Source organism: Pezoporus occidentalis, unplaced genomic scaffold, assembly GCF_034315485.1.
Source record: "Pezoporus occidentalis ecotype Australia unplaced genomic scaffold, CSIRO_AGI_Poc_V1 ctg62, whole genome shotgun sequence".
NCBI lineage: Eukaryota > Metazoa > Chordata > Aves > Psittaciformes > Psittacidae > Pezoporus > Pezoporus occidentalis.
This window is the reverse complement of record NW_026915966.1, coordinates 795,181-1,037,850: the sequence shown is the minus strand read 5'-3', so window position 1 is coordinate 1,037,850 and position 242,670 is coordinate 795,181. Positions and strand designations below refer to the sequence as shown.

The window sequence follows — 242,670 nt, the reverse complement described above, 5'->3', positions numbered from 1 at the left end:
TTTCCATTCCCAGCCCTGTGAATGGGAATCACTCTTTAGGCTATCACAGAGCTTTTAAAGGCTCTTGCTTTCTCCTAGTGAAGAAGAGCTGGAGTGTAAGAATGGACAGCACAAGGAAAGAAGAATTATACCTCCAGAATATCAAGGGCTGAGCTAAAAGTGATTTTTACCTAGCTGTGGAGCCCTAAATCCATGCTTAGGCTCCCTCAGCAGTCAGCAGAGAACAGGGGATGCTTCCAAATTGTGGCTGAGGTTAGCTGTCTGTGGCAGCACAGCCCCAAATGGTAGCTATGGTACTTGTAGGCCAAAGCTAATTACCTCCAAAAGAGTAATTCTGTTGGGTGCGAGCGAAATACTGTTTGGCTTGCATTTACATGTTGTCTGAAATCATTTGTCAACAATCTTCTGTAATTAGATCTTGATTTAGGCTAATCATTATATGCCTTGTTAACTCAAAGTGTGTATTTAAATCCCCATTGAACGTAATAGGACACAAGCACATGCTGAAGAAGTATGAAATATTTTTAGTGGCTCGACAAAAAATGCTGAGCTGAAATAACTCAGCCTTTTTGCTGCCTCAACCGTTCTTTCCAGTGGCAAAATGAGAAATCCATTAATCAAATATCATGAGCTGTCTCCAATTACTTTGCCAAGCTGGGAAATCAGCGCAAATTCCACTCTGAATAGGTGAAAGCAAAATGTGCCGGCACATTAAAATGTTCAAAAGCTGCTGCTGAAGAAGTGGTGACACGGTGGCTCCGTTCCAATTTGCTATCTGTGTGTTGGGGTTTGGTTTTTACCTTTTGTCCCTATAGAAATCCCAAGACTGAGTCAAGTCGCTTAGATTCCACCAGGACTGAACATGCAGCCTTTGCTAATGTAATTAATGTCTATTAAGCGAGCATGAGCCCTGAGCAGCTTAATAGGAAAATCTAATAATGTTTCCTATTAGAATGTTCCCTGTTAAATTGTCCAAGTGCTTTAGTGGATGTTTTCTGTAGGCAGCATTGTTTAATGGAAATGTTACACAAATTAGTATTAGGCCCTTGGTGAAATGGGATCTTTTCTTTAATTTGATTTTACAGCCAGCACGCAGAATGATTGCTGCTTTGGCCTTGCCAGCATGTGGCCAGGCAGGATTAGGTTTTGTTGGGATCACCTTTGGAATGACTCCTCCACAGCTCTCGCCTACAGAGCGGCCGAGGCTGGGTTATTAGCTGAGCTGTAAATGGCATTAATAATGTCCTTGTGGAGCAATAGCATGGCAGGATGGTCTCCATAAAAGCAGGAATCCTGTGGCTGACCAGTGTTTTGGTTTAGGTTTGGAGGTGGGTAATAAAAGGAGAAAATGGAAAGCTTGTGCCTTTGTTTTTGTTTGGCCTAAGGGGCGATGGGAACTGAGGGGCAGATGTTTGCATAAAGCCCTGGTTGTTCTATGGGCGCTGCTGCCTGCCCTGTTTGCTGTTTGCTGAAGCCCCTGTTGAGCTTACTCTGGGTTTCAGCAGGGGTGGTGATGGAGCAGGGCCAGTGCTGGAGCTCCCCAGGGACCCTCATGCAGAGTTCTCTCCCTGACCTTGTCCGTGTCCTGAGGTTGGAGAGAAAACAGCTGGATACCCATGGAGAAGGGATGGGCAGGATGGAAAAATACAGCCTCTGTCTGCACTGCTTGTGTGGTTCCCATCACCAGTCATGAGTGCCCATACCTGGGTAATGTCTCTAACAACAGAAATTGAGCCAAAAGAAGCGCGATGCTCCCGTCACCTTGAACCTGGTAAAGGGTGAAATCCCAAAGAAAAGGAGCTGCTTCTCTTTTGAGTAACTACACAGTCTCCTTGGTCAGGGCTGGCTTACAGGGAAGGATGCCAAAGCTATTAAATGCCCAAATTTAGCCTCTTCCCTACAGAATCAGAGTAGCAAATGCTTGCGCTGCGTGAGGGAGATGCTGGGATCGGCATTGCTTGGGCTGGTGCAGCTTTGAGAGCTCACTCTCAGCAAAATATTAACTAAAACAAGAAGGTTTCTTCCTCTTTTAGCTGTTTCATTTCTGGAGGGAGGAAGGGATGAATATCCCCCTGGATTTCAGGAGAGCAAGGAGGGCAATTTGTTCAGTAAACTCACTGAGATGGTGCAGTGGATGTGCAGTTCATATGCGAAGGGGAAGATCTGCCTCTCTCTTCAGGCTGCTGCTTTAACCATCCCCAGGAGGAAACTCCCAGGCCAGGGGTTCTTAAATCTTTCATCAAGCTGTTTCCTTCACTTGCAAGGAGAATTCCTTCTTCAGAGCAGGCTGATTAATTCTACCCTATGCACCATCCTGTGCATTGGGTCTCACAACACAGCTCCTGCAGCCCCTTCCGCAGCATCAGGCGCTTCACAGATGTGTCTGAAGTCGAGGTCTCCTCCAGGAGCAGCTCCTGGTGTAAGTCGGGATTGTGCTTCAGGAATAGCAAATTACTGAGCACTCTGAGCAGCCCTGCTCAGCTCTGCTCCCCTTAGAGCACCAATGGACATAGAAGCAGCTAACCCTGCGTTGTCCCACCAATATCCAAGCCAGCCCTGAACTCGCTGTCTTTCAATAGTGTTTAAACAAAGCTAGATCTAAATTGATCACATTGGTATGTAAGGGCAGGGGAATAGGAAAGGGGTAGAGAAAGCAAATTATTTGAGCAGTTCTCAATGGAAAATGCTTATAACAACAATAAACCTATTCTGCCTGCTTGTAAAACAATGGACTTTAAATCCTGATATCCTCTGAGACAAAAGCCCCAAACCAATGGCTAAATCATTTGACCAAAATCCTTAAACAGGGAAAATTATACTTTTTGTGTTGTTCCCATTACTTGTTAGGAGTACCTTTACCCATATAATGTCTTTATCATAGATTTCTGCTGTTGCAAAGGAAAAATACAGTTGTTGTTTGCTCATACGGATGATTCATGTAAAACCTTTGTTTGGTTTTGATGGTGGTATTTTCGTTGGTTGGTTTTTTCCCCATGAATATTAAAACAGCTTTCAGAAGTTGGTTGGGTTCACTTCAACTTTAAATTAGGGAAACTGAGGCAAAAATGGCCTTGGCCAAGATCATAAAATAAATAAATTGCAGAGTTTGGTGTAGAACCCAATATTTCCTGCTTCAAGTGCTAACATTGCTTGCCTGGAAGTGCAGGTCAGGACCACTTCCCTTGCCTGTCAGCCAAGATCTCTCCTAACAGCAGGGCCATACACCCCACTCCGTATTGCTTAAGTAATGATGCATATCTTTGCTGGAAGGTCTTGGACATGGGCAGATCTCCAGTAATGGTGTCTGATAAAATCCTTCCATTTCCGTGATTTGGTAATGGATGTTAGCTGTTTAATGCCTGCATGGAGCATGTTTTCATACTGTCAGCATGAGCCATGTGGAAATGATAGATGGGATGTTGGATCCTTGGCAGGAATAGAGGCAAGAGAAGAAGCTGCCTTTCTCTTGAAGTATTTGGCCTGTATTTGCTACCTGCAAATGCAGCCATGATGGGACTTTCCTGGTCACAAAACCACTTGGTCTAAGAGCAGCACAGAGAGAGACCTTGTCTCATACCTGTGGTGTTGCTGTCTTGGTTCCCCACCTGCGTTGTGCCTTTCTTGCTTGAATATTACCACTCAACTGCATTTCAATTCATTTGTGTCCTATGGGACATAAAGAGAGAAAGCTTTTGTGGGTGCTGGGTGAGGCAGGGGTTGTGGGTCAGAGGACAGTGCTGTGGCAGTGTGCGTGCATCCTCACTGGTGTCTCCTGGATGTACTTGTCCTGGCTACACATCTGAAGGCACGAGATGGCTACAGAAATACAATCTCTGCAGGACCTCTGAGTCATTTCCATATACATGACATAAGAAAGTTGCTGTTCAGGGGGAAAATCAATAGAAGCTGTTGTCTGGGGTGGTGGGAGACAATGCATCAGCCACATCCCAGCCACAGCACACGTGGTGGCTGTGGTACAGGGTCTCCAAGGGGATGTTATTAGTGTTTGCGCTCGTAGAGGCTGCAGCTGAACTTCCTGATGCAGGGTTTGGAAGCTGCCATGGTTCAAATCTTCCTGTGATCTGGGGCAGTGAAACTAGAAGTAAAGGAGTGAGAAAAGAGGATGAAAGGTGGAAGAGACTACATGAAATATTCCGCTAGCTTTCATCTGCAGCAAACCCCTGGTCTGTGTGTGTGCTGTTTGATTCTGTCAGAGATGGTCTTGTCACAAAGACCTTTTCTGCAGGGACAGTATCTGGGTGATGCCGATAGGAGCAGGAGTTTTGGATCTGTGATGGGCTATCTGGTTTGCATCAAATAAAGAACCGCTCTGAATCCCTGCCCAAAACACAAATGAAGCCTGCAGCGTGTTAACAAGATGAGAGAGTCTGGCCAACTCATTTAATCTGTTCGAGGCTCCTCTTGGCTTCCAGGTGTTCATCTCGGATCACAAGCCAAAACATCCTGGGAGAGGCTCTTGCTGTCGTATTTCCAGCCCATCTGATAAGGCTCTCGCCTCCAAGCCGGCATGCTGCTGCAGGATTCCTGCTCTGCCTTAGCCAGGGATGTCAGGTTAGGGCTCCAAGGCCAGATCCAGACTGTAAATGTAAGAATAGAGGTGGTGTCCACCTAATGCCTCACCAATTGGAATGCATTTGACCTCATTCTTTGGGACACGTGCTTTTCTTCCACTGATGGACAACTAATTTTCTTATCTGAGGTCATAGCAAATCCCCATGGCAGTTTCTCTATTTAAAAACAGATTTCTGTGCAAGCAAGTGGGCAACCCTATCTATGCATCAATGCTATGAGAGGTCCAAACTCACCTCTGTCCCTGGATAAGTCTATATGGCAGCCTTCTGGCAGAGCCATGCTAGGACTGCTTGGGCATGCCCAGCCTTTCAAATGGACTTAGTGAAGCAGGGTGAGCCCTGTCCTGGTGCGGAAAGTAGTATGGGGTTGGTGATGGTCGTGCTTTATAGCTCAAAGCACTTCTGCTACAGTCACATGCCTTACAGCAGAGCAAGTAGCACTGAACTTGAACTTCCCTCTTCTTCCTTGGCTCTCTGAGCTCTGACTTGCTTTGGGGAGAGCAGAGGACTTTGTGGTGGGGCTCAGCAGCCCATGTTGGAAGGAGGAAGCCACCTGAGCTGGGTTTAGCTTCCCCAGGAGCAACCTCCTCTGAAGAGCCTGATGGGATGGTGAAGAGGGAGTAGAGGGGGGACTCACCCTTGATAATCTTCCTGAGCACTTAATGGGTGTTGGGCTGCCCCAAACAAGGCTAAAACTCAACCCAAGGGACTTGTCTTTGCCACAAAAGCCTGGCTTTTCTCCTAGTTACATTGAAGATGCTTCAGACTGACTTTTCAGTGTGTTTCTAAATTATCTCTGTTTTCTTAACAACATTATAAGTACTTGCAATTATTTCCCCCCGTCTAGTCACTTTTTTCCTCTAGGCTTCAGAGGGACTAGAAAGGTACTTAACGTATGGTTTATTCATTGCAGTCACTATCTCTTGTTAATTTCCTTACATTATTTACAGAATTTTAAAGTATTTTGTGTGTCAGGCAGCATTCCAGGCCCTATAAAATGCTAATTTTCCGACCGTATCAGAGGCAAACATCTTTCCTAGGCCTCTAGGTAGACAAAGGGTCATCCCCGTTCTTATTTCATCTTTCATGATTCTATATATAAACGCAATAAAGCCCGCTCGAATGGCAGATCGCAGGTAACCCACTTCTCCGTGTGGTTGAACTTTATGAGGATCCATTGTGGTTGTGTTCCTGGTACAATAAATGTAATTTTTGATCTAGTGCCTTTAATTACTAAGGATGACTGAGCCTCGTTCAAGTACAGGAATAACTGTCTTGGATCCTTGCCCTAAGCGGGAGCGAAACACAAGGTTCAGGAAGTTCAAGGAACCTTGTGAAAAGAAAGTGATTTCTATTTTCACAGTTGCTGCTTTGTACTTCCCTAATTCCAGTGAGAGAGGAAGTGGGGGAAACCCAAACCCCAGAAGGGTCTTAATGGTTTAAGGTTTAATCTCGTGCCTATGAGCTCTTGGCAGATTGGTCCTGTCCCCAACCTCGGGATGTTTGGAGCTTTTGAAGTGCCGGGACAGTTGTCACCATAAAATTGGGCAATACATGAAGATTTAGGGACATTTTAAGGTAGGATAAATCACTGCAACATGACTGAACCATGTATTTCCTGCTGTCCAGTTGTCTCACAAGGTTTAAGTCCAGTCAGTAGGAAACACTTGACATTAGATTTCAGTGGCTTTTGGCCTGGCCAGGTATATGTAGTGACCGTAGTACATCCTACAAGCCTCTTTTGTCTCTCAGTCACAATGGTTACTGCCACTGCTCTTTGTGCTTGTCCCAGGTGTCCCTTAGGTGCTCCGTGTGCTCTGGTTGGCTGAGAGGATATGGGTGTTTCCACCTCTGCTCATTGCTCTGGAGTAGTCTTAGGTGAAGAGGAAGTGTTTTCATGGAAGCATTGCATTCCTGCTTGCTGGATGTGGGAGCAAACAACCCTGCAGGTCTGCAGAAGGGATGCCAGGGCGGTGGATGCAAAGCAAGGGTGCAATGTAGATGGTGCAAGGGCCAGGCATGAATGTGGGAGCAACCAGGGCTGGATTTGGCACTGCAGTACCAGCCAGCTCCCCTTTGCAGACAGAGCCCTGGGCTCCTGCTGTTGTTTACAAGGCAGAACATTTCTCCTCCGCACCTCCTGAGGTTTGCCTGAAGAAGGATGCCTCTTCTCCATCTGTTCAGCCTCCAGCAATGCTGGTGTGTCAAGGCAGTGGCTCCATCATTCTCTAAGGGTATCAGGTCAAGGAGAGGTAGCCTTATGGTAAATAGAGTGATTCAATCCCAAAATCAATATAAAGGTGGCATTGGTCTGGCTTTTCCTACCAGATGGGGATGCTCTGAGGTAATGCCTCTGATCAAAAAGCATTGGCAGACTTGAAGACTTCATTTGAATTCTGTAGCCACTTTGGGCAGCACAGCGGGGATGTCAGGCTGCAAACACATGGGCTTGGCAATTATTTTTCAGTGCTTGGAGTTTCATGAAAGTTTCAAGGTTTTCCCATTTAAAGCATCATGGTATGGAATGTGTGGTAGCTCTGTGAGCTGCCTCCTCAATAGAATGAGAAGTACAGAGCTTTATTGGCCAGATGATGTTGCATGAGGTAGAGCAATGCAATCTAAACACAGGCAACTCTCGCTCTTTGGAGGCTGAAGCCAAGCTCCCAGCATCTCACCATACAGATATCTATTGCTTCATCTAAAAAGCAACATGAGTGGGCTCATGAGCCGGTGTGTATAATGATGTCAGCAGAGGGAGATGTGGCCCTGAATGTGTCACTTGTGATGTTGTGGTATGAAAGGGCATGACTCAGCCCCAAAATAACACTGGGGCACATGGGGTGTGAACAGCTGCTCCTGGAGGTCTGGATGGCACAGCTCTGCCAGCAGCCAGGAAGTGATGGCTGTCACTGAGATAAGGTAGACCAGGACAGCATCTTCCAGTCCTACCTTCTTCCCTGCATACTGCTTGTGCCATTGCTGAACTCGCTTTAGGTGTAACTGGTGAAGTTGTGGTTGAAGTTCCAACCCGTGTTTTTTAAGAAAGCAGCTGTGACGTTTCCAAATCTGGTTATCAATTTCTTGGAAAAATGACAGATAATTTTTGGGAATGACTGGGAAACCTCAGAGGTTTTCTACTGCTGAAAGCCAGGGAGCTCTTGAGGTGGGGCTGCTCTGTCCTTCCAGCCTTCACCTTGGAAACAGATGCCTGAAGGACAGCCCAGCCCAGCAGACATTGTGGTCCTGACCACAGTCTCCAAAGGACCACAGCTAGCATCCTCCTGGCACTTTGAAGGTAGCCATGGTGTTCCCTCAGAGGTGCACACCTCTGACAGGCACTAAGAGGACAAGAGGTTCCACTCTGTCCAGCTTTAAGGGCTGAGTGAATTGCAAGGCTTCGCAGGACTGAGGAGGCTGTTGGCAATAACCAGATCAGGTTTAGGGCTCTGTCTTTGATGTTAGACTTTGTTTTGGGGAGGTTTCTCTTCCAAATTAGCAATCTACACGCATGTGGCATTACGCTGCTCAGAAACTCCTTTCACATGCACTGTAGCTAGAGGGAATACACTTCACATACAAAAGCTGTCATTTTACTATGGAAAAAAACCCTATTTACAAGCTTATGTGAAAGATTTTCCCCACCCTTTCATCTTAAACAACAAATTGAGATGTTAATAAATACGAGCCCCAAGAATCTGAATGCTGCTCAGACACCTGTGGATGGGTTTCTGCAGCCAGAGTGAGCCAGCCTTGATGTCTGGTTGGCTCAGTCTGGCTGCAGAACCAGAACCCAGGCACACACCCCCTGCTCCAGGGCTGGTCCTGCTTCTCCATTCAAGTCAGTGGCACAGTCCTGGCTGAGGATGTGTTAGATTTATCTGCAAAGCAGAACTGGCAGGCTATGAACTTTGATAGGAATGGATGTGATGCTTTTACAAGTCATTCTGCATGGAGCCGTTGTGAAATGGGGAAGCGCAGCAAAAGCTGCCCATTGGAAATCACTGACCCACTGCAGGTAAGTTTATGTATGTTCCTCTTCCATCCGCAGTCTTGTTGCCACCTTGGTGCCATGTTCCAGTGAACCCATGGATTTACAACACCACCCAACCATCAGGGCTTCTTTTCACCATATGTAAGACTACCATTTCCCCAAGCATTCACTTCAAGTTGACCTGAACATGCATTGCCGGGTGTTCCCCCTCTTCCTCAACCTCTGTTTGTCTTTTATTCCACTATGAGGTGAGGGAAACCTTCCTGAGGGTTTGGCAAATGCACGCTGTGTGGAATTTACCAACATTGGTTATATCTGAATAAATAAATCCATCTGTTCCCAAAAGGAACCTCCTTATTCTATGATGTCAAAGCCTGGTCTTTGTGACATCAGTTAATCATCACAGGAATTACTATGATGCCCCAGGCAGTTACTGGTTGAAAGAGACGGGAGAGAGATGCTTGAATGGAGGAAGAAAAAGATTCTGTTCAGATAAGTGCATGGGAGAAGGAAGAAAGGAAATTGCATGATAGGTTAAAGGAGCTTTTTATGTGCAGAAAGTAATATTTCCCTGTCTGCGGCAGAGATTAGTGCTTTTCTGCAAGGTAAAGAACTTCTGAGGAAATACACTCTAAATAGGCGGTTGTATCCAAATACAATAGCAAGAGATTGCTTTTTTAGATGGGCTGTAATTATAATCCCATATACCTGGAGATACATGAAGCAGGGGGGCACTCTTTCTCTCCTGGAATGTTTCTAGATCCCAGAAACCGACTTTATACACGGAGAAGTTAAGGTATTCCAACTGGATCTCCATTTCCCTTGCACTTGAAGTGTATTATACTTCCAGGATGTAATTTGTTTTAGTGAATTAGCTTTTATTCCTAAATAGCTAGTGACCACAGGGCTAAAGACAGCTCTCCAGAAAGTGACCTTGAAGATCACACACCATTACCGATGCCTTGTTGAAACTGCAGAGAAGTGTTAGGACTGCATAATAAGATGTTGATTGTCAGGCTGAGCAAGCTGAGATGAAGATGACGTTGGGAGCTACTGCTTCGCCATCTTCGCCTGCCACTGTTCTAAATGCTTTTCTTCATTCTCTGTTCATCCTCTGTCTTTCCTCTGCAAACTTGCTGAAGATAAGTTCCAGTTCTTCATGGACAAATATTTGTCAGAATAAATAGGGAGGCAGAGGAAAAGTGTTTGTTTTATACCTCAGTGGGGTGATAAAAGAAATCTCTGGGCAGGCTGCAGGCTCTGACCATTGTTCCTTTGTGCTTGTGGCAGAAACAGTTTGGGCTGTATTGATTTCTTGTGAAATGAAATGTTAACAAATGTGTTAGCAGCAAGGGAAGATGTTTCCTCCTCTCGCTTGTGAATTTTCTGAGCCTGGAGGATTTTCTAACCTTTATTCCTCAACTCCCTGGCTGGAAATGCAGTGAGTTCACGAGGAAACTCAGTGCAACAATTAGTTGTGTGTTGAGCTGGCTTCTCCACACGATGGAGGCTGCAGTGTATGTGATGTGAGACTATCTGAGGTGTCAGAAAATAACAACAATGAAATATCCACAAAATTTTAGACACAAGGCAGTGAACATTAGAAATAACATTGCTAACTTTCTTTTTCCTTAAAAATCCTTATTATTTTAACGTTTATTAACAAATATTCTCTTGGGAAGGGGGAGATCAATGCAAAGTTAGTCTTGTAATAGCCTGCAAGCTGAGGCAGCCATGAACAGCACAGCCCGGGAGCAAATCTGGGTACCACACCATGCTTTGGAGGTGCCAGCATCTGTGGGGAAGAACATCTGAAGCTTCTTTGTTATTTTCCATCTCCTAGCAGGAAAAAGGCTAGTGAGGGAAATCAATGGGGATCAGCCCCTCCTGGTCTCCACTGAATGCTTGGTTTTAAGCAGCAGATTTGATCCAAATCTCGGTAAAATGCACCTAATCCATGTATTTTGTGTTGTAGCACTCAGCTCATAAGCTGCCCTCCAGCGATTCTGCTGCGTACCATTATCTGATGCATCAATCCCATAATATTCTGCTTCTCCATATGTGACCTGCCTGCATTGTATGGCTGTTTGCAGGGTTATCCAGGTGCACTGTGCTGCAAGTACAAGCTCCTAACATGCTTTCCCTCCCGTAGTTTACGGCTTTCACTGTTCTGGCAGGGAACAAAAGGATCTGACCTTCCTAAGGGCGAGCAGGGAAGTTACTAAATAACCAAGTTCTCCCTTCCCCAAAAGGCTGTAAATTGTGTTGAAGTAGTGGTTTCATGATATGCCAGATGAGAAGCTGCTGTAGGCCCCCAAATGACTTTTAATTGGACATGAACCAGAGAAAACGCTTTATCCTGGGAAACTCACACCTCCCTCTCTTGCAGAGCACGCACGTTTGTTGCCTGCTCTCTGCAGCCATGCTCCTGCTGGAAGCACCACAGTGTCCATGGGTCAGAGAGGGTCACAGTCCACCTCAGGAAAGGGCACTCCAATCACTGTCATCCTCTCCTTTGAGAGCTCAGGGACAGCTCAAGGTCTTCGGGCATGCTGAAGATTTGGCTACATGGGAAAGACTCAGGGCTGCGTTCAAGGTGGGCAGTGATGGAGAGCCCACAGCATCTTGTGGATTTGGGTTGGTTGGCTTTGGGGACAGGTCCTGTGAGCTACAGAGATATGAGGACAAGAGGTGAAAATGATTCTGCTCGATTGAGAACTTGATGAATGGTAGGAAAGCAAGATCCCAAAGACAGCAGGTAACCAAAGTGGTTTTGTGACATTGCTGCAGCTTACATCCATGTAAGCTTACATTCATTTCAGCCTGGAGAAGAGAAGGCTGCGTGGAGACCTCATAGCAGCCTCCCAGTATCTGAAGGGGGGCTATAGGGATGCTGGGGAGGGACTCTTCATTAGGGGCTGTAGTGATAGGACAAGGGGTAATGGGTTAAAACTTAAACAGGGGAAGTTTAGACTGGATGTAAGGAGGAAATTCTTTCCTGTTAGGGTGGTGAGGCACTGGAATGGGTTGCCCAGGGAGGTTGTGAATGCTCCATCCCTGGCAGTGTTCAAGACCAGGTTGGACAAGGCCTTGGGTGAGATGGTTTAGTGTGAGGTGTCCCTGCCCATGGCAGGGGGGTTGAAACTGGGTGATCTTAAGGTCCTTTCCAACCCTAACTGTTCTGTGATTCTATGATTCTATGTTGTTGTCTTTTTGAAGAAGGCAAGACAAGCAGCATCACAACAGACTTCTCTTTTTGCCTCTGTAGCTTGTATTAAACACCATGAAAAGTTCCCTTTCTTCAGGACATAGCACTTCCAAAAGGGCTCTTGCACACAACTGCTCCTCCTCTTAGCTATTTTTTTCCATGCTTTGACATCATTATATGGGGGACATTACTGAGCTCCTAACTGTGGAAGAAATGGTTCTGGGCCAAACTGTTCTGCTGCAAGAGGAGCTTTTTCCATGGCTCCATCTGAACACAGCCAACACGATTTTCTCTAGCTCCAGTTTTTATAGGAGAGGTTTCTGAAGCCCTACCCTGAGGTCACCAACTTGTGGGGAAGTAACACATGGTCAATCAGACTTGTGATTTCTGCCTCCCCAGCCAATAAGTATCAGTGCTACTTTTCACACTCTTGGGGAATGACCCTAATTAGGCTTATTAAAGTTAGCTCTATCTTAATTGTGCAGCCATGATCCTACAAACACCTCTGCATATGTACAAACGTTATTGATGTTAAGAGTTCCTGCTAAAGCCAATGAGGCTGAATCCGTGCTGAAAGTTGAATGTGTTTATTAGTGCTGGTGAGTACAAGGTCTGCACCCTGACATTCACTGCATTTAGGACTCCTAGAGGACTTTTTGATCACTAATGCAGTCTTTTTAGGTAGATTGTCTAAAGATGGAAGCAAGAGTTTCGTATGAAATAAAATAGGAACTGAACCAATCACATCCTCAAAGCACAATTCCAGGATATTTTCTTTCCCTTTCAAGGAAAATATGAGTTTAATGGATCTTTATGCCACATTATTGTGGCTGAGCACTGTACTGGTGTCTTCAGAGCTGCTTACCAAGTGTTGCTGCACCAGTTGCAGTTTCCTAATGCATTTCATCTCTAAAGCAATGTAGTCATTTCCACTCCTGAGGTTGTTTTGCTCAGAGCATTGCTCACTGGGCGTTGCTGAGAGCATTCAAGCCCTGTGAAGGCTGGCTCATGTCTCACGCAGCTTTACCACCCAGAAACATTGTTCCTGCCCGTTTTGGTACCATGGAAGCTAGTGGTAACAGCAAGGGATGGGGCTTGAAGCTGCGCCAAGCCTGCGTGCATCCACTTTACCTGTAAATAACACTGTCCTTGCAACCCTTGGGGCTGGCACCGCTTCCTGGCTTGAGATCAGATGTCCCCTGGGGACTCACAGTGGCCTGTCTCAATCTGCTCTCAGTTGTTCCATGCTTCAGTAAGACACAGCCCTTTTCTTCATGTATCTTTTGAGTCTTCTGCTTGTCAGGTCTCTGATGCTGGGCTGTGATCTCCAGGAGAGGCCTCCTGGTGTATTTCTTTGTTCATTGACTAATTGGATCCTCGGGAAGGAGATGTGCACCGCAGACATGAGTGTGCTACAGGTTCGATTCACTGTAGTATGTCCTATTGAGAACTCCCCAAGCTTCACTGCTGCCATGACTCACTGTATATTTATCTCCTCTGGGCTATGGTTCATCAGTTCATGAATTAAACTCATTGCTTCTTTAGAGAGAGGTTACATGAGAGCATCCCATTGAGTTCTTGGTTTGGGTGATTCCGAGCTATTCAGAAGCCTGGTTTTGTATGCGTTGGGATAGATGGAACGAGTTCCATTGGTTTTGGGGGGGAGTTTGCTTTAGGTCATTCATGAAGAAGGCGGCGCACCACCTGAAGATGTGTTGAAAGTACTTCTTCCTTCCCACTGACTTCACAAGAGCCAAAGAGGCGGGCAGTCTGGTTATGCAGAAGAGCCACCACGGGTCAAGGCAAGCCCTCTGCCCTTGTCTGGACCCAGTAGGCAGCTGAACGTGAACAGTGGCTGTTATCACAAACCCCACCGTTTGCTGTGGAGATCTCTAATGAGGCAGGAACGTTGGAATTTTTCCAGCACGTCGCCCCTGTTGGCTGCCCTCCCATTTGGTCGTGCTAAACGAGTAGGTAAATAGGCCTTTCATGAAACCTAACACCCGCCCTACCTAATCCCCCCTGCCTACAGACTGTGGGGCTAATCAGTTGTTTTGACATAACCGGGATCCAAATTCTATGAGGAACATGGCCAAGGAAAGTTCAAATCCAAGACCAAGATTAATGAGAACTTCAAAGAAATTTACCACCAAATGTTACTAATTTAGTACACCCTGTGTTTGAAACCAATGACCTAATTGGAAACTATATTCTTTAAAAGCCATTATATCCCAGCTCTTTAGTATTCAGGAGGTGGCTTCTGAGATCAGAGTCAGTTTATGTCATGTGGTAGGATGGGACAGTGGAATTCCACCCCCACCTCCCTAAAACTGGGATAAAATATCCTGCTGTTGACTGCATTAGGTGATGGTGCTCTTAATACACAATAAATAACAGATTCATAATCAGACAAACAATTTCCTTCTGCTCTCCGATGGCTTGAGTATAATGTTACAAATCCTTTAAAGCTGGTTAGAGAAATGAAAGGTCTGATTAACTCTGCTGTCATGTTGCCAAAAAATCAGCACATCAAACCAAAGTGTACTTAGCATAAAAATGTACATTATTGCACGGGGCTGCAGTCTGCCTTCCCAGAGTTCCACCAAGGTCTATGTGCAGGAGTCAGTCTTGCACTGGGGTATGGGATTTGGGAAGAAAACCTGAGGAGAAAATCAAATCACTGATCCCCCTATAGCAAAGACCCATCAATCTGCTGTGGAGGTCAGGCATGCTGTGGTGAAGCTTAGGCATATCTCTGTGTGATACCTTCTTCCTAGCACTGCCACGGGGTCCATACCCTGTCCTGCTGCCACCTGCAATGGGGCTGTTTGTGCTGCACCAGACCCTGCTGATTCTCCCACCGAGAGCCAGGATGGAGGCACTCATGTTGGAGAGCCTGCAGGGTTTGCCCAGCAGATGAGTTTGGATAGTGTGGCCATATAGATAGTTCAGATAGAGCTGCTGCAAGTGAAAGCCTGCTGTAGATGTAAACTCACCATTTTCTGTATGTAAAGGAGGATGAACGTGTTTTAACCTTGGTCATTTACTTCACTGTGAACTGAACCATCTTCTGGCAGTGCCTGTTTCTCTGCTGTGACTGCAAGGAGACTGTAATGACTGTTCAGACTTGCATCTTCATCTCTTGAGGATCAGTGTGGATACTGAAGAGCAACTCCATCCTCAGCAAGGTGCCCAGATCACACAGCCAGGCTAGGAAGGAGCACCACAGCCATCCCCACTTTGCTGAAGACCAGGTGCCCTCTGTGTTAGAGCCATGTTAGTACCTTAACTGGTACCAAGCCCTTGCCCTTCTCATTACCTGGCCTCTCTGCAGCTAGATCAAAGCTGTGGTGAATATAAGACAACAGAGAGGGAAGCTTCCACAAGCCTTGGTGATGTTTTAGCTGCAGGGATGCCTCCAAAATCAGGCACCAGATTCAGCCACAGCTGCTGCAGAGCACTGGGTGTCCATCCTGCACTACCTGATGTCTGCAGTTTTGCATGGAGAACTCCTGGTGCTTGCACGGTGAGGCTACTCCAGACAGCAGAGATGGAGGTCTTTATGGTTAGAAGTTCTTCAGCCCAAAAGCTGTGGGTCTTTTCGAAATGAGCTGGGTTTATGTAAAGTAATAAGAATACATTTCTAGCCATTGAGGATGCTGGTGTCTAAGGTGGAGCTGTGAAGCAAAGGCTTCTTATAAAAGTCTTGACTGATATTTCTGGGCAAAAGAACAGCTCTGGAAGGATCTGTAGAGAGAGTTTTGGCCTTACACTGGCCCTACACATTATTTGGGATGTACTGCAGTCCATTTCAGACAGTGCAGAGGATCTGGGACAACTCATTTGCAAACACTGCCATCCCCCATGCAGCTCACACCCCACTGCTAAGGTGGCAAACAGACCAGGAAAGACAGAACCTAAAGCCAAGCTGCGAGGTGCTGACCTGCCACTGCAGAGGGGAGCAAAGAGCTTCTCTAGGGTTAAGGAGCCTGCCTTCAATTTCTATTGGTGTTTACATGGTATCTCAGGCTGTTGCTGGTGTTTTCCTTTCTTAAACCAGAAGCAGGACTTCCCCTTTCTGCCTGACTTTGGTGTTGAGAGCAGTTGTCAATTAAAAAATGAATAAAGGAATAACAAAAAAGAAAGGCCTTGACCAGGCTGGAGCAATTTGGATACATTCAGCCTCTAAGAAAGATTCCTTGTTTTCACGTCAGGGGGATATTTTGCCGATAGCTGCTTAGTGAACATCAAGGAAGGTTTTTCTTGGGTCACTTTCAGAACACAGTTTAGAAAAGGAAAGAAAGAAAACCCCAAAACTAAGTGGGGTCCTTTGTTGGCTGAGGTTGACTCCTGCTTGGGTGAGGGTTACCAAACACAGGTCAGGTACTCAGCCTGGTGGCAGTCAGTGAGGTGTGATCATGTTCAGCTGAGCTGTACAACTGGCCCCCTACCAAAGACATTTCTCTTTGTGCCCAGTGTTAACAGAATCCCAGACTGGTTTGGGTTGGAAAGGAGCTTAAGATCATCCAGTTCCAACCCCCTGCCATGGGCAGGGACACCTCACACTAAACCAGGGCACCCAAGGCTCTGTCCAACCTGGCCTTGAACATCACCAGGGATGGAGCATTCACGACCTCCCTGGGCAACCCATTCCAGTGCCTCACCACCCTCACAGTAAAGAACTTCTTCCTTATATCCAATCTAAACTTCCCCTGTCTAATCATCTCTTGGAGATTTACTGATTTATGCTTGACAATGATCCTTTCCTGCTCCAATGCAGGACATATCCCTGTTAAAGGCAGTGCTGAAGCACACACTAGAGCTGAAGCACTCACCATTCCTGCATCTGCTGAGGCGGGCTGGAGATTTAAGTGATTTCCTCTTCAGGGCCTTACAAGCCTGGTGGGGTTCGTGCCACCTTAGGAGTCTGGGCACAGCTTGAAAGGTTTAAGTGCAGGAGAGACCGTGTTTCCCAGAAAAGGGAAATTTGTATTTTATAAACCCCTCAGTACCCGTTTTGCTCACATCCATTTTATGATTATAATTACTTGGATTACTTTTATTTTAGATGAAGGAAAACAATAATGAAAGGATAACTGAATAAAAAAAAGCACAGAAAAAGAAGGAAAACACTGTGGTTTCTGTTCGGAATATTTAACCCTTCAGCAAGAGGAAGAGCTGGATCTTTAGATGTGGAGGAAAAGGCTGCTTGTAGTTACACACAGGCTACTAAGATTTCTACTCTTTTCAATGGAGCATTCATTCCTGCCCTTGAAGAAAGGTGAATCTCCCGTGCCTTTTCTGTGTTTAAAGAAGTTGTGGTTCTCCAGATGTCTGCAACAAAATTGGACATCATAAATGCATATATATAATAAATATTATATATACACACAAAAAATGTATATAATAGATATAATTTCCCACAGGAACACCTACAGCATTTCTCCATCCTTGCTGGGCTGTATGCAGAGGGGAATGCTGTAGAGCTCAGCCCAGGGCAGCTGGGGGTGAGAAGGCACTGTATGCTGCAGCAAAGTGAGTTTTGTTTGTTTTCAGCAACTATGCTGTAGCCACGCAGGTACAGTGGATGAATTGAGTAAGGCATATCCAGTGCCTGCAATCTGCTACAAGGCAAATAGAAATGATAATCCTGTACATGCCTTTGAGTGTGATAACTGTTAAAATAAGAGAAAACCCAAAGTGATTGCTGTAAACCCCGTGTCTTCATAAACACCGCTCATCCCTTTTCCACTTCTCATTACAGTGATGGCAGCTGCCTTTCCTTCTTGCTATAATACATAAAGCCCCACAAAGGACATAAAACTTGTTCTTTCCAGAGGTTCCCACCGCACTGGGCTATGCCTGCATGTTTGAGATGCCCAAAGCTCAGAGCACCAGAAGCTCTGCCTGGATTTGTTGAATATTATCGACCTTTTCTGGGTGTTTCATCCAACAAAAAGGCACAGCATTTTTTCCTGGGTCCCTTATGAGCCCCAGGAAGCAAGTGCCATGTACCTTACACCCGCTGCACAGTGCGCGGCAGGCTCCTAGCAAAGCAAGCAGATGTATTGCTCTGTGCAGTGGCAATCAGGAAGGGAATTAAAATTATGATACGTTGCCATGGTAATGAAGTCCCGGGATTTGGCTAGGAGGAAAAGTGAGGTTGTAGCTGGTTGCTTATGAATTCCTCAGTAGGCTTTTCAATACCCTCTTTCCTTTAAATGAAATTGGAGAAAGACTTGCAGTTCATAGCGGGGATAAAAAATTTATGAAGCTAAATCTAGGCAGTGTTTTAGTGTCAGTCAGCATTAACCCACAGCATGAACACGTAAATAATTGACATGTCAAACACCCCAGTGCTCTGGGGTAGAGCACCAGCAGCACTTGAGGGCTGGTACTCCATGGGCAGCCCTGAAGCTCATGAGCCACATTCCAAGCATCCAAGCATTGGATGAAAACGCTCTTCCTTCGCTGCATCCTCCCATTGCCATACCTCCTTATAGGCTTTCTTCTGGCCAGAATAAACCAAGATAAACCTGACAGGTTTCCTCTGGCTTGGAGCAGGTGAGTTTAGCTGCTTAGGGAAGTACTTGCAGCTCTCTCCTGAAGACCAGAGTTCTGCTTATCCATAGGCTGTGGTCAGCAGGATGGCTGTGAGCTGAGGTTTGCAGGTGTGAGATTGACTCTGCCCCTGCCAAATAAAGAGAATCCTGAAATAAATGAACAACAAAATAAATGCACTTAAAAAAAAAAATCATAGGAAAATAGAGTGAAAAGATTGCAAAGCACTGCTTGTCTGTGAGGGTGGGGATTTGGTTTGAAAATGGATAATCAATGGAGATTCAAGATAACAAAAGGTTTTTTGACCAACCCTGGCCTTAGTTCCCCCTTATGTTTATAAGAAGCTTAAGTGGACCTGGCTGAAAATCAATTTGCAAAGGGAAAATATAATGATAAAATGTAAGTTTTAATGTTTTCGGCAAGAATAACACCAGGAAAAGGAAACTGCTCCCAGGTTTTCCTCAAACGTGATTTTATCATTCATTTTTCTGCTTTTCTCTTCCTACCTCACTTTTTCAGCAGTAAATTGGAGAGGCAGAGGATGCGAACAGATCACTGTCTGCAGGGCAGGACAGAGAGCCAGTGGGAAGAGTAATGGAACAAAACCAAATCACAGAAAAGAGGCAGTTTGAGGGCTTTCAAGGACCATTTTCAGGGAGAAAAATAGAGACATTTTCTTGTGAGAGGGAGATGCTCTGCGCTGTGCTAGAGGTTCAGGTGAAAAACCCTCACTAGAAAGTAATGCTATGTGGAGAATTCTTCCCCCTGCTCAAATCCATGGAAAAGCCACTCAGGAAGATGGGATGAGGCTCCTCAGTTCCCTGCAGCCTCACTCATGCATGGCATCCATTCCCCTTTGCTCCTCCTGGACCCTTGTACCCACTGCCTTCCTTTGCAGCACCAGTGAGTGAGTTGGATATTGCAGCAGACCCTACCAAAGCCCAATCCTCCTACTGCAAGCATTTAGTTTTCCGTGTTTATTCCCTTGTTCCCACGCAGCCACCAGCACTAATTCCAGGTGGGATTGCCAGCTGCTGGGAAGGGGAAATCTCAGCTTGTTGTGACAGCAGCATGGACGTTTGTTGGGCAAATATAGGTATACAAGTAAAACTTCCCCCTTGCTGTTGCAGGATGAGCTGCTGTCAGCCTTGGCTGAGCATCTCCACACTGTGGTGCAGCAGGGTTCCATGTGGCTCTGGAGGCTTTTAATGTCAGTCTCAACATGTATTCCACCATGGCTGTAAAACAAGCACTTCACTGTTATAGAACACAGGTGGAGGTGGATCAGCTTGATATTGCTGGATGAGACACCCTTCACCTGCTTCAGTGTGCAGCCACAGCCAATCCACATTGCAACCAGGGTGATTGCTAGGAGCAAGTATCTCAGAGCTCTTTTCAGCTCTATATAACTGTAAAGAAAGTGAAAACAAAAGGTGGAATAAAGCAATTGGTGCTATCACCTTCTGCAGGGCTCCTGCCTGGTGCCTCTGCTGTGCAAGAGAGAAAGAAATGCAGGTCCCTAAGCTGCAGAATAGCCTAGAGGCACACCAGTATGGCTGTGGCACTGGTGAAGGCTGGAGTGCTGTAATCAGTGACTTTCACAGAGCTTGGGAATTTGTGGACCCTCCCAAGAGCAACACCATCTCTCCTCAGCAGGTGCTCGCATTTCCAGCAGCGATTGCATTCCCTAAAACCCACCTGCTAGAGGGGATGGGTTTGAGTTTTGCAGCCCTTACACAGATCAGTGGCTGGTCCTCTGCTGGGATGCTCAGCTAGCACAGGGGCTTTTCTCCTCTACCACCGCATCCTCTGCTCTGGAGTGGGTTTGCAGTGGATCTTCTATGAGAAGCAAATGTCTTGGAGCTGGCTTTGGAAGCTTTTGAACCGCTTGCAGCCCATCTTGCATATTACTCCTAAACAAGTGTCTTTTGGACCATTGTAAGAGGCAGAACCAACATCTTGTGGCAACTCTGGAGGAGAGAATGAAGTAAGTAAGGAGCTCAGAGCAACCAGCCCTTGCAGAAGTGCCTGGGGGGAAGTGGAGCCCTAGCCCTGTGAAAGAAGGGTCTCATGGCCTGAGAGAGGGATGGTGCTGGAGGTTAGGCTGGGGGTGTTTCACCTCTTTAGAAGGTTGAGGGATTGAGCACTTGAGCAAATGCTGATGCAGTAAGCTGAACTTTAATGGCCATTGCATGGTATTTGCCCTCCCTCTCTACAGAGCAGTCAGTGAGTGATAGCCTGGGGGAGGACCAAGTAGGCTTGTGTTGATGTATGCTGCTCTCCTGGGTGTGTGGTCCGACCTGTCTGTGTTCAGTAGTGCAGAAGAACCATTTTGCTCTACTGGGAGGTGGGTGGTAGTCAACAGACCTTCTTCATTGCTCAGGCCCCTTAGGTGTCTTCTGTGGAGCTGTCAAGGTGGAAGAGGGCACCGTGCTGAGCCTCACTAAAGCCTTTGCAGACCTCCAAAGTTTTGATGTTATTCAGATAATAGCAGTCTTTGTAGTCCCTACGGGACTTGAGGATATGCCAGGGCTTCTAATGATGCTCTGGTTTTGGGTTGAAGCAGGCCATTGTGAAAGGAATCACCATTGCATTTTGATATCGGGTCTCCCTCTAGAGCTATGGAAGCCGGGAGCACTGATTTTGCTAGGGACAGTGATGGGGTTTCTTTCAGCTGGGAATGTAAACTGGGATTTTCCATGCTAGGGAAAACTTGAAGGCTCCAAGGTTTGGTGTTCAGGGTGTCTCTTCTCTGCTAGGAGCCTGGTAGAGGCCTCGCACACCAAGAGAAAGTAAACATGAGGAATTATTCCTGGCTCTTTCTCTGTGGTGCTACGCTTGGGCTGGCTCCACTGTGGCATGTGAATAGAGTGTCAGGTTTGCTGCTGTCAGATCAGTAGGTTCATTCTGCATCTTTTTTTCCCTTTTTAGGCTATGAGAACACAAAAGTACCAAAGGAAAGACTTGTCTCCCTCCCTGCTGTGCTAAGTCAGGCCAGACTCATGTGATTGCTCACCCAGCCTGGGAAGCCGCGGTCTTCAGATGCTCTGGGATGCAGAGGTGGGCAAGTGTGCTTAAATAAGCTTTTCTTTTTACTGCTAGATTTGAATGACTTCTAGAGCTGGTCAGAAATGGAAAATCACTGTGAGGTGTCTCTGCGGTGGGGATCTTTTGTGTCAATTGTTTTACCTTCTGTAGACTTCCAAATTGGGCCTATTTTGATTTATTTATTGCTTAGAATCAGAAAGACTGCCAACAATCTGGTTTTCCTTCCTTTTAAATAATGCTTCTCAGTAACTGCTTAGTCGCACGTTCCACTTTGAGATCAAACTTGAACAGTGTCAGAATCAGTTGTTACGTGTGAATTCAGAAGGTGCCGATGCTGACGAGAGACTTCTGAAACTCTTCCATTTAAAAGGTGTATCACTAAAATGTTTGTGAAATCAAAGCCGACAATCACAAATCTCTGGTAGCACACTCAAGAAAGGGCTGTTAATATGTCTGAGGTTGGGATTGAGTCAAATTTCCTGCTAGGGATCATGGTGCAGAACGTAAATAAAATAGAGAAAAACTAAATCTGAGCAGGACTCATGGTGTAGTTTAAGAGCAATTTTTAATTGCAAAAGTTTCTCCAAAGCTTTTAATGGTTTTTTTTTCTGGTAAAGGCTCCCATTTAGGCAAACTTCCTTAATATTTTTTTTTCCAAAGAGTAAAATTAAACTGTGAAAGCCCCGGAGGTAACAACACATCGCTTCAGCCAAAACAACTAAAACCTCCAGCTGAAAAACAAACTGTATTTTACAAACCCAAACTAGATTTTACTGAAAGAATGAAAACTTCCAAAGGAAATATGAACTGCTTCTTCAGGAAATGTGGGCAATGAGAAGCCCCCCCCACTTACTGGCTGCATTCCTTCAGCAAAAACCCTCTCATTTCCCACTGGCAATGTGCAAATCTCCTATCAGCTGAAAAACACTGTGTTTTTTGTATTAAAAGTAATTGCTGGAAGTTCTTAACCAGAAACAGTCTGGGTAAAGGGAATGGGTACAGAGGTATGGGATGAGTGTTGCCTCCCACTTGCAACTGTTTTGAGTGTTGGGAAGCATCTGAGTAGGGATGGCAGATCCGTGGTGCCTGGCTTAATGAGGCAAATCATTACAGAAAGACAGGTCTCTAATGGCAAGCACTGGAAGTGTTGAATCTTTATTACCGTGTTCTCAGGGGTGTTCATTTTAATCAACACCTGAATGGTCAGATTAAGTCTGTTTGCTCTCTTTTGTGAATTACTGTGCAATTCAGCATTAACAAAGGTCCAATTTTAGTGTGTTATTGTTCAAGAAGGTAATACAAGCCTGGGAATACTGGCAAGGAAATAGACTTTTGAGGTCCATGCCAGCAGTCAGCTCCCTGAACTAGCTCTGGTAAATGAGTAGATCAAACAGAACTTTGACGTTCAGCTCAAAGAGAGCCACCACCCATTCTGCAGACTTTCCATTAAGTTCTCCCCAATGCTTTTTAATTATGTTTCTGTTCTTCCCTTTTCTCTGGGGACAGAAACTGGCTGCAGGGAAGGACTATGGTTCCTCCTGCTACCATCTGTGCCAGTTAGACCTGGAAAGTACCAGACACTTCAAAATGCTGGAGCTCTTGCTAGAGGCCTGGCATGACCTTGACTTCAGAGCCTTGCTTTTGACTATGCTCGCTGGAGCTTTGTTTGCCCCTTGGCAGCTGTTTTTCAGAGGAGTGGTGGCTCTTTTGGTGTCTGTTTTGCCAGGGGACTGTTTTAGTGAAGGTGTAGAGACAGTGTGAACCTTCATCAGTGACAGAAGTAAATTCAGGCCAGTGTAATCCTGATGGAGATCACTGGATAGTCCATGACTGCAAACCAGACCTCTGCGTGCTGGTGCTTGCAGTCACGCCAGTTTCATTGGCTCAAGGGTTCCAGCCACCATGTGTTGTGAGATCTAGTCTTGGCCTCCAGAGTCTATAGCTTAAAGGTTATTCTGTGCTGTACCTATCTAATCTCTATAATTAAGGGTAAAGCAGCTTCTCTGCTTCTGAGAGATGGCCTTTTGGCTGAGCCTGGAGCTGTTTGTTTCTCACTGTCCCAGTGTCATCCTACTGCTGCTCTGAGCTTGGCTATCTGGGACAACTGTCAGCTGGCTCCAGAAAGGGACAGCGTGAGGGTGCTTACAACTGCTTTTCTGGTTTGCCTCCTACATGCTCTTTGGCCAGAAGTGAGAGGGTCTGAGCCAATAACTAAAAATACAGTCTCATAGCCTTGGATAAAGGTAGGTTTGCCAGCGGGAGCTTCTCTGCAGGAATCTCTACATCCGTTCTAGCACACAATCATGTGTGATGTGAGGGGAAGCTGATGTCCCACTGTTCCCATCTCCTGCCAAGGTGCCTTTGTCTCGGCTCACGCTGAGTCATGGCTGGTTGCAGCTGGAGATGAGCGGGCTCTTCTCCCAGGCAGATCTCCATCTCACCAGGGACACTACCATAGAATAAATGAGGAAAACCTTTTTGCAGTGGGCCCTGCAAAGGCATTCTGGTGGATGGCTGTATTGCTCAAGGCAGTAGAAGACAACACTCATCGTAGGTTGGGACCCACTTCGAGTGGACATATAACATAGATGATGGTAGATTCATGTGTCTAATGGTGTTGTGTGTGATGGTTGCCAGTAGTAAGCCTGAACTTGCTTGCTGTTGTGGGGAACCAGCACTGATTTAGAACACGTTTGGTCAATGATCTCTGCAGATTTTCTTTGTCCCATGCTCACATCCCTTCATTTTCCCTCCAAGTCTGTCCTTAGTGTAAAAGGAGATGCCAAGGTGAATCCAGGCATTACATCACGGACATCCTGTTGCTTCAGACCCCGGCGTGTGTTTGACTTGGCTAATGTTTCTTTCTCAAGATCGATGAGTGCCTATCCTGTTTGCCTTTCTCTGAAGATAAAATAACCTCCCTGGGATTAGATTCCAGGTCTAGGCAGCCCAGCTGTGATAAAGGACAGGTGTGGGTCTGCAGGCAGGATGGGATGCTGTGGCATCCCCGCTGCCCTGTGCACGCTGCTCTTGCGAGACGAGCTATCTCCATGACCATTCCAATTAGATGGGGCCTCTGCTCCCCGCCCTGCTCAGCAGGCTCTGTGTGTGTTTAGGGAGAAAAATGAGAGGGGGGAATTGGAAGACTTTACAGTCTGTAGGAAGTGTGGAGGAGAGAGTAATAGATGTGAGGAAAAAGACAACAAAGTATTCCAGGAGTTGGGTTAAGAATGGGCAAATTGATGGTAAGCAACATGTCATCAATCCTGTTTAGGCAGGCTGTGCTTTTGATCATGGTTTTGTGCTAGCTTCCCTTCTCATTTCTCAGCCTTGGTTGGGTCTGGTCCCATGCATGTTGGGAAGGATCTTTCTCTTCAAAAGCAGTGGGTCCCATAGCTCTGCAGTGTCCCTTGAAAAGCTTGCATAAACTGGCAGTTACAGCCATGGAGCCACCAGCAGCAAAGACAACCGTGAGCCAGTGCCTCCCATCCATCAGTAATTCAAGCTTTCCTTAAACACTGGTAAAAGCTCTGGATGGGCACAGTGCCTACAGCAACAGTCTGTGCTCAGTCCTCAAGAAGGTCTGTGTTTAAGGAAGAGGGGTGATGGTTTCCAAAGTGAAACTTGAATGGCAAAGCCAAGGTGGGTCACAGCTTGTAGGACTGGAAAGAGACAGTGGTTTGGGTAAAATACAGGCTGTCCTGATTTCCTGGGGTACATTAGCAACTGAAGACCCAGTTATAGGTCAGGGTATCGCTGTGCTAACACCTGTCCCCCATATTGCTGGTGGGAACTGTTTTCTGCTGGAGATCTTAGGCCTGCTTTACAGGATGGGCATAACAGTTTTTATTCTTCCCTCTGGGCTATGAAGACACAGTGGCAGCAGGGGGCTAATCCTGCCCCAGGCTGGTGTTGTAAAGCTCTCCTCTAATGCACAGCCTGATGCAAACATGACCTTGCTCTTACACTCACCCAGGCTGTGTCAAATCCCAGCACCACTTGTTATGGGCTAAGGAGCAATCCAGAGGCAAGCTGGGCTCTTCTGGCTGCATGGGGCAGGATATTCACTTGCACTCCAGCTCCAAAATGAAGCCTCTTGACCTGGGTCAGAGCAGATAACGCTGAGCACAAATCCCATGTTGAAAGATGCTGGTGATATAGATGCAACTTGCTGCACTGCTGTTGGTTCTTTATCTTACAGCAGATGTACAGCTGCTGTGGTCTAACACCAGCTACTGCGAAGACAAAGGCTTCAAATAAAAGCCCCAAAAATGTAAATTCCTGTGACCAGTTATGCTTGGGGGAAGGCAAAGAAAGCAGAGTAACTGCAGAACTTAACCTGGGTTAACTAAACAGACTCTTAAACTCTGTTTCAACATTAGACTTCTAACATTACCTGCTTGGCATGTCATAGCCAGGGATAAGAGCCACCACACAGTGCACAGTTAATCACTGAGCCAGCTGCCCCCAGATATGTTGGGACATAAAGCTTGTCAGGGAGAGCTCTTTCTCTGACATCCTTTGCAACACAAGGAGAGAAATGAATAAAGGATGGAGAATCTCAGATGACAGGGCAAGCACCAGCCACTAAATGGGGCTGAAGTGCAAATTCTTCTGCCGAATGGCATGTGCTATAAGGTCTCTTTTCCCCTCCCTGACTTCCGTGACTTTCTATAAAGGTGAAGAGAGTAGTGGTGAACTTAGTCCTTCGGTTCCTTTAATTCTGCCCAAGACAGGCCCCACTCTCTTTTCAATATATCAGTCTTTATGGGACAAGTGGAATTCAACTAGGCACATTCTCCCTATCCTTGTGCTGCCATTGACACACTGAAGGCAGATCAATTTAGGCTGTTACATTCTCCCTTCCTTCTCTCCACTGCTGTCTGATTTTTCTTGCTCTTATTGCTTGGAGAGTGATTTCTTTGCTGACATGGATGCTCAGGAGCAGCTCTGGGGCTGGGCCAGCCCTGACTGCTGTCCTCTATTTGTGTGTTCTTAGTTGAGTTCAGACTTGGCATTTCTGGTCTCTGCTTTTGGATTTCAGATTCGCTCAAACTTCTGCCCTGTCCCCCTTTCAGAAGCTCCTCTTGAAAACCAAGTATCTCTGAAAGTCTGCAGTGATTCCTCCCTTTTCTGGGCTTCTCTGCAGGGACCTGAACAGAACACTGGAGCAAATACAAGCCTTTTTTTTGGACAGCTTCATGGTTGAAGACACTTGACAGAGACTTGAGAGTGTTCTTTCCCCAGCTCTGTGTCACTGACCTCCAGCAAACCGTTTTATCTTCCCGTTTCCTATCTGTGAACATGATAGAAATGTTCCCTTTCTTTCTCCCTTTGTCTGTCTTATCTATTTATATTTTAAGGTCTTTGGGGCAAGGACTGTCTCTTGACTGTACAAAGGCTGACAGACAAAGGCATTGACCTTATTTGGGATCTCTAAGTGTTAATGCGATAACAGTACCAGAACCGTGGATGAGTGCAAAATAGCAACATGGTCTATTTTGGAACAGAAAGCAAAGTGTTTTCCCTTCCTTAGAATAGCTTTTGGGATGCAATAATTAAGGCATCAAATAGAAAGCACATAGGACTGTGAAAAACTGCATGTTCCACAAAACACTCAACTGTTTTATCAGAATTGAGGTTATCTTCCTCAACTTCCCAGGTTTTGGTTGGGTTGGTTGGATTTTTTTGGAGTGGGCTTTTTAACTTAAAATCCAGCCCCTGATAAAGGGAAGAGTTGCGACATGAGATGTTTGAAACCTGCCAAAGCTTTTAGGTTGCTTTGGGGTATTGAAGACTCTGGTAAGAACAGCTTTGCCACTGCAGAAAGCATCCCGCAGTACCTGCTCCATAACTCCTTGTCTCAACCAGTGCAACTGCGTGTGAGGTTGTTACCAGATTCTAGAGAAATGGCTCAGACAATTTTCAACTGTATAAACATGTTTTGGTGCTGCTTTCTCTCCTGGAAGAGGTTTTCCTTCTGTTGCAATGCAGAGAAAAAACTTGTAAATATTGCTAGAATATGGTGTTCTTCCTCTCAAAAAGGGCAGCGTTCTCTCACCTCCATAGGTGTCCTGCCTTTTCACGCAACCAGGGGAAAAGTGTTAATATGCTGCTCATTAGGAATCTGAAATTCCTGCCATCCTCTCCTGCATCCTAATCGAAATGCATCTCATCTTTATCTGATGCAGAGTTTCAGATGAAAATTAGAACGCTGGGCTGAAAGGTAAACTCGGCAGGAAATCCTGCTTTCTCTTCAGCACTAGATGTGCTTTTGACCTCCTAAAATGTGACTTTGTGTTAATTTAAAACTAAATTCCCACTAGATTAAGCACAATCTGAAGACGCAATAGGAGAATGGCAGAGAAGGGGAATCCAAGCAGCACTTAATGTCGTCTTTACTTGTGTTTCATGCTGAAAGATCAGTTCAGGTAGTGAATTATTTATGCTGCAGTCTGGCACAAGCATAGGCATGCAGCCTGCCAAAATGTAGGAAGTCCATTGTGAAGGCAGGATATTGGATCCCGCAGGTGCGAACAGGCGTGCTTCCATGTTTGAAAGTTCACAGTGGGAGAATTCAAATCGACCTCTGAGGTTGGCTGCAGATTAAACTCCTCCATTTTTAATTAGATGCTGCCCAAAGGACCTCATGTCAGGAAAAAAGTAACACTAAACCCATGGAAATATCCGTAATAATTGTCCTACAGATTCAGTCATTGTCGGTGGGGTAAAACATTAACATCCTTTTGTTGTGCTCAAGCATTTGCTTGGTTTGGGGTTTTATTTTCCTGCAGTCCAACAACTTTAAAGCCTAATGAGTTAAGAATTGCCCAGGATGATAATGGGGCTGCTAAGACTCTTTAATGATTGGCATGGCTCATGAAGGGGAGAAACAAAACTGAAGGAGGCTCCCTGGGGAAGGGTGTAAGGCCACAAAGGGTTGAGTGGGCAACTTGGAGAAAGGGGCTGTTGCTTTCACACCATTAGGTGTTTAAAAGAAGCCAAACCCTGGCCACAGCTGACTAATTTTGGCTAATTGGAACCTACATGGGTCAAAGCTTGGTGGCCTTGCTGCTGGTAGGTCAGGGCAGCATCCATCATTGGCCTCTCCTCTGAACGGCAGCCCATCCACAGCCTGTGACAGTGCATACAAGCAGGAAAACTGTCAGGAAGCTATTCCTTGTGGAAGATCATGTTGTGCTCGTTTGTCTTGGTGCTGCTTTCCCATAGCTGGGGTGGATGATCAAGGAAGTGCATACGTAGACCGGTCTCATGGGATGTCCTTGCTCTTCCTCCTACTTCAGGGCCAATTTATCACTGTAGAGCCTTTCTCTCCCTTCTCTGCTGACAGATTAGCTACTGTTCAACCACTGCTCATATCCTAGCTGAAATCCTAGGTAAAACCAGCTGATGCTGGTGGGTACATGGGCTTTGATCCTCAGCAGGAGTGGCTCTGGTATGGGGTTTCACTGTGGGAGCAGGGAGTGCAGCTGAGCTATTTGAATAGCTTGTTTGGATTTTTGCTTCCAAACTGTGGATAAAAGAGCCTTTCTTGTGTAGCAACACTTCCAGAGATGCAGAATTCCCTTACAAAAGGATGGAAGCCTTTGTGGTGGGTGCATGGATGTGTGGGCTCAGCTATGGTGAGAGGTGTGGGCTGATACGCTGCCTGCTCACTCCTACTGTCTACTGCTGTGTGGAGGACTGGCCTGGTTTTAGGCAATGCTCTGTCACTTAAATGCATCAATCCCAAAATACATCAGGCAAGAGCACAGTTTTGACAGCATCTCTGCCCATTCACATTTTCACTCTGGAAATATGATCACAATACATGCTTGTTTGTGTTTACCAGCTATAATTGTATCAGTGCATTGGCTTGGATACAACGGCTCTCTAAAGCCTTTTTTTAGGGTATTTTTAATTATTTATTAAATTATTGTTTATTTAATAAACAATAAAATATAAAAAACAATTATTATTTATTTAATTGTTGTTTTAGGGTATTTTTACTCCTGATTTTGTAACTGAAGCGCAGGATAGGGGAGGAAGGATGGTTCAAGTGTTCCAAACCCCATGATAACCTTAGAATTCTGGTTTGTAACGAGTTTCAGTCTATCTCATTTTAATACTACTGAAGTAGCAGTTTAAGGGGGTTTTGCTGTTGGTAGGGTTTTGTTTGCTCTGCTCTCTAAAGTGAAATGCCAGTTGGACCTGCGAATCTCCGAAAACCTGAACCAAACTCACTTTTCTGCTCCATTTACTGCACAAGTCTAGAAGAGGGGGAGGCTATCTGATGGTCTGTGGGCTCAAAATTGAGGGACATCTCGATCTAGTAGTTTCCACCAGCAACTTGCTGGTATTTAGTGCAATATGGGGTTGGTCAGTGGTAATAAATCAGAGCTTTTCTCCCAAATAAACATGAACATGAAGTAAACCTGGAAGAATTTAGATGAAGGATGTATAAACCTCTCTGAGATTATTGGTGCCTCCTGTTTCCCTTTTCTGCACTTGGCTTCTGCTACGATGTTGTTGCCCTTTGACATTTGCTAAAACCAGCAAGTGGAGGAAATGACACTATGGCATTTATTAACCTGTAGTGTGGATGTTAAACAGGCTTCCTGAGAGTGAGATACAGCTGCTCTGTGAGAAATAGCCCTTTAGAGCTTACCTGGACATAAAACACTATAAAACAGGCTTACTATGAAAATAATACTGGATTGCAATGCAGTTGCGATTACAACATATTACAGCTCTTTCGCTTGCATGCTCTGCAAAGCTAGGACTGCTTTACTGGGAGTTTCAGCTCCAGATATCTAATTCCTTGCAGCTGACAGCTTATGTGCAATTGTGTCTTCCAGCACTGGTCCTTGTATGAGTGATCTGATGTCTTTGAAACAGGGTGGCCAATGCACACTGCTGAAGACATACTGCTTTTCCTTTGGGTTGGGCTTTATTCAGTGTACTCCATTAGATGTTCTTCCAGTCATACATTTCAGCCAAGATCAAAGCAGTAAAAGTGAAGGGAGAAATAGTTCTGGCTTCAAAATAAACCAAAATCCTTCCATATCTTTTGGGATATGAATCAATGGTCTCTTTAAAAACAAAAGAGATGGTACACCAAAGGCAGCACACAACTCTTTGGATGCCCAAGACAAAAAAGCTTCAAGCTGGACCAGTTTCTCCTGTTCCCTTCTCCAAGGAGAACAGAGATAAATACGTTCCCATGGGATGAGCTGCAGGGTGGAGGAATACATTCATGTCTTTCTCCTCATCCTCCTGGGGAAGGTCTTAATGCCAAACCCTACCTATGTCTGGGCAGCCTTTAGGCCATAGGACTAACACCTGCCATGTGTTTTCTCTCATTCCCCTCCAAGTGTGAGACTTTCAAACAATTCCTATGTATAATTGTACTCGGAAAAGACTAAGAAATGCACCTTGGAGGTACAAGGGCTCCAGGAACTTGTACACAGACAGCACATGCCTCAAATCCCCTTAATGTAAGGGTAGAAGGATCCTCAACAAGGCCAGAGGGATTTTGCAAGGTGTGCTCCTCTTGCCTCACCGGCATGGTGAAGATCTGCAGGGAGACTGCTGGGGAAGGAAATGGGATGGAGTAGCAGTTTGCTTCATGGTGTTTCAGTTGAAAGGCCTCTTCTTCCTACAGGAGATCTTGCTCTGCCCAGCTCCTTGGGTACTGCAGGCAGGGGCACTGCTGCTCACATGGTGGTGCCCAAAGGGATATCTGACATCCCAGAGGGTTCCTTGAGGAACTCCAGCAGTTCCTGTGGGCTTCACAATGAGCATTTATGCAGATTTGTGAGTTAATCTGGTTAATAGAAGTGTGAGAATAGCCTTTGTCACAGCGTGTGGAGGTCACCAAAACAGTACAGAGCAGGAATGAAGGGTTCATCTCTCAAAACACAGGCTGGTTCCTTTCGCCCTCTCCCAGGCTAAAACATTAGTTTTGGTTTGCAATTTGGTGTATTTATTCCCTTTTCTTTGTTTTCAAGGCTGCTTTAGCACTTGGTATTTAATAAAGCTTTGGATTTTTTGCTTGTCCAACCTATATTTTTCCTGATTACTAGTTTTATATGTACAGAAGTGAGCACAGAAAGTATTTCACACTTCTTGATCCTGCAGTCACTCATGAAATACATACATAATACAGTACCCACTGCCTATGACATTGATGGATGCGAGTCCTAGGAATGAAGAGTGATCACTTAAAATGGAATTTGAACCAGGTTTCAACTTCCCTTGAGGTTCAAAAGAAGCATCAGTCACTTTTAAAGCTGCCTGTTGTTTGTGCCACTGCACTTCTCCTCAGTTTGAGGGGAAGAGATTGATGCTCCAGCCTTCATGGTGGGCATGTCCACCCAGAGCAATGCAGCATAGGACTATAGGCAATGAGCAGGACAAAACCGTGTCTGGGATTGAGAAGAACAGTGTAGCAGAAAGGTGTCTGGAGGGCTTCATGGTGCTGGGAAAGGAGATCCTTCATGTGCAAAAACAGTGTTGGGTCACAGAAACTATTGCATTTGGGACCTGAGCTGGTTTCCTTGATCTTCTAGCTGTCTGCACTGAGGGTCCACCAGCTTAGTTCTTGTGGTGCTTGGTCCCCTTGGCAGCAGATTTGCCCAAATTGCTCTTTGACCCATCTCATTTATTATATGTAGTCCTGTAATGAACTAAAATTAATCCTGTGGAGACCATCGTATAACTGGAGAAGGTATCATTCTGAAACAGGGATGGAAAAGCTGCTTTCTGTGGCCATGACTCTTCAATTTGGAGATGAGGAAGCTGAGCTGCAGTATGGGAGGGGTTTGCAAAGTGATGCAGGTGGTGAGCCAGCAGCTTTTAAAGGGAGTTCTAAAAACTCATGCACAGCAGCTTGATAAATTGCCTGGGCACGGGTTTGACTTCAGTCTCTTACATTCAGCAGCTGTGGATGGATGCTTGGTGGGTACCAAGGGAAGGAGCTGCAGAAAGGGGCCAAGCTCATTCTAAGTAGCATCTCCTGCTGCCACTGCCAGAGACAGATCCAGGACAAGACAGTCTGAACTCATAGAGCGTTTTTATATGTTACAAAGCAGCTTAAGGAGGTGTGAAGTGAAACAGGTCCATGTTTAGGACCTGTGCTAGGGCTAAAGACTTTCTTGGTAAATCTAACTTAGCTCAGTCTAAACTCCTTTGCTACAAAGCAGCACAGAGACGGCAGGTAGATCTCTTTTCCATCTGGAGAGCTGCAGGGAAAGGGCAGATGTCATGCTGGTGTCAACTGTTTCGTACATTTGGAAACACTCAGGGTTTATATTGAAGCAGAACTTTAATTGGCTGAGTTTTAATCATGGTGCACACTTGGAATAACTCACCTTTTCATTACATCGGCTTTTGCACTTTCCCAGCCCTGCTTGAAGCAGGGTAACCTGCAGCATTGCTTTAGTCTTTCAAATCCACTAACTCTTCTTACCCAGGCAGAAAATCTGTGCTGTGCATTTGCTGATTTAGGAGTTGGAGTAGCTAAAAGAGGAAAAGAGCAACACAGAGCAGAGCCTTAAGGCATTTATCTGCAGAGATGCGCATTTATCCGCTTGCTAGAAGTAGCAGTATTTTCAAAGACTCTAAGCATGAAATGATTAATCAAATAGAAAGAAAAGGGTGTTCCTGAGAGTTTGGCAAGGCACAGTTGAGAAACTAAGCTTTCCATCGCATTGAAATGCAAATGCTCCAAAGCACAGTCCTTTCAAAAGCCCAGCATTACTTGTTTCTGGGGATCCTTGTTATATGCTTATTACCTCCCCCCCCCTCCATGATCACTAGCTAGGTAGGGAGTGTTTCTGCCTAAGCGTGGCAGTAAGAGAATTAAATGAATGTCACACAACCAGAGACACTATGGCTCAATTTACACATGATTTGCCTCACTGCCATTAGGGATTGTTATGTTATGTCTCTGTTTGCAGACCCAGCCTTCTGACACCAAAGTGGCAAAATCTGTTTCAGATGTGACAGCTGTAAACAGCCTGGAGTCCAAATGACTTCATTTTGCAGACATATTACATAAAAGGAAGTCTCAGGCTGTAGTTGTGATTCCCTGTCCTTGAGCACCCTTTCTGCAGGGATCTGCTGAATGCTAGGAATGGTTTGCCCAGGGTGCTGGCTCAGCAGGCTGGGCTATTGCAGGATCCACAGTGGTTTTCAGGGGTACCCAGCTGTTAGCACATCTGGAGGTCCTTACGAAGCTTGGGTTTGGAGGTGGAAAAGCAGGAAGGGTGGCCAACAGCAAGGCTAATGCGCCAGAATGTCTTATAGAATATGTTCTGTATACAGAATAGAATACATAGAACATGTTCTATATATAGAATATATTCTATATATCACCCCCTCATATAGTGGTTGTGTTCACTGCAGCAGGAGTAAATTAGCTCAGGTTAAAATCCTGGGCTCCCCAGGGATGTGGGGCCAAATGTGCCAGACAGAAGGCAATGGGAGCAATGGTATCTCTCCTTTTCATGTAGTAGCCACGGGGCACCAGAAAGGAAGATGTGATTTTAGGGGATCCTGGCTGAGTCTCATAGAATCACAGAATAGTTTGGGTTGGAAAGGACCTTAAGATCATCCAGTTCCAACGCCCTGCCATGGGCAGGGACGCCTCACACTAGACCATGTCACCCACGGCCTCATCCAACCTGGTCTTGAACACTGCCAGGGATGGAGCATTCACAACCTCCCTGGGCAACCCATTCCAGTGCCTCAGCACCCTCACAGGAAAGAATTTCCTCCTTAGATCCAATCTAAACTTCCCCTTCTCCTTCTCTGATCCACAGCTCCATCAGCGAGGTGCGACAGGGGAGCCTGTTCCTGTGGGCTTCTGATGGAAGCTGGGTGTTTGCATGTGTTGCACCTCTGTCCGTGCTACTTGATCTCACTGGGTTTTGGTTTTAGCTGGACTTGCTGAAGCTGGATTACATTGAGCCGAAATTTTGGGAGCATGGAAAAGAGGGAAATGGAGACGAAGGGATTGATTTGGGTTTTTGTTTTTTCTATTTGGCCATCTGGTCCTGAGTCAGTCCGAAAGTATTCTGTTGGCTTGAAGTTCTTAATTCTTTCAAATTCTTTCTATAAATGAAGCTTGTTCTCACTTCAAAAATAAGCGCTTCTTTCAAAGGGAAACTGATGTGTTTTGCTTTGAAAACACCAATATTTTTATTTTATGGCATTTTTTTTCCCAACCAAGTTATATTTCAAATTTAAACAATTTGAGTTTGCAGAAAAGTGTGGGTTTTTTGATGGATAACGCGCTCATTTGTAATGCTTGCCCAGCTCCAGATGGCAAATAACACCTCTGGGAGGTAGCTGCGATGATATACCTTGAAATCACCCACAGAGCTTGCTGGGGGGGGGGAACTGGGGGACATTGAGGGCAAGAGCCTGGGTTCACCAAGGCCTGTTAACCAGCACTGAGAGTTACCATATGGACAGGAGACCAGAGGGGCCAGATGCAGGGACACATAATTTACTGCCTTGCCTGGGGAGATCGGCCTAACGGGGACTGTGGTTGTACAGCAGGGGCCAAATTAAAATCCTTTGTGATGAGAAGTCTGAATTCGATGCGAGGCAGCAGCAGATCCCCTTTTTTGCCTCTGGCTTCGAGCTGCCTTTTTTGCCCTCCCCTGGCTGTAGCTTGTAGCCCATCTACATGTGGGGAGGTTGCAGTTCCGAACAGCCTTTTATTTCTTTGGGTAAAAGGCCAAAATTAATACTATTTTGTAATAATTTACAGTGACCCAGGGAGGTCTGACATGCCAAAGGCAACAGCGTTCACCCACAAACCACCTCGAGTGAGACCCTGGCCCCACCAATGGGAATGGCAGCAATCCCATCACTTTTATGGAGTCGGGCTTTCACCCTGCTGCTCCATGAATGGGGCTTGGGTGTTGCAAAAGAGGTAATTCTGGGATTAGCACCAAAACTTTTGGGTCCTCCTCCCTGTGCAACTTAGGAAAGACTTGGAAGCCCTTTGGTGGCTGTTCTTAGCACAAAGGCAAGACTTTGTGTATGCTTGCTGATTGAAATGGTAGTTAGCTCCTTTTTCAATTCTCTTTCTATTCTTTCATTTCTTTCTTCCCCATTAGAAGAAAAGCAACTGCATAAACTCAGCATGGGTAGCAGTCTTCCCATGAGCAAAGCCCTGAAGTGGACTGTATGGTTTTGATCAGGAATAAATTGCGTATAAAAAGGCTGGTAATCCAGAGATCTGGGTGCTAATCCTAATTCTCTTGTAAGATTTCTGTGTGATATTAAGATAAATCACTTAATGACTCTCTGCCTCTCTTTCCACCAGTGAGAAACTGTGATGAATAATACTCAGCCCATCCACAGAAGGGTTGTGAGGCTTAATTGTATAATATTTGCAAAGCTTTTAGAAATCCTTCAATGTGGAATGGTGCACAAGTGCTCCAACAGCTTTGTCTGTGTAAAGAGCTGCGTGTCCCTGGGCGATGGATGCTGGCTAAACAAGACATTAATATTGTGCTGTGTGGCTGCAGAGAGGAGGAGGACAGGGCTAAGCAGGCAGCATGGGTCCGTGCTATTGCAATTTGAGGACTTGTTTCAATGGGCTTGTGTTTAGCTGTGTCTGGAGGGTTCTTCTTCCTCTTGTGCTGCCTACGATCAGCGTTTGCGCTGCCTTCCTCTGAAGGGTAGTGCTTGAGGCGAGGTGACATTAGCGAAACCTGTGCCTGGTCCTGCTGTGCCAGCAGGGAGCTTGTGTCCATAGTCTCACTTTCACAGCGATGCCGAGTCCTTGCAGACAGACCCGGCAATGCAATAACAGCAAAACATGCTCCTTTAACCTACCCGGCACCAGCATGGAAAATAATACCCTAGATAGGTACCCTGGATGCTTCTATAATTTATTCATTCAACAATTCCTTCTGATGTAGTTAATGTTGTATTTCCCTGGCCAGGGCTGGCACATGAAGCGTGAGAAATCCTTATGGACAGATTGCTTTGCCTTCCCGAAAACAAACTCGTGTTATCTGCTGAGCGGCCTAAATGAGCTGAATCCTTTGGGATGTGCTGCTGGGCCATGGGGGATGCACCGGCTGTCTGCTGGAGTGCTCAGGCTCATGTCTGAGCAGGGAAGGGGTAAAAGAGAGGCCAGCATCCAGGGGATGGCCTGTCGGTACCTGGCCTGCTCATTCCCTCCTCCAGGGTTTTGAATTCATGGAAACACCAATAAATGATGAAGAGAAGCCATGGCTGATCTCTCTGGTGCATTTCTTCACTAGGCTGTATCCATGAAATCCTTGCTATTTGCTTTCACCTGTTTATCCCACTAAGAGACATCACTCCCTTGTACAAAGCTTCACTTCTTTCCTTAATCACGTTTTGTGCCTGCCTTGGTCCTCTTGTGACAGTGAGGTGCAACAATAAGTGGATTTCTCCAGCTGAATTTGATGAAGGAGACTTTCATGATTTAGGCTAAATCCCTAAAATGCCAGGCTGGAGGAAACAAAAGGGATGAATTTAAGTCAGGGGTTTTGCTTTTGGAGAGAGATTTTTATTCTTTGACTTTTCATAGCCTGGAGATTTCAAATTCCCAATTCATCCCAATGCACTGATGAAACTCAAGGTATTTTTAAACAGAGGGGTCCCTTAAGCTATATTTTATCCCTGGAGCGAGAGCTCCAAGGGTAAGTGTTAATCTCAATCCGATTTCATGTGCAAAACAGCTGCTTGGATCTCTCTCGCCTTGCATCTGTCTCAGATGGGGCTGTTTTCTACCACTCTGTTTAGTGGAGCCAGAAAGTTAATTTAGTGCATATTGGGAAATTCCTCAAACACCATGAGACTTAACACCATTTTTTCCATCAAACCCTTGGAGTTTGTGTTGATATTTAGAGGTGTGAGACTGCAGCGCTGGGGAGTGGAATGTTTCACTAATTTATTGGAGGGAGCTGATCTGGGGTGTTATCTCCGTAGACCAAGCTGTTATTGTTTCACTTCCAGGCTAAGTGCAATATAACTCAAAGTCACAATGCGTTCCCTGTAATGCAAACCCCACAATGCTCTCCTGTGGCTGACACCTGAAGTAAAGTATGTGTCTGCCAGCTTCCTTGAATAATTTGCCAGTGTATTCTAATTGGGTTTATATAAAGCCCAAGTTTATTTATAGATGTGCTTTTAAGCGCATTATCCAGTGGTTAGGGCACTAGTTTGGGGATTGTGACACGGGAGCTCTTGGGCTGACTTTGCCCCCGCCTCTGCTGTGATTTTGGGTGAGTCTCCAATGGCAGAAGCACCTCTGGGTCTCGCAGCCTGCAGCCCAGCATCACCCAGCACAGTGCCTGTTGCAGACGGTGGGAAATGCCAATCCGCTTCAATGTGAGTAATGTAATTAGAGTTACAGGGACATGAACGTTCCTTCAAGCGCAGGGTCTGGGAAGTCTGGTTATGAGAGAACCGCTCTCTATGGCTCAGAAGAGGAAACGAGGGTCAAAAAGCACAGAGCTGTTACTTCTGAGCTCCCAGGGCTCTGTGCTGGGGAGGTTTCCAGGCAGAAAGAGGAGAGCTCAGCAGAAGGGCGAGAGGACCCAGCTGGCTCCGTGCGAAAGAAGGACTTGTTGGTAGGAAGTGATAACAGTTCAGTTCAGCACAAGAGCAGGGAGCTGTGTGTCACTTCAGTACTGGTAACCAGCTATTTCAGGGATACATAACTCAAGTCCAGGTAGCTCCTGCCACTTCCAGGGCTCCCCATCACGCTCAGTTTTAAGGCACAGGGTCTGCATCAGAAAGCGCTATGGTAAACGTGCATCTGAAGCAGCAGTCAATAATGGGGTGCTTCAATGCTTGGTGCACGCCGGTGCCTCCATTATGGCTCATCCATAAAGAACCACAGCTATTGCAGACATGGAGAAAACTGTGTAGGAGGTGGCCCAGAGGAGAGGGCAGATGGGAAAGCAGCAGGAAAACAAGCAGCCTTCAAGCATTCAGATGTGCTCGATGAGGGCCTGCTGGGCAGGGTCCAGGGTCTGGTACTTACAGCAGCTTTGGCTGCTCTCCAGTGGGTTTGCAGGTGATTGAGAACTATTCCTGTGATAAACAGTCACACCAACCCCCTAAATGTGATGTACATGTGGTTGGTGGAGGGCAGGAAAGGGCTAAGGGGTTATGCACACCCTCCCTCCTTGCTGCTGGCCCAGTCAGCAACTGCACAGTGCGCTGGTATCACCCGTATCACTGAATCTGTCCAACTGCCATGGACTGGAAGAAGGTCACGCTTTGACCCCGAGGTTGTTAACTAGGATATCCCATAGCAGTAGGTGAGCTGCAGCATGGCTACACGTACACATGGCTTGTGTTTTCTTCCTCCCTCCATCCCCGTTTGCTTTCTCTGCAAATAAACCTGCTTTGTTTTCTCATCAGCCCCCCAGGGCAGTGTGGAGCATGTGTAGTGCACCCAAAGATGGATGGGCTTAGGGGTACTATTGCTTCTGCCCTGCACAGCAAGAAAATCTCAGATCCCTTTACCCCAGCACCTAAAATCTGTTTAAGTACTCAGTCCCACTGAAACTCTGCTCCAAGGGTAGCTGATAGGCTGGAGCAAGGCAAGCAAGCAGTGGAGACACAAAAAGGAGCCTTAAGACCCTGACTTGCATATAAACCAGATCTTGTTTAAAAGGAAGAGAAAAGCTTGATCCCGCTTGCTGCTTTTTATGGGGCTGGAGGAGGTTATTCAGTAACCTGCATGGCCACAAAGGCACTTTTGTTCCTAATAGGTCCTGAAATGTTACGACCTAATGTGTAACTTTATAGTTTACCCATGTAGTAGCATCGAGGTTACTGTGTAAGGACACGAAATAGCTGCTTCTTAATGATAGAGCAGAGCAATGGCCCAGGCACCTGCTCCAGGAGGAGAGGCTGTGCCAACCTAAGCGTGAAAGCTGCTGCTCCTCTGTGCTCGGGCAGGGTGTAATTGTGCATCGTGCCTGTGAATGGGGATGGCTGGGTCACCAAGGGCTGGGACAGAGGGGTTCAGCACCCAAAAAGCCACATGAATGTGCCTGGGAGGTGCTGGCACATCACAAGCAAGAATGGGACTCTCCCTGCAGCCAGAGGGGTTGGCTTGCTGAGGAAAATGCAATCTCTGTACACTTTTAAGGTGCTTTGTATTTGTTTTAGCAGTTTGCTTCAAGCAAAGAGAGGTATTTCCATTAGAGAGAGGCTTCCTTTGCACTGTAGGGAAAACCGTGTGGGCAAACTAGTCCATGGGAAAAGATGCAAACAAAACTAATGCTTTATCTCCTTCCCCAGCCAGCCTCCGGAAGCGGTGCTCCTTATTACCTGGAGTTGTGAGTGTCACTGATACTGAGATATTGTTTGCTTTTCTAATCCCAGCAGGGGATTAGTTTGAAGCACAAGGACCAGGAGCCTTCATAATGCTAGACCTAGGCAGCGAAACTGCAGCTGATGCTGTTATTCAACTCGGTAACTGAGTCTTTGAGGAATTATTCTGCATTATTTGCTTCCCTTGTATCGCATGGCAGGAAGCGCCACAGGATAATTACTCGCATTAGAAATGCTTCCTTTGGTCTGTTTTGAACATTTCACGTTTCATCTTCCCGGGTGCTCTGTGTTAGAGGAGCATCCCGTGGACTTGCAGGGCTGTTTCGGGGTGTTACCAGGGAGCGGCCTCCCTGAAGGAGCTGAAATAGCCCTAAAATGCTGGTGACAACAGGGCAAAGATCACTGCAGATGGTGACAGGGTGATGCCGTCTGGTCTACTGCCAGGTTTTGTACTTCCTCCCGATTTACTGAAAATGGCTATTAACAGCCACAGCTTTTTACACTCTTTAGTGGAAATTTCTCCCTTTTTAAAGAAATAAATGAAATGGGGCAGGAGGGCACAAAACTACAGGGAAAATTAATTCTGGGGCTTTGCTTTCTTTTTCTGGATATACTTTCATTGCTTTATGATTTTAGTTATCAAAGTCAAGTTTAAAGGAAAAGCATGTTCTCATAGCTCATTTCCACTCCTGTCCATCCAAATGGAACAGCTTCATCTTGCCCAGTCAAGGTGCACCAGGGCACCATTTATGATACAAGGGCAAGTAGTGCCTGCCCAAGCTGTGCCCCGGGTGTCTGGACATCTTGTGTTAATGCAGCATGAATCTGCTCATCCCTAAGGCAGATGTGTGTATCACAGCAAGCAGGGACTTGCCCTTAAGGGCAATCTACAGCCAGTGGGAGGAAGTGAAGCATCCCCTTCCTGGCAGGAGCAGTAGCGGTTCCCAGGTCTGTTTCACACGGATGCTGCTGACCTCGTTTACTTTTTCCTTTATCTGCCCTTTCTACAAATATTATTGCATTTGTCAAACAGACCAATTAAATGGCCCAAACCCTTAATGAAAACCTTGACTTTTCTTTAACCTTCCTGAGGAATTGCTCATTAGTGTGAAATGTTGCCTCTGCCTTGTACACAGTCAGAAACTACACAAAACCATGGCCAGGCAGGATAACGCTGCCTCCCAGCAGTGGGAATCTCACTTATCCCTTTCTTATGCATCCTGAGAGCTCAGAAATGGCAAAAATAGACCTTTGGTGCGAGATTTTTCTAAAGAAATAGCTGAAATAAGTAATTTGCTAAACAATGGCATCTCTGGGGTTTGGTTCTTCAGCAAAAAAGGGAGCTCAGTGGAGGGGAGAGGGAAAGTCAGTCCCACTTCTCCCCTTTCCTCCTGCCCTATGCCTCAGTGAGGAAACTGATTGTTTCATCCTGTGCCACCACAAAATGAAAAGAAAAGCCATTTTTTCTCGCAGCTGCTCTAATTCTCCATGCAGGTAGAGAGCTCACAGCCTCTTGCCCCCATCCCAGCTGCATTATCACCAAAATCATCAGGTTTTCATTACTCTTATTCCTGCCCCAATAAAAGACATGAGGAGCAATAGCAGAACTCAGCCTGCATGTGGAAGGCCTTGCAGTACTATTTGCACTGGTGGCAGGCAGCCGTGGCACGGGGCAATGAGGCATGCCTGCTGCTCTGAGATAAAGCACGGGGCCAGCCAGGGTTTTTGCAGGAGAAAGTGGTGTTCAAGCACACATACACACCCCCTCTGGTGTGTTTCTGAGCTCTTACCCTCAGCATCCTTTGCCTGTTCCCTCTGCTGTTGTATACATCGCTGTGTAATGCCTGAATCTTTAGGTCTGTCTTGAGTAGGCTTGGACTATGCAGACGTTTATATACATGCTTAGGATACATCTATGTCCAGGGCTGAGCATGTGCTTGGTGCTGCTGCTAGGACCTCAGATCCAAGATCTTCACAGAATCCCAGCCTGGTCTGGGTTGGAAGGGACCTTAAAGCTCATCCAGTTCCAACCCCTGCCACGGGCAGGGACACCTTCCACTCGAGCAGCTTGCTCCAAGCCCCTGTGTCCAACCTGGCCTTGAGCACTGCCAGGGATGGGGCAGCCACAGCTTCTCTGGGCACCCTGTGCCAGCACCTCAGCACCCTCACAGGGAAGAACGTGTGCCTAAGACCTCATCTCAGTCTCCCCTCTTTCAGTTTAAAGCCATTCCCCCTTGTCCTATCCCTCCTTCTTGTTGTTACCCCAGCTTTGTGTATCACAGGCTACTTGTAGCCATTAAGTGAAGTTTTTTTCCTAAGTTCATTTATACTTGAGAAAATGTTTCTCATCTTCCAAGTTGTTTTGATACCATTTGGAAACAAAGAGGTTTGTAAACCTCTTACAGACAAATTTTGGTATAATGAGAATAAATGGAACTGAAGCACACAGCTTCACAGGGCTTATTTTTTCCCCTTCCTTTCTCTCCTTATGTTCCATGCCGCAGACGTTTCAGTGGGAAACAGGTGGAAGAAAAATTGAGTTTTCACTCCATTCATTTCTAATTACTGCTTTTTATCTCTAATGGGTGTGAAATGCTTAATCTTTGAACTACGGTGTCAAAATACATTTGCAAGATAGATCAAATTAAAATAATTCCACCCTTTTTTTTCATGCAGCATAGTAATAGTGCTGGTTTATTTATATATCATGGCCAAATTAATATTTCATCTCTTGTGCTGTGTTCACATCCCAAAGGACCATGTGCTGGGGAGAAGGAGAGGATGGAATAGTGGAAGGTGTATTGTAGTTCTGGGTTTGGTGATGCTCTCCTTGCATCTCCTGATGCAAGGGATGGCAAATGAATGATGTGGGACCAGGATAACTGTTCTGACGTGTGCTGGGTGCTCTGTTTGCATAGTTAGATGGTGTCAAACAAGAACTGATGGCACAAGCGTGGACTTTGGAAAGTAAATTGTAAACTTGAAACGCAACCAGAGCTGGCCCAAGCTCTGGTACTGAAGTGCAGGATGCTGCTAATAACTGGAGATGGGTCTGGAAAATGTACATAAAGTTTATAGTCTGTTTTATTTGCATTTATATCTGCGATCTTGGTTCAAATTTTACATGGTAATGAGCCAAAGTCAAATCTAGATGTGGTTGTGAGTTGGACCTTTTTTAGGTCAAACTTAGAGGCAGGTACCTGGGTCACAGGGTGGTATTTAAGCACAGTTACCAGCGAAAGATAGAGGTTTAAGAGGTTTGCTTGTAAGTCAGATGCAGTCTTGGCCTGACCATGTGTCCTTCCCAAGAGCCCAGTGGCCCAGGCAGGACATGGCTGTGGAAATTACAGTGCTTTTTCATGCAAGAAGCATTGAGGGACAGTAGTTCTCCTTTGAGCTTTTCATTCTGTCTGCAGATGCAAAGCGCCTCCTTTTTCACTTCTATCTCCTAGGGCCTTTCTGGGTTTCCCTCATTTCATTTCTGCTTTGAGGCTGCATTTGGGAAGCCTCCGATAGGTGTTGCTCTGCAATCGTTTGCTTTTCGTTTCCTACCCCAGCCCAAGCAGGAGCTTTTGGTCAGTGGGGCCAAGAAGTGTCCATCCTTTGTTACTGCTGCCCTCCAAGGCCCCTCAGTAACCACTGCCAGAGAAAGCTGGCCCCCAAGGCTTGAATTACAGTGAAGCCATGGATAGAAAATACACCATGAAATTTTATGGCTCCTGCAAAGGGGCTGCCATCTGCTTTTTCTTTTTGCTCCCCCCCCCCTTTTTCTTTCTTTATGGCCATTCCACAGTCTATTAAACCATTACTGTCTGCTCCTCCACTTCCCACCAAGGTCTGTGTCCATTTCAAAACACAACACTTTGGATTTCAAAGCAGCCCTGGGGAATTCTCCAGATCATTCAGGCTGCACAGACCTTTACTGATCCTTCTTTTTGTCCTAATTGAAATCTATCTGTTCACATCCATAGGTACATATTGCTCTCAGCCCCTTGGCCCCTCTCCTCCACTTGCTCTTTCTTCGTATACAAGAAAATTATGCTGAGATGAGCCTGAGCATGAATTGCTGTGTCTGACTGTGCCTTGATGGCTCTGCACAGGGGGACACTCTGAGGTTGCAGCCTGAATGATGCTTGTCCTGCTATGGGAGGCAAAGGCTGCAGGTACTGGGCTGCTTTGCAAAGCCAGCCACAAGGCTAGAGGCACTTTTCCACCCGGAGACTTGGCTGGCTCCAAACATCAAGCATGAGTCCCAAATCCTCTGTCTCTGCTTGCTCTCCTGCACTGCTGCTATTGTACCTCCTTGCTGTGTATAAAGAGGGAACTGAATTCCACTTGTTTCTGGAAATGGCTTTTGCACATGTTGCAAGGCTGGCTGTGCCTTGTGACTGGAGGGGGTTCCTTTCCTTTCAACATCTGGGTAGGTTTCATGTCTCACTCCCTCCCAGGTTTCCTTTCTGGAAGGTGGAACAAAACCCCTTCAGCTGTAACAGGTGGGCCCTTAGCAGAACACACAGAGACCGCTGGGTACCTGGCATCGTGCTGCAGGAACATGGGAAGACAGATCCTGGTTCCCCCCTTACACTGCTCCATCTCTAAACCAAATCAGCTTTCCATAGTAAATGCATCTCTGCAACACCTTAATGGATTGGAAAGGGATTGCAGGTGCCAGGGTGGGTGATTTTGCCTTTGATTACAAAATAGCTCTCCTGTGGTCATTGTTAAAAGGCACAGATTTATGTCAAGGTGATGGTTCACTCCATCCCATCTCCCTTTCTGCTAGTCCTGCACTGCACAGCCATAGGTACCTGGCCAGCAGTGATGCTGTGGTTACAACACGAGTAAAGCTGCTGACTTCTTTGTACCACAGATGGCTCAGCTACACCCTGCTTTCAGTGAGTTACGCTCTGTAGTTATTTCAGGATGCTGCATGATGGTTTAGGGCCACCTGCAGCATCTCAGGGAGGAGGAGAGCTGCGGTGCTTAGCCAGCCAAAATGAAGCTGCGAGTATTTCATCTCTGAGCTGTGCAAACAGGGCTCTGCACAAGCGCCTTGCCGCAAACTCCGCTTCCTCCGTGGCTCCTCCTTTCTACCCGCATGTCCTCTCCGAAGGCACGGCTGCCTTTTTGCGGCACGGATCCGTGTCTAGAGTCCGGAGAGCTGAGTAACCACTAGAGGGAGATGATAATGACTCCTGATACCGGTAATTTCCATGTTATCTGTAACAAACAGCAGTTACCCTTTGTAGCTGCACAGCTGGAATGAGGATAAAGTCACTCGTTGAGACCTTTCCATATCTGGAGAGGGAAGCTGAGCCAGGGTTGCTGGATCCTTATTTTGGGAGCATCTTTGGGGTTTTATGAATATAAATCACACCTCCTCACTCTAGCACTCTGTGCTTGAACCCCAAATGCAAAACTTGGTTGACACCTCCATTTAGATTAAGTGGGAGTTGTTCCTGTTGTCCTCTGAAAAGCTATATGATATATGGGACTAAACTGATGGTTTTCAGCTTTTCTACCTGGAACAGAAACAGGTTTGGGAGCATTTGTAGTCATGGGCAGCGTACAAGGGCGCTCATCCCTGATTTAAGCCAGAATTCGGGTTTTATCTTTAAGGTAAAGGCTACTCTGTGATGACAGTGGTTAACTGCTAATCCGAAAACTGAAACTAGAATGATAAATACTTCCCATTGCAAAACATGGTTCTTAGTTGGGAGTACATGGAACCACTCATGAACATAGGTTTGAAATGAGTTCATACAATTAAAATGAAGGAAATAATCATTTCCAGTGTGTTCCTCTTGGACACGGATTTTCTTCTCTTTTTTTTCCATCTTTCTCCTGTGATTAAAAGAAAAGGAGGAAAGGGAAGAAAAGCTTAAAGCAACCGAGTGTGTGTGACAGGAGGATTGTTGAAAACCGAGGCAGTTTCTTGGTTTGAAACAATGTCAGAATTTTCATTACTGGAGCTTTGTTTAAGCAAGAAACCCCAAACCCTGAGCAAACCAAAACCTCATGTGCGAACTGTCAGATTCTTTCAGAAGCTATTTTTCACTTGAAAGCACTTGCTCACAGAAAGCATTTTGCCCAGCTTTATTACGAACACAAAAGCTGCACCTAATTGGTTTATATGTTGACAGGCATCTTATTACTGAGAATAACAGTGTGTGTGTATCCCGCTCTCAGCCACCGCGCAGGAGGCAAGGGCTGGCCCCTGTCATCTACCAGGGATGGAGGCTTGCTGCTGGGAGAGGAGGCAGCAGGTTTGGTGGCTTTTCCCCCTTTTCCATTGCAAATCAGCTGTTTGTGAGTGTAACCCGGCTGCGGGCAGTGACAGTGTTTGCCTGATGTGATGGTGTTTTGTGCCTGTGCCTTCAGGGCTCACTGTGGTCCAGCCCGGACATCAGGTGTCCTGTTGGACACTGGACCAGCCGTGATGCTGGAGGTGCGCAGAGCCCAGAGGCACCGCTGCCTTGATGCTCGCGGTGCTCCTCTCTTTGTACATGGTCAGAGTTGACACCCTGCATGCTGTAATCCTGAATACGGATGAAACTGAAGTGTGGGGACTGAGGGGAATGACTTTGTGCTGGCTGAGGGATCTCATGAGACACCAGAGGAAGGCTTCCCCTTGCTGAGCACTGGCTCTCACTAACTAAACATTAAGGGGGATTTCCAGAAGCGCTTGCACAAGGAGGGCAGCCGAGACCTCAACAGCTTCAGCACTTTCAAAAGCCTCTTGGCACCTCTCCGAATCCCTGCTCCCTCCCAGGGTCTGGCAACCCCTGCTTGGTGGCAACTTGGTGGCCCAGTGCAACCTCCAGGTCAGAGTAAATCAGAGCTGGTGTAAACCCATGGCAGAAGTCACGCGAGGGCTGGCTCCTGAGCCCAAGGGCATTTCTCCAAGTCCCTGGAGGGTTTTGCTGCCCTCCCGTGCCAGCTCTGCACAGAATTCCTGCTTCCTGATTCATTTCATCCCCCTCCCCGGCTCCAAACGATGAACATCATGGGGGGAACTGAAGGGTTATGTGGTAGTTAATAGCATCAAAAGGCCATTGAATGGCTGAGAGGTAGATGATAAATGCATTTGGAGAGTTTTCCTTGGGCCATATTTACAGAATCCCAAGAGCTGCTGCATGTTAAATATAGATAGGAAATAGAAAAACTAGAGAGCAACATAAAGCCAGTTGCAGGAGTTACACATAAACTTGGGACCTTCTTTGGACTGGGGATTTGCTCCAAACCTAACTCCTGACACATGAAAGCCCCAGAGGCTCGCTCTTGCTAGAAGCTGTGGTGTAAACTATGCATTCAGATTAATCCTATACTCAAAGCAATGCAAAAAGGAATTCAGAGACTGTTCGTTAGCTACAGGGATTGGGCATTTTTAATTAAAACCTACTATCTGATAGGAGACAAAGCCTTTGGGTTTGCTTGGGTGGGGAGATCAGTGCTTGGCATTGATGGTAAGCTGCAGCAGCAGTGTCTGGGTGAGGCAGTGGATCAGCCATGGGAATGGCCACCTCTGCATGGCTGGGACCAGAGCCAAGGGACTACTTTGTTTGAGCACCCCATGCTTGTAGGGCTGAATCTGAAGGGTGGCCTGAGCTGATCCTCCACATGGATGGGTTTCTTTGTGTGGGGAAAGGCTGGCTCTATTGGTCTGCGTTTCCATCAGTGCCTAGAAACAGTCTTGAAGCAGAGCCTCCTTCAGCCCCTAGTCTATCAGAAGTCCACAGACACAGAGCTCTCCCCTCTGCATCTGCCCAGGTTGCTGTTTCCCTGCCTGGGTTCCATGTTATTAACATCTGTCAGCTCTGGTTAGTCTTTAATTGCTCTTGGGGCTCTGCACTGGGAGGAAAAGCATGGCTAAATTTCATGTGAAGTGAATGCAGGACCGAGCAGAGGAGTCAATGCACTCAGAGATAAAGGGGTTGAGCTTTGCAGCTGGGAGGAACGCTCTAACTTATCTGTAACAGAGCATTTAGCAGGTGCTAGGTCCCTAGCTTATATTCCTTCTTGGTCTGTTCTGATCCATTGGCCCAGAGGCCTTGGGTGGTCCCCTCTGTGCAGACTGGGAATGCTATGGGGCAAAGCCAAATCCCTTCTTTAGGCAGTGATTTTTCTTTCAAACCAAAGCATCCATCTCTTTTCATGATGTCCTGCCCAGTTAATGCCATCCAGAACAGACACTTGGAAGTCTGCAGCACCAGCAGGCACCAAGGAACAAAGGGGTTGTGTGAGAAGAGGGACTGAAGCCACCAAAGGACTGTCACCCCCTCGAGAGCTCAGGGAAAACGCAGGGCTCTCTTGCAAAGCTGGCATGTGCTGCAAATGTGTCCTGCCTCGCAGAAGGATACTTGCCCCACTCCCTAATGTGGGAGAGGGAAATGTCTCCTAGGGCAGAGAGGAATGGCTTCTGGAGAAAGAAGAAAGATGGGTTTTGTTTAGAAAGGGCTGGGAAATGTCACAGGGCAGAACAGGATTTACAGCCAGGCAGATCTCAGCTTCCTGAGGCCAGGGACTAGAGGCACACAAGTTAAAATGCTCTGCACGTGGCTGTCTTCACTGTGTGTGTAAATGAGAGGAATCGGCAGGAATCTTACCTGGAAGTGTGTGCTGGCACAGCCTGGAAGCCCACGCTATGAAATTCAGATGAGCAGCGGAAGGGGCTGTCAAAACAAATAGGTGTTTCTGCATCCCAGTGAAGCCTGACACTGCCCAGTTCCAAAGCCAAAAATGATCCAGGGGAGATGTACAACTCCGACCACCTTGAGTGTCTGCAGCATGGGGACTCTTTTAGTGCAAACCCCAAGCCTTCTGTTTGTAAAGTACGTGTATGTGTATATGTATTTGCTGGCATATGCTCAACTGCACAATGAAGACATGTTGTGCTGCTTGTGCCTGTTATCCTTTAAGCCCCCGAGCATGTCCACTGCCAGTCAGACACATCTCTGAGCAGGAGAGAACATGCTCTGGCAGAGCACTTGCATTTCATAAAGTGATGGATTTTCACACCAGGCTCACATGTGCTTGTCAGCCTTTCCACAGGGCTGGAGCACGTGTGGTGCTGCCAATGCCACGTGGCGTTCCCAAGGCTGTGGCATCCTTTAAGTGTGGCCTTGATGGAATAACGAAGCTTGCCAAGGATTTTGCTGCTGAAGGGGTAGGAAAAACACGCTTCCCACAAAACCAGGGCTTCGATTAAAACACGAATTCCCATCAGGAAAAACCAGCGCCTTTCACTTGAGGTTTAGTGAAACAGTTCATTCCCCAAAGGGAATGGAAAAACTTCAGTTTAGGAGTAATTCATGTTTACTCCCTGACCTGAAATATGTCCCTGAGGACAAGGCTTTGCTGCTGTGAGATCTGAGCAGGACACAGAGCAGGGGCAGCATCACCCGTATGGGTGCAATTTGAGGCTGAACTGACAAGAAGAGGCAGTGAAGTGGAAATTCCAGTTTTTAAGGGGACTTAGGTATTATTAAAGCATCAAACATATTTGCAGGGCAGGAATAATTTCCAACTCCCAGGCAGAGGAACTGGTGTTTGATTGGAATTGTTTACTTGATGAGATGGTGTATGCATGTATGAGTTTATAGCAGTGAAAAGAGCCCTTAACACCACAGGAGATCTACGCTACAAGGACCTTGCATCTCGCCTAATGCTAACCTCGAGGAGTGAAACAAGAGGATGTTTTCCTGCAGGCTGCTAAGGGGAATGCTACCCTGGAAAATGTTTAATTTTAGGTGTTGAAATTCAGCTATTTCCTGTGCTGTACATTTGTGTGACACATACATGACATAACTGAAACTTCTGGAAAGTCTTAGACAACAGAGTTCCCCCCACCAGTGTCATACAAATTGGAAAGCTGTTTGGAAAGTCTCTTTAAATAGTGTGTGGGATGTGAAATTCATGGATGCATATATAAAATCCTTGTTGGTGAAGCCAAGGTGTTTCTCAGCTATTTCTCGTTGTCAAATAGTGCTTTACACCAGGGCTCTATTTGTGTGGTTGAGACCTTGCCTATAAATCCGTGATCAAACCAGGCCCTTGGTGCAAAGGAGTGTTTCTTCTTTGCTCATTGCCACTGACAATATATTCACTGTGATTCCTGCCTGAGTACAGGCCCAACTGTGCTCTCCAGTTAGCCTGTTAATTAGAGCCCTGGTATCTGTTTAGATTATTAATGGAGCTGAAAGACTGTTTTAAAGGAACATTAGATATAGCTGGGAAGATCGCTTTGGGGGATGGAGGATGCTGCAAGCGTGGGTCACATCTTCTGCTTTGCTGTGCTGAGCTGGGGAGGTGTTTGTTTAGAAATCACAGAAGGGTTTGGGTTGGGAAGGACCTTAACATCACTCAGTTCCAACCCCCTGCCTTGGGCAGGGACACCTCACACCATGTCACCCAAGGCTCTGTCCAACCTGGCCTTGAACACTGCCAGGGATGGAGCATTCACCACTTCTTTGGGCACCCTGTGCCAGTGCCTCACCACCCTCACAGTAAAGAACTCTGCCTTATATTTAACCTGAACTTCCCCTGTTTCTATTTGAACCCATCTGCTGTACCAGGGGTCTGGTGGGGTGAAACGGCTCCCCAGGTGCATGGTACTTGATGGGAGAAGTAGCTTCTCAGGGGGATCAGTCCTAGGTGGAAAAGACGAGTATGTGAGAGAAGAAACCTTTGAGTAGGCAATAGCTAACAGGGAAATGGAGCTGGATTTTATAGGGCCCGCTTTCAAAATACAGCATTTCAGGTAATTCCAACAAAATTAAACATTCCTTTTGACTTAAACTAGCCCAAAAGGAAATGTTCCATTTTGATTTGCTGGATGAACAATTCAATTTAGTTACGCGGAGGCAAAAGAAAGATTTTCCCATGACATAGTTCAGCTTTGTAGAAATTTTCTATCAGAAAAAAAAAGCCCCAACTCCAGTAGAAAGCTCCCTGCTGACTCCTGGTGCAACCTGTTCTGAACAGTGGGACTGGCTTTTGCATCGTGCAAGGCTTACCCTTTCCCTTTGATCAGCACTGATTCACTTCCTACCAGTGGGTGCTCTGCCGCCCGGAACGCTCCATTCTATGCTCTTTCACTCATTGCTGTTCTTTGTTTTGAGGGCAGTTGCTGTAAGCTTTTAGCATCCCAGTGGGCATGGAGAAAGGCTCTTTTTACAAGTTCTCACTTGGCCTGAAATGAGTCTGGCTCTTCTTTTACAGGGGCTCAGCCTGAAGGAAAAACACAGCTTTTTCTGACCCGGTGCCCCCAGAGTTATCTTTGTTTGGACTGCACAGTGTGCCTTTATCAGGCTGCGGGCAGACTGTGCCACCTCTGCTCGCACACGTGATATGGGGCAGCGGGAGGCACGTTCTGTGCTGAGCAAGGATAAACTGTCTGTTCATCACCAGCAAAAAAGGACCTTCCTTTCACAGTGGCCTGAAAGGAAAGCATGGCTGTACCACTGGCACTGCTGCCTCAGGGGTGGCATTGGCTCTCATTACCCCATGGCTGCTGTGGGTTCTGAGGTGGGTTTGGGTGGTGGATGCATTCACAGGCAGTAGAAGGAAAGGGCTGGATATCAGCAGGAAGGGTGTATTTGGGTATATTTGTCACCTGCCGCTCCCTTGTCTTGTTCTTGGTATCATGTGTTTGAATGTGGGCCCCTGTACCTTCAACCAAAGTCAATCACAGCCCCCAGCATCAGCTCTGTGCTGCAGCGGGGGGTGTTTGTCCTCAATGGTGCTCTTGGAAGCAAACAGGCTTGCACAGTCCTCATCCATGGATGTCAGGTTGGCAGAGTGAGTGGCCATCTGTGTCCATCACCGGGGTTGCAGGATGCAGAGGGGAGCCTGCAGCTGGGTGCTGCCCTCAGAGCATCATGTGAGTGACAACCATGAGCTTGCCCAGCATGAGGCCTCTCCCAAGGCAGCATCAGCAGCCCAGCAGGAATATTTAAGGTCCAGAGGGTACCACTGGCTCCCCACAGCCCCATAAACATGGGAGAGGGATAATGGGAGAAGAGTGGCTTGGGCACAGCTCTAAGCTGCATTTAGCAAGCTGTCTGTGGCTTTTCAAACGGAGGGGTCCAAACTATGTGGATGCAATCTTAAGATGAGCAGCAAAGAAAAACACAGGGAAAGCTGGAAAGTTTCAAACCAGCCTGTTTGGTTGCTTTTAATAAAATAAACCCTGAATCATCTCACCAGCAGGCCCCACATTTTCCTCCTGAGCTTACATTTTTCACCTCAATGATGAGGTTTTGTTAAAAGAGAAAGAATCTGGTTTTGTTCTGGGGCAATGAGGAGCTGAGCTTTTGGGTTTGTTTTTCTGTTCTTTGCTTAAAATTGGTTTATTCTAAGGACCCGCTGCAAAGCAAGCCCCAAATAGCATCACATCTAGACCAGGTTTAGAGAGTGCCAAGATCCCTGAGCTATTTTAATGCTCAAATCTGAAGAGGAGTCCTGCCTTTGCTCCTCAGCCTTTTCTTTTATTAGGCCAGGCTTTTCTGTGTTTAGAATGAAAGAAAAAACACGAGCAGGTTTTGTGGGGAGAAGGGAGTGAAGATATTAATAGAAATGTGGTTTTGGTCTGACACAATGTGCTGCAGCCTATGGGCGTATTGTGAACTGTCTTAAGATATAATAGGAAATAAATTGCTTATTGGGGTGCTTCTGAGAACTAACAGGCGGTCTGGTTGTTTTGGAGACTGATGGGACTATTCCAAGGGCAGCCCTTATCGGGAAGGGGAGGCTGTTACAGCAAACACTGGGTTTCTTGTCTGTCCAGAGTGCACATCCCTCGCAGCTAAATTAACAGTACAAATTGTCCTGGTCATGAATTGAAGGACACTGACCTGGGAGGTGGCATTTACAGTGCATGGCATCTCTCCAGGGCTTCGCAGGCGGAGATGTTTGGGCTTGTTTTGCCTGTGAGTAAATAGCTTTCTCCTCTTTGACCCCTTCCTGAGGGCCCAGCGGCTTCACCCTGACTTCTTCTCCTTGACTTTATCTTTTCAGTTCAGGAATTCCTGCCTCTGACCCCTTTTTATCAGAGAACGTTTTCCCAAGTTTGCTCTGCGTTGGGCAAGAACCGCGCAAGTTATCTCTGAGCCGGCGTGATGGCCAAAGCACTGATTTAAACCCACATGTTTCCAAAGCAAGCCTTTTGTTTATCTCACTTCTGTGTTGCCTGTGTTATCCTGATCACAACTGGAAGGCTTCATGCCAAAATACCATGAGCAGCTTGCTTTATGAAACGTTGCCTTTTAGAAGCAATGTGTGATTTTAAGGGGACAACAGCCGGATCGCAGGGAACAGCCAGGCTGACCTCTTTTACTGTCAATAACACGATTTTAAGTTGAAATGGGTTTGGTAAAGGTTGTCAGTAGCAAGTTGGAAGAGAGAAGGTCGAGTATAAAGAAATCCCAGCAGGTTTATTTGGCAATGTCTAATCAAACCTGCCCTTTGCCCCAGCTCTCCCAGGGCAGGCTGTGGATGGACTTCAACCTGCAAAGAAGGTCCTGGGGGCACCACTATTAGTTCCTATTTTTTTTATGTGCAGGGAACTTGCTGATATTTCAGCAATAATTTCACATGAAGGAGGGCCCTTTGTCAGCATTTGGAATGCAGGCAGTGAACTAGAATTTCGGTTGATTTCCAAGATTTTGGGGTATTTTTCCTGCTCCTTGCTAAAGGGAGTTTTGTTGAGAGCTAGAATTGCTTCTCTGAGCCAGATTGAAGATGGCTGATTTCCCTGACCAGTGTCATAGCATGGCAGTAGTGTTTGTGGCCTTCTACCTTAGATTCCACCATTCAAGTTTTAGGAGGTGGTCTTTGGCATCAGCCCACGTCTCGCATTCGTGCCCCCACATCTGCTTTACCCGCTCTGCTTCCTCCATTCAATGCCTGCAACCAAAAGATCAAGAAATGAACCTTACTGTTGGAGTCTTGGTTGGAACTTTCCTTACACATGGAGTCAACCCAACACCCTGCTGGGTTTGCAGAGCATGGCAGCCTTTGCCCCCAGCAAGTGACAATGCAATGGCATGCTCTTCATGTGGCTGGTCTTGCCCTCATTCCAGTGCATTGCTGTGACTTTCATGCTGAACCTCCTTTGCCCTGCGGTGAGGAACACCCACAGCAAAAGCTGGGCACGCAGCAGGGAGCAGGGCATGGCTCTGCCCTGGCATCCTTGACTTGGACACAGGCTGTGGTGTGGCATTGTCACTGCCACAGGACTTGCGTCTCCAGGGCCACACATGGAGCAGGGAAGAGGCAGGGCTGCTCCGGCTGCTGTTTCCCTTGGCAGAGGCTCTGCCCGTTTGTTTGGCCTCCCTGTTGTTTGTGCACAAGAAGCCACAGGGCTGGGCTGGGGAGAGCTCTGTCAGCCATGGGGATGCTGTATCCGGGCTCTCCTGGCATCAGGTGGGCAGGAGCGCTTGCTCCGGAATGCCATTCCCTGCCGGATGTGATGATGGTGATCGGATGGAGACCTGGTGGAAAAGGGCAGAGCTCACTGGGGAGAGCTGTGTTTGTTTACTCCGAGGCTGAATTCAATCCTCTGTTGCTTGTTCCTCCTGTTGAACAGGCTTGTAACGCTCTCCCCAAACGCCATAAGTAGGTCAGCCTGAGGAGAGGGCCTTGTTCAGCATCCAGATGTCTGTCTTCTTTTTTCCTTGTTTTATTTTCTTTTTCCAAAGCTGAATCCTTTATTTAAGCTTTCCACACAAGCCTGGAAAAAACAAAGACCTGGATGTGATTCAAAACCCTAAAGTCCTTTGTCTAAACACCTTTCAGCCATGTATCATAAATACATCACCTCTGTGGGTAAGAAGAGATGTCTCTTTTTTATGTGGTGCCTCGAGCATAGATACTCACAAGGTGATGTTGGGTCCAGGCCATGAAAAGGCAATAGGCTGCAGATCTGTATGAGAACTTTGAATATGAAAGCAATTGCTTGCAAATCACTTAAGAGGCAATTCCTCCCCTACGGATGAATCTGAATCTGGGCATGGTTCTCTCATCCCCAGCTCTTCGCCTTCCTTGGAGATACGCCTGGTTTCTGCATTGGTGTGTGAGCACGAAATGATTGGAGTGTAGGGATAGGGCCTCAGTTCGAACCCTGACCTCTGATGCTTCTCTAAATGTAATCTCTCAGCCTGTTCCCAAACCCTGAGTGGTTGCATGTTCTGTTGGTGAGAAAACCCTAAACCCCAGACTGGGGGGCTGACAAAGGTGGAGGTCAGGGATGGGAGCCGGGTGGTGGTAAGCAAGGATGTTATGAAGCACATTCTCATAATGTAATCTGGCCAGTGAGAGGGAGAATGAATCAATGTCACCTTGAGTAAGCATGGGGATCAGCCTGACCACATTCCTGAGATAGCTGTGTGAAGATCTGACACTGTTATTCATGGGAGACTTAAAACAGAGTCCAGAGCCCAACCTCAGGAGCAGTGGGAACATGAATATGTTCAAGGTCATCACAGGAGGTTGCAAAAGAGAAGGTCAGACCTGGTTCCATAAGTGCAGAGCAGCTCAGGTTAATTCTTCTGTCGTGTCCATGTCTGTGAAAGGCCATTGGCAGCAGTTTGCCCTGCAGAACAGAGTCCCTTTTTCTCCAGAGATCATCTGATGGAAGATGAGCATGAGATGAGCAGGATCTGCCATGATTCTGGCAAGAGAGTAGTCTCTTAGTGCTCTTTGCATGGTGCCAAGCACTTGCTTTGCAGTTAAACCTTCATGGTGCTGTTTTACTGCAGAGCACCTTCTGTTCCAGTAAAGGGGATAAGGAAAATCACGTCCACATCACCTCCCATAAGGGCTATCAGTTAAAGCCCATGGTTCAGTTGAAAGGGCTGATAAATACCCTTTGCTCTGCTAATCGAAGTCCTCTCAGCCCCACTAAATGCTTCCAGAGTCCCTTATTGCTTATGGAGGTAGGGGGAAAGCCCAGCCCATTTCTAATTGCCACATTTGAGTCTTGCGCAGGCAGAGATGCATTCCATATGGCACCAGGATCCAAGCTGCCCGGCTTGGCACAGCCAGGCAGTTGATGGGAAAATGATACGTTTAATTGTATGGATGCCATAGTACTGGAGTCACTTGCTTAACCCTGGAGTTGTAAATAAATACAGAAAATAAGGAATATACAGTTGGCTGGGGATGATTCAGAGTATTCGTTGTGACGCGTTGGAGAGCAAACATATGAGGAGGTTCTCATTCTCAGGCTGCACATGACATATCTGAGCTGGTTGTAAATTTGCTAGGTTTGCCTCATGGAGATTTCAGCCAACTGAAAACTCAGCCCCATGTTATGAAATGGGATTCCAGAGTCTCTTCTTTACTTTCAAGGAAGCCCTTTTTGATGTGTGGAATTGGCCTACAAAGCCCAAGTGAGGGAGAGCTGCCCTGTGCCCAGAGTTGGTTCCTTATTCTGCTTGTAGTCAACGCAATGTCTTTACTTTTCCCTAAAAATCCCCTGTTTTGATCAGCTCCTGCTGCTGCTGGAAATGGCTGCAGCGCATCCCACATCAGAGCCACATCCTTCGGTCTTGCAGGCTTCTTCTCATGCTCTGTATATCTGTGTTTGCTCCTACCCCTCCACACACAGCACTGTAGCACCTACCTGCTGGTGTTATCTGCAGCAGTGCCTATTGAAGGCAAAGAACAGTCTCATCATGGAAGGTACCTATATATAGATATAGGTGGAAATCAGTCCATATGATGGGGCAGGCACCCTGCTGCGCTTGCATACTATAAAGCAGTACTTCGTAAAGGCACAGAGATGAGTTTAGGCATGGGAACAGAGCTGTCAAACACAGTCTACATCTGACTGCCAATACCCAGTGCTGTTGCACATCGGTTGAGGGTTTCCCAGACAGATGTGGGGCTCATGTCCAGCCTTTCTGGAGGCTGATGTGCAGCCAGCACCGCTGTGATACACTTGTGGTAAGGCCAGCACTTACCCAAAGTGTTGGATCTACCACAGACATACTGTTTGTTGGTTGGCACATGCCTTGCTAGTCATCAGCTTGGCTGGAGATGCTAAACATCTGCTCCAATTGGGAATCCTGGAAAACCAAAACACAGGTAACCCCTCTCTCCTTCCCCCATAAAACTTCCAAGGAGGAATGGCCAAGGAAACCTGAAAAGAATTTGTCTTCCCAAAACTGCTGCTTCTGCCAGGCAGAGATGTAAAACTCCTAGCGAAAGCAGAAATGTGGTTATCTGCAACCCACAGTAATTCCAGCTTGGTTTCTAAGAGTGATTTGTTTGAGCTCTGGAGTGTGAGGTTTAATTTCCAAGCTGTTTATTGCACTAAATACTCCTGATAATCTGTACCAACATCTTAACCCAGGTTTTCTTAGTCTTGAGACAATTAACAGCCTTGGCTCTCACCAGCAGTGACAGTAGAAATGGTTTGCTCTGACTTAAGGCTGATTACTCTCAGGTCACTCCAAAGCATCCTCTCTATCAGAAGTGGATCAGGAGTTTACGAGTGGATGGGGAGGGATTTTAAATGTGCGTCTCTGCATGCACTGTTATCTCCATGAGCTGCACTCTTCATTATTCATATTCAGCTGCAGGCCTTACCAGTTGGTGACACAGAAGGTATGCTGATATCCAAAATCTGGGCTAAATACGGCACAGGGAGCAAGGCAACCATGGCTGGGAGTGATTTGTCTCCTATATCTGACCTCTGGAGGGACCAGGGCTTCTGATAATAATATCAGAGACCCACCTTCTCTTCTGCTACCAAGCACTTTGTATTCATCCACCTGGATTCGTTCTGCTCTAGATCCTCGAGGCTGCTCCCAGGGAATAGTGTATGACATGGCTCTTGTTCATTCTCTTTCGGAAGTCCTCCCATATGGTTCCGACGCTAGTTAATATTTCATTTTGCATTTTCATAGCCAGGCACTTATAGACATTAATTATTAAATGGCCACGTTTCTTGAAATGAATGTATAGCCGCAGACGGCTGCGGGGGGGTTCTAAAGGGGGGGTTCACTGATCGGGATCTGCTGCTGCTGCTTCCACCTTTCAGGTAAAAATCTCAAAGGCCCCTTTTTTGTTCAGTATTTTCAAAGCCTCTCTTTCTTGCTCAGTGCAGGGTGGCACCTTCAGAAGCACCCAGTGTTGATCTAACCTTGTTCTCACAGCAGTCCCTAGGAAAATAGGTCTGAGCCATTTCAAAAGCTCTTCCCTTGCTCCCCCCGATTCCAGTATTATAGCAATATTCCCAAGATTTTAAGTGCAGCTCCATCAGGCCAGCAGGTAAAGCTTGCTTTTTAGCCTCATTTCTACTAATTTGGAGCAAATCTCTAGCCTTGGCAGAGATGCTCTGGAGGCACAAGGCGTATGAAGGCAAAGTATGATTTTCTCCAGCTAAGGATTTTGTCTTTGCCCCTCTCCCATCAGATGTCTTGGGCCCATGTGCTGAGCACAGGATTGGGTGGTGGTATGAGCATTGTGCAACGTGTGTGAATGTGTGTTTCATGTAGGTGGAGGGTGAGAGGAGGCTGGGGGTGGAGGGAACCCATCAGTGAGATGGGAAATCTCAGCACACCAGCATCAAAAGGCAGGTGATCTGAATATTGCTCTCAAATACCAATTGTGACTGCTATGATGTCTGTTCTGGAGGGCTGGGTGCACAGTTGAGGCTCCTTACTCTGCAGAGGTTAGACCATGGCTCCCTCTGTCACCAGTGGAGGGGCAGCTGCCAGTCTGACACAGCCCCATAGCACCAGCTGCAATGTATACATCACGTCCCACTAGTAAAATACTTTTGCTTTGAAGAAAGGCAGCTTCGCTTCCTCTTAATAATTGATATTACTCAGCTCTTTGAGACTGAGAGAAAGCAAACCAGCCTTGTGAACCTGCCTCCTCTCTAAACTAAGTCTCCTTTCCTCCTACTGACATTTCCCCTTGGTTCTCCATCTAACCTCAAGGGATATTGCCTTTATAACCACAGAGATCTTGTACCTTGTAGTTGGAAAGAATGCGAACCTTTTGGGGAGGGGATCAGGGCAGGTCCCGGTGGCTGAAGGAGACACCTCAGAAGCTTTCCTGGAATACCAAGCTCACCACGAGCAGGCAACCTCCCTTCATTAGTTCCCAACAAGACTGAGCAGGGTGGATTTGTGCTCATGGGTGGAGCTGGAAGAAAGTAATAAGCTCTTCTTAATGAAGAGCGCGCTTTGGTTTGCTGTGTCTGGAAGATTGTTTTCTTCTTTTGTACTTCTGGTAGCTGGCATCCCAGGCAAGGCTGAAGGACTTCAGTTTGGGAGTGGTAGGCATGCACTCAGTTTGCTGCCTACCCCTGGCAGAGGATCAAGGCTTGGAATTTTCATTACACTTGCTTCGCCTGCCAGAAAGAAGCACTTTGATTTAATTCTGGTGGCTTCTTGTTCAATGCCAAGCTTGGAACGTGATGCTCTGATGTCTTCCAGCTTCTTAGAGTAACCACAACGTCCCGCAGAGGAAATATATATTTATACAACAGAGGAATTGCATTTAAGTATGGAGTCACTTTATTAACAGCAATCGCACACCATGCTATAGGTGGATCCTATGGTTTGGAATATAAGACTGACTCCTTTTGTCATCCCATGTACCAAGCCCAGATATGATCAGAAATTCATGATTCCTCAGTAACTATTCTTGGAAGGCTCATCTTGTTAAAAAGCAGTCACCATGTCGCTATCCCTGGAAGAGGATAAGGGATGCTAACAGAGCTGATCAAATACTTTCTGGCATAAATGTCCTTTAAGAAGGAAGATTGTGCTTTTGACAAGATGACATTTTCCTACGGAAAGCATCTGCTCGCCTCAGAATGTTGCTTTCTTGCCAAAAGAATACCTCAAAACCCAATTGTATTATTTTTTTGGACAAAAATCCAAAAGCTTGGGGGGTTTGGCAGCAGATTAAAATCTGGGATTCAACTGAAAAAAAACCCCAAAGTTTTTGTTTTTCCAAAATCCAAGAGGCCCAAACATTACTTTTTTTTCTTTTTAGTTTTGTTTAAAAATTAAGGAAAAATGTGGCCATATTTTCCATGTGCTGGAGGGGACCCTCTTTCAAACCAGCCCTAGATGCTCGCAAGAAAATGAGTGTTAGTGGGTACTTAACTACAGCAAAGCTCTGCATAAATTGTGTGTGCAAGGGCAGAAGTTGTTGCCAGGAGTGCAGCCAAAACCCAAACCTTTTGCAGATTCATTGGATTTTGTTTCGGGTTAAAGCTTTTCCATTTCTCATACCAGTGCTCAAGCAGTTGCGCTGTCTCCCTTTCCCCTCAATGTCATCAGAAGAGGATGGCACTGGTCCCCTTTAGTATGAAGGTCTTCATACTAAAAGTGTTCTGTGGGCCATGATGGGCTGAAGGGGAGCATGGAAGAGGGGACCCCAGGAACCTGGAAATGAAAAAGAGAGAAGGAAGATGTGGAAAGGGGCCACACATTTAAAATGAGACTGAGAGATTAGGACTTCTGTCTAAATGTCTTCTGCCCTGGGATACGGGAGGACATGTGGGAATTTTCATTACACTTGCTTCTTTCTTGAAACTCTGAGACAATCTGAGCTGATCCAATATGGGAGAAATAGGAGGCAGAAAGAAATGCTGAAAATGTTTGTGGCTGTGAGGTGTGCGAGCCCTATCAAGAATGAAACATCTGGTATGTGCACTGCCATTCCCATTCGTTTTGTATGGAGTGTTATATTATACCACAGTATTAACGTATTAATATATTAATAGAATGTCAACATTTATATATAATACAATTAGTGGTTTAATATAAAAGTCAAAATGAAATGAATCAATGTGACACTTGAAACAAAATCCTTTTACACTGTTGAAATGGAATAGCCTTATGGGAGAGGTTTTACCCGCCCTGCTCCCCCTTCCACTCCTGCTTGGTTGCCAGCTGTTTCATTCCAGATGTGGTGGTCAGACTTCTTTTGGTTCAATGGCCACATTTGATAAGAAGGTTGGCTCAGCACTGACCACTGAATGTGGTCACTTTCCTTAGGGAAGCATGTGTAGTTCTTGCTTGATCTCCGCTTATTAAACCAATAGATCAGAGATGTCTCATATTCTCTGTTGACATATGGCTAGCCCATACCTTAGATGGGAGACAGGTAGTGCCTGGATTTCTTCCTTCTAATTGCTGATCCAGAATGATCAAACACAACTTTACGCATTATTCCCTTTCTTTTCTGACCCCATGCCCCTAATTTCTTCCCAAAAGTTCAATATGTATTTTTGTGGTTAAAATATTTCCTGTCTGTTGGTCCGTATCTTCCATTCACCATGAAATCCCATCTAGAAATCCCCTCTGAGATTACAAGCCCATCCTGAAGTGTCTGTCCCCATCCCACGGTATGGGCTTGTACTTTGCTATTTCAGCAGCGATGAAATCACATGCCCGAGGCAACCCTTTAGCTCTGCTCTGGTTTTCCTTCCTTTTACTTTCTTCACTACTTGGACCATGACTTTAAGGTTGTATTAATTTGTTCTGGTTAATAGAAAATCTCATGCAGGCCAGACATGATTTTGTTTTCCAAATGGTTCTTCTTGGGAAATGCAAACCAGGAAAAGATAAGGACCTTCCCCCTCTCCAAGAGGCCAGTATGGGATATGTTACAGCCTAGAATTGCTGGGTGGGAGGCTAGGGAACACAGGCAAAGAATTAAAGACCACTCTTTCACAGCAAAATAATAATATAGAGATATATTTCTATACATACATTTATGTATATGTGTGTTTATCAGGAGCCCAGCTCACTTTTCATTTGCACTTTTTTTCCCCACAAGATCCCAAGGGAATGAATCCAAGGTATACAGGAGGAAGTCCAGACATTTATTTACTATTATTACTATTTATTATTATATTTATTAGCTGCCCATCCTGTAATTTCAACATTTTTTCATATTCCCCCTCATCACTCATTTAGGAAGTACCACCAAAGATCTGGGGTTATCACATTTCTGCACAACAGAAAATAGCCCCCATTGACCCTACACAAGTAGCAGCTAAGAGTGCACTTGAAAACAAGAACATTGCTCTTAACGCTGTCTGCTCTGCTGTTGACATCATTTTCACCAAACCCCAATTCAGTAGGACCCACCCTTGAAGTATCCATCACATCATGTCCAGCACTTGGTGAAAGACGTACAGACTTGTCTATGGAGCATGAGGTTCAGGCACATGGCTCTTGGGGCTGCACGTGCCCTGGGAGCTCTGCAGCCAGTCTGGGGAGCCCCAAGTTTTGGGTGCCTGACACTTGGGATGTGAATCCACTATGTCCAGGTATTCCAGTGCATGCAGGAAGCATTTCATTTAATACTTATTTCTGGTCACGGCCATCAGGCAGATTTTCCTGGATGTGTCCTCTTCTGGTTGGGAACACCAGAGCTTCAGTGTGCTGTTTTTAAGGCTGATAGCTTCTGTGCACAACAGCCATACCCCATGAGCATACATACACTGCTCGCCATATACAGAGGTGGAGCAGTGGCTGTGATGCTTCTTGGAGGAGTCAGACTCATCGCCTGCAAGCTATACACTGCAAGCACAGACATTTCCAGCTGGGAAACCCCAGACATAAGTATGATAAAAGTGCTTGTGAGCACTCCTGCTCTGCTCTGCACCAGGAGCACAATCCCTTTGGCATGGGCATGGTTTTCACTGAACTGTCCTATTTATTTGTATTAGGAGCATAACTTCTTCTAGGTCAAGGCTATTTGAGTGAGATCTCAAATTTGTACAGTTCAGCCCCCCCAGCTGACTATAATTACATTTGCATATATTATATACAGATATAGAGGGATTTAATCAAAATGTAGCTGCCAAATGGAGACCCAGTGAGTGTATGTTCATCAGAAAATCATTATTAAAGCCCTTCCAGGTTGGCAAACTTTGCTTCAGAATTAAAAGTGAGATTTTTCATTATCCCATTGAATATTTTCAGTTATTTCAGATGCGAGAGCCAAAAAGGATAAATCAGTGCCAGCTTGCAGAAATATGAGTTGGTAGAAGGGTTGTTATTATTTATTGCATTGCAGGGAAGGATCTTGGGGGGGGGTTATCTTGATGGGTGAGTTACAGGAACATGAGCTCTGTAACAGAAGTGTGGAGGGAAAGGCATTCACATTCAAGGCACTGCTCTGCTTTCTCCACATCAGATTTGGTTTCTATAGAAGGAGAAATGGAGGAAAAACTGAAGAGCTCTCTGCGACTGGAGCTGCAAACAGAGTTGTGGTTCAGATTCACCGCTTGGGGGGTTGGAGGAGGAAGAGAGAGACCTGCTGAAGGTTGTCCCAGTCTATCAGCTCTCTGCTCAACCCCAGACCATGGCAAATAGGTGCTGACTCTCAGATAGTATCTAGGGCCACAGTGAAACTGATTGCAGACACCTTGGCATACTGCAGAGAGGTAGATATGGTGTTTTACTTGGCTATTGCTTTTGGTTCAGGTAGGTTGTATCTGTGATGCCTAGAAGAGTGTCTCACCATATGTCCTCACCATAGCTGGGGAACATCTAGTGCAGAGGAGAGATGATGGGATGTGAGCCCCTTGGTGAGACTAAATCAAGACAAATCACATTTATGGTTTTACTTAAACACTTGTTTGCCAAATCTTTCTCACCAGGGCTGGATGCAAAGAGAAAGATACAAAAGAAATGCAATAAAATGAATAGAGTTCTCCATAGGAAAGAGAGGCAAATGGGTGGGGTTTGTATGGACTCTGGTGTAGGTACATCTATTTATTAGAGTTAATGGTGCAGAACTGTGGTGTCAGTGGTGGAATGGCAGGTGGACAGGTGGGGTGGTGTATGTGCCTATCTGAACATGCTAACAGCAAATAAACAGGATATGTGAATTCAGCTGTGGTCATCTTCCAGCAGTTACAAATAGGACTTTACAAACAAGATAGGGATGCGAGATTCTCTTAGGGGAGGCTGTTGATCCCTTCCATGAAAGATAATGAAAGCCATAAGCACAGAAACCATAAGATAAGCAAAGAAATGCGCTGAGTTGGCTACAAGCTAGGTTGAGATTAGAGCTATCTGGGTACAATAGATCTCACAAGAAACCTAGAATGTCTGAGGTGCAAATATTTCTCCCTAGCAGTGGTAAATCTTGTAGCACCAGATATTACATGTACATGAGTATCATTACAAGTAGCACAGAAAATCCCTCTTTGTAGCAAGCATTTTGGTGGCACCTTTCATGAAGTGAGATGCAGGAGGAGGTATGCAGGGATAATAGATACTTGCCCTCGATTAAACGAGGAAGTTAGATGAGCCAAAAGGCATGAAACTCCTAATTCTGCAGTGCTGGAGGCTCTGTAGGGGTTGCTTCACTTTGCTTCTCCCACTGTTTTTCATCCCTTCACACTTCTTCAAGGGCCCTGCCTGGCCAAGCTGAGACAATCTTGCTTTCCTGATCTTAACAGTTAATCTTTAATTAAGCCATGGACTGTTTTGGTCATTAATGTAATGGAGCAGGCAGGGAGTTAAGCCTCATAAAAACTCCATCCCAGCTCTGACAGATCACGCTGAACCTCAGGGGAGCATCTATGGGAATGGGTGCTCCCATGGGAACACGATTGCCCCGGAGCCTGACCAACCGCCAGGCTGGGGGTTCCCACATCCCTCCTTAGGGAAGGTTTTCCTAGAGCAGCTAGTTTGGTCAATTTGTGATTATTCAAGTTTGTTGGGGCCTGGCCAAACGCTTATTGAATAAGAACCGCCTCAGAGGATTGTGGGGCAGACCCAAAGCTGAATGCAATTACCAGCTTATTTCTAAATTCATATTTTGTTAGGGTTTGGGGATAGGATTTGCTTTCACCCACTTTCCTGCACTGCACACACCGCTGGTGTGGGTTCGTTCAGCCTTGGAGCGTGCTTCAGGTTTTACTGCGTGCGTCTGAGATTGTTAAAACCCGTGAAAGTTGGGGCCGTTTAAAATCAGAGCAAAGAGGAAAAAAAAAGAGGGGAGGAAAAATAGCTGGGAATGGGTGAACGTCACCTAAATAGGAGTAAAACTGTTAAATCTATTTGCATTTCACACCCAATAATTTTAGACTCCACCTCGAGAGCACTGCTTGAAAGTCAGCACTTTTAATTGTCCAGTAAATTTCCTTTCAGACAGCTGCTTCATAAACTGCCATTGCCTGTGCAGTGAGAGAAAACAGATAACTGATTTATCTGGGGATGGAGACCACAACGGCCATTCGTGTGTCACTGCTTCCCCCCTCTGTTTCACTTAAATCAGCGCGTGAGGGCATTTGGTTATAGCTCTGCAATCTGTCCTCAGACGCTCAGCACCACCAGCCTGCTCAGCTGAGATGGTTCCTGACCACCACGACCTGGAATGGTCCCTGGAAGGCGCATAGCCCACCTTGCCCACTGTGTCCTGGTAAATCACTGTCTGCTGGGTAAGGAATTAGGCAGGCTTTGGAACACTTGGCCATAAAGTAATGGCTTATCGTTCAATTCTGCTGAGTTACGTCCCATCTATTTAGCTTGACATTGGTTTCTTGGAGGTCTAAGAACATGACCAACAACATGGTGGTTGTTTTGGGGGGCTTTAGTGCCCTTTTTTATTTAAAGAAAAAAAATGTGGGCATATTTTTTTTTTTTTCATGGATTGTTGGAGCAGTTTTGGGACTTTTCAGCGTCCTCAAAAATGGGCACAGGAAGGACCAGTCTGGTTCGATTTGAACAACAGTTTCAAGGAAAGTTGACTCTGGTCACTGCTGCTTCTTAGGTCCCATTTCAGACTCTTGTGGACTCGTATCTCTTGATTTTAAAACCGTTCATTTCTTCATCCTTCTTCCTCTTCCTTTCTCATTGTCTTGTCTGTCTCTGCCATCTCCACCTTTCCTGTCCCTGTTGAAGCAGATCACCTCAGCTTGTCCCAGGTTCTCCACTGTTACCTAGTGATAAACATTAAGAGCTTGTTTAGCAGCAAGGTAAAAATGAGATCTGATCAGCAGAAGGAAATGTTGACCAGATGTGGAAATAACTTTTTAGCTATTTCAGTGGCAGATGTTTCATCTGAAATCTCCATGACTTCCATGAAGAATTCAGGGAGCTCTTTATCTCCAGAATCTGGGGTTGTGTTTTAGCTTTTGTTTCAACCCTTCAAACTTTAAAGGGGATTCAGTAGAACAAATGGGAGCAGTAGCTTTACATCCGATTTGGGTAAGTTTCCCTGATGCCAACCCTTAACTCACCAAAACTGACAGGAGAGTAGGCAATCTTTAGCACCAAGGGATGGGGGCACTGTTTGGTGCTCCCATCCAGCTGCTTCATTTTCATCACTCCTCACCCAGAACCCAACCACAATCACAGCTACCAGTTTTACTCCAAGCTGTTGTATCTTTGACTGTAGACAAAGGGTAAATCCTGCTGCCAGGGATTCCTGGCAAGGCAGAAACAATTGCACACCAGGGTCTGGGACAAGAGGCCTAATAGTGAGTCAAGGTCAATGTAAGTGGTCTCGAGCATCTTCTCAAAGCGAGAAGATGAAGCAATAAGAAGCAGCAGGACTGGGAGGCCAAAAGCTGGGAGGGAGATCCTGCAAGGCAGCGTGTTGAAGGGGAAATGGCTGTAGAAAGCAAGGAGAGAGGGAGAGGCTCATTCGCCAGGTAAGAAAGACCATGATGTAAGGATCCTTCCCCTACCATGGATGTGCTCGGGTTCTCTTTTTGTTGCCTTCATCCACTGCAGTATGGGCACTCATATTCTTGAACCAAACATCTTGTGTGTTCTCCTCTGGGCATCTTTCCCCACTGCTGGAGATAAGAGCTTGCTCCCATATAAGCACACACATACCTGCACGCCTCTGAAAGAGGCCACTGGGGCTCTGAGCAGCTCTGTTGGTAGTTTCCTTGCAATCTGTGCATCTGACCTGCCTTTGCCCTGCAGTCACAGCTGCAGCAGCAAAATGTGCTCTGTGTGTGTGTGTGCGCATGGTGGTAATGCTGGCAAGCAATTACTTGCCTTTTTTGTAATCTGCTGCTTAATAATTACTGCTTCTTTATTCATTTTAAAAGGTCCTATGTGATCACAAATAGATTTATTTACCAGCTATTGTTTAGATAGGTACAGTAAAGTAACCACCAGCTTCATCTATTGATGCATGTGCTTTATCATGCATTTAATAGTCTTATTTCTCCATAATGAATGAGTCCTCCAGTGGGAAATAAAGTGAAATGCCAGTTTAGGGATCAATCAGTGCACATATACCGCCTTTATAATGGGAAGTTCATGTGTTGTAGTGTAGGTATTTTTCTACAATAGCTTGGCTGCACCTTGTTACTGCAGGTTTTGGCTTTGTTAAGGTACAGGTCCAGAAGAAATGGATTAATAGAAAAAAATCAGAACTGAAAGAAAATGTAATAAATATGTGCATGGCCCTACATGATAAAGATGCAGCTTCTCATTGCCCTGCATTTGTGAGGTATGTGGCTTTATTTCCACCTACACAGGCTCTGTAGGTCTGATCCAAAGCTTGTTTGAATTGATGAGGTTTCCTTTTGACTTGATTGACTTGCATGAGGGGTCTGGTAGGACCAGAGCTAAAGGAGTTCAGTATCAATGGGGCAGATAGAGCTTCAGTTTGAGTTTGGGTGCCTTTGCCTTCCTTGGGGCAGAGACTTGTCCTTGGAGAAGAGTTCATCCCAAGTAACTAAATCTGGGCTTCCTCCAGAGTCAACAGACAGGTGAGCAAAGGGAGCGGAGAATTCACCTCTCCCGATTGTCCTAAATCCCCTTCCAACACCTTGGGGAATGCTGCCAGCCCTCACCCAGGACCACCTTTTCCACTGATGAGGGGCACAGATATTATTGCAAGTGTCAGCTGTGAATGGGATCTTAATATAAGGAGGGAAAGAATATGTGAAAAGTTAATTTGCCATAAAATATGTCCAAATCCCCCCCCCTTTTTTTTTTGCTTTTACAAGGGGTTTTTAACTGGGTAGGACGAAGTGGTTTGCAGCAATAACGGGTCTGTTGTAAGGGTGATAGATATCACTTTACTGATGGTAAAACGATATGAATCAGGCTTGTCTGCCAGCGTGATTACCTAATTGTAGTGGAGGAGTTCAGCAAGGCCACGGCAGTCGCTGTGATTAGACAGAGTCTGTGGGTTATTCCACTCCTGAGCCTTATCACTCAGGTTTCAAGGCTCGGGAGAAATATGTCAGGGCAGCTGTCAGGGATTGAATGAACCATCCCCGGCAATGGGAGAGTCTCCTTCCAGTGCTGAGGAGGATACCCTTGAAAAGAGATGGAGGATTAAAGAGCGTGGTGCCTGGGATGGGTGGGAGGAGGATGGATGGTAAGAGCTCTTATTGCGGCTTCGGTAATATTGATCTTGTCATTAATAATGCGATGAACCTTAAGTGAAATTCAAGTGTCAGTGCCAAGGCAGGTTATTTCTGTCATAAACGGTACGTCAGGCAACTTGAGAACAGTGATATTAAGAGGGATGGAGAGAAGGGGAGAAGGAGACTGTGTTTCTCAGAGCCTGTGCTTTGTGGGTGTGAGAGGGATGCTTTTCACCTCGGGGCAGGGGTTCAGGGGAAGTTCAGTGCTTCTTCAAACTGGACAACTCTCAATGAAACACCCCAGGAATTCATTGAGACCCCTCGTTTTCCAACAACTAATTGTAGTGCCTCTCGCAAGGCTGCATGCTGACCTCTTCCTGCCTTATACCCAGACCCTGAGAGTCTCGTGCAGCCTTTCCCACTTCTTTCCATTTTCAACACTTTTTATTGTCATTTTCCTTGACTCCTGGGGGCTCTTTTCAAATATTATGACAATAAGATATTTTTTTTCTATGAAAATTTTTCTGTCCCTGAAGCTCCTCATGCCTGTTTGGATCATCAAGTAACAGAGCCTGCCTTGCAGTAGCTTGGGGTAGGGTCAAGCCTAGGGTTTTCCAGTGAGGGACTTAAAGACCTTCCCTTCCTGTGCCCCCAGACCCAGATTGTCTTTCATTATGCTTCAAATTCCTGATTTTTCAGCTGTTCAATTTTAGTTTTTATTTGCTGGAAGGCCAGAAAGCCATTTTTAGCCCAGGTTTGGGAAGCAGACAGTGCAATGAGTTACTGGCTCTAATAACCACACTTGCGTTGATTTTGGAGGGCTTAAAACATTTGTATTGTTTATAGCCATGCCTTTAGCACCCAGCTGGGGACTTGACCTCAGGCTATGGGCATCTCTTCTACATGTCCAGTGAAATTCTCACCAGTCTTGACAGTATCCTGTTGGAATATTTCATCCCCTTCCTCTGAAAATCAAGCCTTGTCGATCAAAAGATAAGGAGCCAGGGATAAGCAGCTGGGTAGTTAAGAAGACCCAGAGTGGATTTGGTATCTCAGGATACCTCGGGCATTGCTAGTGGCTGATTACATGAAGGGGACTGAAGTCTTTCATGGTATTTTGCTGTTCACTGAAAATGTGTACGGGTCATTGGCATCCCAAATCTTATGTTTAATCTCTTTCCCCATTGCAAACCTACCTAAAGGCCTTTGCTATGCGGCATTTTATCTTGCTTCTCAAGGTTTTTGGAGACCTTTAACATTTCAGATGCTTGAAAAATGCACTTCAGACCATGCAGGTTATAACCTTAAAATTTCCTTCCTGTAGGAAATATCTCCTTTTTTAGCATTCAGTGAAGTTACTCAGCTCTATTCCAGTCTGAATGGGACACAGAGAAGCCTAGATATGTGCTCCAGATTAGATGCTGATACAATGCAAACACACTATAGAGGAAATCCTGGTGGGGTCAGGTTCCCTCCTTAGATTGTATCTTTGCAGTGGGTTGCTCAGCATGGTAACTCAATCTTATTTAAGAGTTCCCTTCAAATCAAGGTGATGCTGTTTTCCAAAGCATTAAAAAGCTGAGGCTAATTACATCTTTATTTCATTAAATATCCAGAACATTGCACATAGATTTCAGGGAATGGCACGACCTGATTTACAAACGTTATCACCGCATGTGCAGTGTCCAGGAAAGCATTTCATAAACATTTCTTTGCTGTTTCCAGCTCACCGCCTTATATTTTCAGCAGGGCTTGGTGCAAAGATGCTACCACAAAACTATCCTTTGTGTTGCTTTCCTCCGGGAAAGCCAAGCAGTCCTAGACATCCGTCTCCTGGATAATGGGTCTCTTTAAAGAGCTTTGAGACCAGCAGCCCAGGAGAGGTTTGCAGCGGAGCCTGGCTAGAGAGCATCTGCCACTGAGGAGGGAAAAGGTCTCAGGAAAACAGTGTGGGCATAGGACTGGATAAGGGCAGTGGGATATGCAGAGGAGAAATGGAGCAACACACGTTACTGTTGGGCAATGGTGGGGGAGGAACAAGGGAGAGCAGTGAGCTATACAAAATGAAGCTACTATCTTTAGCACCAGATTTGCTGTCCCTGGGCTGGATAAAGAGAATGATACCATCAAAATGATGCACAAAGCATCTCTAGAGCCTAAACTCCTGTTAGGACCTGTCACAGCACCCTGGTCAGGACAGCAGTGTATGATTCAGATAGTTCCTTGCCGAGAAGACCTCTCCTTTCATAAACAGGGAGCATCTAACCCAGACCTCACCAGTGAGTGCTCTGAACTGCCATCTCTGCTTCCCATTCACTGTACTGGAAGCTGGCAGCTCTGGATAACAGTTGGTATGACTTGGCCATCACTGTTCTGCTGCCTGTCCCTCTGCCCTTTCTCACCCTTCATTCCCCCTAGGCTCTTGCATCTCCTCTTAGAGCTGCTTAACTCTGCATGCACAGCCGAACACCCACAAGCTAAAACACAGGCAACAAAGTGCTTAAGAGTCAGCACCAGGCATTTACCTGCTGTGACATAAGTGTAAATGCACGATTTCTCTGCTTCCAGTCTTTGACTGATGGTGGCTGTAGCAGTCCTTCAGGAATCGTATTCATAACCCCATTTCTTTAAAGGCTTTCTGGGCACCTCCAAGGTCTTGGGAAGGCAGGAGACAGCATGCACCACCCCACCTCAAAAACCAAAGTATTTGGGTAAATGCAGCTTAGAACAGCAGGACTTGGCCGTGAGTAACATTATGTGTTTGGCATGAAGGGCGCTGCTGTTCCCATATGGGTATGGACGACCCCAGCCAGGCAGACTAGACTCAAAAAGAGCAAGTGATTAAATACAGACCTGGAAGGTTTACTGCCTTTAATGTAACACACTGAATTACTGTTATTTGTTGCCTGGTTTCTAAGACCCTTTTATTTATCTCATGTTTTACATCTTCTTCCAGTCTCCAGGGGTAGAAAACGGAGAGCTGTGATTCTCAGCCCATCCCCTGATGGCAAGAGGGGATCAATGCTGTGATTCTGGGACTGGGATGTTTGAAAAAACCCACCAAATATTGCAAGGGTGAGGCTAAAATCTGAGATGAGCTCTCACAAGTCTCATAATTTGCTGTTTGCCTCCAGTTTTCAGCTCCTGGAGCCTTGCCATTAGGTGAAAGCACTGATTTTTATGGTTTTATTGAATCTCTTACTATCACAGTGGTGGAGACAAACAGCATGTGCAGGGTAGGGCCAGCTGATGCCACCATCCATCCTAAAGCCTGAAGCAAGTTAAATGAACCAATAACATATCTGCTTGAGCTCCCTATAAGGAGTTTTTATAGCCCCTTTTACAGATAGAGTCTGATCACTTTGTGCTCTCAATGTTGGTCCTACTGGCCTAAAAACCCTGTGTGCTTCAGCTTTGGTTCTCATGCTCTGGTGGGATTTGGGCAGGCACCCATCCCACCCCTGCATTGCCATGGGATGGGGTGTTGGTGAGGTGTGTTTCCTTCTCCTCCTTATAGCAATGCTTTGGGTGTTCAGAGCTGGGATTGCTCCACAGTGCTGCAGTCATTAGTGGTGACATTTACCTCCCACTAGAAACATTACTAAAGGTAAGCAACTAAATAAGCTTCCCTTTCTCCCTCCCAAGCATTCTTTCACCAGAAAGTCACCACCTTTAAGCAACACAAGTTAAAACCTCAAATCAGCTGCTCCCTCCAAGCAAAGCTGGTGTTTATTGCCTGGCTAAGGATGACAACCCGCTCCCCTTTTAATCACCATGAAAAACACCCCTACCCTCCCCACCATCTTCAGCCTCCCACCCGTGACATCCCCCTTCCCTCTCCCAACCAGGCAGCACATTTCAATTTAGCTTGGAGGGAGGGAAGCTCGATTGGGTTATTAAATTTCACACCCTAATTGACACGCTGCTGTAAAATCTAACTTGCACAAACACAATTTATACTAATGACACAGGGGGGGAAGCTTTCTGCTCCCACTGCCCCTCTAATTGCCCCTCTCCCCCAGCTCCCATGGGAATCCAGCTTAATTGTGCAGGGGGTGGTTAGCAGGGGTGGGAGGTTAAAGAGAAATAAATACTGGACCGCTGATGGGATGTTTCCTGTTTGGGCAGAGGGCTGCGCAAGCGATGGGCTGTGTGGGTTTCGGAGCGTTCTCCTCTTCCCGGCACCTCCCCAGGCACGCCATGATCCACCTTAATAAATCCTTTATGGCAACAGATTAACCTCAGCCGGGTCCCCTGGCATGAGTTAACTGTTGATGTTTTACAGTTAGACCTGTTGGAGATCTTCGTTTCCCTGTGACTGACAGGCTGGCAGCCGCCCATCCCTGTAGAAATGCTTATTCTCCACCTCTTATTTCTGATGGGGAAAACCCTGCCACAAGCAAATTGGCACCCAGGAGGTTCCCTCCTTGCTGCTCCACCACAGAGCTTTGGACACAAAGCTCCCAGCACCGTTTTCCTCCCCTTTTCCCCTGTGACAGCCAACCGGATAAAAGCACTTTGAGGACATACCTTGTAGTGCCCTGTGCCACGGGGCTGGGGCAGACGCCAGTGAGGCTCCCAGGAGTAGCAGTGCTGGCTCCACTGTGTCCCTAGGATTGCTTTCCCCACAGAAGTTAGAGCATAACCACTTCTATTTCTTTTATTCCTTCTGGAAGATGTGTTTAAATAATTGATGACAGAATCTTAGCAATGCCTTGCAGTTCAGCTGATTCTGCTCTGCAATTTCCTTAATACTATACACCAGGCACTCTCTTTTTGTAAAGGACAAATGAATCATTTTAAAATCTGAGTTTTTCCAAAGATGTGCACTTGTTCTCATCTTAAATTCCACTCTCCAGGCTCAGGGGCCTGCTGGACAAGGAGCTGGCATACGTAGCAAAGGAGTACTATTAGAGTAAGGCCATATTCCAGTAAGAGATGAGGCAGCACAGCTGGTTTTAGATAGCTGTGTATCTGGGCTATAGCATAACAACTTTGCATAAGTCATACCATCCTTCTGAAGCAAAAAATCAAGTGATGCCCAGAGCCATGCTCTAATTTTAGCTGTGTCTGAATCACAATGTCAGGACTCAAAATTTGTGCCATGTGATGGTAACTATATTTGAGTTACTTCAGCATCTTTCTCCTGTATGTCTTCTTATACAAGACCTTTCTAAATATATATGGAAATAACAGTTTGGAGAGCCAGGGGAGGTATAGGCCCACCTCCATGCTCTTCATACCTTCTTATTCCTGAGTTTTGATGAAAAGAAGCCAGGAATTTATGGGGGAGAAATAACCCAAAATATTGAGGCTGGACCTAGCAGTGATTAAAACCTGCAACTTGTACCCAAGAGGAAAAAATGTTGGGGTTCTTTATACCTTGAGGCAATACTCAACATTCAACTCCGGATGGACATCTCGCCATTCCCTGCCATATGCCCATTCACAGGGGCTGGCCCTGGCAAATCCAAAGCTCTGCTGGGCACTGGGTCCTGCCTGCACTGGGCATGGCCCCATTTTCTGGAGGGAGTGACTGAATCCAGGCAGACATCACCCCCTTTGCCCACCCTGGGAGAAGGCAGGGCTCAGCCCCTGCTGCCTCGGCCGCTCATTAATGCAGAGCATGGATTTCATTACGCTGATTGCTCAATTCTGTTATTAACAAGGCATAAATCTCTGCATCAGTCGCTCTCAGTCTTTGGGTCACAACCCCTGGGAGAGGTCAGCAGCAGATGCCCAGCCTAGGTCATGGCCCTCAACCCATTACCTGTCCCGTTAGCTTCTTCATCAGGAATAAGAAGGCATGAAGAGTTTGGAAGTATGCCTATACCTTCCCTGGTCCTCCAAACAACATCCTAAGGAGCTCGCATCTCTGCTTGCTTCATACAGAGTCACAGACCGGTCTGAGTTCGAAGGACCTTAAAGCTCATGCAGTTCCAACCCCCTGTCCTGTGCAGGGACAACTTCCATTTGACTAGGTACGTTGGTGCATGCTTGCTGGTGATACAGACCAGCCCAAGGAGGCTCTTGCACTGTAGCTCTTAAGAGGGGAATTTATTCAAGGCTAGAAAAAACCTATTTCCTGCTGTATCAGCTCTTAGTTTCTTTTAGCAGGTAGCTCTGCATGTTCTGCATCTGGCAAAGCCAGAGGCTATCCCAGAGAGCAAACAGGGACACGTGCAATAGCCATGTCAGCTTATGGCACGTTATCAGGTCACAGCTCTGGATGGCTACACTGCACCATGGGGTCCGCATCCCCCTTAGCTGCTCCGGGGCACCGCTGCTCACACTTAACACAAAGCTCTACACCAGCCCAACTCTGCTTTGTCTTTGCTGCCCTTTTAGCACCCAGTGGGGGAGGAAGGGTATGGGGACCAGGTGGCATCCATCCAAAACCAGCAAGCATTTCATTTTTGTCTTTATGGGCATTTTGTCAAGCATAACTGCAGACGGGAACTCCACAAACAGTAATTAACCACAAGCTGTGGGCAATGTTAAAGTGCTTGCCCCCTAACCTGCTGGTACACAGGAAATCTGAGATGCTGCTAATAGGTTTTTCAGCAGCTGAGTCTATTTCTGGGCCCAAATCTATTTGCTGTGGCTCTCAGATAACGCTGACGAATATTTTCTTGAGCGTGCACCAAACGCTTCCTGTTGTGTGAGTCTTGACCACAAGCACAAACAAACAGGTTAGAAAATCAATACCCTGTCCCGTCAGCGGGCGCTGGTGTCAACTAGAAATGCAGCTATGAAGCACCATAATTAATTACCTAAAACGCAGGCAAGCTGACAGTGCTAATTAAGATGGGGAGTGACAGGTTGGAGGTCCCTGGACTGCCCATTTCATTTTCACAGGGCTTATGAAATATGGGGGGATCATCCCTCCTTCCTTCCAGTGGCCAGATGGGAGAGCACAGGGCTCCCCTGGATCAATAGCTCATCCCAGCCATGCCCTACAGCAGCTGCTCTGGAAGCAGGAGAGGCAGGACCGGGTGGTTACAGCAATAACATCCTCCCTGCTCTGCTCCACCCATAGGGAATTTTCCTCTTTCCTCTCCAGGAGAGAAATTAGGATTCAAGGCCCAAAGCAGGAGGATCCAGCACTCCTTCCAAAGAGGCTGTCTTCTGAGCCATCCCCCTCCGAGTGCTCAAGTTACCCCTATAAAGGGACCATCTGCTTCTGTCTCATAGTGCTTTCAGTCATACCTTGTAGCAGTGAGTGCCACGGGGAATCTATTTCCTGGGAAGGTGACTGTCCAACAACTCTCCAAATTCAGCCTCTCAATCTGGGTGCCTCTGTGCTGGGATGAGCTCTGGAGCCCAAGCAGGGTGTTATGCTGGGAGGGATTGCCAGGCTGCAGAGCATCTTGGCCAAATCCTTCCCAGCCCACAGGTATGTTGGACCTGAGCTGATGTTCTGACCTTGCCCAGGTCTCTCTGTGGCCCTCATTCCTGATCTTGCCCCACCAAAGCTTCCAGGAGCATCACATACAGGGGCCTGCGACTGACTCCTTTGGGTATAGGCTCAGTCACAGGAGGGGGATGCTCATTGTTTGACAGTCAAAAATATTATCTGTGCTGCTTCTGTTTCTGTTTTATTCTTTCCTTTTAAATACTTCTTTCCAGGTTGCATTTCAAGGGATTACCCTCCCGAGCCGACAGACAGACAGGTCTGTCAGTCTGTCTGCCTAGCACTCTATCTCCCCTGCAAATACCCTTGCTCTATAGCACGTGAGCCAAGGATTAAACACATAGAAAGAAACAATTCACTGTGGCTTGGCCTGTAATGTCTTTTGAAAGTTAAGTTATGGCTGTTAAATGTTAACACCATATAATGCCTGTCTTTATCCTATCTTTGCAATAAAGTGATGACATGGCTCCATTATGAGCTAGTCACAGAGAAGCTCCCAAACCTGCAGTGTTGTAATGGCACTTAATCTCCTCCCCAAGTGCCCGCGATTCCCACCCAGGCTTTGTCGGCAGTGTTTCTCTGGGATCGTGAAGACACATTAAAGAGGAAAGATGAAATCAAGTCCACCCCCCTGTTGCGCAAGGCCTGGGAAACCTCACGCTTCCCCTCAGCCACCACAGTGCCTCCCTTCTGCCACGCTACCTGTCCTTTTCCCATTCTCAAGGACAACCGCAAAGTTGCTTATCAGCCTGTAAATCGGCTGTGGCAATAAAACGCTGGCATCCAGAGCAATAGCTTTTGTCCTAATGTACTACTTTGCAATTGCTGTGCATATCCAACATATTAATGACACAAATTCATTACAATAAATGAAGACACTGACTGGCCGGGGGCCAGAGTCAAGTAAGGACCATAAAAAAAGAAAAGAAGTTGCTTTTGCTCCTGCCAATTGGCAAGTTTGTGATGCAAAGTTGAACGTGTTGGATGTAGAGTGATTCTGGTGAGTGATGGGAAGAAGTGACTGCTAAATATAGGAGTAATGGTGCCAGGGATCTGGGGAGTGAAAAGGGAGGCTGCTTCCCATGTGATTAGTGAGCAGCCATGATTTCCAGGTGAAATTAAGGAGTCAAATGGCTTCAGCAACAGGGTGATGGATTATGTTTGAACTGGCTCACAGTTTTCAGGTAAGAAAAGCTGTTCACTGAGGTGAAGGACTCATTCCAACCTGGGGAACGGGGGATTTTGTTGATCTACTCCCTTTGTTTTTCTCTCCACTTTTGGATTTACTCTCTCCATTTACTCATCTAGTTGTACCTCTCTCACTCCACGTGCTGCTCTTTCTATCGGTGGTCTCTTGATCTATGCATTGACAGTGGATACAGAAATTATTGAATACCTCAGATACTTCCTCGTGAGAGATTTAAAAATCTTTCTGTTTTGTTTAGCAAGGGCTGTGCAGTGCAGTATGTACCAGATCAAAGGCAAGGCACTGTTTAATTTAGCAACAAAAGCCAATGCCTTCTAATTAAAATTAGAGCTATTCAAATGGGAAACAAGACATCAATTTTTGAGGAGGAAAATGAACCATTGAAATAAGCGATCAACTGAACTGATGGATTCTGTTGCTTGCAAAAAAAGATCTTCATAATTCTAGAAGTGAAATTATAATCAGCAACATATTATTACATTGAAAGCTGAAATAACTCGATATTTTATTACCCTTGTTCTAGCAGGGTCAAATCAGGTGATATAACCTTCTTGATGTGTGCTCTGCAGTCAGGTAAGGGGGGACTGGTGAATCCAGCTTGTGAGTTCATCGGTATCATCACGGAGTTACGTCTTGGAAAACCAGACAATCATGTAGGAGAGACTCTGGTTTGGAAATGCATGGCTTGGACTTGGGGCTGGACAAAACAGACTTGGTTTCTCTGGAAGAGTGGACATGGAGGGTGCAGTATGGTGACAGGAGCTAGCAAATGAATCCATGCTGACAAGAGAAAAAGAGACAAAAGTGAAATTAGATTCAATGAGAGACATAAACCAGCATTTTCAGAAGCAACTACTCATGTGAACAAACCTCCTGCTCCTGATATTGCATCAGAATGTCACAGAATGGTTTGGGTTGGAAGAGACCTTAAAGTTCATTCAGTTCCAACCCCCTGTCACGGGCAGGGACACCTTCCACTAGACCAGGTTGCTCAAAGCCCCATCCAACCTAGCCTACAAAATATCTCTAACGCTGGGTGATAAAGCCAGAAGGCTTGCCATGCATTGAAGGGATGTTGCTCCCCACACAGGCTTGCAAATTCTGGCACTTTTCAAACTTCTTCTACAACTGTGCCTTTTTCACCGTGCCTGCAGAGAGCCTGTTTTTGTTAGGAAAACACCTTTTTTTACCACCTCCTGACGGCAGATTCTTTTCTTTTGCCAAGGGGAACATAAATAAAACGTCCCACACTAGGGCAGATGTTGAGCTGTTTCCTGACACAGCTCTGCTGGGATCCCTGCACCCATTCATTTCAATCCTGCAAGGCAAGAGCAGTTGTAGGAGACGGAAAGTTCCTGTTCAGACCAACAGGGCAATTGAAGGCCTTCCCTGCACACAACGCCGAGCCGGCATTCATGCTTCAGGGGGTCTTCAAAGTTAGCTACAGATTTAGTGGCAAATGCAGCTAGAATGAAGGTTGATTAAAGCTCCCGGATAATTACTCGTTTAGCTGCAGAGCGTGTGCTCGAGGAGAAGTGCTGCAAAGCTTTCTATAGACTGGAAAGCCCAATGCCTCAGCCAGAGCTGCCAAGTGAACGGATGTGCCAAGTGGAGCACCGTAATGATATCAGTAACAGTCATTATACAGAGAGGGAAGCAAACACTTCCCCCATACAACTGCAAATCTGCTACAGCCTTGTGCAGCCGTATTTCTGTGTCTCTAATGGGAGCTTGGCTGTGGCTGGATTTACAAGTGGCCTCTTTCTTAGGCTCCTGTGTTTAAGTTTCCCTCCTCCCTCACCTCTTGGTTATTTAGCTAAGGGCTTACTGGCAATGGTGTGAGCCAGGGGCTAGTTCTGCTGAAGGCATTGCCCATCACCTAAACTCAGGTGTGTGGAAAATAAACTGCTCATGTGGCCTTACCTGGGACCAACCTCTTTGAAGACAATGCTAAATGCACTTAATTTAGCTGGGAAATAAAACCTTCCCTGCATCCATAACTTTGGGATCCCTCATCTACCTGCATGCAGATGCAGCAGGGATGCTGTAGTGTCAGCGAGCATCCAGACCTAAAAGTTAGGCTCAAACCATGGGTTTCCTGGAGATGTGAAGTCCATGCTGATGATTCAGCAAGCAAGCTGAGGGTCACAGCTTGCACTGGCTCCAAGAGGTGTGCTGGTCCATTTACAGTTCTTTAGAAGAGCTTCTGATGCAAGGTGCAAAGCATCACTTGCGCTATTAAGGTGATGCATTCCTAAACAAGTGCCCAGTACAACAGTGTGTGCAACTGCCATGGTTCAGTGCTTTGGGCAAAACAAAGCTCGGTTTGGTTCTCCTTCCAAAAATGACCCCCACGGAGCACACAGGCAGCCATCCCAAAGGAAGAACTGCCATGGTAGTGTGGGATTAGATGGGTGGAGTAATTGTCCTAGGCACCATGTCATTATCTACAACTTCCAGGCCATCATAAATAACACTTATGGTCATTTCTGTCCTATTACAGTGGTGCTAGGTGCAATGGGCTAAGCCAGGAATGGGCCATGCTGCAGAGGGGCTGGCTCTGTTAGCACACAAATTGCAGGCTTTCAGAAGCTGTCTTCTGAAAGGCCCCTAAATACACTCAGCTCTAACTAGGAAGTTAAAAATGTTAATCTAATTGTCACCCAGACATGTTTGTGTTACGAGTCTGGATGTAAGTTTGTCCACTCCTTAAGTAAGTCTATTTGCCTAAAAGGCAAACACAAGAGTCAGGTTTGACACTGCACATTGAACCGAGTCCTGCTATTTCTCTTCTCCCCTACGTCTCCCTCCTTTTGCTAAGATTAACTGATCAGGTCTTTAATGCCATGGCCAATGCGCCAGGATATAAATGCTGCTAAAATAAAAAGCAGATGACGTTTCTGGTTATATGAAAACTACCTAAATGCAGGTAATACCTGCTAAAATAATTGTTTCATTAGGTAATTTGGCTCCATTCATGCTCGATCATTTTAAGAATTTCCCCCTGATGTGGGGGGCAAAGTGTCCTTTACGTGATGCATCCTTAAAAATAGCTGGGATGAAACGATGGAGTGCGTGTGCGATGATTTAAGAGTGGAGGCACCAAGTTCTTACACAGGAAGTCTGTGTTTTTCCCCCAAAAAGATCTGTGGGTGGCTTCAGCGCTGAAGAGATCTTGACTGTGGAGTGCATTAAATCCTGTCTGAGAGTTTCAGCTCCCTTCCTTGAATCTAGGAGGTTGGGAGAGTTAGACAGAATTAAGCAATATGTTTGCTTGTGAGCTGCTCTGTACAACGAGGGGGCTGCAGTACAGGCTATAGGTGCACACACAGGAAAAGGAAGGTGAGTCTCGAGGGGAGCAGAGCTTCAGCTTTGGCTGATCGCTTGATTCAGCTACCTTTTGGGTGCAAACCTACAACAGGTTTAGTTGGGAAGAGGGAAAGCCCAACCTTTCTGGGCAGGGTAGGGCTGAGCCGTGGTGACTGAACTTTACTAATGACCGACTTTTTCTTTCCAGGGCTTACCAGAGGCTTCTCAAAGAGGCTTCTGTGCTCCCATCACACCCGGGTTTCAGCAGAATAAAGGAACCCCTTCCCCTGGTGTAATGAGTGTTTACCCAGGGGTGCTGATACCGTCAGTCTGTCACTGCAGGATCAAAACCAGAACTGCACAGCCTCTGATAAAAAGGCCAGATGTGCCACTTTAATTAATGCAATTTGCTAAACACTGCAACAATTAAGTGCAATGCGATAGCGCAGTAATCTCGGGGGCCAGGAAGCGCCATCCCCAAGGCATCCCCAGCTGTTCCAGCTTTCTTTTCTGCTCTGCCATTTTCTTACATCATTTACAAACTTAAAGGATTTGCAGGGGAGCCACAACATCAAATAAGAAAGGAAGCTGAAGGCGTGCAGGTGAGCACATAAGGAGGGTAAGGGGCTGCACAGCCACAGGTGGTTTGGATGGGGATCTGTTTTGTGAATGGTGTCAGTTCAGATACACCCAGGGGCACAGGCTCACGCACAACCCAACACAAATACAGCCCCCAGTGAGAAGCAAGAGACACAAACAAACATGTATAGGAGCTGAGACTATCGAATACCCCAGACAGAGCAAACATGTACGCAGGCTGTTGTACAAACACCCTGTAACACTTTCCTAACACACCTCTAATGCTGTGCAGGCATCAACACCAGGCTGGGCATGCACCCTCCTTCCTTCCCCTCCCTAAACACGTCCCTCTCTCCCTGATAACCCAGTACAGGAACCTGGGCATGTTCTGCACGTTCCCCATTACTTCTGTGTAAGTTCATGCAAGAATCAGAAGAGCCCCGAAGTTCCTCCTTCAGACGCTTGGATCCTCTGGGACTTTCCTACTTAAGAACTGGAGGAAGCAAAAAAGAAACACAGTAATGAGAGGAAAATGAAGAAGTTTCTTTAAAAGCCCACAGGTTTCAGGGGAAGTGATGGGAAATTAGAGACGTGTGATAGACAGGCTAATTTCCCTAACTGACAACCCAGACAGCTCAGTGCAAAAAAACATTATAATGTTTGGGCTTGATTTGTGTTCTCCCCCTCCTCGCTGTACATAAGCCCAGAGCTGTGTGTGTATGCACACTTTCAGTAGGAAAGATGTTGCTTTTGTATTGTAATCATAGAATCACAGAATAGTTTGGGTTGGAAAGGACCTTAAGATCACTCAGTTCCAACCCCCTGCCATGGGCAGGGACACCTCACACTAGACCATGTCACCCAAGGCTCTGCCCAACCTGGCCTTGAACACTGCCAGGGATGGAGCATTCACAACCTCCCTGGGCAACCCATTCCAGTGCCTCACCACCCTCACACTAAAGAACTTCTTCCTTATATCTAACCTGAACTTCCTCTGTTTACATTTAAACCCACCACCCCTTGTCCTATCACTACAGCCCCTGATGAAGAGTCCCTCTCCAGCATCCTTATAGGCCCCCTTCAGGTACTGGAAGGCTGCTCTGAGGTCTTCAAGCATTCTTCTCTTCTTACAAGGCAATGTAATGCACACACGTCTCTCTACTATCCACTCCCAAAACTGCCTGGAAAAGGGAAAATACAATTTGAACAAGTATTTTAAACAAACTGCTGATTTTTGTCAGGTTTACACTAGCCTGGTTTTCCACCTCTCCCTGAATGCCTGCACCATCTGGTTATCAAACAGCTTTACTCTGTTTTGGGATGTCAGAAAAGCAAATTGTGGTGGGGAAAAGTGGTGAAAAAAACAGTTTCCCCCTAGATTTCATAGTAACAAGTACAGCACCTCTGGAGCATGGCAGCTGCAGAGATGGCTCGTGTTTGGTATCACCAGGGACTTGGTTGATTTGGAGAAACAGTGGGAAAACATGGTTGGTCCCTGCAGTGCTGTGCTGCAGCACCAGGACCTGAGGTCAAGCAGTCCCCATTCGTGTCCTGCCTCTGCTGCCATGGACCAAGATGATGTTCCTATGGCAATGGAGGTTTTTTTACACCTTTCCCATAAAAAGCAAAATCTGCCCAATTAAATTGTTCTGCACATTCATGTTGAAGAGACTTCACGAGACTAATACGGGTTAAAGAGCTTTTTAATTACCCCTGCACGAATGTTCTGAGCTCTCAAGCAATACTGTGCTTGTCAGGTATGAGTTTGCAGTGCAATATGATGCAATTTTTCAGTTCAAAAAGGAATCCCAGTTCCAAACCTACTTCGGTCCTCTTGAACCAGACCCCACTCCATGCACAGAGGTCCTAAAGAAAACGGAACATTTTGCATGCCTTGAGCTACTTGTTTTTCCTGGAAAAATATAAATAAATCTGTTACTTTGAATAGGTCAAGTACACCATTAAATTGAATCCAGCGTAATGCAAATACTGTCTCAGCCCATATCAGAGAGGTAAAAGAGAGGAGTCTCACCCACCCTTGCAAGAATGCCATCAACCCAGAATCAAGCCCATGCCAGAAGCCCTGAATTATAGCACTTCTTTAAGAAAACATGTACACTTTGTTTTCTTCATCTTTTTTTGTAGCAGTTTTCAGCTAAGGACAATTGAAAAGCCTAACAGTGAAGCTGAGAGGGAGCATTGCCCTCTTCCAGCCTGCTTAGAGAGGGGAAATGAGTTAATAACTCCTATAACTTAAATGAGTTTGACAACCTTTAAATATAAACAGCTGATTGGAAATGCTGAGAAATCTGGGAAAGAAAAAGAAGAAAAGGAGAAAAAAAAAAACAGAAGTTCCTGGGAAGCTCAGCAAAGGAATGCTGGCTCCGTTACCGCTTCTAGCACAGTACAAATGAGAAGGAAGAAGGGAGGCAGCATGGGCTGGCTAAGGAAGAAGAAAGAGAACAGCACCAAGTTAGAACACTTCATGTGAAAATCAAACCAGCTGTGGCCAACACTCACCTGCAGAGAATGATTACTGCCATCCTGGGAGAGCCACATACAGGGAAGAGTGGTGATGAGGTGGATAACCTGCTCCATGACTGCTTTGCTCATGAAGAAGACCTCTCACACCACACCAGAGGTGTGAATCATCACTAGGTGATGACTGACTTGAGGCAAATCTGTGGTCACCGCTGTGAGCAGACAGGGTGCTGTGAAGATTATGGTCCTGCTTGATGTCAAAGGCCTTGGGGTTCGTCCCAAATCAGTGCTAAGGAAAAACACATGAGTTCACAGGGCAGCAATGTCTGGTTGCTGGTATCTAGACCTTAGGTGAGGCAATGGCTCCTAGCCTGTCTGGAGGCTGTGTTGTGGCCTTTTCCCAGTCTGTTTCCAGAAGTACGTATGATTACACTGATGTGATCCTTTGGAATAATGATATTTGGATACGTGTCCCTGTCCCATGCACAGGGACTGGTTTAAAAGCCTCTGCATTAGGTGCAGAGTCAGGGAGGGCTAAGGCTCTACCATAGTTCTGTAACTGCTCAGAAATGGGCTCTTTTTTTGGGTAAAACCAGTTCTGAGCATGTCCTTGGATTCTGAGTGGCTGGGATTTATAATGAATAAACCAATAAATGAAGCTGGATAGTAGCTGTCTCTTTATTACAGATGTAATACAGGTCCTACTGTTTCCCCAGTCCAGAGGGGATCATCCATCTTTGAAAACAGGAGGTAAGCTCCTAGGCTGCTTACTTACAGTAAAAGAAGGCCTTTTTGGACCAGAATGATTGTTTTGTTGACAGAAATAGTGCATGTCTGTCTTGTAAAGGCAAGAATCATGCATACTCACGTGTATTTTGCTGCATAACTCAAAGCCAACCCCCCAAGCTGTCCTTGAAAGCCTAAATCTGCCAGTCTTTTCCTATACCACCACACTGGTTTCAAGGAAATGCTACCTTTTGAGTGAGAATAGGAAATTAAAGGAAATTAATATGCTACTCAGCCAGATGAATTAATTAGCTAATGTGCATACATCACTTAGGAATGGTAAGGCCCTAGATAACTTTTTATGTCTGAGGAAATATGGTCTAAAGTGGTTCAATTCCAGCCCGGTAAAACTAACACTCATTAGAGAAGCTGATCTGGAGAGTAAGGTGCAGGGAGGGAAGTGGTGCCAGCAGCTACCTGGTAATCAGGAGATGGAACAAAGAAGCTGCTGTCTCCAGGATGAAGGACTTGAGGTTATAAGATCATAAAACACAGGAGTCCATAACGTTTCTGAGTTCTGAAGGCATGCCTTTAAAGTTAATATCGTGCAGTATCAGAGCCATAATAACAAGTCACCCAGAGCCATTTATTATTCATTGAGAGTCACCCTCACTGCACATACACCAAAAGTCCTTTAAATGTCTCAGGTACATCCTCTTATCTGAAGGAGATTTACGGGAATATTATTGCATCTTAAGGAAATGCCAATCAATTACTTTAACACTAATTTCTGCCATTTTAATAACTCTCCCAATGCAAAGACTGACCATATTTAACAGTGTAGCTGTTAAGCTGCAAGAGATGTCATTTCCTCCTTCCTAATTGGACATTGTGTCAGTCACACCGTCGATAACGGCTGCATAATACAACTGTAGTTGTATGTTAAATTGCCATGTATTTCATATTATAGCTCTATGTTACGCCTCTAAACATCCTCTGCAAACCTTTTTACACGCTCTTCTGTACAGAGAACTGGCTTGAAACAAAATTCATTGTGTTTCAATTTTAACTAAAGGGAATTAGGTGCTGACATTCCCCTGAAGTACAGTAAAGGCTGGGTGCTTCATTGCTTTGAGCTCTGAAAAATCACTCTTCTCTTCAAAACCGAGATGTAGCTCTCAATGCTTTTCAATTACAGCTGTTTGTCTTCTCTTGGTTATTCAAAATGGATTGGTTTCTTTTTTTCAAGCAAACCAATACATTATAATAAAAACCCCAAAGAAATAACCCCTGGGTGACTTTGAAAACCCAACCCCAAATATATCGCGGTGATTCTTTAGGAGGTACCTTGTGCCCCTGAGATGTGCTTTACCATTTGACTCTGAACAGTATCCATCTACCTCTACATTTACCTCATGCATCAGTGAAACAGCTCTTTCCTTAACGACCACTTCTGCACGCTTACCTCCTCCAGCACCCCTTTGCAGAAGGCCTTTCTCTTGTCATTCATTAACAAATTAATCCTGTTCTCCTGCACTGCTGGTTTTCATTCCCGGCACCCCTGACCAGATGTACAGTGACAAGTGGAGTGAATGGTGGCACCTCTCCTCCTAATGTATTAGGTGCCCTTCAATGAAAATGCTTTTCAGAGCAAAGAAATCCTCTCTACCAAACCCGTGACACTGACTTGTTTCAATCAGGAGGCTTGGTAAGAGCACTCACTGCAGCAGAACAGTCTGTGCAAGAAAGCCAGGCTGAGACAAGGTAGTGGTGGGCTTCAAACCCCAGGTGGTAGGTTACACTGCTGCTGAAGTGAGTAACCATCAGTGATGGACATCTGCTGCCTTCCTCACATGTCTAGCCCATGATCTGCTGCTCTTCTTGCTCATCCTGACACTCTAACCTTAACACCCCCTGAAATTTAAGACCAGGGGTTTTCTCCTCCATGAGAAGAGGGTATGGATGTTTCACTACATCTTTTCTGGTGGCCTTTCTTTAATTTAGGAGTGTGTTCTTGTCCAGAATGGATAACTACAGACTATTTATGCAGGTGAGGAATTCTGAGCCCCTAATTACATTTACTTGTTGCATTGAACATTCACTCTTGCCCCATACCTTGTTTTTGTGATGAAATACCCAAATTGGAGACACCCTGATGAGCATTGAGAGGATTATTACTGACACCCTGACCAGTATTGCAGAACGGAGGCAGGCAGTACCTCTTTGTGTAAGAGATACAGCACCTAGCATGAATAGGAGCTAATCTGATCTTTCTTGTCCCAAGCAAACAGCACACAAACCTTTAGTGGTTCATACCCATGGCATGGATGGTATCCATTTCCAGGTCAAGCCTTGCAAAATGCAATCAAAGCTGAGGGTAATGCTTCATTCAAACTCTGCAGACAACTGCATTTTACTGATACACAAAATGACTGCAGGAAACAAACCTAAAAGCTGTTTGCACAACTGCAGATAAAGCGTCGCTGCCTCCCTTCGACACCAGAAGGTGTTTTTCCTGTGAGTTACATCTAGTGAATAAAATTGCAAGAACAAACACAAAGAGAGGGAGAGAAACATCTGCCTTTGGAAGCTGCAGCGCTCCTTGGGCTGTATAAAGTTGTGCAGCTCCATTAACTTCAACAAAGGAGCAGGCGGCTGTCCCAGAGCTGAACATTTGAGCTTTGCGATTGAAAATCATCAGTGAGCAGGAGCTGCAGGCGGAGTTGGACGGGTTTGCTCTTCTAGCTGAGATTTCGCAGAAGTCTTTTTAGCCTGAGAGGAATTAAAGCTGGACACCGAGGTCTTTCAAGTAAAGCTTACTGCGAGCAGCACTGGTAGTGCGCAACCAGCTTCCCAGTATTTCCCTATCTGCACAGCCTCGCAGAAGAGCAAAGCGAGGAAGATGTTTCTGCTCTTCAAAGAGCCCTTTTTTCTGCTTGATTCAGTACTTTTAAGGTGGTGGTTATAGTGTATCTCTGTAGGCACCTTCTGCAGTGCGAGAGTTTGATATTCAAAGGTGCTGCCTTCCTCAGACTTAATGGTGCAGAACACATCAACCAGAGCCTTGGAAAACAGGGAGGATGGAGGCAGTCTTTGGGAAATTCCTCCCTAATTGTCTTTCTACCCCGTCATTCAATGTTTTGAAGCTAAAAGTATTAAAATCAGAAGGGAAAAAAACAGAAAAGGTTCAGTTTTACAGGGAGTGGATGAGAGGTGTTATATTTATCATCAAAATTTGGAATTTCAAAACTTTGATGAAATGTAAAGCAGCTCTTATACCAGAAAGAACAGTAAAACCCCTTCTAGGATAGATGCAGATCATACCTCATAGCTAGACACAGCTGTTCACAGCTCTGACTGCTCTTTTCAGAGCCGAAAGTTATCTGGATATGGAGCTTTCCTGCATTTTTCTGGTTATAGACTATCTTTTGAATCCGACTTTAAATCTTGAGCTGAAAAGGCTCCTGGAGTGACCAAATCAAATCAGCCCTGCTTGGAAAAATAAGAACTGAATTCTGCTTTTGGCAATGCCTGAGTCTCCATTAAATTGAGACTAAAATATCAAATCGTGAGGAGATGCCAAAGCAGTGAGGATTTTGCCAGTTCCCTCACTGTCAGTGAATTTAGTTGTCCACAGAGCTCAGGAAATAAGGGGACACTTCCAAAGCCTTTCAGCTTCATGGTGAAATTTGTTCTACTCCTGAAACAAATCCTGCTGTGCTCTGCAAATGGGACATCTGCGGCTAGCCCAAGACTTTTCATGCCTCTCTCCCTGTGTAGTCCTGGGAAGCTGGAAAAGCTCCTATTGTTCTTGAAAAGACATTGCAATTGCTGGGAACGTGTCAGGTAAGAAAAGATCATTCAGCACTGGGTGAGTCTACAACATCTACAGACAAATAGATGAACAGACTCTGTGTACATGGGCTCTGTGCAAACATGTTTGGTTTCCTTTCACTCTTCCTCCATTTAGAGCCTCTTTTCTGGGGGATGAGTTAATCCATTGTACCAAAGTCATTAATAACATCTCCCTGTAGAGAACGCCAGTCCTTGGAGCCTTCCCTCCTTCCTCCTCCTTTGGGAGGGTGCTCAGCTGGCAGGACCAAGGCACCCTCTCCATTGATATAATCAAGATGCCACAGTCACGCTGACACGGCAGCACCTGAGATGATTATTCACATTTATGTGACCTTATTAACTTATCCCACTGGTTGGAAATGCTCTGGAGAGCTGTGCATGGATCTGGGTTTTGGCGAATAACCATGGCAGCACCTTACCTGCCAACCCAACACCCTTGTCAGAGTCCAGCTCATTAATAGAAAGTGTCTCTCCCATTTAAAATGCAGATACTGCCTGTGAACAGTCACAACACAGATGTATTTGTGCCATATTTGTCTCTCTTTCCTCAAAGCAGGTCTTGCCCCATCAGCTGATCTAACCATGCTTTCAGATGCCTGGATGAGATGGGCATACAGAGATGAAACATCCCCCAGTGCAGTCAGCACAGCACAGCAATAAAACCCCCTGACACTGCTAAGCCAAACTCTACTGACAGCAATGCCCTGTTCACCCATTGCATTGGCCTGAGCTGAGCCATCTTGTGCTTGTGTTGGTGTAACTGATAGCAGAATACGGCCCAGTGAGAGCAGTGCATGCTCTGCCAAGGGCATAGCTCAGCCGCCGACCTTGACGTGAGATTCCTCTGTGCTTACAGAGACAGTTACATGTAAGAATCAGCAATGAATCTCCTTATTCTTCAACCCAATTAGTGTCAAAGAAATTGGGTTTTGGGGGCCTCCTCCCAAGGTTTGCTAACCCCCCCTCACCTCTGCCTTTGATGCATCAAAGGCAGAAACAGAAACACTACTCGCCTTTTCACTCAGTTTTGCTTTCTTCTCTCCAAGGACAGTGTCTGGGACATCCTCCTCTTCATTTCTGTTTTACCTTCCCCTTTAGCTGTGGGAGGACAGATGCCCTTGGAGAGAATAAACAGGAAGGGCCAGACTTGCCTCTGGTGTTAACCACTGCTGTTCCCTGGAATCAACAGTCACACATCCTGCCCTGTGTCTGCACAAGCACTCCTTCAGGAGCAGCCTGAAGCAGAGTGAGCTGCAACACCCTCTGACACCCTTTGACCAGCCTGGCTGCACACCAGCAGGAAAAGCCAAGGGTTTAATTATGGGAACTCTAATTCAGCTTTCCTGGGACCATGGGAAAGGGCTGTATCCTTGGGGCCAAACATCGCTGTCCTTTAGATCCGCACTCCTAACAAGAGGCTGGGAGAACTCCTTATTCAGCCTCAGCCTTCGCTTTTCTCATGACCCAAAACCCAACAAGGCAACAAACGGTCTCCCCTCTGCTTGCCCAGATGCAACATTCAATCTAGATGGAGTTCTCTGACATGTCTTACAGCATCCCATGTCCAACCCTCTGCATGGTGCTACCCTTCCCAAGCTTCTGACAACCGATTAAACCCCCTGCCCTTTGAGAACACAGGCAGGCAGCTGCAGTGACTGGAAATCTAGTGGGTCCCACATCACTTTTGGCTCTAATGGCAACAGAAATGTCCCCCACAACCTAAATGCCCAGGAAACACACTCCTTGATACCTGCAGATGTGACCCTGCTCAGAGAATCATATGAAGGGAAACCCCTCTAGGCTTGAGCGCTGTCATACATGAATGGTGGAAGACCCTGCTGTGCTTACACATGGTGACAAAGTGTGTGGCCATCAGCTGCGTCCATCCTGTGTACAGGCATGTTTCCAGACCTGAAGAGCAATCACACCTCTGAATCTCATAGCATCCATTCAGCGCTGCAAAACAGTGATCTAATACGGATCTTCAGTAGGAAAGTTACCATGTCTGTGTCTGCCATTAACATTTAGAAGGTAATCTCCTTAACACCATAAATGCTAACTACTCTGGCATGCCCTTGACAGGTATAATTGTCTGTAGTCCTGTAAAAAATAATAGCCATCTGGCAGAAAGTACTGATGCTGTGAGAAGAAAAAGAAGATGGGTACCAGCAAAAGACCAAAGCAAATCCCTCAGCACAGGTTACCTTGGGACTATTTGATTGCCTGGCAATCTGCTCATGTCCCTCTTTTCAGCCGTTTTCAGTGTCATGGGAGGAGCATCTTTCAGCTTTAGCCTCACAGCCAGCACAAGCCCTACCTGAATTTATTACAGACAAGGAAGCAGAAATAATTCTCTTCCCCTGGAACTGACAAACATGAAGAAAGAGCTAGCCTGCTGGAGATCAACCCCATGGGTTATACGAGAAACCTTGCTTGGGTTCTGAAAGCAGTGTATTGCCCTGCTAATAGTATGCTGTAGATCATCTGGCACTTGCAAGGAATGACCTGCCTGTTCCTCAGCATCTCTGGCTCTCCTCATCATTATGGCCCTTGTAAAAAATGGCATATTAAGTGCAAAGACCAAAAGTCCTGGAAAAGAAACAATTCCAGTTATTCACAGAACCGGAGCACTATGGACAGCTAAATGCAAGCTTCTCCAGGGATATCTCTTGGCTTCAACCTTGATCTATAGAGCTCTTTCTTGGGGTAAGGAAAGAATCCAGGTCAGACAGGTTGTTTATTCACTGGCCTTCCTGATAAGGCTGTGGAAATCACAGACACTGGTAAAGCAGGAACATTTTCCATTAGGTGCCAGGCCAAGACTCACTGTACAGTGGCTGTTGATCTGTCAGGAGCTGGTCCTGAACTGGAGTAATGCGTTCAGTATCACCTGCAGTGAACATCGGCCTTTGCTGCAATGACCATACCACAGGGAGGGAGAGCAGAAGGATGTGGAAGGAGTGAAATCCCCCAGCCAGTGCTGTTCCCAGGCTCTGACAGAAAACAGGCATCCTGATAGCTCAGAAACAAACAGTTTTCATCCAAACTCCATGACCTGAGATACCCCAAACAAGTTCAAACCATCTTCCAAAAGTCATTCACACGTAACAACCCCTTCTCTGAACTTCCCTAGGGTTATGGATGGATTTTCACTGTAGCAGCAGAGCAAAATCTGCCTCCAAACTGTGAGGAAAGAACATTGAACCTTTGCAGAAATAAGAGCTGTATCCACAGACCGGTCTGATCTTGGTTCTACCTTTGCAGCTTTAAAGGAGTGCCGAGTTCACCCATCCCAGTGACAGTGCACTGGCATCATTTCACCTCCTGGCCCATTTGTGAGGAAAAGGCCTGTTCTCAGGTTTACCTGAAACCTCTCTGTGGCTTTTTAATACCCCCCAAGGAAACAAAAGAGGATGGTCTGTGTTACAGCGAGGATGGCTCGGCTGCAGTTAATTACGACAACAACCACCAGAGCAACACAGAAGAATTTAGGGAGGAAGAGGGCACGTTTCACTCCTTGCTCTCAGAAAGGCTGATCTTCTCTTTAACCTTTGGATGAGCACGCACGAGTTACAGATTGAAGACATCTGCTACAAGACAGCTGGATTCATACGGCCGAGTGGTTGTCCACAGCCTTCAAAGCCACACCAAAGGGAAGACACTGCACCCCATCACCTGCCTAAATCCTGCCCAGTGAAGGGGAAATCTGGAATCTAAAGTGAATGCACCTTGGCAAACATGACAACCAACGCCAGGATGCTCACAGAGGTGAGCCCTCACAAGATTGTTACACAGTTGTATTTATGTTATGGATGCCAAATCACTGCCAGATCTGAGAATCATTTTACAGATGACATCTGACTTAATTTTACTCTTTTGTTTTTCATCTCTAGAAGACTTGTTCAGGACTAAGACTGCCACATTGAGCAGTTAAAGAGCTCAACCCTTTCCCAGCTATTAGTACACCTGACCCAGTGTTTCACACTAGAAGTCTCATAGGAGGATTTTCTCCAAAGGATTCATATTTAGCCCTTTGCTTCCACCTAAATTGCTTTCCTTGACCCCATTTAAGTGTGTTTAGAAGGACACTGACACTTGCTTTTCAGATTTTCATCTAATCTGTCTCCCACTTTGAATAAATCAGAAGTAACAGCACTAAAGCCTACTTCTTCCACAAGCATTAGCAAAACTGCTAAAGCCACCAAGATTTATTTCAAACACTGGCTTCAAGTCCTAGCAATAAGTAACTCTGAGCATGGCAAATACTCCTCACTTAAAGGGCCATGACACAGTGTTCACTGCACCATGGGTCTCCCTGCATGTCTGCTAAGGGCTAGGCTCACCCAGCAGCACCCCCCAGTGCTCTGCCCCACTCCCTGCTCAGCATCTTGTTTCTAATACTGTGTGCCATATCACTGAGACCACTGCTTCTTGGTTACAAGTGGTTTAAACTGGAGGGTGGGATCCAGGGGGATGAGCCCTTGGATTTTGGGCAATGCTGGCTTCCAGGGATTCACCCAACCACAGCTCCATTCCAGGGGTGTGACATGGGTTCCTCACCATCCTGAGCTACTGAGTACTGCCAAAATCTATGCTGAAAAAACCTGTTTTAAACATGTTTCTAACCTTATCTACCCTTCCTACCTGCTGTCCCCACTACCGGCTGCCCCTGGAGTAACAGGGGATTTCATCTTGCTTTATTAGATGAAGAGTAAAAGGAGCAACTGCAGAGGCAAATGCATCTCTTAATTTAACTGACAAAATCAATGCATAGTTTGATTCAGCCCATTGGCTTTACAGCCCCAAAGAACTGGGTGATACTGCATGGCCATTATCTGCTGGCAGTACTGGGCTTTAGATGCCCATCCTCCTCCCATCTAGCAGGATCCTGATGCTTCCTGCATCGCTTCCTTTCCTCCATTGGAATCATCCAGCCATTAAAGTCCACTACATAGACCTCATCCTCTTAATGAGGGGCCCTCCTTGCCTGACTGACAATCTGCCTGTGGTCTCCCACAAGTTCCATTCAAGCAGCCACAATCTAGAGCATTTTGTGAACCAGTCCCTTAGGAAAACTGCCTTTCCAGGGAAGTTTGGGGCCCTTAAAGTCTGCACTATGTTTTGTTCAGAAAGAATATTAAGCAGACAGCACTGCCTGAATTGCAGCTCAAACAGGGAATTAAATCCATCCATAGACCAATTTATTCTGTTCCAGCTGAATACATCATATCCAAGCTTATGTGGCAGTATAGCCCTGTGGTGTAAACCCAGTTTTAATGCCTCCTTCATGGTATCACCTGTATGAAACCATGATTTTAAAAAATCCCCCTATATATTTGAACAGAAAAAAAGGAATAGGAAGTAAATCTTTCCAGTTTACTGGAACATCAGGGGGACTTTGGAGAACAGGAGCCTCAGTAACCATCTTCCAGGGTTATTGAACCCACACAGATGAAGGCACGAACACAGCAGCACAGTCACCTCAGGGCAATGCCTCTGACCTCTACCTGCTTAGAAATGCTGCCTGCACCAGGGAGGACTTTTCATCTGGGCTCCTCTGTGTTATCATTAACTCCAGAGTGACTCCAAGAAGTCATGCAGCTGGGGACAGGCCTGCTCACACTGCTGATACGTGCTATTGAATCTTGAAATACCCTGCACCGGCAGGTAACTTCTACCCTGCCAGCACAGAGCTGTGTGTGCAGCTAAGCCCAGTCATGTCTTGGCATCCACAGGTCTAAACCCCTCAGGCCCAACTCGATGCTGGCTGTGGGTGCCACCACTGCAAAGGACAGATGTAACACACTGTGAAATCAGGAGGATAACATTAGAAACCATCCTTCACATTCACTTTGTAGTGGGGCATAGGCTAGTGGGTGCTGCAAGGCGAAAGAGAAACAGCAGAGCAAAACAGCAATATGACCTCCCATAGATATTCAGTATATCTATTTAGATATAAATACACATCTCCTCTTCTCCTCTCTTCTCTCCTTTCTCTCCATCCTGAGGCAGGGATTCAGCACTCTAAGGAAATGGGTTAGGTGAGCTTCCTCACATCTTCCTGTCATTCATCCCTCTTAAAACCCACAGCATTTAACCTGCCAGCAAAAGGCTGCTCCAGAGAGGTCTGGGGGGCCAGAACCACGCAGTGGGTCAGATGTGGGCTGCATTGGCAGAGCCCCATGAGGATGGAGAGCAGAGTCTCCCAAGCAGGGCTGAGGTGTACCTGGCTCCCTGCCTGCATTAACCCCCAGTCTCTGCCGCTTTAACAAACACCAGATTCACACAAAGTGTGAATAGCAAACGGGGAGCGGGGAAATGCGCTTGGGTTAGAGAAACGTGTGACAAAAGCTGCACATATTTTCATCACCCAAAGGCCAGGACACAGTAATAATCGCTTTCCCAGCCCGGAGGAGGAGAACAAGACCAAGGGTTTCTTTTCAGAAGTGCTGAGACAATAGTGACAAAGGGCCACACAAGGTCAGTGACACTTTGGCAACTCATGTCAGCCGAGGCGCTGGTCCTGATCTGTCATCTCCCTGCTGATCAGTGACAACTGAGACCACGAGGCACAATCCACCTCTGTGTTACCGAGCTGCAGAAGCCTCCCCGCGCTCAATGGGGCTACACAACGCGGCGGCGAATGAGACGGAGCTCGGCTGCATTCACTCTGCTGCATTCACGTTCCGGGCTGCTTCGCTCCCTCCGCTTTAGTGACTTGCCATGATTGTCACATCGCTCTCCCCCCCACCCCTGTGCCTTCATCAACCTCATTTGCATGGCTGGGAAGGGAGAGAAACCGCAGTTGCTGACTGTCGACAATGTCATAGAAAGTGCCACTAGTTGGCATGCAAATCTTCCCTTGTTCACAGGCACTTTTACAGCCCCATGTCAAAGAAAGCAATATGTGGCAACTCTTCAAAGAAGTGGCAGTTCTTTTCTATATGGGGGCCCTGCCAGGTATGCAGCAAAACCCCATATATCCTTCTTAAGTCACTACTAACCAGCTGGGCTTTGGTCCTGGAGATTGATGCTCCCTTTGCTCCCTTCCAGCGCTGAGGTTTGTGTCAAGATGGGACATCCCCATAGCAGAGCAAAGGATGGGAAACCTGCAGTATTTCACAGCTTGTCTCACACGTAGCTGCTGACAGCAGGCAGATTATCAGGTATGAGTTTTGCCATTTCCTCCCTCTTTTTATAAGGCTAGTCAAGGAGAGGGGGTGGTAATTATAGAGCTATGCCCAGGATTGCTTGAGTAGTATGGAACCAGAGGTATGAACAACTGTCAGTTAATACCTCCAACAGCCTTTATCGTGCACTGAGCTCCTACACAAGAAAATGAAAGTATTAGCAGACAGGCAAAGGTTGCCTGCACCTACCTAGCTGCCATTGAGGCCCCGTTCTTGCAAAGGACAGTTGTCATTAACGATAAAGTCCTGTGCTTGCCCAGGAGATGAGAGGATGAGCTGGGATATACAGCCAACACTCCCAGTCACCCTGACCATGCAGCCTATTGCATCCTGTCCTTTGAATGGCCAGACACAGTCTGAGCCTGTTGCACAGCACCTAACACCACTTACTACAGAGCTCTTGCCTAGGAAGTGTCTCAGGCGCATTGACTCCTCCTGCAAGTAAAGTCAGGGTACCACTTTCCAAAGCAGCATAAATGGAGGTCACATCCCTTCCCATCCTTCCAGGTCCCCCTGCCTGCAGCCCTTGATTCCTCCCAGAAAGAGGTGGCTCATACTGTAATTCCTGGGATGAAAGCACCCAGCCTTTGTGCTCCCCATCGCAGCAACCTCCCAAAGTATGCGTCTGCCAGCAACAGAAACACTTTAATGTTTGCAATGCGGGAGGAACTGTTTATACCCCATTCTGATGCTGTGTTTCACTGCAGTGAGAGACAGCTCTGGGCAACGAGGGATTAAGGGGGTCCATTGTATCCTTTTCTGATGTTGCCCACCATTTGCTGCCATTTGCATACATCCCACATTCAGGATCCGGGGGCATGGAAACAGCCACTCCACCTGCTTCAGAGGATGGGCATCACTGGGCATCACAGGACCAGGGGCTGCTTTGAACTGATTTTGGGGGATGACTACGCACGAGGAGAAGGGTTGAGTGTGCATCTGCATGGGGAAGGTAGGGCTGGGGGGGGGGGAGAAACAAGAGTAAACATGAATTGGGAGGATTTTCAAAGCCGGCAGAGGGCCTGGAAAAGGACAGGCTTTGAATTCTGCATGTTCTTTTAACTTGGCCTCTGATTTGAAGAGGCCCCCGAAAGCCTGGTAAGCCTCATTGAACTTGAAAAGCTACAAGCTTCCTTTCTTCCCCATTTGCTTTGTCTTCTCTTATCTCATTCATGCGAGACATTGCTCCCACCCCGGCCCTTGCTGGGGAGAGGAGCCGGCCAGAGCCCCCAGCATCACGGAGAAGCAACAATATCACATCACTGCCAGAAAGCCCCTGGACAATAGGCAGGAATTATTAGAGAGGTGCTGCAGTGACCCTGGCTCAGCCTTGGATACAGGCTAATCAGGAGGGACTGGGGCTTCCCCCACCAAGGCTGGGCAGACAGACCTCATGATGAAGGGGCTGCTAAAAGCCAGCTCGTAAACCCCTTTCTGAGCCTTCCTGCAAGGGGAGGCTTTGGGCATTGGTTTTAAGGGGATGCTAGTCAAGACTCACAGAGCCTGCAGCCCCAAATGCACTTTGGGAGCAGGCAGCCTGTCACTGGAGGTCTCATCCACCCCCAGTGCTGCAGCCCATGGGTGCAGAATCCAGAGGGTACAGTCCCACATGTTCCCCAGGGTAACAAGACCAAAGCGGATGAGGAATTGCATCATCGCATCTTTTCTGTAGCTCCCCTGAGGGGTTTTGCACAGCTTTGCTTACTGCCACGATATCAAATCCCCATTCCCACCTTGCTGAAGGATGAAGGCTTGAGACATTATTTACTGCATCCTGAGGAGCCCTTTGCAGCCTGTGCTGTGTGCTGAACCGGTCAAGTCCAGTGCCCAGGAAGGACCAAGCAGGAATGTGCCTATCTGTGTCACAGGATTTATCAAGACCAGTTCATGGGACCAACTGCTACCTTCAATGAGGACAAAGGTGCACCCTCTGGGTTCAGATCCTGTTGAACCTTACTGGGAAAAAGACATAAGATCCCCAGGTGCCCCAATACACCTTAAGGAGAACATTATGCTGCCAGTTATAAACAATCACCCCTGTCCATGTCAGCCCCAGTGCTGACTCTTCACAGCAAGCATTTGCAGCCACATCTTCCCCTGCAAGCTGCAGATAAAAGTTACAGCCAGGTGGGTTTTCCTGATGAATATTGCACTAAAAAGCCAGCTTCCTGAAGCACTTCTCCCACTCCGTGAGTGGGGAGAGGGTGAGGGTTTGGAGACTCTCAATAAACAAGTAAAAGCTCAGATATAATGGGAAAACCTTTTGTGACATAAGGACCTCTGCATGTCAAGTAAATTCATTATATACCAGCTTGAATGGCAATCCGACGGCCTCCAAGTGTCTAATGCAATTACGCTGAGATGGGAGAGATTGTACAGCTGTGCTTCCCTGCTAATAAAAGAGAGCAAAAGTAACAAAAAGGGGATGACAAGAAACCGAGGGCTTTCCACTGGGCATGGCAAAGGCCGCTGGAGTTCGGGGGTTCATGAAGCTCTTTGAGCTGATTTTGGAGTTCACAGAGTTCACCACACAGGCAGAGTTCACAGGCTTTTCCTTGGAGATCTAAGTCCGTGGGGTATCTCCCATCCCTCATCCCTCACCTTCCATGGGGAGATTTCCCATTAAATACACTGCAAATCCTACTCTGTTAACACAAGTGTGGGATGGATCTGGTAAATTGGGTAGATTTACTCCAATATATGCAATTCCAATGTGTATTTTTTCACCTGTGCATCAATGCAGGGTGCTTTTCTGCTCCCCTCCTAAGGCACCGCCACCCAAGTGTGTGGGATGGCCATGCATGGGACAGACAGAGTACCCTGCCAAAGACAGCAGAGTGCAAGGATACCCAGGGAAGCCCTATAACATACATATATACATAGTGACCTATTATTATTCTACACACACAAGCCCAACCTAAAGCAAGACCTTCTTCCACCAATGGCTGGAAAATGAGTAACAAAATCTCACCCATACCATCTCCTCAGTGCCCTTTATGCACCTTCATTCCTCCCCAGCTGAGCTGGGAGACAAGTGTGAATGGATTTGCTGGTGTGAACACAGACTTAACCCTCATCCTATCTAAATTACAGTACTGGGATACCTGGGTCAGCACAGCAGCCATCCCAAGATACTTTTCTGGTCAAGAGAGGAACCCTTCAGAAGCTGTTGTCGACCTTGATGGAAGGACTTCTACCTCCTCAGGCAATAGTGAGTTAACCTTGTCTTTCTATTCTTCCACTTGAAGGGTAGCCCATCACTTAACCAGGGCCTTGATTATCTTTCCAGCTCAGGTTTATGCATTATACTGGTAGATTTACACCTACAAAAGTGAGCCAACAAAACAGCGCCATGGCCTGAGGACACGTTATGTACTTTAGCTTAAACCTTTCCCAAAATGACATGAGATAACCTGAAAATGATTTTCTGAGCTGGAAATAACAGCTTCTGCACAGAATATTAAACCAGCCCTTCCCATGCTAGACAAGCCGTGAGACCTGCACATTCTGTTACAGCACTTTGTGCATCCAGCCTTGTGGGCATCAAGTGAGCCCACTGAAGGAAAAGGGCCCAGGAAAAGGTATTGCCTTCATAGGCAACAGCTTCTCTGTAATAATACTAAGTAGCAGGGTGAAAAAATTGAACCCAGATTACCTTTTGAGAGGTTACTCTCAAAGTAATAGGAGGTATAACATAAATATAATGTTATAGGAGGTATAACATCAGTAATGAGCGCTCAAAGAGAATCAGATTTAAAGCTATGCACTGGCATTAAATTTTGGAATATTTTGATTTTTCATTCATTAATTTGGGACAAGTAGTCCCATGTTTTCTATTTGTGCTACACGTTGGACTAGATGATATTCTGCTTCTCCTACAGTTATGGCAAAGGGTTTAGGCCTCGTCCAACTCAATAGGGAAATTCCAATTGAAGAATACAAAAAGAAAGGATTTTATTTCAGCTGTGGATGAATTAATTGTGTTTGGCTCTGAAGGGCTGTCTGTCTTCATTATTTTAGTTTAGGCTAGATTAGATTAAATTAGATTACATTGATGGATGGGGGGAGGAATGGAAGGACAATATATTCCTTTTTTAAGAGTCATATAGAAAATAATTACAGTCAGATGGATTGCACAAGAATATGAATCTGAATAAAGTTAGGTGACCACTGTGGATCCTTTAACCTTGAAAGAGTTAGAGACTCATTTTAAGACACATGTAATTACTTCTCCACACCATGTGCTCCTTTACAATATCCCTATAGCACAAAATCAGTCACACTGAAAGACATCCTCGTGGATCTCTCTCTGAAAACTTCAAAGATTTTCAAAATAGCAGGCGTTTGGCAGTAAAAAAGTCCTTGGCTCAGGAGGTATCATTGCTTTACAGACGTCTTTTTTGTGACTGTGCCTGTTTCAACTGTTTTTTTTGTTAACCCAGAAATACTCTGCCTGCTCCTACACAGAAGGAAAAAGGATTCTCTGCAGTGAGACAACACCTAGAAGGCAATTCTTAGCTTGATCAAGTAGTTTTCCAGCTCTTCAGAACAAAGCAGTTGCCTTGGCTTGAAAACTCAGCCAAGTAAAGTCACAGAATTCCATTCAGTTGACTGCAACTGGGAGTTTATGAAAGAAAATCCATTCCTCTACCACAACTGGCCACTTCAGAAGCAGGAAACACCAGCTGGGACTTCAAAGCTATGATTTCATGGTTTGTTTTTTTCACTGTGCACACTAGAAAGGCTTCCCTCTGTCCAGGCTCATCTGAAAGGCTATCTGGAATTCAAAAGGTGCTGAAACCCAAGCTTGAATTATCAGTACAGACACAGCTTTCATGATCCTTTTATCTGATATTTAACCACCTCTGAACATCAGCAAATACATGCTGATGAGTGAGGAATGGTATAACTAGTCCAAAGGCAGTCTGCCCTTGGCTTCTTTTTTGCCAAGCAGGCACTGCTTAGCCCATCCTTTGCAAATGGTAAGCTATTTTCTGACCCAGTTCAGCTGTTCCCTTCGTTGGTCACTTCCTTGGGTAGACCCAGCCATGGCCCTCCTCTCCTGTGAGCCAGCAATTCCATAAATACTAGAGCTGAGCTTTTCCTACCCTTCATCATCCAAATACTCACAGACTTTATTCTTCATTGAACCCTTCTCTGAAGCCAGAAGTGTAAAACTCAACTTGTTTGGTTGTGGATATTTATTACTATTATTATTAAGACATTTTCTCTACAAGCCAATAACCCCACTGCTCCTTAACCTGCAGTGATTGTGCATGGGTTTCTAGGCCCATTTTGAAAGGCCTGGCTGCCTTGCACCATTGTGCCAAAGCAAACACTCATACACAGGCAGTGCTGGTGCTGCCCGGAGTGTGTCTGGGAATATGCAAGACAGGGATGAATTACATGCAAGGCTGAAGCATCACACTGAGTCGATCAAACACCACCACCAACAACCACTCCAGCTAGTCAGTGAACATCACAGACTGAGAGCCTGCAGCCTTCTTATCAGCCAGCATATAGGAGAACGTGTTACCTCCCAGCAGAGTTGAGTTTTCCTCTTGAAGGAAATGCCATGTGAGCACCAGGGCAATCCAACGCTTACAGACACCCCGTAGCTTTGCAGTTCATGCCTCCTGCTGACACCACTTGGCTTCTCTCACTTCTCCCACTCATAGCTGTGGCTTAAAAACCTGGGGTCTCGTCTAGACAACACTTCCTTATGTCTGTGAGTCATACTGAGTAAGGACTTCTCAAAAGCTTGTTTTGTGGCAGGACCCTCTGCTTGAGAGGGTATAAAATCCTGCTGGCTTCACAGTGATTTCTGCCTAGCAGATGGAGGGAAAATGCATTGAGAATGGACCTTAATTAAGATGTTATGTCTACTGTAAGCCAAGCTATCTGCAAAAGTACCCGTGTAGCATATGTGTTTGATCTTATCGCTCTTGGTTTTGCCACAGCCTTGTTTAAGGCTAACAAATAAGAAGACAGATCAATTTCTTAGTTTCCATGGAGGAAGGATGGATGATTTCAGGGGAAATACTGAGTCACACAACATTATAGCAAGAAACCCCATACTTTTTATTTTAATGAGATTTCCAAGAATTTCACACCATTTGGCAGTCAAGAAAAAAGAATGAGTTTTAGAGGACAAAGCACCAGTTAGGGTTGGTTTTCTTTCCAACAGTTTGTTTTTTTTTTAACAAAACCCAAAACTATGGCTTTAGTGTGATGTAATTGCATAAAAAATGCATCCCTGCCCCTAGGAGACGCATTAAATTTGAAAAGCACCCACACAATTCCTTTCTACTCATGCAAGTTACAGTTGGAGCTCACACAGTCAGGAGCATCCGTACTACATCAACACACAGTGACCCTCATGATGGAAACCTCCATTGCTCCTGGCATGAGCCTCCAGGTACACTGAAAGACCCTAGTCTAACCTAAAGAGCTCCCTGGCTGCAAGCACTGTCCTTCCTTGCTCTCCATTGATGTACCAAGGCAAAACCTTGGGGTCATAACTTGGGTTCACCACTGCTGCTGATCTCAGCTTGACTTAAATACCAACCTTGAAGCAAACCATTTCTTCCTGCAGAAGCTAAGCCCAACCACATTATTTCTTACAGGAGTATGTGAAGCATAGCACGCTACACTTGCAGACATGACTTAAATGCACTGGGTGTACCTGCCCATGGTCTGATCAAACGGATTACCTAAAGGGAGGTCCCTGTTTTGCCTTCAACACCCTGAAGAGTCTTTGACTTCAAATCTGCCTTAGGAAACCCACTCTTTCCCCCTCGTGTGCTGGATTTACCGTCCCAGCCCTGGAGGGAGATTAAAGGTACCCTTCATGTACATATTTGACCAAAGTTATGGATGCTGAAGCAGGTTTTGAGCAGAAAGCACTCTTTTTTTTAGCTAATGTTTGAATTTCCTGACCTGCATACTTTAAGCAGGCCTCCCATGGTTCCCACTAACTAAAACATGAACAATGGTGTCTATTCTTATTTGAGGGGAAGGTCATGATGAAGCTGGTCTTCTTGATCACATCTATACCAAGAAAAGAAACAGGTCCAGTGACCCACGATGGTCCTCCTTACCTCATTCCATGCATGTGCCTTAGGAGGGTGTTGGCCTGTGCTGATAAAACATCTCCAAGCTAATGTCCAAGCATAAGGTAGGGATCAGCAGATGCCAGGGTCTGCTCACAAGCAGCAGGTAGATGAGTTGCATGAAGTGAGCTGGACTGTGCCAGCACCCTCCAAGAAGTCGAATGAGCCTTGTTCCTTATATTTATGACTATAATTTCATATACATGCAATTATTGAGTCCTGAGTTCAACCTTTACCATGCAGTAGTAGTGATGGAGGGCAGAATTGGTTTTCAGTTTAAATACTCCCCCTTACACCCAGAGAAGAAAGGAAGAAACTACCTCCCGCTGCCCTCTGTCTTTAGCAGCCAAGAAGATGCTTATCACCCTTGATCCTTCCCTTCCCCAAACTGGAATGACCTCAACTGGATTCTGTTTCATTCTGTCTTTTCTGCTCCTTTCTGTGGCAATTTTGCATCCTGGCTCAAAAGCATGCAGGGAACACATGCCTGAAAACCAAAATGCCTCCTTTTCAAAGAAATCATTTTGCTGGCCCTGCTATGCTGTTCTCACACTGCTGCGAGCCTCAAACACTCCCATTTATTAACATGGCTGCAAAGCTGAATAGGAATTGGCAGTCAGGAGAAGGAATACCAGAGCCTTGTCATGCAGTGGAGCAGGACACAAGCATCATGGAGCTGAGCACCTCCAAAACATGGGGATGATGGGGAGAAAGGGGTGAGCCAGGAGAACACTCCCAGGACATCCTTCCCATATGCTGTAAGCCTGAGCACCTACAGCAGCACTTGCTTTGCTTTTTCAGCCTTGTAAATGTTATCCTTTCAGAACACAAGACTGTTCCGAATAGGAAGATTTGTTTTTAAATAGACCTATTAATCTTCCCTGCTTCATCCTTTGGGGTTCGAAGCAGGGAACTCTAAAGGAGGTTTCTGAACACCAAACATTAAACCAATCTCAGCTCTGTCAGCCAGGCTCTCTGGTGACTTTGAAACTCCTTCACTGATGTCTCTATCTCACCACTGGTTATTTCTGGAAAGCCAGCACGTACATAAAACATTGCTTTGTCCATCAACTCAGCCGGGTCGCACATACCACACCTCATGTGAAACCACGCAGGAAATGAAAAGTTAAGCTACCTAAACGCATACGCGTGCTCTCCCTCACCCCAAGCCCCCAGCACCACTACAAATGCGACGACCGTAGACCACAAAGAAGCCAAAGCAACTTTAACCCTGTTTCTAGAGGGACTTCAACACCTCCCAGTCCTCCCCAGGGCACTGTTTTGCTGAAGCTGTGTTGGTCTGCAAGGGCAGCATAGAGAGGAAGCAGGTCTGTGTGGCTGAGGGGTTGAACATCACATTGCCACACTCTTACGGGGCTGGGTTTGAAGGTGTAGTGGCAGATGGGAAGTGCTATTTGTGGGGGTGATTTGCTCTATTGCTTCTATCAAACAATTGCACTCTATGTTAAAAAGGGTGAACTTGAATTGAATAGCTTTGTACGTCCAGGTAGACACACAAACACACACGTACACATGCACATACAGATGGAAAACATGAAAGGAAACATCTTCATACCGGAGGCATTCAAAGTAGAAGCTAATGATGCCAAAGAAGGAAAGGAAACTGGTTCGTACCATGGATTTGGTCCATGCACACAGCCCTGTTTACAACAGACTACAGGCACTTATGATTACTGAGCACTTGGCATTATCTCTCCCTTATACAAGGATGTGTCCAAGCATTTTTCTTCTGGAGATCCCTGCTGAGAGGGCAAAATCCTCCTGTTCTCAGGTACATCCTGAACATGGTCTAATGTAAGGCATCCCTGCCCATGGCAGGGGGTTGGAGCTGAATGATCTTAAGACCCTTTCCTACCCAAACCATTCTACGATTCTATGACAGGGAAAAGTGAAGTCCTCTGCACTGAGAGACCAAACAGCTAACTCGGCCTGCATGGATTTTGCCCGCTCATTACAGAAATCAGGCAGAGATTTACCCAAATCTCACCAGGAAAAAAACAAAACAAAACAAAATTCAGGTGCTGAAGCAAACCATTTCCTGCACGGGAAACAACTGTTTTTACAGGTATAAGTGAGGCCAGATTTTCTACAGATGCAGGGAAATTCTTCATTTTGCGAGTTGGAATTGGGTTTTTTTTCTTTCTAAGCAGGGGCAGGGGGGGAGTGGAGGAGGCAGGAAATGTAAAGATTTTGGAAACATGAAATGAATAGGTCAAGACACGTCATTTTGCTGAACCAAAGCAGGAGGCAACAGCTTGAAATTGAAATTAAATAGACCACCTGCAAGAAAAGGAGAGGAAAGGGAGATGGGGAAGAGGGGAGGGAGGGTCAGTGCTGGCATGAATATAAACCACACGGTTTTTAAAAGCATCCATCAGTGAATTATTAAAGATGCTGTGCTGCTCGTTTCAGGTTTGGACATCTTGGCAGTTGCGATGGGAAACGTGCCAAGGCACACGAGCACGGATTGAATACTTATATTTGAATTCCTGGCAGGCACCTTTCCCTTAAAACACCAACTCTGGTGAGTGTTTGGAGGGAAAGTGCTCACTCTAGGACCGGAAAAGCTATCTCCTCCTAGCCCCCTAAGCGTGCGGTGAAGTGTGGGATGAGATGGGGGTGTTTATGCAGAGGGACTAGCATGTCTTTGAAGCATTATAGACTCTTCTCCCCACTCTCTTTAGCCCATCCAAATTGTCACTGCAAAACCCATCTTCCTCCCCCCGGCACACACACAGGCACTCCTGCCCTGTTGGCTGGAACCTCCATCAGCTTCCTGAATGCTGGCAGCTCAGCTCCCAGCTTCTCCTCCCCAGCTTGCACATCTACCTCTCCTGACCTACATCTCATCAATCCTTGCTCCTTCGGGCTTTCTCAGCAGCCGTCTCACCCAGGGCTTCGGGAGCATCTCCCCGACAGCTCCTTCAGAGCATCTCAGCCTACGCAGCACCGTGCTAATTCCTGTCCTCCCTCTGACCACATACAATAAATCCTCTATCCCCGAGACAGGCTCAGGGCTCCTACTAGAGAACTGAGGTACATCCCCGGTGGCCTTGGCACTACTGTGTATCTGTCTAGACCATGGAACCCCAGTGCCTAGGACTCCACATGCTGCTGTAAATCGCATTTGAGCAAACACCCCTCCTTCCTTCCCAGTTTAATCAACATTGTGAAACGGGGAACGAGGGAAAGCAAAGCTTGGTGGAGGGTAAATCTGATCCCTCCCCATGACAAAGCAAAGGAAACCACAGTCCCTGGCTTGAGGATGGTGCAGAGCAGAGAGGAGCAACTTACAGGCGAATGGGACAGAATAAAACTCAAGCAATTGCCAGAATATTTGTAAATCAAATAATAAGCAGTGAAGTGAAAGAAGCTGACACGGGAAATGTGCGTGTTGATTAAAACAGCCCTGGAGACGATTAAATGACAAAGTCACTGTGTATGCCAACAAACCCCCAACCATAGCCCTGATGCATATTCATAGCATCTGAACAACGTCCCATCACGACGCTAACGAGGCCCTGTGCTTGGGAACACGCTCACATGGAGCCAGGGGGAGACTCTTTGGTGCCTGACAAATTTGGGAAGGCTACAAGCGTTGAAATCTCTCTTTGTTGCTTAACAAACATGGAAATAAGGGAATGCCATACCTCTTGTTATGGAAATGGCACACAGTGCTGAGGATATATGATAAGTCTAGGGGAGAATTACAAACATTCAGGGCTGATCCCTTTGAAATCTCTGGGAGTTTTGCCATTTATTTCAATGGGGGCTTTACCAAGTCCTTACAATGGATGTAGTCATTTATCTGCAGGCGTTGATGCAGTTCCCTTTGCCTCAAGAGCTCACGGATACCTGGGAAAGGGATTCATGCTCCTGTGGAGCAAGCATGTGAGTGTCATCATACCATCTGCAGGTGCAGAGGTGGATCACAGCGATACACGGAGGGAGGCACTTAGCTCTTCAGCTCTGCTCAGCCATTCCACCCATCTCAGGCAGCTCCATGCCTTTTCATGCCCAAGGGACATGCCAGCCCCTACACACATACCACACAGATGCATGGTGTTTTCTCTAAATAGCTCCAGGGCCTGGATTAATTCCCACCTAAACCAAGCAAAGAGTGGGGTTTGAGATTCAGCAAGTTGCTTAAGGGCACCTCAGAATAACACAAGATACCTGCCCCTGAATGGCTCCTCCGTAAGGACACTTGGGCAGGTCCCCTCTGTGGGCAATGGGCTCTGGTTCTCCATCATAGAGGTGTAAGGAGCAAAGTTCTCCTCCTGACTGAAGACAAGCAAAATTCCTTCCTGCACAGCCTGTGCCAGGGTCCTGGTGGTACCCCTCTGACAGCACGACCCTAAATGGAGGGACAATTAGGCTCTACTCTGTGTACCAAGAGGTGAAAACCCAACAGCTATTGACCAGAGCAGCTGGGTGCTGCCATCCGAAGCCTTGTCCTAGGAACTGGCTCAAGTCCTGGAGCTGCAGCACTGACCTGTTTGCAGGGGTAACGGAGCACTGGCTGCGTGTAACACCAGCAAAAAGCAGGTCCTCCACAACAACTTAACACATCACCTTGCACCATGGCTGTTTGCACCCTTGCAAAGCTCGGATATTGCTGTTTCAATCATGTTAACTGACATCTTTCTAAAACCCTCATCGCAAGATTCAAATCTAATCTACCTGCAGGACTGCTTAACGTGCTTAAGGTGCCCATTTGTTACTAACATCAGAGGGGAACAATAATTACACAGGATAAAGGAACTAGTACTAAAAGACTTGCTCTTTTGGCTAACTTAGGGTTGGCATCTCCAATCACAGCCCCCCTGTGGAGGAAGGCACTAGAGCAAAGTAGGTTACTTAGGAGTTATCTTAATTGCGATTACCACCCCTGACTGATCTGACTGTGATGATTTGTTCAGCCAGACCCTTCTATTTATCTTTATGACTGGTCAAAAGACACCCAGGAAAAGAATAAATCACTGGGGATGGGGGCAAAAAGAAATTGCCTTATATCTGCTCTACCACTTTAAGAAGGAGCAAGCAGTCCAAAAGCATTTAGAGAGCGGATTTATTCTGCATCCTCCTCCTCAGGAAGGCACAGAGCTCCCAGTGGGGCAGGGGAGAGGATGGAGAAAAATGAGCCGAGGACTCAGAGCAGAAGCCGCTGATGTGAATGACAGTTTGCTGGTGGGAATAGAATGTTTCTTGTTTGTTCCAAGATGGAGATAACAGAGTCAAGAGGTCAAGTGGGGTGGGAATGCAAGAGCCCTGCGGGTAATGTAGAATGATAAAAAATGAGGGATGCGGGGCGCGGGGCGGCATTGCCACAAAAGCCCAACTTGCAGTTCAGAAAGAGCTTAGATCTTGTCTGTACTTAAATATTGACTGATCATTTCACTCCATTACCTCCCTGTCCAAGAGGTATGCAGATAGCCTCGACCCACTAAGCTGTTTTAGTATCCCGAGGAGTAGGTCCTGTGTTTGATGAAGTCCTAATTGGGGTGTGGGGAGAGTTGTCTTTGCTCATCCATCAGTCTTTTAGTCATATGCACAATTAATGGAGCTTTTTAGATACCCCAGAGTGACCGGCACACAGGAAATGACCCGAAACCCACTGAAGCCTGCAGAGTCTTGCCTGGCAGCGAGGGGGAAAAGCTGGCTCTGGGGAAGTGATGCTCAGGGCTCTCCTGGCACAGCCTGAGGCTGCGCTCATGGGTAACCCATTGGACAGGCAGAGCAGAGAGATGGTATTCATTAGTGGGGTCTTACATCCTTACATGAGAGCAAAAGTCCCTTTCCATGGGATAGCAAGGACTATCCCCCAGGGAAAAGAGGAGAAAATATCTTTATGTGGCCTGTAACACAATGGTGAGGAGCAGCTTAAACAGCATGGGCCTCTCCCTGTGTCACAGGGCAAGCCAGAAGGGAAAATTCAGGAGCTGAGCCTAGCTTCCCTCCTCTTTCTCTTCCATTTCCACATCTCCTCATGGCTGTGGAGCTCTGATGTGCCTCCAAAATGGACACGTTTACTTTAGGGTGAAACCACTTCCCTTTCATGCAGGCATAAAGTCATTTGGAGATGCTCTCAAAAAATGCCACCAAATCCAGAAGAGTTATTCCAGCTGGCTGGCAAGCCATGCCACCAGATGCCAAAGCATGATGTGTCAGCACTAAAATCATCAGCTGCTCCATGTAACTTCTAGGGCTTGCTGTATTCACCAGAATGAAAAACATGAGGCCGATGCCAAGACTGGTGTTTAAATAAGGTGTCTCGTGCAGTCAAACATCTGTCCAGCTGTGGCTGTGCTCTCTGTAAACTACAGCAGCTTTGCCAACTTATTGTTACCAGATTAACAAGCATGGGAATGTTCATCTCTTTCATTCTCAGCAGTATAAACCCATGAGGGAGTGTGGATTAAGCCAACAAAGCAAACGTGCTCCACAAACCCTGCTCTAACAGCAGCTCTTTATTAAAGGAAGTGGGAGGTATACCGGCTGGTTTCCCTGGCCTTTTCTCATTAGGAACTGGGCAGTGCTGACCATGTAGGAGAGGAAAACAATAATGATAATGCTGATAATAACAATATTAATAATAATAATAATAATGGAAAAAGGCGAGGTGTCAGGTTGCCATTGCACTGCAAGCAAAATATATGAACCAATTTCCTTTCCAGTTTTAAAAGAGAAGGAAGCATAACCTCAGGGTACAGCAGAATTCAGCACATGTTTATTGCTTCTTTCGCCTCACAGAGAGAAAAGGAGCAGGACCAACCCGTGGCTGCCCTACCAAGTCCTACACTGAGCTTGCTTGGAGATACCAAGTCTCCATCTTATAGCTCTGAGAATGACTCTGGCCTCTGGAAAATGAAGGTAACCATTTGAGACAGATGGCCGTATTCCAACCTGATCCTTTTCAACATAAAAACACAGCCAATTGTTTTGAAAGAGAGGAAACAGCCATGGGGAAAATGCCCAGTGATAACTATTAGTGCCCTAGAAAAGGATCAGGAGGCAGGGTCATCTGGGCTGGCAGGTCCCCGTAGTTCCTGGCTCAGTGCTAACCGTGCTGAGCATCACATGTAGCTCTCTGTCAACATGGATTTTAGTGTTTTAATTGTCTGTGGCCATGAGCAGTGCTGGCAGGATGCTCAAGCATCACTTTGCTTGCACAGAGGCAGGTGGGGACAAACCTGGTTTAAACCCCAGGCACCCAGCTCTATCCTTTCTCAGGAAGGTGGCTGCTTCCCAGCTATGATTCCCTGGGAAATGTGACCCTCCTGAGTACTGGTTTGCAGTGGGGACATTTCTGTATTGTGGCTGGTATTACTCCAGGGGACATCAAAACCTGCCCAGCCCATGGAGGCTGAGGTCTGGATACCATGGGTGATGCACTCAGGTCACTGATGAAAGTACTATGAAGAGCTGCATGTCCTGTAGCATCCAGGGCAAATACCTTCCACTGTGACAACATTCCCATGAAAAAATTGACCAACAGAAATAAATAAACCAAACACCCCCATTATTAACAGGGAACACCAGCACTGGGCTTCAATAATTGATGCACCAAAAGCATTATAAAAGAGCCTCCAACAATACATTATTAAAACCAGCTATTTGTAAGGTGTCATGAAAACAAATGTAAAGAGGCAGTGAGAGGGAGCCTGAGGAAAGCAATGGTGGAGCAGAAAAGAAGAAAGGCAGCAAAGGTGGTGCAGTCTGTCCCACCCCCTGACCCAGCCTGGGGTCTCACCTGAAGGACATCTAAACTGATGCCTAGTGAATGTGGTGATGGTCCCTTCCATATGGCAAAAGCAACAGCTCTATCTTGATTCAGCCAAATAAATGTCACCTTACTGCATACTCTGGAGAGGAGAGGGTAGGACTTGTCTCCTCCCACTGGCTGTGGAAGGAACCCAGATGCTGTTTTCCTGTCAGCTTGTGTCTTTAAGTTTAGCTCCTAAGTTTAGGTGGGCTAAATCCAGCCTCGGGTCCAGCTTGTCTGACGGGTTAGTGGCTAATCCCCCGAATTAACACATGCCCTACACAAAGTCCGCCGAGCCCATGGCACACTGGAGGACACACACAACGTCATGATGCGGTGAGTCGGGAGCATTTGAGGTGCTTCTGGGATTTTCCAGTTGAAGGATTTCTCTGTCAAAATGCAGATTCATTTACGTCAAAGCAGCTTGTGGGAAAGGCTTGGTTTGGACAAATTTCTTCTGCACAAGCTTCTTTCAATGAAAGTTTTGCCATCATCTGTCTGACATTCTCAGGTTGCTTTTTAAGGCCAAACCGAGTTTTCAGCTCTAACAGAGTCTCCTTCGGACAAGTGATGTTATGTGAAACCAGTCACAAAGGCCTCCTTCAGAGGGCTTTCTAGCCACAGACAGACTAACAAGGATAAAGGCACAGAGGGATATTTTGTGTTGACAAAATAAGCACTTTCTTCCTTGAAAGTTGGCTGCATCATTTATTTAAGCACAGTCAATATTTAATGGAGTGCTAACACGCACATTAAAGGTATTGTGAGTCCTCTTGGCTTGATGTCCTGAGCTGCAGAGCAACAAGCCCAGCTCAAATCACCCATGGCAGAAGATACAGCTCTGCCCTGCTACACTTGGGGTATTTCTCAAGCCCATCCTGCAACACTTGTTATCTCAAAGGCTGACACTTGGGGCTCAGACACGTGGGGTCATAGCAAGAGGTGAAGGTGATGGTTGAGCTGCCGTGACCAGCGGTGCGAGCACAGTGCAGAGGAGATAACTGGGGTATGTGAGCACCACGATGCTTCAACAGCAGTACCTGCATGAGGAAAGCCTGCTCCTGAGTGCTCACCTCTACACAGCCCAGTCACCCCGAGTCTAGTCACACTAGAAACCGGTCTGGCTTCAAAATGCTTTGTATTAGGTAGAAAGGGGCAAGAGAAGAGATTTATTTCATAAGCCCCTGCGTTGGCTACGTGCAACCTTACTCAACCAGCTCACGCAACAGGGGGTTTCAGGGATCTTGCCTCACCTATTTCACTGCACATACGCAGACATGCCATCTGCAGTCATCTCCTTTGCTCTTTATATACACCCAGGGACAGGACATCATGTTAGCACTCAACCAACAGGTTTGGAAAACATTCAGACCTTAAGCTGTGCTTTGGAGAGCTGGACTGGGGGCACATCTCCTTTGAAGAGACCCAACATCACACCCTTTATCAGCCTCTCACCGAGGAGCCAGCACCTTGCTGCCAGGGAAGCTATTTAGATGTCCCATGTATGCCAGCAGCTGGGTGACTCCAAGGGATAAGTGTCCTTGAGGAGGCCCTGAGGGGCTGAATGCCAGCTCCCAAAAGCTCTTGGGAAGCTGGGGATGCAGCAGCAGGGATTGATGCCTCCCAGAGATGTGCCCTGGTCCTATCCACTGGGAGCATCACAGCTGGTGGTGGTAGAAACCCCTCTCTCCTCTCATGGCTCAGATCAATGGATGGGTCGAGCTCTGCTGATCTCCACTGTGGCCATCCAGCTAGTGACACCTAAATATTTTCCTCCTTCAGGAGACAAAGGGAAGGAGGGCGGCCTGGCTCTTGTCAAGTGTGGAGCTGACAGCTTTACAGCCTCACTGGGGAGAGGAGCTGAAAGAAAGAGCGTTAGATTTAATCTGTGCTGACAGGGCTGGGTGATGGGTATTTTTATAGTGGAGGAAATGTATCGAACAGGGGAAATTAGACCCAAAGACGATAAGGATCTGGGCCTGACACAGCCAATTAATAGATGTTTACAAATGATAAAAGCTGATAGATCAAAGCAAATGCACTCCTTTCTACTCTCATTGTTTGGAAGTGCCCCATTTGGCGGTGGCTGTCCCATCCCCAGGCTCAGGCCCTCTCCAGTCCTCGGTTATCCCAGAGCAGCCAAGTGGTGCAGGTTTCTCCAGGCAAGTTCTCCCAATGACCATGGTGTCTGAGTACCACATTTGGGAGCAATCAGGGAGCCCCGTGAACAGGACCAGACTCACAGTGTTTGGGTGCAGGGGGCATCATTCATCTTTGCTTGGCACTCCAGGAACATTTCTCTGCACGTTTCCCTGAACCCCAAAATTCAACTGAATAAACGTACAAGGTACTTGGCACAGAGGGAAGGATCCTGGTATCCAAACACAGCATCCAGCAGCTCTTCCATGTGGAGCCCCTGGCATCCTGCGGCTGCTCCAGAAAGGAGCTGGGTCTCCCATATGTCCCATGTCACATCTGGTGGAGGATGCTTGGCCGAAGTGTGCTGAAATACTGAGGCTAATGCCACGCTGCTCCATGGGGAGCCTGCATCTGCTGTGCACCAACAGGAAGCTTAACCACTGCTCAGGGTGACAGCGAGTCCACTAGTTAAAGGTACTTTTAGCAGTAAGAAAGACTGAGTGTCCAGATTCCTTTCTTTGGTGCATGTGCACTGCTTATTAACTTCTGGTTTGCAATCCTCCATGGTCCATGTCCTCCATATGCTGGTTTGCTTGTATTCTTTGAAGTGGATGTGCTAAACCTCCCGGAGACAAAACTTACATGCAGTTCCCAGGACTCAGGCCAGGGAAGTGAGATGGAAAATTAGCATGAGCTGCAGGTTGCAGAGTGTTTTTAACACAAGTGTGCAAGTGACAGCAGTTCCTGGGATACAACAGCCATACAAGGCTCTCAGGATAACACATACAGCAGGAACCCTCCAGCTCAGCTGGGATGGGGTCTGCTTTGGCTTTTCAGCCTGGGCAGCTGGGGCCGTGCTCCCTGGTGGGTGTATGATCCCTGACTTCAAAGGCAGCTTGGCAGGAGCTCCATCAAGGCAACTGTGGTCCTCCCAGACACAGAGCATAGGCTCAGCCATTCACCCACGTGCAAAACGGGCATGAGAAAAAACCAAACCCTAAACCCATCAAGAATGAAAAAGCTTCTCCAGCATTAACTTCTCGGATGCTCTCACTCCAGCATTCACTTCTATGATCCCATGCTCCTCTCGCCACCGCTGTGTCAGCCTTTCCCCTGCCAGATGGGGCTGCAGATGGTGGCCTGCTCAGCAACCGATGCTCATTAAAGCAGCTTCAGCCAGCCCTGATTTCTCCGCCCTACACATGTTCACAGCAGGGGAAGCAGGGAGCTGCACGTTGGCCTGGCTCCATCTCAGTCAGGGCACGACAGCCCTGGCCGGGATGTGGAGCTGGAGACCTGCCCTCGCTGCAGGGCTAATGGGGCTTCCAAAGAAGTGCTGGTACACAGAGGGATGTGGTGTTTGACATCAAGCTTCCTAACTCTCCTACAAAGCCTTATCCTCCTTATAGCATGGTAACACCTAACCCAGATTGCTGTGTTTTCAGGCTTGCTGTAAATGAAAGCATCTAAGTTCACACTTAGGAACAAAAGCAACTGGCCCTGTTTAGAAAGGGCAGAGCAAACACAGTCCCCATGGACTTCACTACAAACCCACATCAAATCCTGAAATTAATCATCAAATCCCAGTTTTATCAGCTCAGCATGACGCAGGCACCAAATTCCACCACCTAGCATCAATCTCGCAGCTAACCAGATAGCTGTAGGTCAGGGAAGATGGGTATTGCTTGTTTAACCCTAAAATACGTTTCTCCTGGTGGTGTACTTAAATGTGACTAATGAGTCATTCAAAAGAACAGCTCCAAGGCCATCTTAGGTAGTGACATCTCAGCTATTCCTGCCTTGCTGCCCATGGCATTTACACGAGAGGCCCTAACACAGTATCATCCTACATTGCTTTAATTTGCTATTAAAACAATTACAGGCTTATGAGTTTGGGCTCCTTTCCAGACACAGTAAATCTCCTCTGCAAGGCAGTGTGGCAGCACCACTGCGCACAGGACCCATTCATTTTGCTGACTCCAGTATAAACAACAGCAAGGTCTTACCAGGGAAAAATTCTCCATAGCCAAGGGCAGCTGCCTCAGTCTCACAGTGAGCAGACAAACTAGCCTGGAAGAGGCACAGCATAGAGGCACCATGCCTTGGCCCTGCCATGCTCTTCTACAGATGGTTCTTTCTCTGCCACTTACAAGTGGCAGGTCCAGCAGAGCCTCAAAATGCTGGATTTACTGCGAGCAGCTGGGAGGGATGGTTGGGATAACACCCTTTAGAGGGATGTCAAGGCAAAAGATGCTATGATGTACTGCAGTCAGGCTGCATTATGGGCACTAAGAGTAATAGGTGAAAGAAGGAGCTCGTTTTAGAGCACTGTCATGCATTGGGCTCTAATGCAGGGAAAATCTTTATGTAGCACAGTTACATGAGGGTTTACCCATCTCAGCCTACGCAAAGACAGAACAATTCAGTTAATTCATCTTTGCCCCCTCTCCCAGGAGCTTCCCTTCATGCCATCTCCACCACCAGCCAAGGCAACCCAGACAACTGGATTGCATTAAGCTAGACATGCAGCTTGGAAAACGCAACAGCCAAGGCTTACCAATATGACTGGTATTTTACCAATACCTTGCTTCCAAGTGCTAAATTGCCTGGAAACTCTATTTCTCCTAAGCCCAGGTAATATTTTCAAAGGTGCTTAGTGACTTAGCAACTTATACCTCATATACTTACACTGAAAGTTCGGCTTGCAGTGCCCAGATCCAGCAAAGTACATGTGTGTAATATTAGTTTGAGCTCTTGTCTCCCAGCTAGGGCCCAAAGCATATGGCTGGATCTGAGCCTAAGCATCTAAGTCACTTAGGAAAATTAGTCTTTGGCACCTAAGTCACCTACATGCTATATTTATATTTAACCTTGACAAAATCTGCGGCCTGCCCACAGGTTCTCCTCCATGTGAGAATCCTCAGCAGCATCAACATTGATTTCTTAAATCCAATTCCTGGACAAGGCACAAACCCAGAATCCTGAACATTATAAATATTAAAGTTCCTATAACACTTTCCGTGGAGGAGAGGTGTTAGCCCCAGGACTCTGGTCGGGTTCCAACTCAAGCAATTGCATTCAGCCTCTATAACACTTCAAATCCCCTTGCCAGTTTTCTGTTTCATTGTGTTGCATCTCCTCTTTGCTTTCACTAAGACCTGTGAGTTTATTCATTTTCTTCTATCCATTTACAAACCTATGCCAGCTCTACCGGTGGTAGAAATGGCAGGACTTGTGCTATCCTCCTCCAGGAAAATAGATATAAAAACATTCAATCTTCCTCCTAACCTGATTCTTTGATTTGCCCAGGTTTTAATTTTCATTCACAGTAGAGCTAAGATTAAAATATTATGGAATAAATAAATAAATGCTACAAATTCAGAGGAAGAAATATGCAGAAAAAGCAGTTTAATGCTTGTGGTCACCCAAAACATGATTTCAGATTCTGCTAAGAGCTGTCTACCAAAGCAGCAGATTTCTCACTTCAGTCTTCCCTAATAAAATAATAATAATAATAATATTAATAGGAATGATAAATAGAACTGAAATATTCCTGCAGATGACACTGAATTTTTAAGAAGAGACATTTCACATCTCAATGGATCAGCTGCGTTTGCAACACTTGACAAAATCAAACAGTGATCCTCTGCATGAAACCACCAGGAGCTCACTGTTAAATCTGTGTTGTGGACTGCAAAGCCCTGCCTATGGCATGAATGTTACCCACTGCTGGTAACCAGTGACAGTCAGTGATACCCCCGGGAGGTACTTAGGATGGGGTGCAGGCACAGTCAACCTGTGACCAGGGCTTTTCCCATCACGCTGAAACCTGCTGTCAGCAACAGGAATTTGGCTACTTGCAAGGAAAACCTGGATGTCACTGCAATACCTGGGAAGTCAGTGAGCGTTGCTTTATTCCCAGTTAAATTAACCTGAAGTGGATCACAAGCTGCAGGGCTCTGGTGTAAACACACCATGAGATGGACTCCAGACTTGGCCAGTAAAGTCTAGACTGGAACGGGGTAACTGGTACTGCCTGCATCGGGAGGGAGCACACATTGAATGTCCAGCAAAGGGCTTTGTTAAATCTTCTTAGAAAGGAGATGAATGCAGGACACAGAGTGATCCCTCCCTGCCTCCTTTGAAGAGCAATGACATTCCTAGGATGCTTGAGAGTTGATGGTGTTGAAGGCTTTGAAGTGAAGTACTTGAGCAGTCTATTTTGACTTCCCTGGGTGACTCATGCTCAGCTCCGTATCTAAGATGGCTTTTCAGCTTCCTTTGACTGCTTTCCAAAAGTAACATGTTTGCTCAGCCTGGCCATGGACTGTAACTTTTCTGTTCACCATTCATCTTTCCTCCCGAGGGTGGATGAACAGCTTCCTAACTCCAAAGGGGTTCAATGGTTCAGGCAGAGTTTTTCAAGAACTGCGGTGTCTAAAGGCGTTTTTGTATCAATAGGACAAATCTTAACCCTTTGACAAGCCCTTGCAGCTCCCGGGGAGCTGGCTTGGGAAGCATCGATGCAAGGCACTTAGATGTGAAGCTGCAGCTGATCACAAGGCAAACACATTTAATCAGAAGCACAAGGGAGGTCTCTTACACTTCTGTTGTGACACAGACCATAAGGATCTAATAAGGTATTAGAAATAACTTCACAAAGTACACCCGAGAAGAGGATCTGTAGGGGTGACCCTAGACCTATGTATTGCATCTTTCACCCAAACACCTGCAACATCCTCACAAAGGCACTATTTTGAGATACTCTTGTTTATATGTAATGCCATGAGGCTCTGCAGTCCACCCACACTACCCCATTCTAAATGGAGCAGGGTCCCGACTCCATCCCAGAGGACTGGGTTGCAGTCCCAAGACCCAAATTAAGCAGAAATGCACACACATTCACAGGAACTTTGATTCTGATGTTTCCCCCTGCCAGGAGCAAGCAAGGAAGGAAGTCTGCTTTGGCCATGCCTTCATCTGTAGGAGCTGCTGAGAATCCCTTTATGGCAGGAAGCCTATGTATTGAAGAGAGATGGATGCTGGTGTGATTTTCATCAGCCTACAAAGCCTGACAGAGATGAAACCCCAGAGAACACCCTCTCTGATTGCCGAGTTCAGGCAACCCCTTTCCCTTCTCCTGCCCTTCTCCCTCACCGTGTCCCTCTCATCACATAAAGGTTTACTTCCCATCTGCCCCTGATTTCTCTCCACATCTCTGATCTGCTCTGGAACATGTTTGTGCCAGTGAAGCATGCAGAGACAACCTTTCAGGGATGGTCCCTGCCCAGGTCACCTCCATGTCCACCAATGTAAGTACAGAGAGACCCTGCGCCATTACTCTCTACTTCTGCCACTCGGTACAGCTATTGCAGCCACTGCCTGGGAGAAGCAGGACCCTTTATACCCTACAGTGACCTTTTCCTGTGGGCTAATTACCAGCACTGAATAGGGGGAATGCCTCAGAGTGGGGTGTGTGCATAGAAGAGCACGTATGTTGTTTCTATAGGTTTCTCTCCAGTCTGTCCTCTACGCAGTCTTAAAACTGAACAAAACTAAGACTTCTCAGGGCATCCTGTTCCCTCCCCTGTTTAGTACCAAAACCACATCTCTCTTCCCTCTGAGAAAGGGGGATCTCTTCCAAGCAGACTGCAGCACTAAGAGGCTTTTTCACTGCGAGCCCGATCTTACCTATGGCACTTAATGCCCCAGGGGAGACAACGTGCTTCATTTCTGAAGATCAGACCAGGTTTTTTTCTTTACCCTCTTTCTCTTCTCAAATCCTCTCTGTTATATTCTGTTCATCCAGAAATAAAATTCAGTGCCAGGGATAACTGTCTGGAAGAGGAAACCCTTACCATGGCTAATAGTTCAGATGCTACCTCGTCTAAAAGATGAAAGCCATTAAACTGTGATGCCCAGAAGCATTGTGATATCTGGGCTTTGTGGCCTGGACACTGTAGGAAAGGGGGACATGGGAATTGCACAAGGACTGAAAATTGGGCCACCCCTTTAGTTACACGTATCATACATACATACAACTGGCTGTGTAAATCAGATACCTAGCTGCACACCATCAGGAAGCAGGGTATTTGCATCCCTCTACATAAGCTCTAGACATAGTCTGTTGGCCCTGAACAGCTTCCCTTTTGAACAGGTTCATGATCCTACTGCCTCCTCTTATGCTTTGCTCAACTACTATTAATTTAGTGGTCTGCCTGCTGAGGTTTATACATCCTTTACACTGTGATAAACATACACAGTTCACCATCCAGGGTCATCTCCTCTCTGGTGATGTTATGAGTAAGGAGAAATACTGAGAGGGTCTTGGTCAATCTTATGCTCAAAGGCAGCCAAACTGCTGCTCCTGTTCCCATTATTCCAAAGGCTCCCTTGGGATCAAACCTCACGTGATGTCCACACATTGGCATCTCCTCCTCCCTTTCTCTACCCTCCTGATATCTCACTCATCTACTTGAGCAAGAAAGACTTAGCAAAGAGAACATGCACTCCACAAACAAAAGTCAAGGGAAGGCAGGATCCAGCTTGAATGGCATTCCCACATTTCCATATTTCCAGATTTTGGGCTCTATGTAGGGAGCATGAACCCTCCTCCACGTCCTGCTCCTGTCTGTGTCCCTTTCAGGCTGCTGAGATTTGTTGCGGGATAATTCTCAACAACCATCTCCCCACAACAAAGCTGCCCCCTTTAGATGTGGGCAGATGATATAGAAAATGGGTGGTTCAGGCCGATTTCATGAGGCCTAATAAATCTTCAGTAAATTAAAACTCATCCCCCTTTCCTCCCCTCCCTGGGCCTTTGTCTTGCTAATACACATTAAGCCCTGCCTGGCTACACACTTTGAGGCATTTCGGAGGTGAGGTCTGTACAAAGCTGCAGATGTGGGAGCTTTAAAGGACCTTTGGCCCTGGTGTTACCCATTAACATCAGCCATGCCAACACAAGAATCTCACCATGGTTCTCTCCCTTCAAAAGGGCTCCCAAGTAACAACCTCGTCTTTGGGGGGGGGGGGGGGGGGAGAAATAAAAGGACAGAAGGAATAAGCAAAGGAGAATGAGAGAGAGACCTTCCAAAAGAGGTGTTCCCTGTAAGGCTAATTTTGTCCCTAAATCATTGTCTGAAGCTGGTTGCTAGTTAGAAATTGCTAAAGAAATCAGTGCACCTCTTTCAAGCCAGGCAATGCTGGCACTCACACCATTCACTGATATACGATTCATTTCTCTCATCTCCACTGACCGTTTCCACCCTGACCTTCCTAGTTTCAGACCTTGAAATAAAGAGCCCTAATGGAGTCCCACATTCAAAGAGCCACTTTTGTCCAATATTCAGGTTTTTATTCCTGTTCAGATGTTCTCTATGCTTTCCTCCCCTCTTTAGAAATCAAAATCAAGCTGCCACCCGGGCTGAAAACAAAGTGACAGGCCAAAAATGTGCCTGTGAATGTAACAGCCCTTCTGGAGTATCCCCTTTTGCCCTAGTGTCTTCCGTTATCCTTTCACTTGGAGCATGCTGGTACCCTATGTACTTGCATCCCCTATCCAATACAAGGGAAAATGCACCCAGGAAAGCCATGGAATTAATGAACCTGCCTGTTTCCAGTGGGCAAAGATTTGAATAAGAGCTCCAAGGATGTGAACAATTTTCTTCTCTGTTCAGTGGTGCTTTCAGGTGTGATTCAGACAAGAAGTAACAGCTCCTCTCCCTGGGTTTCTCAGCCGAGGCTGCGCCTTCCATCCCTTCAAGCACTTTGGCTAAAATGTAAAGAGAAGCTTTGTGGCCCTATGTGGGTGCTTTAGAAGTTGGAAGGTGTGATGAATGAGCTCTGAAAACACAGATCAAGAGGAAGATAGTGGGGATGAAAGGACAGACAGTTAAGATCAGACTAGACATCCTGGGATGAAAGGAAAGGTGAATGGGTAGCTAGATTAGACAGTTACGGTAAGTGGAAGGCAGGAAATCCAAACCTGTAGGTGTTTATCCTAAACTCCAGATCCGCACCTGTAAAGGCTGCTGCCTCCCTTCATTTTCATTCAGTCCTTTCATAAGCAAATTTCCCAGCTTGATCAGGAGGTGCCCCTGGCACAAGGACTGCGAACATGAAAGAGTACTGAAACCAACTGACCAACCAACCTCATTTATATAGAGGTAGCTTTTAAATCTCAAAGGCAAGCTTAGATCTCCATTCCTTTTAAATGCTGGGGCAAAGGCACAGGTCAGTTCTCATTTTCTTGGGATCACTTTGCCCATCCCAGCGGGAAGGGACCGTGCACTTCGAACAAGCTGCAGTACCACGGGCTCCGGAGGATTACACATGGGTTTATCTGTGGAGCGTGGAGCTTGTTAACTCTGGACTGTGGCTGGAGGCTAAGGCTGAGAGTTCTCCCTGTCCAATCAGATAAACATGAATGCCTCTCACCCTGCTAGTGAGCTAGCATGAAACCCTGTGGTGTCACACTAAATAACAGTAGTGAGAGCAGAGCGCGCGCTACGTTCGCTCGCCAAATCAAATCCCAACAACATCCAAAAGAGTTCAGATATTTATGTGGGGCTGCTCGTCTGCCCCAAAAGCAGAATGAGACTTGTCATGTTTCTGTGCTTTCCTGGTGAGACTATTTTGCAACAAAGCAATTATCCTTGGGGATCATATAACTATTTACATATTCATCTCCTGGTGTCCTACCCATCGGTTCCTATCATATCACAGGAAGGCAGCTGCTGTCCTCTCACACTGTGCAGTCCTCAGCAATTAGGGCTGATAAGCAGTGTGGAGCCTAGAAATCAGCTGGAGGGTCACACCGGGGTACTGTGCTGCTTTCTTTTACAGGGCAAAACTTTAGAGAAGTGGAGAAGTGCATCACCAGTTGATGTAAAATCTATCCCACGTCTATGCCAAATTTCACACTGACGGCTTCAACCTTCCCATGGAACTTTGTACGTTAGGTTTCTATCCTAAATCCTGACCAAATGCTACAGGTTTGTTTCCTTTTATGAAGGACACATGAACATCAGCAAAACAGCCCTTTTTTTATGTCAAGACTTTTGTAAAAGTACTTTTCAATAGGTAGCAGAACTATGACATATGGAATATGCTCCGTTTTTGCTGGTAATTTGGTTGCATGTCTTCCCCCTATGACTCCATCCACACAAAGATTCCTGCACTTATTTTTATGAAATCAATTAGTTTTATTCCAAAATCACTGCAAAGCCTGAAGTTGCTCAAAGTCATCTTTTGGATGCCTGAAATCAGTGTCTCAAATTAGAACTCAACAGTGAGCAAACACACCTCAACATTTGGCACCTCATACTTTGCCCTGAATAGGAAAAAAAGACTCACTGCCAGTTGATTGCGGTTTTCACTCCATTAAATTAAACCAGGAAAGGATGATCCAAATAGTATTTTAAACACATACATAAAAACTCTGGCAGTAAATAAACCCAAAGAGGGCAAATATGTGTTTCATTGCAAATACCGTATGCCTCAAAGTGGCTACAGAGCAGTAACTCTTCTCCCATGAAGGACCTTCTACCCGAGATCCCAAACATGCTTCCAAAACAAATGGACTCCATCTTCCAACATCTACCTGGCCTGACAGGCAGAGATTTCTGACTTGTGGCCCCATCCTGCTGCAATGTAGTTTGAAGCAGGATGCAGCTCTCTTGGCACAAAAATGCACAGAGCTCTTTGAAATGCTTGGCAAAGTCATTCCCTGCGAGGGGCATGCTCAAACCTGCTCCACTTGAAGGGAAGCACAAAACTGTTATTGACTTCAAAGGCAGCGGGACTCAGCCCCAGGCTGGAAATTACCTTCAACATTAATTGAATTAAAAGAGGGGGATTCCCTTCGAAGAACTGTCGCTTCCTGGGCCATGGGATGAGATTCGTATTGAACACAATTATTGCGAGGCCAAAACACTGGAAAACAGGTGCTGAATTCAGTTGCTAGGAACCATGGAAGAGAACAAGTACGTGTAGGAACTCAAGGTGGAGCTTGATTTGCCTGAACACAACCCTGCTGAAGGACAGGACAAGGGGAGAGTCACCCCATTAGGCAACACTCACATGTTTCTAAACCCCTATCATCACCTAAAGAAAAGGTGGAAAGGAAAAACAAGAATGAACTGAGTATCATCAACAGAGGCAGCTGGGAAACCCCATCCCAGCAAGGTGTGAACTGCTGTGCTCAGCCCCCAAGGCTGGAAATGCCCCCTCATGAGCCCCAGAAGTCTTGGCTCAGCCTTGTCTTGATGTGTTTGCCACCTTCAAGAATGGGTTGGGCAGATTTTGGTTAGGATACGTTCTCTACTGAACCTTACTCCTCAAGGATTATGAAGTCCCTGATATCTCTGAGACATCTCTGCATAGCTGGATGCGGTCTCCACATCTCCATCCCTTTTCTCCCCCATTTATACACAGCAGCATGTGGGGGGTTGGAGCACCTTTTTCCAGCCCTGGTAAAGCAGCAAATCAGATTTACTTCCACTCCTGAAGCTCACTCAAAAATCTGAGGTAAAAATACTTAAATCAATAAAATGGATTCTTCTCTGCACCAAATGACCCTTTAAATCCTCAGCACCCTCTGTCCTTGGGAAGGGCGCAATTCCTGCAAGAACAACCCTTTCGAAGCATACCAGTAACCTGACTTTTTGACTCACAGACAAAACTGAACAGCATTTACAATGAATAATAGCCCTGCATGAGCAGGACTTTGCCATTTGCTTCCTGCTGCAGCACATCAAGCTCTTACAAAGTGCAATCCACTGAAACCAACTCTGTTTCCTCCCCTCCTGGAGGAGAAGGGGCTGAATCAGTGATTTGTGGCTAAGGGCAATGCTCAGAACTGCCTTTCCCAGGAATTGCAGTAGTCCATGAGGTGAAGGTGTCAACATCAGATAAAGGGGAACTCAGCCACCGGACAGCTACCATATCTGATCTCAGCTTAGGTTACTTGCTGAGCAAAGAGCAGCAAGATGCCTCAGAGCAGCCAACCCTCTTGAAAAAGGTAAAGTTTAATGAGATCAAATGTGTTCACTGTTAGGCTGTCAGAAAGAGAAGCAACAGCATCAGAGAGCTGGGCAAAGCCTCTACAGACCAGATGACAGCTTGCTCAGTGAAGAGCCGACCCAGGGGAACAACGAACTGGGGCACGGGTATTCAGACACCAGGTTTAGATGCTGGTCTGCTTCAATTTGTGTAGAGGATGGAGCCAAGTCTTGATTCCCCAAAGAGGGGAATGGGGTTTTGATCAGGTCCCCAGGAGGATTTATTGCTGGGCTGATGACCTCTTCTGGCCTGCATTCTCCCTGGGTATTCCTCCTCCAGGCTGAGGGCTGGCAGTGCTCGAGCTTGCCCTCATCCCCACACTCCTGTGGTTGTATCTGAGCCTATTCTCCTGCCTTGCACCTTGCTATAGCTCATAGCACTGAGAAAATGTCCCTTCAACTGTTGTGTAGCCACTGTAGAAAGCTCTTTTCATCAGCAGGTGTCACACAGCTCTGCCACAAAGAACAAGGTCCCTACTGCTATTTTCTACACGAGGAATGTAAAGCAGAAAGAGACTTGACTGGGAGCATTCAGCAGACCTGGGGCCAGGGGAAGCACAGCTCTCCCAAGCTTCTGTCCTGTGCTTTTATAGCAGATTTCTACCAGCCTTCCTCTCATAGTCAAATGAAACAAGTGCTATTCTGTGATAGAAAGAGCACTGCACGTGAATAGCCATCAGTCAAAAAGGATGTGTGTAAGGATGGACCAAATGCCCAGTTTGGAGAAGAAAAGAACAGTGTTGTGACCCTCACAAAGGGCAGGACCCCTGCGCCCCACCACTGCCCTCTGCACCAAAGCCTTCACCCCTGACACCCCCACCATGCCCTTTCTCCAGGGTCTTTCTACAGTCAAGGCTGCCAAACTCACATTGGTTCTCCGTGAAAGGCCACAAGTTCATCTGAATCATCCTCGCCTGCAAACCATGCTGAAACTCAGGGAGAGATGCTAAATCTGAGAGTCTCTATAGCACTAATGGGCAGCTCTGGTCCTTTGTGGTCCTGGCTTGACTATCACAGAGGTGAGCTTTATTGTATGAAATACATCCTGCACTCACCTGCATGGCTGACCTTGCAAGACACACCACTGGGTGCTGCTGCAGCAACGCCCGAGCCTCCCTTACAAGCATGAAGTCCCCTGCCTTGCCCTCCTTGCCTTCCTCACTTGCACATGAACCGCATTTCCTCCACCTCCCCTCATCTCACTGACCAGTTCTCTGCACCATGCTTGGGATGAAGGGCACGGCAGTGTCCTGGCTCTCTCCTTTGGGGTTTCCTATCTTCTCTGTGCCTGCCAACTGCCTCTGGGTAACTGCTGCCCCAACAGGCTCCATTGCTGAGGCACCCAGATGGGTATTCAGCTAACCTCAAAGATTTCTGTGCTTTTCCAAGAGAGCAGAGCCAGGAAGAAGCAAAGCTTCAGAAACACCCCTTGAATTAAAAGAATAACAAGTGAAACTCAAGTTGTGCGTTGTTGCTATCACTTAGCCTGCGGTTTTTAGCTAACCAGCAGGACCAAAGCACCTCCAGGGGACATCCTTCTTCCAGCAGCATAAATAAGGAGAAAGCGCCAACCGAGTGAATTGGCACAGAAGCTCCCTGAGCCAACACGAGAGGAGAAATCAGGCCTTAAAATTGACATAGGGAAGGACTACTTCTGTTCATTTGCCGCTGTGCTCCTACGTCTCATTTATGTACATCTAAATGCACAGCTCTCCCACAGCAGCTTTCTGCATGTTTAACTGAGCTCACACTGACCCAAGCTGCTCAGTTGCCCCCGGAAGCACGACAAAAGTTCACCTTTTCCCAGACATGGATGGTTTTGGAGCACATTCACACACACTACGCTCCCCATCCCCTGCATCCTTCCCCGGGATGCCATGGGGTGAAGAGTGAGGGAGGTACGCATGGATCCGCCGGCACTAATCTCCCCTCAAGGATGGCCTTTTGAGCAAAGAGGTTATAAATAAATAAAGCAAGAAGGATCTCCGAGCATCATCCATGAGCAGGCCTCCTTCCCTCTTTCTTCCCCCAGATCCCTCCCTCCCCTTTCACAGACATCCTCTGCATCAATGAGTGGGACCAGAAGGCAGCAAACTTCCACCTCCCCGCTCATGCGGAAAGAAATCGCACTCCGTTTCAAGAGCCCGCGTTGCCTGGCTTTATTTCAGCTCTGCACATTGTTCTGGCTGGGGAAGGGAGGGGGGAGGTAGAGATGGGGCATTGTTTGCAATTCAAATGGCTGGACCTCAGGAAAAACCAATAAATTTAAGTCACTAGAGAATTTCAACAAGCAGGGCCACTTTCACAAATAGGAAGCCTCCTCCCCATCGGTGGGGGCTGTTGAGGAGCCACTAGACAAGAGAATAACTAAGCACTCGTGGGGCTGAGAGCTTTTCACTCAATGAAGTCCAAACTAAACAAGTTCCCCCTTTAGGAGATGCCTTTATCCAAACACTGTGAGCACACACAGAAAGGGGCCGGGTGCCTCCGGCTCTCTGCCATTACTAAATCAGGCCTGTTCTCTTCTCCCCCTTCCCTGCCCATCATTGTTCCGGGCTGCGGGCTGGTGGAGGTTTGGAAGCACACCCTTGGCATGATGCAAGTTTACATGCCCTGCAGATGTTATTGGAGGAAGGGGGATGTGAGAATTCACCCACCGTAAATCCCCATTCACGTAGGAAGCGTGGTGCAGGAATAAATTGCACCAGGACTGGATTTATAGGTGAGGTGGCTTGTACCAGCTTAGTGTTTAATTTTCAGTTCAGCTTTAACTGCCCTTTCTTAGGAGGATTTAAGGATTTCCATAACTCATTCCAGCTAGCGCACCACAGTGCAAATCCCACTGCTCTGCCCTCTCCTCCCCTCCCTCACATGGGTTCCCTGGAGCCAAGACAAGGGAAAGAAGGCTCCTGCTGCAGAGGGGCCATGGCTGCAGCATCCTCTCAGGCATTATCTAGAGCTGTTCAAGAAGTTACTCATGTTCAGCCAGGAATGCTCTTTGTCCACATCTGCCTTTGCCTGCCCCACACAACTGCTTCCACAAGTCAGGCAGCGATAAAGGCAAGGAAACATGAACCAAAAGACCCTTTGACACCACCTAAGCACAGCGTTGAAGCATCTGGTAAATCAGAGAAGAGTGGGAGTGCCTATCAATGGCCCAACCTGTGGGACAGCACTGCTGGGACATACACGGAGAAGGAAATGAGGTGATGGTCCTCCCTGCATCATCATCCCCTTACAGAGGTCCCTACTTCATGCTGACCCAACAATATAGGTAAAGAGCCTAAGCCAGGGGAGAGGACCCAAAAGCCCTTCCATTTCCCCCAATTCAGGCCCAATCCTGAGCTAGCTGGAACATAAAACTCAAGACTCCCGAAAATAGAGTTTTAGGAGAAATTCAACCTATAGTCATAGGATGTTTGGTACACAGCTGCCACTTAACATCAGGCCGCTTAATTCCCTAAGAGCTTTTGTCAAAGGACAAAAGTTGTTCTGAATTAACTACAGAAGAACGTTTAAGGTGGACACATGTTAAACTGCTCTCAGCTCCTGTGCAGATGCTCTTGTCTGGAAATGGCTCTAAGTTAATATAGCTTGAAAAGCAAGCTAAACAAATCACTGTTGAATAAAAAGTACATTAGTGGTCCTGAACTCATCCATGAAATAGAAATATAATATAATATAATATAATATAATATAATATAATATAATATAATATAATATAATATAATATGTGTGAATTCTAATTTTTCCCCCAAGATTAACATTTTTACACGACTGCAGCCCTCTGGGTTGCAAAGAGAAGGGATCTCTCTAAGCAACACTTTAACGCCAGGCAATCTGTGCTTATCACTAACCAGCCACCTCCATGACTATTCTGCTCCTGTTTAGTTCATTTTTGCTGGTTCCTGGATCTTATTACTATAGGTGTAAGGGGGTTGGGGACGACAACTCGGACCCCGTTGTTTATGTCTTGCTGGTAGGAAGGGGGACTGAGAAAAATAAAAGCCAACAATAAAGCAAAGCATTAGCCAAAAGAATGCTTTTATTGCCACCAGGAGTAATTCAAACCTTTTGTGGTGGTTTTGAGACAAGCTTTATGGTGGTCAAGTCATACATTGCTGGTTGGATTTGAAAACCAGGCAGGGTATTTTATGACCATTAATAAATGTTTGTAGCCTGCATACGAACACGGGAGAGGTAATCACACCTCTCAAGCCGATCACCTGGAGTGGTCAGAGAAGTGACTTTTACCCCCATCCTCCCTCTCCACATGAATTACTGCTAGATGCATTAAGGGCTGCTTTGACTCTTTTTATCCTCCCTCTGAAGTATCAGTGTTTGCTGGTTCAATACACAGGATACCAGACTCAAATGGGCCAATTCAGGCCAGTTTGCAAATCATATAGAGCTTCACAGCATTACCCTGGGTCAAATCCCCCTTACCCTGTGACTCCTCATAGGATGCACTTAAACTGTATGGAAATTACCTTGTCACCCATTTAAGGCCCCTCACCAGATTGCTATAAAATGGGGGCACTGACTCCTGAAGATCTGCAGTTATTCATAGATTTTAGGGCTTTTGTGATTCTTTAGCTTGACCTGTTGCGCAGCCCAGGTCAGGGGACCACCCCACGTTGATTCCTGCATCAAGACCAATAGTTGTGGCACAACCAGAGCCGAGTAAAACCTCCTGTCTTGAGTTAACAATTTACAGCAATAGGGAGAAAAAAGTGTGTGTGTGTATACATAAATATATATAAATACACACACTCAATGTTGAGGCAGCAGCTCTTCAGAAGTGCCACCTCTATTAAAAAACATGATTCTTATTCTCTGTTGTGGTTTAACCCCAAGAAGAAATATAACTCTATTACAGCCAAAACCAGGACACCCACTCTTCCCATGCATTGCCAATACTTTTGTTGGGCTTGCAACGGGTGAGGTTTGAACCATTAGCATCCCAGAACAGGAATATGGCATCTGATTTTTCCCAAATACAGGACACATACTGACTGAATGCCTCTGGCTTCTGTACATCACCATCCCAAAGAAAAAGATGTCAAAGCGACTGACAATTGTATCTTTTTTTGTTTAAAATACTGGTAGAAATCTCTCCCTCTTTAACACCACTGCCCATGGATTCCCTCCACTATTCTTTTGCTTCCTTCATCAATTTTTCTGTGATCTTCAACTTCTAATTGATCCAGATTGATAAATGCTTCCCACTCCCATTCACTCATATTTTACTCAGAGGGAATTGCCTGCACTCTTTGCTCCTCCATCTCCATCTTTAACCATAGCAAGCACATTGATTTTAATGGGGTTTAATGCTTTCACAAAGCACTCCTGACTGCTTTACACTCCTAGCCCTCATCAGTTTTTGCCTGATTTCTCCAGAACAATGTATGAACACTTATGTCCATTTCCAGATCATTGAAGGAAATATTGCACAGCATCGGGCCTACCAGCCTAGATCCCTTGGGAAAGCTGTGGAAACACTAGAGGCAAATGACAAACCTCCAATCTGGTACCTGTCAAGGCCTAATCAGTCAAACGCCATATGGAAAATCCAAGGGTGAAAGTCACCTTTTTTGACTAAAAGGTGAGGAGCTTGGTCTAAACCAGCTGGCCCACATCAAAATAGAAGGCTAAATCTGGTGGAGTTGCCATCTCTGTTCACTAGCAGGAAGGCGAATAAGGCAGGAAGGTGGAACTAGATGATCGTAAGGTCCTTTCCAACCCTAACTATTGTATGATTCTACGACCTAGAGATGGCTGCACTGAGATGAAGCTCCTGTGTCCATCACACACAAGCACAGAACAGTCTCTATCAACCAGCTTGCAAATCAGGTTTCTGTTTTCAAAGATACTGGCAAACAGAGGAAGCAAACACCAGTCAGACTGTGTCCTTGTGCCCAACACTGCTTCGCTGTTGGGTGTTACCCCTCCATCCTTCTTCCAGCAGAGATAGCGAAGGCAACCAGGCTCATGTAACTAAGGAGCAGTGTCAGATTAACACTTTACTGGGCAAAAGAGTGACTTCCAAGAGAGTCAAGATGAGCTTCTTTTATCACTTGTCATTTCTTTACTTTCCGAGGGCTGCTGTCAATATATGTCTATATAGATCTCATCTCAGCAGCATCTCCTAGGGCCTTATTAGCTTATGAGTTAGGCCACATGCTTCAAAGCTGTCAGTGTCTAAGAAACAGATACTGCTATTCACAGCCCACCCACCCTTTTGGCCCGCTTTCTACTTTTAAAACAAATCATAATGGGCAATTTTAACATTTTGGCCTTGTAATTCCCCTACAATGTGTTGGTATTTCAAAGAAAACTCTCTTCCCCTCATCATTTCCAGACATCTAACACCAGTGTAGGAACAATTCAACAGTGTCTTTTCCTCAGTAGTCTTAGTGCTTTGATTAATGCCAGTAGCGTTGATGTAGCTGTGATGGTTTAAGGATGTATTAATTAATTAACCTTGTCTCCTGATTAATTTTGTTCTTGACATCTTGATTTGGTGCTAAATTAATTCTCATTTATCCCCCTTTCCACACCCCCCCCCTTTCACAGATCACTTTCTTCTAATTAGGTTTCTCCTTAGATTACGTCCCCTCTCTACTCTCACCCAGACTATGCAACCACTCCAACCCCTCAAGATTGACTTATCTTCCACAATGCCCACCCCTCATCCCCTGGGGACTGCCCACTTCCACACCCATCTTCTTTAACTGACAGTATAAGAACCCTTAGAAAAGATCACACAGTGTTCCCTGGCTCCAGCAATCTTCCATCCATCACAGACCAGGCACACTTTGTCTTGTCTTCTCTTTCCACGTTGTACACCCTGTAAAAAGGGCCACCACTCCTGTGTAAGGTCTCTAGATGCCACCACAGAACTACCACCAGCCCCAACAGTTTTAATACGTCAATAACAACTGAACCAAAGCCCTTCTGGTTTTAAAGCATGGGTCGCTATCACACAGAGTCAAAACACAGGAGCCAGACTTGCTTGGGTTTAACACAACCAGCAACCCCATGTCCAGCTAAGCCAGCAAGGGAGATGTCTGAAGGGCAGCAGCACTTCCTCAGCCAAGTGCAAGTTTCTGACCAAGATGCATGGATTTGGGATGCAGATAGATGTTCAGTTAAACTAAAGCTTCCAGACCCTTTCCAGGGACTCTTGCTGGATTATATCAACAGCAGTCCTCCTCCTCCCCTGCCCCCATACAAATTAAGCTAATCAAATGAGGTTTGCTGCCTGGAGACTGACGGAGGGGAAACATGCCCCTCAGTCCTGCCAATGCCTGGAAATAGCCCGGTCTAAACTTAATCATTATGCATTGTGAATACCAACACACCCTGGTTATTACAATCACTGTCCATCGGTTCACGATCCACGCCAATGCCATGGTTGGTGAATTCCATTTTATGATGCAAATGTAGCCAATCAATACAGGGATTTTGTTTGATCAGAGGCTCTTTTTCCTTTTTTCAGAGGGAAAAAACCTTATTTTGCATGTCCAGCCCCTCAGCTGGAATAGATCCCCTTAACTCCACCCGTGCAAGTGAGCTCTTGTGCATTTACACTAGGGGAAAGTCTAGCTAAAATTAAAAGGGGAGATATAAACTCACTGTGCAGTCAGAGCAGGCCACTCTGCACGAGTGGTTAAGGGAGAACTAAGCATAAAACCTATGGGAAGACAGCAAAGAATTTGGGGTTTGTGTATGTACATGCTTAGGAATTAGAAAGAAAAGTCTATACATTAACCACAAAAGATTTCACTGGACAACATGGTCTAGCAGGAGCTTTAAAGGGGAAAAGCAGTTCACAGACTCTTCTGAATGCATCTCCAGTAGCAGGGTTGTTAAGACATTCAGGGCTGTTAATGTGTACTGTCAGGCCATTGTAACCAAACCTTTAATCCTGGGCCTGTCAGACTTGAAGGAAAACTAAGGGGCTGACAGTAGTGCAGCAAATGGATTTTCCTTCTCTGCTCTCATCGCCTCCCCCCCTTCCTTCCATTTAAAGTTAGAATAACATTGAGTCTATTCCTTTCAGGGCTTGCAAAACAACTAGGGGGAAAAAAAAAGAGGGGGGGATAAAGGAAAACCTGACTACATGGACAGTCTTCCCTTTCCAAGTTCCAGTGCCCAAACTTGGCATAGCCTGGTCAGACCCAGGCTGCCTGAGAGCTCTTCCTCCCTGGCTCTGGTTATAAAGTTCTCATGAGTTTATGTTTGTTTTCAGATGTCTCTGTATGAGGAGAAACACAAAGAGCTTCATAGGAGGCAGCAATGCAAACTCTTGCATTTTGGTTTTTGTCTTTGGTTTCAGACCTAACACACGGGACACAAGATATGATGTGTACACGGATACTTTTCCTGTATGTCCACCATCACCCACACATCCCTTACAGCCTCGCTTCATGAGATCTTGGTCTGGGATGAGCCCTCAAAGCACAATAGGTGCACTCAATAGTAGGGCCTGGGTCTGCTATCCAGCATTCCCCAAACCTCCAGCCAGCCCTTCCCTTCCAAGTTCATCGGCCCTTGTTTGGTCTGTTCTGGATGATCAAGAAAGGCAAAAACAGCAGGTCAGATGTGATCATTCGCAACCTGCTCCTAGCACACAATGCTGGCATCCTTCATTTGCCATAGGGCCTCCAGAAATCTTGAGACTACCTCTTTGCTCTGACAGGTAGGGATACCACCTATCCTGCAATGTGAGATGACTGGACAGTGCGTCAGAGGACTATGTTGCATTAGAGGATGAAAGATGGACACCAGGAAGTAAGGCCAAGTGCTATTTGGAGTGAGCACAGTACCAACAGCCTGTTCTTTGCAGGATGGGGTTGCAGCCAGGGGCTGGCCACCAACTGATGCATCTTCCCTTGCAGCTTCAGCCTCCTGTCTCAGCCACATGCTGCGCAGTGTTGACCCCTCAGGCTCCTGGCACATAGGCAAAGATCAGTCTTTCATTTGCTGCCCAGAAGCTCCATAGTTTTGAAGGCAAAGCTGAACACGGAGCCTTTCCTACGACACAGACAGTCAAGGTATTAACCTCCTGTCACAAGGATCCTGTATCTCTAACCTCTGTCTAGATTGGGCTTATGTGTTGCATACTGATTTTACACTGCTGAGCACCATCATCCATTGAGTATGAAATGAGAAACAAAGAAGTGGGCAGCACATTTCTGAAAACACATGACTACATTGTTTAAATGTTGATACCTCTCTATATTAAGGCACTAAGTGCAGTAGGACCAGTGGTGAACAACCAAGCCAGAGCTGGACCTCAAGATGGGTAAAAGTTGATGGTCTAGACGCCTAACTCCAGATCAGAGCACAAAAGTAAAAGACAGAATGTTCCAAGCAAAGTACTTCTTCCTGGCTGTGAATTGATGTAAGAAGATGTAACACTGAGAATATTATTATATAGAAATAAGCAAATGCAAAAGCAGCAAAATCAACTTCAGAACTTGGTTCACGTTTCAAGGGGAAGAAATAGTCCCAGAATCAGGTTAAGCAAAGCCATAGTGAACCACTTATTGATTTCTTAATGAGCTTGGGGAAGAAAGCAAAGAAGCACATAAAAAGAGATAAAACAACAGATTCCAGACAGAAATGGTCATCCAGTTTCCTTGTGCACGTAAAGAAAAAGCCATCAAGCCTTTGAGAGCAGCACAGAAACATGTTTGTTTGCACAGTGATGTGGCAGCAAAAAGGGGCTCACAATTTAGTGGAAAGCAAGGAAAAGGCCAAAAAGAAAGAGACTATTTCACAGAGCAGCACCTCAGGAGTCCAGCCTGCTGCTGCAAGGGTTAAGGATGCACATCTTCATCCTCCCAGTTACCCCAGTGCAGGTTGGTTTATGTTTGCAGGCACCACCACAGCACCAATGCAATTGGACTGTGAAACCTACCAGGTAGGGTCTGCCCATGAGCAAACCTTATAGAGACATCTTATGGGCAACCCCTTAGTTTAGCTTAGCTGTAAAACTACATTAAACTGCTACAGCCAAGTCCTGGGATGGGTTTCAGCTCTAGAAAAGCCCTCTGGTCAATGCAGTGATATTGTGATGCTGACAAAAGCTTCCAGCACAGACCTGACCTCAGCCACAGCCCTTTGGCAGCCTGCAGGGATGAGAACACCTTCCCCTCCAGCAGTGTGGCATGTCACAGGTCAGGGCCGTGCTCCAGCAATACCCAAAGGAGAGATGTGCCCACGCCACAGCCTCCGCGATACAAGAACAGCTCAGCTCAGCCCTGAGCTATGCAACCACGCAGCAGATATTCCTGACTCACTGTCACATCCCTGCAGGGAGGCAGGTAGAGCCGTGCCCCCTTTACAGCTGCGGAGGCCAAGGTCCAGACTGGTTAAATTCCATGTGATGCTCAGGTGGTGCCAGTTCGGACATGCCAGAAGGCTGAAAAGGGACAGCCCTGGCCCTACCTTCCAGGGCAGGTTCAGCCATATGAGGTAAAAGTGCTTTACGCATGAATAGGGAAAGAAAACCATGAGGCAGCTCCATCACACGTTTAACTAAATCCACATGAGGCATCCCAACCCTGCAGCTTTTCCAGGGGAAAACAGAAAGGCAAAAAGAGAGAGAAGTCATGCTCCACTGTTAGCAGTTGAGCTGGTAAAATGTCTGTAGGCTCAGTGAGAGCTCAGAGGTGATGCGAAGAATGAGCCTGGACCCCACCAAAGTGAAGAGAGGGGCTGGTGCAAGGAGTTACGAGTCCTGGCCCATAGGGTTCATTACACACCAGGGCCAGGAGGTCCTTTACTTACTGGTTTCAGTGCTATATAGCCAAATAGAGCCTAACACAGCAAGAGGGGAAACACCAGGGCCCTGACTGACACCTCAGTACCATGGTGCTACCAACCCAGGAAATTAAACTAACTCTGCTAACTAAAGCTGCGTTGTGCTGCCTCTGAGGTAGCCCAAGTTTGGGACAAGAAGAGAGGAGCACAGTTCCAGAGGGAAGACATTATAATGTTTCAGTAGCCAGGTAGGTTCCCAACTGAAATGACCACTTTAGAAAGGAAGTCCAATGAACATGCAAATCCACTTTGCATCACATCCGAGGAGAGACTGACCCCAAAGCAGGTCCTTCCCTGAAGGACAGTCAAACCTAGAGCAAAGCAGCGCCAGCCTCGCTGTTTCCCACACGGTATCACAATAAATCAACACTGATTTCAGTGTCTGCCTGAAGACTGTGACTGTAACCGCAGCGGCTGAGGGTGTTTGTCACAAACAGCTGTCCATCCCCGGCACAGCACACAGTGACCTCCGGGAGAGGAGCCGGGGCCATGGGAAACAGTCACAAACCCAGAGCAGCTCCCCAGCGCACGCCTGCATCCAAAAACCGGCAGGGACCGGGCATGGGGGAAGGGGCAGAGAACATCTATTTCCTCATTAAGTAGCGCTCTTTCTCTCTTTTTCTCATCTATGGAAAAATAGGAATGCAAAGGAGAGCTGAGAGGAGCCTTTCTTCACAGCAGGGGATGCTGCCCGGTGCCGGGACAGCCGCTCCGCTGGGATGCTGCAAGCCCAGAGCTTCTCAGGGTGTTTGCAAAAGGGGAGTCAAACCGGAGGAGAGGCAGGGAGACCAAGCCGAGCATCTTAAGGTTTAAAATGCAAATTCCTCCACTTTATTTGAGGTGGAGGGGTCAGTGTTTGCCTATTTCTTCCTCTCCCCCCCCCCACACTCCTTCCCCCTTCCTCCTGGAGTTTTGTTTAGGAAGGGACTGTAGATGCGACAAGGTCTTTGTGCTGGCCATTCAGCTGAATGAAAAGGCCGAGGAGTCCCAGCAGAGGGAACAAACTTTTGGAGGTCAGCGCGGTCAGCTTAGGATAAATGTGTCGTATTGTTTGTATTAAGGACATGATCTCAGCGGGGCGCCCGGAGCCACCGCATACAACATGAAGGACTATTTATTCAACACTGAAATACGCAGGGCACAGGACTCCTCTCCCAGGGAAAATACAAACTGCTGCTGCAAACGTGCCTGCCTGTTCCAAGCAGCAAGATTTGCTGGACGGGGCAAATAAAACCTTTTCATTTTAATATGCATCATAAATAAGGATGGATGCCGAGCTTGAACCATAGTTTGAATGCGGCGGTGGAAGAAACACGGCAAAGCATCTTTTTATTGTTGCTTTTCCCCCAAAGACGGACAGTTCAGGTCATTAAAGGCCTAAGATAGAAACAGTTTCTCTTAGCACTGTTTGAAAACAGGCTTTTGTCTCCAGGGAAGTGGCACAGTCCTTTCTTGGGTTGCCTCCACCGCAGAAGTGGCCCACGGCCGCAGGGTGGGATTGGGGCTGCTGGGGTGAGGGGACCCCCCAACAAACCCACATGAAATCCATCTGGGAAAGCAGCACAAAAGGGGCTGGGGGCTTTGACAGCCTGGGGAGCCCCCCTGGGATGGCTCCACAAACAGGGGCCCCAAAGGAGGCAGGCAGCTGGGGAGGGGAGGGCATCCCTCCCAAGGCTTCCAAAACAAAACCCTCATAAAGGGACTGCAGAGACGCCCCTGGCTGGTAAATGAAGCCCCCCTCCCTCTTCCTCATGGATTCATAGAGAGGAGCATGTGCTCCCCCAGAAAGTACCTTTTCTTCTCACTGACCCAGCTCCCTTGTTTGCAGAGGGAAGGGGCGTTTGGGGTTGGGCTGTTCATCCCAGGGTTTGCAAACCCAGGTTTCATTAAGTTGCACAATTAACCCAGAGGAAAAGAGGAGCATCTTTTGGGACAACCTCCAGCCAACTTCATCGTGGCCAGCCTACCATAGTGTATAGGGTCTGCAAAGACCAGATAGTTAGGGATCCCAGAAGGAAGCAGGAGAAGTCTTAACTTAATCATGTAAACACCATCACAAATGAGCCCAACCTCAGTGGGAAACTAGAGTGACAACAAAAATGGGAGTGAACTGAGAAGAAATGAGGTTTCTTATCCTGTGAGTTCTAACCACTCACAGGGGACAGCTGATACACCCGTGTTTGGACATGTAAGCTCTGATGCTGAATCTGCCAAAACTAAACCTACCCATGGACATCAACAGGTTCATGCTGTGGTCCTGCCTAGAGCTAAGGACTCTTACTCTGTTCCTGTACATGAGACCTACAAAGAAAGGTAACCCTATCTTTAAAACCCACAACCAGCTCCATCTGCCCAGCTGAAAGAGCAGCAGCCTTCAGGAGGAAGGGAGTGCAGGGATCTCCCAACCCAGGTCTGTGATGGAAGGATCATGGACCATCTGCAAGGCAGAGTATGTGGTGCCGCATTGGCTAACAGCACACGAGAGCATCACGGTGAGGACATGGTGAATATGACCTTTGGGGCAAGCAAAGGTGAACATCTGAAATCTGAGAATGGGAAATCAGTGTGATCCGATTTCAGTGTGAATCTGGCTGGGAAAATCCCCATGGATTTCATAGCGCTGCAGTGAGCCTTTGCTCACTGTGAGCCTGGCACAGCTCTCTCGTAAAGTCCCCCAACACGGGACACCTTGACTTCCACCCCCTTGTGCTGGATGCCCCCTTCTTTCCTTTTGTCCATCCTCTTGCCTTTTGTGCCAAAGTGACACAGACTGATGAGGATTATTTCCACGGCTTCCTCAGGGACAGGGGGTTTTCCCCGCTGCCCTTGTTCAGGGACAATAGACCCATTAAGCCTCTTCCCAAGGCGAGGGGAGCGGGGCATACCTGGCCCCCAAAGTGGGAATGGCCACTGCCCCTGACAGCCATTAGCATGTGAATGAGAGTGATGCCTGCAGAACAACAGGCAATTATCCCCCTGAAAAGCTTTTAAGTGGCATTAATTGCTGGCCACAGACTCCGGGCTCTCTCAGAATGAACCGTGTTGACAAACAGGATCAAATATATTGGATTTCCTGCAGGGGAAAAATTTGTAGGATTGTGCCTCATTGAGGGCAAGCTCCATTTCCATCCCCTGGTGTCGCACAGCTCGCAGCACTCCACACCTAGTGACAGCACCACAGCTTGGGATGTCCAAGGGAACCTACATTTGGCTCTGCACTGCCCGTCTGGCTTGATAAGAAGGCACCAGGGGAAGGGGAACACCTGCTCTATGCATTGCAGGGCTGAATTAGCAGCCCCTTTGTCCCCAGCGTGTCTCTCAAGGCCCAGGTGTGCCTTTTTGTACTGCTCAGAGATGCGAAGAAGTGGCACAGCCCTGAAACACAATCTCCCTTCACTAACAGGCAGTGGCTTTATCTCCCCCTGCTCTTTGAACACAATCAATATCCCTCCATAGCCCAGGAATGGGGCTGATGTGGGAACATTTTGCAGCTGAGAAAAGAAAAATGTCCTATGAATGCATGTTAATCTTTGTAAAGAAGACCCCATTGCTAAGAAATAATTACTGTCTTGTCTGTTCCGTACCTTCAAGAAGGTCAGAGCTAGCACTTTGCTGTGATTCCCTGGAAAATCACTCTCAGCCTTTTATTCCTAATAGCTGAACTGATTTCAAGGCTGATCTTGCACATGTGCAAGGCACTTCTTTCTATAGCTCCTTCCTGCAAAGTGCAAGTCCCCGACCTTAAAAAAGTACTGCAGCACAGGTTTTAACTCAGGAGCATCACCTCTTCAGTGTCATGGATCATACAATCCTGTCTCCTGGATCGTTTTGATGTCTTTCTGTGTGTATCCAGACACACAGGGTGTCAACTCAGGTGGTAACTTCTGTGGCACTGGGTAAGCCCAATATATATATGACTAGACCCTAAATTGTGGCAAACACCACAACTCTCCTAACTCAGAAAAGCTCTGAGACAACTCTTAAGACAGTGATCTGGCTTTCCTTACCTCTCTACCCCTTGTATATATGCAGAGATCAGAGAGAGCAGAGCAGCCTGACCACAGGCAGTAGCCCACATTGACATACCAGTCGCAGGAACTCTTGCTCATTCTCCTGCCAAAGCCCCCCCATGAAGCTGGCAGAGACAGGCCACTCCAGCATCACCCATAGCCAAGCAGCAGCCTGGATGCCTGGCTCCCGATGACCTGCCAGCCTGCTTTTGGTGGTTCACTGTTTCAAAAGCAATGGCTCTTCCCAGTTCCCAGTGAGTTTTGTTTTCCTAAACATGAGGTAAGCCTTCAGCAACAAACATAGGTGTTACCATGCACGTGTCTCTAAGAGCAACCAACCCTTCTCTCTCCCCATGGCCAGTGGACAGGGTAGGGCATTTTGGGGTGTAATTGTCCTATCCTAAACCTCACTGCAATGTCACACACTGAGCAAGCAGGGTTTATAAAGGTGGGTTGAAGCTGGGACATCATTAACACCCTGGAAATGAAGACACCCTTTGCCTGAGAAACAGCCTTCCTTTGAATGCTGGCACATGGCAATGAAGGTTACTTTCCAGAGCTTTAGGTCGCAGCATTGACACTGAGTGACTTCCTGGCTTTCCAGCAATGATCCCAAGTACCCACAATGAGGAGCTGAGCTTATAACTGTTACTATCACATTTGCCACAGAGACAATATCCAGTGCGCTTAGCAATGCTCTTGGGTTTAGTAATGCGCTTGGGTCTCCGATTATGAACAACTCCCCTTATTAAAAATAGCAGAAAGAAACCAAATGCCCTCCCTGAAGCAGTAATTTCTATTTTGAGTTACAAAACCTCTTTACAATCGAGCCAGCGTTCATTCAAGTCAAGAAGAAGACGAAACTTTCCCTGATACTTGCTTGCATTACAGACCTGAAATAACGCTCCTTACGCATTGAGGCTCAAGGACTGGAGGATTTGCGATCCATACGGATAATTTCATGGCTCAGAGTGAAAACCATGTGAAAAACTCTGGCTTTTGCTAATTTAGACCTCCAGCTCAGCAAGTGCATGTGGGTGGCCTTTTGAAGTTTGAGCAGCACATCTTCTGCTTGAGCAGAATGGCTCAGTTCTCCCGCAGTCCGTGGCGCTAGGCCAGCCTGCACCATCTGAGGACAAGCCCTCTCACATTTATCCCAGCACAAAACTCCAAGAGGAACTCAAAAAATGGGAGAGCATCTGTGGAGGAAGCTTTGAAAAAGCCTGTACAAAGTCCACTCAAGTGAAACTGCAAAGCTTTGCCTCCAGTGTGTGCAGGGGAATGGGCTGCACAGTCAGAAAGCCAACATATTGATGCGAGCTCCCACAATGTGTCTGTCCAGGAAAGACAGCTCTAAATAAACCCAAGTGTGGGCCTCAGCAAACCAAAGATGGACCTCATATGCTGCTAATAACATCCAGTCATCAGGACTAGGCTAATTTCCTCTTGTATTGCCAGATCCAGACCACAACTAATTAACTTAACTGCAGAGAAGATGCAATCTTTGTTGTTGGTTTTGTTGTTGTTGTCTTACTAAGAGGAATGAATTCAGATCAGCAGAGGATATGAGGCTACTCTGATTCTTGCTGAAGATTTGGTCCTTGATATTTTGCGGCTAAGCTAATAAGATGATCAGCAGGATGATAGCAGGTAAGAAATGTCATGTGTTACATTATGGGAAAGCAAACAGCTGAAGCAAAGGACCTGGGAAATAGAAAGCAGCACATCTGTTGGAGGAAGGACCATTAAGCAGCACTTGCTGAACCACCATCTGCACACGAATGCCCATAACCCCTCCCCAAGGTGAAAGCAATGCACTTGGTATTTCCTGATGTCCATAGGATTTCATCAACAGAGGCAGCATAAGGGCTCAGGTCCTGTAGCATCTTCACCATGGCCAAGGAGGAGGCTCTCTACCACCTCTCCTCTGGGAAAGCAGGAGGACTACATCATTATAAGGGATCCAAGGCTCAGAAGTTAAACACTGACACCCATGAAATGGGTCTGTGAAGTATTTAGACCCCACAGATCACAACTGCTTCACTTGAGCTGACTGGCGATCTGCGTGCCAGGGTTAAAACAGGAGGATGACGCCTAAGGGGGACAGAATGAGTCACCTTCAGGTGGTTTCTCCACTGACTTTAAAAGAAGCAGGATAAATAGCCAAGACTGGCCTTTACACAGCAATTCCTACAGCTATGGAGTCCATCCTCGGGGTGTCCCTCCCACAGTTGGGCACAGCCAAGAAGGGATCAATGCAAACCATACTACTGCTTATCTGCCTTAGTTTATTTGTGTAGCTTGGTGCTTCATCCCTTCCAGCCAGGGAAAGTGGCACCATCTGGGGATTCAGTACCAGTTCCTTGTCCCACATCTCCTAAGTTGTGTCTCTCACACACAGTCTGCTCTCAGAGGAGAAAAAGATGTCTCTACCGAGCAGCTAAGTCACACACACATTCAAACCTGTGCCTTGACACCTAAAATAGCTCAACAAAGTTCCACTACTTCCCACAGTTGCCCCAAGAGCTCGTGCCCCAGGGCTCTGTGCATGTTGGAGTTCAGGTTTACCTAAACCTCTGGCTTGAGGTAGACAAATCCTTCCCTCTCCCCTTTCTCCTTGGGAAGATAGGGATATGGGCATGCACAGAGCCACAGAGAATGGACCCACCAGCGGGGTTCAGAACACAAACCCATCACAGCTGCCAAACCAACCCGGTCCCACCAGCTGGTCTCATTTAACAGGGCAATGGGGGAGCTGTGAGAGGCAGGAAGACCGAGAGGGAAGTAGTTAAGTTGGAATTAATTTGTCACTCCATATTTAACCAACCTCAAAACTATTAAACAAATCTAATAGGAAATATCCCCCACATTCTGAATACCTCTGCATTGCCTGCTGGGGACCAGCCACAGTGCAGGGCTCCAGCCATCAGGCAAACTGGTACCAGGAAACGTGGTTTCCCTCCTACCCTATCCCCAGGCCTGGTTTAGTTCATACTAGCTTTTACTATAAGCCTACAGCTGATGGAAGAAGCATAAAGCATATCCAGCATCCCAGGCTGATGTGCTGCATGAAGGGATCCTGATGCTTGTAGCACGGCTGTGGCTTCCTTAGCTCTTGCTGGGAGCACAGAGGATGCTCCGGAGGTAGAAGCAGTGACTGGCCACCCAGGGGTCACAGTGATTTTTCCACCCCTCAAAAAGAAAAACCTATCCCAACTCCTCACACCTAAGTTGCAGCTACCACTACTGCATCTGGAATAAAGAGGGAATTGGGAGATTTAAGGCTCCAAGTGGAGTGGAACTGGATTTGGTTGCCAAACCCACATAAACTCAGCAGCTAGAATATGGAGAGAGGCTAGGAGTGGAAAGCTGGAGTGAAAACTAACAAACAAAAAGCAGCTTTTGCTTGCAAAGAGGCGAACCCAAGCCAACCCCTCTGCATGGCTTAAAATACTTGGTGACCACATATTTCTTCTTGTGGGATATTGTCTCTTATTGCCTCAGGTCTGTGCTCTGCTTTCGAGCACACAGATTCTCAAGGTACTGACGTAGCCGGGGAGCAGCAAACATTACAAAGGATTGAGTTCAGCCTCATCATGATAGTGAGTATACTGGGAGGAATTCTGCACCAACATCCTCCTTCCTGAGGATAAGCAGCTGGGAGTTTAGACCGATACCCCTCAGTATTCAGCACAATAGTACAAAGAAGAAAAGGCAAGTCACCGGCTGGAAGGGTTTGCTCGGCAACTGCTTGCGTCCGCATCTATCTCTGCGTGATTAAAGCAGCTTTCCCTGCGTGTTCCTGCGTGTGCTCCCCGCTTCCCAGCGCCCTCCCGTTCTGCTCTGCGCCTCGGGGTCCCCCCTTTCCCAGTTACGGAGGCGCAAGGAGCCCTGTGCTCGCCCCGGCCAGGCTCAGCGGCGCTGGCGAGCGCTGGCCGGGCTCCGAGTGCCCTCTGCCGGGGACGCCCCGCGGTCCCCCCCTTCTCGCAGCCCCTCCTTCCTCAGCTTGCCGGGGTTTCCAGTTGGAAAAGCGGAGAGCGGCGAGGATGCGCCTGTCTTGGGCCAGGCTTCGGGGGCTCATCCCTGGGGTCTGGGTAGAGGCTGAACCCGAGCGGCATCCCCTGCTTCCCTCCCATCCAAGCATATCGTTCGGCAGGAAGCCGAATGCAAAGGCAGGAAAGCAGGGCAGAACAGAAATGCTGGAATTCCAGGAAGGGTTACCTCCTTATGAACCAATCTCTAACATCAGTTTCCCACTCTGCGGGAAGCACATGCTGTTCCACCCTAGGGAGATAGCTGAGATTAAATGTCTCGGTCAAGGTTGCTCCTACACCACTGGGAAAACAGCCCCAGAGCTCTTGCACTGTCAGCCTCCTGGGTCAGCAAGCTTGCAAAGCTCATTGTTTTCTGCCCTAGAAACCCAGAACGACTGCTTCTATCACAGAATCCCAGGATGGTTTTGGTTGGAGCGACCTTAAAGCTCATCCAGTTCCAATCCCCTGCCATGGGCAAGGAAACCTTCCACTAGAGCAGGTTGCTCCAAGCCCCATCCAGTGATGAAGCAGCCATAGCTTCTCTGGGCAGCCTGTGCCACGGCCTCACCACAGGGAAGTACTTCTTCCTTAATGTCTAATCTAAATCTCCCCTCTGTCAGCTGCATGTCTGTATTTTAAGAAACATTTGTAAAATCAATGCCTAACTAAGTTTGAGGCATTCAAACTAACATTTCATTAATACCTTATGGGTTTTCTTGTCCATTCTTTGGATAAGCAACGAGAATCTAGCAAAGTCTATCCTAAAAAACTCTATGATAAAAGAAGATTGTAGTTATAAGGAAATACTGAACAAAGAGGAAAGGTTCTTCAGTCCAAGTGCTGCAAATTCCATGTTACTAATTCCCCTGTACCCAGACACCCTCTAAACAGGTCAGAGCAAAGATGTTTTTGCAAGAGATTCACCCACTCTCTCCCATCATCAGGAGGTTCAGGGCCTGAACCAGCTCCCATGGAACTGAATGGGCAAACTCCCTGCTTTTAGTGGCACAAGCTCAATTCCCAAACTCTGGAGGCAAAACGTCAAGCAGAAGCAGCCTTTCCCCCCTAGATATTCACAATGCACGCCTCTCTGGTTTGGAGCGGGCAGGTTGGTTCAGGTTTCAAGGTGGGAAAAGAAGCTTTAATGTTTCATTCTTTTTTCTTTACCTGCTAAAAGGCACAAAACTGCTACAGATGAATCCACACACTAACACAACAGAGGTGGTTCGCTGTATAGAGGTAGCCCCTCAAAGGCGCATGGAAGGAAGGGGAACCTCAATGCAAGAATCCTTGTATAACCCTTCTCACCTACCACACGCCAGTCCCCTTTCCCTACCTGCATGGTCCTGTCTCCATAAATTCCAGGCATGTCTGATGTGCTCAGCACAAAATGCACATCGTATCTGCTTGTCCTGTGGTGGGGCACATCATTCCCCAGCACAGCCTGTTGCCTTGAACGCAGCAAGAGAGATCTGCAACTGGTGGAAGCCTCTTGTACTCCAACTCAGAGGGGGTTAGGTGTGAGTAACCACAAGGATGGGACATAAACTGGATGGAGAAAGCCCCAACATTACCCTTTTCCTATGTACAGGACATGTCATCCCTTTCTCCCCCCAGGGCAGAACCACATGGCTCTGCCTGGCTGGATGGGGCCACAGAAACTCAGGAGCTGATGGCCAGTCAGGTCAGCCCCATGGCTTTTCCCTTCAGGAACACCATGAGTGGTGGAGCGCTGACAAGCTAGCTTTACATCAAGGGCTGCTTAGACATAAGGAACAGAACAAAACACATCTCCTGTGTATGTCGCTTCCCCAATAAAGGCTCACCCGCCATCCTGCAGTGATGAACCCAGCTTCAGCATCTCCAAACATACCCTAGCCTGACCCACCCTGCAGTGATCCCTTGGGAAAGGGCTTGGCACAAATACATACTTTTTTACCCAGCCAAAATTCTTTTGTTTTCTCACTTCTTAAGGTTATTTTGTGGTTTTGTTTTGCATTTTTTTAATCTCAGAAAAAAAAAAAAGAGAGGGGAAAAAAAGGAGGTAGGGGGGTATAATAGGGCTTCAAAATCTGTGCCAGTGCCTCTGTGCTACTCCTCTAAGAGCCCTGTCAAGTTTGGTGTCAAGCATTTCATCCAGAGCCAGAGTTTTGACTGTCTGGGATGTTTTCAAGTTGAGTAACTCCATATACTCATGTAAGTAACAACACAGCAATGCACACGCTTCAAAAATTACATGCTCTGGATCTGCAAGATGCTGTGATGAAAATCTGGTCCAAGGATGTGATGATGTAGTTTTCAGAGTAGAAATTCCCAAGTTCCCCAAGGGGTGAAATACCCCATGTGAATACAGGATTTCTCTAAGCTTTTCTATGAGGATAAACCTCTTGACTTCACCAAGTCATTGTCAGATAAGGAATAGCTGGAAAAGGCTTAGAAATGCTTTCCTAAAATCTGGGATTTAACCTGGAGAATGATTTCCATTAAACAGTGCAGGAGATGCCATTCGAGGGAAGATACAAATCCATTCCCCTTATGATAGCGTTTCCTACAGTGATCCTTAAGAGCTACCTTGGGAAAACATATAAGAAACCAGGCAGGATTTGTGATGGGGCTGGCACCTGAGCCCTTGAGCATCAGCAGCTCCTGATTGAGATGTCTCCCATGAATTTGTCCTTTCCTTTTCCCACTCCAGTTTAGATCCAGCACCTGGGAGTTCCACAGTTCCATTGCACAGGGAAGAATAATGTTTTCCTTATGATTTCTTTTAAACCTGCTGACTGGTGATTTCACCACTAGAGAGTAAATTGCAAAAGCACCGCAGTGCTTCACTATCCACCTTTCCACACCATTCAGCTATGCTCCTTGACAGCTACAGCTTCATCTTAAATTGGAAGACAGAACCTATACCTCCTTCTCTATTTTCTCCATCTTTTCTAAGCTAAATTTCGGTGCTTAGATGCACTGAAAGATGCCTTTGCCAGCTTGGCATAGGCAACGGTGAATGGTTGGGGGCTGCTGGGATGCAAGCAGCATCTCATCTTGCTGCCAGCCCCATTCAACACCTGGAGCACAGACTTCGAAGGTGCAGAAGAAAGTCCAGCCTTAGAGCTTTTCTGCTATTCCCAAGGGAGTTGGGAAAGCGCAGAATAAACAATAACAACAATTATTCCAGCTGGAAAATATTATTTCTCCTGGCTTCTTTTCTGCCTCAGAGGGAGAGCTGGTTGGAATTACATGAAGTATTTGTGACTGAGGAAAACAGCTTTTCAACTGAATAACTTCTCTGCAAATGTTTTGAAGTTTCTGTTATTGCTTAACACCTAAAATTAAACATTTTTTCTAGAATTTTTTTTTTTTTTTTAAATTGAGTTCCCCTTCCCTCTGGTTTTCTGTATTGAAAGAGAAGACTCTCAAAAGAAGAATCTGTATTTCCCTGACTGGTCCAAATCCCTTGCGGCAAGGACATATTTAAGCAGCCCAATGACTACACTGAGATGATGAGTTGGGACACAGGATTGCAGAGGATGGAGTTTACTGGGAAGAAGCATAAGTCCAAGCTGCTTCACCTGTCCAGGCTAACCCTGCTTCCACTCCACATCCAACGGTGTATTTTTTCCTGGTTTCAAGAAGAAGCAGGACTTGTCCCGCTTCATAAGAAAAGACTCACTTGGGATCTCAAACAGCTCAAAGCATCTTAGAAAAAGAGGATTAAGGCATCTCCTGGGTGCAGTGGACTACCTGTGCTGGCTTTCAAAGGCTCTTTCTGCTCTGCAGCAGCTGGAGCAGATCAGACCTAGCTGAGCTTCCACCCAGGTCAAAAGCTTCCTGGATCACCAAAGATGCAGTGCTCTGCCCTCCTCTTCTAAGCAAGAGCATCTATTGCCCTGGCACAGGGACCTCATCCTGCCCTAACCATAGCCCCATGGATGAACTTATAGACACAGCCTTATAAATGCTTTACCAGGAATCGTTTTCCAGCTGCCTGCAGCCCCTGGCTTGCACACAGCCTCTGGGTCTGCAGGACTACAAAGCAGGGTGGGGAAAACCACAGGCTGCTCCTGCAGTTAGGATGCTCCATGCCCATGCATCCCAGCCATGCCAATCTGACAGCTCTCCAACCTCAGCAAGCCTGTCCTGTGACTCACCAGCTTTATCTGCGTGAGTCTGAGTGAGGCTACAAGGGCCAACAAACACACACGTTCACACCATAGTGGTCTGACTCATTTCTTTAAGCTTTGGGCAGGCTTGCCTTACATGAAGATACACAGCTTTGGACCTTTCTAATGGCACGGAGAAAGAGAGGAAGATTTGTCCATCAAAGCTTGCCCCAGGCAACACATTTAATGCTGCTCTCCAGAGAGCCTGGCAGATACTAAAGGCACAGTCAAACAGAACAAATGAAAAGATCTTCTGCTCTATGGAAAAACACCAGAGCTTGGCTGCTAAATATTTAATGCCAGGAACTCCCCTTCCTTTCTCTTTTCTCTACTGCGTTCAGCTCACCATGGCTGCAAAGGGCAAGAGAGCACTTCCCAGCTCTGATACCCACCACAATGAACCAAACCCAATGCAACTGGGAACAGACTGTTTAGATTCAAAAGCCAAATGGGGAGAAAAACCATTAGCAAAAAGGCTTTAGGCCAGCTGTGCATCTCTCTATCAGATCTGTAGACCATAGCAGTGTGTTGGTGACCATTCTTCCCAAATCACTGCAGGCAATTGTGTAAAACATGCCTGTGCAGAAGTGGATAGAGAGTGGCAGGACCACACAGCCAAGGTCCCAAAATATCTCCGTCCATTAGAGAGGAAAACCAAGAAGGTGGAGTTATTGAGAACAAACCTAGGGGAAAATCTCCCAAATCCAGAGAAAAATACCAGTTGTTGACCAAAGAAATAGTTCATGGAAGTGGTGCTTTCAGTGCAGCTTTATTCTGGGGAGGGGGAAATGAAATGACACACACTTGGTTGCAGCTGGGATAGCTGTGCTCCAGCAGAGCAGGAATGAAGCATCTGAATTTTGGAGGGACTTTCTCTAGTAAAAAAAGGTTTTCAAGCACTGACCAAGTAGGACTTTACAGAGGACCCAGAGGAACATACCCATATCTGATCCATATTTACGTACATGTATGAATTTTATTGCAGGGGGTGATGTAGTTTTGATCTACTTCCAAACAACAGAGAGATGCAGCCATCCAGGCACAAATAATCGTCTTTACAGCTGTACTGACTGTGCTTCCCAGCACCCTAGAGAGGAAGCAGTCTTTCTGCATGGTGACCATCTGTTCTTCCCACTGTGCCCGAATTTGCACAGGAGGGGAACTCAAGCAGCCTTTGTCCCATGTCCTAACAGCCATCTTATACTCCTGGCTGGGTACTGCCACCATCCATCTCTCCCTGGACCAAGGGAATAGGAAAGATGTACAATGCCAGAAACAGGACACAGTGGGATGGAGTAAAGGCAAGAAGTTGGGGCATTCATGTAGGCCACCAGCATTTCAATGAGCCCTGCAAGCAAATAAAGAATAGGAGCTCCACTTCCCAAAGCACAGCACAACCCCTCTCACCGCGCCTGGAACACGGAGAAACTTCCCTGTTCCTCCTGTGTAGAGGAAACTCGTGTTTTAGGAAAAAGAAAGCAATTTAGAGAAATCAAAATAGACCGAAGCTACAAATTGAGCTCTTCTCTCAGTTAATATTTAATGTTGCACTTGGGTGGCTTGGAGTCAGGGGCGAGCACTGGGGTTTCGTTGCTGCAGATTGACTATGTGAAACTCAGTGTGTCAAAAAATAAAACAGAAAAGGGAGAAAAGCAATTTCTTGAATATTTCAACATCTGGAGCCACTTAGTGGCAGGAAAAAGCAACTTCTTGAGAAGCACTTTTGATCTAGAGCGGTGGTTTTAAACCTTTTTCTATTTGCAGACCCATAAAAATTCTCTCTGCATAACAAATAGAAGCCTCCCAACAATCAGTTCTGCCACCTCAGTCAGCTTTGGAGACCCCTTCGAGGCTCAAAAGCAGGAAAAGCAAAGATGGGCTTTCACAGACCTGCACGAGACTGTCTCCTGGACCACCTCACCCCCCAGCACAGGGAGCTGGTCACTTCATTACAAGATGATCTCCCTCCCTTGATGCAACGTGGCTTTCTCTCTAAGGCTGAGGTGGTTGTTACCTGTGGGACTGGAACACACCAAGCCTGTGTTTCCCTGCTAAAGCTGCTCAGTTCTGCCCACAGAAAATCAGTGTTTTGCTGTGTTTAAAGACTGTCTTAGAGCTGCAACACACCAGAGAGCTAATTCAGGCGCTATGTGTCATCTTATGTCTCCTGCCTCCCAGAACTGGCTGTGCCAACACTATGTTCCACTGACTTGGGCTGAGACTGCCTTGATGGAAACACCTCAGGCTCTGGGTATGTGCTGGGGAGCCCATCTGTTGATGGGCCTCAGGAGCAGGCCAAGCAAGGGGTATGCGTCAATAGGAAGAATAAAGCTACAAGTTGCTGCATTTGGAGGCAGAGGATATAGGCACTGTGCTTGTCTCTTGGTGAGTTTTAACTCATGTCATGGTGCTTGGACATTGTCCTCCCCACACTCCCAACCCAGGTTTTGGGCTTAGCTCTTGTTTGATTTCCTTAATTTCTCTATACACGAGGTCAACACACTGCCAAGATGGAGATAGCTGGTCCTCACTATTGTACCTCACAGTGACAGGGTAGGGCCAATTTGTTTGTAAGTTGTCCTAGGGGAGCTTTTCTGACTTATTCAAGGGCCAAACCTCACTTTTTAACTGGTCAAGGATTTGTTACCATATCACTGGTAAATCTGCTCAAAGGACTACTAGGAAAGCATGTGAAAAACAACTTCTATACCCAACAAAGAACAGCATAGATCAGGCCTTTGTTTCTATTGTATTTCTTCTCAGGGCATTTGATTAGTTTGGTTAATTGAACATGTAACACACTCTATTATCATGCACCAGCAAAAGAGAGTTTTATGACTCAAATATGGCCATTATTTGCTGCTTCTGACATAACAAACAGGACTATTAGCTTTGGAAAGGCGGGGTTTTATGTATGGCTTTTTGGTAAATTGGCTACTTAATCACTTTTTTCCCTGTAAAAAGACCTCTCCTTCAGCCACTGCCTCCAAGCACAGGGCTGCCAGGGGGCACAACTCACAGCACTACTAGAAGCTCTCTGTAATCCAAACATTTTCCCCTCATTTTAGACTGAGATCCCACAAGGGTACCACCACAAATCACTCCAAGCACCTCTGGCAAGCACGCACCCCTCCTAACACCACAGACCAGCTCCAACCATTTAGTAAGAGACTAATGAAAACTGATTAGCAAATGTGTTCAGTGAACAAAACCAATAGGTCCAGACCCCATACACACCCCTGTTTGTAATGGACAGCTTTTAGGTACATTCACCTCTTACTACTCCCTCTTCAAACTAGCCTGGTTTCCATGTTAGACAGCAATGACTTCTTGTACTGGTTTTGCAATGCCAGTAGAGTCAAAATTGTGCTGGAACACGTATGGTCCTACTGGTACAACGCGGCAAGCACCAACTATACATGCTCCTGACATCCATCAGATCTTGGAGTCTGCAGATGAGCAATGAGGAGCAAAGCAAGTTTCTGCTGTGTTAGCACAAGCAGCCAGACAGACATCAGTTCTGCTGTTGGGATGGCACTACCTGCCCCGGGAGGAAGAAAAATGTGCCCTAGTGGCTATGCTGCAATGTAGTTAGGTGTTGTCATTGTTTCTTTTCTTTTTAGCTTCTACAACCCTGTCAATGACTGAATTTGCATAACTTAAACATAAGACAACATTTAGCGATGCCATTCACATGAATGTGAATGGGAAACACATCTCTTAAGCACCTCCTGCAATGTGGTCACTGTAGTTCAGAGCTGGCAGAACTATGAATGATCATCTTGCAAGAGACCCAGAAAAGACTGGACTAAGATGTAACTTAATATAGAGCACAGGATCATTTTCTGCTTCTCAATTAATCTCTCTTGTGAGTAAGGTGGTTGATGTTTTCACTCTTTAGACTGAAGAAGTTTCAGTCTGTTTTGCTAATTGTGCTTCTTAAGTAGCTGAAGTTGTTTCACAATAGTTGCTGGGCAGAGGAGGATTTCCCACATTGAGAGATCTCCTCTCAGCTTGTTTAGTTTTGTGCAATCGCCTTCCCTTTCTACATTTGGTCCCACAACCAGACTTCACACGGAGAGTAAACTTCCTAAAATATAACAACCTCCACCCCTATTTGCCAAGATTTTGATGTGCGTAGACCATCCTGTTATCCAAAGCTGGCTGATGTCAGACAGACCTTTCAGCTGTTAACATGTGAAAACTGAGGACTACTAGACAGCTTAATAACTATGTGAGTACCTACTATAAATGCTGAAATGCAGGGCAAGGATGAGTGCCTGTTACCCTTGTAACACTACCAATCTAAAATGATCCCCAAAAGCACTAAAAATCCCCTGTAGAGGCTGGTAAGGTTTGTGGATGGAATTCCTTATTCTCTGAAATAAAGAGATCTTGGTTTTTCTGGTTCCATGGTCAGACAAAATACAAGAAAGAGATTATAAAGAGGGTGGCAGCAGCTCTTTCCCAAGAAGAAAATAGATCCAGTGCAGGCACAATTTCCAGAGGCACTTGAGAACAAAGAGTATTAGCCAACCCTGGTATGGGGCATTGAAACTATCATTATATCTACTCCAGGGACACTGAGACTTTATTAGGCCTGAGGAGGAATTATTTAAATTGGAGCTTAAAAGGTCCAGTTCTGATTTTGCTGTAAGCTGATTCTTTATTCTGGTCATCAGCAGGTTGATTTTGTTGTGCCAAGCTGATGCTTCTCACAAGTGTATGAGGAGAGTTTTGAGGAATTTGCCCCAGTTTCCACCACTGTAGTTTAGAAATGCAGACTCTCAACAATATTTCAGAACAAGCTTCTCACATCAGCTCTTGAGTGCTGACACTGAGCCTTTACATCCATCCTGCCCACCTGAAAGGTCTTGCTCAATGTACATAAGCTAGCAGGCAATTTGCCCTCTGATCGTTTTCTTGTCAATGAAGGCAAGCACCTTCAAAGAGTAATTCAGATCTTAGGAACTTAAAGGGACCAATCTCTATCACTGTATAAAGACATGTTCCTAATCGTGCTCCTAACTATAAAGCGATGCTCCTAATTAGGAGCAGACCATTTCTCTTTACATACCAAGGAATAAACCTGAGTGCTGGAGCCACTTCAATCAGGAGTACAAAGCAGCACAAGGTTTGCAGGACTGAAGGGACTTGTGCTGTAGCCATGTGTACAAAGTAGCACCAGAGATTTCAGATGCTTTGAACCATCTTAAAATGATCCTTTAATATTTAATTAAAACAAACAAACTGAAACTTGTTGCAACTGTTTCACAAATTTCTGTCAGTTTGTATTTATCACCAGAGGACATCTCAGACTGGCACTACCAATGCTGAGCAATTTTAGCACTGAGCAGTGGGAAAGGATGTTCTGACCTCTTGATTACACATGCATGGACTCAGGAACCATGAAGCTAAAAGGCTTGAGCTTTTCATCCCCTCTCGCCATGCTTATCCACTGCTCCACTGAAGGGATCTCTGTACTCCAAAAATGGGAGTCCTTTTGCCTCTACCCACCTTCACCATATCGCTGCAGTAACCAGCTGCTGCTTACTCAGGCTGCTAGCAAAACACTGAATAAAGAGGTCACTTATGTATCTGCCAGTTCTCTCTGGCTTGCACAACCCTGCTGCTATTATCAGCTTTGCACAAATCCCTAATAGAGAGAAAACACCTGATTATGATAATAAGAAAATCCCGTTTGTAACTGCAGAACATCTACACATTTTTCTGTCCAGGATCAGAACAACAATCTAACAATCTACTATACAACATAACTCAATGGTTTCAAATATGCCTCAAATTACACACCCCACTTGCCAAAAAAACTAATGCAAGCAATTAGCATAGCAAACCAATTTAACAAATAGTTCCATTCATTGCAGTGGGGTCCCACATTTGAGCAGACAGTGACCCACACTTCCTGTCTCCTGCACTTGCCTCCCTTACGCAGACACTCAATAGTTATTCAGTGGAAACATTTAGGTCACAAATTCACACTCCAAGATGTTGGGGAGAGGCTCCCAGACATGCCCAAACATATTTTCTTCCCTTTTTCTCTGTGCTTCAGTGCTAGCGAGAGAGGTGCCAGCCGGAAACTCTAAAAGCTGAACACCTCTGTGTTTTCTTAAACAAAACAAACCTGTTTCATAGGCACAGCCCTGAGCAACACCAGTATTTGAATCCTGGGGTTCCTCCTTCCCTTGTGGCGCAATGGAGTCACCTCTAAGGACAAAGGACAAGCACCCCCATCTCTGTCAATGCTTCCCACCACTGTGTACCTCGTACCACAATGCGAAAGGGCCAGTTCTCCCCAAACCCCGCTACAATTAACCCTTTGGAAGCTGCTTTCCCAGAGACACAGCCCAGCCCCAAGGCGCAGCAGAGCAAGGTGCAGCGGCCCCGGGCGCGTTCAGCACCATGGATAGAGCACGGGGCCACGCTCCCCGCTCCCAGCCCCGCTTCGCTGATGGGAGCCCGGTGCCTGACGCCGGGGGAAGGCAGCGCAGGAGGTGATGGTTTATGCAAGAGGATGCTCAGCATTTGTCACAGAAACGATTAAACAAGCCACCACTGAATGCAGTGCAGCAGGTACACCAGCAGAAGTACACCAAACAGACCGAGACCTAGGGCCAAGCTGGGAATGGTATTTGGACACAGTTAAGACAGGGAAGCAATGGCTGAAGAGAGGATTTTGGCAGAGATAGCTCAGTTGAACCAGACTAAACCAGCCCAGCCCTGACTATTTAAGTGTAGCTGTATGCGAGGAAGAGCCAGTTGAGAGGCAGTAGTGCATCAATAAATCATTTACTGATGATGCAAAACAGAGCTACCTTACCATGTAGAGATCAACAGCAGAGGACCCGTGTTCTTTCCACTAACAAATTCCTGAGTGCCAACAGAGAAGTTACTGTCTATCAAGACCTATTCATTTTTTGTAGCTGTCTGACATGCAATAAAAATGAAGGCCCTCTTCTCTTAAACAAAACACAGTAAAATACAGCCTTGAAAGAATTTTATAACCTGGTTCACTCAAAGACATATAAAGGCCCTGAAATGATGGAGCTGGATTAGGAATGAGCAAGTACTACTACAGTAAAACAAGGCCCATTAAAATGTAACATACTGATGGAGGTCAAAACCATGTGGATGATGTCTTGTTTGGGTAACCACAACCCTGAGGGTGGGCTGCTAGACAGGCACACTAAATTACTTGAAATGCCCACCTCTACCAACAGGAGCCAACACCCCCAAAGAGATGGCAGGGTTATGTTCCTCTCTGCCTTGATATATTGAATCCAGTGAATGGCAGTAACTGGTTTGACTCGACTGAGCAGGGAAAAGGTAAAATAACTCTCCAGAAAATTATAATCCAATTCCTTTGCAAAAGAAATAAATCTCCATTATTACCTCACACCTCTCCTACAGCTTCCAATCAGCCCCTGTGCCAAAGGAACTGCTTTTATGATGGATCTGAGGCATTTATTATGACAACATAAGGCGTAAACACTGCCCAGCACAAAACAGCTTGAGAGCTCTGATTTCAAGCTAAATGCAATAAGAGAAGAGAACCTTCCCACACCAGGGAAATGAAGAGCGCTTTAGTGGATTATGGCAGGAGCATAATATTTTCACTGCAGAGAACTTCATACCCCTCTCCAGCCCAAAGTTCCTGAGGAATACTGTTGCTATTTCAATTACTCTGAACCCTGCTCCCTCCCCCAGAAAACGCTTCTTGGGCATGGAGCTAAAACCAGAACACAAAGGCAATAACCTCTCAGAGCATCCTTTTAGAGCACCAGTCACATCTCTCACAGGAAAAGATTTCAAATGTAAGTACTGCTGGAGTCCTGCTTGCCAGAGCTCCTCAGTGTCTAGAAGATGATGATTTAGAAAGCATCCTACGGTGCTTGAAGGCACCGAGCTGCTTACCAGCTTGGTACAATTACACTTCTGCCAATCAAGGAGCACCCCTGGAGCTACCTGAGCTCACCCGTGGTGGCACGTGGACTTGCCCTCATCACCTCCCCTGCTGCAGTAGTGCTCCCATGCAGAAAAGACTCAATTCAGATTCTCCAATCTCAAGTGATCCTGTTAGCAGGGTTCTCTAGGCAGGGTACGGGGGCATGTGGACATGTTTAATTTACTAGGACATGTTTGGTAAATTAACAATTGAAAAAGGAATAAGCTTCCTAAAGGAATAAGGGTCTCTTTTAGGCAGAAAAAAAAATAGGAAAAGACCCATTGCCTCTCTAGCAGCCACTTACTGCGGTTGGAAATACAGATTGTTGGCACAACTGGGTGTATAGCATTTCATGCATCTTCATGCAGTCTGCATATCTTACACTGGACAGTTTCAAGTCGCTACACACTGCAGAACCACCCAGCACAGAGAAACATTCAATGCAAGCATTTGGAAAAGGCAAAACTTGCAACAAGAAGCTTGCTGTTGCAGACAAATCACATCTCCTACATGGAAGGAGCACAATTCAGTCTCCTTCCTTAAAAACAGTTCTGTTAGATGAGGGCTGGACAAGGCCTTCTCCTTCAGGTGTGTTAGAGGAGCTTTCCTTGCTTTCTCCCTGCTTTCTGAGAGATATTTCCAGCTGGAAGAGAGAAATCCTTCTTCCACCATAAAACTGCAGGCTAAGACACTCTGTCACCTCTGAAAGGATAATGGTGGTTTAACCCTCCCAGGACAAAAACGAAACTCCAACTGGAAACACCCTGAATGAACAGTCCAGAACCCAGGAATTGTGCCCAGTGCAATTCCGTGCACAACTGCGTTTAAAAGAAACACACTAAAAGAAAAAGCTACCACAGTCTGTTGGGCAGAGTGCTTTTCCTCATCGGACAGGCACCCTGCACAAATGCCTCATGGATTAAGTCCCCCTGGCACAGAAACTTGTCATTTGTGGATCCTGTCCCAGCTTATGCCCAGGGTAGCCTTTCAGCTGCTTGGCCCCTCCACAGCAGGGGTTCTGCTGCACAGGCAGAAGTACCTCTTTCAGGTTCTGTGGGAACATTATAGTCACAAATTCTGGTGCCTTTAAAGTTTAGGAGCCCCTAAAGTCGGACTCCAGCTAAAAGGGGTTTCCAGGTTGACAACTTTAGGTTTAGAAGCCTGAGCTCCTACAATATGATTCTTTAATTGGGTCCAAATCCTCAACACCTCTGCAAACCCAGCCCTTAGCAATAAAAATCCCACTGCCAAGTTTTACACTGAAGCACACATACACTATAAAGCACACACTCCACCCTTTTGACCCAGCGGTACCTAAGGAGATGCTTAAAGTTGCAGTTGGGCAAGTGATGTTCTAAACAAGCTAAGCCTATGGGTACTTGAATGGCTGCATACAACCCTGCATGCTGGCTGTCTGAGCCTTTTCCCCCTAGAGAAGATGCTGCTGTATCTAAGTTCTAATCAGACTACGCTGCCCAGGGCAGCTGGGAGGTCAGCACCTAGCTCCAAGCACTGGATATCAATACATCCAGACTCTGCATTTCCCCTCTCATGCCAAATGCTGTATTTTTCTTTTTCCTCCAGCAACAGAAGGTGGAAGATGAAACATAAGAGATGGGAGAGAAATTGAAAATTGCTAATCTCTAATTTCAGCTTGATAATATGCTTTGGCCTTCAGGGTATTAAAATTATAACACTTTCAGACTATATTAAAAAAAGACATCAACTCTTTGATTGACAACTTGCTTAATAACTTTTTTCTTTTCAGAAGGCATTACATTCAGTTAATCTTTAAATGAAGTCAATTACTGCTTTTATCTTTAAGATCAAATGCTCTCTTAATCATAGTGGGAGTAAAAGACACCATTTCATGTACTTTCTGTGCTGGTTTGGTAGCCAGTGATACAAAACAGCAAGGAAGAATGTCATGCCTAATGACCCAAGATGATGTGATCAAAACCTTTGGGCTACCTTTCCTTCCTACACCAAACCCCATACTTCCAACAGGTTTCTTTAGCAAAAGACTTGAGACATTGTACAGAGCAATCAGTTATGTTTGTATCACAAAGGTTCCCTTTTGATTTCAAGTGACACAGTCAGGCCACACAACCAGACCTCTGTCTGAAATGGTTTTCTTTGCTGTTATAACAACTAACACTTACGATGCCTGCAGCTAAGCAAGAGATTGCCAGCCCAAGGAGTCCTCTCCACAGATTTTTGTCTGCTTTCAATACATGACAGGGCTTTGTAGCAGCCACTTCCACTGGGACTGCTTGAAGGATTTTCCTGGAGATTATTTTTTCTTCTAAGAAAGGGCTGATTTGATGAAATTAAGCCACTCTGCAGGACTTTAAATTCACTTCACTTTCTGATGGGAAGTCATCAAAGCCTGTTGCTTTGAAAGACTCAAAATGCCTTGTCTGGACTTTGATATCACAGCAAGCCAAGTACACAGGAAGAATGAAATCCTTCATTCTCTATATAAAAGCTAAACATTTTGACTACATTGAAATGAAATATCCCGATATTATAAAAACTCAGTAGCTTGAGTTGACTTCAAACAAAATTCCAGTTTTACATCCCAGCTCTGGCCCAAATAAAACCCTGCTGTCCCCCAGGGAGCTGCATAGCCTACGTTAGGGCACTTTGAGCATCACTGAGCTAAGAAGGCATCAAACCACAACTCCTCAATGAGAGCTCCAACCATCAGGCATTTACAGGCTGAGCCCAAGAAGCAACCACACTACTGCACCTTTCCAAGGCAGCCAAATGGAGGTAAACCTTTCTGAATCCTGCTTTCAAGCAGCTCTTGGGCACAGGGAGTTTCTTCTGAGATTTTCCATTGAGCACATGCCTTCCCTGGGATTAGTTTCTTTGGTGCAAGTGGAAGAGCAACAAACCCAACCTTACCCAGGGAGTTACACAAGAGGATCCTAACCAGCACAAAGCAAAACCTTAGTTTGTAGCAACCAGCCTTTTCCCTACCTTCTCAAGCTTCTAAGCTCCCTCCAAAGAGGGGTTGAGGCCACCACCTCTCCCCAAAGCACCTTGTGAAGCAGAGCCAGCATCCCCTTCACCCCACAGGGCTGGCAGTCAGTGCTGTAGGTTGAAGGGATGGGGATCTGCACCCATATCAATTTGCAATCAGACTCTTCAGTGCAGCCCCTCTCAGCAGCACTTCGTTTTACTTTCCAGTAATGGTATCTGAGGGGGAACAGGCAGGGCAGCACCTAGGATTAAGGGAGCCCATATTAGCTGTTCCCTTCCCTGCTGTTTCAGTGCGGTTTGGAGCAGGTGCCTCATCCCATGGTCCTGCAGGCTCCTGCCTGGCCGCCAGCCAGTCTGAGGACAGCTCGGAGCAGCTGTCCGGTCCGATGGGATATTTGAGTGTGAGGCCACATGTCCCCAGGAAGGGCAAACACCACTATTGCCTTCGCTCTAATCTGGGATAATTCCCTCTTGGAAACACGATCAGGCTTGTACACCCCTGGTGTCAAGACCCTGGGTAAACCCAGGTGGGGAAGGCTTCTCTTCTTCCTATCTTAGTTAAGTTATAATGGGGTGGGGAATGTTTTCTTTTCTTCTTCTCAGCAGCCAGGCTGGTAAGAAAACAGATAGCAAACGTCCACAAAACATTCCAGAATGTTCCGTTTTCCCAGCACCTCACTTGAAGGAGCTTGAAAGCATCTGAGCGCCGGGTGTGGACGTGTGTGCCATCTCCTAAGCACACAGACATGAGAGAGGAGACCCAGCCTTTTAGAGTGTGTTTCTCAGTTCACTTGCATGAGGCTCGTTTCTCATCTTACCACCTCTGTGGATACCATTGGGAATTTTGCAGCTGATGAAGAGGGAACAAGAGAAGACACCCAGACCTAAAGTCAAAATTTAACCTCCCCTGAAGCTGCTGGAAGCTGATAGAAAGCCATCTGGTGTATTAGATGTGAAATCATGTTTGTACACACACAATCGTCTTTTAGGAGTTAGGTAACTGCTGCACTACAGCCATGGAATGGAGTTAACACTCAAGTATTGCAACATTTGCAATAGATTATCTGTAAAATACCTCCTTTAGTCTAATCACAGGGTATCAATAACAAAGATCTTGGCATGTTATAAAGAAGGTTGAATTAGATGGCCACTGTGGTCTCTTCAGCTTCAAATTCTATTAGAGGATGTGGAAGGGAGAACAGGAGTAGCCATTACAAAGAGAAACAGAGCATTTACCCTGCTTTGGGTTCTGCAAATGCAAAGAACTTAAAAAATGAAACAAAATCAACCAGTGAAGCAGGACACCAACATTAAGTGCTAGCCATGTAACTATCATTCCCTCTAGAAGACAAACCAGCTATGGTGGAAAAGCTACATAATTCATCTTAGTTCAAAAACAAGACTAGTGTCAAGACCCAAATCCATCGAGGCTCTTACAACTGCTCCCTGGTGATGGGGTTGGGAAGAGAGTGCAGGTTAAGAAGTTAAGGCAGAGAAAACCCAAGTCCTGTGGTTCCATTTGTGAAATCCAGGACAAGATTATCACAAAGAAAGTTTTGAGGACACAGAATCAGGGCTGTGTATTCCAGACATTCCATTAGCATGGCAGACTCCACTCAACAGTTTTTATTCCACACTCGGCAGATCCCTCCTGACCAACGTGAGAACAGTTGCTTTCTTATATCTGAATATCAGAAACACCAGAAGGCCAATGCTGCTTTTCACATAAGAAATGTCTGTAGCTGCTAACTTGTGTTATTTGATGGCTGGGGAGTGTCCTGGGTTCAGCAGTGCAGTCCCCTGAAGTGCAATGTTTTGACTTTCAGATGTTTTGGTTTGGCCAAGGACTTTGTGAGCCTCATGCTCTGCCAGGGAGGAGGGGAAGCCGGGAGGAAGCAGAGACAGGACACCTGACCCAAACTGACCAAAGAGGTATTCCATACCACAGCACGTCATGTCCAGGAGGTAACTGGGAGTTAGCCGGAAGGGCTGGGAGACTGCAGGGTTGGAGGAGGTATCGGGCAGAGCTTGGTCGGGCTCGAGTTATCGGTCGGCTGGTGGTGAGATGATGTATTCTCTTCCCTTGTTATTTCCTTTATCATCATTGATGGTAGCAGTAGTGAACTGTGTTATACCTTAGTTACTAAACTGTTCTTATCTCAGCCCGTGGGAGTTGCATTCTTTTCGATTCTCCTCTCCGTCCCTCCGAGAGCGAGGGGAGGGCAAGAAAAGGGGGGGGGAAGTGCAATCACGGAGCTGAGCGTTGTCCCTGAAAATTTCCCAGGTGAGATGCCAATGTCTTGAGACTGCTCCATCAGGAAAATAAAAGGCAGACAGAATTCCTTCTGCACCTCTAAACCTTGACCCCAAAGACAGTGTAAGTCTGTCATTGCAGAACTAAAGAAATGTTGGTTGTAAGGTTTCTAATCCAACCTCCCTCCTCAAAGCAAACCTAACATCAACAGCAGAGCAAGTCAGCCATGGTCTCAGGTATCCAAACCTAAGGGTCAAACACAGCCAGAGCTTCAAGGGTGGATAGTCCACTACTCCTCTGAGTGCCTGTTCCAGCCTGCACTATCCAGTGAATTTTTTTTTCCCCAAATATCCATTCTGACATTTGGAAGAATCATTTCTTTGCATTACTGCTTATCACATCATCTCCCATTACCAAGTGAAGAAGAGCTTGACTCCAACATCCTTAGTACTGCCCTTGAAGTTGTAGACTGCTATTAGATTGCCCTTCAGTAGCTGTCAGTAGATCACTGGCACATGAGCATATGCTGGTAGTACTGACTGGCATCTGAGTCCTGGTTCTCCAGTTCACAATGCCTACAAGCCAGTGAGTAGCAGCACTTCCCTCTGGCATACACAGATGGGCTTTCTTGGTGATAGAGTAACTGTAAAGATCTGCATGCCACCATTGCAAGCAGGATATGGATGGATTTGGGTCCCAGTGTGCAAGAAGCCACTTTACGCTATCCAAGGAAACCAGACCTTGGACAGGGGCTGCAACAGGTTGCCTCCAATACTGGTAGGCTGAAGCTTTTAATCTTCCTGAGTGAGGGGAGATGAGGTCTCTGTACCAAATATCCCTGCTACAGAAACCACTACAATAACCCATAGGGGTTGATTGTGTTTCCTCCTCCTTCTCCAGACCACCTTCGTAGCGACATGATTCATCTACACCTTCCTTCTTTTCACGTGCCAATCTCCCCTCCCCTTACTTTCTTCCCATATCATACTATTCTTTGACCTGCCCTCTGCATAGCACCTTGCTCACATAGAACAGTTTGGGTTGGAAGGCACCTTCAAAGGTCATCCACTCCAACCCCCCTGCAATGAGCAGGAACATCTTCAACTAGATCATCAAGAGCCTTGCTGCATTTATAATGGGTTTGGGGAGCAAGGGGGGAGTTGTGCTGCCTGGTGAAGTAGCCTTAATGGTGGCAGTGAAAAAAACCAACCATCAGGATACCATGAAGTTATTAACATCAACAAAGAGCTAAAAAACCAGCAGCGATTTCCAGCCTGGCAACAGTGGTGCTCATTACGTATTCACCACACAGCAATGTTCACCAACTTTCTTTCAAATGGACCTGTTTAAATGTATAAAACGTGTAGCGGATTAGGTGATTCTTTAACCAGGATCCCACTGGGACTTCCTTAAGTGGAAACAGCTCTTTAGAGGAACATCCTGAAATTTGTTTTGACTTATCTCCTGAGTTGTCTAGAGATTTAAATCGTCACTCTTAGATGTGGTCTCCTGGCTGTGCCTGCAGCTTAAAATAGCATAGGAAATGGGTTTCTAAAAGGCTGTTAAATAACAGAAATGATGGGGGAGGGAAGGGAAAGAAATTAATTTTCCTATTCCTTTTCAAATGGGGGGGAAATGTTATTGACCTGCTCAAGCTCAAAAGAAATCTCCTCGGAAGGTGAAAGAATGTGTTGTTTGAGCAGATTACATTACCCAGATTGTCTCCTGTGGGAGACTTGATCACTTATTGTCTTTTTGAAGAGCTGTTCATTTGCCAGTACAAGCTTGTGTCACCCCCTTTGAAACCGCAACAGAATAATTAAGACCATTGCAAAAAGCCCAGAAATCTGGACAGCAACAAACAGTAAGAAAATGCAGGGGTTATTTTTTTAGAGTATTTTCTTTAAAAAATGGAATGTTCCCCACTAAAACTAAAGCTCATTTTTCATCCTAAAGCCCAAGGATTTCTCTTTTGAAATGCTACTACACTGGCTCACTAAAGGAAACATCAGACATCTCCCATGTTCTGGGCTAATTCTGTGGTCATATATCATGCCTGAGAAGGCATTTTGGCCCTCACTAAAAGGCTGTGTTGTGATATAGGAAATATAGTTCAAATGCTACTCAGTCTGTAAAGAAGAAAGAGTGTGTGAAGTGGCTGGACTGCACTCCCCACAAATTACCATGGGAGCCCAAAATGCTCTCTAGGTAGTGGAGATGCTGGGCTTTCAAACCAGACCTAACTACTGCTAATAACCAGAGTAATTAGCAAGAACCAAGGAGGCAAGAGGCACCTGAATAAGTGTAATTCAGGTAAAGTCTTGGTCATTTCCCCATCTGTAACATTAGGTTGGCCATCCTGCTTTTGCCTAGCTTCAGTCTGCCTTGTCTCTTTAGACACTGATTCTTCAGGCTGCCTGCCCTGTGCAGGGTGCACACCCAACGGTCTATGTTCCTTGAGGTGCCCCCCATAGACATGAAGAGATACCTGCATGGGACCATCAACATGAAAACCCTTCACCCACTTCAACAAAGCAATTCCCTGGCGTCAAATTGGTAGAAATAGAGAGTAATGTTGTGAACCTTGACTTCATGAAATACCTCAGTGAGGAATGGCTTACAGCACACCAGCTTCAAAGGGTTTTGTCTCACTCAGGACCCTCACAAGATTGTCCCTCGCATTCAGAATCCCAGTCTGTATCACACCATCTCCCACAGACTCCTTAGAGAGCCACCTCCTTCAGGCAGAGATCACATCTGCCTAAGGGTCTGCATAGGGCCTCGCAAAAGCTTCTGGTGTCACACTAAAACCTAACATGAATAACATGGAAAAGGGTCTTTAAACCACCTCAGCAATTCAGAGCCTGTTACCTGTTTTCAAATAGGGTAACAGAATCACATAAAATGATTTTCAACTGCACGATTTTAGCTATCTAAAGCTTCATCTATACTGACAAGTAATTTGGCATAATAGGGCAGACCTGCAGCATCTGCATACCCGGTACTGACGCTGGACCATCCACTCTGTACACATCTTGGAGGGATTTCTCCAAGGTTTAGTCTGGTCCCCCAGCATAAACTTCCTGACTGTGCTTGTGGTTTAGAGCCGTTGGAAAAATCAGCCTTTGATTTGGACCATTACATCTCCATTAGGGGATTCAGAGCATCTGGAACACACCTGGAGACACACTGGGGATTGGCCTCAAAACTGCACTCCTCCTCACAACCAATGTACTCATTTATTCACTAGGCAAAACGCTAGGCACCTAATCCAAAGCAGTTGCCAAGGCATCATTTATAGTCAGTGGAGAAAGATGACTTTCACAGGGTGACATTAAGAAAGCTTTCTAAAAGGGTACTTCAATGCTTCAGTAAGGCTGCCTAGGAGTTTTTTGAAGATTTGATTAGAAAATGCCAATTAATCTGTTTCATCAAAAAAACAACTTTTCCTGGGAAAGCATCTGTTTTGAAGTTGTGTTTTTTGTTGGGTTTGGGGTTTTTTTAAGTTTCAAAAAGAAGAGACAGAAGTTGCAAGGGAAAAAAAAAATCCAGTTTTCTGGGCTTCAATTACTCTGAAATTTAAGCTAATTGGAGTAAAATAAATATTTCAGAAATAAGAAACACTCAAAACCAAAATGAAACATGACCTTTGTGGGGATTTGCATCTTCAGAGGGAAAAGTGAGCTTTCTGAGCTGTCATCTAGACTGTGGGTAAAAAAGAAAGAAAAAGCTCTATTTTTTTATTTAACTATTCTTAGTAAAATAGTAACAATCCATGGACCCTATTTGATGTCTCTTTGGCATCCTCAAACCCCTTCATGGGAAATATATCAGTCTCTGAGTGAGCTATACGGAGCTCAGCCCTGCATGTGTTGAGCACCCAACAGCCTCCATTATCTCAGATGCCCATGGGGCCGCCTGCCCTCATCTTGTAATGCGGTGCCTTTGCAGATCCTGATTCCCAGAGTTCCCAACACATCCCGGCGTATCTCTGCTCCAGTTCAGATGTTCAAATCAAACAAACAAACAGAGAACGGCCCCACTTCATGCCACTGCCTCCCCTTTCCCTCAGCCATCCGCACACCCTCCAAACGCTGCTCCATAGAGATAAGCCCCTGGCATTTTCCCTCCCAGCCTCCAATCAGCCATTATCATAAAAAAAAGTGCAAAGCATCTATCAGCCGTGCAGCTCGGTGATTTATGTTCAAAGTTAGGATTATCTATTCTGCTCAAATCCCTTCAAACAGGAAACCGGATAAAAGAGAAGAGCGCTCCGCAGATAAAAATTGGAATATAGGTTCGTGCAACAGAATGACGGGCAGGTTTTTATCTCCAAGCGCCTCCAACCACCTCATTTTGTCAGGAATTGTTCATTATCCGCAGCTAGGCCTCGTGGCGTGACCTTAATGACATTCTTGCATCTTTCCCCCATTGCACTGTGTGCAGGGCACGGTTTGCAGAGCTCCTTAGCAGGGAAGGGGTAATAATCTAGCAATAACATAGGAGTTAAAGCGTGAACCAAGCCTCCTGGAGCATGGTGCCAGGTAGAGGAGCTCCCTCTGGACCATCTCTGCTCCCCAGCTGTGCAGTGATGTGCACTTCTGCCCCTTCTAATGACCAATTGATCTTGTCATTACTCTGCCTCAGCCCTAATCTCTATGGGTTGGCTGTATTCATTAGGAGGAGTGAAAACAGAGAATCTGTTGAGTCAATGCACAAATAAATACCAACCCGAGCTGGTGAATTTATCAAAAAGAAAAACAAGTTTCCAGCAGTGACTCTTTTTGACTACATCTTTCCAGCATACCAGGATGCAGGACTCAGTAATTTATTACTTCTGCCTGACAAATAACCTCTCTATCCCGTAACCATTACGCTTCATCTCTCTTTATTCTGCTTAATTAGACACTATTATTGCTGGCACAGTAATGAGACTTTCGCAAGCAGGATCACAACGGGCTAAGGTAGAATGCTTTCTTAATACAGTAGAAACCTTTCTGACAAGACAGCCATTCATTCTGACTGCAAAGCGAGGCACAAAGCCACTTTGTTGGGCTTTTAATTGATTGCCACTTTTTCCGCCTCGCTTGGACTACCTAGTTGTATTCACAGGCAACACTGGGTGGTTTAAGTAGCAGATAGCAAAGGGTGAGCAGTTGACCACTCCGAGTGGAAAAGAGGGATAAGGAAGCAAACACAGCCCTCTGAAAGCATCCTTTGGAGCAACTGCTGTGATATGGGGGGTCCTGCAGCCTGCGCAACACCATGGCTGGTTTCATAGAGTCATAGAACCATAGAATAGTTTGGGTTGGAAAGTACCTTAAGATCACTCAGTTCCAACCCTTTGCGATGGACAGGGGCACCTCACAGAGACCATGTCACCCAAGGCTCTGTCCAACCTGGCCTTGAACACTGCCAGGGATGGAGCATTCACAACTTCCTTGGGCAGCCTGTTCAGTGCTCACCACCCTCACAGTGAAGAACTTCTTCCTTGTATCTAACCCGAACTTCCTCTAAGTTTGAACCCATCACCCCTTGTCATATTGCTACGGTCCCATCACCGACTCAGACAGGAGCAGGCAGAAGAGATGGGTTAATGCTGGGACACTTCAAGTGGCTCAGATGGTTTGCAAGCCATGTGAGGTTACATTTTCCTTCCTCCAGACAGTGCTCTCCTAGTTATGACCACAGCAGAAATCAAAGAGAAACTGCAGGGCAGATTCTGCATCTCCTCCCACCTGAAAACATCTTGTGACTCTTTTTCTCTGCTATATCTGACCGTCTTGTAACAGATATAAGCCTTACCTCTAGTCCTCCTTAGATATCCCAACTACAACAGCACTACTCCTCTCATACACCATTCTGGAACTAGAACTTAAAGTCTTCAAAACATAGGGAATCAGGAAAAAGCCATTTCTCTCTTATCCTGGATAGGTGAAACAAGTCCACATCTGTTTATATGATTTTAGTACTATTTTAAATATTAATAGTGCTCATGTTACTCTTTAGCATCTAAGGTACTCAAGACAAGATTATGTTGAGTGAGGCTGTGAGACTGAGCTTTGAGTGAACTAAGCTGAAAGGACAAGTTCAGGGCAACACAGTGTTATAAGTTATGTTGCACTGCTTTACGCTGGGGAAGATGCAAATCTGGATCCAAAGCAGAGCTGTCTGCAGCTGGGACTGTTTCTCATTTATTCCAGGATGAGGAGCCCATCGGGATGAAAGAAAGAAAGGGCCACGAAGACCTTTCCTTACCTTTCCTCATTTACTCAGAGGCTTCATCTAAAGATTCACAAAGGGCAGGAGATTAATTGTACCAGCTGTCATCTCTGTTGTGTATAACCACAGGCTTAGGACCTTTCAGCTCTTTCTCTCCAGTCCCTGACACAGCTTTGGGAGATTTACAGTCTGTCAGCCCTCGGCATCCTTAGGTTTTGTTCTCCCTGACCCTCTCTTACTGCGTTCTCCTTTATCCCGGGCCTCATTCCTGCCTTGGATACCTCTTTGTCCATTTTCTCTGAGAACTGACTGTTTTCTGCCCCAAAACTGCTCACAAGCTGTGTCCAGACATAGCTCACTCTGCCCCTGGCCCCTCCAGGACAGTGCCAGTGGGTACCCTGTGGTCCCCAGTGGTCTCAGAGCAAGGTCTCCAGCCTTGGGCATGGATACAGGAGCCAGCGCACAGATCCCAGAGCTGGAGAGCACTCTCTGCCCCACAGTTCAGATACACAGACTGTGTCAGAGCAGAGCTGAACACACAAGTCAAGCCCCAGCGCTCCCTGAGCTCCCTGGCTTGGACTCCCAGGGCTTGAAGGGAAGATGAGATGGCCCAGACCACTCAGTGGATGACAGCGTGAGGGTGGCAGAGTGGGTCTGACTCAGAGCAGTGCCCCTGTGACCCTCCTGCGTTCCCCAGCAGCACGTACTGCACCACATCTTTGGGTCTCTGGAAAGACAACATTGTCCCAAAGGTCTCCCCTATCCCAGGAAATTCCTGCTGAGCAGAGCCATGTTATCTTCAGAGTTCCTGCTGGCCCTCCATCCCTGCTCCTCCCCAGAAGGTTGTGGACATGCCCAGCACCAGTTGCACATCCCATAGAGCCTCCTAGGGGAAGGATGCGACCATTCAGCATCATTCCCTGGCTCTGGACATCAGGGGACTGACCTGCCTGCTACATGCCTGGGACAGCATGAGGAACTGCTGCCTGGCTGGCAGGTCTCGATGCAGGTACAGCAGACCCTGGTCATTCCACCTATGACAAGTCATTGTGTCCTGAGGTTGAGGCACAGACAAGTTTTCTTGCTCTTGGGTTAGACAAACAACTCACAAGAAGTCTGATTTGAGGGCATTAAAATAAATAAATAAATAGAGAAAGGATAAATCTTCAGCTTTGGGGCTTTTTTCTTGGTCCAAAGCAGTGCTGATCCTGAGTGATGTCACAGAGAGGAAAGCATCAGAGAAAGGAATCATCTAACCTAATACGGTCTTTATTAAGTTGTTTATGTGAGCTGCAGAGACCTGTCTTGTCCTTTGGCATGAAACTGGGCTTTTGAGCTATGTCATAAGGCTGAATGAATCGTGTTCCTAAGGCACTCTGGTGTCCTGGGATGCAAAGTGTTCCAGTCGGGCAAAGCATTGCTGTGAGTAGAAACACAACCATTAAAGTCTTTCCACGCAATGGGCCCAAGTGCTGATTTGAAAGTATTTCCAAAACATGTTTTGCATCTGGAGAAGGAAGTGTTCTAGAAATAAGTGGGAGAACATTCCCATGCAAAGCACCGCTTGCAAATGTGCTAGCAAAACAGGGAAGAGGTTTTTGGAGATACAAGATTGGGAACAAAAGTCTCCCTGATCTTAACTCTACAAAAGCCATTTTCAGTAATGGAAAGGAAAATAAACCCATTTCCCCTCTGGAACATCAAACAGAATTTTACTCCCCATATTCCATCCTCATCACCCCAATCCCTTTTCCTGCAATGCTTTTCTGTACCTCACTTGTTTATTAGATATTTTTTTTTCTCCCAGTAAAAAATTATCTATAAATCCCTGAACCTTTATGTTTGCAGTCATAAGGGCACAACTTATCCTTGGCAGCCAGGAGCCCGGGAGGCTTTTACAGGTTCTTTGGTCAGAGTTTCTGAAACATTTTGACTACATTACAGCTCATCCACATCTTCCCCTTTATTGCACAGTCCCCAGTATATTTAGAAGCAGTTAATCATACATCTGAAAGGACAGAGAAGCATTTTACATTTATTGCCACTCTCAGGTGCTGTATCGTTTTTATCCCTTTGGCTATTACCTGATGCATTTGATCTTTCTGTTTAATGCCCGCTTCCCCCATTAACTTCTTAACTTCCGTAGGCTACTGTGCTTAACATAATAGGGAATAGCTTTGATAAAAGCACACATCAGTCAAATTCCCTTACTTCAAGCTTTCACTTGAAAGGGACACAGCTGAGGTGTCTGCCATAACGTTTAAAGTACATTCGCTGCCCCATCAATCTGTGTTTGCAATAAGCCTTTGAAAGCCTGTGATTGAGATCGCTTCCCTTAGCAAAAACTTTTCCACCAACTTCCACACTACTTTGCGAGGAGAAGGCAGCCAGCCCGTGGTTAGAGCAGGAAACAGCAAGGCTCTGCTTTCTATTTCCAGCCCTGCCACACAGTGTGCTGAACCAGGCCTTTCAGAGCTATATGACTCAATTTTCCCATTGAGAACTGATCACTATCGTATATCCCTGTGGAATTGTCAGGAGGCCGGATTAATTAATAGTTGTAGGATATTACGAGATCCTTGAAAGGCAAACAAAAATAATTACATCTTTCTTCTTGTGGCTAACGCAATATGACTGCATAGTTTCTTCCAAATGTGTTGGTATTTATTTAATTAGAAGGAATAAGACAGGGGGAAACCACTGGGGGATATTTGCTGCTATTAAGAAATCCCAGATGCTGAAACAGAAGCCACCAGGCGAAAGCCCACACGCCGTATGTTTCTAGCTAAGCCTGCCCCAGAGAGCTGGGCACACACAAGGCATCAGCTCTGGGTCAGGCACCCCTGCAGCACCAGCACCATCCCTCTGCTCCATTTCCAAACAGGCAGAGCTAATCCTGCAGCCATGAATGGGGCAGACAGGGGTTTAGGATGGGTGCAGAGAGTAGAAACAGCATCCCAAGAGCATCAGGAATGAGATCGTAGATCAAAAGGCGCAACACTCCCCATCACCATGCTGCCTGGAACCCCAGTTACAGCGGCTCAGTTCAGAGCAGAAACCACCATCTCCCTGTCATAGAAGAATCTGAGAGATGGAAATGATCCCTGAGGCCATCAAATCCTCTACAGCCAGAGGATGCACATGCTATTACAGGTGATCCAGCTGCAGACATCTTCCTTCTCACCTCCATCTCTCCTGCTCAGAGCCCACTGGTTACATGCTTATTATTTCCCTGCAAAGTGCTATTAATTTTGCTTCAGAAAAGGCAAACCAAGGCATAAAGCACCATTAGTTAATCAATAAGTCTCCTGTATAATGGGGAGAAGTTGAGTCTCCCACATCCCAGTGGAATCACATTCCTGTTATTCCTCATGCTCATATCCTCTGATGCTTTCTTACAAGTTTGCTTTTGCTCCCCTTGCCCTCTTATTTCCTTCTCCTTTTTAAGACATTCCTCTAATATCTTCCCAGCTGCTTGAAGTTTATGGAGGCCTCTCAATATTGTAAAAGCTTTGAGGAGAGGGCTGGGAACTGCTCCATGTGTGCTGCCAGACAACACAAGGAAATGCAAGATATTCATCCAGTCTGGCCATAATATTCCACCTTGAAGAAAACACCATTTCCCCAGTAAAACTGGGGCCTAGGCTCCTGCTGCTGCCAGACAATATGGAGAAGAGGCTGTATTAAGTTATTGATGCGTATTAAAGGCAGGAAAGTTTCAGATCAGTGCTGGTTAGGATTCATTTGGAAGCAACAAAACAGCATGATGGAGATAAATGTGTCCATCATGCAAGTCACCAACAGAATTTATTGAGACTTAACACCCCTGGGTTACACTCAAACTCTGTTTCACAGAGAGGGTTGTGTCTTTCTGTCCTCTCATAAGGCAGACCAAGTAATAAATTCTTATGTCATATAAGCTTGCCATATCTAATCTGGGGACAGCTTCCCCCTTCCCCTGATGATTCTGCATTGGATCCAAGCCCGACGAACTTCATTTGGTGACAGGGGGCAGGCGGCACGAGCAGCTTGTGTTGACAGCTAATTATTTTCCAGCATACTGATCTTTCAGAGGACAATATCACTTAGAAACATGCTCCTCTTCACCTTATTTGAGTACTTCTGCAGAGCAAAGGGACCAGCAGAGTTGGGGCATATATGCTCATCTTTATTAAAAACCCAGAGAAATTGCTGAGTTCACAATAAGTGACGTAAGTCCATGACCTTGAGAGTTCTGCTCTTTCTGATGCCAAAATCCCCCTTTAGGAGATGGCACAAGAAGCCCTGAACCAGAAGTACATGTGGATGGTCAAGCAACTCCAGGCTGCAAAGGGGATGACCAAGGTGTGCTTGGTGCATGTAGCATCCCAGGTTTCATGGGGTATTAGTATTGTTCATCCATATTGGTTTCATGAGGTATTGGTCTCACTATTGGTAGGAAACATTCATGGACAGGCCAATACCCATATTCCAGGAGAGACTTTGTCCATGCTGTATGAAACATAAAGCAGGGTCAAAGATGGGCTTTTACTCCCAGGTGGTTTGCAGCAAGTTACAGTGTGTAAACAAGGCAAACATCAAGGGAGGGGTAGAGAAACACAATGGTTGCTCAAGGGGTGAGCACAGAAACAGGAGCTCTGACCAAAACTTCTCTTCAAAACCTCAGTGTGAAACAAGACCAAGCTGCAGAGCAACATCTTGGAGGGAAGAACTTGCTCACATTCAGAACCGTCATCGATAGAAGAAAAGCTAATCAGGCTAGGGATTTTTCATTGCAAGAATGTCATTTTCCATTTTCCCATGTCATAACCTTTTATGAAAGCGAGAAGAGTGATTGACTGACCCATCTGAAATGACAGCAGTGCTCAGGGTAGCTCTGTACCCCAGCCACAGCCAACCATTGAGTTCTCCCAATGCCACTGCAGGTAAAAAAGGGACCCCAGCAGAGCACTTAGAGAACCACATGAAAGAGATGATAGCGTGAAGACACAAGGGATGCAGCCTGGGAAGTGGCTCAAGAAATCCAGATGTAATGATTTGCGGTGCTTTAGTAAGCACAGAGGGCTCTCTGAAGATGCTGACTTCAGGATGTGGGGGAAGAGAGAAGGATTAAGATTGGCATCACGCCACCTCCTCGTAATTGCTATTTATAAAGTCCTGCACCTGCAGGACGAGGTGATTGATTAACATGCTTCATAAATCTCGGGCAGTTGAACCGCTACGACGTGGTTACAATTTGCTTCAATAAAGTCCTAGCCATGAGAAATAAAGCGTGTTTCCAAGGGAACCCAGGAGTTTCCACAAACACCGCTGATTTGGTTCAATTCTTTTTTTTAATGAAAACTTTCAAAATGAAACAAAATGATAGATGTTCATTTGAAAGGCGTCATTTGGGGCTTGTTCTCCAAATGCGGAAGGACTCTGGCTTTCCATTCCTTCCCTTCTCCCTTCTTTTTTTTTCCTTCTTTAAAGTTTCCACAATATTTTTCCCTTCTTCTCTCATTTTTGCAAGGGGAAAACAAAATTCAAACCAAGAACAAAAAGAGATAATCCTAAGCAAAACTTCAAATAAAAGTGAAACCTGCCTTCCATGGCATATATAAGTAACACCATTGTAGGCCTTGGGTGATATGGTTTAGCGTGAGGTGTCCCTGTCCATGGCAGGGGGGTTGGAACTAGATGATCTTAAGGTCCTTTCCAACCCTAACTATTCTATTCTATGATTCTATTTCACTTAAGATAAATGGCATTACCCTAACAGACACTCTTTCCATGCTTACTGCATTGTGTAAAGCCGGATGTCAAATGGAATTGAGAAGATGTGCATGATTGTATCCACCTTAAAAAGGGAGATAATCAAAGTACAGGGCTGTGAAATTATTGCTGAGTGGGGATTCATCTACATTCAGGCTCAAAAAGGTGCACTATAGAGATGACTACTAAATACAGAGCGACTGGTGGTAGACTCAGATATAAACACTGCAATTTCAACATATGAATCCCATCTTTGTTGATGAGAACTCGCTGATAAAGCAGAGCATTAAATAACGGATAACATCTCCAAGTCCACCAAGAGTTTTGGCAATAGATTTCATTACAAGAATCAGCCCAAACAGAAAGAAAACCCAAGGTAGTCGCCACACACCTCCATGCTCCAGACCTTGGTCCAGCAGGACTTTTGGCTGTGCACAAATACACCTAGAGGATTTTAACATAAAAAAACCAACCTGTTCTACCAAAAAAAAAGAATCAAAATCCCCCCTTTTCCACCTCTCTGTGAAAGTATCTCCCCGAAGACAAATATTTTAGTTGCTCACATTTGTGTTTAAGGGTCCCAAAGAAGCTGTAGGATAATACCAAATAATACATCTTATAAATCACTATCAGATTAATCCTTGCAGAACACTTTCACCAGCGCAAAACAGCTTCTCGTTCACAGCACCTAAAGAAACACATCACACATCTGGATAGCAGAGGGCCATAGAGCCCGCATCCCCCTGCCTGTCCCCAGCACTAGCCATGAGCACCTTCAGCAACACCTCTCCGGTCTCCATCACTTTGCCCACTGTCTCTCAGCACAAAGACACTGTCATCACCATGCAATTGTAGGAATCTGTCAGAAAATACCAGTTGCCATATGCCACCTAATATTTCAGAGCAGATGAATGAATGCAGCTTGGCAGAGAGCTTCCTAGTTTGATCAAATTGGCCCCATCTGTCTGTCCCTTATGGAAACAACAAAGCCGCCAATGAAAAACTCCCTGTGCACTCTATGATTTTTCCCTCTCTTTCCATTTTTACGGGTGCAATTGTGCAGGCAATGCTATTTTTATGTCGCTGTACAAAGGCTTCATGCCCACATCACAGCTTCTACACTTCATTCCCGGTGCCCACATTCTCTCATAGCTCAAGAGAAAGAGATTACAGGGCAGATTAGATAGCTTCAAGCACTACAAACTAAAAGGGAGTTGTTAGAGGTCAGTAAACCCAATACCCAGAATGGCTGCACCAAGGGAGCAATACCCTGGTTAGCTGCCCTGTGCCCTAAAGGAGGTGTCTTCTGCTTCCAGGTACCAACATAGAGAGTAGTTAGGTCTCAAAGCCAGACTTGCAGTCATTGCTGCAGCAGAACAACAGGGTGTTCAATGAAAAGACCAGAAGATCAGCTCTTCCATGCTGACATCAGTGCCTGGGCATTGCACAAGCACAGGGAGAGAGGAAAGGCACGGCGACCGCTCTGAGGAAATCAAAATACCATCATCCCCTTGCTTTTGCAGGGCATTGATTTTATTCCCCGCTTTGAAGTACCTTTTGCTTTTTCCTTCTGTGCATAAACTGCCTGAGAATTCTCGGCTGCAATGGAAACGCTCTTCAGGAGTAATTCTTGGGTTTAATTATCATTTGTGGCCAACTTCATTGGCTTTGCGGGGACTGCACATTTCAGGCAGTCAAAGTTCCTTTTTCCACCAGCTGAGGCTGCAACCTTTCCCTGACCTCCTGCTCTGAAGGTTAACATGAGGTTAACACTGGAAAAGCAAATCAAAGCCAAAATGACACCAGTTACCTGTTCCGGTTTGTGTTGCTTTATGGCTCCTGGGACCACATGCCTGACCGCCTGCCATCTCCCCTGGGGGGCTATGAAGTAATAATGTCTCTTTATTTCCTGCCTGGGAGCACATTTCAAGTCGTGCCTTTAAAAACAACCAAATAAATGTCTCTCTTTCAAGCTTTCATTGTGAACAGAGCAAATGAGAAGTGGAGATGATGATAACCTAATCACTGGCCTCTTTTAATACATGGAATTTCCTCTGGCTTGAATATCTGCCAAACAACAAAGCTCCCAACATTTCTAATACCTAGCCAGCGTATCATGAAAGCAAATATGATGAATTGCTCTGGATTTGGTTCTTGCATGAAATGAAAGCACCAGTTGGTCATTAAACTGAAGGTTCATGTTCCCATCTCATTTGCACTTGTGGAAATACGGTGCAAGGAGGCTGAGCTTTAGCTTGGAAGAAGTGACATGAAGTTAAAACCAGGAGCAAACTAAGGAAAGAGGAAAATCTGGTGAAGTCCGAGTCTGACCTGTACTGGGCATATCTCTGGGTGGATGCTATTTCTGGAAAGGTTTAGGGGACATGCCCAAGGTTACAGAGGGAGTGCGTGGAAAGCAAGGTTTTACTCAAGACCTCCTGAATGCCAACAGTGCCTTTGGCAGCCAGACATCAGCTCAAGTTACGTGTCTAAATGCAGACTCAAGTGCCCTGCTTTGTGCGCATTTGATGATCTGATATATAATCCCAAAAGAGAAATAATAAGAACCATAGGAAGCCGTTCTCCCCGCGCAGCCAGCCTCTTGATCCATTCCCTTTCATCTCAACCAGAGGAATTTTTCATCTCCCATTTTATGATCTCTTTTCACGACAATAGGCTGGGGCTGGGCAGCAGGGCTGCATGTTACCATTATAATGAGAACAATCAGAGTAGAGCAGTTATTAATCACCCCGTCATATGAGCCATTAAAACAAATTCTTATTAACCACAAGACATGTGTTTTTCTCCTGAACCCCAGAGATAATGCCTGAAAGCAGATGGAAGAACTACACTTGCAAATTAAATTTGATGGGGCTTTTAAAAGTAAATTAAGTCTGACAGGCCTCTCCTCCTTTAATTAAGCTGCTATGGAACTTTGAGAATGTACTTGTTGCTTGCTACAGGTGTTGCTCAGGGGTTGATTTCGACCTATTTCTTTGCTTCTGGTTACTTCAAAGACCATGAGCTAAATCCTTCACTGCAACACGAGCAGGGAAGCAGGGAAACCCCTGGTGAGCCACTGCAGCTGATCTGGACTATTTGACTTCCAGCCAAATAACTCAGTGTTGTATTGCAGTTGTACTGTAGTATTATAGTAGCTGTATAGCCTACTAGTCTAGTAGTCTAATAGTCGTATAATAGTCTAATAGTAGTTGTATAGTCTAATGCCTATAGACTCAAGTCTAACATATTTTCTAGCTCCACATCCCACCATATTTCTCCATAAAGTAATTCAGGGTGAGTATTATGCAGTGGAACACTCTTGCTCCCGTTTAGAAGCATCTCCCTGTGCATATCGCGACAACTATGGCAAAGCACTTTAAGGAATAACAACTTGCCAGTGGGATTAAGCTGCTCTCAGACAATATTAACGTAAGCACAGCATATGACTGGTTCTGGAAATACCTTGTGGGTGTACATATACCAGCATCCTGGGACTGAAGGGACCAGCCCTACCTTATCCCAGGTATAACTGGGGAGCATCAGGACATCAGAACATACACCTTGTCTGTGATAGTGCCTAAAATGGCACTGGACACCCATCTTCAGACATCTGAATCATTCCTAATGTGTCTAATCTCAATCATTTAGACTCCTCCTGGTCAGTGGAAAGAGTCAAGCACCTGAATATGGTTCACTCCTACACCACAGACAAACTGCCCTCAGAGGTGCATTAACCACAAAGGCTACTAGATGCCTAATTTTTGGTAACTAGATTTAGATGAAATGCATTGCTTTGCCTGTGTTATGTTCCCTAGATTAACCCAGCAGGGGCCCAAACCAACCCAAATGCTTTCTATAAAGATTCAAATCAATACTCTCAGATCGATTTCTCTTTTTATGTAGCACTTTCCCCATTTCTGCCAGGCCCAACTCAGGAGGAAAGGATATTTTCACACAGAACGGCAAAGTAAAATATTTTTAAGAGTGTAAATTTAGGAGGCAGATTCACTTACATACTGAAGGGGAAATTTAAAGTCAAGACAAGGAGAAGAAAATGCCTCAGGAACAGCGAGTGATATATCAAAGGATTTCTATGCTACTTTCATATCCTCTTTTCATCCACAGCCTTCACTAATCACCACTGTTTCCATTACCTAAGAGGCCTTTTCTGCCTTCAGAAAGTAGAATATGAATTGCTCAAGTATTTGGAAGGCTATTTATAGAACAAACTACACTCAGGGCAGGCTTAAATACAAGGAATCCACTCCTTTAACCCTAGCGGAGTGTACATACGCGAAGTTAACCTAGAGCAATGACATGTTTAATCAGGCGAGTTATTTGAACACATTTGTTCAATATGCCTGAAGTATTTAAGGTGTGTACACAAGCATTTCTCAAGGGTGCTAAAACATGGCTGGAATGAGCAGTTATTGCAATCTGTTTTCCCTTGCTCCCAGAAGCTATGGAGTATTCCCTCTGAAAACCCAGACAGTAGCCACACATTGTAATTTGATTGACAGCTCTTCCCCTCTGTTTCTCTATAAGAATCACCTTTATTATTTGTATATAGCAGTGTTTCTTCCATGTAATGGCAACTGTGAAGAGTGGTCCAACGCTCACTGTGGCTTATTTTGCATTAACTATCTGTATCCCAGGTAGGTCTTCCTAATGTACACGTATTCCTGAGTGGTGGTGGGGGGGAAAAGATGGCCTAAGGTCCCACAAATGAACAGAGGACTTAGGTCTCCAGCAGTCAGCACCAAATCCCCGTCCAAGGACTTGTGGACACAAAGAACTAACAGATTTATCACAAGTTACATGAGCTTTGTAAAAAGCCTCCTCACATACTTTAAGCCTCTAATGTATATGTAGTTTGAGACTACCTGGAAGCAGGTGACATGGCAAACAGCACTCCACATAATAGTTCACCAACCTGCTTGGCCAGGCAATCAGTAGCTGGTATGAGTGCAAGGCAGCCCATAAATAGAGTGGAAAACCACAGCAGGAATATACCCTGGTGACAAGGTAGTGCTCCATGAGTTCCACTTGTCCTAGAATGATGCCCTAGCACAAGGAACCATCACGTCACTATAAAGAGAGATCAAATGGCCCCAGATGGATATTGTCATTCTGAGCAGGGACTTCATTTATCATTGAAGCACCATTTTAATATGAAAACAGAAAGGCACTAATCATTCTCCAAGTACTTCATGCTGATTTAACAAGCAGCCTTCATGCCCTGTTTTATGCAGTTCTTGTATTCCCCCCTTCTACGTGTTGAATAACACCTTTCCAAACCAGAATTCCAGTCAAGCACCAAATAAAATCTGCCTAACCAAAGGGCAAGTAGATTATCATGAGACAGTAAAGACCAAGAAGAGTTTAATACTCTTCTATTATACTTATTTATGTAAAACAGAGAAGACAATTTAGCACTTGAGATTCCTCCTTCTTAAATATTATGGTGTCAAAGCAAAGCATCTATTGGCCTGCTTACTACTATAATGGATGATGAAGAATGTTTCTGATCTACTAATGAGCCTGAATCCCCTCTAGAGTATATAGGAAATGGATGGTATCATTTAAATGCAATCAACCATGCAATAGACCCCATAAGATATATTGTCCTATGTAGCTAGATAAACTTCTATTCATTACACTCAACAGTTCCAACACTCCATCCATTGTGCTGATTTTTCATTGGGTTTTGGAATAGCAAAATGTGGCTGTTTTCCATGTTTCTTATATCAAAATCTAGATCTCCAGGTCTGCTCTGCCTTACAGCACATGCTGGTAAGTGGAAACCAGGGCAGAATCCAGGCTGTTGCATTCCAGGACAGGAGAATTTTGCAGTGGATATAGATATAATTTCCCAGAGATCGGTAGCTAGCCCAAAAATTCACTGCACCTCCATATCCTCATCTTAAGCCAAAGCTTGGGGCAGGGAGGGAACCAGCTTTCGGGCTTCAGAAGAATCTCTAGCACATGGTTGTTAGTAGTGGGGAAGGTATTGCAGCAATGTACTCAAGGATGACCACAAGGCAAAGCCAGCTAGGAGAAGTTTGCTCTTGGTTGAACGGGGACTCAAGGTGGAGCCCAATGGTTTTAAACCTCCAAAAGGCTCAGCTCTTTCTGAAGGGAATGAAAGAATAGACTTGGGGACCGATGGTGAGCTGGTGTGGGGGAACAGCCAGGGCACAACAAGGTCCCAAAGCACTGGGACACCATCAGGTGAGATTAGCACTTAAAGCCGGGTACCAAAGGCAAGTTTGGATCGAAGGAGGCAAAAGCCCCTGCCTCCACCATGCAGCCCCCACATTAGCACCAGCCTTAAGCCATGAGCTGCCCAAAGCAGAAGGTGCTGCCCCCAGCCCAGCCATGATTTTGACCCACTGCACAACCCTGGGGCCTAAAACTCCCATCAGGAGCAGGCAAGGTGTTCAGAGCGGCACGGCAAGTCTGTAGTTTGAAAAACAGTAAGTTTTTGAAGACGACAGATACTGATGGGTTAGGGATAAATTGCATAGGGGATCTCTGTGCTCCATGAACTGCAGCAATCCCTACATCTCTACCTCCCACAATCCTCAGTGGGAGTAAGGAAAATATGAAATTCATGCTATCTTTATGAGATGGAATGACCTTGTCACAACACAGCTCTGAACAAGCAGCGTAATGGCATCTGTTAGAAACAGTCCAGATCCTCTGTAAACTTATCACACATTTGATTTACCATCCACAAGCAAAGGTCTGCAATGAAATGCAAAGCCAAGGTAAACTTACCCAGGCACAGGTCCTGCTGCCAAGCTAAAACCAAGGCCAGGCTCTGCAAAGGTTTGATTAATAACAGGCAAAGTGCCAAGCGAGCCTAGTGTAAACTATAACGCAAATCAAGGTTTCACACTCAGACTAAGCAGAGCTTGGAGGTTTAGCTTGAATTTCCACAGCCAAAACCTCTCTATCAGGAATGCTTTGAATGCTACCATAAGCTTCTGTGGCTCCAAGGCTGTACTAGCAGTGATATCTGCTCCCACCTCAGTTGCTTCTGGCTTTCCGTCATCCCCTTTCCCCTCCAAGCTCAGCTGTCCTCAGAGAGCCTCCCATGCTCACATGGCACACACTTCTGATGTATGCCCGACAGATTAAAAGCTACTATAGGAAGAACAGCAAACTCTCTTTGCATCAGCTGAAGCTCTTCCACCAAGGGACTCCCAAAGGGCACAGAGGAAATGCCAAAGGAGACATCCTGTAATGTCACTGCTCACTTGCTTGCCAGAAGGAGCCTGTTTCTGACGAACACTGGGACGCATCCTCTCTGCCATTCACTCAAACACAGCCTTCCTTATCAAGCCCCAGAAAACAAAGCCATGACATGACTCAGTCACCCAGAAGAAGCTGCTCTACCCCCAGCTCTCAGAGAAGCTTCCTCAGGCCTCAGGGAATCTCTCCTTTGTTCACACAGGAGCAGAAGGACTCTTGCAGATTTAAGGATGCAAAGGAACACTGCTGGTCTGTCATCCCCTATCCCAACCCTGAGAGCACTGCTTCGTGATGCCTGCACCACTGTTATTCCCACCATGTAAACAAATGGTACCAAGCTGATGGAATGAGATTAGGAAAGAAATGCACTACACAGGAATATTTTCCTTCTGATTCCACAGCAGAGGCAGGATCAGCCATGGCTGTAGTGCAAGCCCAGCCTCGTCCTGCCTGTTGAAGCAGGCAGGACCAGCCCCTGGGAGCACACAGTGCTCCCTGGTGCTGTGAGCATGTGTAAATTGGAGGCTTCGGGGGGCAAGGGCTGGGAAAGCTGAGAAGGAGAAAGACAAGAAGTTGGCCACGCATCTTCAAGTCTCCTCCTGAAGCATCTCTCATTTGCACCATTACCCACAAGGCTGCATTTGGGAGCATCAGAGATCTTTCTTTAACCCATCTTTTCATCTTTGACTATGGCTTCTTTTAAGTTTTCAGCTGGTGTCATCTTCACTGCCCCATTCTTTGTTCAGATGACAATAATTTGTCATTTGTGTGCAGACAGTTTCTTAACTACTCCTGTGTTAGAAATAACCTTTGAAGCAATATTGGTTCTTCCACCTCAGGGGTCCTGCAAAGCACAGACCTATTGAATGGCAAGGCATTAAGGATGCCAAGAAACCCCCGTAAGGCAACACATTAAATGTGAGCTCTCTCGCTATGGAAACGGAAGGACTGTACAGTACTGGGTTAGGAATAAAACCCTACTTGAAGAAGTTTTATGGCATTACAGCTACTTTATCATCTGTAGCCTTAATTTTGGAGGCTGGAAAAGAACTGTAATAGTTTTATTGACAATTCAGGCATATTTACTCATTCTCTTGCATTTTCTTTCCCTCAGCATGGCCATCCACGGAGTCATACACTTTCAGGAGTACAACTGGGATGACCTACTTTTAGCTGCTATATAATAGAGAAGAATGCATGATAACACCATGAAGCCACATCAAATCTACTGGCACTACATAGTTACTTCCAAGAGTCTCAAAAGACCTGACCAACGAACACTGGACCTGTGATTTTCATTTCCAGCTTTTCAAGACTTCAAGAAGTCCCAAGGGATTAGACTGCAGTAACATAATTCCAACATTTAAAAGAGCAAAACGAGCAACCTGCAGAACTATAGCACAATTAGCCCTGATGCCAGCAAAGAAGAAGAGTACATTTAAGACTACCAGGGAATTACAGGCTCGCACACAAAGAGTGCAAGTCACTGTAAACCCTGCTTTTTGGTGGAGCCGTCAAATCAAGCTATCACTTCCTTGACAAGATTATAGGCTCGCTGGATAAGCCAGCTCTGCTGAGAGCGTGCACTTGGATTTCTCAAAAGCATTCAAGTTTAGCATCATGTGATGGCTTTATTGCAAGATTTGCATCCTAGGCAGTAAGCAGAGCACACATTACATTAAAGCTGCCCAGTACATTTTAAATGTAGCTGTTTCAGGGAGATATTTGGAATCAAGGGGACATTATTATTTAGACCTCAGAGCAGCCTTCCAGTATCTGAAGGGGACCTACAAGGATGCTGGGGAGGGACTTCTCATTAGGGACTGTAGTGACAGGACAAGGGGTAATGGGTTCAAACTTAAACAGGGGAAGTTTAGATTGGATATAAGGAGGAAATTCTTTCCTGTGAGGGTGGTGAGGCACTGGAATGGGTTGCCCAGGGAGGTTGTGAATGCTCCATCCCTGGTGGTGTTCAAGGCCAGGTTGGACAGAGCCTTGGGTGCCCTGGTTTAATGTGAGGTGTCCCTGCCCATGGCAGGGGGGGTGGAACTGGATGATCTTAAGGTCCTTTCCAACCTTAACTATTCTATGATTATAACTAACAGATTCCCCTGGGGACCTGCTCTTCAGACCAAGCTGTCCCCCTTTTCTGGAGATGAAGGTGGAGAACACGAGTTATTCGCAAAGAGAAATCCCTTCTTCCTCATTAGCACATCACTTATCAATGTGTTAGCCACAGCTGCTTTTTCCATTGCAGGCACAAGTTTTCCTAGGAGAGCAGGGGCCACTTCTAAGCAACACCCAGTACTGGCTTACACACGACTCCAGGCGCACAGGCAGCCCTGTAGTATACAGATCTCCCAGTCACAATGCAGAGGATCTCCCACCCAGCTGGAATCCCAGTCCTATTTACCCAGGAGGGTAGGTCAGGGTGCTCAGTTAAACCAGTCATCAGTGGAGGTTTTAAACTCCCATCACTGAAATCCTGTCAGAAAAGGCTCTCAATTTTCACACACGCACAGCAACAGAAGTGCAAACAGTGGCTCATACAAATCCTACTCTGTAGGCATTGAACATCCTTATTTAGGGGTGCAACGGGACTGGTAGATACTAAGCACTACCACACACACAGGCATCTGACTGCCTACCGCTGACAAAAGACACTACAGTTGGAGCCCCTGCTAAGCTCACCTTGCCCAGGTCTCTCTTCAGTGCCTCATAAATTTAACTCCTCAATAAGTTTAACTCCTTAACCTGACAGAGGTTTTCTGGGTTACCTGAACCAGCTTTCTGCCTACAGCACAGCTCTACATCTATAAACAGGGGACACCACCATCCTACACAGATCAGCTGATGGACATGTTACAGCACAGCAGTGTTAATCTTACTTGGCACTTCAGTGCACAGCATGCTCTGCTGTGTCATTGCTGGTCTCTGGAGCTCCCCCTTAGATCACACACAGCATGAAAAGCATCCATGGAGAGCAGCATCTCCAGACCCAAATGCCATCGTTTACCACTTGCTCAGCTTGGGCTTCTTCCATATTGATGGGACATGCCCTGACCCCATGCTTCTTTTCTCAAGGGAGATGACAAATCACCTCTGAGATGCAGCCCCATTTGCCCTACCTATGAAAAGCAACAGACTGCGAGGGCAATGGAAACAGAGGAGAGAAAAAAACATGTCTACTGCTACCACGATGCTATTAAGGGTTGGTGCCAAGAGTCAGTGATATTGATAACACTGTATGCTCACTTCTTCCAAATGATCCCAGCAAAGGGTGAGGAAAAATATCCCCTCTGGGGTAAGCCTACGTGCTGTCCACTCTGTCAAACCCAGGGAAAGATGGATGGCACTTAGAAGCCCCTGGTCAGAGAAGGAAGGAGGTCAGAGCCCAAAGGCCATGGGTTGCCATTTGAGGACATCAGCTGAACGAAGAGGGAGTGAGCACCATGACCACACTGGAAACCCCTATGGGGCTGTAGCCTTCATCCATCAAACAGGGCAGAGCAGGGTCCATGGCAGCAGCTGGCAAGACTAACAGGTCCCTGAATATGTGCAACACATCACAGCAAAGGGACTTAAGTTGTGCTCTTGGAGATGTACTGCCTGCCACTACTCCTGCCATAGGAGCGATCCCTAAGCCTTCCTGGCTGCTCCAGCTTTTTGGGCAGCCCACATGAATTACACAACTGAAATCCCAGGCAATGTGAAAGAGATTTTGTGGTATAAACACAGACAGCCGTAGACACCCCAGACTTGAGCAGCATTATATATAACCAAGGAGGAATGTAGGCAGCTCTGTCCAGGCATGCCTAAGGAATTATTTTAAACATGTTCAGGGGATTTAGAGCCAGTGTTTATGAAATGCTTGAAGCGTGTGGTGAGAAGTGTAACACTTAAAATATTGATGAATAACAGGTTATGGCCATGATATTTGCTGGAGGCTTATGAGCACCAGGCCAGTAAAGGTGTAGATGAGTCACCTCCGTGCAACCTGCAGCAGGAGGAATTGTGAGCGGATGCCGCGAGGCCCTGCTGATGGGTCTTTATGCTTCCTTGTATTCACTCACCACTGCAGTTACTCTCCAGCCACCAGCACTGGGTGAGTTTATCAGCAAGACCCTCTCTTATGTGCCCTTCTAGAAACAGCCTGGATATCACTGGGCTCCTTCAGGGTGCACACACACCCAAAACTAAATCAGAGGCAGCAGAATTAGCAGGAAGCTAACAATTTCCATTAGGATTTCCCATACGACTTCAAATTGGCAGTAGGAGAACAACCAACCACTGGTACCCCTTTGCTCTTTCCCCATTGTCCAGTCAGATCCATCTCACCCCCCTCCATCCCCACACGAACCCCAGTTTCCAGCAGATCTACCAGCAATGCCTATTGCTCTGTGCCGAGTCTTCACCGCAGTGCATCAGCCAATTTGTCACAGCTCTTCCCTGCCATAACACAGTCAACCTGCTGCACAAGGACAGGACTGCCCTACACCCCCTTCCTCAGCACAGGAGGGACAGGTAAAGCACAGGGAACAAAACATCCTACAAATGGAGGACCCCGTGGTGACAAAACCCTTAACAGAAGGGCTTCTAATATGCTCCAACTCTTAGCAAAGACCAATCCATAAGACCAGACTAGAAACATCCCAACACAAAAAGCCCTAAAAGGTACATAATATGAAATTCAGCTCCTCAGCACCAGGATTTACCCTCACAGGTCACTCCTATTGCACCACACTGCTCACCATGACTATGAGGAAGGAGAAATCTCACCTCTGCAGGAGCATCCACCAGCCTGGGGCCAGGCACTTGAGTTGGAGTCTCTCTGCAGGAGTCCGCTGCTGCCATCCACCGTCTTTCATTCCCAAGGCTGGATCGACTTTGCCAGCATGTAAACTCCTGATGAAATAAAGCATTTCTAATCAATAACCACTTCAGGAGCCACTTGGCTTTTCCCCATGATGAAGCCCTGCTGCAAACAGGCAGTGGGGGTGGTTTTCCTTGGCAGCTCATGCTTCAGTTTGTCAGTACAACATGCTAATTTGTAACAGAGAATTATTAAATGAAAAAGCTGCTAGACGTTTCTATTATCCCCACCAACACTTCACACATTAGAGCTCCCCAGCATCCTTCACCATCATGGCCTGGGTTGCAAATAGCGGCTCTAGCTCACTGCTCTAGCCTGCCTCCGTTTAATGCTGGGTTTAATCCACACGCTTTTTGTTTTGTTACAGAATTTGTCACAGGAGTATTCCCATCAACAAATAGAAGCTGACACTTCGCTTCTGTTCAAATTCAAGCTAAACATTGACTTCGGTTTTAAAAGAAAACTCACTGATGTGTAAGAACATTTTGATTGCACACCCAGCCACTGGGGCACGATGAACCACAGCTCCCTTGGGCATTAAAGATTAGTAAATGGAATTACGATCATAGGAACGGAGGGAACTTGAAGTTTAGTGCTAGATAAACCTTCTTACACAGTATTAAGCAGCAAACACGTGCAACTTTATCCCCCATCTCCCTGCAAGCAGCGCTTAACCGGCCAGGCGCCAACAACGGGAAGTAGCACCGGGAGACAATAGAGCCATCTCCAAACTCTCCCAGCACCCATGCAAGCAGGGGAGGGCCTGCTTCAAAAGAAGATAACCAGCCAGAAAAGCCCTTTAGGAAAGGCTGCTCACTGATTTCCACCCCTTGCAAGCAACCCCCCCACCACACACACCCCCTTTCCACCACCTCCCGATGCTCAGCGCCCTGCATCAGCCAGCACAAACCTTCCCACCGCTCCCTGCACGGCTCCCATCGGGCATGTGCTTCCCCGTTATCCCCCTTCGGTCCCCCCCCGCAGGTGGAGCCAGCGGCCGGGCTGCCTCCCTTAAAGGGTCTGCGGCCCTTGGACTGGCACTGGTAAGAGATGGTTCATCCTGGGACAAGCAGGTATCAATGGCAGAAGCATCCAAGCGTGTTCTGCTTGGTTCCCTTAGGAATGTGGGGATTCAGCGCTGCTTTAGTGGGACAGGCAGTGTTACAGAGCTGCTTCCCATGCAGGATGCATTTTGCATTCCTATTTTCTCTGATGCCTAAATGTTTAGCATTCTACACACAGCTTTGAGTGGCTTTCTACCTGTTGATGCAAAGGATGATTTCATTTTTAGGTATATATTCTGGCTTTTTTAGCCCTGGAACCTTCCAGCTGAGTCCACAGTGTGGCCAACACATTACCCCCTCCTTTGAAACAGGAGTGCTGGATCCTATCCCTTCTCCATAGGAGATTGCTCTGATCTGTTGGGAAAGCAGGCCTAACACTAGAATAGGCTTCAGCTGCATGGTAGAGAATCAAAGCCTGGATAGAGAGAAACCCCAGGGATTCCTATCCACAGGTTCATTTCAGGCCATCTATAGCCCTTAATGAAGTTCCCCAGAGGAGTCCATGCCCATAGCAAAATGCAGGAGGGAAATGACACAATCAGCATCTCCCTTCAGTACAAAGAGAAGCAGCCAGTGCATTTCAGCGGTGCTATTTTCCACCTCATTACGAAGCTGGAGATGTAAAGAGCAGGGCTGGTGCTCTTGAACCCAGTGGGTCTGCTTTGCAGGGCTTTTTCAAGCTCCACACTCCCCGATTCCCTCACAGCAGAGCAGCATTACAGTCAAAATGAAGTAATCTTTTGATAAAGTGCAGTCATTTATTGGAGAAGTGTAGTCTCACCATTAAAATGCAAATGAAATGAGTGCTAATATATTAACTTGGGCTGGGAGTTGAAATGGCTTATGACAAGTGTGCTTTCATGTGGAATACAGTGAAGTGGTAACAGTGGGTGTGCAAGAGAAAGTAATGTTCAGATGTGCGTGTTTGCTTATTGAAGATATTAATGAAGGGCACTGCTTAAAGTGTATTATCATTTCCTTATCTTCTCTTTCTTTTGTCCCTCCTTGGTTCAAGTCTGCTGCTGAGAGGTCTCTCCCCAAGGGAATTTGATCAAAAGTCATCTTTGATGAATGATCTGAGTCCATGCAACAGCTGAAATGTATTTAACAATCTCCTTTGAAGAGGAGCAGAAGGACCCTCCCCATGGTATCCCATGGGCTGCAGTTGCATGAGAGCTGATGCAGAAAAAAATGGCAACCCTTGAGCTCTTCCATTCATTTCCCAGGATATCCCTTGGGAACACAGCCAGCATCAGGGTGGCTTTGGGTCTTCCCTCTAGAGAGAAACCTATGCTGGCATGTAGGGACAACACCAGGGGATTGGATGGAGCAGAGCAGTCTTATTGCCAACATTAATGAGAATAACCTTCTGCACAGAGATGTGACACCCCTGACACAGGCCAGAGCAGCTCAGGCTTTCAACGCTGTGAGGTGGATAGCCAGGGATGGACTCTGATGTAGCCTGGCTGCAGGACTTGGGCTGGGTAACAGCCTGTGGCAGCTCCCTGTTTCTAAAGCTAAATGAGAGCTGAGCAAGATGCTGCAAGTATCACAGCCACGTGCTAAAACATCGCCCGCCCAGCAGATCTTCCCTTCTGCACCCACTGCTGCTGTTTTTGCAGGTCTATGGCCTCAGAATTATCCCTAGTATGACCAGACCCTTTCATACTGACTCAAGTCCTCAGACAAGATATATTCCTTAAATTACCCTTTTCCAGATCGGGTGCCTTTACATTTTGCAGTAATTCCTTGGCTTTTTTCCGTGCCACAGACCTTCTGCACTTGTGTAACCATCCCACTTCAGGCTTTCGAGTAAACACTGATGCTGCAGAGTTACAGCACCAGGGCTTCAGGACACTCAGTCCAGAGGATGCTTCTTGCTCTATCTCTGTAAAAGGTAGAGAGTCTACATCCAGGGAGGGCTCTGGTCAGTACTAGAGCATCAGTCTCACTGAGATCATAACACCAGGGCCTCTTATATTTCATCTAAACAAGACTGATTTTTATCAGCCTGGACCTCATCACGGCACAAAATCAAGAGTTAGAGTTGTACTGAACTGCCAATGCCTTGTGCCATTTCCTTCCTCTTTCTTGCACAAAGGAAAACAAGAATGTTTTTGGAGCACTGGTTTTGTTTGCTGGGTGCTATTCACACCCAACAGAAGTCATGTTTCCACCACAGCTGGGCTGTGAAAGCTGAAGAGTCCAGCCTGCTGGATTATGTAGCCCGCCTTTGTATGACACCAGTTAACTGAGCATCACATCCTCAGCGCTTCAGTGCCAGGGGGGTACATGGATAAGCTCTAAAGGGTCTGGAGCAGGCAGATGGGGAAGGCAATAGTGTCAGTGGATTTGCGCCCTGTACTGAAACAGCCTAAAACCCCAGAGGCTAAAGCATATTTGCCTGTAGCATTTCAGGGCCTGTGATCACAAAACAGGGAGAAGTTTGGTCCCCACGTTGCCTTTCCAGGGTACCAGGGATGACCTAAAGCTTTTCCTTTCCCCAACAGCTCTTTATACACATGGCCATGTGGCTTTTCCATTCCCCTCTTCCCATTGCTCCACCTAGCCCTTGGCAAGGGTGCACAAGCAGAGCTTACACAGAGCAACGCTCCCTGGCCATCCTTCCTCTCAATATGAGCTTTGGATAGAGAGGTGCAAATTTTGCCTTTGACCCTATTACGAGGGCAGGCACTTGCTAGCATCTGCAATAACTGCTTGACACTCTGAAATGAAATCCTCTTGCTATTGCCACCCCCTTTCCTATCTACTGTGCTTATGCATGTACTGGTTTGTTATTGTAGGATTGTTCGTAAGTGCTCTGGCTTTGTCTCCATTACACAAAATGTTTTTTCCCCCCATCAAAATAGCTAATTAAAGTTCATTCTCTCATTGTGAGATCATTGTCTAGACAAAGAATTATAGATTTTGCCTAGATACACCTAGTCAAGATAAAGCCAGCCAGTCACATCTAGGTAACACAATCTTATCACTGTTTGCAATGTACACCAAAGTAAATATCTCCAGTTAATTATCTCAGTGTAAAAACACCTCCTTTCTGCAGTGAAGACATAACATGGGATATACATGCTTGATCTGCCTGGATTTGGTTGTTATTGTAAAGTTGTCACCCACTTCACCTACATTCTGTTGTTCCTTTACTACTGTGAGCCAGGACAAGGCTGCCAAGGATTATTTGCAGTTGCATAGAGAAATGCAAACCTATTCCAGCAGCACTGGGGCTCGTTCTGTTCATTTCCACAAGCATTCACAGGAAGGAAATGTTGTTTACAAGGACATTTTGGGAAATGAGAGATGCATCAGGAGTGCTCATGTATTTGTAGGTTGTTCTGGATGTGAACAGTGCAGAGCAACTAAAACCTCTGTTAAGTTAGAAGTCTGAGAGCGGAGGGAAAGGCACAAGAAGAGGCTGCTCCCGGTTACCCCATCCATAAGTAAGCACCTTGTTAGTCAAGCTTGGGATGTGCCTTCCACACTGCAATCCCAGCTACAGAAACACCGCCGCTTACCCAGCCTGGGGCAGGCTGCAATCAGAACTGAACCTGTTCCTCCCAGAGATCAGCCCTGGCATTTCCCAACACATGGTGCAATACTGGGATTAAGATTTCATTTGGTTTGTGTGTTGTATTTACATGCCTCTGAGCAGTGTCTGCTGGACAGACATTGCATGTTCTCAGGACAGATGTGTTTGATGTTGCAAAGCGCAAATACCTTTGGCAAGATGACCAACATTCTTATGATGCAAACTGTGCCTTAGTTCAGGAAAGGGATTTTGAATTCCTTTGCACCCATCTGTCTGCACTGAAGCTCTTGATGTTGCCTGTCCCATACAGGGGGTGAAGGAGCTTTGAACTCTAAGACCTTTACCACTGATCAACTACATGATCCCAGGCACATCATTTAACTGCTTGCTGACTCAGATTCACAAATGCAGACATCAATTATAAGGAGACACGAGTCTCTGGAGTGTTCCAAGGCATCTTTTCAGTGGAGTGCTTAATCATCTTTGGACTAAAAGTGCTACAAGCTATTAATGTATTTGTTACGATTACAGTGGTAGCAAACATCCCACAGTTGCAGGTTAGTGCATCCCCATACACCAGCTGGTTACTGCAATTACATTCATTTCTGCCTGCTTCTGGTTCTGAAGCCATGGTGAAATTAATCCTCTATCCTTTTCTCAAAGCCCCCACATATCCTTGCACAGCCAAAAAAGTATCACCATGAAGCTTCAATTAGCATGTGCATTGCAAGGTGCAGCAAGCAGAGAAAGCCTGGAAAAGCATGATAGAGAAGCTCAGATCATCACAGGGCAATTCACACTGCAGCAGTCAGCCCTTTAGACATGCTAAGGAGCTAAAACTCCTTGCTCTATTTAATCTCCAGCCAGAAATACCTAGAGATCACGTCAGCATTTTCTCTGGGAAGCACATACTGCTTTCCCTGTGCCACCCTGGAGGAGGGCATCTTGCTCCCGGACTGGGCTTGCCACCAGATGGCTTTGGTTTGTGTGTGTGCTCCAGGGGCCACAGGGTTGGGACCATTACCAGTGACTGCGCTGGTGTGTCCTGTTCCACAGTGCCATGTCTGAAGCAAAGGGGCACTGCCCATAGCATCCCACATGCTGTGGCATTAGGTGCTGTGAGCACCGCGAGTGCTGTGCTGTATGGCATTCCCATGCACAAGCGCAGAGCTTTCTGAGATCCAATAAAACCCATCTCCTTCCTCAGGAAAATACTAAGTGAACATTTCTGATGGGACACTGCCTGTGTGGGAAGCTGCAAAAGGCAGAGAGGGAAGAAAACAGCCCAAGTGTGCATTTCCCCATGGAAAATTGTGATTTTGCAAACAGGACGTTTTCCTTTAGCGTAATTATTCCAGTGGAAAAATCTGCAGCTAGCTCTAGTACTTACCACAGTCCTGGCACTTAATGGCACAGCTTACGGCAGCAATCACTTGTAACACCGTGGCAGGCTGTCGGAGGGGATTTTTATTGCAGTTTGTTGTAGCACGAATTGCAGAGGAATAATATAATGTACTTTGAGCTAGTGCCCATTGCAGAAAATGAGATCTCCCATTTGGGATCAAGGTACAAGGATATAAAACCAGAACAGCTCACATTTTGCAAAAGCATAAAGCTCCAGCAAGGCAGCAGAGATTTCTCCTGGTGTGACACAGACTTACCCTGCTTGAATGAAGCCTTGCTATGCGTTTCACAGAGGAAGCTTTTCCTACCTTCCCCACCTGTTAGAAAACATTCCTTTTGGGCTTCTCTAAATGAAAACTACACGTGTGCAATATATCCAATATATACAAATAACCCTGCTTAACACTGACCTGGCATTGAAATGTAAGCAGAGCTCCCATTGGGGTTCAAGCAGCGTTGGCTTTTCGTGTGCTGCCTCTGGTCACGTTTAGCCACTGGAGCCAAAAGAGCCTGAAAACCCTGTGGGAATTTGTTGCCCCCCTTTGCCACTCCTTCCTCCTCCGCTGCTCCCGGCTGGAGGCGTTTTGATGGAGCAGGAGTGGGACTGACAGCCCTGCGCAGTTGTTCCAGCTGCTGGAACACGCTCAGTAACCTTAGAAATGAGAGAAAACAAACCTGGGAGACCCACAGAGCTGGTTTTAAGGTTCCCATTCATCCCCAAGCATAAAACCTCCCAGAACACGCTTTAAAAAGCCCCCTTCCTGCTCCCCCATCTGTCCAAATGGACCCTTTAAGGGCCTGGATGCTGCAGGGTGCTCAGCACAGCCAAGCATCAGGCTCCTCTCCACAGCTCTATGGGGTGCATAGCCACTAGGGATAATGTGCTGAGCCCCCCAGCAGGATCAGGCCCTGCCAAAAGAGGGGGGCTGGCGTAGTAACACTAGCAACAGGGAGACAAAAGTCAATTGTTCACCAATAATTCAGCGGGAGGGAGCCCTGAAGTCCCTCCAAGCCACTTGATTTATGGCTTGCAATAATATGTGTTGGAGCACCACAACCCAGAGTGCTGTGCGGCGTGACCTGTAAAAATAAGTCTATTAACCCTAATCAATCTCCCATTATCCACCCTCGTCCGCAATTTAGCCAGCAAAGGAGTCACCAAGGCCTCTCAACTCGGTCTGAACTAATCCCATTGTCTTTCCTAATCAGGGGCTATGAAAGAGGAGCAGCAAAATTATCACTTGGTGTTTAAGGAAAAGAGAAGGATTGGAGTGGGACACGGGATGAAGGCTCTCCTCTTTCATCTTTTAATGGGAAAATGGAGAACTGTTTTCAATTGCCAGGGATAACCAGGGCTTTGCTTGGGATGCAGGCTGGTGGGTATCAGTTCCCAGGGTCTGCAGGGAGCGATGGGCACAGCAGTAGATAAACTGCTCTGACAAAACTTCCTGTTGCAATTAGTAAAAACATATATTCAGATTAAGTGCTTTATTAAGGAACCTAATTATGAAGTTCATCAGGGATGGGATGTGCTTGGCTCAGCGCTGCGGCTGAGCCCTCCCTGTGTGAAAGGGGAGAGCTGCTCCAGCCTCTGAAGGACAAAGGGATCTGGCATGTCGCTTGTATGGAGTAATGGTAATGGATTCAGCAGAAAATGCCCCTTGAATCCAGACCAGGAAAACCAGGAATACAAAGCCTCTTTCTGACTGAGGTCTTTTCTTTCCTTCCCAACCCTTCCCCCTGAGCCTTTAAAGTAAAATTGGAGGTCCTATCAAAGTGGCAATGCCTAGAACAGCAGTAAATCAGGAAACCCTCCATGTCCCCCTGTCAGTCTCTCCTACAGCAGGGTAATACTCGGCAATCAAAACATGCTCCATGGTGAAACATCCACTAACTTCCTCCCGCAGCAAGTTCATTCTCTTTTGCTCTTTTACGTTAATCAAAACAGAGAAGATGAAGTAGGGGCATTATCTTGCTGGAAATGAAAACAAAGAGAAATTTGCTCCTTTTGGCATGAGTTGGAGCAGAAGCAAACACGCCACAGGGCTGCGGGAGATCTCTCAGGATTCATTATTATATTCTCCAGCAGTTCAGCATTTTCCTGTAAAATTAAGCTTTCAAAACCCTCTCTCATGTGCACCCAAGTCTGTTGCCACCTTGCAGAGTCCCCACACGGCTGGAGGAGACCTCCCATGACTTCAGGGGGTTTTTCTTTCCAAAGCACATAAAAAGCTTCAAGTGGCCTCAGAGCAGAGGGAGGAACTTCCCAAATCCCATCACTGCCAGCCAAAGGCATCTCCATCAAACTGAACAGCTGGAGTCAAGGCAGAAACTGAGGATGCCCAAAGGGGCTGGAACGACCATGGCAACAGCCTTGAACCTGCCCTTGCCCCAACCTCAGCTGTGAGGCAAGAGCAGGCTCCCTCCAAGGCCAGGATGAAACAATGCCCAACCTGAGCATCCCTCTCACTCCAGTATGGCGATGGATGGGCTTCATCACGGCTTTGGACAAGCATTGGATAGTGCAAGAGGGGAAAACCTCATCTCCACAGAAATACCCACGTGCAGCGGGCAGTTTGAAGTTTTCCATATCGAAAGATGGACAGACATGGCAATATTCGGTAATGCCTTGTCTCTCCTCAAAAGGAACAAGCTCAAAGCAAGTCATCTGAACTTCACAAGGCCCATGTCAGCACACGATCATCTCTGGCTTGATCTGTGCATTTAGTGACAGGCCCTCAGGCAACCAGTCGTAGTGAGAAATTGTACCTATTACTGGAGGTGTGGGGACAGGGGCTCTCCTGGAGTGCCATATGCTGCAGCACCCTCCCCACAGTCCCATGCGTACTTCATACACATCCTTTGCTTTATATAGGTGGGGAGGTATGGATAGTTATATCTGTGCCTACCCAATGCTCTCAGCATATGCCTCAGAGAGGAAAGCACTGACACCCTACTTAGAAGGAGCATTGAAGGCACTGTGCATTACAGATCAGGTAAGGTATTAGATTTATTCACTGAATTAAGACCCTGACGTGTTATTTACAGGACGTCGTTGGAGATAGAGTTGTAACTCATGGCCTGCCATGGGAAATTCTCTACACCGAGGCCTTGAGGAGAAAGCCTTCATTTCTTTATGGTGTCTGTTGGGGAGGGAAATGAATGCTAAGAAGGCAGTGATAATTTGCTGCTTTATAGGCCTGAATTATCACCCTGTCAGCACTGAAACGAAAACCCTGAGCCATGAACAAATATACCTTTGCACCTGAAGCTGGCAGGATTGGCTATCGTGAGCTCACATCACTTCACGTCGGCTCTGTTGTTCCAGTAATTAATCCTGAAGGCTCCTGGATTTCACCTTGTCCTTTCGCTTGCTGGGCATGCCTTAATTTGGCACTCCCGTATTCCACGCTACTTCTCCAGGCTCATAAATCACACGCAAACCCTTCCTGAAACAAGAAAGGGGATCTGTTCTCCTCTCGATGCACGCGCACAACTTCCCGGAGAGTTAATGCGAGTTTGGCACGTGCATAGGAGAGGTGGCTGAACCCCGTGGACCAGAAAGCCATTGACAGAGAGAAATAATTGCAAGAGAAACAGCTGTCTGAAAAGCAGGAATACTGCGGCTTTGGATCAAATACATGATGCTGTGTTATAAAATAGTTCTATTTATCAGCATCTGTGCTGCATTTGCTGGAAGGTAGAGTTCTTACATGGGGTCTACCCTTCCTTGATCCATCTCTTACCGTCCCTTTCCCCCACTGCATTTATTGGTATGGGGAAAGGTGTGGATTTTTCTTTAACTGCTCCCAGATGCTGAAGAAAGGTCTTTTGTCCTGTAACAACACCAGGTTCAAAGGGATGTGGGATGAGAGATGGGATAGTAAAGGACTCCCTTTGGTGGGGAGGTGGCTGTGGGCCTCAGTCTGAGTAGTCCCCATTGATGGGCTTAAGCATTGCATGGGGACTTGTGGACTCATTCTCTGGATTCCCAACATGAAAAGGTGTGGATTTATCCTAGGGACAAAGGACATCCCTCTTTCCTCCAGAAAAAGCTATAGCTTTCTGTTCTTTCATCTGAAACACATTCAGCTCCTGGGCAAGTGCTTCTTCAGCATAGTCTGTAGGCTGCCTCTGACCTGGAGGGCAAACAGGGACAAACTGAGCTCAATGTTAGTGGGAGGCTGAGCTGGTAGTTAATCCAACGTGGTTAAAGCACCTATGTGCGTGCTCTCGGCACCCTCCCAATTATGTACGGTTACAGAGCTACAAAGAAGAGCAATGAATTCCCCTCTCCTGTCAAGAAGCACTGCATAATTAAATAACAACATGCTCCCACATGGCTCGGGGACCATGATGGCTGAGGACAAGGCACCCTTACACCAGCATCCATTTACCATTCCCTGTGTCCAGCTATAAGCCCTGCCAGCACACGGGATGTTCCAGCTGCCTGTCTTGGCCTGACGTTGCTCCCACAGCAGGTAAATACTCAGATCAGTGCTGTGTACTTTGGCCAATGACACCTTCAACAGCAAAGAGACTTTTGACTCCAGCAGGCAGAGAATACAGCCCAGGATTATTGCTCTGCTTGTTTTGCAGGGCAGGAGGAGCTGGGACGTATCTCTGTCACTGTGCTTTGTCAGAGCCACTGACTTTGAAGAACAGTGATATTGAGCTGATCAAGTGCTTTCTTATGACCCAAGTTGCACCTTTTTCCCCATCCCCAAAATGCTTATTCATTAAAAGTACAAATTTCACTAAGCTGGGACACTTGCAACAAGCCAGACAGTGAAGAGAAGGAATGCGCTGGCATTTTTAGGTTGCTTCACTCAATTTAGACTCGGACATCTCTACACCAAACACCTATTACAGATACAGCCTTAAAAAGTTTCCTTTGATGAGTTGTGTTTCACGTTTCAGGATCTGAATTGTATGTGCCCATTTGGAATGGAAACCTTTTCCACACTCCTGGAAGTCCATGTGTGTGTGTGTGAGAGAGAAAAGCCATCTCTCACCTAACCCTAACAGCAACAAGGAGGGGTTTCAAAATGACCATGGAATTGGTGGAATGGCTACCCACTGCTCCGGGATCAGGGAACAATGGTACTTCATTCATCAATATTTGCAAAACACTCTGGTATCCCTGGATTCATGCAGCTCTAGATGGGTCATGGGTAATTATTGGTATCAAAAGAACCAGTGGGACAGTGTTGTTCAGCTCTGAAGTCATTGAAAGCTGTCAGTGAGTTTGGCTCCCAGGGTGGTGGAGAGGGAGTGTGAAAGCCGATTATCCAGCTTGGATTCTCCCTTGAGTAATTTCCATCATTCCAATTTAGCTTTTATTTGTTCTGTAGGAAGCTTGATGATAAATGAGAACCAGGCTGCCTTCAAACACATTTGCAGACAGCCAACAGGACAAAACTCAGTAATCTATTTGTGTGGCTGGTAACCATGATATCATTTGCTATGTACAATCCCTTTCTCCATACTGTACCTCTAAAAGGGTCTTGCTTTAAAAGGATTACTGTACAGAATAGGCATTTCATAGGCAAAACCCCCCATCTACATAAACAGGCATTGCCCATAACGCAGGAAGCAACCCCTTATATCAGAGCTAATCCACCTTCTGCTCTATCTCTATGGATAGCCGAACAGCCATAAAACACAGGTGTATATTTAATGCTAAAGTAAAAATTCACAGCACAAGATTGTATTACCCCTTTCTGCAGTTTTTAGCCTCACTCAGTAGTTACTGCATTGGCTGAAGTAGCGCACAGAGGCAGACGTCGCTATTCAGGGAGGCATTTCATTTAACATCTCAGCCCCTGTGCAGGCACTGCTAAATTCTCTAAGCATTTCAGCAGGGATAGTGCTTCCCGTTATCCTTATTTCAATGCAAAAGTAGTCTCATGGCTTTCATAGCTGCATCTGCAAGGAAAACCCAGCTGGGGCTTAGATGCAAGAAACAAGCTGGATGAAAGCGTGCCACCCTCCACTGTCGCTTTTTAACCAGCAGACCTCACTGTACCACAAGACAAAATGATAACTATCTGTCCCAGCAGAAACTCAAGGGAAAAAGCAGTTTCTGCTCAGTAAGACTGTCAAGGTCTGACTACCCTTCATATCCACGTCCCATCCATCATCTCTCCTTGCCCAGCACAACATTCACATTCTCTATCTGATCACCTTTCATGCTGAGAAGAATAAAGTAGCATCCAGGAGAAGGAAATGGTGATTGGAGGGGGTTATCCAGACAGCAAATACTGCATCCATCCATCACAAAGACAAGAATAACTCCAGCACTTCACATCACAGGGGCTGCAGGGAGTTTCGGGGTTGTTTTGCCAAGAAGCAGTGGCTGGCTGCAGAGCTGTGGCACTCACGAACCACCCAAGCACACAGCAAACTGCCCCCTTTCAGGTGTCAACAGGGACCTAAATCTGAGCCAGGGCTTCTGCATCCCTCCTGTGGGCTGCTTGAGCACTGATGCATCTGTAATGCAGCAACACTGATCAGACCTTAAACTTGTATTCTCTTTCACTGAAGGATTGTGAAAGCATTCTGCAGTGACAATCTGCTTTTCACACAACATCAGAATGGAGAAACCAAGGCACAGCTACAACACAGGCTTCCAAAACACTCCACAGTGTGCAACCCAGATGATCCCTGCACTCCCTCAATTCTCTAGGCAAGTACTTTCCCCAAGGCTGCCCTTCAAATGCAGTTTGCTCTGTGCTAGTGAAACTGTTCCCACTGAGTGGGAGATTGACTGGAAAGTGGCCTGGGTTCAGGGTAACAACATTGCTGCAACAGAAGAATTCATCTCACAGACGCTTTTCCCTGTCAGAGCAAATGTAATTATGTGTGTGATAGAAAGGGGCAGCTCCCCACGTGGAGAAACCAGTTCAACCTGACTCATATCCCCAGGAACAAGTTTCCCTTTGAAGTTTCTGTATTCTAATAAAGTCTAAGTCTCTGCTGGATTTCTCCCAGTAGAAGACACATTGCCAGTGTCTCTCTTCTGTCTACCTGCTTACCCTCACACAATAAACTCTTCACCTCTGGGCCTCCCACCTCCCTGACATAATGTTAAAAGGGAGATTACCATTGCCAATGGTTTCCCAAATCCTGGGGGAAAGGATAGTGCTTTCTGTCCGAAACCCCTGGGGTCCTTTAGAACCATAGAATCAACCAGGTTGGAACAGACCTGTAAGATCACCAAGTCCAACCATTCCCCAGCACTGCCAAGGCCACCCCTAACCCATGGCACTGAGGCCTCGTCTCCACGCTGTGTGAACACTTGCAGGGATGGTGACTCCAGCCCTGCCCTGTTCCAATGCCTGAGCACCCTCTGGGGCAGGAATTGTTCCTCAGCTCCATCTAAACCTGCCCTGGTGCAGCTTGAGGCCATTTCCTCTTGTCCCATCCCTTGTTCCTTGGGAGCAGAGCCCAGCCCCTCCTGGCTCCATCCTCCTCTCAGGCACTTGTAGGGAGCCATCAGGTCCCCCCTGAGCCTTCTCTTCTCCAGACTGAACCCCCCAGGTCCCTCAGCCATTCCCCATCACACTTGGGCTCCAGGCCCTGCACCAGCTCCACTGCCCTACTCTGGACCTGCTCCAGCACTGTCCTAGTCCTGCTGCCACACTATTGCTGATACAGGATGCTCTTGGCCTTCTTGGCTGCCGGGGCACACACTGGCTCATGATTCAGCCCCATCAATCAGCACCCCCAGGTCCTTTTCCATGAGCAGCTTTCCAGCCACTCTTCCTTAAGCCTGTAGCGTTGGTGGTTGCACAAGGATTCCCAGTACTGAGTTCATTCAGCTGGTCCGCACACAACAGACACCATCTTCCATTGATGAATACATTGATTTTAAGCATAGAAAAAGGGGAAGTAAAAACCTCCACCAAATATCTGATGGGTGTTATTTTTCTATTAAATAATGATAAGTTTTAGGGATGGACCCACTGTGCAGCTTTACCACATCCACATCCTTTGGGATGCAGGGACTCAGTGAAGATTCAATTAGAGCACCTCTGTGGCTCTGGGAATACTCACTGCTGATCTGCCACAGATTACTCTGTCTTGTGCATGCCAAAAAATTCACCAGTTCTGCTCATTATCACAGCAATTGCACCTTTTACCTTCCTAAGGGAGAAAACGCAGGGACCAGACACATCTTAACCAATTGCATTCACCCTGGAGCATTTGATTTAGGGAGCTCCTCTGGGTGGGTCAATGAGCACCTGATCCAAAACACATTGAAGGAAATGAGAATTTTTCTGGAGACATCGAGGGATTGACACGAGGTCCCAAGGCAGCAGTCTGCATTAACCTGGTTCTGCATGAACTCTCCATGGCTTGAAGCTGGGAAGACTGTTTGGCCCTTTTCCTACATCTTTGCACTCTTTCCTTTCCAAACAGAGTTTGAATTGACTGAACTATCCAGAGGCTTTATGAGTTTTCTTGACAGCCATAAAGCCCAGGATACCTACAGAGACCCCTGAGGACCTGGAATACAGTCTGCATTCTCCAGAAGTGCTTGGTAGCATCAAAACTAAACCAGCAATAATATTCCTGCTGAAAAAGTACCTAACAAACGAGATTTACTAAGAAAAGCACAAATTAATTGCAATCTAATGATAATGAAGAAGCTGGATTGGTTTTCCAGTTGTCTTATGTTAGCTTCACTGTGCCATCCCTCTGGAGAGCTCTCATGCACGTGCCCCATTGCACTGCGCTGCTACCTAGAGCTGATAGGAATGGGAGCATCCTTCAGAGTTAAAGGTCTGCCTTATCACTTATTCATTTTTGACAGTCAAAACCAAGACAAAAACACTGGCCCAGGTTCATTTGAAAACTAGGTCTCCAACATTTCAGACAAACACTTATTTTGGTTATTAGCTGTTCTGCTTCCAGCATCTTTTACAAGAGGGAGAGGAAATAAAAAGCCAAAAGCCCAAACCCCCCTCAGTTTCCAGGAAAAATCTTAGTTTCTTAATCAGATCTTTCCACCATAAAGAAAGTTCCAGGCACTTTACAGATAATCAGGGCATAACCCCTCAGATCACCCAAACAGCTTCCCTAAACGCATCTGATTCGTGGTGCATCCACTTCTAAATCCCATCCATTACTCTGAGACTGATGGCTTTCTTCTATGGGCAGCAAATGAGGGCATCACCTTGCTTGTGTCTTCTGTGCTGCGATGGAGGGGTCAGAGGACAGTAATGGCTCAGGGCACCGCTCCGTTACCACAGGCAGTGGAAGGGGCAGATTCAACACACAATGGGCTCTTCTTAAGGGAAAAGGATAAACTATGTCATGGAGAGGAGTCAGCACCGCCTCCAGGACATGGGACACCAAACCTTTGACCCTCAGGTCACCTATCAAAGTCTTGGGAAGGGAGCTGCTGAATGCCATTACCAGAAGTCATCTTCATGAGTGGGGTGAATGGTGACCCCTCTCTAGCTCATAGCTGCCCTGGTGACCATGTTCAAGGATGACTCGTGGTGGAGACCAGCCCATTCGCACCCCGTGCTGCAGTGTTAGTGAGCGGGCCCTGCCCCTGGGGAATGGTTTAATCCAGAAGGACATTGAACATACAACAAACAAAGGGGCATTTTACTTCCTTCTTTCCCAGAAATGTGCCTGTGTATCCACATACAAATGATGCCAGGGCTGTCGACAGTGACCCCACCCTGATTTGGGTCCTCAACAGTTTTAATTAAACTCCTTGGGTTCCTGAACATCATTTCAAAGTGAAGACAACTAGAGGGAGGTTTCCAGTAGCAACGGTGCCATGTAGACACCTGCTTACTACTGAAACACTATGGGATTTGGGCGCATTGCCTCCTCTAGCATCTGTGAATGCTTCCCGCTTAGCAGCCTGCAGGGACCTGCTTTAAAACACATGGCTTTCCGTCACATCAGGCCTCACTGCAAAACCAACAGCAGCTTGGTACCTTTCTGCTTCCATCTCTCTGAGCATCAGCAGTGCTTGGTCACTTCATAGTCAGCTTTGGTGACATAGCTGTAGAAAACCCTAAGGCCATTTTCAATGCATACTCTTACAAACCCCAAAAGGCTTCTATTCGCATCACTGGCCTCTCAGATCTGTTTGCAGCTACTTAAATCTCTTTATAATGAGACTTAGATAGGAAGAGGTTCTTCCTTTCTCCTCTTGCATCAGCTTAACTGACACAGACAGGATTTGTCCTCCTGCACTGCAAACAGAGAACCAGCAACTGCCACATCATATATCTGAACTCATAGCTTACTGCTGCCGCCATGAACTGAAACACAGAGAAGGAAGTTCAGAAAAAACCTGAAAGTAAAGAATAATTTAGGGTATTATGGAGGTGATAAAAGAAAATCCAATTGGTTTAAAACCAAATGAGCTGCAAAGGGGAAACATTAACTGGCTAAACAGAGTATGTGAGGGATGGGAGGAGGGCAAAGATGTGCCTTCATATTGGAGGTGATTTAAATGGAACAAGGTGGCAGCAAAGGCTGAGAGAGAAAAACGTATCTCTGATCTGGGTCCTTTAAGAACAGTTGGAATTGAAGTGGAAGAATTAAGAGCACAGCAGCTGAGGGCTGGAATAAGATTGATTTAAGACTAAATACAATTTAAAGGCAAGGGAGAGGTGGAAGCAGAGGCTGGAATGAAATCAATTTGCAGCAAGATGCGATTTAAACTGATGAACTCGGGATGCGAGAACTGGAGCTGGGGGAGGTGGGAGAAGGGAAAAGAGGGATGAGGAGTCAGCAACTTCAGGGAGGATGTTTTAGGAAGGTGCTGGGGAGGGAGCAGGTGGGTCTGGGTGCTGTTTTTTGTTGGAAGACAAAGAGCTGGTCCTGAGCTCAGAGCCAACATTTGGTATGTGGGAGACAGCCTGCAAGGGCTATCTGCCCTCATGAACTTGGGCAGGTACAGAAGGATGGTGTTTAATCCCAGCTAACCTACTGATGCCTAAAGTGCTGCTTATCCTAAACTCTGATTGTTGTTTAATAGCGATACAGGACTATAAAGACATTGATGTGTGTGAGATGGGTGAACTTGGGCAAACAACCAAGAGGGCTACTGCTCAAGGAGCCCAGCACCTAACAGGGCAGATCACAGCTTTCCCTAAGGTCTTTTCTAAAATCAGAGGGTTTAATAGGAGTTTGCTCAGTTGTTCTTAAATTAGGACTCAGCCAAACATGTTTGCAAAGACCTAATTTTGAGGTTCCTTTAAAACCAAAGACGAGTGCATCCACTATGAAAGGACTATTTTTGCCACTTATTTCCCACTCACTGTTGCCATTCCTATGCCAAAGTGGGTTCCCATAGAGAGATGTGCTAGAAGGACTGAATTCAATCAAGATTTAGTGGCTTTCCAGGCAAGCTGGAAAAGAAACAGCAATTCAACAAAAGGAGTAACCACGTTTTCGAGGCTGCTGAGAGGTGGCTTCTGCAGGTTCCTGGCTGCATTCTTGCTTCAAGGCTGCTGGCTGTGGGGCACCCAATCCCATCTGCACCAGCAAATCCCACCTCTGCTTTGGTGCAGAGATGTAAAAGGAGCCTGGCTGGACACAGGCACGGGATGTGGAACAGAAAATGGCAGCCTGGGATGAGGTGACTGTAGATCCATTGAGTACCACAAGGAGATGCTCGTCCTACACTTTCCACAGCATCTCCCAGGGCTTCCCTCCTGGTTGAAAATAACAGCTAAAATGCCCTCTTAGGGTAAACCAGGAGCATCTTCACCTTCAAGCCAGTGAAGGAGGAGATTTAAAAATAGATTGCATTTATCCTTTCTTGCCAGGATGTTTCTGGGATAGTCCTTTCCCCTCCTGCTCCCATTAACAGAGGGTGGGAAAGGAGGAATGTGCTTCCACATTTATCTCCCACCGTGATTTATTTTTCCTTTTATATATGCACTGCAGAATTTTCCTTCCTAGTTAATATTCATATTGTTGGGGGTCTTTGGGGGCGAGTTTGGGGCTGTAACAGCTACAGGGTGGCAAAAGGGAAGCTATAAATGAGAATAATGGTGGTGCTTTAGCAGGTTCCCTGTAGACCACATCTGCAAGCAGGAAGCAGTGTGGGTGTGTAACGTGCAGGTGATGCCCTGTAAATAAAGCAGGGGCTTGCCTGGAGGAAGAGCAGGGAACAACAAAGGCTGCACGGAACAAAGTAGCTGCAGAACATAATGTACTAAACCTGAAACTCAGCAGAGAAGAGGCTGGATGTGGGGGGAAAGAAAGACAAAGAAACCCTAATACCTTAGGGAGGGGAGATGTTTACATTGCTAAGCCATTTATGGAAACACAAGTTTACTTTAAGTCAAAGCAGGAATAATTCCTGGTCCATCTAAATGCTCGCTGGGCAATCCGGATGTAGCTCAAGAAGAGCAGCGGATGCTGTGTGTTATTCTTGTCAAGACACAGATTTACTCCCTTTCTGTTCCTTTCAACTAACAACGCCGTGATTAAATGAATGGATGGGTGCAGTGCACGAGGGGATGTATTGGCCTTCCTACAGAGAGGCAAACATTCAAATGAGCACTGTATGTTGTAAACCTTATCCCTTAGATCACTGGAAGTTTTTGGACACTGGTGATAAGACATCACCTCTTCCTGCATGTTCTTTGTTGTGATTTGATTCTCACAAGCAGACTGGACAGCTTCTAGGCCAACACAACATATAATGGTGAGCACACATCATGCAACTGTCATGTGGGACTTGGGTACTGGCATGTGAAAAAGGAAGGTGTGTTTCATGCAGGAAGTTGTGTTTCTTGCAGCTACAGTCCAATCCAGCTTGCATGCAAAGAGCCCAGGGAGAAGCAAGGAAAACCAATAGGGAGAAAAAATCTGGGTAGCTCAAGAGAGCTACAAGAGCTATGTTGAAGTTGGAGTTCCCACATCACTTTGACACTTAGGGACCTCCTTGTGATTACCTCAATTGAAGCCTGATGCCTGAAGTTGCACTCTTAGGTCAAAGTCACATTACCTTTCCTGCAAGTTTCTGCTAAGCAATGAGAGCACAATCGGGTACATCTGTGGCAATGCAATTGGGCTCTTGAGTGTCTTAACAGGTAACATGGATGGAAAAAAGAGCTAAGACAATGTAAGTGCCACTTCTTTGGCACTGCAGTGCATCAGCTGGGAAACAGAGTCTTTCACTACCCAGACCACACAACTCAGGTCCTTCAGGAGCAGTAAATATATCCTGGAGAAGGCAGAATGACACTTTAACAATGGAAGGGACTCGGTGGTGACCATGGTCTCTACAAGTCCACTGCTGCACAGCCCAGGGGCCATGGAAAGGACACTCTGGAATCTCCTCCCACTCCTCACCAGCTCCCAAAGGGAGCTCGTAAGATTTGCTTGTAAAAGGACCTGGTCCCAAAGCTCCCCAAAAGCCATTTCATGTCTTTGCAGGGAGAGGAGCAATAAAGGTAAGACAGCAGCTTGCACGGGGCTCAGCAGCCAGGCCCCTCACTGGGGCTGCGGGTGCGTGAGTACACGTGCATAAATACCCACTGTTTGCCATATCCCAACTCCTGTAAATCTATCACCAATCCACGTAGTCACCGCGCCACTAAGTCTAATAGTCTAGACTAAACAGAAAAAAACACGGAGGAGTTTAGCCCTATGCACTTCCCAAAGGATTAGCTGACTCTACAGCGGGTAGGTTTGAGCTAATGCAGATATATGGAGTGTAGCGTGAACAACTGGTGTCAGCCAGCAAAGCGTCGGTGTGGAGGGAGAGCACTGCCAGCTTCCCAGCCCAGACACTCCCCATGGGATGTATTTGAGTATATCCCTGAAATCGCAGGCTTTCAGGGATGCTGAGAACATCCCTGTGCAGGGGTGTTCACCCTCAGTCCGTCACTCAGGCAGGGAAAGGCAGTCACCATCGCACACCTCATAGGGCAGCCGAGTATAAACCTGGATGAGTTTTTGCACCAGATTGTCTCAATAGCACCCCTGCCCTTCCCCAGCACCCCATAAATGAAAAAGAGCCTATATTTTCAGAACTTTCAGAGTAATTTAGAGGTTTTTTTGGTACATCAGCTTTTTGTTGTCACATCTGCTTTTTTGCTTATAAAGTATTCAGCAAATTCAACAGTAACATACAAATCTACCTCTTCATGTCACAACCAGCCCTCTACCAGTAGATTCACAGACCAAGCGCTTGCTGTTAAAGGTGAATCCTTCAAATTCCTGCAAAAAAAAACCAACAAAAACTATGAAAGTAAAGAAATTACCTTACTCTGTAGAAAACAAGACTCGGTTCTCTCCACTCCAGCAGACTTTAACCAACTACTACTCCCTAGACCAGGATCTCCTCAGGGAGGTTTCCATGGTCCACCCACAATGGTAGATAACCTGCAGCTGCTCCCCAGCAGCATACCCCTATCCAGGTGTTTTCATTCAGCATCATGATGAAGAGTGCAAAGTTGCCTGCAAGACATGCTGCAGTTGACAGTATTAGGAGGCTTCAGGTGTTCCCCGTCTTTGCTGGCAATGAGCAGATCAAACATTGAATATTAGACCACAGAGAGGGGCTAAAATTCCCTAGGAACATCTGGAAATGGTGGAGCTCCCCCTTTGGGTTGTCCCTGCCTTGCTTCGTGTGTGCTGAGTGCCTTGGAGGAGACATCCCTGAGATCACAGCTTTCATGGATGCTGTGAGCATCCCAGCACTTGTTAGCATGTGGCTGGTTTGGGGTCCTTACCATTAACCATGTGTGGGGGAGCTGTTTTTCCTCAAGTCTATCTCATTCTCTTTCCAGCATTTGCCTCAAGTGTCCACTCAGCTTTCAATGCATTTTAAACTGACCCTCTTGTGGAGGTCAATCACAAAACAGAGATCTAACATGTATAGAAACACCTTTATCCCTCCGCAGTTGCTCAGAAATTCGTGTCCACAAGTGAGCATCAGCAATGTGTGAAGGACTCCCTCTCCCTCACGTCCCTCTTCACAGCTTGTGAATGCAAAGCACTTCACTTGTCCTTTGTCGTTAGCTTGATTTTGAACAGGCTGAGAATGAAAGAAAACCAGACGTTTCCAGTACTTTTAAGCCCCATTTGGTCTGATTAAAGAAGTCTTTAAAACTAAAAAGAAAGAGAAAGGAGGGGGAAAGCAATAACCTTTTAAAACTTGTCCTGAATGGAAGGGAAAATGGAGTCCAGTGTATGAGTAACTCAGGATTAATTGTAGAGTTACGTTAGTTGTGCAGTGCTCATTGGGGGCAAGAATAAGCACTCTTGAAGTCATTAAAGAAAATCCCAGTAAAATATTACTTAGCTGATGTGTGCAGTCTTATGGGCCCTTAAGGGAATGCATGAGGCAGAAATGTCCCATTTATAGCTCAGGGTCTGACTATAAATATGCAGTCCAAAGCTACCTCTCTTTGTAGATGCAAGGTGCGGGGGGGAATGTTTATCTGCAGGATATTATGGCTGACCTAAGACCATGTTTCAGGAAAGCATCACCACTCAAGAAAGCACAGGGCACCTAATTAATTTAGAGTCATTGGGACTGGACTGAGGCTTCAGACCACAAGCAATTCCTTTCTTCTCCAGCAATTGATTATTTGCGTGTGTGATATGTGAATTCAGGCCTAGCTTCTTACACAAAAGTGATGTAAGGATGTCTGAAAGTCACCCTGCTATGAGTACAAGTATGATGCTGCTACGAGGCAGCATCGCTGCACTGGCTCAGCTTCCCTCTAGGACCTTCTGCCTGCAGAACCACGATGGTTTCCTCAGTTAGGCATGGAGAAAGGACTTCTGGTCTGCAGTGAAACTGGAAAGTGGTTTAACTGTGTACAAGGCAGATTTCATTACAAGCAAGAAGAGCCTGGGGAGGTGGGTAAAGGGAGATGTTCCCAGCCCTGCTGCTGGTGGGGTCCCAGCATCCATGGGTGACCAGGCTGCTGCTGAGCAGGGTAAGGGGTGGGTGATGCTGCTGCTGGAGCAAGCACCAAGGGCAGAAACTGCAGCCTCTGCTTCATCAGGAACAGCAGTTCCCATCCTCCAGCCTTACCTTCAGCTTCACCCTGCTCTTCATGCAGCAGTGGGTCCTTGTCTAGCTTTGTGTCCAGTTTTGGCTACTCTCCTCCTGCTATTTCTCCTTACCTCTGTCATCTGTGGTTTTTCTCCCTGATGGTTCCCAGTGCAGAGTTGCTGCCATATAAATAAACAGGGAAAGAAAATGGGAAATAGAAGCAGACAGCACTTGCAGTGCTATCAAGCAGAAACAACCATTAATCTTAACCTGGGGATGAAATCAAAAGCCTCCTCATGTCAGCAACTGTGCAAACAAGATCCTGAAACCAAATGGTTGCAGTAGTTGCAGACCCAGCTCTTTGTGTGTTGGCAGAGGTCACTGATGGACAGAGGCTGAGGCTCTGGACCTAGAGCACTGGCAAAGTATGCAGGGGACCAGACTGACCTGCAACACCAGGACACACACAGGTACTGCAGGACAGGGGCAAGGCATCCATCAAGCAAAAAGGAAGTTCCCATGCAATTGGCCAGTCTCTTTCCAGTCTCAATGCATCCTGACAAATCTGAGCATATTGAAAATATATTATGTCATGGTATGGAATGGATTTTAAAAGCACCAATTGGCTCACTCTATAACATTTTAAATACCTGTTAGAGTGCTGCCACATGGCCCGGCAGGGTGTAACTGTGGGTAATGAGATGAAATTGAGCAAAGGAAAATTAAGGCCAAAGAACTGGAGCAAATTCCTCAAGAATGAGCTCTCCTGTTCCCACACCACATCCGAGCTGGAGAGCCAGACTGGGACAGCCAAAGTGCAGGGAGGGCATTTCAGTGCACCCCAGTGCAGAGCACACCCATCCTGGTACAGCATCCGCAGCCGCACGTGCACGGCAGGGTCCTAATGTGGGAAGTCAGGGTCCCTGCACAAGCCCGGAGCTGGCTGAGCTCAGCAGTGCATTGCAGCACCCCAGGATAAGCTGTATCACTGGGACCCTATTATTATACTGGCAATGCCTTTGAGCCCCAGTTCCTGCCTGCAAGCCAGAGATCAGGAGAACTCGGTGCTTTTTCCACAAGAAAACCCTTCAACAGGGCATTTTTGCCACTTAATAATGGTGCTGGGGAAGGTCAGTGTCTGTCTGAATGGAAAGTAACCCAAAAGCAGATGCAGAAATGCCAGCAAGCCAGTTATAGGACTTCACTTCTCTTTGCTAGTACTTCTAGAACGGTCTTACTGTGAGGAGCCACCCACATCCTCCAGTCTGGACCTCCATCCTCACCCACAGCCATGGAATTTAAATCTAATGGGGCTGATGGATTCATCAACTAATAGCAAATTTGAGATCACATTCAAAAGCTATAAAAGCAGCCTGTTATACCCTGGCAACCATATGCACTATATGGGCAACTTCAGGTCCTATCACACTGTCCACTGTCTTCTGTATCCCCTGTAGCTTCCTCTGCAGTTCCCTTTACCCAATACCCACCAACACAGCAGCCAAAATTGCTTGAGTCAGGGATCATGATGGAGTGACCCTCTGACTTCACACCCTTTTCTGCCAGTTCTTGTTTGTGCTTTCCTGGGTGTATGAGGGAACAGCCCACATCTAATTTCCATTTGAGACTGACCCCTGGAGTCAATTTTAACCAATATGGGCACTTCTGCTGGACTGCCACAAACTGTGATGGCATCTGGAGAGGGAACCTGTGTCCTGTGTCCAGGGCAGGCAGAGGAGTCCTGGGGTTTGCATCTCATCCAGTGATGCTAGAGTGAAACAGGCACAAGCTACACAGGGCTCTTTTGGAGTGGGAACCTTGCCTGCAGGCCGGGATGGTGCTGAGTGGTTTCATCACCTGCTAAGCCCTTCTCAAAGCCTGGCCTTGTATTTAATGAGCGTTCCAGTTGTGCTATAGAAAACCTTTGTGAAACACTGGCCAGCTGCCTAGAAAATGACTGCATGAGAACGCTGTGTTTTCTGGCTGTGGTGTCGTGGGTTACCTGGCTATCTTCGACTGCTCCACTGCACGTCATCCAAGGACAATTCATTCATTCATTCATTCATAGCAAACTCCATTAATCTCCTACACGAGCCAAAAGGCTTCTGAATCTCGAAGATGCCCCATGAGTCTCTCCATGACACCAGCTAATTATCTCCTCATTAACAACATTAGCATTCCATTTGACATATACTTGTTAATTTGTTAATTGCACTTTAATTACAAAGTTATTAAGAGCTCAGAGGCATTCAACAGAAGATTGCAATTAACGCAAGCTGCAAAATTGCTCCCAGCAATTTGGAGATGTTATCAGAAACTGATTCTCAGCGCTCAGCTGAAGATAGAAAAGAGACAGGAGATTTATGAGCTGACATCACAAATTCCCTCAGCTCCCTCTGAAGATGCTTCCACTCACACCCTGGAAAGTCCTAGGAGCTGCCATGTTGAGATGCTCATCATGTAACTGATTGCTGTGGCTTCTGTTGCCAGAAGCTCTGCTCCTCTTTGTGCAGAAGGAGGAAGGAGCAAAGGAGGCATCCAGGGGCTGAGTGGACTCAGTAACTCACATGAAGTATTTGGCATCTCACACACCAGGCCTGTGCATAGACACAAGCCTGCAGGTGCTGCCTTCTGTTTTGGAGAGCCCGTATTAGCATCTTACTCCTCTCCAGTGTTGAACTCTGCCTACATGTTACATCAGTTATCACCCTCACTGCCAAGGACTGTTCGGCAGTCCCTCACCTAGCTCCCTGCAGCTTTCTCACTCATCCTCTTCCCAGGCTCTGCTTTGTTTTACTACATGTGCACATGGGCAGGCAGTCCTGCACTGAGCACTGGGGTGGAAGGTGGGGACTACAGGTCTGCCATCATGACTGCAATGGGGTCTCCCAGGGATGAAGGTGCATCGGTGGGGATGCTCCTTCCCAGCCTCATGTGCATCAGCATCTCTTAGATTGCTGATCTCTCCATGCCTGAGACCAAGCTCTCCAATCCTTGCAGCTACAACAAAGGGAAAATAACCCGGTCTAACCAGCCATCACACACAGTGCAAAATGAAGGCGTTGTCTGCTCCTTCCTAGCGTGCTGGTGTTCATGCCTAACGCCACGCTCTGCCTTGTGCCTCCTGAAGAAAACCAGGCGGCGGAGGCTCCCCTGGGCTTGATGAGGTTTTCTTTCTTTCCATTTATCTCAAGTGTCTCACTACGACGTCATTCCTTGGATTAGCTGTCAGATCTGCTGGAAACATGCACCGGTGAATATGGCCATTATCCACCCAGCCAAGGCAGACCAGAGCCCTGTCACTCCTGCATGAAAGGGGCACTGGGGATGGGAGAAAGCAGGACACTGGCCGTAGCGCATGCTAAACCCGGAAATAAATGATAAATAGAGGGGATTTACAAATGGGTATCTTACTGGCCTTACTAATCATGAATTTCTTAAATGCTTTCATTTCATGCCTTATGAAACACTGGGAGTTGTGAAATGCCAATGGCACTTTATTGAAAAGGCCTCAAAGAAATGTTCTAACTTCATTCAAAGAGAGCTTGTAGGGAATAACCACCAGCCCAAGGATTAGGACATCCTAAAGAATGGGGGGAGAGAATTATATCTCTGCTAGAGAAATCTATAAAATAGTGTTTGGAAACCATGCAGATGCAGAAAGGAATTCATTCCCTATAAATTATATATACGTGAGCTCATTTCTACAGATCTGTATTATGCTCATTTCAACTGGCCTCTATTCCTTTCATCCAGGTAAGGTTTCATTGCACAGTTGCCTTTGGGAATCCATCCCACTTTTTGCAATATAAAACACATCCCTGGAAGTATTGAGCTTTCCCTGCTCAGACAGCCTCTGTCTTTACCCTGGATCAGAGTGGTTTTCTTGTTACACTGCTATCACCCTTTTTGGTTCAGACTCCTTCTGCCTTCAGCTTAACTACACCAACACACACCAGCTCAAGTCTGGCTTGGGGAAAGTTGTGTTGCATGAGGATAATGTACTTGGTTTCATCCAACCTTACATTTCATAGCCATCATCATGACTTTTCTCCTCAAGGTAACTCTCAGCCACCTTTTCCTGGAGGAAAACTTAGGAGGACTTTGGGGATGACATGGAAAGTAAGGAGGCTAAAGGCATTCCAGGTTTTTGGTCTGTCTTTCCAGATACCTGTTATAGGAGATTCCTAAAAGACAGCTCAAAACTCAGCTAAGTGTGGTAGGCAATTCAGTAGTCTGAATGGTGATTCCTAGGGAGAAAAATGTCAGTGTTGAAAACGCTGTTTTCCACATCATATTTCCCTCTTATTCCTCTTTTAAGCACTCTTTGGCTTTGTCAGAGCATGAGCAGGCTGTTACAGGGTTTGGGTGCCAGCCAGGCAGCGCACACAGGCTGTGCTCTGGAACTACATGAACTCCCCATGCAGCACCACAGCAATTACTGTGCTGCACCACGGCACACCAGCTAGATAAGATTTAATGTCAGAATGATTCAAAGTGAAACGCTTCGGTTGGAGCTTCCTAGCAGCAAATCAACACGTGTCAGCAAGAGTCAAATCCCTACATTCATTGTGCACATACTGGGGAACTAAAAAGCGATTCCTCCAAGTTTGGCCCATGGTTAGAGCAGGAATACACCAAGTTATAAACACTACTTAGTTCACAAGCAAAGCCCTAAATAAGAGAGAGTCAGTTAAGTTACAGCTCTGCAGGGTTCTGATGCTAAAGGACTTGTTGGTAGAGCAGAGGGAAAGCAGTTCCCCGAGGGGAGGACTTGGTTAATTTTGCCTTGCATTTCACTATGCTGAAGGAATCTCATTCCAACTAGTGTGAAGTTATCAAAGCTGGAAATAATATAGGAGAAATTGTAATAATAATGATTATTATTACTTTGAAAAAGAGCCAATTCTAGCAGGAAAGGGCCTCTGATGAATTAAAAACTATTCTTGTACTCGTCACATATTTCTATCCAAAGGAGAGGAAAGTTATTCTTAAAGTTATGATGTTGCAAAGGATCATTCAGGCCTCCTTGGACATCACTGATTTTGGTGAAAACTGGAGGGAAATTTAAGCAAACAGTGGCCAAAGGGATTTCTGGGCCTCAGGTTAGTAAAGCTATACCCACCCTGTGCTGAGAACACTCAGATCCTGTGCCATAGGCAGGTATCCCTGCAGGCAGAGACATAGAATAGAACAGAACAGTTGGAAGAGACCTATATAATCTTCTAGTCCAACTGCCTGACCACTTCAGGGCAAACACAAATAGAAAGGGAAGGACTGAATACAGATCAAAATAGTAAGGAAAAAAGGGTTAGCTCGGGATAAGAGTTCAATAAAAGCAAGGACTGCATGGTGTTGGTGGGAGATAACTGCGGCATCCTGCACCTATGGAAGGGAGAGAGGTCCATACAGGCACCTTGTCCTCTTTAGCTAATCAGATATTCTGCCATGCCATGTGAAAGGGGGACATGTGTGTGAGAGCCCTAGGAGGAAAAGTGGCCCTAAGCATGGTGGATGAAGCAGGAAATAATGGCATGGTGAGCTAAGGAAGGATGCCAAAAGGCTCCGGTTTGGAGACAAGCCTGAGGACATAAGGAAGAGAAGGCATAGCATGGAGGGAGGGGTGGGAGGATGCTGGGGTGGGCATCCGTGGAGGTAAATGAGGAGACCATGATGTGTGAGCAAGTCTTTGTGCTCAGCATCATGGGAAAAACAGTATCTTTAATCAGTGTATCCAGGAGGCAACCAAGACCACCTCTTTCATGTCAGCATCTCCTCAACCATGTCCCTACCTGGGTGTCATCCTGCAAAGCGCTGCAGGGCAGCAGCCCAAAGGTGTTGCTCTCACGCCTTCCCTTCGCAGTGGGTAAACAGAGCTGTCAGACACCAGGGCTCTATTCACACTAAATATTAAGTGTGAATATTAAGTGCCCCCAAATTCCCATGTGCTGCCTGGAAAAAACAGTGCCAGTGTTAAAAGGTTTGGCACCGCCTCTGAGGGCTGCAATTGAGGCTCCAGCAAAACATAAGATACCTACTCCTGAAGCTGGCAAAACATCCCTGTTATGGGGAGGGTTAAACACAGCCTCAGCTGCCTGAGGTACATAAACTGTTCTCAGGCACAAGGCATGGGATTGAGCAAACCTGAGAGAAGTCAGGATCTGAAGCAACAATGATGTGAAACTCAGCCCCTGGCCTGTCAGCTGGAGCTGGTGAAACTTCTAAGTCAAGGTGTTTTTAAATCAGACTCCTTGAACCCAATGGAAATGCTCAGCCTGATGATAATCTGAGGGGTTTCGATCGAAGCACAAATCTTTCAGGACTTTGAAAACAGTTAAAAAATGGAGCCTACCAAAAGAAAAACAGAAAAGCCCATTTATTTTGGCCATGCAGCTAATCCTCGTCTATTTGAATTGCCAAAGAACTACTTGAAATGCTTAACTTGTCAGATGCCAAAACCCAGAAATATTTGGTCTTTATCATTTAGATAAAACTCAACTAATTTTATCTACAATTGATTAACTTTTCACCCCACAAGAAATTGTCTTCGTCTCATCTCTTCTGAATTGACCTGTGGTGACTGCATCTACTTGAGACTGTAAAGGCTTTAATATTCCTTATTTGCAGAGGACAGCAGCTAGCACAGAGCAGATCCCTTCCACACACCTGGGACACTTGAATAGGCAGAAATGTACGTACAACATGACGTTGTTCATAGCAAAAAGCAGGACAAAAGTGGCTCTTTCAGGTGACTGGCTTTGGCAGAACATCATCTATGGACAAGTGCTTAGGGGTGTTGTATCCGAGGACCAAAGACCTCAGTACAGTGCTTGGAAACCTGGGTAGGATGGCTCAATGGATGAGGATGGTTTGCTGATTTTTCAGCACAGAGATGAAAATGCTGAGCCTGTTGCTGCCTGACCTAAATAAAATCAATTAATCAACACTGCATGAAACATCACCAGGAAGGACAAAATGGGGTTAAGCACTTGCAGCACTGATTTGGTGCTGAGAGAACCTCTATCAAGCCCACAGACCTTCAAACCCCAGAAGGTGCCCCGCGTGTTCAGGCCCAGTGAGGTCTCTTCTGCTATTTGAGCAAAAGACCTTGAAAAAGCCTTTTAAGCTTTTCCAGACCAGATGAATTCCCATTATTGTTTCAGTGAAAAACCAAACTGCAGTCTCCACCCTGCTCCTCTTCAGCAAAGCATGCCTATGGTTGTATGGAGTCAGTGGGAGGCTTCACCTGCGTAAGGACAGGACCGCGGCTGGGCTGATGGAGACTATCAAGGATAGTCTCCTACCAGAGATGGAGACTGCCCACCATGGGGGCTCTTTGGGTAGTCTCCTATAAAAATGCAGACGATGACTTCTTGCCTCTTCCCAGCAAGCTGTGCAGTGGCCATACAGCCCCACTGCTGTTCCTTTGGCTGAACCAGCTCTCTAACATTCAGCTGCTGAGCATCTTGTCCCAGCAGCAAGACCCTCTCCTGCAGCTGAAGCTGCCCTACTCTGATTTTCTCCTCTAGGAGAAGGGGAATGGTTCAACCTGATGAGGCTGCTGCTGTTTGGCTGATGTGAGCTGGTTTCCAGGGAGGGAGAAACTCAGAGCTCCCTGTGCAGAGGTTGCAGAGGAATGTGGTCCAAAGCCAAAGAGTTGTCAGGCTCTCTCCCACTGCAGATCTGCCAGGAGGTCTATAAAAATGTCATTGTCTCTCAGCTGCTGGTGATTATATTCCCCTTTACTAGGGCTGCTGGTAATATGTATGCGTATATATAAGGGGGAATATTATTTCTGCACAGTCTGGCCTCCCCCTGGCCTTTTTCAAACAATAATATACTAAATATGAAGAGACAGAAGCCATTCCTTGGCTCTTTAACCGGTGCCAAGGAAAATGAATAATTAAGAGCGTATTACTTGCAATGAATTTATACTGATGCTTTTAAGTTAGGACCCACTAAAATCCTTTCTAAAATACATCATTCCTCCTTCATCTTTCACACAGAGTTCATACTCCAACCTAATACTTCATAGCAGCTACTGTTTAGATCCGAGTTATAAGAAAGGCAGGCTTTAGTTTTCCATTACAAGCCAGGAAAGAGCTTGGGGTTAAAGGAACAAGGCAGTTAATCTATTTTGTCTGTATTTTACCTGCCTGCAACTTCACATCGCAACAGCCAGAAAAGATCATTTGGGGATCTTCAGTGCAAGCTGCCAGAAATGTGGTCCTGAAGAGAGAAAGAACTAGCATTCGTTGCATTGACACTGGTTGCAGATATGAAGGTCCTGGGGAGCAGCTAGTCCTTGAGGAGCACCAAAATGTGATGAGCTCAACTGGTGGCATTATTTCTTTATATTTGGGAGCATCCCAGTGTGAATACAATGAGTTTATTAAAGAGCTAGTGCACTGCTCTGTCTTCTGATGCCCAGTCAAGGTTAGTACTGGCAGCGAACCTGCCTGGCTGCAGAGGGAGACTGTCCCTGTGCCCTTTCTGCTGTATGACCAAGATCATGCCACACCAACCTAGCAGCATGGAAAAGGGGTTTGAATGGCTGTGGAACCCCAGGGGACCTTGTTTAGTGAAGGGTTGCAGTCTTTGGGGCCACCCTTTTGGAACCAACGCAGAATTAATTTCTCAAGGGGAGAAATTGGTATGTGCTAAGGAAAAACTAACACCCTCTGCTACCTTGCACTAATTGCAGGGCCAGATGAGGGTCTGGTAGGCAGCTGTTTGGTGTAGGAAGCTTTGTGATGTGAAACAGAGATGACAGCAAAGGACCAACAGTGAGAGGCTCTATTTCCTGAGACCAGAGAAGTGACCTGACTCCAAAACCTCCAGAGAAGGCCCTGAAACCAAAAGGACAAAAGATGCTGTGAGGTTTCGTGGCTGTGATCCAAAAGTTGAACAAAACTGTCCAGAAATAAGTGCAAATTCAGAGCTCTCGGCTCTCTCTGCACATGTTCAGTCCCACACAGGCACCTTAACACTGAAATAATCTGTGGGAATCTTAGACCTGAATAATGCAGGAGGTCCCATTGGATCATCCCTGGGCTCCATCTGCCCTTGCACAGAGGGTTTTGCAATAGGCACCCTGTTAGGTTTATTCCAGATGGGAGAACCCAGCTGTAAGGTTGCTAGTGACACAAACACAAGGTGAATATATAGAACCTAGTGCCAATACAAAGCTGTGGCCCACACCTTCGTTCAGCTGACAACTCAATGTTAATGATAGGCCTTCTCAAACTCATGTTTGCCCAGGCCACTGAAGGCATGGTAAAAGACTGCAGGAAAGGGACAGAAAGTTCCCTTTTTCACAGTCAGTTCAGCAGCAGCCCCTTGGGATTGCTGCCCTGGGGTGCAGTTATAACTGCCATTAATTACGAGCCCTTTGTGGTATTTCTCTGGGTAACTCCCTTGCGATGCTCTGAGGAGGCACATGTAAATAGCCATCATTAGAGGAAGCCACAGAAAGCTGTAAAGTTAAAGTGGATTTGTACTGGCAATCCGCAAGATCTGGGATAATGTGTTTTCATGGGATCCAAAACCCTTCCAAAGCTTTCCCTTTGAAGCCTACCACAAGGCTGATGAAGAGACCACTCCGCTACAGAGATTTGTACTTGCACATGTGTGGTGACTTAGCTTACAGAAATGACAGGCAAAACACAAGGTACAGCAGCCCTTCCAGAACAGCAGTGAGATTCTTCCAAGTTAAATGTGGTTGCAGTTGAAGAAACCTTTGTGGAGCATCATAGGTGACCGCCAGACATCTCCCACTCGCAGCTGCTTTGGGGCAGCTCTTTTAGAGCAGCCAGTAAAGTACATACATTTACTGGATATATGAGTCCAGCAGGTCTCATGAATCAAAGGTTCCTCATGAATCAGTCTCTTGCTGGAAAACACGAGTTCATTAAGCTCCCAAAATGTTTTGTCTAAACCATCTCCCCTTTGAAAGAGCTCTCATTGAGGTTTCTTTCCTTCCATTCAGATCCATCTTTCTTTCATCCCCATTCAGCCCTGGAAATCGCCTGAACCAGAGTAACGCTTCCCTGGCTGTTGAGTGGATAGGTCTAACCTAAATCCTTGTTATCTTTTGCCATTATCTCAAGGAGAATGTGTCATGCAATAGGCTGGACAAACAGGGGTGTCCCCCTCACATGGGACACTGGTAAGAGCAGGGGACTGAAAGGGACACTTCTGGGTTTGATACTAGCTTGGTGCTGTTTAAAAACGTCAATCTCTCCGAAGCTTAGTTTTCCCTGATGAAAATCAAGTTGAAACCAGGAAAACTTCAGCCAAATTCTCCTGCAGCTTAAACTGCTCTGAATATCTTTGTTCTTCAGGTCCCACAAACATCTAAGGACTCATCTGTGCCCAGGAGACTGGCCCAGCCTCCCAGGACGTGGTGTTTAGCACAAAGAATTAACCTCTCCTCATTCCTTGTGGATCTTGACCTCCCTCAGCATCACCAGATTAGCTGGGTAACGCAGGGAAAGACACCCTTTGCTGCTCAGAAAGCCCCAAATCTGCCAGAGGGAAATCATGCCTGGGGTGTAAACCAGTTGCAATTCTTTTCTCTTCTTTTTCCCCTCCTAAAGCGACTCCATAATAAATAAGGCCTTAAACTGAAATTGCTCTTTAGAGAAAGGCATTTCCACCGGGCAAGCTCGACACACAGGAGCAGTATTTGCAGCGCTCGATGGCTCTGATCCCAGAGGCGTTAACCACACGAGCAGTACCCAGGCAATTTGGAAGTCATGTTTGAATATTCCTACAAGTGCCACTCCTGAGCTGATTTAACACCGGGGCTGTGGTGTCTAATAGCTCTCCAGTGATTAATAACAGCCATTTGTTCAAAGCTAACAGCCCCAGCGTGACAGTAACAGATAAATTAGCCACATTAAAAATATGCTAAAAAAACACATTTATGTACTGGCTCAGTGTAGTATGTGATAGTAATACACATCAGTTGTGCCAATAACAAGCTATTAATGATGAGTAGTAGATGTTTAAGCAATTTTTGCTCAGTTCTTCTGTAATCATTTTGACATTGTTCATATTTAGCTTGATAAGATGGGCCAGTTCTTATGGGCATGAACACTTTGTACATGCTCAGGCATGAATATTGCAAGCAGATGGTGGCAGGAGGGAGAAGAAGGTATGGCATTGTACCCCTATCAGTATCGTTTGTCACGGAGGAGCCAATGTGCCAAGGAATATTTGGGCATAAATTACAAGGCTGTTTACCAAATCCCATCCCCTGCATTAGATGACATGCAAAACATTTTAATAATGCAAATTTAAACTCTTTTGTTGAACAGATCCCAAGTGCTTCGCTTGCCTATCAGAAATCACTGCAATACACTGCTGTCCCCAAGGGATGACCAGCAGCCAGCTGAGGGCAGCCAAGCCCACACCCTGCATCCCAGACATGCCCTAGGCCACAGAAAGGCTATTTAACCTAAAGTTAGAGGGAAGCCTGAAGCTGGCCCAAGCCATGTCCTCAGGACAGGCTGAGAAGAGCAATATGACATGTCTCCACTTGATTGCATGGAGCCTGCAGGAATAATCCCAGGACATCACAGCACCCATGATATAAAGAAACTGGCAACCCAACTGAGTGCCCCCTTGTTCTTATTATCTGCTCCTGACACTAAAGAAAACCATCAAACTAGCATGTTTTCAGCTGTGGAGGAAAGAAAGGAAGGTACTTTTGTTAAAATACCAAAACCCTGTAGACCTTTGTGTATTATTGGGATGGATTGGCTTTTATTTCTTTTGTTTCCACCACTGATATTCAGGTGCATGCTATGGGACAACACAATCTTCAATTTTCCCTGTACCTATAACTCACAGCATGCAATTGTTGCTGCCAGTTGCCTCAGTTTTGGTGCAAACAAAAACGAGTGCTGTGCAGGCGACGATATTCCTGAGCAAACCTTGCAAGGCAAGCATGAAACCTGAAATTTAGGACTAAAGAGTAGAAAACCTTCAAAACAATCCAAATCCTGCTCCCAAATCCATACATACAGGCTCCAACCATGCGAGCAACACCTGCTCATGCAGTCCAAGGGTAAAATCTACCTGTAACGTGTAATTCTGCATGGCCTCTCAGGAGACATGTCTCCAAATGGCTCCAAGTACATTACTCAGCATGCATGTCAGCACACACACATGCATGCAGAAGTTGGATGCAGGGGTGGTGCTGACAGACACATGAGCTCATTGTTTCGAGCAAGCTGTTATACAGAGTTCAGCCTCCCCTCAACAGGCCAGCTACAGCTGAGATGCTTGGGAACTATTTCTCTCTCTTGTCAAAAAGCAATGGACCAATATGATTAGGCTTGTTTAATTTCATCTAAACACCTCTTCCAAGTTACAGCTTGCTTGTAGGTGTTTGTTTAAACATTCCCATTTCGAAAATACTTTCGGGGAAAGGAAACCCCAAACCATTTTCAACCATACGCTGCCCATTGAGCCAATCATTGATTTCTTATTAAGAATATTACATCAGTGCAAAACTTCCCGCTACATTCTACCTGGGATGTTGTCTTCCTTGGATCTCTGGTGGCTTTAGGAAGGGAAGGACTGAGCCCGGGATGGGGAAGAGCACAGCCTGCAGCCCATCGGCATCACCGCTGTCAAACAGAGCCACCTGCTCCCCATGCACTCGCCAACCCAGCAGACAGTGAGCTCATGGGACAACCATCCCCTTTGCAGCAGGACCTCACATGAGGTTTAACAGCTCCTTGGCTCCAGCATGTGGGAAAATGTGAACACCTCCCTCTGCTCCTCATTTTTAAAGTCACAGCAGCCAAAACGACCCCTGATGACTACCAAGGAAGTAGCATGATCTGGTGAGCAGAGAGACAAAGACCTTCACCTGGGCTTGCTGTGATACATAGCAAGGAGCTTCCTATCCCAAGGCCTGATTTTCCCACCTGGTCACAGTAGAAGCTTCATCACAAAGACTTTGCAACCTTGCCCTGCTGAATGCCTCAATACTGTCATTTACAGATACAATGGGTTGTCACTGCCTGTTCCAAGGCTGCTTCTGCAGAGACATGGAGATGTCACCTGAAACTCACTCTTGAGCTGCATATGAAGCCTGGGACTTGCTGCCCCACAAACACCAGCTTGAACCAACAGAGGAATACCAATGAGTCACCCCAGAGTTAATGCTTGCATCCTTTTTATTAACTCACTCACACAAGCAGGAGAAGCATCATTGAGAAGATCTGATTTGAGGTAGAAAAGGGCAAGGAAATATATTTACCTAAGGAGAGAGCACTGGAACAATAGAGCAAACAATGGCTGAGTAAATGAACACTTACAAATCACTGCGCTAGACAGCATTAGTCTTGCAAACAACATGTTTTGCACAGTTTTTCTTCTCAATTACATGTCCAAGCCTTTTCGAAACCGGTGGTTCTGTAGCTTTGTTTTCCACCGAGGGTTTCTGCCCAGACACAGTCCAGCATGTCGAGACTCTGCAGTGTGCAATAGTTTGCCATCTACCCAGAGCAGAGCCTCTGCACTTCCCCACCCCTCCCAGCACTGAAAGGGGATGCCCTGTGATTCAGCATCTCGGCTGTCGTGCAAACCTGCTGTCTGCTCCCATATTTAACCCCACCCCAGGCTGTTTGCACGCAGTCGAGCTCTTTTTTTTTTGCTTGAAAGATACCCCCTTGGCAAGGCATCCCTGCAAGTCCTGAGCTGCAGGGAGCTTCCTGACACATCTCACAGAATGCCTTTTGCAGATTAACGTGGGGCACATGTTACGTGTTGGCTGAGGTCGTTTGTTTGCCGTGGCAGATGTGTGGGAAAGGCAGCTGTGATCAAAAGGATTTGGAGGGGGTATACCAGTAGTGACAGAACACCCTCCAGATTTAGTGGACATGAGGAACTGCACTGAAACTTGGCAGTCTGGGTTTGCTTTGAAGGCATGAGTTACAGCTCATCCCAAACAAGCAGGGGCAGATGTAGCTCTAGATGCAGATGGTGCGAGAACTCAACCCTAAATAACTCAGTGCTGTTACTGTTTGTGGCTTTAGCTGATGGACACCGGGACAGGAAGAGCCAGCAGTCCTGGGGGCCACTGTTGTGCAAGTGAGACAGGCATGGACTCAGATGGCAGATGTCTACCTGGCTCTCACACAGCCTGGTCCTGCTACGCCTTTACTTTGTCTCTGCTATCAACCCAGCCAGAAGCTGCAGCTGGCCGTGCTGCCACTCAGGAAAGAATCCCAGATTTCATTCATTCAAGCCAAATCTCAACCTGGCAAAGAAAGCACGGAGCGATGCAGATTGGGCCTATCAATCACTTGGGTTGGCTTTCACACGTCTTGCAGGCAGCAAAAGCCTTAATAAATATCAACTGCTGGAGATTTCCAGCATCTCTAGAGAAGTTTCCCAGGTTGCTGGTGGAGCAGAAGTTAATCAGAATCCAGTACATATTCTGGAGCCTCAAGGCTGAGGGATGGATTGGACCGCAGGGAACTGAGCTGCAGCCAAGTGTGCATAAACCACCCTCATGGTGTGCAGGAAGGGAGAGGAAAGTGAATAGCTTAGAAGGCTGGAAAAAGCAGCCCAGGGAATTGCATGGTGGCATTGGAAGACAATAAAATCCCAAAATGTGCTGCTCGGATTCAAGTTAACTCTTCATTGTGAAGGAGATGGAGGCAAACTTCTCCTGCCTCCTCCTTGAAAAAGGACTCTGTTCTTTAAACCCAAACAGCGAATTTAAGCCCCTGTGAACAGTGAGTTTTAGTCACCCTAGCAGAAGCTCACTCAGCCCAAGCATAGACTCAAAGCACAGACCTGCGCACCCAGCCAGGATGGATTTTATGCCAAAGCTCCAACACATGCATGGGCAAGACCTGTGCCCAGAACACCATGGCTGGAGGAGCTGAAGCAGCCCCTCACCACTCCAGCAGCCCAGTCTCCCTCCTCTTGCTTCACACACAGGCGTTGTAACACGCCTGATCAGCAAGCGCCCAGACATTTCCTTTAGCATTATTAGGCAGGAAATCTGCCTATATTAGTGCTGCAAGCTCATGTTGCAGACCTTTGCCCTGACGGTGTGAACATTGCACGTTCCCCTCTTTCCCTGTCGCTAGCTCTGCTCCGTATGTGAGCCCATGCAAGATGCTTACTCTTTTCTGCCTTGTTTCAGTCCAAGACTCATTTGCAAGAGCTCAACTGTCATCACATTTATTTTTCTTCCTCATGCTTTTCTTGGCCTGGCGTGCCGGGCAGTGATGGTATGTGGGCCCGAGGGACCCCAGATGTGCTATGAAATGACGCAGAAGCATCAATATTTTCACTTTGAACGGATGGGGCTTTCTGATGATCGCCAGCTCCTTGCAGTCAAGGTTGTTTAAGGGCTTGGGAGAGAAGAAAAGCACTGGTGGAAACAAAGGAGGGGAGAAAAGCTTGACTGTGATGGTCTGGGGGAGATGCAGAAATGGAGTTGCTGAAAACCGGCTCCCCCAGCTTCATTGCTGATAAATCTCTGTGCTTCACTGTGAATGACTCAGGCAGCAAATCTGACAGAGGCATGTTCCTTGTAGCTTTACTTTCAAGGCATTGCTGCTACAAAGTGCACTCTGAAAGCTCTGCGAAGGGGCCTGATCCTGCCCAAACAGATTCCTGTGCTGATCTGTGAGCCTGGGGCTACCCCCATGGGGGATGCAGATGGGTGTTTTCTGGTAGGGAGCCAGAAGCAGTATATTAAAGGTAAAAGTAGGGAAGGGTGAGAGGCTCGAGGGCAGCTTTGGTGCTCTGGTAGCTAAGTGCTTTAAAGAGCAATGGCAGCAGCTGCTCAAACTTGATAAAGAAGATAAAAATCGTCCCCTCCGCACAGTATTGATGGATTGACCGGAATAAAAGCAGAGAAAGCAAACCCGAAACCCCTCAGGCTCACAGTCACGCTAACCGCCTTGTTTGTGATGAGACCAGTTTGGTTCAGCTAAGGTAAGGCTCATGTGGGCTAGGTCCTATGCAGACACACCAGGACCCATCCCGCCCCAGCTAATTCGTGCCATCAAGACAGAAAGGAGGTGGGAGAGGAGGAGCACACGTACCCTCCCAGGCAACTTGACATGCAAAGCCTTTCCCATGCCTCAGTTTCCCATTTAGTAAACAAGGATAGCAATACCCAGCAATTTTTAGCAGAAACCAAAAACACTGTGTCTTATTCATGTGTTCTTATTGCTAGTGCAATATTGGCAGATGCAGGGGAAAAAGCCATGCTATAATTAATTAAAGCAAAACCTTGGGATCAAGTCTAGCTTTGATACAGCTATATAAGATACTCTCTCTTGAAAGAGGAATTGATGTTCATGTAAGAGAGCTCTGCTCATCTTCCAGCTGTCAACTGTGTGAGGGACCTCAGAGTGAGCTGAGTGATGTTTTCCATCTCCAGCACTCCCAGGATTTTAAACCACGGTGTTATTTCTTTTGATTTACCTATTAGAGAATTTGTTCTAAAGCCTCTGATAGTTTGGGGTTTATACATTGGGTGACAGTGGGTAAGAGGAATTGGGGCTGTGCAGCCTACTTCTAGTGCAGCTCCAGGACACATTAACACCAAGGGCAGGAAAGCATTCCTAAGTAGTGATAATTGTTAAATAAAAGGGAGAAAAACGCAAGTTGGAAAATGGAGAGACAGAAGTCTATCAAAAATATCATTCAAAAAGGAGAATAAATACACTGAACAGCCTCTTTCAAATGGAAAACCAGAGACACTGCAGGGCACTTTGCCTGCTTGCAGTAAATGGAAGGTGTCATGAATGCCATCAAGGGGAGCAGGGCAGCGTGAAACCACTGGAGTACACTGAAAGAAGGCTTATGCCCCGAGCCAGGTGCTGTGGACAAATGTTTATAATTACTCATTCATTGTTAAGCTTTGCCATTTCTCCCTGCTCTGGCAAACTGAGACTTCCATGGGAATGGACCAGACATCATCCACTTCACAGACGGTCTCTGAAAGAAACTTCCCCTTCCCAGTCTGGGGCTTTATAAAATACATATTCCAATGCGAAATACATACAACGTTCCAGTGGAGAGCAAAAAGCTGGTTTGAGCTCCCACCTGGAGACAGGAGACCGGCAGTCAGGTGAACAGCAGAGCAAACCACTCTGTTTTCCTACGGATGCTTGTCTCTCCCTCGACTGATTTTGAAGCTGAATTAGGCTGAGGTTTCTGTCATCCCTGCCCATGCCTATAAAATCCCTCTCTTGTTCCTTGTAGAGCTCCTCTCGCAGAACAAGTTGGCTGTGACCTATCAGCTGCAGGAACCAGGCCAAAGCGATTACAGCAAACTCAAGGCTGTCCAAACCTCAGCAGGGTTTGGGTTCTTTTCCCCCTTCAGCAGCCCATTTCCCATATAGGTACACAGATTTGTTATTTAGGTATTTACCTTCCTGTGGAATTTGGTCGAAACCGTTCAGCCCATTCAGGCATGAGAAGGGGCACAAGGACAGACAGAAATGCCTGGTCCTCAAACAGCAGACCTCCCAGATGTCCTGTCCCTTTGCCAGGCAGACTCAAAACATGATTTCATCCTGATATAGGGAGATACGCTTCCAGAAAGGCCTCTGGTCTCACTAGCAAAACACTAACAGCCATAAGCATCCCTCCTGGAGCTCCAAAGGGTGCTCCCTTGGTTCCCAGTGTCAGCAACACTTTGAAGCATTGTGGTAAAATGCTCTTTATCTGCAAACACCATTTCCAGGAGCTGAGACAGTTTCAAAGAGCTTAATTTTTCCCAAATGCTGAGAATCTGGCACGTGGGGCAGAAAAGACACCTTTGGGCACCAGGGCCCCATCCTGCCTTGCATGTGGTGTCCAGCAATACCCAATGCCTACACCTAGGAAGCAAGACAAGAATAGAGCTCTGACTCTTCCTGGACAGGTCTCAGCTCCCAGTTGTCACTGGGATGGGAATTGCTGATCTGGAGACTGTCTTTGAGCCTTGGTCCCTCATAGGAAGAACTCCAGAAACTGGGCTGCTCCCCTTGCTGTAGAAAGAGGCAAACAGCTCTTATTTTGCTTGCCAACGTGACCAGCTGAGGATGGAGATGAGTAGGACGCAAAACCAGATTTGATGTCTGGCTTCAGCAACCATCCAGACAACATGCCCAACCTCATCCCGCAGTAACTCACAACATGAGATTTTAATCAACAGTGTGGGCTTTTTCTCTGCAACATCATTTTGCTCAAGCCCAGATTAATCTTCTTGACCAGAGAAATGGCAGTGGGAAAAGCAAAGCTTCCCCTTTGAATTCATGCCTGGCTTACCAACAAATGTACTGAAATCCTGTAATATTCATCATAAAACTACAGAGGAGGAAGTGGGAAGGAACTTGGGGACATCATTCCTCAAGCATCTTAAACCGAAGTTACAGGTCACTTCCATGGGAAGAAAAGAAACTATTGACCATTTGATGGCTCCCCTTTATAATCAATTCAGAATTAGCCTTTGAATATTCATTGGTTATTTTTGCTCCCCACATTTTGCTTGCTTGAATGGAAATGCATAGAGAGGAGTTCTGTGTTGATTTGCAGTCCCTTCACAAAGCACCTTCTGAAACCCTATGACCAGCAGGTAGCCACACACAACCAGACTGGGAATACCTGAACCACACTGTTCTCCCTTGTCCCAGTCCAAGATTGACTTAATACAACCCATGCCTGGCAATAAAGGTAAAAATCCCCCATTGCCAGTTGCTGGTTGATGCAACTTCTTGTTTCCCATCCTTTCACCCAAACCAGCCCTTTCCATAGCCTCATGCTGGAACATATCCCAAGCAGCCAGTTTCTTTTTTGTGTGGCATGAAGCAACATCATTTTTTACATCATGCAAATGAGGAACAAGATCCATGTATAAGCTGAACAGACAACCCATTTTTCACCTGTAATTGTTTCTTTGCCGCATTAATAAAAATATGGTGTGTATTGTGGTTAATGAATATGTAAATGAGAGATGATTAATAACTCATTTGAAGAGAAATAGGAAGATTTGTTCATTTACCTTCTGTAATTCCTTGGTGCTTCCCATCCTCTGCTCGATGTCCTCCCAGCACCTTAATGCCCGAACCAGGTCCCTTTGACACAACAAACTGGTAGAAACAACATAGACAGCATTAAATGCGAGTCATGCCCAAAGTATTTGGGGTTTTTCACCTCTTCAAGGACATCTATATTGTGTATAGAATAAATCTCCAGTCACTCAAAAACACTTGGGCTAAATAAACTGGCCTGAAGGGAAAGGTCTAGGATCTGCATCCCAGCTGGATAAATAACCCCCTTGCCAAGGTGTCCTCCCATGGGAGATCCATGGGGTGTGAGCATGGGCTCGGCAAAGACTTTTCATTGAAAAGTTCCTTTGATGGCTGTCTTTTTCCATCCTTTATGAGATCCATGTCTATGAGCAATACCCCTATTTGACAATATTATGGGGTTTCGATTTAAATCTGGAAGTTTTCTCTAGAAAATATCTGATGGTGAAACATTTCCCTCTCTCCCACCCCATTTTTGTACAAAGTGCCTCTTGTTTGTACTACTTGTCCTGCACAGACCCCTTTCGACCTTGTTCCATGATCTCTGGAACTGCAACCACAACATGGACCTCACCAAAACCCTTAGCCTTTGCCCCGAAAACACCGAGCTCCTGAGAGCTGGGGGTGAGATCCGAGCCCTGGCATGCAGATTGCTTCCCTGGAGCACCAGGTTGCATTTATTGGGCAGCTGACAGCCCAAAGGGTGTCCAGCTGGACCACATTGACCCTCATGGTCGTTATCACCTTGTATGTGAGGCTGCTTGGGCATTCATTTTTTTGTTGGAATAAAACATCCCCAGTGAGACCCCCCTGAAGTGCTCAGTTCAGAGCACTCAAGTGCAGGCAAAGGAGCTTTCCTTTGTTTCACCACACTTTGGCGGGTTCAACTGGTTTGAAACCAGCGGTAGGCAGTGATTTTTTAATGCTCTTTGCACATTAACTGACTCTGCAGAGTGCAATTGTGCTGGTCCGGGTCTTGAGCTCCTCAGGCCACACGGAGCCAGACTGTGCAGCATTTCCAAGGGCCTTGCACTAATTCCTTTGAAGCTCTTTATGCACTCGGTAACTCAACTCCAAGGACACACACACCCTCTCCTGGCAGCAGTTTAACCTTCAAAGAACCCAGGCTCTGCCTTTGGACTGGCTTTTGTGTTGCCTTGATGCTACTCATGCAAAGGCACCGGCGTGGGACATCTCCATCTTCACACCCATCCTCCCCGGTGTCTCCACAGCCCCAAGAGCCTTTGTAAAGTTAGGGAAGCTTTCCTGGAGCTGCTGGGAATAGCTGTTTGGGTTGTATGGTCTTTTGGGGGGGTTGCTGAACTGGGTGTTCATTCCCTGCATGACTGTGGGTGCTTCAACTTCTGGGCAATCCAGGGCTTGATTCTATTTTGGAAAGAAGCCTTCCAATGCACGTTCACATCTTTCCACCTAATCCCAGGTGGCCATTCACCCCTACAGAGCCTTTAACCCTTCCCCAGCCTTCTCACACTTCTCCATCCAACACTGCAGGCTTACCGCAGGCCTCGTAAGTGATTTCTTCATCTTCCAGAAGCAGGGAACTCCTCAGCTTTTCAGAAACACACAAAGCCCGGTTTTAGTCCTCCTCCTCATTGGAAAACACAACCCGAAAGTCAGCTCCCAAACACTGCTTGGCAAACTGCTGTTTGCCTGAGCAGGGGTGTGGAGCCAGCCCTCCCTGCAGCTCCTGGGCTTGCTGGGGTGTCCCCAGCTCAGGGGCAGCAGGACATGGCCAAGCTCACAGGGGGAGAACAGAAGGAAGACTCAAAATGGCAGTTCCAAACCCTCCACCTGATTCCCTTGTTCCTCCATCCCATCACCTTTCCCCACCAGTATGTCCCACTTTTGCCCCTGTGAGGTGAAGGGAATGGACTGTGATGCCACTGTTTCATGAGGGTTTCTGCCCAACAGCAAGCAAAAAGGTCCCACACAATCATTGGAGACAAAAAGCACGAATAGATGTGATGGGAAGGTTTCTCCTGAAACTTGATGGAAGGTTCTCAGGGATACACACAGATAGAGGCCCACATCAGGGCTTCCCTTCCCACCCAGCTCCATCCATAATAGATGAGGCTTCAAAAGCCCATGAGGAACTCAGAAGTTAGATGCTGCGAACCCCGGTTCCCATGCTGCTGGCAAAGGAAGCAAGCAATCCAAGCAGGGGAAGGAAACAGGTCTTTTGTCCATCCCATTTTAAGGTGGAATCCCTTTGAGGGGAACAAGACAATTACAATAACTAAATAGATCCCTGATGTGCCACACTCACCCATCCATGGGTGCCCAGCTTGAGCACACTGCTCCGTGCGGTCATACCCTTTTAGCTGGGGCAAGCAGGCACAGGCTCTCCCTTGTGTAACTGCTTGCACCTTGCTGGGCCATGCAACGTGCAGTGCCCCACACTGAACCCAGCCATTCCCAGCTTCCTGGGTGAGCCCAGGCAGGCACAAACTCAGCAGCAGGGCTGGCTGTGGGATCGCCATCAAAACAGGAATTTAGGTGGAGACATGTCACTGGAAATTAGGATTTTTGCAGGAAAAAGAACCAGCAAACCAACAACCTCCCCCCCCTACGATCAATCATTTGTTCTGATTTTTTTCATTGGAAGCAAGAATTTTCCTTAAAGTAAACGCTGGTTACAGAAAAGCAGCTGTTTGTTTTGTTTTCTGTAACCAAAACCAGAATATGGGGCTTGAAAACCTTTTTTGAAGACCAACTGCTTTGGTCAGTAAAGCAAAAACAAAAGGAAACTGTTGCAATGACTAAAACAAATGTTTTCCTCTGAACCTCCAGGAACATAAAGAAAAGACATGATTCAATTGACTGCAGTCAGTATTTGAGTCCCTTGATGCTGCCAAAGGTGATGAGTATTTGCTGCCTGCAGCATCATAGACCTCCACAGCCCCTTCCTGCTCTGGTGTGCAGGCATTAGGATGGGATAACTGCATTATAATGCATATAATAACAACTGCATTAGCAGTTATTGTTAGCATCGGAATTAGAACATTTTGCTAATAATTAAAATTATTATTAGCAAAAATAACTCCTGTGCCCACACTTTCAAGGACCAAACCTGCATTAGGACAGTGATCGTCTCCTCCAGGTATTATCTGCAGCCCTTTCAGGCTGTCACCAAGCACAGTGTGCATGAGGAGCATCTGAATGGCTGCTGGGTGCAGAAGGGACCCTTGGAGCCCCAAGCCTGGCTGTGGTTGGGCACAGCTTGTGGAAGCACACTGGGGAAGAGGCTATAGAACAGCTGGGTGTGACCACTTTGTGTTTCCTCAGGTACCTGGACCAGTATTTCCATCACTCCCCACCTTGCACATGGCTCCGTCTTCCCAAGGCCGATGGAGATAAGCAGATTGCTTCAATAGACTTGTCCTTGTTTGAAGCAGTTCAGCCATTAGGAAAAGAAAGAAATAAATTAAAAACAAAGATGCCTCTCTGGATCTTGGGTTATTTTTATTGATTTTTCAATCTGGACAAAGGAAGTGTCATTCAAAACCCAAACTCTTCCTTGTTAATGCACTTGCGCTGAATCAAGTTCTGTAGCAATCAATTAACACATGAATAATTAAAACAGCATTTTAGCCTCAAATGTTCTGTCCATAAGAAGGTTTGTGTGAATCACAGGGCATTAATTCATACCTAGTTTTCTTAATGGACTTTGACCTTCGGCCTCACAGCCAGCAACAATGAACTGTGAATTAATCCACCGTATTTCATGCGCTGTCAACTCATCCCATCTAAATGGAGCACAACCCCCCGAAAGGTCACCTGAATCTGTGGGGAGAGCAGATGTGGATGGTGTCAGCTTCACTGCAGGCCTTGGAAAGGTTTGGGGTCTACTGCATAGGGTGCCCCAAGGCACCAATGGTACCAGGCAAAGCCTCAGACCACCTCCCCTGCACAGCCTTGGGCTTTATTTAACTCAACGCCAGGCTCAAGATCCCCTTGCAGGGTGAAAATGCCATCATTCTGCTTCAGCAGAAGCTTGCTTCATACCTTAGCCTGATCTTACCAAAGTCCTGCAGGATCCAGGCATGGGATTCTCCTTAGAGATCTCCCACCCCACATCCAGGGCTTCACATCCCTTGAGGGCTGGGTGAGCAGCAGCAACCCATTGGCTCTATGCCCCATGCACAGGGTGTATGGCCATCACAGGAGGAGTAAAGGTCCAGAGCTCAGACCTCCAGCCCCTAGAAAACCCACATAGAATCATAGAAAGGTTAGGATTGGAAAGGACCTTAAAATCATCTAGTTCCAACCTTAGAGGACACTGATCCTATGGACTTCTCCAGGCAGGAAGTTCGCTCAGCCTTATTGGAGGGATGCTTCAAAGGAAAGGATGCAAATTCTATTACCCAGCCCTCAAGGTTTCCTCTGTTTAAAATCAAATCTGGGCTGGGAACGTGTCTGTGCTCCTGCACTTTGCGATGAGCTTTAATTAAGAGGTAAAATTATTAAAGCTGCAAGTTATTATAGCCTCAGGACCCCGGCCCAGTGATATGAAGCAGATGGTCCAGGGGCAAGCGAAAGCCCTTTAATAAAGAAGCGTTTGCAATTCATGAGCATTAATTATGTCCACTTCTCTCATTTTAAAATGTTCTGCTTGTCAGGCCTGGTATTGTGTGGAAAGCAAGCATGATGAATTAGGCAAACCCCTTCTGGTTCAGGACATATTCTTTGTGTGCCGAAAATTAAAAGTATTATCTCCCAGAAGATAGAGTGATTGGAATATTTAAGCACTTGGGGTTCCCTACCACCTTTATTCCTCTTTTGGGTTTTGGAGGGTGCTGCTGGGATGCAGCATCCCCGGGAGGCAGTGGAGGATGCATCACCCCAGTCCCCGGGATGCTGACCATGAGGTGCTCCAAGCAGCTGTTTAACATGTAACTGGTGCCACCCTGGGCACTTATCCTTTTGCTTCACCCTCTGTCCACCCCATCTATTATTTATAAGACTGTAGCCTTTAAAACAAAGGATGAGGGAAAGGGTTGATCCCACTGAAGTCGCTGCTCTGCTGCAGTTTGCCATCACCACCACCATGCTTCCTCCCCTGATTTCCATGCGTGCGGAGTGCTACACTATACAATCACAGAATGGTTTGGGTTGGAAAGACCCTTAAGATCATCCAGTTCCAGCCCCCTGCCTCACAGGGGACAGGCACAAGGACGCCTCACACCAGACCATGTCACCCAAGGCTCTGTCCAACCTGGCTGTGCTCCAGGGATGGAGCATTCAGCACTTCTTTTGGCAGCCTATTCCAGTGCCTCAGCACCCTCACAGTAAAGAACTTCTTCCTTATATCCAACCTGAACTTCCCCTGTTTCAGTTTGAACCCACCACCCCTTGTCCTATCACCGATGAAGAGTCCCTCTCCAGCACCCATGGTACCTGCTTGCCAGGTGCTCTGTCCTGCCACCAGGTCCCTGGCTGGAGCTGTAGCATTTCAACAGGATCCTGCACAGCCAGACAGAGCCCTGCCTGCCCAGGCAGTGCTGGGATGGGGAAACCAAGGTAATATCCTATGGTACAGCAGCCGGGAGGCCAAGATCCCAGCCTGAACCTCCTAAATCCACACAGTGCCCACCCACCCTGCTCACCTGGGTGATAGAGCAGCTCCAGGGCTAAAGGCAAAGCACCTGGGGGCTCTTAGGAGAGGGAAGCAGCCAGGATCCAAATGCATGGACCGCCCTGGCTAAGAGCTCTGCAGCATTGCTGACACTCTGCTTTGTGCAATGAGAGCCATACCTTTAGTTTTGGCTGGTTTGGGCTCTGATATCCCTGCCATAGCACCTCAGTCTCCAAGTCCCAGCACACTTACACAGGAGAGAAGGGTGAAGGTTCACACAGTGCTGCCCTCAGGCCAGCCCAACTCTATTTGCTGCTAACACAGCATCCTACAGTTGAGTAATCACAGGTTTTGGTCTCCCAGAAAGGGAAGAAACACCAAATCAGTGCTACTCTTTTCAGAGAACAGCCATGGCTGTGTGGTTTGGGGTAAATGCTTATGAGACCCTTATTTTGGATGCAACAGATAGAGGGATCTTACTGTCTTGGTGGGATGAAGCTCTGACTGAATGCCTGGACCTGTGCTAGGTGGGTTCTGGTTGCTCATCACAGTTATTGGTAGACTGAAAGGGTTGAATTTATTTGCCTTGGTGGTAAGATGTAGGTTCTACACTGGTTTGGGCTGGAAAAAGGTGGAGATACAGGAAACACAAGGTGCACTTCAGAAAACATAGCAGGATGCTCAGCCACCAACAGCACTGCCCACTGAAGCTCAAAACCATGGCATGAATAACTGGTCACCTGGCACATCAGGAAACCCTGCAGCACCCCATGAAAATGCCAGTCTGTCTTATTCTTGTCCTTTGCTTTCTCCCCTCATCTCTTTTTCCCTCTGAGCATTTGAAGCATTCAGTGAGACCACTGAAAACACAAAAGCGCATGATTCCTCCTACCACCCTCAGGAAAGAGGACTTCTCCTTGCCCTGATGAGCAGCTAGAACTCCTCTCCTTGCATTTTCCTGGGTACAAACTCAGGTTTTCCATGCAGAGAAGGTCTCGCACCACGTTACGAGGCTGGTGGGAAAGGGCAAGGGCTACTTAATGTGCTCAAACCACTCCCCAGCCCCAGAGGGCATCAGTCTGACCTCCCATCATGAGGCCTCCTGCCCTCCCCATAATAGCTGCAGCCATGACAGGGCCTCCTTAAACATGACATAGTTTACATTCATAGAGATTTATTGGCTCTTCCTTTTGCCCTGAATTAAGACCCATTGTGGGGCCATTTGTTTTTTCCAGGCCTTAGAGAAGCCCAGGACTGGAGGAATTCTGCAAGTCCCCTCCAGAGTCCCAGCAAGGACACCAGGCTTCTGGAGGGCACGAATCCACTCTGAAAATGGCCCAGCTCATCCCACACACTGTGCTAAGCACCAGTCTGAGCTGGTCTGAGTTGAAGTGAATCCACAGCCTAGAGCCAGAAAGTCAGTGCTTTAAAGTAAAACTGGTCCTGCCTGTGAATCCTTCCACATAGATCAGCAAAACCAAGTGCTTGGGTTTGGCTTTATTCAGTCAGCCCACAGGAGGAAAAGGAGAAGGATGCTATGGGTGCAGTGATGGCTCAAGGCAATGGGTGGCTCATACCTTGAAGCCTGGGTCAGCCTCATGACACCCTTTGCTTCCCCATCCAGGGATCCTGGGGGACAAGCACCATGCAACACAGGCTGGCAGGTACCCACTGCTCCCACCCTTGCTTTGCAGGTGGGGAAACTGAGGCAGCAAAGGCTCGCCCACATAAACGCATTGCCCAGCACTGCTTTTAGGCTGACTTTGTCAAACCAACCCTGAAGAGCCTGCGTACGCTCAGCTCCACCCCAAGACGAGCTCTCTAGGACCCTGATCCCAGCAGCCTGCTGCAAGTGCAGTAGGAATCTGCTGCCCTCTCCTGCTCGTTCCCAGGGATCTGATTTGCCTGTCAGCTTCCTGGGGCTTTAGTTTTGCTCCACGATTTAATTTGGCTGTGATTTATTTATAGCCACCCTTATAAAACATGTAACTGCTGAAGCCTCTCTCCACGTGGATGCTTATGGGCACTGGAATCGCCACACGCTGCTGGGCAAGAACATCCCCACAGGTAATAGGTAATGCTGCCAGGCTGCTGCAGGGCTGCAGAGCATCCTCTGCGAGAGCAGCACATTCAGTCATGCGGTCCTTTGGTATCGACAGAACATTTCATGCTTGTGTTCCCATCCCTTCACTGGCCACATTCCGGCTCTCTCCCTGCAAGAAGAAACGCCGCTGGTGCCACCAATGGAGCTCCAAGGTCTTTGGAGACTATTGCCACTGCATGAAGATGTCCCAGCACAATGACAGTTGTCCCAGGGAGGTCCCCAAGGTTGGCTCCAAGACCTCCCAAGAAAAGGGGTGGGTGACCCTGCTGCAGGTTTTACTGCTGAACCCTGAAGTGCTGTCAGAACCCCAGGGGCACTGAAACAGGCTTTAGGTGTGGGAAGCATGCAATGCAACCTCCTCTCCAGCATGGATCCTACCCAAAGGACCATGAGCTAAACCTGCCAGGAGCACACAGGCAGAGCTCAGCCCCAGTGTGTGCTCCCTGCTCTCTCCTGTAAGCGACCAGTCCTGTACCCATCCTTTGAAGGATGCTGAATGTCCCTGGAGAAGCACTAACAGACCGTGTCCAGCAGGCACCCATGGCTTGGTGAAGACTTGAGGCTTATCCTGGTGCATAAGGCATCCAGCCAGGGCTGGGGATGTGGCTCGGGACCTCCAGTGCCTTTCTGGAGCAGCACCTGGAAGCTGGGCAGGCCTCCCCAGGGTGGCTGGAGCCAGCCCACAGCACAGCTCTCCCAAGCCAGGCACCAAAACATAAGCCCCTTCAGCCCAAATATACACTTACCTCCTGCCACCAGTGAGTCATTGCTTTCTTTGCATGCTCATGCCTACAATTTGCACATGCCATAATCCCATGACACAAGTATCTCTCCGTTGTCTTGCTGTCAGCCAGCCCAGCTTGCCTGTGCTGCTTTCATTACCTGCCACAGAGGGCAAAAAGAGGCTTAAATCCCCCCTCACATACAAACAAACCCCACCTCCCCACCACCCAGTTAAACACCAGCATATACCTCATCCCAGTGCACGGCCAAAGGCAGCTCCTGCAGCCCTGGGTCAGGCACACAAAGGGAGGCACTGGGGAAGCAGCCCCCTGCAGAGCTCTAGCAGGGGCTCAGGAACCTCTCCATTCACCTGCCCCTCTGCCGCAAAGGGGTCAGGAGCAGCTCCACCTCCACCAGCATGGCCAGGGGCATGGGGGCAAGGCTGGGGTGCCCTTGGGCTCAGGGGACATCTCATTAAGGGAGGTAAGAAGGAATCAAAGAGCAAAAATAACCAGGTCCTGAGCAGGAGGAAAGGGAGGTGGGAAGTGATGCATCCTCCCAGGCCGATTCATGCTCCCCATCCCTGGGTGCAGGTGGAAGGAGACCCTGTCTGCAGCAGGGCAGATGGGATCGCCTCCCAATCACCCCCAGGTGCTTCACGGTCAATTAGGGGCGAGAGGGGAGGAAGGGAGAGGGGTTAAAGATTAGGCAAAGGGCCAGGCCAGGGACCCAGCGGGGAGCTGCTCTGCCCATCTATATCATAGACACTAATTTGGTTTAATTCACTTCAAAGACCTTCCTGTAGCTGTGGCGTGCGCAGGGTTGGGGTCTATTCTTCTCAAAAGAGGTTTGAAAGGGGGCAGGGGCCTTTTCTCTTGAAAGCATCCCAGGGAGAGTGCTCTGGGATTGGATTTCTTTCTTGCTGCTTCTTTTACAAGGGCTGTCTCCAAAGGCAGATAAGAGGGAGCCCTGGGAAATGAAAGTGAAAAAAGCCTATATGAAAGGAAACACAACCGACAGGGACTGAAATGAAGCAGTTAAAGCACTGTAAAATAAAGCTTCTCCCCACTCAGTGCCTGCAGAGGGGCAATAAAACCATCCTGCAAAGATTCCCCCAGGAAAGCACACCTCTTAGGGAAAGTTAAAGATGTTGAATAATCCCCCAGGAAGCGAATAAACCAGGGATAACTCAGTGCTTTTAAGGCTTTCATCAGTCCAGGGAAAAGTGGCTTTTTAATGCTGGGAAGCTTAAGGAGAACGTAAACCCAAGCAAACAGCATGGGGCAGGATGACCCCTTAGCAGGCAGGAAGCAAAGTGGGAGGAGCAGGTACCAAAGTGCCACCACCAACCTGCTCCTTCCTATGATGTGGATGAGACAGAGCCCAGGAGCTGTGCTGGCTTCCAGCTCGTCTCTGAGCATCCTTTGAGCAATCACAGCTGTCCTTTCTCCATCCCTCTCCAGGGAAGGGGCAGCATCTCTTTGGGTGGAGGCAATGCAAGAGCTGAGGGGTGTGAAACCACACTGGGGACAGACCCTACAGGAGCATCCCCAGAGCTGCACCCTTTCAGCCCCAGGATAGTTCATCCTGGGCTGAAATCAGGTGTAGACACCCTAAACACTCCCGCAGCATCTCAGGCACCTCCTGACTTCAAGGCAGAGAACTTCAGTGCTTGTACATGCTAACTCAGTGCTCAGAGCTAAAGAGCTCTCTCCTGACCACTGATCAGCCCGTCCCTGCGAGGAGAGAGTGGAGCCAAGCAGAGGAAGCGCTCCATAAATCACTGCACAAAGAGGCTGTGCTCAGGGAAGCATTGATAATCATGTTAAATAATTACGAGGGGGGGGGGGGGGAAGTTGACCAAGTGAGAATAGGAGGGCTGGGGGGGTCAGCGCTGGGGGGCAGAGAGGGGGGAGAGGTTTGTGGGCAGGCTGGAGGATGAGGGCAGCACAGAGCTAGGAGGGCTCAGGGGATGGGAAATGTAGATTAGATCTTAGGCAGAAGCTCTTCCCTGTGAGGGTGCTGAGGCGCTGGCACAGGGTGCCCAGAGAAGCTGTGGCTGCCCCATCCCTGGCAGTGTTCAAGGCCAGGTTGGACACAGGGGCTTGGAGCAAGCTGCTCTAGTGGAAGGTGTCCCTGCCTGTGGCAGGGGTTGGAGCTGGATGAGCCTTAAGGTCCCTTCCAACCCAAACCAGTCTAGGATCCTATTAATCTATGGGTAGTGGATGCAAAACAAAGTGTTGCTAGACTCTGCTCCAAGCCCTGCATTGATCTAAATGCACACTCACTAAACCATACCCCAGCTCCAACACACCTGGGGAAAATTCATCCTTCAGCACCCCTTAGTGCTTGGCAGAGTTTGGCAGGGTTGGGCTATAGGGGGTGGCTTTTAAAGCCCAATTGCAGTACTGGTGCTGTTATAACATTTGTTTTAATTAACCCAACTACAAAGCAGTGATAAAGCCTGGAGGGGTACCCAGGAGGGGAGCAGGGCTGCAGGCTGTGTAAGGAGACCTGGCTATCACCCCTGCATCTTCAGAGCACCCAAGCCCAGCCCAAGCACCCTCAGCCTGCTCAGAGCTGCAGGGACACCCAACAGCTTTGCTGTATCCAGGACTGAGCTGCTCCTGCCTGCACCGGTTCGGAGCCTGGTCCTGCACATGGCCCTTGGAGCAGGGTTGGTGGCTCCAAGCTGGCTCTGGAGAGCCATAAGCAGAGAGAGAAAGGTGCTGTGAGCAGAACAGTCACTCCCAGGCACGGGCGTTCTTTATCCCCACCATAATCTTTCCAATTTACAAGGCAGTAAATGAAAGGGGAAGATGGGACTTGCTCAGCGCATTTTCCAGAAGTATTTACTGCCCAGAACACTAGAAAAGCCATTTAAACAATAGCTTTTATGATACAACACACATTAAAGAAACTTCCCTTTTTCACCCCTCTGCCACTCTGTCCCATACTGCTGCTGTTCCATTCAGCTAGCTGGTTTATGGGCTGCTGTGATTTTAATTGGGCTCTAGCCCCAGGGTGCAATGAAATTTTGGAGTCTCATTTAGCTCCAAGTGTGCTTACAGCTAATGGAGCAGAATGCTGGGTCCTGCCTCAATGTCTTCTATCACCCTTGTGAGCAGGGAAAGCCGTGCATGGGGAGCAGGGACGTGATGCGGGTGATGTGTCCCAGCCCGGGTGCTGGTGGTCCCCACTTCCATGTGGGTTCCAGGTGTAGAGGATGGTCACCGGGGCACGCAGAGGCCCGGGACGTTCAGGATGGTGTTTGGGAAGCGCTTTTCCACCCCGACCCGGCGCTCCCCTGCATCGGTCTTGCCCGGTGCCTGTTGTACCGCCTGCAGCCACCGGACGGCGGCCAAGGACCGTGATCGGGAGCGGGGCTCCCCGCTCGCCCCATGCCTGCCCGGTGGGACCAGACGGGGATGGGTTGACCAGATTAAAGCAAAAACGGTCAAAAGAGCTCGTCCTCGTCTTGCCCGGCCGCTCCACCAAAGCGCGGGGCACGTTTGCAATCACAGCTGAGCACCGGGTTAACGGAATCTGGTGTTTTCCAACCCAATGGAGTCATAGAATCACAGAATGGTTTGGGTTGGAAGGGACCTTAAATCATCCCGTTCCAACCCCCTGCCATGGGCAGGGACGTCTCACACTGAACCATACCATGGAGCATTCACAACTTCCTTGGGCACCCTGTGCCAGTGCCTCATCACCCTCACACTAAAGAACTTCTTCCTCAGATCTAACCTGAACTTCCCCTGTTTCAGTTTGAACCCATCACCCCTTGTCCTGTCACTACAGTACCTGATGAAGAGTCCCTCCCCAGCATCCTTATAGGCCCCCTTCAGGTATGGGAAGGCTGCTCTGAGGTCTCCATACAGCCTTCTCTTCTCCATGCTATGATTTGGTGCAGGGGACCCAGGGATATCAGCTCTGGTGCAGATGGGGGCAGCTCCCCTTCGGACCATCCCCAAAAGGGATTCAAAGCTTGGTGTTGTTTCCACTTCCAAAGTCATCTTGCACTGCATGGTTTCAAAAACACATCCAAGATGAACCTGAGTGGCCCAGGAGGTGTGAGACAGCTCCTGCTCCCTTCCTTTGGGATGTGGCTGCTCTGAGGGCTTTGGGATCTGCCCTGATGTTAATAACAGGCAGCCTTGCAAGAGCCATTGTGTTTCTGCCAACACCAGTTGCTCCATCAGCTCGGATAGTTAATAGCCAAATGAATGAGCAAACGGAAGCATCAAGGCTTCCGTGCCAGCCAGCCAGGCTGCACACGCTGTGCACAATGTGCTAATCCCCCCTGGCCGCAACTGCACCCCCAGGCTCTGGGTGCTTTGGCACACAGGACTGGAGAGCTTCTGCTGTCTGTGCTGCGGTGGCAGAGCCAGCAAGGTGTGTGTGTGTGTCCCCAGGAGAAGCGATGCTGACCTGAACCATCCCTGCTCCAGAGACTGGGAAGGGAAAGAGTGGTCCTGCCTGCTGCTGCCTGGCTGTCCGCTTTGGGATCTGCTGGTCACATCGCAGGAGCATCTTAGGACAGGCAGAAAGATAAGCATGCACCAGCACTATGGCTTGAGGCCCTGACCTCTGTTCCTGGCCCTGGCACTAAGCCTGGGGCAGTCCTAACACAGAGCACAGGTATATGGGCCACACAGACACCACAGCAAGCTCAGAGCCTCTCTCAGCAGCATGAATTAGCCAGTAAATAAGCTATGTAGCATCATGGAGACCTTCCCTGGGTTGGATGCAGGCAGACCGGTGGCTCTGACCCTCAAAAACGCCAAAAAGCAGAAGCAACTGAGTTATTCTTTTATTTCATTGCTTCTTAGTCCACACAGTCGGTATAAAATCAGAAAAGCAAAGCAGAGAAAACAAAAACGAAACAACAAACCACCCCAAAAAAAAACCAAAAAAAAACAAAATTAAACAAAACACAACAGCAACACGGTGTCTGGAGTCCTCAGGAGGCAGCCTGGGGTCTGTGCAGGTGCCTGTTCAATTCATGGCCAGACACATCGCTGACACACAGACAGAGGACAGACATCTCGCTCCGGCAGCAAAGACCAGCACAGGGCTCCAACCAGAGCTGTTTCTGCTCCTCTTGACCACGGGGCAGGGAAAGAAGGAACCTTGGTTATAAATGCTTTATTAAAAATAATAGTAAAAGCCAGTCTAAGTACAAAAGCAGTTATAGCTCATTTATATTACACAGAATTATTTCTCATTTCTAGCTTTCTTGTTTACCTCAAGATTGTTAACTGAATTTCCAGTGAATAAGGTTAAATGGCTAGCAGTATAAGGAATGGTAAATAGATAGCACCATGTCATATATCTGGTATTTGATTTCATAGATATACTACTGGGTTTGCCTCTTTCTCATCGGTAGCTTAGCTCCACGGCAAGGATAAAGCACGTTTCATGGTCGGGAGCATCACTGCCCCAGTGCTTGGCTCGGCACACACCCCAGCCCCACTGGCACAGGGGACACCCCTAAAGCTGGCCCGGGCGAAGGAGGACAGCCCGTGCTGGTATGCAATTCAACCTAAGTGATTTAAAAGCCCAAATTCCCAGCGGGTGTGGAGGAAAGGCAACGGGATTTAGGCACATAAGTCATTTAGGCACTTGGGGCAAATCAAAGCCTTTGCTCTGAAATCCTTCAAACCTTTCGGAAGCATCTCCCGTCAGATCTGGACGTGCACTTGGTTACCAGGATCACAGCATGTGGCAGGAGTGGGGACCGACCCCTTGGCTGGCGTAAACAGGCGTAGCTCCGATTTATGCCGGCCTATAAACCACTCAGAGCTGGGGTTTTCTGATGGTTCAATAGGGGCTGGGATGGGGAAAGGAGAGCTCAGGTCAAAGAGGATTTTGCATGAGAGAGAAAAAAAATCACTGCGCTCTTGTTACACTGTTAGGAGTAATAGTTCCTTAGGCACTTGCTTTAGGCTTTAAAACATAGCGTAGGGTCAACAAAAGCAAACAATACTATGTACATATATGTAAAAAGTGTTATAAATAGGTTTTTTAAACCATAGATACTATATACATCTTCAATTAACAAGTAACCCTTTGAGTGTTTCCTTGGGGGGCCGGTTGGGTTTGGTTGTGGTGGGAGGGTTTATTCCTTTTCTTGGTTGGTTAATTTGCTTTTCCGTTTTCTCGTCTCTTTTCCCCCGCCTCCGTCTCCTCCGTGGACATCATGAGTGCCCCTTGTCACGCCAGGCCTCCTCCCGCAGCATCACTCCCGCTTCCGTAGGATGACGTAGATGATGCCGCTGGCCAGAGCCAAGGGGAAGGCCAGCCACGCCAGGATATAGGCAAAGCCGTAGGAGGTGTTTTCCGAGGCTTGGTGCCAGTCCGTGTGCCTCACTGTGAAGATGGCAGCGCCGCTCATCACGCAGAGCCCTGCCAGGGAAGCACAGAGGAGGTTTAGGCTGGATAAGAGGAACAGCTTCATCACTAAGAAGGTGATTGGGCATTGGAACAGGCTGCCCAGGGAATGATGGAATCACTGTCCCTGGAAGTGGTCACAAACCGTGTAGACAAGGCTCTTAGTGACACGGCTTAGCGCTGGGGAATGGTTGGACTTGATGAACTTAAAGGTCTTTTCCGACCTAGATGATCCTATGATATAGAAATGACACCATTCAAGGAGCAGTTCCCTGCTGGAAAACCAGAGCTGGAGAGGATAGTACCCAGTGCCAGCATGGGAACCGTTCTTATTATTGCCCTTCTGTATCCTGTCTCCTGGAAAACTATGGTATGATTTTGGGAGGTGACGCTGTGGGTTCTGCTCTGGCTGCTCTGCTCTGCTAAGCTCAGCAAGCAAACCAGAGCCCCTAGAGCAAGCAAAGTTGGAGCATCGCTGGGGATAACCCATTCCTCAAGCAAGAACCAGCAGCCCCCAGCTCTGTGCTGCTGCTCTGGACCAGCCCCACTCCCCTGGGTGGCTTGTTTAAAATGCAGACTGTATCCTGAACCACCCTACCAGAGGTGCTGTGAGAGCTCAGGCACAAACCCTGTTGGTTTTCCTAAAACACAAAAGTTTCTTTACCACCTCCCCAGTCAAACAGAGCTGGGGCTGAGGATGCCCTGGCCAGGCAGGATTTGTGCGCCCTGCAATCCCCTGTCCTCCTCCAGGGCTGCATGAGGAGCTCAACTGCAAACCCTGCTCTCTACAAGCCCCACAAGCCAGTGGCTCATCCCTGGATCCTGGCATCCATCCTCATGAATCAGCCACCAGCACAGGTCCCCGAGGGCTCTCCGGCCAGGCCCAGCTCCGGTAGGCAGCATTAAAGCTTTGTTGCAAAATCAACCCATCAGCACTGGGGACTGCCCAGAGCTAACACAAAGCCACCTCTATTTCTGCCCGAAAACAAGCTCTTTCAGTCAATCCCAGCAGTTCTATTATACAGTCGTGGGGCTGTTGTCAGAGACGAGTTCCAAATCCCCTGCACAGACCTTGGGACCACCTACATGTAACCACCGTGATATTTGAGCTGTAATTCCACTTGACACTGCTCCTTTGTTCTGGGAAAGTGCAGGAGTGGGACTAGGCTTCATTAACGCGCCGCTGGTGCAGTTTCCATTCTCTGAGCACGAGAGCCAACTCCCACTGCCCCAGCCCATGCACAGAGAGCACAGCAATTGTCTGCCCATGGTGGTGGGACAGGGGACAGGCGTGCGGCCACACTGCTCACCTACAGACAGTGGAAAATACAGCGGCAATTGTCCCCATGAGGAATTTGGCAGCATGGAGGCAATGGTTACCCCATAGGGACAGCAGCTTTAGGGTGGGAGAGATGAGAGAAAAGGGATTAAAGTGATGCTGAGGGTAGAGAGAGCAATGAGCAAAATGGGTCAAACCTGGAGAAGGCCAAACCAACATCCCTCCCATGGTGGGCTTACACAGCTGTAAGAAGTTACCCATGGATATGATGGATCCAAGAAGGATGGAGGGGAGTTATCAGGGGTTTTATGATGCCTCTGTGATAGCTGAAGTCCTATCAGAGCAAACTGAGCTAGACTTCAGGGCCTGTTACCAAGCACTGTGGAGAAGGTGCTGGGGATGCATCCTGCCACTGCACAACAGACCTGACTGACCTCATGTATCCCTTCTTGCCCTTTCTTCCACGACCCAGATCCCCTCAGCCACGGCTGAAGTCACAGCACAGCTCCTACCCTCCTCCCTGGCTCTCAGACCACCACTGCCTGGCTCTGCCACCCAACAGCACCCAGTGGTCCTGCCCCTGGCACCCACTGGTTCAGGTCCAGCACTGCTGTTGGTCAGGCTCCAAAACTGGAGACCCTCGGCTTTGCCTGTACCATCACGGGGTGATGGAAAGCTCCAGGATGAGCCCACTCAGAGGAGGGAGGTCCTCTGCAGCTCTGCTGGAGCCGAGAGCAAAGCACTCAAGTGGGCAAGACCCTGTCCCTGGCAGACCTGTACCAGGGCATCGCCGGGCCAGGGCTTTGCAAGGCATGGATTAACACCTCCAAAGCCTGAAGGCTGCAGGAATTTCCTCTGTTGGCTTTAGATAGCCATGGTCTTCTATAGCAAGCTGCAAGGAGACCCCATCAGGTTCAGTTCCTTTGACTGGAACGGTCTCTACCTCCAGGTGGGATCACCCAGCAGCGCTGGCACCATGTCCTGTGTCCCACCAACAACCCACAAGTTTAGGGTCACAAAGACCACAGCTTCCCTGAGCCCCCTCCTCCAGCCACGGCTGAGGAGAACAGTGAGGATGGTCACCAGTGCCCATGGCTGCATGGTCCATCAGGACCAAGAACTCTGCCTACAGGTGCCCCAGGCCATGAGGAAGTCTCATGGAGACCAGGTCACACTCTGGAGAGGGACTTTACAAAGGCATGTAGTGATGGGACAAGGGGAAATGACTTAAAGTGACAGATGGGAGATTTAGGTTAGATCTTAGGCAGAAGCTCTTCCCTGTGAGGGTGCTGAGGCGCTGGCACAGGGTGCCCAGAGAAGCTGTGGCTGCCCCATCCCTGGCAGTGTTCAAGGGCAGGTTGGACACAGGGGCTTGGAACAACGTGGGCTAGTGGAAGGTGTCCCTACCTATGGCAGGGGGTTGGGACTGGGTAAGCTTTAAGGTCCCTTCCAATGCAAACCATTGTATGATTCTCTAAATCCCATTTTCTCTTCCTCCAAGAATGAGGTTTCACCAATTCAAGAGAGCAAAGCCTTCTGCTCCCACATCTATTAGACAAGCTCTCAAGCACATAATTGCATTATTAATGCCCATTTCCCATCCTTGTCTCCATGGCTATAATGGGTTTCTACACATCTGTCTTTCCAGAGATGAACTGATCTGAACTCATCACCTGCATTATGGCCAAGCAGACACACTCCTAACAGATTTCATGCCACTTGTGCCAATAAAGGTTAGCTCTGAACTTCTGAGGTTTGTGAAGGCCAGGTCACCTGGAGGATGCTCAGGAACTGTCTAAATTCAATGGGTAAGATTTCCACTGATGGCCTAGAGCAGCTTTTACTCTAACACCTGAAGCTCTAGTCACTGATCTAGACAGCCCGTCATCCTTTAGCCAGAATCACATTGCACAATAGTTTTCCTAGTCTCAATGCTTGAAAATCCTCCCCACTGGTTTCATATGTGGAAACATTAACGGAGCCAGTGGTGTTACAGCATCTATATTTGGAGGACTGCAACGCAGGACATAACTACGGCTCATTTCCAGCACTGAGTCCTTGAAGAGTTAAAAATAGAGGCTGACAGTTCAAAGCCAGCCTCTCACCCCGCACGCTCCAGTGGCTCTCTGCTGATGTGGAAAGCACCAGCCCCCTGTACGGCAAGTTATAAATAATCATCGGGTCCTCTTTCACCAGGAGA

The 242,670-nt window shown here is 46.7% G+C and overlaps 1 protein-coding gene and 4 long non-coding RNA genes across 8 annotated transcripts in view; 1 reads left to right on the top strand and 4 right to left on the bottom strand.

Annotated features, from left to right (window-relative positions):
• Positions 1–20,242: 20,242 nt before the first annotated feature.
• LOC134174623 (uncharacterized) lies at positions 20,243–62,236 on the top strand. Of its 3 annotated transcripts, none has more exons than XR_009968724.1 (3): positions 20,243–20,339; positions 21,284–21,420; positions 62,119–62,236. It is a non-coding gene; the product is annotated as an uncharacterized LOC134174623 (long non-coding RNA). The 3 variants fall into 3 exon arrangements; XR_009968725.1 differs by having other exon boundaries at positions 21,284–21,412; positions 62,115–62,214; XR_009968723.1 differs by lacking the exon at positions 62,119–62,236 and adding an exon at positions 27,470–29,170 and having other exon boundaries at positions 21,284–21,412.
• LOC134174624 (uncharacterized) lies at positions 33,988–229,752 on the bottom strand. The gene is made up of 3 exons (XR_009968726.1): positions 229,691–229,752; positions 50,144–50,261; positions 33,988–34,055 (listed from the first exon to the last, which is right to left on the bottom strand). It is a non-coding gene; the product is annotated as an uncharacterized LOC134174624 (long non-coding RNA).
• On the bottom strand, positions 65,385–81,078 carry LOC134174625 (uncharacterized). Of its 2 annotated transcripts, XR_009968728.1 has the most exons (3): positions 79,639–81,078; positions 77,215–77,482; positions 65,385–65,684 (listed from the first exon to the last, which is right to left on the bottom strand). It is a non-coding gene; the product is annotated as an uncharacterized LOC134174625 (long non-coding RNA). The 2 variants fall into 2 exon arrangements; XR_009968727.1 differs by lacking the exon at positions 65,385–65,684 and having other exon boundaries at positions 76,908–77,482.
• LOC134174642 (uncharacterized) lies at positions 203,635–218,150 on the bottom strand. Its single transcript, XR_009968736.1, has 3 exons — positions 217,848–218,150; positions 205,348–205,487; positions 203,635–205,161 (listed from the first exon to the last, which is right to left on the bottom strand). It is a non-coding gene; the product is annotated as an uncharacterized LOC134174642 (long non-coding RNA).
• Positions 229,753–237,595: 7,843 nt separating the features above from the next.
• Positions 237,596–242,670, bottom strand: part of PMP22 (peripheral myelin protein 22) — a 17,541-nt gene continuing 12,466 nt past the window's right edge. The window contains exon 5 of the mRNA XM_062639869.1: positions 237,596–239,206. Coding sequence (XP_062495853.1) covers positions 239,040–239,206 — 167 coding nt within the window. The 3' untranslated portion in view covers positions 237,596–239,039. The remainder of the gene's footprint in view (positions 239,207–242,670) is intronic.